General features: G+C 43.7%; 1 protein-coding gene across 1 annotated transcript; it reads left to right on the top strand.

Moving 5' to 3' along the window:
- The first annotated feature begins 69,055 nt into the window (after positions 1–69,055).
- On the top strand, positions 69,056–276,702 carry LOC115172763 (disks large-associated protein 2). The gene is made up of 13 exons (XM_029730497.1): positions 69,056–69,429; positions 190,188–190,539; positions 190,618–191,356; positions 209,130–209,341; positions 236,906–237,092; positions 238,125–238,344; positions 249,903–249,962; positions 265,624–266,003; positions 271,285–271,370; positions 271,554–271,996; positions 272,106–272,197; positions 275,282–275,437; positions 276,267–276,702. Exons 2-13 carry the CDS (start codon positions 190,259–190,261, stop codon positions 276,471–276,473), a joined length of 3,063 nt encoding a protein of 1,020 aa, XP_029586357.1. The 5' UTR covers positions 69,056–69,429; positions 190,188–190,258; the 3' UTR covers positions 276,474–276,702.
- The last annotated feature ends 11,656 nt before the right edge of the window (positions 276,703–288,358 follow it).

Raw genomic sequence — 288,358 nt, 5'->3', positions numbered from 1 at the left:
GAACAAAACATTAAGAACAATGTTCTTTCCATGACATTGACTGACCAGGTGAATCCAGGTGAAAGCTATGATCCCTTATTGATGTCACTTGTTAAATCCACTTCAATCAGTGTAGATGAAGGGGAGGAGACAGGTTAAAGAAGGATTTTTTAGCCTTGAGACAAGTGAGACATGGATTGTGTGTGTTCCAATCAGATGGTGAATGGCCAAGACAAAATATTTAAGTGCCTTTGAACAGGGTATGGTAGTAGGTGCCAGGCGCACCGGTTTGAGTGTGTCAAGAACTGCAACGCTGCTGGGTTTTTCACGATCAACAGTTTCCCGTGTGTATCAAGAATGGTCCAGCACCCAAAGGACATCCAGCCAACTTGACACAAGTGTGGGAAGCATTGGATTCAACATGGACCAGCATCCCTGTGGAACACTTTAGACACCCTGTAGAGTCCATGCCCCAACGGATTGAGTCTGTTCTGAGGGCAAAAGGGGGTGCAACTCAATATTAGGAAGCTGTTCTTAATGTTTTGTTCACTCAGTGTAAATGCTGATGGGTGTCGTCAGTGTTACTTCAGAAGCCGTCTGCTCATTTGAAACTGCAACAGGTAATTGTTTATGTTGTTCAGTTTGGGGTTAGGATGGGTGGTGATTTATAAAAGCAAATGATTCAATGTTATGGCTGCACTGAATGTTAACTGCTATATCACTGCCAGCCTCCTGCATGAAGGTCCTTGCCTTGACCAGTTTCAGGGCTGCTGTAACGTTGCCCTGCACATGACGGGCTTCTTCACATCATTGTTGCAGGTGTGAAGAGGTGGCTGATGAAATTGAAGAGCAGGGAGATATACTCAGGTACCTGGCCGGGGCTTTTCTCCAGTTTACTTTTACAGAGCTGCCCACTTTTTCTCTCTATGCTCTTGCTGTAGGGTAGGGCCCCATTATTACCTTGCATGAGGGCTCTACAAACCATTCATTTCACAAAGCAATGCCACAGTAGTGTTGTTGGCCCACAGCCATGTGTAGTGCTTACTCACCTGCTGCATCCTATTGGGGGGCATGGACACGACTGGATCATTGAGAAAACAGGATTAAGATGGATTAGTATGCTCACTAGATACAGAATCGTTCTGTCCCAAGATATTGTATTTTGCTCATAAATAAAAAATATTAGTTATTGAATGCTTTTGTGCCATAGGTCTATTAGCAGCATAGGTATATCCTTAAACAGTACCTGAAGGTTAGTGCATTTAGTGATTTCTGATAGCCAATGTTTTCTGAAAGCTGACGTCAGTATCTTGATATTGATAAGGGTGTATTATAATGTTTTTGTTGTTCTGGCTGTTAGTAATAACAGGCACCCTGTCATTACCCAATGCCAGTCCTTGAGGTCCTGCCAACCCTCTAGCAGTCCAGCCCAGCCACCTCCCCTCACTGCTGAGAACCACCATATCTCCAGAGCTGTGGTTCGCTACTATGCCATTATTCCTGTCATCTATAGCGATGCCACTTGGGTGGACAAATCTCTGCTCACTCCTCCATAGCAGAGAGCCTGTGGTGTCATAGAGAAGAACAGAGTCTTCAGTAAACACAGCCACCCTGTCCCCCTGTCCTGGCCACAAAGCTGGGCCACCTCAGTTAGGGTTAGCAGCAGGGTCTCTGTCATCCACTCTATGGTCAGGATTGTTTGGACACCTTCCTCACAGTGGTCAGTCACAAATATCTGGCCCTCCAAAAGGCCTTCTGGCTGGAGGGTGAATAGTCTTTCCCCATCTCAGGTGTGGATGAAGATGCACCTGTGTTCAGGATGAGCCAGGACCACCATGTACCCCAGACTGGATGCAGCCACAACCACAGGTGACCTTAGACACCCCTCAGAGGACCCAAGGTCTGACCTCTTGTCTAGGAACGCAAAGGAGCCAGTCTGCTTCCCCAGAGAGTTCAGCCATCTTTACTGACTGGTACCTGAGAAGGAGCCAGTCTGCTTCCCCAGAGAGTTCAGCCATCTTTAATGACTGATACCTGAGGAGGGGAGTTCATTGAAGTCTTGCTCTTTCCTACACTCAGTTCTATACTGTCACCTCCAACTTTCAGAACCGCAGAGTCAGTGTTAGTGGAGGAGCTGAGATTCTACAGCAACAATCTCTGTTGTTGTTGTCTTTGTGGAACCAGCATGTTCAGTTCCAGATCATTGGTAATGAGAGGAGACTGAGTGTGCCTCTGTGGGAGAGTGGAGTTGGCTAGTGGGGTGGCAGTGTCCCCACAGGAGATGAGGCTCCTGTAGTGCCGTCAGTGTTCCTCTCTGGGACAGCAGCTGTGTGGGACAGGACCTGCAGTTGGCGCCTCTCATCCAGTGAGTCTCATACGGTCTGGTCCAGGAGCGTTTGCTTCTGCTGGCATTGATTTAAAGCAGAGGGTATCCTGCCTCTGTAGCGGGCTGCGGCTGACTCTGCATCCTCCACAGTGTCTGTGTGTGTGTGTGTGTGTGTGTGTGTGTGTGTGTGTGTGTGTGTGTGTGTGTGTGTGTGTGTGTGTGTGTGGGGGGGGGGGGGGGGTGTAAGAGAGTGTGAGGGGGTGTGGGGGGGGGGGTTGAGGGGGATGTGGGGGATGTGAGGGGGGGGTGTAAGGGGTGTGAGTGGAGATGTGTAGGGGGTGTGAGGGGGGATCTGTAGGGGGTGTGAGGGAAGGTGTAAGGGGTGTGAGGGGGGATGTGTAGGGGGTGTGAGGGGGGATGTGTAGGGGTGTGAGGGGGTGTAAGAGGGGTTGACGGGGGAAGGAGGGGGTGTGGGGGTGAGGGGGGGTGAGGTGGGGTGAGGGTTGTAAGAGTGGGTGAGGGGGTATGTAGGGGTGTGAGGGAGGGTGTGAGGGGGTGTAAGAGAGTGTGAGGGGGTGTGGGGGGGTGTTGAGGGGGATGTGGGGGGTGTGAGGGGAGATGTGTAGGGGGTATGAGGGGGGATGTGTAGGGGGTGTAAGGGAGGGTGTAAGGGGTGTGAGGGGGGATGTGTAGGGGGTGAGAGGGAGGGTGTGAGGGGGTGTAAGAGGGGATGAGGGGGTATTTAGGGGTTGTGGGGGTGAGCGGGGGTGAGGTGGGGTGAGGGTTGTAAGAGGGGGTGAGGGGGTATGTAGGGGGTGTGGGGGTGTGAGGGGGGGTGAGGTGGGGTGAGGGTTGTAAGAGTGGGTGAGGGGGTATGTAGGGGGGTGAGGGAGGGTGTAAGAGAGTGTGAGGGGGTGTGTGGGAGGTTGAGGGGGATGTGGGGGGTGTGAGGGGGTGTGAGGGGGGGTGAGGTGGGGTGAGGGTTGTAAGAGTGGGTGAGGGGGTATGTAGGGGTGTGAGGGAGGGTGTGAGGGGGAGTAAGAGAGTGTGAGGGGGTGTGTGGGAGGTTGAGGGGGATGTGAGGGGTGTGGGGGGGTGAGGGGTGAGGGAGGGTATGAGGGGGTGTAAGAGAGTGTGAGGGGGTGTGGGGGGGTTGAGGGGGATGTGGGGGGTGTGAGGGGTGTGGGAGGGAGGGGAGTGTGAGGGGGGGGGAGGGGTGTGAGGGGTGTGAGGGGGGATGTGTAGGGGGTGAGAGGGAGGGTGTGAGGGGGTGTAAGAGGGGATGAGGGGGTATGTAGGGGGTGTGGGGGTGAGGGGGGGTGAGGTGGGGTGAGGGTTGTAAGAGTGGGTGAGGGGGTATGTAGGGGTGTGAGGGAGGGTGTGAGGGGGTGTAAGAGAGTGTGAGGGGGTGTGTGGGGGGTTGAGGGGGATGTGGGGGGTGTGAGGGGTGTGAGGGGTGAGGGAGGGTATGAGGGGGTGTAAGAGAGTGTGAGGGGGTGTGTGGGGGTTAAGTGGGATATGGGGGGTGTGAGGGGGTGGGGGGCGTGAGAGCACCAAGGGAACAGCAACCCTGAGGAGAGATAAACATAGAGTAGAGCTACAGTAGTTAAAAGTTAAAGTCTGATTGAATATCTGTATCTGTCCTTAGTGAAACAAATTAGCATCTCTATTCTATTGTATTCTATTGACAGCTGTGAGTGCATATTCTAATCTTCGTGCAGCAATCTCTAGGGAAATAGATGCCATCTCATACTGGTATTTGTTGAAGCAGGTGACAATGTGGAACAATGAATGTGGAGGAATGTGTCTTGGGTGTCCTGGTGCTGTTCAGAGAGGAGTAGTTATGGCTGAGTGGACATTTATCCAAACAATGCCTTATGAATGTGGATGTCTTCCCTCTTCCTGGGACTAAAGCACACAGTGGCTGACTAGGAGAGAAGAGTTAGCTTGAAGTCCACCTGGCTCAGCTCTTACGATTCACAGTGTGTGTGTGTGTGTGTGTGTGTGTGGGCGCCACAGTGTGTGTGTGTGTGTGTTGGTGTGTGGGCGCCACAGTGTGTGTGTGTGTTGGTGTGTGGGCGCCACAGTGTGTGTGTGTGTGTTGGTGTGTGGGCGCGCACATGTTGATTATTCCTTTTCCAAGCACAAACCTGTGGCACGATGTGCAGAAGATCTTCAGTTTCTAATCTGCATGTTTCTCACATTAGACGCCCACTTCTGACTCTTCTTGTCCTCTTGTCACCAAACCGATGATGGAGAAATCTGCTAGTTTAGCCACACCAGAATGCAGTACCTTGGTCTCCTGTCTGCATGAGGGGCATGGCAGCGCCCCCTCCTGGTGTGCCTGTCTATATCTCCCAGGCAGCTAAGACAGAAGGTGTTACCTCAGTGCAGCAGCTTGGGCCGACGCCGGGCCTCATCGTAGCACAAAGTAGAATTTCAATGTAGTGTATTCACTCTCACCCTTACATTCACTCTCACCCACAGAGATAGGGGTTGTGAATTCCCACAGTACTGACTACTGACCAAATCACTGACGCCTCACATCAGACAGCCATATGTGGGGTCACAGCCAGAGATCAAACTCTCTCTCTCTCTCTCTCTCTGGGTGCCAGCTGCCAGTCTTTATATAGAGCACCAGACAGAGCTAGCATGGCAACCTGTCTATTTATTTGGCCAGTGTGATTGTAGAGGGACTGGAAGTTCTTATCAGAGTAGCTAAGACTATTACGCTCCCACAAATCCTGGGAAAATATGACCGCAGGAGATGCTACACAGTTTGCTGAAACTAATAGCTGCTGTGTGTGTTAGTGCTGTAACTAACGCCACAAAAACAAGCCCAGGCCTGTCTCAAGTGGGTATTGTTATCAGAAACCTTGTCACTTATGAGGTGACAGAGGCAGTCTGAAGCTGAAGGATGACTTATTTTGATGTCAAAGTCATGTTAAAATGACATTTCACACCCTCAGCAATTTTTTAAAATTGAAATGTTTTTAAATGTTAATTTCACCTTTATTTATATAAGGAGTGATGCCGGACAGGAGAAGCAGGTACGGGGAGTCAAACATTTGATAGGGAACAGACACTACTGTAACAAGACGAACAGCGTCAGAACACGGGTAACACGGACATATGACAATCAATCCAGGAGCAGGGAACAGAGCTTGGGAACAGAGAGATATAGGGAAGGTAATGACACAAGTAATTGAGTGCACGTGAGTCCAATGATCGCTGATGTGCGTAACGGGGGGAAGGCAGGTGTGCGTACTGATGGTGGCTTGAGTTGGGGGCTGGGGGTAAATTCCCCACGAACCGGCAGGGGCGTGGGAGCCTGGCGAGCCGGCTGAGGCATGAACGCCTGTCGATCCCACTGCGACGTGGAAGCCCGATGATCCGATGGAGACGTGACAGTCTGACAAGCCGGCTGGGTGAACAGGACCTGACGATCCAGCTGAGGCCCGACGTGGGATGGGCGCCTTCCGAGCCAACCGGGGAAAGGAAACTTCTTGAGCCAGCTAGGGCGTGGAAGCCCGACGAGCTGGCTAGGCACCCCCGGGTCCATCAGCGGCGACCCAGAACCGACGCCACCACCAACCGGAATACCAGTACCACAGCTTCGTGTGATGACCTGCTTCGTGTGATGACCTGCTTCGGGATTCTATAAGGAGTGACGCCGGACAGGAGAAGCAGGTACGGGGAGTCAAACATTTAATAGGGAACAGACATAGAACAAGACAGAAACAGCGTCAGAACACGGGTAACACGGACATATGACAATCAATCCAGAAGCAGGGAACAGAGCTTGGGAACAGACAGATATAGGGAAGGTAATGACACAATTAAGTCCACGTGAGTCCAATGATCGCTGATGTGCGTGACGGGGGGAAGGCAGGTGTGTGTACTGATGGTGGCTTGAGTGCGTAATAATGGGGAGTCTGGTGCCCTCGAGCGCCAGAGGGATGAAGAGCGGGAGCAGGCGTGACAATTTAACCAGGTAGGCCAGTTGAGAACAAGTTCTCATTTACAGCTGCAACCTGGTCCAAGATAAAGCAAAGCAGTGTGACATAAACAGCAACACAGAGTTACACATAAACAAATGTACAGTCAATAACACAATAGATAAATCTATGTACAGTGTGTGCAAATGTAAAAGATTAGTGAGGTAAGGCAATAAATAGGCCCTAGAGATGAAATAATTACAATTTAGCATCTAGCTTCTGGGGGGGTTCCGATTCTAAAGTATAAAAATAGCAGATCCGTACCACATTGGGTGAGACGGGTTGCAGGAGAGTATATTCAGTTCGTAGATGGAAAGTGAGATTAAAATATATACGAAATATATAAGAAAAAAAACAAGGAAAACGACTATGTACACGGGACAAGACGGGACAAGACAAACACACACACATCCGACTGCTACGCCATCTTGGAATGCGATGATTTGTTATTAAATCAATATGTGACTCTGTTCGGTCTCGCTTGACTATTTAAAGAAGAGTTGAATGTCACCAGCACCTCTTGTGAATATTCCAAGGGTCATAGATTACAACTCAACCGTGTCATTATGAAATCTGTGACAGTTCTTTTGTGTCTTACGTTAGTGAAGTAGGTACTGGAGTTGTTATTTCAGCTTAACAAACTCGAATAACCTCAACAATTTGAGAATATAATCACTATGGCCACGTTCTGTTTCTATGGCGACGGCGCCATGGATGTCAGTGGAGGTTATAAAAGATGGTATTGTGCATCCTGTCAATTACATTCACTTGTCTGTTGATTCAATGATATAACCATGACGAATAGTTGTCCTAAATTAACATGCACATTTGGAAATTGACATATTAGTAGAAAATAATATGTTTTCAGAGAGTTAATGGCTGCTTTGATACATTAGCTGAGAAATTATGTTAATTTGATTTCATAACATCATGTAGATGAGAAGATGGGGCATAATTGGGACCCTGGCAGTTTTGTACTGTAAATTAAATTCCACTTTAGATCCCAGTAAATAAATAAACCATGGCATTTCTGCCATATCAATATCTAGTTCATCGCTCATGCCGAGCTCGATAAAGACAAACCCCCTTAGTGTGTGTGTGTGTGTGTGTGCGTGCGTGCGAGATTTTGTGTGTGTGTGTGTGTGTGTGTGTGTGACAAGGAGTGCCACAACATTTGGCCTGCCTCCTCTCTTTGTATTGAGTTAGTGGCACCCTCTGCTGGCACTATGCTGTAGTGTGTACATCTCTGTACACTACAGCCATGCATTTACAAAAACATGAATTGACTCTTCCTCTCCCTCACCCACTCTCTCTCCCTCTTTCTTTATTTTTCTTCCTTTCTGTCAATGCACCCCCATCCCCCCACACTCACACGTTTCCCAATACTTTTAGTTGTACCTTATCAAAGAGGCTGTAGTAGTACTGTATATTCATTGGATCTACATATCAACCATGGAGATGAGTTTTCCTTATATTACTGTGTGTCTGTTATCAGTGTGTCCCTCTTCTCCCGCCGTACTCAGAGAGAGGCCTGGGGAACCAGCATGTGTATGGCATGGACTCAAAGCTTCTGCTTCCTATTTTTAGCCATTCATTAGAGTATTAATATTTCACCATTGTATCACCATTTCTTACTTCCATGCCTAGTTTATGGTGCCCCATCATCATCTCCTATCCCAGCTCCTAGCCTCTCTGCTGGTTTGGAAGGAGGGAGGGATGGAAGGAAGGAAAGGGGAGGGGAGGAGAGAGAGAGAGATGGTGAAAGGAGCTGGGAGAGACACCGAAAGGGAGAGGGATTAGGAGCATGGAAGAGGGAGTGGACCAAGGAAGAATAGAGAGAGAAACAGAGAGACAGAATGAGAGAAAGACAGAGACAGAGAGAAATAGCTTTTTGCAGGGTAATGATTAAATGCTGCCAATTTTAATCTAGACACGCCGACTGTAATCTAGACACATATACTGTAATTTAGACACAACTACTGTAATCTAGACACAACTACTGTAATCTAGACACAACTACTGTAATCTAGACACATCTACTGTATGAAGCTGCAGTTGTTTTGTGCTTAGAGCACTTCTACGATGCATTACTTTGAGAGTATCAAGTCTGATGTAAGCTAAATGTGGAGGTAGGTGCCCTTGAAACCAATTGTCAAATGGTAGTTATGTTATTTTACAAGGAGTGGGTCTGTCAGGTATTGTCTCATTTTACAGTTTAGTAATTTAGCAGATGCTCTTATCCAAAGCAAGTGATTTACAGTAGTGAGTGCATACATTTTCGTACTGGTTCCCCATGGGAATAGAAACCACAACCTGGATGTTGCAAGCACCATGCTCTACCAACTGAGCCACACGGGGTCACACGGGGTCTCCTCTGACAGAGAGATGTAAAGAGATATTACCCTGTCTAGTCTAATGGCTCTGTCCTTACCTCACCTCATAATAACTGTACTCTGTATAGGAGGAGCATGTGAGGGGGAGAGGTGGCACCGGAGAAGAAGGCTGACATTTTACGTGTTCCTATCAAATTCAGTTTTTTGTTCGTTTCTTTCTCCCTCTTTCTCTGTGTTGTTTGTCACTTATTTTTTTTACTTATTTTGTACATAATGTTGCTGCTACCGTCTCTTTTGACCGAAAATAACTTCTGGACATCATAACTGTGATTACTCACCACGAACTGGCAGAATCCTTTTTTCCTTTAACGAATCCGACGAGCCCGACGTGAATGACATACTGCTTTCCCGAGAACAGGCTCAGATCCTCGTCATTTGCGTGAAGGGAAGGCGGAGAAAAAGGTGCCCGGAGTGCGGGCTGCCTTCTGAGAATTCGTAGGCGATCTAATAAACCCCACTGCCTTTCATTCTGCTAGCAAACGTGCAATCTTTGGAAAATAAAATCGATGACCTACGCGGAAGATTAAACTACCAACGGGACATTCAAAACTGTAATATCTTATGCTTCACGGAGTTGTGGCTGAATGACGACGTTATCAACATACAGCTGGCTGGTTATACGCTGTATCGTCAGGATAGAACAGCGGCGTCTGGAAAGACAAGGGGCGGCGGACTGTGTATTTTTTTGTAAATAACAGCTGGTGCACGATATCTAATGAAGTCTCAAAGTTTTGCTCGACTGAGGTAGAGTATCTCATGATAAACTGTAGACCACACTATCTACAGTTGAAGTCGGAAGTTTACATACACCTTAGCCAAATACATTTAAACTCAGTTTTTCACAATTCCTGACATTTAATCCAAGAAAACCTGTTTTAGGTCAGTTAGGATCACCACTTTATTTTAAGAATATGACATTTTAGAATAATATTAGAGAGAATGATTTATTTCAGCTTTTATTTCTTTCATCACATTCCCAGTGGGTCAGAAGTTTACATACACTCAATTAGTATTTGGTAGCATTGTCTTTAAATTGTTTAACTTGGGTCAAACGTTTCAGGTAGCCTTCCACAACCTTCCCACAATAAGTTGGGTGAATTTTGGCCCATTCCTCCTGGCAGAGCTGGTGTAACTGAATCAGGTTTGTAGGCCTCCTTGCTCGCACACGCTTTTTCATTTCTGCACACACATTTTCTATAGGATTGAGGTCAGGGCTTTGTGATGGCCACTCCAATACCTTGCCTTTGTTGTCCTTAAGCCATTTTGCCACAACTTTGGAAGTATGCTTGGGGTCATTGTCCATTTGGACGACCCATTTGCGACCAAGGTCTAACTTCCTGACTGATGTCTTGAGATGTTGCTTCAATATTTCCACATAATTTTTCTTCCTGACGATGCCATCTATTTTGTGAAGTGCACCAGTCCCTCCTGCAGCAAAGCACCCCCACAACATGATGCTGCCACCCCATGCTTCACTGTTGGGATGGTGTTCTTCGGCTTGCAAGCCTCCCCATTTTTCCTCCAAACATAAAGATGGTCATTATGGCCAAACAGTTCAATTTTTGTTTCATCAGACCAGAGGACATTTCTTCAAAAAGTACGATCTTTGTTCCCATGTGCAGTTGCAAACCGTAGTCTGGCTTCTTTATGGCGGTTTTGGAGCAGTGGCTTCCTCCTAGCTGAGCGGCCTTTCAGGTTATGTCGATATAGGACTTGTTTTACTGTGCATATAGATACTTTTGTACCGGTTTCCTCCAGCATCTTCACAAGGTCTTTGCTGTTGTTCTGGGATTGATTTGCACTTTTTGTACCAAAATATGTTCATCTCTAGAACACAGAACACGTCTCCTTCCTGAGCGGTATGACGGCTGCATGGTACCATAGGGTTTATACTTGCGTACTGTTGTTTGTACAGATGAACGTGGTACCTTCAGGTGTTTTGAAATTAGTCACAAGGATGAACCAGATTCGTGGAGGTCTACAATTTTTTTTTGAGGTCTTGGCTGATTTCTTTTGATTTTCCCATGATGTCAAGCGAGTTTGAAGGTAGGCCTTGAAATACATCCACGGGTACACCTCCAATTGACTCAAATGATGTCAATTAGCCTATCAGAAGCTTCTAAAGCCATGACACCATTTTCTGGAATTTTACAAGCTGTTTAAAGGCACAATCACAAGCTTCAATCACAAGTCTAACTTACTGACGCATGTTAAAAACATCCACAAAGGAGGAAAACAGTATGAAATCTTAAAGAATAACTATTTAGTGTATGTAAACTTCTGACCCACTAGAATTTTGATACAGTGATTATAAGTGAAATAATCTGTCTGTATTCAATTGTTGGAAAAATTACTTGTGTCATGCACAAGGTAGATGTCCTAATCGACTTGCCAAAACTATAGTTTCTTAACAAGACATTTGTGGAGTGGTTGAAAAACTAGTTTTAATGACTCCAACCTAAGTGTATGTAAACTTCCAACTTCAACTGTACCTAGAGAGTTTTCATCTGTATTTTTCGTAGCTGTCTACATACCACCACAGACTGAGGCTGGCACTAAGACCGCACTCAATGAGCTGTATTCCACAATAAGAAAACAGGAAAACGCTCACCCAGAGGCAGCGCTACTAGTGGCCGGGGACTTTAAATCAGGGAAAATTCCTATCAGCATGTTAAATGTGCAACCAGACGGAAATAAACTCTGGACCACCTTTTCTCCATGCACAGAGACACATACAAAGCTCTCACTCGCCCTCCATTTGGCAAATCTGACCATAATTCTATCCTCCTGATTCCTGCTTACAAGCAAAACTTAGAGCAGGAAGGACCAGTGACTTGATCAATAAAAAAGTGGTCAGATGAAGCAGAGGCTACGCTACAGGACTGTTTTGCTAGCACAGACTGGAATATGTTCCGCAATTCCCTTGATGGCATTGAGGAGTACACCACATCAGTCATTGGCTTCATCAATAAGTGCATCGATGACGTCATCCCCACAGTGACCGTACGTATATACCCCAACCAGAAGCCATAGATTACAGGCAACATCCGCACTGAGCTAAAGGCTAGATTTGCCGCTTTCAAGGAGCGGGACCCAGAAGCTTACATTGAGGGAAAAAGTATTTGATCCCCTGCTGATTTTGTACTTTTGCCCACTGACAAAGAAATGATCAGTCTATAATTTCAATGGTAGGTTTATTTGAACAGTGAGAGACAGAATAACAACAAAAAATTCCAGAAAAACACGTCAAAAATGTTATAAAATTATTTGCATTTTATCGAGGGAAATAAGTTTTTGACCCCTCTGCAAAACATGACTTAGTACTTGGTGGCAAAACCCTTGTTGGCGATCACAGAGGTCAGACGTTTCTTGTAGTTAGCCACCAGGTTTGCAGGAGGGATTTTGTCCCACTCCTCTTTGCAGATCTTCTCCAAGTCATTAAGGTTTCGAGGCTGATGTTTGACAACTCGAACCTTCAGCTCCCTACACAGATTTTCTATGGGATTAAGGTCTTGACTGGCTAGGCCACTCCAGGACCTTAATGTGCTTCTTATTGAGCCACTCCTTTGTTGCCTTGGCCGTGTGTTTTGGGTCCTTGTCATGTTGGAATACCCATCCTCGACCCATTTTCAATGCCCTGGCTGAGGGAAGGAGGTTCTCACCCAAGATTTGACGGTACATGGCCCCGTCCATCGTCCCTTTGATGCGGTGAAGTTGTCCTGTCCCCTTAGCAGAAAAACACCCCCAAAGCATAATGTTTCCACCTCCATGTTTGACAGTGGGGATGGTGTTCTTGGGGTCATAGGCAGCATTCCTCCTCCTCCAAACACGGCGAGTTGAGTTGATGCCAAAGAGCTCCATTTTGGTCTCATCTGACCACAACACTTTCACCCAGTTGTCCTCTGAATCATTCAGATGTTCATTGGCAAACTTCAGACAGGCATGTATATGTGCTTTCTTGAGCAGGGGGACCTTGCGGGCGCTGCAGGATTTCAGTCCTTCACGGCGTAGTGCGTTACCAATTGTTTTCTTGGTGACTATGGTCCCAGCTGCCTTGAGATCATTGACAAGATCCTCCCGTGTAGTTCTGGGCTGATTCCTCACCGTTCTCATGATCATTGCAACTCCACGAGGTGAGATCTTGCATGGAGCCCCAGGCCGAGGGAGATTGACAGTTCTTTTGTGTTTCTTCCATTTGCGAATAATCGCACCAACTGTTGTCACCTTCTCACCAAGCTGCTTGGCGATTGTCTTGTAGCCCATTCCAGCCTTGCGTAGGTCTACAATCTTGTCCCTGACATCCTTGGAGAGCTCTTTGGTCTTGGCCATGGTGGAGAGTTTGGAATCTGATTGATTGATTGCTTCTGTGGACAGGTGTCTTTTATACAGGTAACAAACTGAGATTAGGAGCACTCCCTTTAAGAGTGTACTCCTAATCTCAGCTCATTACCTGTATAAAAGACACCTGGGAGCCAGAAATCTTTCTGATTGAGAGGGGGTCAAATACTTATTTCCCTCATTAAAATGCAAATCAATTTATAACATTTTTGACATGCGTTTTTCTGGATTTTTTTTGTTATTCTGTCTCTCACTGTTCAAATAAACCTACCATTAAAATTATAGACTGATAATTTCTTTGTCAGTGGGCAAATGTACAAAATCAGCAGGGGATCAAATATTTTTTTCCCTCACTATAAAATATCCCGCTATGTCCTCCGATGAACCATCAAACAGGCAAGTGTCAATACAGGACTAAGATCGACTCGTACTACACCGGCTCTGACACTCGCCGGATGTGGCAGGGCTTGCTAACCGTTACAGACTACAAAGGGAAGCACAGCCGAGAGCTGCCCAGTGACACAAGCCTACCAGATGAGCTAAACTACTTCTGTGCTCGCTTCAAGGCAAATAACACTGAAAGGTGCATGAGAGTACCAGCTTTTCCAGAAGACTGTGTGATCACGCTCTCTGCAGCCGATGTGAGTAAGACCTTTAAACATGTCAACATTCGCAAGGCTGCAGGGCGGGACAGATTACCAGCACATGTACTGCGAGCATGCGCTGACCAACTAGCAAGTGTCTTCTCTGACATTTTCAACCTCTCCCTGTCCGAGTCTGTAATACCAACATGTTTTAAGCTGACCGCCCAAACAGATCCACAGATGATGCAATCTCCATTGCACTTCACACTGCCCTTTCCCACCTGGACAAAAGGAACACCTATGTGAGAATGCTATTCATTGACTACAGTTCAGCGACAACAACCTCTCCCTCAACGTGATCAAGACAAAGGAGATGATTGTGGACTACAGGAAAAAGAGGACCGAGCACGCCCCTATTCTCATCGATGGGGCTGTAGTGGAGCAGGTTGAGAACTTCAAGTTCATTGGTTTCCACATCACCAACAAACTAACATGGTCCATGCACACCATGACAGTCGTGAAGAGGGCACGACAAAACCTATTCTCCCTCAGGAGACTGAAAAGATTTGGCATGGGTCCTCAGATCCTCAAAAAGTTCTACAGCTGCACCATCAAGAGCGTCCTGACTGGTTGCATCACTGCCTGGTATGGCAACTGCTCGGCCTCCAACCACAAGGCACTACAGAGGGTAGTGCAAGCGGCCCCGTACATTACTGGGGCAAAGCTTCCTGCCATCCAGGATCTTTATACCAGGCGGTGTCAGAGGAAGGCCCTAAAAATTGACAAAGACTCCAGCCACCCTAGTCATAGACTGTTCTCTCTGCTACCGCATGGCAAGCAGTACCGGAGCGCCAAATCTAGGTCCAAGAGGCTTCTAAACAGCTTCTACCCCCAAGCCGTAAGACTCCTGGCTACCCAGACTATTTGCATTGCCCCCCCTCCCTCTTTTACGCAGCTGTTATTCTCAGTTTATTATCTATGCATAGTCACTTTAACACTTCCTACATGTACATATTACCTGAATTACCTCGACTAACCGGTGCCCCCGCACATTGACTCTGTACTGGTACCCCCCTGTATATAGTCTCGCTATTGTTAATTTACTGCTGCTCTTTAATTACTTGTTACTTTTATTTTGTTTTTCTTATTGGCAATTGTATTTTTTTATTATTATTATTTTTTAAACTGCATTGTTGGTTAGGGGCTTGTTTGTAAGCATTTCACTGTCAGGTCTACACCTGTTGTATTCGGCGCATGTGACTAATACAATTTGATTTGATTTGGTATACAGCATCTCCTCCAGGTGTCCCTGTGGGTTCATTCTTTAGAAGGTGAATGTGCACCTACTGGGGCTTTAAACATTTACTTGTATCTCCATGGAGGCCTCCATTTAGGTGTGCTGTATATAATCCATACACAGTGCATTCACTCCACTCTCCCACGCTTACCCAGGTGTGCACTACCACTGCCACTCAGTCCAACTCTCTGAACTAGTCCGGTCAGTTCAGTCTAAAGGCTTGCACATATCACAGTCAATGCGGCGTTCATCTGCCGATCATTCATCGCTCTGTGTTTTAGGGACCACCCGCTGAACACAATGGCATTTTTCACACGATTCTACATGTAAAAGAAGTGCAAAGAACTCTCGGCCAGCAAACGCTATTGGTGTATCTGAATCCTAACTCCATCTTTATGCCTCTTTTCAGCCCCTATAGCTGCTGTATTAAATCTCATCTGAGCACTCTGTTGCCCCACCGTACCGTGAGTAGCAGCTGCTATGTTAGCTGTTGTAATTAACCGACGAGCTGACGCTTCCGCTCCGAGTTCTGAGGTCTCATTGTACTGCTCCCCCCTCCTCCTCTCCGCCTCTCCCCCTCCCCCTCTGCCCCATACCGTTCTCTCCCCTATACTCGCCTCATCCCCATACCTCCCTCACCTCTCTCCCCATACCCCCCTCTCCCCTCTTTCCCCCCATAACCCCCACTCTCCATATCCCCCTTTCCCCTTTCCCCTCTCCCCCATAATCCCCCTCTCCTATCGCTTCCCTAATATGCCCTCTCCCCTCTCTCTCCTCATATCCCCCTCTTACCTCTCCCCCCAATACCTCCCCCTCTCCCCTCTCTCCCCCCTCTCCCTCCTCACACCCCCGCCTCATACTCCCAGGACCTTGATGGCAATCTGCAGCAAAGCGAGACTGCCTGAGTGTGTCTGTCTGCCGCTGATACCCTCTGAGGCCTGACTCCAACTCTGCATGCTCATCCTGCCATTTCAGAGAGAAAGAAAGCACATGAGAGAGAATGACTGAGAGAAAGTGAAAGTAAGGCAGAGGGAGAGAGATGATACTGAAAGAAAGAGAGAGAGACGGATTTCACTTTTGTATATTATCTACTTCACTTGCTTTGGCAATGTTAACATATGTTTCCCATGCCAATAAAGCCCCTGGAATTGAATTGAATTGAGAGACGGAGAGAGGGAGAGATAGAGAGAAGCTGTGGTGAATAAGTGAGCATGAGCGAGAGAGAGAGAGAGAGAGATGGAGAGAAAGAGAGAGAGAGAGAGAGAGAGAGAATGACAGGAACTCTGATTTTCTCTGCTAAACTCTGTCTGCTGGTTCATAACGAGAGCTCTAGTATCTCTTTGCCTCAGCATTTAGGTCTAGTTAGAATTCCCTTCTTCCTCCCGCTCCGCCTGCTCAGGGGTGCAGACGAGATGTAGCCACTGAACTTTTCTAGCACAAGTGAGGACTGAACATTGTGTTTCCTCTCTCACCCTTTACCTCTTTACACTGACAGGATGCTACATTTATTGTAAACAAATAAGACGGACAGAAAAAACCCATGGATATGGTTTCTCAGAAAAACCTAGCAGGCAGCTGCTACACTTTTAGGGAATGATTAACATATTCTGAATATAAACTCAGCAAAAAAAGAAATTTCCTCTTCCTGTCAACTGCGTTTATTTTCAGCAAAATTAACATGTGTAAATATTTGTATGAACATAACAAGATTCAACAACTGAGACATAAAAACTGAACAAGTTCCACAGACATGTGACTAACAGAAATTGAATAATGTGTCCCTGAACAAAAAGGGGGGGGGGGTATGGCTGGCAGCAGTATGGCTGGTGGCATTGTCATGCTGGAGGGTCATGTCAGGATGAGCCTACAGGAAGGGTACCACATGAGGGAGGAGGATGTCTTCCCTGTAACGCACAGTGTTGAGATTGCCTGCAATGACAACAAGCTCAGTCCGATGATGCTGTAACACACCGCCCCAGACCATGACGGACCCTCCACCTTCAAATCGATCCCCCTCCATAGTACAGGCCTTGGTGTAACGCTCATTCCTTTGATGATAAACGCGAATCCGACCATCACCCCTGGTGCGACAAAACCGCGACTCGTCAGTGAAGAGCACTTTTTGCCAGTCCTGTCTGGTCCAACGACGGTGGGTTTGTGCCCATAGGCGACGTTGTTGGCGGTGATGTCTGGTGAGGACCTGCCTTACAACAGGCCTACAAGCCCTCAGTCCAGCCTCTCTCAGCCTATTGCGGACAGTCTGAGCACTGATGTTGCAGTTGTTGTTGCCATCCTGTATCTGTCCTGCAGGTGTTATGTTCGGATGTACCGATCCTGTGCAGGTGTTGTTACACGTGGTCTGCCACTGCGAGGACAATCAGCTGTCCGACTTGTCTCCCTGTTGCGCTGTCTTAGGCGTCTCACAGTACGGACATTGCAATTTATTGCCCTGGCCACATCTGCAGTCCTCATGCCTCCTTGCAGCATGCCTAAGGCACATTCATGCAGATGAGCAGGGACCCTGGTCATCTTTCTTTTGGTGTTTTTCAGAGTCAGTAGAAAGGCCTCTTTAGTGTCCTAAGTTTTATAATTGTGACCTTAATTGCCTACCGTCTGTAAGCTGTTAGTGTCTTGTCACGATTGTTTGAATGATCGGACCAACGCGGAGCATGGTTGTGGTTCCACATATTTATTAATCGTGAAACTGAATGCAATACACTTAAATACTTGAAAATACATAAACAACAAACCGTGACGCAGAGAGGACAACACACTACTCAAAAGATTATCACCCACAAAAACAGGTGGGACAAACATCAACTTAAATAGGACCTCCAATTAGAGACAACGACAACCGGCTGCCTCTAATTGGAGGTCATGCCAAACAAAAACCAACATAGAAATACAAAAATAGAAATAGAAAAACAGACAAACACCGCCTGTCACGCCCTGACCTACTCTACCATAGAAAATAACAACTTACTATGGTCAGGACGTGACAGTACCCCCCCAAACAACAAACCGCCCCCCCCCCCCCCCCCCCCAAAGAAAACACAAAGGGACGGTAGGGTGTGTGACTAATGTCTATGGCTGCGGCTCTGGTTCCGGGCGTAGTACCCCTACCGCCCGCTGATCCCCCCCCGCTTCTGTATGTCCGGAGGAACCAGACCATGGATCATCGCCGGAGGCTTTGGACTGCCAACCGCCGCTGAAGACTCTGGGCTAAAGGCCGACGCTGAAGACTCTGGGCTTCAGACCGCCGTTGAAAACTCTGGGCTGCAGACCGCCGCTGAAGGCTCTGGGTTGCAGACCACCGCTGAAGGCTCTGGGTTGCAGACCACCGCTGAAGGCTCTGGGTTGCAGACCACCGCTGAAGGCTCTGGGTTGCAGACCACCGCTGAAGGCTCTGGGTTGCAGACCGCCGCTGAAGGCTCTGGGTTGCAGATCGCCGCTGAAGGCTCTTGGCTGCAGACCGCCGCTGAGGGCTCCGGGCTGAGGAGCGTTGCTGGAGACTCCAGACTGGGGATTGTCGCTGGAGACTCCAGACTGGGGAGCGTTGCTGGAGGCTCCGGGCTGAGGAGCGTCGCTGGAGGCTCCAGACTGGAGAGCGTCGATGGAGGCTCCAGACTGGAGAGCGTCGCTGGAGGCTCCGGGCTGAGGAGCGTCACTGGAGGCTCCGGGCTGAGGAGCGTCGCTGGAGGCTCCGGACTAGGGATGCGTACTTTAGGTCCGATGCGTGGGACTGGCATAGGTGGTGCCAGACTGGTAACACGCACCTCAGGTCGAGTGCGGGGAGCAGGCACAGGACGTACTGGGCTATAGAGGTGCACTGGAGGGAGAGTGCAAGGAGCAGGAATCGGTCTCACCGGACTTGGGAGACACACTAAGGGCCGAGTGCACACAGCAGACACTGGCTGTACCTGGTTATGGCTGCGCACTGGAGGAATAGTGCGAGGAGCAGGAATCGGTCTCACCAGACTGGGGAGATGCACTAAGGGCTGAGTGCTCACAGCAGGCTCTGGCTGTACCGGGTTATGGATGCGCACTGAAAGGAGAGTGCGAGGAGCAGGCACAGGACGTACTGGACTATGGAGGCGCACTGGAGGGAGAGTGCGAGGAGCAGGCACAGGACGTACTGGGCCGCGAATGCGCACTGGAGGTCTGGAGCATATGACTTGCACAACTCGCCCTGGCTGGATGCTCAACTCAGCTCGACAACTGCAGGGTACGGGCACAGATCGCACCGGCCTGTGAATGCACCCTGACGACACAGTGCGCATCACCGCACAACACGGTGCCTGCCCCGTCACTTGCTCCCCACAGTAAGCACGGGAAGTTGGCTCAGGACTCCACCCTGACTCTGCCCAACTGCCCGTGTGTCCCCCCCCAATTTTCTTGGGGGGCTGCCTCTCACACTTGCCTCTGGGTGGATATAGCGCCTCATAGTATCGGCACTCCGCTCTCGCTGCCTCGATCTCCTCCTTCGGACGGCGATACTCCCCAGCCTGCCTCCAGGGTCCTTTCCCGTCTAATATCTCCTCCCAAGTCCATTTTTCCCGCTGCTCCATTCCACGCTGCTTGGTCCTTTGTTGGTGGGTGATTCTGTCACGATTGTTTGAATGATCGGACCAACGCGCAGCATGGTTGTTGTTCCACATATTTATTAAATGTGAAACTGAATGCAATACACTTAAATACTTGAAAATACAAAAACAACAACCCAGAGGTGCCCATCAGCACCAGTGTTTGATGGCTGTGCTGATGTGTATGGAAAGCTTCTCTGTGCCACCTCATTGATCCACATTGGGACTGGCCAGAGGGCAGGGTGGCTGTGTGTCCTGGTCTCTATCCCTATCTCTCTTACTGAGCTAATGAGAGAATGAGCCTTGGTGTTAATGCTGATTCATAATGTTTGTTGACTCTCATTACAGTAAGTAAAACAGTGCATAATACAGCACTAGACATTTAATAGATGTTTTTCCTCTCCGTTTAAAGGATACAAACACAGTATATGATTCATAGGCCAAGGCAGAGAGTATTCCCAAGGCCGGTTAGACATATTTCCCTGTAAATTCCAAGATTTGCTTCAATGAATCACTGTTTAAGTGCCTCTTTCTCCTCAAATAGTCACCATTACTTTTAACAGCAGTAAGACGGCCTTCTCTGAGCTTTACTTATATCTCAGATTTGTTACAACAGCTAGGTTAGATTCCAAGCCACTATAACAGAAAGATACACAGTATATCACCTATGAGAACTGAACCTTAGTGTTGTTACAATGTCAAAATGTAAAAAATCACACAATGATGGGAACTCAGAAACAGATGTTGACATAGACTGTTTAATAGTCGAACCAACCTTACAGTCATAATTAGAACTGCAATCATCATAGACTACCAGCTAATGGTTTCTTTAATGTGACAGATAGATCGTTTTCACTGGGGTCCTTTGCCACTGCTCTCAGGCTGAAGAGCAATGGACTCTGTTCCAGATGCTCAGACCAGACCAGGGCTATCTGCAATTTCTTATTATAACACATCACTTAGGAGATGAGAGGGGAGATGAAGTCCCTCAACACTTATTAAATACGATTTATTGAGAGAGAGAGCGAGAGAGAGAGAGAGAGAGAGAGACAAAATATCCTAGAGGACAGGAAAGTGAGAGGAGAGCTGCAGCAGCAGTAGTGCCATATTAAAACAGCCAGTCTCAGTGTAATTTTCAAGCAAAATTGGGGTTGGGAGGTTCATGGCAAAAGACTGGGATGTATGGGAGGGTGGAAGGTGAGAAGGGAGATTGATGGTAAAAGACTGGGATGTATGGGAGGGTGGAAGGTGAGAAGGGAGATTGATGGTAAAAGACTGGGATGTGTGGGAGGGTGGAAGGTAGGAAGTTAGGTTGATGGTAAACGCCTGGGATGTATGGGAGGGTACAAGATTAGAAGGGAGATTGATGGTAAAAGACTGGGATGTATGGGAGGGTGGAAGGTGAGAAGGGAGATTGATGGTAAAAGCCTGGGATGTATGGGAGGGTGGAAGGTTAGAAGGGAGATTGATGGTAAAAGCCTGGGATGTGTGGGAGGGTGGAAGGTTAGAAGGGAGATTGATGGTAAAAGCCTGGGATGTGTGGGAGGGTGGAAGGTTAGAAGGGAGCTGGATGGTAAAAGCCTGGGATGTGTGGGAGGGTAGAAGGTTAGAAGGGAGATTGATGGTAAAAGCCTGGGATGTGTGGGAGGGTGGAAGGTTAGAAGGGAGATTGATGGTAAAAGCCTGGGGTGTGTGGGAGGGTGGAAGGTAAGAAGGGAGATTGATGGTAAAAGCCTGGGATGTGTGGGAGGGTGGAAGGTTAGAAGGGAGATTGATGGTAAAAGCCTGGGATGTGTGGGAGGGTGGAAGGTTAGAAGGGAGATTGATGTTAAAAGCCTGGGATGTGTGGGAGGGTGGAAGGTTAGAAGGGAGGTTGATGGTAAAAGCCTGGGATGTGTGGGAGGGTGGAAGGTTAGAAGGGAGGTTGATGGTAAAAGCCTGGGATGTGTGGGAGGGTGGAAGGTAAGAAGGGAGATTGATGGTAAAAGCCTGGGATGTGTGGGAGGGTGGAAGTTTAGAAGGGTGATTGATGGTAAAAGCCTGGGATGTGTGGGAGGGTGGAAGGTTAGAAGGGAAGTTGATGCTGAAAGCCTGGGATGTTTAGGACTGCTTGTGGTATGTTTACAAAATCCGCTGTTGTTTTTGGATATAGTGCAAAACCAGTCTAAGACCGGAATGGAGTCCTCTCCACCTCTCCAAATCAAATAAAATTTTATTTGTCACATGTGCCGAATTCAACAGGTGTGGACCTTACAGTGAAATGCTTACTTACAAGCCCTTAAAACTTCTTAGGGATAGCCCCCTTTTTTTCAATTTTTGCCTAAATGACATACCAAAATCTAACTGCCTGTAGCTCAGGCCCTGAAGCAAGGATATGCATATTCTTGGTACCATTCGAAAGGAAACACTTTGAAGTTTGTGGAAATGTGAATTGAATGTAGGAGAATATAACACAATAGAACTGGTAGAAGAAAATACAAAGAAAAAAACAACCAGTTTTTTTTACCACCATCTTTGAAATGCAAGAGAAAGGTCTTGTAACGGCTGTCGTCTGAAGAAGTGGGCCAAGGTGCAGCGGAGTTAGTGTTCATTATTAGAATTTAATATCAACAACATGAACACTATACAAAACAAGAAAAGAGTAAACCGACAGCAAACAGTCCTGTCTGGAACAAAACACTGACAGAAACAATTACCCACAAACCCAAAGGAAAAACATGCTCCTTATGTGTGACTCCCAATCAGTAGCAACGAGCTTCAGCTGTGCCTGATTGGGAGCCACACACACGGCCCAAAACAAAGAAATACAAAAACATAGAAAAAGGAACATAGAACGCCCACCCAATGTAACACCCTGGCCTAACCAAAATAAAGAACAAAAACCCCTCTCTATGGCCAGGGCGTTACAGTACCCCCCCCCAAAGGTGCGGACTCCGGCCGCAAAACCTGACTCTGAAGGGGAGGGTCCGGGTGGGCCTTCTTACGGCGGCGGCTCAGGTGCGGGACGTGGCCTCTGCTCCACCCTTGACGTCGCCCTCTTAGGTGGCGCACCTGGCCGCGCCGAAGATCTGGTGGGCGACGCTGACTGCGCCCGGCTGGCGGGCGGCGATGGTTGCGCCCGGCTTGCGGGCGACCCTTGTTGCGCCCGGCTGGCGGCCGGCGATGGTTGCGCCCGGCTGGCGGGCGGCGATGGTTGCGCCCGGCTGGCGGGCGACCCTGGCTGCTCCGACGGCACTGACCCAGGATTCACCAGGCTGGGGAGACATGACAGAGGCCTGTCCCTAGGCGTAGGCACAGGACTCACCGGGCTGGCGGGCGTCCCTGGCCACTCTGGCAGTTCGGGGCAGTCTGGCCACTCCGGCAGTTCGGGGCAGTCTGGCCACTCCGGCAGTTCGGGGCAGTCTGGCCACTCCGGCAGTTCGGGGCAGTCTGGCCACTCCGGCAGTTCGGGGCAGTCTGGCCACTCCGGCAGTTCGGGGCAGTCTGGCCACTCCGGCAGTTCGGGGCAGTCTGGCCACTCCGGCAGTTCGGGGCAGTCTGGCCACTCCGGGCAGTTCGGGGCAGTCTGGCCACTCCGGGCAGTTCGGGGCAGTCTGGCCACTCCGGCAGTTCGGCGCAGTCTGGCCACTCCGGCAGTTCAGCGCAGTCTGGCCACTCCGGCAGTTCAGCGCAGTCTGGCCACTCCGGCAGTTCAGCGCAGTCTGGCCACTCCGGCAGTTCAGCGCAGTCTGGCCACTCCGGCAGTTCAGCGCAGTCTGACCTCTCTGGCGACTGTTGACTGGCGGGCAGCTCTGACGACTGTTGACTGGCGGGCAGCTCTGACGACTGTTGACTGGCGGGCAGCTCTGACGACTGTTGACTGGCGGGCAGCTCTGACGACTGTTGACTGGCGGGCAGCTCTGACGACTGTTGACTGGCGGGCAGCTCCGACGACTGTTGACTGGCGGGCAGCTCTGACGACTGTTGACTGGCGGGCAGCTCCGACGACTGTTGACTGGCGGGCAGCTCTGACGACTGCTGACTGGCAGGGCTGGGGACACGCATCTTGGGCTTGGTGCGGGGAGCAGGGACGGGCCGGACAGGACTGTGGACACGCACCTTGGGCTTGGTGCGGGGAGCAGGGACGGACCGGACAGGACTGGGGACATGCACTGTGGACTTGGTGCGGGGAGCAGGGACGGGCCAGACAGGACTGTGAACACGCACTGGTGAACTGAAGCGTGGAGCCGGTTTTGCCAATCGTCCTGGCTGGATGCCCTTCCTAGCACGGCATGTGCTGGGCATGTCCACCGGACGCACCGGGCTGTGCGGACGCACTGGCGACACAGCGCGCAACTCCGCATCCCATGGCTCCTCCTCCAGATCTTCCTTCAGCAGGTCCTCAATAAACCACCTCATCTCCGTCTCCTCCTCTGCCGTCATCCCCCACGAGAGCAGTGGTCTGGGCTCCTCCTCTGCCCTTCCGGACCACCCCATTAGCCCCCCCCAAAAAAAATTCTTGGGGGTGTCTTCCGGGCTTCCTCGACCGACGCCAGCGACCCCGTCTGCTGGCCGGCGTCTCCTCCATTGCCCGGACCTCCCTCTTCCGCTGCTTGGTCACTTGGTGGTGGGTAATTCTGTAACGGCTGTCGTCTGAAGAAGTGGACCAAGGTGCAGCGGAGTTAGTGTTCATTATTAGAATTTAATATCAACAACATGAACACTATACAAAACAAGAAAAGAGTAAACCGACAGCAAACAGTCCTGTCTGGAACAAAACACTGACAGAAAAAATTAACCACAAACCCAAAGGAAAAACATGCTCCTTATGTGTGACTCCCAATCAGCAGCAACGAGCTTCAGCTGTGCCTGATTGGGAGCCACACACACGGCCCAAAACAAAGAAATACAAAAACATAGAAAAAGGAACATAGAACGCCCACCCAATGTAACACCCTGGCCTAACCAAAATAAAGAACAAAAACCCCTCTCTATGGCCAGGGCGTTACAGGTCTCTGTTATAGCGATCACTCTGTTTGTAATTCCGATAGTGTCCACAAGATGGCAGCAGTGCGAAGTTTCAGATGGATAACTTGGAGTACAACTGATCCTCAAGACTTATAGTGTGAAGTCCCCATGTACATTTGGGCAAATCGTGAAGGAGACATTCACATTCATATTCCATTTTTCTGCAAGAATATTGTCAAATCTGTATACTTGGACTTTGTTTTAGCTTTCCAAGTATTAGTAACCATATTATAAGTTCAACATTTGCAAAACAACCAGTTTTCATAACTTCATAACTCTGAATATCCTTATAATTTTTGTCCAAAATCAAAAGGCATGCTGTCGTACAAGGTTAAAAGCTACATTTTACGACATATAGATGGTTTCCGGGTACTCCCGTAAATCCCAGCTCATTGGCTATCTAGCTAGCTTTGTTTGACCCCAATTGGTTCTTATTTGACACAGTCGTTTAAGAGATGGCCGCCCGCATCATCGGCGTGCCATGAAGGCGTCGCTCTCTGACCAAATGTGGTGTCCGATAGGATATACTACACCCCTAATGAAATAGTGAAGTCTTGTTACCTTCTTGGATCTCTGAGGAACAGATTTGACTCGTTGAAACAACGTTCAGGGTGAGAGTTTCACAGATTCCTTTCTTTGCAAATCGAATGAGTGGAAATACAAAATCGATTGTGCATGCTATATGGACTTTTTTAGGATATGAAAAATGATTTTATCTAACAAAATGACACTTCATGTTATCTCTGGAACCCTTTGGACCCTTTGGACCTTCAGAGGTAAATTTATCAAACCTATCGCGGTGAAAAAAACTGTTTTGTTGTTAGGAGCTCTCCTCAAACAATAGCATGGCATTTTTTTTGCAGTAATAGCTACTGTAAATTGGACAGTGCTTGGTTCTTGGTTCTCTATGGTGTTGTAGGTCAGGGCGTGACTAGGGGGTGTTCTAGTCAATTCATTTCTATCTTTGGGATTGAGTGCGGTTCCCAATTAGAGGCAGCTGATTATCGTTGTCTCTAATTGGGGATCATACTTAAGGTGTCCCTGTTCCCACCTGCTTTTGTGGGATATTGTTTGTGTTAGTGTTTTGTAATACTACGTTACTTCACGGTCGTTGTTTGTTTATTGTTTTTGTTTAAGTTTCACTAAATAAAAGATGTGGAACTCTAATCACGCTGCGCCTTGGTCCGTCCATTATCACGAGCGTGACAGAATATCCCACCATTCAAGGACCAAGCAGCGTACTCGGGAGGATAAAGTGAGTTGGACCTGGGAGGAAATCCGGGGAGGATGCGAGACCCTTCCTTGGAGAGAATCGCAGAAAGATCAGGAAGGACAGCAACGATGCCGGGGACCGCGGCCACAGAAACCCCAAGATTTGTTTTTGGGGGCGCACATGGGGTGGTCGACTGAGCAGCGGGGAGTGCCAGAGCCCGTTTGGGAGTCAGTGGAGGAATTCAACGAAAGATACCGGAAAGAGGTGGTAGCGAGGAGTATGCTGCAGCGCAGGCGTGCTGAAGAGCGTGACACCAGTCCGGTGCCATCTGCGCCGGCTCCACGCACCAGGCCTCCAGTGAGCCTTCTCAGCCCGGTACGTCCTGTGCCAGTTCCTCGCACTCGCCCATGAAGAACGGGTCATCAGTCCGGTGCCATCTGTGCCAGCTCCCCGCACTCGTCCTGAAGAGCCAGAGACCGTCAGGGAGGCGATGGAGAAGTTGGGGGAGAGAGAGAGAGGAGAGAGATGTTGTGCAGGTGTGTTCTGCACAACATTCGACCTGAAGAGCCTGTCAGCAGTCTGGTGAGTCCTGTGCCAGCTCCCTGCACCCTCCCTGAAGTGCGTGTCAACAGTCCGGTGCCACCTGTGCCGGCTACACGCACCAGGCCTCCAGTGCGCCTCCCCAGTCCGGTATGTCCTGTGCCAGCTCCCCGCACTCGCCCTCAAGTGCATGTCACCAGTCCGGTGCCACCTGTGCCGGCTCCACGCACCAGGCCTCCAGTGCGCCTCCCCAGTCCGGTACGTCCTGTGCCAGCTCCCCGCACTCGCCCTGAAGTGCGTGTCAACAGTCCGGTGCCACCTGTACCGGCTCCACACACTAGGCCTCCAGTGCGCCTCTCCAGCCCGGAGCGTCCTGTGCCGGCTACACGCACTCGACCTGAGGAGCGTGTCATCAGTCCGGTGCAACCTGCGCCGATGCCCAGTCCAGGCACGGTGACCAGTCACACTCCATGGCAGGAACCTTCCTCTGCGCCGATGCCCAGTCCAGGCACGGCGTCCCGTCCAAGGCCGGAGCCTTCCTCTGCGCCGGTGCCCTGTCCAGGCACGGCGTCCAGTCCCACTCCAAGGCCGGAGCCTTCCTCTGCGCCGGTGCCCAGTCCAGGCACAGCGGCCAACCCAGCTCCATGGCCGGAGCCCTCCTCTGCGCCAGTGCCCAGTCCAGGCACGGCGGCAAACCCAGCTCCATGGCCGGAGCCCTCCTCTGCGCTGGTGCCCAGTCCAGGCACGGCATCCAGTACCGCTCCAAGGCCAGAGCCTTCCTCTGCACCGATGTCCAGTCCAGGCATGGCGTTCAGCCCGGCGCCATGGCTGGATCCGGGGTCTGGGTGGGGGCTACGACCCGCACCGGAGCCGCCACCGACACTAGTCACCCCCCCTACCCTCCCCATTTGGTTTCAGGTTTTGCAGCCGGAGTCCGCACCTTTGGGGGGGTACTGTCACACCCTGACCATAGAGAGCCCTTGGATCTCTATGGTGTTGTAGGTCAGGGTGTGACTAGGGGGTGTTCTAGTCAATTCATTTATATGTTTGGGATTGAGTGTGGTTCCCAATTAGAGGCAGCTGATTATCGTTGTCTCTAATTGGGGATCATACTTAAGGTGTCCCTGTTCCCACCTGCTTTTGTGGGATATTGTTTGTGTTAGTGTTTTGTAGCACTACGTTACTTCACGGTCGTTGTTTGTTTATTATTTTTGTTTAAGTTTCACTAAATAAAAGATGTGGAACTCTAATCACGCTGCGCCTTGGTCCGTCCATTATCACGAGCGTGACAAGTGCAGTTATATTAACAAGAATTTAAGCTTTCAGCCGATATAAGACACTTATATGTACCGACATGTGTTGTTTCTCTAAAATCTGTGATCTTGACATAACGCGCTGAATGATTTACAACTGTCCTGTTAAAGGGACGCCAATCCTTATTAACCAACAATACAGTTTTAAGAAAAATACGTTAAGTAAAAAATAGATAAGTAAAAAATAAGAAATAAAAGTAACAAATAATTAAAGAGCAGCAATAAAATAACATTAGTGAGGCTATATACAGGGGGTACCGGTACAGAGTCAATGTGCGGGGGCACCAGTTAGTCGCGGTAATTCAGGTAATATGTACATGTAGGTAGAGTTAAAGTGACTATGCATAGATAATAAACAGAGAATAGCAGCAGCGTAAAAAGGGGGGGGGGCAATGCAAATAGTCTGGGTAGCCATTTGATTAGCTGTTCAGGAATCTTATGGCTTGGGGGTAGAAGCTGTTGAGAAGGTTGTTGTCCTGGCACCATACGGCCAGGTCTCGGACCTTCTTCCTATAGGCTGTCTCATCATTGTCGGTGATCAGGCCTACCACTGTTGTTTCATCAGCAAAATTAATGATGGTGTTGGAGTCCTGCCTGGCCATGCAGTCATGAGTGAACAGGGAGTACAGGACAGGACTGAGCACGCTCCCTGAGTGGCCCCCGTGTTGAGGATCAGCGTGGCGGATGTGTTGTTACCTGCGGGCGGCCCATTTGGGCGGTATGTAAATTGGAACGGGCCTAGCGTTTCTGGGATAATGGTCTTGATATGGGCCATGACCAGCCTTTCGAAGCACTTCATGGCTACAGACGTGGGTGCTACAGGTCGGTGGTCATTTAAGCAGGTTACCTTCGTGTTCTTGGGCACAGGGACTATGGTGGTCTGCTTGAAACATGTTGGTGTTACAGACAAAGACAGGGAGAGGTTGAAAATGTCAGTGAAGACACTTGCCAGTTGATCAGCGCATGCTCGGAGTACACGTCCTTGTAATCCGTCTCGCCCTGAGGCCTTGTGAATGTTGACCAGTTTAATGGTCTTACTCACATCAGCTACGGAGAACATGATCACACAGTCGTCCGAAACAGCTGATGCTCTCATGCATGTTTCAGTGTTTCTTTCCTCGAAGCGAGCATAGAAGTAATTTAGCTCATCTGGTAGGCTCGTGTCACTGGGTAGCTCACGGGTGTGCTTCCCTTTATAGTCTGTAATAGTTTGAACACCATGCCACATCCGACGAGCGTCGGAGCCGATATAGTACGATTCGATCTTAGTCCTGTATTGATGCTTTGCCTGTTTGACGGTTCATCGGAGGGCATAGAGGGATTTCTTATAAGCTTCCGGGTTAGAGTCCCTCTCCTTGAAAGTGGAAGCTCTACCCTTTAAATCAGTGCGGATGTTGCCTGTAATCCATGGCTTCTGGTTGGGGTATGTGCGTACATTCACTGTGGGAACGACGTCATCGATGCGCTTATTGATGAAGCCAGTGACTGATGTGATGTACTCCTCAATGACATCGGAAGAATCCCGTAACACATTCCAGTCTGTGCTGGACCACTTTCTCATTGACAGAGTCACTGGTGCTTGCTGCTTTAGTTTTTGCTTGTAAGCAGGAATCAGGAGGATAGAGTTATAGTCAGTTTTGCCAAATGGAGGGCGAGGGAGAGCTTTGTATGCGTCTCTGTGTGTGGAGTAAAGGTGGTCCAGAGTTTTTTTCCGTCTGGTTGCACATTTAACATGCTGATAGAAATTTGTTAAGACCGATTTAATTTTCCCTACATTAAAGTCCCCGGCCACTAGGAGTGCTGCCTCTGGATGAGCGTTTTCCTGTTTGCTGTTTGCTTATGGCCGTATACAGCTCAGTGAGGTCTTAGTGCCAGCATCGGTTTGTGGTGGTAAATAGGCAGCTACGAAGAATATAGATAAAAACTCTCTTGGTAAATAGTGTGGTCTACAGCTTATCATGTGATACTCTCCCTCAGGCGAGCAAAACCTCAAGACTTCCTTAGATATTGTGCACCAGCTGTTGTTTACAAATATACATAGACCGCCACCCCTTGTCTTACCAGAGGCTACTGTTCTATCCTGATTATGCAATATATAACCCGCCAGTTGTATGTTATTCATGTTGTCATTCAGCCACGACTCACTGAAACATAAGATATTTAAAAAAATTTATGTCCCGTTGGTAGGATATACGTGCTTGTAGTTTGTCTATTTTATTATCCAATAATTATACGTTGGCTAATAGGACCGATGGTAAAGGCAAATTACCCATTCGCCGCCGGATCCTCACAAGGCACCCCAACCTTCGTCCTTGATATCTCCGTCTCTTTCTCCTGCGAATGACGGGAATGACGGCCTTGTCAGGTGTCTGGAGTAAATCCCTCGCCTCCGACTCATTAAAGAAAAAATTGTCTTTCAATCCGAGGTGAGTAATCACTGTCCTGAATTCGAGAAGCTCTTTTCGTTCATAAGAGACAGTGGCAGAAACATTATGTACAAAATAAGTCACAAATAATGCAAAAAAACACTCACAATAGCACAATTGGTTAGGAGACTGTAAAAGGGCAGCCATTCTCTCCGGCGCCACTTATAGAGGCCACACACATCCCTCCATCCTTCTCTCCGTCGATCACTCCATACCTCCAGGTACTGTCTGTGCCACTCAAACCAATCCATGGACTGCCACATCCAAAGAGCTGAGAATTGTTAGTAGTCAAGTGTTTTCCATTGCAAGTTAGGCATGCTCTCTCCATCTCTCCATGCAATTTCAGCCTTTTCCATTTGAAATGTTCTCTCTCCCTTTCTCCCCATCTCTTAGACTCTTTTTCCATTGTTATTGTGTTCACCTTCTTTACTTGTTGAACTCAGCCATGCATATTGATTTTCCTGATGGCCATCTTGGCATAATCTGGAGTGGTACAGTGGTTCCTGCCAAGTCTGGGCACTCTGACTCACAGCTGGTTGAGAAGAAAAGGAATGACTGTACTTTGTTCTTCAAAGAGCAACACTTTCTTTTCCTTTGAAATATTTCTACAATTATAGGAACAATGAATGAGATATACAAGTGCCCTCCACATCTCTGTTTCTTTCCCCTCTCTCCATTTCTCTCTCCCTCCCTCTCTTTCTGTTCCAGCTCCCCCATAGCCAGTCCATTTGTTTGTGTGAAGTGTGGAGAGTGTTCCGTGTGGTTCCGTGTGGTTCCGTGCAGTTATTGTAAAGTGTCACCATTAATTTCACTCGTCATTATCAGCATGGCGGTCATGTTGAATAGACGGTACTCATTTGGCAGCTTCTATCCCCGCTGTCTACTCTAATTGATATCCACCCTTCTCACCAGCTACCATTTATCCCTCCTTACTCTCCTCTTTCCTTCTGTCTTACTCCTTCTCCCTCGCTCTTTCATCCCTCTTTCCCCTCTCTCTCTTCTCTTGCCTTCTCTCTCTCCACATCACTCACTCACTCACTCACGCACGCATGCAAACACACACACACACACACACACACACACACACACACACACACACACACACACACACACACACACACACACACACACACACACACACAGGACATGTATTTCAGTCTGAATTGAATGTTCTCACTGGATTTGTCACTGTGATCAATCACAGAGAGCATGTCTTGTAAGAAAATGCCATCTTTGTTGTTCCCTTTGGGAAAGTGACATTATCTGTGCGTGTGTGGATGGGCAGTAGACTGAGGCTGGAGACGGTCTGTCTGGGGATGACGTTCCAACAGATTAGATTAGAGCAGAATACCACCATAATATCCTAAATAAAGCACCGTCAATCATGTTTGATATTGAACTGTTTCTGGTTCCTCATACGTTGGAAAAACATAGATATTCAAGATGAAATGGTTTGTTTGCTCAATACATTTCAGTCAAATTTTATAGAGACAATCTATTCCACAGATGTCATCTAAACGCCACTTTGATTCCTTTCAATATAACTACTCAAAATAAATCACAAACTTCATGTATGTCAAACTTCAGACTATGTGCGTATGTCGCAACAAAATGGCAATCATAAAGATGACAAGATTTAAAAAAAGACAGAACATTCTAATTCTCACCCCCCTTCTCAGAAAATCCATCCACTCATCATTGCCCACCCTTGCCTCCCCTCTCATGCCCCCCTGATCTCTCTTCCCTCTCCTTCCTTCTCCCATTTTTCCTCTCCCATTTCTCCACTCCCCTGCCCCACTGAGTAGCACTGTCAGATCAGAAGGATTCATGACTGACTGTAGTGTAAAGACAATGTCACTCAACATGTCACAGTACTACAGTGAGGAGCTTGACACAGACTAGAGGGCCGGCATTTTCCTCACCCACTACCACAGGTCTACCACAGCTTCTCCTCATCTGATCTTAGAACAGAGTTTTTATCCTACAGGCAGACAGAACTACTGCCTTAATGCTATGTCTATACCCACAGAAGTACAACTGAAATCCTGCTTTTGGGGACTGAAAACATTTGCTTGGCCATACAGAATGACAGAGAGGCACTCCTTGTAGCTGTATGTATTGAATAACCACAAGCACAGCAGTAACCTTTTCTCCAGCTAAAAAGGGCAACCTTTGCCAATATTTAAAAGTTAGAGTGATAGTTCTCTTTTCAGAAGCATCTAAATCTACCTAACACGACTCCTGCTACTCAAGTTTGAAGACAGTCATTTGCAGTAGAGCGTGACAATGAGGTTGTCCCATGCAGGTGTACAGGCTGGTAGAGTAGACTTACAGAGAGAGGCTGTTATTCAGCTGTTTGTCCTGCTGCTAGCTGGCTTAGCCTGTATTTGATGGCTGCCTATCGCTTCCCCAAATAATACAGTTGATTGTTTGGGGAAACGTCCATTGTTGATGGGGATTTTGTATTTTGGTGCCAGTTTTGGTATTGTTATCTGGCTCCCTCTGTGAAAAAGAGTGTTATTTTGAGATGGAGAATAGATTGACTGCAGTGTAGTATTTATAGGCTGATTACAAATGGCTGCTGTGTGTTTGCAGATGCAGCTTTTAGAGAGCTGGTAATTGAAACAGAAATGTTGTTTTTTAAATATTCAACATGATTGCCACTAGGCATTCCACTCCCAGGGACCTTGTATTCCCTGTGACCTTTCAGTCTGTAACTAAAGATTGGAGAAGGCTATAGCACTAAATTCACAAAAGTTGTAATCAGGTTGTAACAAACCCATTTAGATTGATGTCTTGCTTCTGTGGATAGGCCAATCCCAATGCTAAGCCAATGTACTGTGTCATGATTTACCACCTATGTACAGTGAGGGGAAAAAATATTTGATCCCCTGCTGATTTTGTACGTTTGCCCACTGACAAAGAAATGATCAGTCTATAATTTTAATGGTAGGTTTATTTTAACAGTGAGAGACAGAATAACAACAAAAAAATCCAGAAAAACGCATGTCAAAAATGTTATAAAATGATTTGCATTTTAATGAGGGAAATAAGTATTTGACCCCTCTGCAAAACATGACTTACTTGGTACTGGTGCCCCCGTACTTGGTGGCAAAACCCTTGTTGGCAATCACAGAGGTCAGACGTTTCTTGTAGTTGGCCACCAGGTTTGCATACATCTCAGGAGGAATTTTGTCCCACTCCTCTTTGCAGATCTTCTCCAAGTCATTAAGGTTTCGAGGCTGATGTTTGGCAACTCAAACCTTCAGCTCCCTCCACAGATTTTCTATGGGATTAAGGTCTGGAGACTGGCTAGGCCACTCCAGGACCTTAATGTGTTTCATCTTGAGCCACTCCTTTGTTGCCTTGGCCGTGTGTTTTGGGTTCTTGTCATGCTGGAATACCCATCCACGACCCATTTTCAATGCCCTGGCTGAGGGAAGGAGGTTCTCACCCAATATTTTATGGTACATGGCCCCGTCCATCGTCCCTTTGATGCGGTGAAGTTGTCCTGTCCCCTTAGCAGAAAAACACCCCCAAAGCATAATGTTTCCACCTCCATGTTTGACGGTGGGGATGGTGTTCTTGGGGTGATAGACAGGATTCCTCCTCCTCCAAACACGGTGAGTTGAGTTAATGCCAAAGAGCTCCATTTTGGTCTCATCTGACCACAACACTTTCACCCAGTTGTCCTCTGAATCATTCAGATGTTCATTGGCAAACTTCAGACGGGCATGTATATGTGCTTTGTTGAGCAGGGAGACCTTGCGGGCGTTGCAGGATTTCAGTCCTTCACGGCGTAGTGTGTTACCAATTGTTTTCTTGGTGACTATGGTCCCAGCTGCCTTGAGATCATTGACAAGATCCTCCTGTGTAGTTCTGGGCTTATTCCTCACCGTTCTCATTGATCAACTCCACGAGGTAAGGATCTTGCATGGAGCCCCAGGCAGAGGGAGATTGACAGTTCTTTTGTGTTTCTTCCATTTGCGAATAATCGCACCAACTGTTGTCACCTTCTCATCAAGCTGCTTGGCGATGGTCTTGTAGCCCATTCCAGCCTTGTGTAGGTCTACAATCTTGTTCCTGATGTCCTTGGAGAGCTCTTTGGTCTTGGCCATGGTGGAGAGTTTGGAATCTGATTGATTGATTGCTTCTGTGGACAGGTGTCTTTTATACAGGTAACAAACTGAGATTAGGAGCACTCCCTTTAAGAGTGTGCTCCTAATCTCAGCTCGTTACCTGTATAAAAGACACCTGGGAGCCAGAAATCTTTCTGATTGAGAGGGGGTCAAATACTTATTTCCCTCATTAAAATGCAAATCATTAAAATTATAGACTGATCATATCTCTCTCTCTCTCTCTCTCTCTCTCTCTCTCTCATTTCAGGAGAATGACTAAACAAACTTGATGCAGCTTTCTCGTCCCTCTGGATACTGTAGGAGAGCAGACCTGGGTTCAAATACTTTTATTTGAAAAAAAAAAACATCAAATAGAAGTAGTTGATTTTGGCCACATTATTGAAAATACTGAAATAGACAGAACATATGTATTTAAATAATCAGATACACATGTATTTGAATCCAGGTCTGTAGGAGAGGTGGGGGGGGGGGGGTTGGTTGTAGGTTTCTCTTGATGTGTCGTAGGTTAGATGATTATTACAGCGTATTTATTCTAGAGATTTCTGGTTACCTGATCAGTTAGATCTCTTTGCCTGGGGGAATTATGGTTCCTTCAGTGACCTAGCTTCCCATTAACAAACATTTACTGAGGAACACTCATTACATAATCAGATAATTTTCTCCCTTTAATCCGCATTTAATCCATTTATCAATGTTTTGGTTTGAGCTGTGTGGTGATTATTCCATCTTTATTTCCGGAGTTGAGAAACGAATGACTAGAGGAGAGGAAGAGACACACATACAATATGACATGTACGAGGAGAGATGATCTGGCATGTGCTGTACTTTATGTATATGCTTATATATTATTTAGACCTGAATGTGCAAACCGTGTGTGTGTTGAGTTTTTGCTTTTGAAGAAGCTGATTAATTATTGATGTTTCATTGGAGAGGAGAGGCTTACACACACAAACACACACATACACACACACACACACACACACACACACACACACACACACACACACACACACACACACACACACACACACACACACAGAGAGAGAGAAACACAGGAATGTTATCAGTGTAACAAATATAAGTGTGTGTGTGTGTGTGTGTGTGTGTGTGTGTGTGTGTGTGTGTGTGTGATTGATTGATTGATTATATTTATAAAGTAAAGACAGGGTCAGATATAGTAGGGCAGGCTGGGATGGGGGCTTCAGGAACTAAGCTGAATCAGTCTTCTCAAGGTTAAGGTGAATCACGATTTCAACAGCATTCTGATGGACAGATCTGCTTCCTCGTCTGTCATGAGTTACAGTATAGAATTGAACACTTGTGTTTGACCATATTATGATACAGAATGTAGAAAATACTGCTGAGATTGTTTGTGTTATTGTTTTTCCACACGTGCTCCCTCTAACTATATAGGCTATCACCCTCATCATTCTGAGAATCTTGTGTTGACCTAACTGGCCCAGGAAAAGCCACCTACAGCCACTGAGTAAGAATCAAACAATTGCCGTGGCAACGACTAAAGTAAATATTGGCTTTCTCTGCTGAGGAGGGCTGTAGTCCTGCACTCTGCTAAAGCAATAAAGCAGACAGTCATGAAGACGGATGGAGGTTATCTCCCTGGTCTGCCCGATGCAGGGCCAGATGCCAGGCCAGATGCAGGGCCACCAGTGGGATTCACTTGGCCTCTCATTAGGAGGTGTAATGGTGTTTTGAAAGCACACTTGCTTCAGCATGCTATAATCCCCACAGAGAAAGAGTGAGGGGGAGAGGGAGAGAGGGAGAGGGGGGGAGAGAGAGAGAGACAAATTTTACCCCAATAACTACTGGGGGATATGCATCAACAGCAACCTTGGGAAAAATCCTCTGCATTATCATTAACAGCAGACTCATACATTTTCTCAGCGAAAACAATGTGTTGGGCAAATGTCAAATTGGCTTTTTACCAATTTACTGTACGACAGACCACGTATTCACTCTGCACACCCTAATTGACAAACAAACAAACCAAAACAAAGGCTAAGTCTTCTCATGCTTTGTCGATTTCAAAAAAGCTTTCGACTCAATTTGGCATGAGGGTCTGCTATACAAATTGATGGAAAGTGGTGTTGGGGGAAAAACATACAACATCATAAAATCCATGCACACATACAACAAGTGTGTGGTTGAAATTGGCAAAAAACAAACACATTTCTTTCCACAGGGCCGGGGGGTGAGACAGGGATACAGCTTAAGCCCCACCCTCTTCAACATATATATCAAAGAATTGGCGAGGGCACTAGAACAGTCTGCAGCACCCGGCCTCACCTTACTAGAATCTAAAGTCCTGTCACAGAAAATGTTGTTTTGTTGAAGGGAGGACCAATACGCAGCGGGAATGTGGATGCTCATCTTTTAATTACTTTAGAATAAAGCATACACGGGGAAAAACAAGAAACACGACAGTACAACAGTCTTGCAGGCTATACTAAACGCAGTGCAAAAACAACTACCCACAAAACACAAAGACAAACACACCCTACTATATAGGACTCCCAATCAAAGGCAACTCAACACACCTGCCTTCAATTGGGAGTCCAACCCCAATTAACTATACATAGAACCACAGACATAGACCAGTGACAAACCCCATACACATACATCAACTCCCCTCTGCCACGTCCTGACCAAACTACAATAACCAAATATCCTCTATACTGGTCAGGACGTGACAAGTCCATTGTCTATGGTTTGCTGATAATCTGGTACTTCTGCCCCAACCATGGAGGGCTTACAGCAGCATCTAGATCTTCTGCACATATTCTGTCAGACCTGGGCCCTGACAGTAAATCTCAGTAAGACAAACATAATGGTGTTCCAAAAAAAGTCCAGTTGCCAGACCACGAATACAACTTCCATCTAGGCACTGTTGCCATAGAGCACACAAAAACGATACATACCTCGGCCTAAACTTCAGCACCACAGGTAACTTCCACAAAACTGTGAACGATCTGAAAGACAAGGCAAGAAGGGCCTTCTATGCCATCAAAAGGAACATCAAATTCGGCGTACCAATTAGGATCTAAAAATACTTAAATCAGTTATAGAACCCATTGCCATTTATGGTTGTGAGGACCGGGGTCCGTTCACCAATCAAGAATTCACAAAATGGGACAAACACCAAATTGAGAATTTGCATGCAGAATTCTGCAAAAATATCCTCTGTGTACAACATTTACATTTACATTTAAGTCATTTAGCAGACGCTCTTATCCAGAGCGACTTACAAATTAGTGCATTCACCTTATGATATCCAGTGGAACAACCACTTTACAATAGTGCATCTAAATCTTTTAAGGGGGGGGGGTTAGAAGGATTACTTTATCCTATCCCAGGTATTCCTTAAAGAGGTGGGGTTTCAGGTGTCTCCGGAAGGTGGTGATTGACTCCGCTGTCCTGGCGTCGTGAGGGAGCTTGTTCCACCATTGGGGTGCCAGAGCAGCGAACAGTTTGGACTGGGCTGAGCGGGAACCGTGCTTCCTCAGAGGTAGGGGGGGCAGCAGGCCAGAGGTGGATGAACGCAGTGCCCTTGTTTGGGTGTAGGGCCTGATCAGAGCCTGAAGGTATGGAGGTGCCGTTCCCCTCACAGCTCCGTAGGCAAGCACCATGGTCTTGTAGCGGATGCGAGCTTCAACTGGAAGCCAGTGGAGAGAGCGGAGGAGCGGGGTGATGTGAGAGAACTTGGGAAGGTTGAACACCAGATGGGCTGCGGCGTTCTGGATGAGTTGTAGGGGTTTAATGGCACAGGCAGGGAGCCCAGCCAACAGCGAGTTGCAGTAATCCAGACGGGAGATGACAAGTGCCTGGATTAGGACCTGCGTCGCTTCCTGTGTGAGGCAGGGTCGTACTCTGCGAATGTTGTAGAGCATGAACCTACAGGATCGGGTCACCGCCTTGATGTTAGTGGAGAACGACAGGGTGTTGTCCAGGATCACGCCAAGGTTCTTAGCACTCTGGGAGGAGGACACAAGGGAGTTGTCAACCGTGATGGCGAGATCATGGAACGGGCAGTCCTTCCCCGGGAGGAAGAGCAGCTCCGTCTTGCCGAGGTTCAGCTTGAGGTGGTGATCCGTCATCCACACTGATATGTCTGCCAGACATGCAGAGATGCGATTCGCCGCCTGGTTATCAGAAGGGGGAAAGGAGAAGATTAATTGTGTGTCGTCTGCATAGCAATGATAGGAGAGACCATGTGAGGATATGACAGAGCCAAGTGACTTGGTGTATAGCGAGAATAGGAGAGGGCCAAGAACAGAGCCCTGGGGGACACCAGTGGTGAGAGCGCGTGGTGCGGAGACAGATTCTCGCCACGCCACCTAGTAGGAGTGACCTGTCAGGTAGGACGCAATCCAAGCGTGGGCCGCGCCGGAGATGCCCAACTCATAGAGGGTGGAGAGGAGGATCTGATGGTTCACAGTATCAAAGGCAGCAGATAGGTCTAGAAGGATGAGAGCAGAGGAGAGAGAGTTAGCTTTAGCAGTGCGGAGAGCCTCCGTGACACAGAGAAGAGCCGTCTCAGTTGAATGCCCAGTCTTCAAACCTGACTGATTAGGATCAAGAAGGTCATTCTGAGAGAGATAGCAGGAGAGCTGGCCAAGGACGGCACGTTCAAGAGTTTTGGAGAGAAAAGAAAGAAGGGATACTGGTCTGTAGTTGTTGATATGGGAGGGATCGAGTGTAGGTTTTTTCAGAAGGGGTGCAACTCTCGCTCTCTTGAAGACGGAAGGGATGTAGCCAGCGGTCAAGGATGAGTTGATGAGCGAGGTGAGGTAGGGGAGAAGGTCTCCGGAAATGGTCTGGAGAAGAGAGGAGGGGATAGGGTCAAGTGGGCAGGTTGTTGGGCGGCCGGCCGTCACAAGACGCGATATTTCATCTGGAGAGAGAGGGGAGAATGAGGTCAAAGCACAGGGTAGGGCAGTGTGAGCAGGACCAGCGGTGTCGTTTGACTTAGCAAACGAGGATCGGATGTCGTCAACCTTCTTTTCAAAATGGTTGACGAAGTCATCCGCAGAGAGGGAGGAGGGGGGGGAGGGGGAGGAGGATTCAGGAGGGAGGAGAAGGTAGCAAAGAGCTTCCTAGGGTTAGAGGCAGATGCTTGGAATTTAGAGTGGTAGAAAGTGGCTTTAGCAGCAGAGACAGAAGAGGAGAATGTAGAGAGGAGGGAGTGAAAGGATGCCAGGTCCGCAGGGAGGCGAGTTTTCCTCCATTTCCACTCGGCTGCCCGGAGCCCTGTTCTGTGAGCACGCAGTGAGTCGTCGAGCCACGGAGCAGGAGGGGAGGACCGAGCCGGCCTGGAGGATAGGGGACAGAGAAAATCAAAGGATGCAGAAAGGGAGGAGAGGAGGGTTGAGGTAGACAGATGGGTCAGGGGAGAAAGAGAGAATGTCCACTTGGGAGAGATGAGGATTCCGGTGCCACCACCCCGCTGGCTCGATGCTCTAGGGGTATGCGAGAATACGTGGGCAGATGAGGAGAGAGCAGTAGGAGTAGCAGTGTTATCTGTGGTAATCCATGTTTCCGTCAGCGCCAGGAAGTCTAGGGACTGGAGGGTAGCATAGGCTGAGATGAACTCAGCCTTGTTGGCCGCAGACCGGCAGTTCCAGAGGCTGCCGGAGACCTGGAACTCCACGTGGGTCGTGCGCGCTGGGACCACCAGGTTAGAGTGGCAGCGGCCACGCGGTGTGAAGCGTTTGTATGGCCTGTGCAGAGGGGAGAGAACAGGGATAGACAGACACATAGTTGACAAGCTACAGAAGTGTTGTTTCTTGTATTATTGTCTCTTGTGTCTTTAGAGAACTGTTTCACTTTGATATCCTTTTTCTTCTGTCCTGATTTTCTCTTTCTTTTCTTCTGTTAACTAGATATTCTTTGTTATTCTTCGTTAGCTAGCTAGCTTCTTCCAAAAGAGTCCCTAGCAACATAAAACACCAAATAATGCATGCAGAGCAGAATTAGGCCGATACCCACTAATTATCAAAATCCAGAAAAGATACATTAAATTCTACAACCACCTAAAAGGAAGGAATTCCCAAACCTTCCATAACAAAGCCATCACCTACAGAGAAATTAACCTGGAGAAAAGCCCCCTAAGCAAGCTGGTCCTGGGGAGCAGATCCCAGGACAGCAACACAATTAGACCTAACCAAATCATGAGAAAATATAATTACTTGACACAATGGAAAGAATTTACAAAAAAACTGAGCAAATTAGAATGCTATTTGGCCCTAAAGAGAGAGTACACAGAATACCTGACCACTGTGACTGATCCAAAATTAAGGAAAGCTTTGACTATGTACAGACTCAGTGAGCATAGCCTTGCTATTGAGAAAGGCCGCCGAAGGCAGACCTGGCTCTCAAGAGAAGACAGGCTATTTGCACACTGCCCATGAAATGAGGTGAAACTGAGCTGCCCTTCCTAACCTCCTGCCAAATGTATGACCATATTAGAGACACATATTTCCCTCAGATTACACAAACCCACAAAAAAAATTTAAACAAATCCAATATTGATAAACTCCCATATATATTTGGTGAAATACCACAGTGTGCCATCACAGCAGCAAGATGTGTGACCTGTTGCCACAAGAAAAGGGCAACCAGTGAAGAACAAACACCATTGTAAATACAACCCATATTTATGTATATTTATTTTTCCTTTTGAACATCATTACAACACTTTATATAGACATAATATGGCATATCTTTATTATTTTGGAACTTTTGTGAGTGTAATGTTTACTGTTCATTTTTTGTTTATTTCACATTTTTGTTCATGATCTATTTCACTTGCTTTGGCAATGTAAACATATGTTTCCCATGCCAATAAAGCCCCTTAAATTGAAATGTAATTGCTTGTGAGAGACAAGGGGAGGGAGATACCACCAAGACCATTGCATTTGTTTACTGTATTACAAAATTATTGAATATAACTTTTCGTTCTGCTATTGTTCCCCATAATATGGACTATATGTTAAAAGGTTTCAGTTCATGAATAGGGCTAGACGTTTTTACCAAACCACATGTCCTGACGTTTGTTTCCCTGGTTAGGTCAAGTGGTCCAGATAAACTATTTTTCAGATTCCTGACTGGAGTACCTCTGTATTCCATGTGGTGGTGGCGTGCCATTTCGAGAAACCTGCTGTTTAAAGGCTGACAATAATCGTTTGCTGTTAGCGATGGCTGCTAAATGGCACATGCATCACACTGTTACGTGTCCTGTGCTGAGGAGGGAGAGCTGGCGATGACAGGCGTTGTCCTTCCTGCTGGGATTGATGTTTGAGCTGTGGAGCATGCGGTGCCTGGCATATGGCCCTCATCACAATCAATGAACACTGGAGAGATGGTTTCATTTAAAGACTGGTGGACACTACATGACTTTCAAAATCCTAACATCGCTGAGCCTCTCACATTAAATTACCATCTTTCCTGTAGTTGTCTGTGTGTTGCCAACGTAGTGGTGCGCACATTATACGATGTGGCACAGATGGTGGTCACATACTACAAGATTCTTCACTTGGTCGTGAGGATTCTCCATACCATGCGGTCTCACGAAATCAGTGATGTGATTCGATTTAACGTAGCTACGAGCTGTGGCTCAAAGCAGCCTCATAAACGTTCAGTCATTCACACTTGCCATACAGAGTTGAAATATCTAGCCAACATTTTGAATTGAATAACATTGCTTGTGAACTTCAGAGCTGTAACGATTTGACGCTTTGGTTGAAGGAAAGTAAAAACACATACTAGTAGTAGTCATCGCTCCTGCTCGAGAGTCTACACATTATGGCTGATGCCAAACAACGGCATCTCACTGGCTTCTTCTCTGGCGAGATCTCATTGGCTATTGCTGATCACCGTTCTCAAAATGTGTCATTGCACATCTCACACTACAAGAGCATTGCAGATTTTGTGCCGATAAAATCAAACCAGGCCATCATTGAAAATAAGATTTTGTTCTTAACTGACATGCCTAGTTAAATTAAGGTTAAAAAATACTTCTGTCCAATGATATCACTTTGCAGCTTGTGTCCAGGAACGCGTATAATTCCAGTTGCTGCCATATTCTTATTTTTAGAAAGGTTTGAGCTGGCAAGCGTGAAATGGCTTTGCACGAGAGGCAGGACATAGAATAATTCATGTTGTTTTACACTTTGTATATTTATGGGTCTGTAGCTGAGGGGCTGTGGCTCATGCAAATATTCATCAGGCCTGATGGCACTAGCTGGCACAGTGACTTGTCAGCCTTAACCACTTTGTAGAGGGAACAGTCAGATGTGATAGTCTAGATAGTAGTTCTTCCTCACATCTATTTATTAAGACAGTGACTGATTCATCAGTTCTGCTCGCTTGGGTTTGTATTCTATTGCCTATTGCTTTACTGTAAACAGAATATACTGAGATTGTGTGGTTGTGACTCTACTGGTATTGTAACACTTGCTTACTCCATTTTTCCAGGTTAGTCATTTAGCAGACGCTTGTATCCAAAGTCAGAGCTGCTAGTAAAGGGGAATTTGGCATGTTTAAAAGCAAGTAGCCTACAACCAAAGGACAAGACAATAGTTAGTGATTATATTACTCAGTCAGTGGGATCAAATAAAACCTGTTTATATAGGTGAGGTCGTACAGTCATACAGTTACAAATAGACAACAACATTCAATTTGGAATACAGAATGTGGTATAAGCGTTGCTTCTCCTCATTTTGTTTGTCTGATTAGAAGTTGAATTTGAGATTAAGACCATAAGATGGTGCTATGTGCCTCAATTAGGAGTAGTGGTATTAAAATACAGGTAGGATTGCATCACAGTGCAACACAGGAGTCAGACCCCACTTTTGTCTTTGTAGATGTCATTGATCATGTTCAGGGACCTGTACATGCCAACTAGTTCATATGTTAACAGCAGTGTCCCTGTGACTCCTGATGGCATTGTAGTACCATGGGCTGTTTCTGCACACTTTCCCCCTCAATGTGCATAGTATTCAGCCCCGGGGTCTCTTATCTAAATGAGGCTAGCTATTGGGGAATCTCACACTGCAGTTAGCAGGACCTGTTCCTCTCAGCATGTCCTCTCAGGGTGAAATGAGACACTAGAAGCAGAGCAGGACAGTGAGACGGAGCAACACCACGCATGAAGCATTACATCTGTGTGCCATCAGAATGCATCACAGTCCCACCACAGACTGCACTGCAGCCAACTACAGACCTGTCAATGAACACACCTGTCATCAACACATCTGTCAATGAAGGACAGGTATGTTGAGTTTGATCAGCCTGGTAGTCACTCTGATGTTCCTGAGGTATATGAGGCAACCATGGACCTGGAGAGATGCAAGATCGTCCCGAGACCAAAATAGTTATTGCTAGGGATATGAAAAATGTACAATTGATCTTAATGTTTAGAAAATCATAAAAGGACGTAACTTCACAAGTCAGATATGATCCTGTGTATGACTGCTAGGGGGCAGTGCAGTTCAATCTACCGCAGTCCTGGTTACTTACCCGACAGGACTCACCTTAATGCTGTCCTCCGCCCACTCAGTAATGTGGTTCTCTGCTTTGTCCCTCTCCTCCCTGTTCTCGGTTGTCAGTACATGGGACTTCATGTCCCACTTCTCATCAATGGGATGGCTCATTGGAGTGATGTATAACAGCATGTTCATAGACATCCAACAATCTATTCTTAATGACATGTATGGTGTTTGACAGCTGGTGCTTTGTTACTCGCAGAGCAATCATTGTTAAATTTCTCCATTCAGGCTGTCACGGTTTTCCAACATGACATCTTGTAGTCTGGTTTAGATATGCCATCAGGGCAGTAAAGCTGACATCCTCTACCATTGACAATGACTGCATATCAACTGTAATCATTTTTGTAATCAGCACTGTGATTTTCTCACTCTGTCCCTTATCACACTGCTGCCAGCAACGGGTTGGGTCTCACAATGCCTCCATTTCAGATGGTTAAGCATTGCTCCTGTACTGCCACTGTAGCTCAGTTTCACCTTGCAATGCATCATATCCGGCCATGATTGGGAGTCCCATAGGGCGGAGCACAATTGGCCCAGCATTGTCTGGGTTTGGCTGAGGGTAGGCTGTCATTATAAATAAGAATTTGTTCTTAACTGACTTGCCTAGTTAAATAAAGGTTAAATAAATACAATTAAAATAATAAAAAATGTTTGCATATATTTCACCACCTTCTCATTTAACTTCACAAAGTATTGCCATACAGGATTTCGCTGCTGTTGCTTCCTTGTCTCTCTGCCATTTTTCCAATGACGATGACATGTGGAGCACTTTATATCTGTGGTAAATAATTTGAAAGATGTATATCTCCTCCCACTAATTTTACAGCATTGTTGAATTAGGTGTTTGTTACATTTTTAGGGATTTTTTTCTAAACACTATCAATCTCAACATTGATACCCCTAGTTGTTGCTCATCTAGTCATGGTGTGGATGAGTTGATTGTGAAGTGGTGAATTAAGTGTTCTAGTATTAGTCTAGTTCAGTACAAAAGAACATGGGTTGTAGCTGGGGGGAGGTGAGAACACACGATTTATAGATTCATTTGCATTACAAAAATGCATGCAGCGTAATTGGACTTCTAAATAAAGACCCACGCAGTCTTGTCCTCTTTATTATTCACAGTGGTGTGGACCACATATTAAAATGTTCAATACCTGGATGGCTCCCAAGATTACAGCAATTAATCAAGTGAAGGACACCCTTTATTACCGTGGCGTGGCGGTGGGGGTGACCTGAGTGAGTGTACCACTGAGAACTCACGTTGAATATCTTAATTATTAACAGTGGTTTTACACATAGCCCCAGGCCTGGGAATTGCCTGGTTCTTCGAATAGAACAGACAGCCTGTAATAATATCACAGACTACCTAAGGTAATGTGAGGACCAGCGAGAGATCTTATATCATCTTGCTTGGGAGACAGGATTGTTTGTCTTTGAGGTTTTAACGGAGACAAAATTCCCTTTTGTTTCTTCCTTGATAAATGAAACATTGGACGCTCCGACTTAATATCTCAGGCTCATCTCAGTTCCAATTGCCGACTGAATTTGTCCAATGTTGCCTATATAAGGGAAGCTGCTGAGGTGCAGAGGGAGTTGATTTTGGGCAAGCCATGGCTCCTCTACACACGGGAGCACACATGTAAACACACACACACACACACACACACACACACACACACACACACACACACACACACCACCTCCGCTTGACGGTCTCTGTAATGGAACAATTCCCCTTACAGCAGAACATAAGGATGTTCGTGTCTGTCTGCCTCATGTCACTCATCCATCCTTCCCAGCAGCTGAGAGGAAGAGAGAAGAGGGGGAAGGAAAGTGCTGGCAGTGTGTGTTTGGAGAAAAGTGGTCAGATCCTGTGCATCCATTTCTTTAGGAGGAATGACACCTCAGTAATGTGTTGAGAGGGAAAACCATTCATCTTTTTTGAATCACTTCTACTCTCCATCTGATCTATCATTCTTGTCACTCTACCTATTTCTCCCTCTACCTATTTCTCCCTCTACCTATTTCTCCCTCTACCTATTTCTCCCTCTACCTATTTCTCCCTCTACCTATTTCTCCCTCTACCTATTTCTCACACTCATTATGTTTCTCCCTCTACCTATTTCTCCCTCTACCTATTTCTCACACTCATTATGTTTCTCCCTCTACCTATTTCTCCCTCTACCTATTTCTCCCACCTATCCTGTTTCTCCCTCTACCTATTTCTCCCTCTACCCATTTCTCCCACCTATCCTGTTTCTCCCTCTAACTGTTTCTCCCTCTACCTGTTTCTCCCTCTAACCGTTTCTCCCTCTAACTGTTTCTCCCTCTAACTGTTTCTCCCTCTAACTGTTTCTCACTCTACCTTTTTCTCCCTCGTAGCCCTACTGCAATTTCTCTGTAGTTGTGGAATACATCATGTGTGAAGTAATGTGGCCCACTGTGTTTTGATATAGGGACAAACTAATTTGATATGTATCCAGGATTTCTTAAGTAGTGCTGAGAGTGGTGAAGAAATGAATCCATATTTCATGCAGAATTTTACAACACAGTGCCAACTGCAGTGTCATTCACTGGAGAGTGATTTCTGAATTAAGTCAGGTTTAACCTCTAGGGGGAGCTGTGATCTCTCCTTACACGTTTCACATGGCTGTCATGTTATTACACTCCCATTACATTTGACCTCAGAGGTAACAGGCTACATTGCTAGAAGGACAGTCCCTTGAATGGCTGCCTTTATGTTGATAACACCACTCTGACAGAGGCTGATAGATTGACTGCGGCTTCTAATAAACTGGGTTCACGTATGAAATTGAAGCATTACAGTAAGTCTAGCAGAATGGAGGTCTTGGCACCTGCCATATCATGGATTTCACCTCCCTATAAACCATTGCTAGAGTCAGGGAATTGTGTCTCGTCTCAAGGGAATGACTTGTAAGGCACCATTTGCCAGAATATATAATTTTAATGAAGCCAATTGGCTATGTGGTTTCACCTGTCATCCCAAGCTGGTCAAATGAAGAGGCTGGTTAGACTGTCACAGTATTTTGACAGACTTGCTCATATGTAATGTCTAATTGTCGAAGCAAGCTAAGAAAAAGAGAGCATTAAAGAGTGTTTGAGTAGTTGAGAGTAGTTCATTGTATGTGCCTAGGAAGACCTGTGTGTGTGTGTGTGCGTGCGCGTGTGTGTCTCAAGGTCTCATCAATAGATACCACAACTTTGTATATTATTCATGAGTCCTTTGCGGAACTGATTATCACAGATTATTGTAAAATAATTACTCATTGGAATTTGTGACAGGCACACAAAAAAGGCAATTTTGTATACAGTGCATTTCAATCACAGATCAAGACAGTAGGTTACTTAAAAGAAAAATCCACTCAAAAATGTTCTTTTTGACTTTTTTTTATTAGTCCGCTAGAAGCAAAGTGTAATTTTGCATCATCATGATGATGTGGCCGGTGACACTTTGCTTCTTGAAAGTCAAATATCTTGAAAACTTGACTGCTGACATGCAAAACATTTTGGCACTCTATCAACAGTAGACTAATTAAAAAAATACCAAAATATCGATTTTGAGTGGGGTTTCCCTTTAAGACAGAAAAAATTGGAAGGAGGTGGGTTGGGGAGTCTGGGTGGGCGTATAACGTGATGGTCTATAAACCCAAACGTTGCGTGTTCAAATTACATATTGGACAAATTTAACATCATCATCGACAACTTTAGTTAATTAGCAACTTTGCAATTACTTACTACTTTTTAATGACGTAGTTAGCATGATTACCTAACCCTAACCTTAACCACTAATCCTAACCTTAACCCCAAACACCTAGCCTAGCTAACATTAGCCACAACAAATTGTAATCTGTAAGAAAAATGTGTAATGTACACGAATGTGTTATGAACAAAAAACGTGCAATAAGCACAACAAAATAGTGTGCCTGATCCATATTCCGAATAAGTATTTTGTTTCTATTTCATAATAAGCTGTGATAACTAGTTGGATGATACATCTGAGCCCAAACTGTAGGCTGTTGTGTAACGACACATGCTTTGTGATTGTGTAATGTTGCTGCTGGCGTCCTGGGACGGATGGGTGCGTGCTGTGTTGCTGTGTGAGATGAGCAGAGGGCTCAGTGTGACAGCAGAGCAGAACCGTCACAAAAAAAGAGAGGAAGGAGACACCCAGAGGAACACAAACAGGCTCATGTTGATGAGAGTAAAACCCTTAGGCCGGTTATCTCTTTGCATAATATAACAATAGTTGAAGAAGGATGCAAACAGAGGTGGCACATGACATGTGCCATTTTATGTATCTGATCCAATTAAAACAGTCAGACAGTCAGTATACAACTAGACCACATTAACATACCAGTGAGAGCAGTGCCAGACCACATTAACACACCAGTGAAAGCAATGCCAGATCATGTTAACACACCAGTGAGAGCAGTGCCCGACCACATTTAGACACCAGTGAAAGCAGTGCCAGACCACATTTAGACACTATTGAGAGCAGTGCCAGCGTAAACGGTGTGAAATGGCTAGCTAGTTAGCGGGGTGCGCGCTAATGGCATTTCAATTGGTGACGTCACTCACTCTGAGACCTTGAAGTAGTTGTTCCCCTTGCTCTGCAAGGGCCGCAGCTTTTGTGAAGCGATAGGTAACGATGCTTCGACGGTGACTGTTGTCAATGTGTGCAGAGGGTCCCTGGTTCGAGCCCAGGTATGGGCGTGTAGAGGGATGGAAGGAATACTGTTACACCAGACCACATTAAGACACCAGTGAGAGCAGTGCCAGACCACATTAAGACACCAGTAAGAGCAGTGCCAGACCACATTAAGGCACCAGTGAGAGCAGTGCCAGTGCAATGTAATAGTGCTGCAAGATAAAAGATTCCACATAAAATGGCAGATGCTGGTGTGGGGACTTACCAGAATAACAACTTTCAGTCCCCTCTACCTTTCTCCTTCACTATGTAATGTGGGCCCAGAGTACCACTGTCTCTTTGAGGTCACATTGGTATCAGAGCTGTGTTAATCAGTGGTAAATGTGGACACACTCAAAGTAGATGGATGCCTTGAATCATCCCTCTTTTTCTACTTTTCACTATGTGAGTAGCTGGAGGAGCTCAAGTCTATCTTTTTTTCTACTCTCTCTCTCTCTCTCTCCTGACATACTTCCCTCACCTTCTTTCAGTGTCTTTTCACCATCCGCCCACAGTGGGGAGGACAGTTAGATCAAATGAAATATATATTTGGAGACGTGAGATGAATTTTCAGGATGAGCACTCGGCAGTCAAATCTAGGTGTATGTCAGATTGTCTATGAATAATTGATCAGCAGAGGGAGTAATATTGTTCTTCCATTTTATCTGCAGCAGTTCTATAGAAAAATACTGTAGGTTCTGCATTCATATCCATATCACAGTGTCCAGCGAATATGATTACATGCTTGAATAAGGAAAGTGTTCAGTCTTATACAGCTACTGTAGCTCTCTTATAGGTGAAAATCTATAACACTACCTTGAACCTTTACTCAGGTGAGGGTCTTCTCCTTTTATGAGCCATCACAGAAACGCTGTACACTCAGAGAAAAGCTAGGGGTCTTCAGATAACGTCACAGAATGACCTTGAGTCGCTTCACAATGGGGATGGTTACCCTCACATACAGGGTCGTCATTAGTTACCACAGTCACAAAGCCTGTCTACAATTTCTCTCCTTAAAATCTACTTTTTAGTCATTTAGCAGACACTCTTATCCAGAGCGACTTACAGTAGTGAATGCATACATTTCATTTTTTTTTTCTGTGCTGGCCCCCCATGGGAATCAAACCCACAACCCTGGCGTTGCAAACACCATGCTCTACCAACTGAGCTACAGGGCTAATCCTAACCCGAACCTTAACCACACTGCATACCTTATGCCTAACCTTACATTTAGACTTTGTGGCTGTGGTAAATAATGACAACCCATATACAGGGCTGTTTCTGTAGGTCTCCATTATTAATACTGTATCATCTGACTGTGGTTGTCAGGAGGATTGACTCAATACTATGTGGTTACACAGAGTTTATTAATTAATTAATTATCTGAACTGGTATGGCTTGTAGCCCGTTTAGCTACACATGACAGCCAGCATGTTTGTTTATATGTTAATGTATTTCCTGATGCTGAAGGGAGGTGGTATATAGTATATATTCTGAAGCCTTATTACCCTGTATTTGTACAGTCTTTGCTACAGACCTGTGAAATGCAGTTCCATACTAGTCACTGATCTCTATGCTTCATGCTCATGGTATTATTAAATAGATAGTCTAATGTACACAAGGTTTAATGTGGGAGAGGGGAATATCTGTATTGTGAGCCATCATTTCACAGTAGAGGCTAGCATATAGCTGTTTTATTGAGCCTTATGGCGCATTAAAGCTGTTTTTGATGTAAGGTTATGTATTAAATAGTTTAGTTCCCTGTCACTTTCCAGCGTGGTAGATAAAGTAAATTAACCAATGATATCAAGCCACACCCGGCCATGATTACAACTAGTTACCCACAGTGTTTATCATTATACCCTGATGAAGACAGCGTGTCTGTTGCAACGTTGGTTATTAGGTTATTAAATGATTGCATCTGAACTCCTACAGTGTGCGGCTCTGTCACGTCCTGACCAGTAAAAGAGGTTATTTGTTATTGTAGTTTGGTCAGGACGTGGCAGGGGTGTGTTTGTTTTGTGTTGTCGGGGTTTTTGGGTTGTGTTCTATGTTTTGTATTTCTATGTTCTATTTTCTATTTTTTCTATTTCTATGTCTAGTTTATTGTTTTGACCTTCAATTGGAGGCAGCTGTTCGTCGTTGCCTCTAATTGAAGGTCCTATTTAGTAGGGGTCTTTTTTCTATGGGATTTGTGGGTAGTTATTTCCTGTTTTGTGTTCGTGCACTTGACGGGACTGTTTAGTGTCGTTTGTTGTTTTTGTACACGTGTTTCTTTTGTTTTCCTTCTTTAATAAAATAAGAAGATGAGTTTATATGTTCCCGCTGCGTTTTGGTCCAATCCCTACGACACCCGTGACAGGCTCTCCTTTTCTTTTTCAAGTGTTCTACTCCGCTAGCCAGCAGCTCGCCTAAACAGGTGTGCGTTTCTTTTGCCTCCAGATAAAGTAAGACCGCAGTCTGTGGCAAGTGCTTCCTTGACATGGAGACATTAATGAAATGTACACCGTAAAGAATGACAAAAACAGCACATGGGTTGCAATAAGGCCAGCTAGTGTTTTTTATCTTGTAATCTGCATAAGTGAATCAGACCATGAACGAGGCGCATATGCAGTAAGTAAGGAGAATTTAACACACAGCTTTGTATTTACTTATTTTGTAAACATCAACAGATGACCCTTAATCGATCATGTTGTCATGGCAACAGATGTTGGAACAGCACAGAGTAGCTAGCGTTTTCTGCCGTAGAGAAAATGCAATTGTGTTTGTTGTCCGTAGCTTATGCCTGCTCATAACATAACCCCACCGCTACGTCACGGGGCACTCTGTTCACAACGTTGATATCAGCAAACCGCTCGCCCACACAACGCCATACTCGTGGTCTGCAGTTGTGAGGCCGGTTGGACGTACTGCCAAGTTCTCTAAAACGACGTTGGAAGCGGCTTATGGTAGAGAAATTAACATTCAACTCTCTGGCAACACCTATGGTGGACATTCCTGCAGTCAGCATGCCAAATGCACACTCCCTCAAAACTTGTGCCATTGTGTTATGTGACAAAACTGCACATTTTAGAGTGGCCTTGTGTTATGATCATGCTGTTTAATCTTCTTCTTGATATGCCACACCTGTCAGGTGGATGGATTATCTTGGCAAAGGACAAATGCTCACTAACAGGGATGTAAACAAATTTGTGCACATGGAACATTTCTGTGATCTTTTATTTCAGCTCATGAAACGTGGGACCAACACTTTACATGTTGCGTTTCTATTTTTGTTCAGTGTATATTATACCTTTTTGTTTTCTCTGTCATCACTTTCCACTATGCAATGCTATACAGAAGAACATAATGTGAAATTATAGTGATTAACTGAGGTGCCATTGAAAACATCTATCCTCTCAGCCACAATCATTTCATCAAGACTGTTGTCTATTTTACAGACATTATCACATAACGTATTACAATAATTGCCATTGCTCAATATCTAATGGATCTCATTCTCCTTTCACACTCTACTCTGTAAGGTCTGAATATCAGTCTGTTCAAAAAATGTTTCCTGGCAGAAACTTTTGTCACCATTATGGTGTCCTTTCCCAAGGTTTGTGTCAGATTACACAGGAATAATTGGCTCTGTAAAGTGCTCTAGGGTTGGCTGATCTGCGGATGACAAAGTGATACCCAAACTTTGGAGGTGCAAGGAAGGTGGCAATGAGCAAAAGTGTCTGAAAAGCTTGTAGGGTTGTGTGTGTGTGTGTGCAAATAACAGATAATCTACAGATACAGTATGTCTACATTTTTATTTTAGTCATTTAGCAGACACACTTATCCAGTGACTTACAGTAGTGATTGCAAACATTTTCATACTTTTTTTATACTGGTCCCCCATGGGAATCAAACCCACAACTCTGGCAGTGCGAGCTCCATGCTCTACCAACTGAGCTACACTAGAAGTATCATATCCACTAGGCCTATTGTTAACACAAGTCTCTGGAAGCCAATGTTAGAAATCTCTCTGCAGAAGGTTGGTGCCTGGGACTCCTGAATGATGACTGTTTTTCTCGTGCTAAAACAGTGTTTTATTAAATAGCAAAACATGCACCTCGCAGAGAAGGTAGTATTTCAGGCAGGAACTGCACTGCCTCTTTGGTAATGGAATTGTGCAGGATATACGGAACCAGTGGCGACCCGTCATTCAGGGCAGGTGGGCTTTCCTGTTTTGCATGTTATTTTGGCATTAATACGTGTTACATATCCGTTTGCAAACAATGTAAAAAAAAATAATATATCATTGAGTTAATAAAGCTGCATACAAACATGGTCTCTTTTTGGTTTTCTTGAGTAAGGCAGCTCCAAAATGCAGGTGTTTCAGCCTAGCTCAGTGCTTTCTGTGGTGGTGGGGCAAGCCAGCAGAAAATACGGAGCGTTACGGCGTGATTAGCTCAGTGTTCTGTCACTCATGGGGACACTACGTCACCGCCAAGTCTAAGGGTAGAGCTAGAAAATTCAAGCCCCTTGGGTGCTGCCATAGAGTTACATTAGAAGTGCCCATCCAAGAAGGCTCAAGGTCATTGGCCACAGATAAAATGATGTCAAATCACATTATATCTACAGTAGCTTTGATTGGAGTGATCATGTCAACATCATACTTTCAGAATTTTTGTTAGCAGTCATCATCATGAATCAAGTCAACAATCTACTGGCAAATCCTTCTAATCCATGTCATATGAAGATAAACAATGAAGAGAAATTATAGATAAAACGTATCGGTGCTCATCGGCCTTTGGACATAAACATTACACAACAAGTTGGACATCGCAAATTCAACAATGAGTGGTTTTGAAGGAATCAGTGTGGCTAACTTCAAACATTGCAAAGCAATCATTAGTCTGCTATTCAGTGGAGTGGCTGTGTGGTCTCAAGTCCAAGATTAAGGGTCTCTTTTCCTAGTTTAAAATTATAAACATTCAACATTGGCAATGCTGCCAATGAAGCATGATTTGTGCCACGCTCAAAACAACTGTTAACTCAGAACTGCAAAATCAGACTTTAGTGACTTCAAGACAACTGGGAACTCGGGAAAAATATGTTTTGAACTTTCATCCAACTCGGAATTGTAAATTCGGAACACGGACGTCATCATGATTCAATTTTTTTTTCTTAGTTCCCAGTTGCCTTGAAAGCACCATAAATCCAGAGAATACCAGACTTTGATGACAAAATTTGCCCACGAAGGACCGACGCACCACCATCCTGTGAGCACAGCATGACAAGGTGAATCCAAAAATGTCTTATATGCTGTTGCATAAATTATGTAATATGCCAGGGAGATATGCATACAATAGCTAAGAAAGTAATACTAAGTGGATGTTGTGTAGTAAGCTGTTAGTAGCCCATGTGCCTCACCCTAATAATTTGGTCTATTTTCACCTCTTAATTCCGCCTACTGTTCTGACTTGGTGGTGCACATGTAGTCTATAACCTGTTTTTGAGAAATGTAATCATCGAATATTGTAAGAGCTTTCATTGTCTGCTTATATGCCCCAGTTATTTATCCTACGGTTCTGACTTGGTGTACAGAGAAAACACTGTAAGAACCGCCCATGTTCTGAATTCTGTAACTGTACATTTCAAAAGTGTTGAACAAATAGTTTATGTAGGCACCGTTTGTCACCATTATACTGCAATTAATGTATTGTTTAGTGTTGTGTTATGTAGTGGCTTTGCTGGCATGTTTTATCCCCACCAAGATTTACATGCTAAAATCGCCACTGTGCTGAACAATATGTAAGCCTGACAAGCCTGGCACTCTTTCAACATCAATACATACAAAATAAAAGAAACCCCAACATAAAGTGTCTTAATAGGACGTTGGGCCACCACGAGCCAGAACAGCTTCAATGCACCTTGGCATAGATTCTACAAGTGTTTGGAACTCTATCAGAGGGATACGACACCATTCTTCCATGAGAAATTTTATCATTTAGTGTTTTGTTGATGGTGGTGGAAAACGGCGCTCCAGAATCACCCATAGGTGTTCAATTGGGTAGAGACCTGGTGACTGAGATCGTCATGGTACATGATTTACATCATTTTCATGCACATCTAACCATTCAGTGACCACTCATGTGGATGGGGGAATTGTCATCCAATGGGGACATAGCAATGGTAGCCAAAATAAAGTCTGTCACTGGCCGCGGGCAGCATTTGGTAAGCTAACACACCCACACTCTCATCTCCCCCTCTCTGCTCCGTTTTCAGCTCCGTTAACAATGTGGGTCAACACACAAGTTAACCTAGCGGTCTCAGTTCATACATTATTCTTACCTCCCTTCAGTAACAGTTTGGTACGGTGTAAAGAATACACAGACATGATTCATTTAAGTGACGTATATTGTACTTGTATCAATGTTTTGGATGAGCGCCCTGTTTGTTTCTGTTCCTCTCTCTGTCTCTGTAGCTTCTGCTCTGGGTATGCTGGAATAAGGAGCCAAGCTTCTTCTTCTTTGAGGTTTATTGGCAGACTACACTCATAAGGTGTATTGCCGCCACCTACTGTGCGGTGTAGTAAAAAAATACCCTAAAAACAAAATGTGTTTTGGATGAACAAATTCCTACTAATTACCAAAAACAAATTCACGCTACTACCCTGAATTTTAAACAAAAACAAAAAACTGTACTTCCTCAGTCGGATTTAGGAACCTGGGAAGGGGGAACCTCTTCATTCAGTACTCCCTGTAACATTTCGGGTGTAAAGTCCTGGAGATCCAGAAATCTATTTGCCACCTTCACAATGATGTCTAGCTTCTTTTATTAGTTTGACTAGTGCAATTCATAACCTGCCCTATAAACGCAACAAAATCCACCTTCTTCACCATTAGTTTGTCGGGATCCTTCTCATGCATGGCATTCACTGCAGACTGTGGGACATCCACTACCATCCCCTTTCTACTCACTCCTTCAGCTATTTCCACTTTATCCAATTTGTCCTTCACCATCTTCGAGACCAAAGATTAGGTCAGTAAAAATAAATGTTTTGTCATACCTGTGTTATACGGTCTGATATACCGTGGCAGTCAGCCAATTAGCATTCAGGGCTCGAACCGTCCAGTTTATAATGTGTTATATAGATATATATATCTATATATATAAACTCAACAAATAAAGAAACGTCCCTTTTTCAGGACCCTGTCTTTCAAAGATAATTTGTAAAAATCCCAATAACTTCACAGATCTTCATTGTAATGGGTTTAAACACTGTTTCCCATGCTTGTTCAATAAACCATAAACAATTAATGAACATGCACCTGTGGAACGGTCGTTAAGACACTAACAGCTTACAGATGGTAGGCAATTAAGGTCACAGTTATGAAAACTTAGGACACTAAAGAGGCCTTTCTACTGACTCTGAAAAACACCAAAAGAAAGATGACCAAGGGTCCCTGCTCATCTGCGTGAACGTGCCTTAGGCATGCTGCAAGATGGCATGAGGACTGCAGATGTGGCCAGGGCAATAAATTGCAATGTCTGTACTGTGAGACGCCTAAGATAGCGCTACAGGAAGACAGGACGGACAGCTGATTATCCTCGCAGTGGCAGACCACGTGTAACAACACCTGCACAGGATCGGTACATCCGAACATCACACCTGCGGGACAGGTACAAGATGGCAACAACAACTGCCCGAGATACACCAGGAACTTACAATCCCTCCATCAGTGCTCAGACTGTCCGCAATAGGCTGAGAAAGGCTGGACTGAAGACTTGTAGGCCTGTTGTAAGGCAGGTCCTCACTAGACATCACCGGCAACAACATCGCCTATGGGCACAAACCCACCATTGCTGGACCAGACAGGACTGGCAAAAAGTGCTCTTCACTGACGAGTCGCGGTTTTGTCTCACCAGGGGTGATGGTCGGATTCGTGTTTATCGTCGTAGGAATGAGCGTTACACCGAGGCCTGTACTCTGGAGTGGGATCAATTTGGAGGTGGAGGGTCCGTCATGGTCTGGGGCGGTGTGTTACAGCATCATTGGACTGAGCTTGTTGTCATTGCAGGCAATCTCAACGCTGTGCGTTACAGGGAAGACATCCTCCTCCCTCATGTGGTACCCTTCCTGCAGGCTCATCGTGACATGACCCTCCAGCATGACAATGCCACCAGCCATACTGCTCGTTCTCTGTGTGATTTCCTGCAAGACAAGAATGTCAGTGTTCTGCCATGGCCAGCGAAGAGCCCGGATCTCAATCCCATTGAGCACGTCTGGGACCTGTTGGATCGGAGGGTGAGGGCTAGGGCCATTCCCCCCAGAAATTCCGGGAAGTTGCAGGTGCCTTGGTGGAAGAGTGGGGTAACATCTCACAGCAAGAACTGGCAATCTGGTGCAGTCCATGAGGAGGAGATGCACTGCAGTACTTAATGCAGCTGGTGGCCACACCAGATTCTGACTGTTACTTTTGACCGCCCACCCTTTGTTCAGGGACACATTATTCCATTTCTGTTAGTCAAATGTCTGTGGAACTTGTTCAGTTTATGTCTCAGTTGTTGAATCTTGTTATGTTCATACAAATATTTACACATGTTAAGTTTTCTGAAATTAAACGCAGTTGACAGTGAGAGGACGTTTCTTTTTTTGCAGAGTTTATATATACATACTCTTATATATATATATATATATATATATATATTATGTAACCTATATTTAACTAGGCAAGTCAGTTAAGATCAAATTCTTATTTACAATGTTGAATTATGATAAACCGATTGCAAAGGTACAATGAAGATCATTCATCAAATGATTTGTTGAGTGGAAAATGTATGCTTTGATGTTTGTAATGGCTTGAGGAATTTGTATGAGTTTGGTATGTTCTAATGCCTCCCATTAGAACAATCAGTTATGTAAATGTGTAATATTTACGCAATAAGGCCCAAGGGGGTGTGGTATATGACCATACCACGGCTGAAAGCTGTTCTTATGCACGATGCAACGCGGAGTGCCTGGATATAGCCCTTAGCCCCCTACAAAAGTAGCCTCTTTCAGTTCAAGGTGGACCTTTTCATTGAGCTGTTGATGGGGCAGTACTGTTTATCTGTTCCCATAATGTATACTTTCGTGACAGTACTGTTTTTCTTTTTGGAATCACCATGTAAATAAACACGCTTGCACAGAAGTGCTTTTGCGGCTTGGCCATCGTTTTATTTGGTAGAGTTTAAGTTTAATATTGGCTGAAGTTGCAGTTATGGTTTTTCAGTTTAGCCTTTTGGCCTACTCTACATGACAATGACCTTAAGCATGATGGAATGTTAATTGCTTAATTAACTCAGGAACCACACCTGTGTGGAAGCACCTGCTTTCAATATGCATTGTATCCCTCATTATTCAAGTGTTTCCATTATTTTGGCAGTTACCTGTAGGTCACCATAGCACTGTGTGACTAGCTCCAGGTATTCTGTACATAGCCCATCTATAAATATAAATAGCCCAAACAACTACCTCTTCCCCTACTGTATTTATTTATTTTGCTCCTTTGCACCCCAGTATTTCTACTTTGCACACTCATCTACTGTTAAATCTACCATTCCAGTGTTTTAATTGCTATATTGTATTTACTTTGCCACTGCCTTTACCTCCCTTATCTCACCTCATTTGCTCACATTGTATATAGACTTATTTTTCTACTGTATTATTGACTGTATGTTTGTTTTACTCCATGTGTAACTCTGTGCTGTTATATGTGTCGAACTGCTTTGCTTTATCTTGGCCAGGTCACAGTTGTAAATGAGAACTTGTTCTCAACTTGCCTACCTGGTTAAATAAAGGTGAAATAAATAAATAAAAAAATTAAAACATTCTTCTGCTAAGAACATAAAGCAAACATGTATTGTATAAACTCAAGATTCAGTATTATATTATTGATAGTATGCATGTCACATAAAATGTCATATTAAAAAGTGTGGACAAGCAAGGGACAACCAATTTGACATTGCTAATTATCACGTAACTGGGGTGAATTGAGGAGCGATAGAGTTCAGGCGATTCAATTTGAGCCTGTTAAATTGCATTGGACTCCTTTTGGAGAACACGGTACTGTGCTGCTTTGTGCCCACCTCCACCGTTATGCCATGCTTTGTAAAATAAGTACATTCAAAGATGAAAGGCACTTTATTAATTGAATTTCACAGCTGGCTACGTGTAATTGGGTGAGCCAAGTTGGAGCTATTATTGGAAGTGTTCTAATGAATATATGGAAATGTACTTTGTTTTGTTTTATTTAGAATTACCTTAATGTCAACCAACCAATACAATAAGAAATCCATGCAGTATCAGACAATATTAATTTCTTATCGTGGCAGTCTGTTCTATTCATGATAATTGTTCCCATTCTCAGTTGATGCCATTCGGCTAATGCAAATGTCATTGAGCAGAAGGGAAAGCCTTCGGTTTTCAGCCCAGAGACTGGAACAGATAGGCCTACTATTGTTCCTCCTCCATGGTCATTGTGACAGTCAGCTACTGTATAGTACAACAATTTACCCAGCTGTGACCCGTAGGGTTACAAGGTTTTCAAACATGCCGACTTCCATCTGTAAATCAGCAGTGATAAACTCTGACCATTTACTGCTCAACCACAGAGTTCAAACTGAAGGAGGAGAAGGAGGTCATGACTGTGACCCTCTCGGAAGTTCAGCAGCAGGGTAGCCACTGGCAGTTCACTCAACAACACTGTCTTGGTTCCTGTCACAATTACAGTAATTGATTTGGGTGACCTCAGCCATAAACTTTTTGTTTGCCAGATCATAACTTTTTTGAGTGCGGTGACATTCTTTTTTTGATGATGCCACATCAAGGGATTGGCATATCCTCACATCCACTCTTTTACCACCTTTAATGTCGCACATCCATAAAAGTTCACCTTTCACTGTGGTTTAAAGGCTGGGTAATGATTTAGGGAAGTCAGAGGGAAACTGCTAAAGGTCTCTTTTATTCTGGGTGTGTCCACTGCAGAGCATGCTGAGTCAGGCCTTTTCATATACAAACACTCATTCAGGGCCCTCATCAAAACAGTCTCTGGGGAGTCATGTAGAGAGCTGAAGATGGACATTGAGCCTCTATCAAATGGTCCAGTATGAAGCTGCTGTCCCTAATTGCTATAGTGTTTCCCCCAGATGTACTCCGGTGGGATGCAGAGGGCCCCGAATCAACATCAAGGGCTACCTACATGTGCCAACACCAGCATTTCCTACACAACCTACAGAAGCTAAAGAAACTGAGGCAGTGAACAACATAGATTATCATTAAACAGTGTATCATATCAAAACTGGTGTGGTGCTGATTTAAGGTCAGGTTTGTGATCGAAGACTTTACCTGAGGTTAGAAGAAGGATTAGAGAGAGAGGGGTTGAGGAAGAGAGATGGAGGGTGTCAGGAGGGGTGAAATATAGTTGCAAATGTCTTACATGTACACTGTTCTCCACAGAAACAGGAGCTAATACAACAATCACTGTCAACTGTCAATTGTGAAAGGAGAGCTGTGTGGTGTTAACAATTTTGCCACAAAAGAAACCAGACCTTAGTGGTTGTAGTTAGGGTTGGGCGGTATTACTGGTAGTGAACACACAAGGGCGCAATTTATTTTTCAAATGTGAAAATAGCCCCAAAAACGTCACTTACCAGAATGCTAACAAAATGCTAACAAGTACTAAGGAATTCTCATAGTGGATGCTAGGTAAATGCCAACGAGCACATGCAAACATTTACTACTAGGACAGACAACACAGCACATAAAGTTAATCAAGTATCTCAAAACGCAGTTTGCGGCACGCACAAAACAAATATTGGCCAGCAGGGATCATAATCCAGGAAGGGATTATCTCTTCATCTGTTACCAAGAAGCTTGATCTTGCAAGCTAATGTTAGCCACTTAGTTAACATTAGCAAGTTAGCAAAATCCAGCTGGAGAGAATTTATTTGTCACATCTTAGATACATCTTAGAGCCTCTTGACGGGCTCGTCCCGTAAGTGGGATCAACATCCAGCGAAAAATCCTATCGCCATATTGTTTAACAAAATTTCATATTATTTTTTTTTCAAATATAGGACTATATTATATCGTTTTATAGATACACCTCTCCTGAATCAAACCACGTTGTCCGATTTCAAAAAGGCTTTACAGCAAACTTAATAGTTATAAGATATAAGGCTGGCAAACATTAGTAGTGATTTTCATACAAGTGTAACTTGATTACCTCACTTAAGTTGCGCTGCAGGAGTGACTCACCTCATTATATTTCCCTCACTAACTTTAAACATCAGCTATCTGAGCAGCTAACCGATCACTGTAGCTGTACATAGCCCATCTGTAAATAGCGCACCCAATCTACCTACCTCATCCCCATATTGTTTATATTTACTGTTTTGCTCTTTTGCACACCAGTATTTCTACTTGCACATCACCATCTGCTCATCTATCACTCCAGTGTTAATTTGCTAAATTGTAATTAATTCGCTACTGTGGCCTATTTATTGCCTTACCTCCTCACTCCATTTTCACTCACTGTATATAAACTTTATTTTTTTCTATTGTGTTATTGACTGTACGCTTGTTTATTCCATGTGTAACTCTGTTGTTTGTGTCGCACTGCTTTGCTTTATCTTGGCCGGGTCGCAGTTGTAAATGAGAACTTGTTCTCAACTTGCTTACCTGGTTAAATATAGGTGAAATAATAAAAATACAAATAAAATATAAAAAAGCTTCCATTTTGCTTGTTGTTCTTCTTTGTAAACAAACATGTGATTGTCTCAAACCACTGTTTTGGAAAACTAGTCCCGCTAAGCTTCATAATGAAAAAGCTACATAATTAAAAATGATCTAACGGGCAAAATGATTAACGTGATCTGCTTTATCTATTACCTAGTGCACAAGTTGACTTCAGATATTTATTTAAATAGTACTAATATTCAAAGCCCAAAAAATGTCACTTACCAGAATGCTAGCAAAATGCTAACAAGTATTAAGGAATCCTCATAGAAAATGCTAACTAAATGCTAATGAGCGCATTGCAAACGTTTTGTACAATTTCTGACCTAAACTACGCAAGTAACTAAAAAATGCTAAATCAAGCGAATGCATGATTTAGGAAGAAGCTAACCACTTAGATAGACAGCTAATTAGCTACTAAATTAGCAAACCAAATGCGCAACTGCAGAGCATTTAGCACATTTTAGACAGTTAACTTAATAGTTATATGATATCTAGCTGGTATACATTTAGTTGTGAATTCCATACTATAGTTAGATCACCTGGCGCATGCTGCAAGACAGTGAGTGACTCACAAGGCTCCGGTCTCTTATGGGCTTGTAAACAAACACCACATGATACGTGATTGGGGACTACCGTAAGCTACATAATAATGTGACAGGTGAAATGAAGAACGCAATGAAGAACGAAATGAAGAACGCAATAAAAAACTTCAAATAAATATTTTCAACGGTATTGACAAACTATCCCGTGGCTTTTTCCAAATACCCCGGTATACGGCATGTATACTGTATACCGACCAAGCCTAGCTGTAGTAATCATATTCAGTAAACTATTGTGGGGGAAATGTCAGGTTGAAATAAAGCACTTCAAAGAAACGAAAACGCTTCTATTGAATTGCTCAACCTTTATTTTCACTCTGTGATTTCCCCAGTAGCCTATTGAATGGGTTGTGTATTATTACACCGCTTTTTACTTTCACATTTGATATAGGCAGATACATTATTACCTTAGGGAGAATCCATGATGGCGGTTAATTCAGTTGGGTAATCACCTGCTTAGACTCACTTCTTACGTTGTGAAACCACAAACAGAATGGCTCAGCATATTCAGCACATTGTTGCCTTTAGCTTGAAGCAAATCTGACTTAATCCATCACCCCTTTGTTGACCCAGTCAAGATGAAGGCTTGAAGGAGCGGAGATGACAGAAAGATTAGTGGGAAACAACAACATATAAGCTTGAGCAGAACAGAACAGTATGGGAAAGTCCAGGACAGAACAGAACAGAATAGAATAGTACGTGTTCCACAGTTTTCATAGCCTGAGGGTGTGTTGAATATGACACCAGACAAAGCCCCCTCGACACCAACTAAGCAGCCTCTGGCTCTTTGTAGCCGGCTCTAAATGATTCAAAACACAGCTCCCCAATCCTGGTGTTAGCTAGTAGGGAAAGGCAATGAGATTCTGGATCGATGCAGCAGCATACTGTAAACTAGGCTACATACAGTTAACTCATATCTGGGAATGAGGTCTGTTTTTCCTGGTTCCTCATGACTGCAGTATTTCCCATGTAACAACAACATGCTTTATCACTACAGTGGATCATAGCCCCTCTACCCCACGACCAGGGCACTCCACAGCCAGAACACGTGAGTCTAAGTCTGCATCTCAGCAGGAAATAAGATAAGAGACGGATGATAGAGAGGGATGATAGAGAGGGATGATAGAGCAAGTGATGATAGAACCAGGGGCGATAGAGCGAGGGGCGATAGAGAGAGAGGCAATAGAGAGAGAGAGGGGCGATAGAGAGAGGGGTGATAGAGAGATGGATGATAGAGGGGTGATAGAGCGAGGGGTGATAACCTCAGAGAGCCATTCGCCCCAAAGGAAACAGACACAGAGATGCCTGCCAGTAATGATAATGTGATATCAAATTAGAGTCTGCATTTTGTGTTTTTGATGGACTCAGACATTATCTCTCAGACCTTTTCTGTGCTATTACAGCTTACAGGACAGTGTGCAGGGATCGAATGTAGACATGCTGAATCTTGCACATCCTTACTATCAGAGTCCGTGTCAATTTGTTTTCAATTCCTGATTTTCTTCCAAAGAGTGCAATGCAATCACTGAATTGGCTGGAATTTAGCTTCACCATTCTGCTTTCAAGAAACTACTGTGTCTGGCACACAACCTTAGTTGAATAAGTTGTTAACTCGGACTGATGTAGCCTGTCACAACTCACGGCAAGTCGAATAAATTAGCAACAACTCAATAGGACAGGTGAGAGTGTCCCTCCGCAAGTAATTTAGCCAAAGTCATTTTGGAGTCATGATAAGGGGGATGGGGGACAGAATAATATGAATGAATAGTCACTGGTGCTGCAATCTCATTACAAGGACAAACTGCATACAGGAGCCTGATATCTCTGTTGGGTTCCTTTACCCCTGTTTGCAATTTGAATAGAAGTGGGATAATGTGTAATGCCTTCGTCTCTTGGTACACAGATTGCTTCCTATGGGAGTGTGACCCGTGAAATGAATATTTGTGAGAGATAAGATTTGTTATGCACTCAGTACAGGGCTGGGGCCGCCATTCCTCCTGACTCAGAGACGTCCCCGCAAAGCACCAAGCAGAGGAGCAATAGAGCAGTGGGGTGCCAAATACTGAGGAGGAGTTGGAAGAGAGAAAGAAGTTGGTAGAGAAGGAGATGGTAGTTGTAAAGGAGGAGGAGGGGGTGGAGAATGAGGAGGAGGAGGAAAAGGAGGAGGAGGAGGAGAAGGAGAGAGAGAGGGATGAGGAGAGGGAAAGAGGAGGAAGAGGAGAGGGTGGTTGTGTAGGAGAAAGAGCAGGAGAAGAGGGTGGTTGTAGATGTGGAAAAGGAGAGTGAGGAGGAGGAGAAGGAGACCCAGGATCACTCAAGGTCTTTTTCATTTTGAGCAAAACCCATTTGGTCTGGCAATGAGCTTTCCCTGCTAGAATAAAATAGCTTAGTCAGAGTTTTGAATCAATGTTGAGCAGTTACATGGGGTTTCACTAGGTCCTACTCTATTGATTTAGGTAGGCTATCCCTGTAGCAGTGGATAGCTCCTGTGCATAGGAATGCCCTGCCTAAGACTTCATTGAGACTGCTGCATTCCAAAATGAAGGAGCGAGTGTGTTATTATTGCTAAAGTGGTGTCTTATTATATGTGACCGATCGCCTTGATTCGGTCTTATATAGCAACATTTGAAATGGTGTTTTTTACATTGGATAAAAGCAGAGACACAGAGCTCCAAAATGGTATGTCATTCACTGCATTTGAGGAACAATGGGATAGTAATTCTGCTTTGAAAGTTGATAAACTTGTAACCTCACTTTTGAGAAAATGGCCTTTGAATGTTTTGGCACCTACTGGAGAGCTCTTCTTTATCAACACCCATTCAGCATCGTTCACACCCTCTTAAGCTTTAGCTCCACCAATCTCTTTAAGGGTTGATCCAAGCATTCTGCCCTTACAAAAGCAGTCAAGCACCCAAGCTAACTGGCTAAAAGTTGTCGCAGTGACATTCTATTAAAATGGACACTTGCATAGTGGAGTCTTTCATTAAGACATGTAGCTAGCTAGCTAAACAATTAACCAATCACAACTCATGAGGTTACTACCATGCATGAATCTGCAGGTAGCTAACCAACCAGGTTCAATGTTAGCTAGCTAACATTAGGCTATAACAAGCAAAGCAAATGGCTCTGAAATACGAATAATAAGATCATACGCATAACATTAGCTAGCGAGCCAGCCAGCTAACGTTAGCTAGATAGCTAACAGTACACTTGAACTTGTAATGAAAATACTTTATGTCAAAATTAGAAATGTGTAATATCTGAAAATGTAGCTAGCTAGACTATCTTACCCGTGGTCTGAAATCGGAGTAGATAGCCAGAGTGAATTTACCAGCTACGTCAATCAACAGTTGTCACAGTGACATTCTATTAAAACGATACTTGCATAGTGGAGTGTTTTGTTAAGACATGTAGCTAGCTAGCTAGCTAAACAATGAACCATAATCCCAACTCATAATGTTACTACCCTGCATGAATCTGCAGGTAGCTAACCAACCAGGTTCAATGTTAGCTAGCTAACATTAGGCTATAACTAGCCAAGAAAATGGCTCTGAGATAAGAGATCATACAAGATAACAAGATCATACACGAGCCATCCAGCTAACGTTAGCTAGTTAGTTAACAGTACACTTTAACTTGAAATGAAAACAACTTTGTCAAAATTAGAAATGTGTAATATCTGAAAATGTAGCTAGCTAGACTATCTTACCTGTATACATCATGGGTGGATTCTTCTCCCTGTCACAGATGCCATGGTTGCGCTTAGTTTGAAGATGTAATCCGTAGACGTGTTTTCTACATCTCCCTAGCTTTTATACTCTAATTCCACTGATTTCAAAACTCGGTCCTCCAGAAAGTGGAGAGCAACACTTATACAGTTCTACTAAGCAATATATATATATATATTTTTAAAAGCCAAGTTAGACAGGATTACCTACACATACTGACCAGCTCAAATAGACAGAAGCGTGCTACAGTACATACCAATCCGAACTCATCTTTTGGCATGTCCAGCCCACTCATTATCTCAGCCAATCATGGCTAGTGGGAAGGTTGCTGACTTTTTCTTTGGCTAAACCAACTAGGCTCGTAATTTAACTATTTTATTCATATTTACAGATGGCATACACGTTTGTAATTAGGGCACAGGAAAGTTCACATGTTCCAGAAAGCATTTCCACCAAAAGATGCGTTTTGATTTTTTTTTAAATTATTACGTTCAAATGGCTCTCGTGTGAAGTAATGACCCGTGACATACACCTAGTTTCCTGAAACGGGTCACATATGCTGAATTAGTAGGTCATGTTCGTTGTATTGAAGCTGTCAACTCTATAAGGAATTCAAGTCATGACCCCGATATAGTCAGGCATCCCAGACATCACATCCTCTTCTTTTTCTCAACCTCTTCTTTATCATTTATGTACACGCTTATAAAAAAGGTGCTACTAGAACCAATAAAGGTTCTTTGGCTGTCCCCATAGAAGAACCTTATGAATAACCCTGTTTGGTTCCAGGTAGAACCTTTTTGGGTTCCATGTAGAACCCTTTCCACAGAGGGTTCTACATGGAACCCAAAAGAGTTCTACCTGGAACCAAAAAAGGTTATCCTATGGGGACAGTCGATGAACCCTTTTGGAACCCTTTTTTCTAAGAGTGTATGTATACATGACACACTGAGGGATATCAATAAGCAGTATGAACATTTCTGCTAGAGGCATAAATCCTGTCTCCTCCAGGTCAGTAGAATGCTCTGGGGATGACTGGCTCTCTCCTGTGCTGGCCATGGATCTGGACTGACATGTATTCCATTCTGTCTGTCATTGTTTAACCTTGTCAGCATTCTATTGCGCATAGTGCATATAAGCCTGGGATATCAACCACTCAAAGTTGGCCTTAGTGGGAGTGATCATACAATTCTATGGAAGTGACCTACTGAATAAAGTATTTTTCATCATTTAATTTCAGCGAATCACCTGACTGCAAGCAGTGGCTCTGTGCTTGTAGTGTGCTATCGTAGGGGGTGGGTTAGGGCGAGTTTCTCCCAGCTCTCTGTATTGGCTAACAAAGGCCAAGTTTGACGCGTTGGTCCACCAGACTCCTCGCACATTTTGACAGAAGTTCCTGGGAATGAGATTAGTCATTGTTAAATATTGAAGGGCCTGGTATGAGGCCTGTCGGCCGACCTTGAGTCACCATGGCAGGACAAAACTAAGCCAGCTCGTCGAGCTGTCACACCCTAGCTGGCTCGAGAGGTTCTTGCCCCGGTTGGCTCGGAAGGTGCCCATCCCATGTCGGCCCTCCACCGGATCACCAGGTTTTTACGCCCAGCCGGCTCGTCAGGCTGCTACCCCTCTGCCAGATCATCGGGCTCCCATGCCTCAGTGGGATCGACAGGCTTTCACGCCCCATCCGGATCATTGGGCTGGTATGCCTCAGCCGGCTTGCCAGGCTCCCATACCTCTGCCGGTTCGTCGGGAGTTTACACCCAGCCAGCTTGTCCAGCGCCCGTGCCTCGGCCGGCCCGTCAGGCTCGCCCAGGTGGGACACCGGGTGGCACCCCTAGAGGGGGGTGTACTGTTGGGACGCCTGCTCCCACTCCCCCAGCATTACATACTCTTGCCACCACCATTACGCACACCTGCCTTCCCCCCGTCGAGTGCATCAGCGATTATTGGACTCACCTGGACTCAATCACCTCTGTCATTATCTCCCCTATATCTGTCCGGTTCCCCACTCTGTTCCTGGCTTCAGCATTGATTGTCATATGTCCTTGTTTACCCGTGTGCTGACCCTGTTCCTGTCGTGTTCCATGTCTGTTCCTGATTAAATGTTTGACTCCCCGTACCTGCTTCTCATCGGTCCTTACCGACGGCTTGGCATTCAGGCCAATCTTGGTTTCATCAGACCAGAGAATCTTGTTTCTCATGGGCTGAGAGTCCTTTAGGTGCCTTTTGGTAAACTCCAAGCGAGCTGTCATGTGCCTTTTACTGAAGAGGGGCTTCCGTTTGGGCACTCTCCATAAAGGCCTGATTGGTGGAGTGCTGCAGATGGTTGTCCTTCTGGAAGGTTCTCCCATCTCCACAGAGGAACTCTGGAGCTCTGTCAGAGTGAACATCGAGTTCTTGGTCACCTCCCTGACCAAGGCCCTTCTTCCCCTATTGCTCAGCTCTAGAAAGAGTCTTGGTGGTTCCAAACTTCTTCCATTTAAGATTGATGGAGGCCACTGTGTTCTTGGGGACCTTCAATGCTGCAGACATTTTTTGGTACCCTTCCCCAGATCTGTGCCTCGACACAATCCTGTCTCGGAGCTCTATGGACAATTCCTTCGACCACATGGCTTGGTTTTAGCTCTGACATGCATTGTCAACTGTGGAACCTTATATAGACAGATGTGTGCCTTTCCAAATCATGTCCAATCAATTGCATTTACAACAGGTGGAGTCCAGTCAAGTTGTAGAAACATTTCAAGGATGATCATTGGAAACAGGATGCACCTGAGCTCAATTTTGAGTCTCATAGCAAAGGGTTTGAAAACTTATGTAAATAAGCTATTTCTGTTTTTTATTTTTAATCAATTTGCTAAAATGTCTAAAAAACAGTTTTTGCTTTGTCATTATGTGGTATTGTGTGTAGATTGAGAATTATTATTATTTTTAAACCATTTTAGAATAAGGCTGTAACTTAACAAAATGTGGAAAAAGTCAAGGGGCTGAATACTTTCCAAAGGCACTGTATACTGTACACTGGCTGTGCTTGTTTGTATTTAGTAGTAGGTTTATTTTGTTTGAGTGTGTGTGAGAGAAAGTGAATGACAGCGTTTGTAGTAAGGTTTTTGCTATTTTTATTCTGTGGTCTGCCCAGCCCTTATTAGTAACACGGATGTCTCAGTCATCACGGGTTAATGTTTATGTACAGAGGGAGAGAGAGAGAGAGAAAGAGGGAGAGGGGGGAGAGAGAGAGAGACAAAGAGAGCAGCCTGTCAGTCTCACTACCCTCATGGCACTCCTCACCAGAAAGACATCTGTTGTCAATGGCGATGACGGTGATAACAAGCAGTCCATGTAAGCAGTCCATGTTTGGACAAAGTGGTTGATGTGGTTGATGTGATGTCATCCTAATAGTGTTTCAATGACGACCATTCTCCACTCTAGACAGAAACCCATAATGAGATTGGGACAAGTAGCCCTCTCGACGCTCTACCAGTCAAGAGCACATCTTCTCAGTCTCTCAGTTAAGTATTGTTATTAACGAGTCCACTCCATTATCCATGAGGATGCAGACTCCAGTTCCGGATTTTGTGCGTCACCAGGCTGTGTGAACAGGCAACGAAAGTGCCTGCCTGCCTGTCTCTACGCTCTGCTAGGCTGTTGTGCTGCAGTGGAGAGGTTGAGCCGAGCTTAGGAGTAGTCTTGCTGGAGAGCAGAGCATCTTGCTGTCATCTTCCCCTTTGCCCTTTTTTGCCATCTTCTTCAGAGGGTTCGGATAAAACAAAAGGAAAGGAAGAGAATAAAGAAGGACAAGAAAAGAGAGAACTGACATCAGTGAGACTGATTCGGAGTGAGAGTGAAGCATCTCTCACACACATGACTGTGTGATCCTCTGCTGTCATCGTGTGAAAGACAAGCCCATGCTCTCTGATGTCTCCTGCCTCTAGACACCTTGCCAGGTAAGTTCTCTCTCTTCTCTTCTCCTTTGATATAACGGATAGAAGAGTGGCACAGGAGTTTAGTTCTTTTTTCTTTTGAGATAGAAAATACATCTCATCTGTTCTGGTGGTATTGTAGTGACGGTGGGGTTGTGTTGATGGAAAGGTGGCATGATGATTAAACAGGTTAATGTTGGAAGTAGCAGCCGCTTGCTTCAGCATCTGTCAGAAGGGAATACGAAGCAGGCGTGAGAATATAGAGAGATGGCTAAGCCATATATATCCTTCAATTCTATGGCAATACAGTTAGCCTAACCACGGGGTTCCCTTCAATAGACCAGTGATCCTTTCACAAATCTCTGCAATATCTCATATCTGTGTGTTGCACATTTTTGTTGTTCTTGTCCTAGAGCATACTCTTTGCTTCCATTTTTAAATGGAAACTTCACCGCTACACGCTATTTGGGGTGTTTTTCCAGCCTCCCTACATAATTATAAGTGATGCGAGGTGTTTGACAGAATTATGCACCATAGCTGTGTTTTAAATGTTCGCGCCGGGAGAGTTCAACCAATGATTTCATTGGTTGATTGAGCCTGCTGTGATCAAAAAATGTTTTCTAGCAATTATTGTGGCCTTTGTGTTTTCCCTATTGCACGATCACGCTAGCAGCGAGTAGATACAGTACGGTTGGTCTTGTTTATTAGAGCCATTGGACTTCCTATCTGCCAAGACAATGAAGAATACCTAGGCTGACTCATTTACGCTGGCTTTGTAAAGACTACAGCCTGATGGGAGCCCTACTTCCCTGTCCAATTGTGTTCCCACCCTCGAAGGCAGACCTTTAAAAATGGGAGAGGTACTAGTTTCTACAGGTTCACAGGAGCTATGTTACTGTGAACTGTCTATCTGAGATGGCTAGCTAAATAATTACAATGTCTGCTTCTGATGATTCTTCTTTCCAAGAAGAGCTGGACGACAAAACAATTGTTTATGTTCTTTTACATACTAACATAGGGACATACTGCCATATTAATTTGAGCTGGAATATGCTGAAGAGGAGTTGAGACAGCAAACACAAGACACCAGCAAGCAGTGATGGGGCTCTACGGTCAGACTGGTGATGCCTATGCAGGTGATGGCCAGCCATGCAGACAGAAGAGGAATGTCTCTGCTGCAACAAATTACATTGCAGACAGTTCTTACTGGAGAGGGTCAGTGCAGACCCCATGGAACGTGTGTGTGTGTGACAGACCATCGAGATTTCGACGTACGTATGGATAGAGCTGTTCTGGAGACGTTCTTCAGAACCTCCAAGATCAACTGGCGGCGGCAGCCTAGACCAGCTAGACCAGGAGGGCAAATGACAAACGATTAAGTCGGTTTGCTGTCGGTAGCTAGCATGAATGTAGTAAGCTCTCTTTTCAGACGAGGCAGTGTTGTTCCGTATAGTATACATTTGTGATCGATTCGGCCATAATGTGGCTTGCTAGTACCACTACAAACCAAGTTGAGCTAGCTAGCTTTGTTTGCTACACCCAAAATGTACTGTAGCCTAATGTTATAGCTAGCAACCTAGTTAGCCTCAAGACATCTCATTAGGACTAGCTCTAAGGTACCAGAACACATTGAGAAAAAAGTGTCAAACACAACGTAGCAGCCAAGTAGCCTACTATCTATGGTGGTGAAACGGACAGCACGCTCCAAGGTGCTAATTAATTAAAATCATTTTAGACGTCCGAATATCTTATAGCCTAATTTTTTAGACATCAATGTACAGCAAAAAAATGTGACAACACTACAGAACACCCGCCATATGAACACATACTCAGCTGTGGGGCTTACAAAACCTGAATTTCATATCATTTTCATATAAGACGTCAATGTAGCAGTAGAACAAATTTCACAATATCGGATTATTACTTCAAATTGAATAAATCAAAGTAGGCGACAGCAGAATACACATATGAGAATATATAGGCCTCGTGCCTATGTGATAATATGAAGCACATATTCAGATTACAAACTCGTTCTGTGCTGTGAAGGTAAAGGGGGAAGAAAATTATATCTTCGTTTTCAAATCCTCCCACATTGACACTCCACATGTTAAGTCCATTATATCCTGAGTCAACTTTGGGCATGTGGCTGTGATGTTTAGCCTCCTTCTAAGGCTGTTCTGAAAACTAGCTGTAGTGTCTATTTTTTATTTTATTTTGAGTGTTCACCTGGGTGTCCTCTTTAGCCTTTTTTCTGAGGGCTATTTGTTTTTTTTGTTTTTTTACGTCTGATGCATAAAATGTTAATTTACTGTACATTCCACCCACTCTTTTGCTAGTATAATCCCTCCAGTCGTTTCTAGTCCCAAGCTCCCTACCTTTTTGCATGTTGTACAGCCCAACTTTGAATTCTGCATGACAAGTCAGGGGTTATATGTTTGCTTGTTCTTGAATTGCAAATTGCACTGCCCCCCCCCCCCCCCCCCAGCTCCCCGTCTCCCTCTCCCGCTGTGTCTGACTCACTAGTAGGCCTACTAGCTAGTGGAGGTGCCAGTGGTGATGCTGAACTGGTGGGATTAGCATCACCATCAGGAACAGTTTGCCCCTCACTCTTCTCCTCAGGCACTGACAGTTCTCTGGCTCGTTCTGGGTTCGATTCACCATCTTTCTCTCGATGTTTGGACTTGAAAAACTCAATTTCCTTTTCTTATACATTTTGTATTTGGCTTTCCCACTATTCAAATTCAGTAGGGAGACGACTAGACTAGGCTACGTGATGTGACGTGATTACGTAGGGAGCTCTTCACTAGCTGACCACTACTACCAAGACCTGTGTCAAGATCAGTTACTTACCCCACTGGCCCTCCCCATAACCTCTATGTACAAATAAGAGAGCAGGTCTGTAATGATTACATAGAAGGATCACCACAATTTTACATGATGGTCTTTCTGGGGGCGGGAGAAATAATGAGGAGGCAACTTGATTTAATGCTGATCGCTTTTATTAGAATGTCTACAGTGTCGGGATGCACGATATATTGGTGAACATATCGGAATCGGCCAATATTAGCTAAAAATGCCAACATCGGTATCGGCCGATGTCTAGTTTAACGCCATGTGCAAAAACCGATGACAAAGCTGACGTGCGTACCTATTTAACGTAATGACCCCACGTAAAATTTTGCGCTAGACGTGCAACACAGCATTCATAACCTAGCGCTTAATGTCTGCTGTGTGGATCGAGCAGTCAACAAGTCGAGCAGTCATTTGAAAGAGTAAGGAAATTTCAGCGAGTCAACTCAAAAGGCAAAATCCATTAAAGCCAAGATAATGGAATTCATTGCCCTTGACAATCAATTGTTCTCTGTCGTGGGTGATGTTGGCTTTCGCCGACTGGTCAAGCACCGGTACACACTACCAAGTGCACTATTTTTCAGATGTTGCCATATCGGAGTTACACAGTAATAGCATCACTGCTATTAGCTTCACGACATACATACTATGGAACGCTGTTTGGGTCTTTGCGTGTCAAAAAAGATACAGTAGCACTGTCAAAGCTGTACAAAAACGTCTGCAAACAAGCAAACACTGGCCACAAACGATGTGTTTACAATACCACGTTGGTAATAAAGCATAATTTGTTCGACCGCAACTTCTGGGGTAACTAGCTTTAGCTTGGTACCTAGCTAGCACCAATACAACCAGCCTGAAAACAATGACCAGTAGAAACTGCAGTCATTTTCATTATTCTTAGCAATGATTTAGGAATCCTTGTGTGTAAGTATTAGCTAGCTTGCAACTTGTTGTTCGCCTATTGAAATTGAACTTCAGTTCATGAAAATAAATAGCTAGCCAGCTATTTAACCCTGTTTTCCAAAGCTAATGTTATAAGCAGCCAGCTAGCGAAGCTCGACCGTTTGGTTATGTTTTGGCCACAATAAGGATTAGGCACAATATTGGAATGTGCCTTCAATATAATAGTATGTCATTGACAGTGATGCAAATGAATACAAATAGTAGAATTATGCCATACTTTTATTTTGAAGGCTAACCGCAAAGTCCACAATTATGGCTAATCCTTATTGTGGCTAGCTTCACATAGATGGGTCCGACCACCATTAATCTTATAAATTAGGGTTATTTTAGATGATGACAGCTAGATATATAGTTAGCTAGCTAACTATATAGCTACTGAAACAGATTATGTCGTTTTGCTATGTTTTTGGGGAAGAACATTGTTTGCATCCATGAGCTAGCTAGCTTTTTTTGTGACCAGCACTGTAGGTACGCGAGACAACTTTATCAGCATCAAACAATTCGTATTGATGAATCGTTGTAACATGAAATACAAGTGATAGTGTAGTCATTGTGTAATAACTACGTAAAAAATGTATGAACGCGTTAAATTATTATGTGACGTGCAGTCATAGTCAGGTTCTTATTGGTTAACAAGCTTATTTGACACGTCAAATAGGGTTATCTACTGGTCATTGTTTGCTTTTTTTGATACGCAAAGACCCAAACCGCGTTCCATAGAAATCCTGGATGAGAATGAAATGACGGAACAAATTAACAACGAAACGGCACAGCAAGTAAGTGAAAGAAAGGTTTTGATTATGTTTTACTGTTAATGGGGACATACATAAATGCCAACAAAATACATTTTTGGTCAGTGTGGTGTGTGTGTGTGTGTGTGTGTGTGTGTGTGTGTGTGTGTAACCTTTATTTAACTAGGCAAGTCAGTTAAGAACATATTCTTAATTATAATGACGGCCTACCCTGGGCAAACCTGGACAACGCTGGGCCAATTGTGCGCCGCCCTATGGGACTCCCAAACACGGCCGGATGTGATACAGCCTGGATTCGAACCAGGGACTGTAGAGACGCCTCTTGAACTGAGATGCCGTGCCTTAGACCGCTGCGTCCATGTGTGTGTGTTAACTATTTAACTGTACTAGAATGCTTAAAAGGCCGCAATTTTTTTAAATATCGGTTATCGGTATCAGTATCGGGTTTTTTTTGGCAAGGAAAATATAGGATATCGGTATCGGGCAAAAATGTCATATCGGTGCATCATTACTACAGTGCAAACAGTTAAATAATTAATGAATCATGCCGCGAGAGGTACCGGATCTGGGCAAATAGGTGCCAGAACAAACAAAGTCAAATCTGAGAGGTGCCAGATCATGTTCTGGCAAGATCTGGCTCAAATTAAGCACTGAACACAACATATAAAAGTATTCCTGTTGTAGAACTGTAGTATTTATTATAGGTGTTAGTAGTATATTTTTGTTCTACTGTATACAGTATATGTCATACATTGCCATAACTCAGCGTTTCCCAAACTCGGTGCACATTTGGGTTTTTGCTCTAGCACTACACAGCTGATTCAAATAATCAAAGCTTGATGACTAGTTGATTATTTGGATCAGCTATGTAGTGCTAGGGCAAAAACCAAAATGTGCACCTTGGGGTCCCAAGGACAGAGTTTGGGAATCACTGCCATAACTCTTCTTGCATACTACTGTGTAAACTCACCTTGGTCTCCAAAGCAAATATACTTTGTCTTGAATACAAGCTATGTATACTTATTTGCTACATTGACCAACTTCATTTTTTTAAACATGTTTATTTGCCAACAAATGAAAGTTTGCTTTACTTGACACCGAGCGTCATAACACATTATGACACTGTCATAACCATGTCATAATATGTCATAACAGCTGACATAACCTGTCAAAACCAGTCATAATATGGTCATAACACTGTCAGGACACATATATGTGACCGACCGGCTCAAATCGGTCTTATGTAGCAAAATTTGATATTGTGTTTTTTACATTGGTTAAAAGCAGAGACAAAATAGTATATCATACACTACAGTTGAGGAACAATGGGAAAGTTAATCTGCTTTGAACTTTGATAAACTTGTAAATTCCCTTTTGAGAAAATGGCCTTTGAATTTTTGGTTTAGCACCCACCCATTTTTTTAAGGGTTGATCCGAGTGTTCTGTACAGCAGTCAAGCACCCAAGCTAACTTGTTAGCTAGTTCCAGACACACATGAGAGAACAGCTCACTGAACATTACTCGCCCAAGCAGAGCTGGTTAGGCTGTTATGTTATCCAGAACATTGGTGACTGCAACTGTGCTGACACCGGCCATAATGGGTGTTGAGCGTTCTTAAATTCATCAGTTATTCTGCTCTCTGGCACACTCAGACAATAGTGCTCTAAAATTGGAGTAGATGGCCAGACTGAATTAACGAACGCACCCAAAATGGTTACTTGCATAGTGGAGTCTTTTGTTAAGCCAGAGCAAATTTACCAGCTATGTCTATCAACAGTTGTCGCAGTGACATTCTATTGAAATGGTTATTTGCATAGTGGAGTCTTTTGTTAAGACATGTAGCTAGCTAGCTAAACAATGAACCATAATCCCAAATCACGACCTTACTATATAAGCAGACAATGAAATCTTTTACAATATTCAACGATTACATTTCTGTACAACAGGGTATAGGCTACATGTGCACCACCAAGTCAGAACAGTAGGCTAAGTTATGAGGGGGAAAGGGACCAAATTATTAGGTTGAGGCCCATGGGCTACTACCAGCTTACTACACAACATCCACTTAGTATTACTTTCTTAGCTACAGTATACATATCTCCCTGGCATATTACATCATTTATGCAGCAGCATACAATACATTTTTGGACTCACCTTGTTGTGCTATTCTCACTTGAACAGGAAGGTGGCGTGGCGGTCCTTCTTGTGGGCGAATTTTGTCATCAAACTCTGGCATTCTCTGGATTCAAGACAACTGGGAACTCTGAAAAAAAAACAAGATTGAATCATGATGTCAGTGATCTTCAGGTCGGAGCTCTAGAAAGAGGCCCGAGTTCCCGACTTGGAAATCCGAGTTGGATGACCGTTCAAGACGTACTTTCCCAGTCGGAGCGAGTTTTTTTCAGAGTTCCCAGTTGTCTTGAACACGGCAGAAGTGATGCTGGATTGACAGCATGGCCAATGTATTCAAACTTTTCTGGCCCATGGTGTTGCATGTGAATGTTTATCCTTTTAAGCTTGGAAAAGAGACCCATAAACCCAGACTTGGACCACACACCCACTCCACTGAATAGCAGGCTAGTGATTGCTTTGCAACACTTGCAGTTAGCCATTGATTCCTTCCAAAACACTCATTGTTGAATTTGTGATTTCCAACTTGTTGTGTAATGTTTATGTCCAATGACCGATGAGCGCCGACACTTTTGGTTGGTAATTTCTCTCTGACAAGCATTGAAAAGGATTTGTCGACTTGATAAATGACGATGACTGCTTGTCTAGCTTGCTAGCTAAGATTTTGAAAGTATGATGTTGGCATGATCAGTCCAATCAAAGCTATGGTAGATGTAACATGATTTGACGTCATTTTATCTGTGGCCAATGACCTTGAGCCTTCTTGGATGGGCACTTCTAATGTAAATCTATGGCTACACCCAAGGGGCTTGGATTTTCAAGCTCTCCCAGTAGATTTTGCAGTGACGTAGTGTCCCCATGAGTGACAGAACACTGAGCCAATCATGGCGCAACTAGAGAACATTACCAACCCCTACGCTCCGTATTTTCCGCTGGCTGCCCCGCTGAAACACCTGCGTTTTGTATGCAGCTTAATTAACTGATATGTGATTTGTATTAATGCCAAAATAACATGCAAAACAGGCAACAAAAAGGTTTTATTAAATGTTTTATTATTTTTAGCTAAACAGGTGGGGCTCAGAACAGGTGGGAAAGACCTGCCCTAAATGTATTGCATTATTTTATGGCAGGTTATGACACCTACATAGGAGTGTCAAAACCCACAAAACCTACCACACAAGGCAAAACATCTCATTACACCATAGCCTACTTGTCAACATTTTCTGAATTATCATGTAATTGCGCACAAAATAATGTCAGACATGCACCTATCCCAATGCTCTGTTGCTGATGACTGGGATGAATGCACAAGCCGATTTCTGGAGCAGGACAAGACACCCTCTTTTTGACTGATGACTGACATACGGGCATGTACAAAATGTGATAGGCCTATCTGGCTTCTATGATTATGATGGTCATAATGCTTCTTGACAATGTCATACATTTTATTATCTTAGTCCAAGTAAAGTGACACAGGATAGTCATAATGATTCTTGACACTGTCATAAAGTGCATTTTTTTGGGGTCCAAGTAAAGTGACACAGGATGGTCCTAGTGCTTCATGACAGTTTCATAAAGTGTATTTTAAGTTATTTAAAATATGATGGGGGAAAAAACAACAACAAAGGACTTAAGAAACACATTTTGAAATGAAAGGAAACTTCTTGGCAGGGAAAAAGGTACATTAGAATAAATGTGGATTTCAAATCAAATCAAATTTTATTGGTCACAAGTTCCGAATACACAGGTGTAGACCTTACTGTGAAATGCTTACCCTTCAAGCCCTTAACGAACAATGCAGTTCAAGAAAGAGTTAAGAAAATATTTACTAAATAAACTAAAGTCAAAAATAATAAAATAACAATAACAAGGCTATATACAGGAGGTACCAGTACCGAGTCAATGTGCGAGGTACAGGTTAATCGAGGTTATTTGTACATGTAGGTATGGGTAAAGTGACTGTGCATAGATAGACAGCGCGTAGCAGCAGTGATAAAATAAATGTCAATGTAAATAGTCCGGGTGACCATTTGATTAATTGTTCAGCAGTCTTATGGCTTGGGGGTAGAAGCTGTTAAGGAGTCTTTTGGTCCTAGACTTGGCTCTCCGGTACCGCTTGTCATGCGGTAGCAGATGCAACAGTCTATGACTTGGGTGACTGGAGTCTTTGACAATTTTTTGGGCCTTCCTCTGACATGCCTAGTACATAGGTCCTGGATGGAAGGAAGCTTGGCCCCAGTGATGTACTGGGTCGTACGCACTACCCTCTGTAGCACCTTATGGTCGGATGCCAAGCAGTTGCCATACCATGCGGTGATGCAACCGGTCAGGATGCTCTCGATGGTGCAGCTGTAGAACTTTTTGAGGATCTGGGGACCCATGCCAGGGAGAAAAATTGTTGTCGTGGCCTCTTCACAACTGTCTTGGTGTGTTTGGACCATGATAGTTCGTTGGTGATGTGGACACCAAGGAACCTGAAACACTCTAATGTAGGTGTCATAACCAGCCATAAAATAACACAATATATGTCATAACAGGTGTAAATATATGGGTCATAAATGTTATGACCATGTTATAAGTTATGTCAGTTGTTATGACACGGTTATGACTGTGTCATAACGTGTTATGACGCTGGTTGTCAAGTAAATATGACATGGTTATGATTCCTGGTGTCAAGTAAAGTGTTGCCGAAAGTTTAAACGATACACCAACTCCCTGCATCATTTGTTTTAGCAGTAAGATTATAGCTAGTTACTTCCAAATCCATTCCTTTTTTTTTTACAAGGTATTGATCCAGAAGTTGAAGTCAACACTTTATTGGTTTCTGATGCAGCTAGAATCATTTAGTCACTTGTCAGTACGCTTGTAAAAAATATTATATAAAACATTTTATATCAAACTCCATTATATACATACAGTACCAGTCAAAAGATTGGACGTACCTACTAATTCCAGGGTTTCTCTTTATTTGTACTATTTTCTACATTGTAGAATAATAGTGAAGACATAAAAAAAGGAAATAACACATAAGTAGTAACAAAAAAAGTGTTAAACAAATCTAAATATATTTTATATTTGAGATTCTTCAAAGTAGCCACTCTTTGCCTTGATGACAGATTTGCACACTCTTGGCATTCTCTCAACGGACTTCAACTGGAATGCTTCAACAGTCTTGAAGGAGTTCCCACATATAATGAGCACTTGTTGGCTGCTTTTCCTTCACTCTGCGATTCACCTTATCCCAAACCATTTCAATTGGGTTGAGGTCGGGTGATTGTGGAGGCCAGGTCATCTGATGCAGCACTCCATCACTCTCCTTCTTGGTCAAATAGCCCTTACACAGCCTGGAGGTGTGTTGGGTCATTGTCCTGTTGAAAAACAAATTGCAGTCCCACTAAGCGCAAACCAGATGGGATGGCGTATCGCTGCAGAATGCTGTGGTAGACATGTTGGTTAAGTCTGCCTTGAATTCTAAATAAAATCACTGACAGTGTCACCAGCAATGCAACCCCACATCATCACACCTCCTCCTTCATGCTACACGGTGGGAACCACACATGTAGAGATCATCCGTTCACCTACTCTGCGTCTCACAAAGAGACGGCGGTTGGAACCAAAAATGTCAAATTTGGACTCATCAGACCAAAGGACAGATTTCCACCTGTCTAATGTCCGTTGCTCATGTTTCTTGGCCCAAGCAAGTCTCTTCTTCTTCTAACAGGCACACCTGTTAATTGAAATGCATTCCAGGTGACTACCTCATGAAGCTGGTTGAGAGAATGCCAAGAGTGTGCAAAGCTGTCATCAAGACCAAGGGTTTTCAAGTGCAACAATCTTCTGTGTGTATCAACAATGGTCCACCACCCAAAGAACATCCAGCTGGTATCAAGGTCGTCATCATTAGCAGCAGGATTAGTCTAGTCGGTGATTAGCCAACATTTTACTGCTTTGTCCCCATCAATACACACTCAAACAAGGTACTACAGTATATCCACCCAGCTCGTGTCAATAGATCATGCTGACTAACCTTCCCACGCAATACCCCCCCCCCCCAACAGACACCAGTTGGTCACCCACCCACACCATCCCCTCCTTACTAAAAACTCTGCTTTTCTTCCAATTAGACTTGAAATGTTGCATAAACAATCAACTAAGCCTCCATAATACAAAGAACTACAGTAGACGTTTTAGCCTAATATAAACACACTAACTATGGCAGCATGACACGGACCATGCTTATGCCTAGCTCCAGTATATGTATTGGCTCATCATGGAGTCATTGAAAGATTTAACAAAGGTGATTTACACTAGTTCCTGGTGCTGAGCTTGATGCCGCTGCAGATGTTGATGGGATCGAACTCTGTAAATAGGCCAGTTACGCTAGCCTCTGTGGTAGTTAGTTAGGTATCTCAGGGTTTTTTAAACACGAAGCCCCCCCCAATACACTTTTAGATTTTTGCCCTAGCACTACACAACTGATTTAAATAACCAACTCATCATCAAGCTTTTATTATTTGAATTAGCTGTCTCGTGCTAGGGCAAAAACCAAAACGTGCACCCAGGGGGGGCCCCAGGACCGAGTTTGGGAAACCCTGAGCTAGCTAACGATTAGATACAGTCTGTCATAATCTTCATCTTCTGAGGAGTAAGAAATATCGGACCAATACGCAGCGTGGTAAGTGTCTATACTTGTACTTTTATTTTTTTAAACGTGAACACTAAACAAAACAAGAAAACAAACGACAGTCCTGTAAGGGTACCCAGCTATACAAAGAAACAACCACCCACAAACACAAGAGAAAATAAACCCACTTAAATATGGCCTCTAATTAGAAGCAACGACAACCAGCTGCTTCTAATTGGAGGTCGTTCCCAAAACTAACATAGAAATAGACAAACTAGAAAACCCACATAGAAATAGAAAACATAGAACATAAACCAAAACCCCCGAAACACACAAAACAAACACACCCCTGCCACGTCCTGACCAACTACAATAACAAAATGACCCCTTTACTGGTCAGGATGTGACAGTACCCCCCCCCCAAAGGTGCAGACCCCGAATGCACCTGAAACAAAAAAATGCCAAAACAATAAACCCAAACTAAAGGGAGGGAAGGGAGGGTGGCCACCGTCACCAACGGTTCCTGTGCTACACCCCCCCATCCCAAACCTCCCCCCACTGAGGTGGCTCTGGCTCCCCACTCTAACCTGTCCACCCCCGCTGAAGGCTTAGGGCTGTAGTGCGTCGCTGGAGACCTCGGACTGGCGGGCGACTCTGACTGCGCCGGACTGGCGGGCGACTCTGGCTGCACCGGACTGGCGGGCGACTCTGGCTGCACCGGACTGTGGGCCGTCTCTGTTGGTTCCGGACTGTGGGCCGTTGCCGGAAGCACTGGACAGGGCACTGTCGCCGGAACCTCTAGACTGGGCACTCTCGCCGGAAGCTCTAGACGGGGCATTGTCACCGGAAGCTCTAGACGGGGCACTGTCGCCGGAAGCTCTAGACGGGGACTGCACACTAAAGGCCTGGTGCGTGGGGCTGGCTTTGGAAACGCCAGACTAGGGACGCGCACCACAGGGCTAGTGCGAGGAGCAGGAACAGGACGTACTGGATTGGGCAGGCGCACTAAAGGCCTGGTGCGTGGGGCTGGCTTTGGAGGCACCAGACTAGGGACGCGCGCCACAGGGCTAGTGCAAGGAGCAGGAAAAGGACTTACTGGATTGGGCAGGCGCACTAAAGGCCTGGTGCGTGGGGCTGGCTTTGGAGGCACCAAACTAGGGATGCGCAGCACAGGGCTAGTGCGAGGAGCAGGAACAGGATGTACTGGATTGGGCAGGCGCACTAAAGGCCTGGTGCGTGGGGCTGGCTTTGGAGGCACCAGACTAGGGACGCGCACCACAGGGCTAGTGCAAGGAGCAGGAACAGGACGTACTGGACTGGGCAGGCGCACTAAAGGCCTGGTGCGTGGGGCTGGCTGTGGAGGCGCCAGACTGGTGACACGCACCTCAAGGCTAGTGTGAGGAGCAGGAACAGGACGTACTGGACTGGGCAGGCGTACTAAAGGCCTGGTGCGTGGGGCTGGCTTTGGAGGTGCCAGACTGGTGACACGCCCCACAGGGCTAGTGCGAGGAGCAGGAACTGGATACACGGGCCTTGACTACACACTGGAGGTCTAGTGTCCTGACCCCTTTACTGGTCAGGACGTGACACAGTCTGGTTGGCTGTAGTTAACGTAACCGTACGTAGCTAAAGTCAGCTTGCAAAGGTGCAAATCACATCGCCAGATAGCAGCTAGCTAATTACATTGATTTGCTGGAATGTCAAGCCAGCCTATTATGAAAGCTATTAATCTAGATTTTAGTTTAGATAAACAAATGTAGTTCGCTAGCTGGTTAGCTAAGATAGCTACTTTACCTCTGCTCGACTTCTTAGTAAGGTAACCAATGGAATGTTACCCCAGCAGCCTGTGCTTGCTTGTAGTTTGCACATCCAGGTACTGAACACCACACCATGACTAAACTTTACAGTTGTTGTCGACACAAAAATAAAAATAAATAGTTATTCTCAAGCTGATGTTGTCACGTTCTGACCAGTAAAGGGGTTATTTGTTATTGTAGTTTGGTCAGGACGTGGCAGGGGGTGTTTGTTTTATGTGGTTCGGGGTTTGTTTGGATATGTGTTTATGTAGAGGGGTGTTTGTTTAGAGTGTCCCGGGGTTTTGGTTAATGTTCTGTTAGTATATTTCTATGTTCTAGTCTTTCTATTTCTATGTTCAGTTGATGGGGTTGACCTTCAATTGGAAGCAGCTGCTCTTCATTGCTTCTAATTGAAGGTCTTATTTAAGAGGGGTGTTTTTGTCATGGGATTTGTGGGAAGTTGTTTTTGCACTGCTGTGTTTAGCCTGCAATACTGTGTGTGCGTGCGTTCGTTCGTTTTCTTGTTTTGTCATTTAAGTGTTCTAATAAATGTTAAAATGAGCACTCAACCCGCTGCGCCTTGGTCTACTATATACGGCGACCGTTACAGATGTTCTATGAACGAGTGGCTGGTCCAGTGAGTAACGTTAGCTACCTGTTGACACCCATTCTCAAACAGATGCACCTTGACAGGGGCGGTACTACACCCTGAAATCACTATGAATTCTGGATATTGTTGTTTGCTTACAACCAGGAAATGTAGGTTCTACTGGTGAGATAAAGAATCACTCGTATTTGCATGTAGTGAGGAAAGTCTCGATTTTTATGACCCATACAGTGTCTTCGGAAAGTATTCAGACACCTTGACTTTTTCCACATTTTGTTATGTTACAGCCTTATTTTAAAATGGATAAACAAAAACAAACATCCTCATTAATCTACACACAATACCCCATAATGACAAAGCGAAAACAAGTTTTTAGAATTTTTTTCCTGATTTATTACATTTAAAAAACAGAAACCTTATTTACATAAGTATTCAGACCCTTTGCATCATTCTTAAATGGAAGAAGTTTGGAACCACCAAGACTTACTAGAGCTGGCCGCCAGGCCAAACTGAGCAATCGGGAGAGAAGGGCCTTGTTCAGGGAGGTGACCAAGAAACTGATGGTTCCTCTGTGGAGATGGGAGAACCTTCCAGAAGGACAACCATCTCTGCAGCACTCCACCAATCAGGCCTTTATGGTAGAGTGGCCAGACGGAAGCCACTCCTCAGTAAAAGGCACATGACTGCCCACTTGGAGTTTGCCAAAAGACACCTAAAGACTCTCAGACATTGAGAAACAAGATTCTCTGGTCTGATGAAACCAAGATTAAACTCCTTGGCCTTAATGCATCACATCTAGAGGAAACCTGGCACCATCCCTACAGTGAAGCATGGTGGTGGCAGTATCATGCTGTGGGGATGTTTTTCAGCAGTGGGGACTGGGAGACTGGTCAGGATCGAGGAAAAGATGAACGGAGCAAAGTACAGGGAGATCCTTAATGGACACCTTCCAACAGGACAACGACCCTAAGCACACAGCCAAGACAACGCAGGAGTGGCTTTGGGACAAGTCTCTGAATGTTCTTGAGTGGCCCAGCCAGAGCCCGGACTTGAACCCGATCAAACATCTCTGGAGAGACCTGAAAATAGCTGTACAGCAACCCTCCCCATCCAACCTGACAGCACTTGAGAGGATCTGCACAGAAGAATGGGAGAAACTCCCAAAATACCGGTGTGCCAACCTTGTAGTGTCATACCCAAGAAGACTCAAGGCTGTAATTGCTGCCAAAAGGTGCTTCAGCAAAGTTCTGAGTAAAGGGTCTGAATACTTATGTAAACGTGATATTTCATTTTTATTTATTTTTTAATAAATTACCCAAAATGTCTATAAACATGGTTTCGATTATTTCATGATGGCTTATTGTGTGTAGATTGATGAGGAAATTAAACAATTTAATAAATGTTATAATAAGGCTGTAATCTAACAAAATGTGGAAAAAGTCAAGGGGTCTGAATACTTTCCGAAGTCAAAGGTATTATATGTTAATAACAAACTAATGGACAGTTAAAGAGCACCAGGGAAATTTCCCTTTAATCCTCATATCATACCCACCACATGCAGGATTTCAGCAGCGTTTGAGAAATGAATGATAAAATGCAGTGATAAGACTCAATTGCAGTCAATTAAAAGTGCTGAATAGTATTATTAGACGGGGAAACCCAAGTATTTTCAGTAGACTAATGCTCAGAAGCTGATGGCGTAGACACTCTGTGTCAGTACTGGTTAGAGGGCAGTGGGCAATTCACAAAGTGAGCAATATCTCTCACTGGTTTGTGTGAGTGGGCGATGTCAGCCTCTCATGTGTGCATTTGTGGCTGTGGGTTTCACTAAGGTGTGTGTGGCAGGGGTTTGAACTGATTCAGGGAACACAAAAGAAAACCAAAAAATAACAAACAAATTTGAGCAACGGAACCAGGAACGAAAATGATCTCTAATGTTCCGGAACAGAACTGTTATTTACAAATCTTGAGAACCGGTTACTATATATGTATATATATTTGAATATTCCTGATGAGTATATAATTATATAATTATATAATTATATAATTTGGTGAAGTTATAATGCTAGGAATAGCCTCAACACATTCCAGTTCACGTCATGGCATGATGTTCAGTGCTTCAAGCCAAGCCTCCTTCAGGTCCACCCCTCGTTCTCTCCTCACTGGGGACATTTCTGTCGCATCTCGCGCTTGCAGTTATCTGACCAATCAACCATGTAAACAACTAGTTTACGCGTTCCATAGCAAGGTTTTCTATCTGTGCTAATCGGTCAAGTAAATTAATGAGGTATTTTGTAAAAACTCTGTTGATTTCACAGGCTAAAAAATTTAAGAAAAGGATCTAGGACTATATGAACCGTTACATTTTCTTGGGTTCGAACCCGTTCAGAACTTTCTTTTCTGGTCAGAACACTGAACATAATAATAATTTTGGTTCCAACCCCTGGTGTGTGGGTGACTGTGTGTTTTGCATGTCTGTGAATGATATGTGCTTTGATGTGCTTTGAGGTTGCATGAGGGGTAAAGGGCTGTTTGAAAATGGGTAATATATATATTTTTATGAGTAATATACCACATCTTCTGTCTGAAGTGTGTGTGTGTGTGTGTGTGTGTGTGTGTGTGTGTGTGTGTGTGTGTGTGTGTGTGTGTGTGTGTGTGTGTGTGTGTGTGTGGTGTGTGTGTGTGTGTGTGTAGGGCTGTGGCGGTCATGAAATGTTGTCGGCCGGTGATTATCAAGCAAATAACTGCCGGTCTCACGGTAATTGACTGTTAATTAGCATAAAAACATTTAGAATCTCTTGGCTTCCACGCATAGCCTACAAGCGACTGATGCAGACCCTTGGAACATCTACATTTTAAAAAGTTTAATAAATCCATTTAATATAGCCTACACCATCGCAATAAATCCATTATTTATTTTAGACAGGTCTAAAGAAACATGATATGAAGAAAATGTCTATTTCAGCAGAACAGAAAATCTCGATCTTATGTTGGGCCTTGATCTGGCTATGCCATATTGCTGTGGGCTACACTAGTTCATTTAGCAGACAAGATTTGCTTAGAATTCTGTGGCATTATTTTATAGTATGAAGAATACAATTGAACATAGCGGAATAAAATAGAAAGGATATTTTCTCCAACCGATTTCAGGGTGTGCACATTCTGTGTTGAGTGTTTAACAAAGTAACAGGTCCTCCTACAGTATATGCTTAATTTAGTGAGTTATTTATGTAACTGTAGTTATGATACAAATGTTGGGCTATATGTTTTGATTTTGAATACATTGTAAGACTGCATGATGCAAATCTAATGATGATTTGAAAAAGTTGCCTGAGAGGCATGAGCTCTGCTTTGTTTTTTTAGGCAGGCTGCACACTGCCTCTAAAAATATCCATGCCTTTTGCGGCCATTTTCCGTTGTGCGCTTGGGCTGAATATAATAATTATAATTCCCTTCTCCCAGCTGCGTGCTCCGAAGCACCTCTCAATCACATGGCTTTCTCAGATATCTAAATTCTTATTAGCCAATGCCCGTCACATGATTGGGTCCTTCTCACAGGCATCTCCAGTCCTTCTCACAGGCTACAAGTGAAGACAGACACATCAGAGCTGCAACTGTGTATGTCCAAGGTGCATATTGAAGATGTTGGAAGAACTGTCCACATTTACTTTTCGTCAGCCAACAAGATGAGTAGGCCTAACAAACAGCAGAAGCACTAGCCTATGTCAATCTATTATCCCCCATAGTACAAAGGTTGACCTATTCTATTGGTAGACTTGTCCTGCGATAAATAAATATTCCAAACATCATCTGGGACAGTTGTGGGATGTGATAGATCCCAAATTAATACAACCACTAGCATTAAAAAAACATTTAAAAGCTATGAGGCTGATGCAACAGATCAGAACGTTTAGCTTAAAAAGTTGATAAACTATTAGGCTATTTTTTCACATTATAAGTGCAGAAATGCACACACGGCTATAAGGGCAAATGTTCCAAAATGCAATCAGTTAGTGGGAAGATACCATTCTCAAAAGTGAACACAAATGTGATTATGCATGTAATGCTTTCTTATAAATGTGTGTCGTGTCTTTGGCTATGCCGGATTAAGTGATATGACATGCTATTCTATAAAATCATTTCTCTGTAATTAATATTACCTGATTGAGCTATCATGTAAATGTAATTAACTAGAAAGTCGGGGCACCACGACAGAGTGTTTATAGAGCTGTTATCTTCCGAATAAACTCTGAAAGACCTAGTAATATTTTACATCAATAGCAGTCAATATTAATTGTCACCTTATTTCACTCTCATCTGAAAGTTGTAAATTCTTGGTTATCTTCACGAACCCTGGCTAACAAGTTGAATCAGAAATACAAAATTGGGTTTAATTATTTATTTACTAAATACCTAACTAATCACACAGAATTACATATACACAGAATGCAAATTATGTCATACAGAAAACGTCCCTGGTGGACGGAGACGACATGACGTCTGGTTACACAAAGGAAAAGGGGTTGGGTTTGAGTGAAAGAGCAGGAAGACTGAGGAACAAAGGGAGAAGCTCTGCTATCGTAAATACAGTATCTTATGCATTCTAAATTACCGGCCATTTGGAAAAGGGAAATGCAATAAATATTTACTCTGAGCTGCGCTTCGGTAGGTTGGTCGTAGATGCTGGTCGTATTGCCCAACAGAGATCTTGCTGTCCTCGGAAGAATGTCTCTGGTGGTAAATTGGATACGTTGTAGTATCTTCGTTGTGTGTTAGACAGAATACGTCGTCCGTCCTTTCCTAGCCCACGTTTACAGCTGCTGTTGCTAACTCAACGGCTAGGATGTCTCACTTCTTTAGTGAATAAGAGTTCAAAGTTCATACCATTCACAACCAAAGCTCACGCTGAGGTTGGCTTAGTTCTTAGTCTTTTTTAACGTATGGACCGTCGTCCTTTCGTCCTCGGAACAGAAGGTTACATTTTCGTCAAGGGCTTATATAGTGGAGGGAGAGAAGGGTGTGTTTCATAGTTTATAACCCATGTCTCATCACAGGGGCGGGCCACTGATTGAGCAGGGCTCTAACCTTATGAAAACCCAATTCTCTCATTTGGAAGCTAAAATTACATTTAATCTTTTCACAAATAGCTTCATATTCAAACATTTAAATTGCACAACAATTCCATGGGAATCTGATAACTAGAAAGTGTAGACTTTCCCAGATACAGTTTATGTCGTCCTGTCATCAGTCATATTGTCTCAGATGACAACCGAACTGACATCATATTCATTAAGTACCAACGCATATTTTCAACTGGTTCTATTACCGAAATATGGTTCCTTTCCCCCCACTTGTTTGATGTTTTCAGACTCTCTATGTTTAACAAAGGCTATTCAAGAGTCCTTCAGTAGAGTCAGAGAGAGAGGGAAGGGAGAAAAGTATTTATGGGGGGGGGTCATAAACCTTACCCACAGGCCAACGTCATGACAGGTGCATTGTATACCAGTTAGGCTCTACACTGGTTGTAAAGCAGATTAATGTGCTTCATTTTTAAAAGTTATTTGGCCACTTTATCAACTTTATCAAAACATATAGGCCTTTGGGCTAGGCTACATGAGGTGTGTGACTATGATTTGAAAAAGTAGCAAAAAAAGGCATGCGCTGTTTCTTGCTTAACTGCACACAAGCCGGGCATCATTCACAAGTGATAATATATAATTCACAAGTGATAGGCTAATATTGTCACCCATCAGACTATTATTGGTTGAATCTTGTCTTTACATATACTAAATAATATATGTGTGACATTTGTTTTGGTTTAGAATGCACCATTATCATGCACAATGATTATCACACGGGACGAGATCCGTAATCATCTGCGCAATCCACAATGGAACGAAAGCCAAAACACACTGCACAGGTACTCACACCCACCAATGGACATTGTAACAATAATCAACAGCACCATGGTGAACAAAGGGCACATATATACAAATACAATCAGTGGGAATAGGGGCCAGGTGTGCGCAATGAAAGTTCCAGAGGGATCTGTGACACCGTGGTTCATTTCCATGCCAACCAGGTAAGCTATACTCCTGTTGTGAAGAGAAGCAATGTGCTTAATATTAGGAAAGTTGATAAATACATATAGTCATCCTAGCCTATAGAAAGCTGATGGGATCCTCTTTTTAATAGAGGCCATCACTAAGTTTTCTCACACAATTGCAGACTATAGAAATGTTGCGCAACATGAGCTGATTGGCACTCATGAAGTGTTTGATTAGATTTTTCGATTACATTTGCATTGATGTCAGACTGATTAGAGGGACAATAGAGTGCTTAGTACCAGGCAGTTAGCAAGTTTGGTAGGCTACTAATGACCATCAGCAGCATCAGAGCTTGGAGAAGCCTAATTACCGTGACTAAATGGTCACATGGAATTTGACCGCGGTCATGACTCGTGACCGCCAGTGTGGCAGTAATACAGTCACCGTAACAGCCTAAGGTCAGTGTTACGCTTTTCCTACCTGATGGTTAAAGTTAGGATTTAGTGCGGTAGGGAGATCTGTGCCTGGAGAGGTGGTGTTCCACCTGGAGTGAGGGTCTGACTCAAGCCATGCAGGCTTAAGTCCCTCGCTCTCTGGCTTGAAGAGCTGCCACAAACCCCTAGCGCTCGGGGCTTCTCCTTGCTATGGGCTAAAGCTGTGACTATGTGTGTGCGTGTGTGCATTTTTGTGTGTGTGTGTATGTGTGTGACTGTGTGTGCGTGTGTGGCATTCCATACGTAAGGCACTTTAGACTTTAGACACTAGCTAACACATAAACAAGTGACATACAGTATAGCCATCATACTGAATGCCAAGGCTGTTTCTCCGGTCTGAATGTCCATCCTGGTTAGGCTTCCTAATGCACTGCAGTCCCTGATGGATTTAGATGCAGGCTGGCCACCGAGGTGAGTGGAGGGGAGAACGCTCATAAATTTGCACACACAGTCAGATCAATAATTTTTCATCTGATACTCAGAGGCTGTGTGTGTTTGGCTGTGTGTGTGTATGTGTGTGCTGTCACCTGGCTATTAGTCCTCTCTCCCATGCTAGACCTGAGCTAGAGGCTGCAGGTATGAATATTGATTTGGCCCACGGATTCAGTGGCCTGTCAGCATGTCAGGATAAACCCGAGCGTTGTAGGGAGACCGATGCGCCTGTTGAAATGTAAAATGATCCTGTCACTTTTATTTTTCGTGAAGACCGATGGCTTGATTGCCATTTGTGGATCTGAATCGGTAAACAGAAGGTTTCCATATTGCATTAGTTGGACTTGATTGATGTGGTTGAGAGGGGTCATTTGGTGGAGCCCTTCAGATGTGAGAGATGTGGGTGTGTTGAACCACACATGAACATAAGAGTGTGTGATGTTCCTTTTTTCGGATATGGCATCTTAAATGCCCATCAGACATAAACTACTAGGCTACAGCACTATGAACATTGACAAATGCCCCCAGCCATTTTCAGTGTTTTGTCCACTGACGTCAGATATTATTGACGCTGAGCTTCTATTGCGGTTGACAGTTCTGGAGGAGTAATGTAGCTAGCCTACTGAAAATATTACATTAGCAAAGAAAATACCGCAAATATTGTTTTGGGGGTGGGGATCACATTGACCACAATTTATTGACTATAATATACGCTGAGTATACAAAACATTAAGAACACATGACAGACTGACCAGGTGAATCCAGGTGAAAGCTATGATCCCTCATTGATGCCTGTTAAATCCACTTCAATCGGTATAGACGAAAGAGAGGAGACAGGTGAAAGAAGGATTTTTGAAACTTGAGACAATTGAGACGGATTTTGTATGTGTGCCATTCAGGGGGTGAATGGGCAAGACAAAACATTTAAGTGACTTTGAACCGGGTATGGCGCACCGGTTTGTGTCAAGAACTGCAATGCAGCTGGGTTTTTCACGCTCAACAGTTTCCCATGTTTTCAAGAATGGTCCACCACCCAAAGGACATCCAGCCAACATGACACAACAGTGGGAAGCATTGAAGTCAACATGGGCCAGCATCCCTGTGGAACGCTTTCAAAACTTTGTAGAGTCCATACCCTGACAAATTGAGGCTGTTCTGAGGGCAAAAGGGGGTGCAAGTCCTTATAAGGAAGGTGTTCCTAATGTTTGGTACACTCAGTGTATGTCTATATGATCACCATTATTGACACTGTTTAGGGTAATTAAACAGTATCAATAATGGTGATCATTTGGTCCACTCGACTGATGACACACACGTGCACATACAGACACACATGCATGTGGACGTATGCACACACAGACATATGCACACACACGTACGCACACACACCACACCACACACACATACACACACTGGGCTCATCCAGTTGACTAACAGAGAAGACAAGAAGCCAAGGCTACTTAACAAGCAGCAAATACCCAATGAGACGTAAAGTCATAATGTATTAATCATGATGTACAGTATGCCTGATTAGCATGAGCATTACTGTAATCTCTATTATTTATATTACCGTAAGATATTGTTACGTCCTGACCATAGTAAGATGTTGTTTTCTATGGTAGAGTAGGTCAGGGCGTGACAGGGGGTGTTTTTCTATGTTTTGTATTTCTATGTTCATGTTCTAGTTTTGTATTTCTATGTTGGTTTTGTTTGGGATGATTTCCAATTAGAGGCAGCTGGTCCTCGTTGTCTCTAATTGGAGATCATACTTAAGTAGGGTTTTTTTCCACCTGGGTTTGTGGGAGATTAGTTTTGAGAAGTGTCTGTTTCACCTCTGCGTCACGGTTTGTTGTTTTTTTGTCATTCAAGTTTCTTTATGTTTTGCATAGTTTCACAGTATAAATAAAATGTGGAACGACAAACACGCCGCACTTTGGTCCGCTCATTCCTACGACAACCGTGACAGATATATTATTTATATTGCTTTATTATTTATTTAACTGTAATCTGTATTATTTATATTACTGTAAACTATATTATTTATATTACTGTAATTTGTATTACTGTAAAATGTATTATTTGTATAACTGTATTATATTACTGTAATATGTATTATTTATATGACTATAATCTGTATTATTTGGCTGGATGTATATTAGGAATGGTTAAATGTGAGTTTGCCCTGTATGACAGAAGCTATTGTGTCAGATTGTCAGTGTTCTTCATGGATAATGTTTTTTGACTCCAATCAGTGTCCGGCTGACTCCATCTGTGACGAACACACACACGCATGCACACACAGACGCACAAACACACGCACGCACAAACACGCGCACACGCGCGCAAACACACACACACACACACACACACACACACACACAGAGGCACACATGCGCAGCCAGACAACATCAATGATGTTCTGAACAGCAGGTTGAGAGCTTCAAGTTCCTTGGCGTCCACATCACCAACAAACTAACATGGTCCAAGCACACCAAGACAGTTGTGAAGAGGGCACAACAAAACCTATTCCCCCTCAGGAGACTGAAAAGATTTGGCATGGTCCTCAGATCCTCAAAAGGTTTGCACCATCGAGAGCATCCTGACGGGTTGCATCACTGCCTAGTATGGCAACTGCTTGGCCTCTGACCACTAGTCACTATAGAGGGCAGTGCATACGGCCCAGTACATCACCAGGGCCAAGCTTCCTGCCATCCAAGACCTCTGTACCAGGCGGTGTCAGAGGAAGGCCCTAAAAATTCAACCTTTAGTGCAGCACTCATTCCTGAAGGGGATGGCAAAGTTGAACTCAGTCCAAAAGGAAAGAAAACCCTCTCTTCTCTTGCCTCAGCAACTTGCACCACCAGTTAATAGCCTATGTTCTACTGCAACCTGTGTCAATGCCAGACATCAGCTCCATCCACAAGAAGCCTACACTTCCAGGCAAAGGATTTAGGTAGGCAATATGGAGAAAAAGCCTCCATGCATACAACATTTACATTAAAATGCCTAATTTACGGCTAATTTAGTTCAAACCCCGAGTGCCTTTGTTTTAGTGAATCATTCATTTGAGATCCCCTTCTCTCTGCATCTGAAGTGTAGAGCAGAAAAGCAGGTGTGTTTCAGAAACATGTATAGCATGAGGGAGTGAGTAGAGAAGTAGAGAGCCTTTTCTTCAGTCCCAACTTTAGGTGAAGTTAACCAGTCATGTATTCAGTTTTTCTTATATAAATGAGAAAAAAAACTGTCTCAGTTTTTCTTCGTATCTCTTTTTTTTGTTCTGAGGTTTAAATTCCTCCGTTCTTTGATGCTGAGTCTCGGGGCTTCGCTCCCCGTGTTGCCATGGAGACATAATCAGGCAGTGTTGTCGGTGGCGCTTGCATTTCTCTGCATACAGTACCACACCAAGCCACGGCACTTCTTGGGACTCACCAGCTCCAGCTGGCTGTGCGTAGGTGGTGGGCGTGTGTGTGTATGTGTTAGCGTGTGTTTGTGTGTGTGTATGTGTTAGCGTATGTGTGGGAAATGGAGATGGAGAGAGATAGGAAAGAGGGAGAGGAAAGTGGGTAAAGGGAAAATGTGTGTGTGTGTGGGAGGGAGGGGGACATTCTGCAATGGTGCACTTTATTCCCCTCCTGTTTGATCCTTGCCCCCCCCCCACCCCACCCCACCCCCTTTAAGGCCATTTCAATAAACCTATATCACTGCAAGCCTCAGATGGAACCCATTCATGTATTTTCCTGCCAAATCACACATGACATCTTGATATACCATTGTCCAATAGTAGCTTATGGGTAATAGAATTCCGTATTTTTATTGACTCACACATAATAGGTAAGTAGGGAAATTATTTCTAGCTTATTGAGTGCTTTGGGGCTACTCTATAAGGAGAAATACAGTGCATGTACAGTATACGTTAGTGTGGAGGACATAACCTGTAAATAATAAGCTCATGATTGATGCTGTGCTCAACCTTAGTGACATAGTGGTGAAGTACTTGGTTTGCATAACACTGCCACTACTATGTGTCAGTACTGTGCACTGCATTATAAACCAAAGTGGATACACAGTGTCCATAACCACCACTTCCCCTTACCCTCATCTTATGATTCAACTTACGATCTCTAACTGCGCTTGATGCAGTGTTTTTTCAATTTGTAATGCAGCAGAGCTCAGATGCCCCAGACTGCAGTTCTTCTTTCTGTTGGCTGTATCTACATCACTGTCAGGCTGCAGGAGAGGGCGCTGGCTCAACAACTCACCACCATGAAGTCACTGAGATCAATTTGAACAGAACTTGGTGATAGACTTCTGTGTCTCAAATAGTAGTACCCTTAAGTAGTGCAATGTATAGGGAAACGGGTGTTATTTAAGATTTGCCAAAACACTTCAATCAGCTGTAAAACAAAACAGTGACCTAACCCACTCTATTAAATTAGTCAAAACAGGAACAGTTTGGCTAAAAATTAATAAGGAAATTATCTCAACAGAGAAAAATGTCCTAATGTGTGCTACCTATATCCCCCAATATAATCCCCATTCGTTAATGTTGACAGCTTCTCCATCCTAGAGGGGGAGATCAACAATTTCCAGGCTCAGGGACATGTACTAGCCTTTGGCGACCTAAATGCCAGAACTGGACAAGAATCCGACACCCTCAGCACACAGGGGGACAAACACCTGCCTGGAGGTGACAGCATTCCATCCCCCATATGCCCCCCTAGACACAACTACGACAACATAGCCAACAAAAACGGGTCACAACTCCTGCATCTCTGTGGGATGCTGGGGATGTACATTGTCAATGGTAGACTTCGAGGGGACTCCTATGGTAGATACACCTATAGCTCATCTCTTGGCAGTAGTACTGTAGACTACTTTATCACTGACCTCAATCCAGAGTCTCTCAGAGCGTTCACAGTCAGCCCACTGACACCCCTATCAGACCACAGCAAAATCACAGTCTACTTGAACAGAGCAATACTCAATCATGAGGCATCAAAGCCAAAGGAACTGAATAATATTAAGAAATGCTATAGATGGAAGGAAAATAGTGTTGAAGTCTACCAAAAAACTATTAGGCAACAACAAATTCCATCCCTTTTAGACAATTTCCTGGACAAGAGGTTTCACTGTAATAGTGAAGGTGTAAACTTGGCAGTAGAAAACCTAAACAGTATATTTGACCTCTCAGCTTCCCTATCAAATCTAAAAATTGCAAGCAGACAATCTAGTAAAATTAACAACAATGACAAATGGTTTTATGAAGAACGCAAAAACCTAAGAAAGAAATTGAGAAACCTATCCAACCAAAAACATAGAGACCCAGAAAACCTGAGTCTACGCCTTCACTATGGTGAATCACTAAAACAATACAGAAATACACTACGGAAAAAGAAGGAACAGCACGTCAGAAATCAGCTCAATGTAATTGAAGAATCCACAGACTCTAACCACTTCTGGGAAAATTGGAAAATGTTAAACTAACAACAACACAAATAGTTTCTATCCAAAACAGAGTATGTATGGATAAAATACTTCTCCAATCTTTTTGTCTCTATAACAAAGAAAAAACAGCAAAAACATATACTTGATCAAATACAAATCTTAGAATCAACTATTAAAGACTACCTGTCAATGGTGTGCGTACTGAGAGCGGAGTCAGGTGCAGGAGAGCAGAGAGTTGTGAACAGGCGCACACTTTATTTGGTCGAAAACCTCCTGCCTATATGCCAAATTGCAAACGCGCAAACAGTCACAATAATATGTACAAGCAAATAAACATACCTCGTGAAATAAAACACGGAATAAACACACACCAGAAATAGCGGTCAAACATGACACATAACACAAAACAATCTCACACAAAGACATGAGGGTGAACAGAGGAATAAATACATGTAGTGTGATTGGGGAATGAAAACCAGGTGTGCAGGGAACAAGACAAAACAAATGGATAAATGAAAAATGGAGCGGCGATGGCTAGAAAGCCGGTGACGTCGACCGCCGAACGCCGCCCGAACAAGGAGAGGTGCCGACTTCGGCAGAAGTCGTGACACAACCAGAACCCACTGGATTCTCCTATTACATTGAATGAACTACAGGACAAAATACATACCCTCCAACCCAAAAAGGACTGTTGGGTTGATAGTATCCTACATTAAATGATAAAATATACAGACAACAAATTCCAATTGGATATACTTAAACTCTTTAACATCATCCTCAGCTCTGGCATCTTCCCCAATATTTGGAACCAAGGACTGATCACCCCAATTCACAAAGGTGGAGACAAATTTGACCCTTATAACTACTGGGGGATATGCGTCCACAGCAACCTTGGGAAAATCCTCTACATTATCATTAACAGCAGACTCGTACATTTCCTTAGAGAAAAAAATGTACTGAGCAAATGTCAAATTGGCTTTTTACAAGTTACCGTATGACAGACCACGTATTCACCCCGCACACCTTAATTGACAAACAAAATAAAGGCAAGTCTTCTCATGCTTTGTTTATTTCAAAAAAGCTTCCAACTGAATTTGGTATGAGGGTCTGCTTTACAAATTGATGGAAGGTGGTTCTGGGGAAAGACAAAAGACATAAAATCAATGTACACTAACAACAATTGTGCGGTTAAAATTGGCAAAAAAAAACACATTTCTTTCCACAGAGCCGAGGGGTGAGACAGGGATGCAACTTAAGCCCCACCCTCTACAACATATATATCAACGAATTGGCGAGGGCACTAGAACAGTCTGCAGCATCCGGCCTCACCCTACTAGAATCTGAAGTTAAATGTCTGCTGTTTGCTGATGATCTGGTGCTTCTGTCCCCAACTAAGGAGGGCCTACAGCAGCACTTAGATCTTCTGCACAGATTCTGTCAGACCTAGGCTCTGACAGTAAATCTCAGTAAGACAAAAATAATGGTGTTCCAAAAAAGGTCCAGTTGCCAGAACCACAAAAACGAATTCCATCTAGACACCGTTGCTCTAGAGCACACAAAAAACTATACATACCTCGGCCTAAATATCAGCGCCACAGGTAACTTCCACAAAGCTGTGAACGATCTGAGAGACAATACAAGAAAGGCCTTCAATGCCATCAAAAAGAACATGAAATTCGACATAACGATTAGGATCTGGCTAAAGATTATTGAATCAGTTATAGAACCCACTGCCCTTTATGGTTGAGAGGTCTGGGGTCCGCTCACCAACCAAGAATTCACAAAATGGGACAAACACCAAATTGAGACTCTGCATGCAGAATTCTGCAAAAATATCTTCTGTGTACAATGTAAAACACCAAATAATGCATGCAGAGCAGAATTAGGCCAATACCCACTAATTATCAAAATCCAGAAAAGAGACGTTAAATTCTACAACCACCTAAAAGGAAGCAATTCCCAAACCAGATATATTAGAATGTAGAGAGAGACAGCAAGAAAGTGAGAGAGACATATTGATGATACTGTAGAGAGAGAGAGAGACATATAGATGATACTGCAGAGAGAGAGTCATATAGATGATACTGCAGAGAGAGAGTCATATAGATGATACTGTAGAGAGAGATAGACATATAGATGATACCGTAGAGAGAGAGATAGACATATAGGTGATACTGTAGTGAGAGAGAGACATATATATGATACTGTAGAGAGAGACATATAGATGATACTGTAGAGAGAGAGATAGATGATACTGAAGAGAGAGAGTGAGATGATGCAGTAGAGAGAGAGATGATACAGTAGAGAGAGAGAGATGATACTGCAGAGAGAGAGAGATGATACTGTAGAGAGAGAGATGAAACTGTAGAGAGAGAGACAGATGATACTGTAGAGAGAAAGAGAGAGAGAAAGAGAGAGAGAGATATATAGATGAAACTGTAGAGAGAGATATGATACAGTAGAGAGAGAGAGAGATGATACTGTAGATAGACAGATAGATGATACTGTAGAGAGAGAGAGAGAGAGACATACAGTTGAAGTCAGAAGTTTACATACATTTAGGTTGGAGTCATTAAAACTCGCTTTTAAACCACTCCACAAATTTCTTGTTGACAAACTATAGTTTTGGCAAGTCGATTAGGACATCTACTTTGTGCATGACACAAGTAATTTTGTTTACAGACAGATTATTTCACTGATAATTCACTGTATCACAATTCCAGTGGGTCAGAAGTTTACATAAACTAAGTTGACTGTGCCTTTAAACAGCTTGGAAAATTCCAGAAAATGATATCATGGCATTAGAAGCTTCTGATAGGCTAATTGACATCATTTGAGTCAATTGGAGGTGTACCTGTGGATGTATTTCAAGGCCTACCTTCAAACTCAGTGCCTCTTTGCTTGACATCATGGGAAAATCAAAAGAAATCAGCAAAGACAAAAAAAAATGTGTAGACCTCCACAAGTCTGGTTCATCCTTGGGAGCAATTTCCAAATGCCTGAAGGTACCAAGTTCATCTGTACAAACAATAGTACGCAAGTATAAACACCATGAGACCAAGCAGCCGTCATACCGCTTAGGAAGGAGACGCATTCTGTCTCCAAGAGATGAACGTACTTTGGTGCGAAAAGTGCAAATCAATCCCAGAACAGCAGCAAAGGACCTTGTGAAGATGCTGGAGGAAACAGGTACAAAAGTATCTATATCCACAGTAAAACGAGTCCTATATCGACATAACCTGAAAGGCCGCTCAGCAAGGAATTAGCCACTGCTCCAAAACCGCCATAAAAAAGCCAGATTACGGTTTGCAACTGCACATGGGGACAAATGTCATACTTTTTGGAGAAATGTCCTCTGGTCTGATGAAAGAAAATAGAACTGTTTGGCCATAATGACCATCGTTATGTTTGGAGGAAAAAGGGGGAGACTTGCAAGCTGAAGAATACCATCCCAACCGTGAAGCAAGAGGGTAGCAGCATCATGTTGTGGGGGGTGTTTTGCTGCAGGAGGGACTGGTGCACTTCACAAAACAGATGGCATCATGAGGATGGAAAATGATGTGGATATATTGAAGCAACATCTCAAAACATCAGTCAGGAAGATAGAGCTTGGTCGCAAATGGGTCTTCCAAATGGACAATGACCCAAAGCATACTTCAAAAGTTGTGGCAAAATGGCTTAAGGACAACAAAGTCAAAGTATTAGAGTGGCCATCACAAAGCCCTGACGTCAATCCTATAGAAAATGTGTGGGCAGAACTGAAAAGGAGTGTGTGAGCAAGGAGGCCTACAAACCTGACTCAGTTACACCAGCTCTGTCAGGAGGAATGGGCCAAAATTCACCCAACTTATTTTGGGAAGCTTGTGGAAGGCTACCCAAAACGTTTACCCAAGTTAAACAATTTAAAGGCAATGCTACCAAATACTAATTGAGTGTATGTAAACTTCTGACCCACTGGGAATGTGATGAAAGAAATCAAATCTGAAATAAATCATTCTCTCTACTATTTTTTCTCATTCTTAAAAGAAAGTGGTGATCCTAACTGGCCTAAAACAGGGCATTTTTACTTGGATTAAATGTCAGGAGTTATGAAAAACTGAGTTTAAATGTATTTGGCTAAGGTGTATGTAAACTTCCGACTTCAACTGTAGATGATACTAGAGTGAGTGAGAGAGATATGATACAGTAGAAAGAGAGAGATGATGAGTGTAATGTTTACTGTTCATTTTTATTGTTTATTTCACTTTTGTATATTATCTACTTGCTTTGGCAATGTTAACATGTGTTTCCCATGCAAATAAAGCCCCTTGAATTGAATTGAGATACAGATGGATGATGCTGTAGAAAGAGAGAGAGATGATACTGGAGAGAGAGAGATATGTTTCCCAATACATCCCTTGAATTGAATTGAGATACAGATGGATGATACTGTAGAGAGAGAGAGAGAGATGATACTGTAGAGAGAGAGAGAGAGAGAGAGATGATAGTGTAGAGAGAATGATACTGTAGAGAGAGAGAGAGAGAGAGAGAGAGAGAGAGAGATGATACTGTAGAGAGAGAGGGGGAGAGAGAGATGATACTGTAGAGAGAGAGAGAGAGAGAGAGAGAGAGATGATACTGTAGAGAGAGAGAGAGAGAGATGATACTGTAGAGAGAGAGGGGGAGAGAGAGAGAGATGATACTGTAGAGAGAGAGGGAGAGAGAGAGAGAGATGATACTGTAGAGAGAGAGATATATGTTTCCCAATAAATCCCTTGAATTGAATTGAGATATGATAAAGTAGAGAGAGATGAGACTGAGGAGAGAGAGAGAAAGAGAGAGAGGCAGAGCGATGATATTGTAGAGAGAGAGAAAGAGAGAGATAGGCAGAGCTGATACTGAAGAGAGTCAGATGTTACAGTAGAGAGAGAGAGACAGAGATGATACTGTAGTGAGAGAGAGAAGAGAGAGATGCAGAGAGATGATACTGTAGAGAGAGAGAGGAAAAGAGAGAGAGGCAGAGTGATGATACTGTAGAGGGAGAGATAGAGAGATGATCCAGTAGAGAGAGAGGGAGAGAGAGAGAGAGAGACCGTACTGTAGAGCAGCAGTGACAGATGACTCTGACCTCAGCTGTGTTCTATACAACCCTCTGGTGGTTGGGGTGGGCTGGAGAATTCCAAGGTGAACCTACAGGGTCAGTAAGTGGATGTATTCATTAGCCTGGGTGTGTAGGGTATGGAGTGTGGTGCTTAGGGTGTGTGTGGCTGCAGGACTGCACCTATGTCATAGCCCAATGGAGAGGATGACAGTGACCTGTGGGTTGAGAGCAGCATGGGAGCTAGGGACAGGGGATGTCAAGGAGTAGGAGAGAGACAGGAGGGAGGTGGGGAGAGGAGGGAGGTGCAAGACAGCAGGGTAGGATAGGAGATACTGGGAGAGATGGGACTGAGAGTCTGACAGGACCAGTGGGACTTTACTGTGGAAGTGTGCTCTCTTGGGAAGACAGTCCCTGTCTCCTTGAGTTCATCTTGGGACTTAGCTCTTGGTTGTTACTGGAGCATACAGTATGGTTCTCTTCGCTGTATAACCACAAGCGCAGCTCATTATTTTTATGAACATGTTGAGGGATTTTACTGCAATATGAATTCAGGCCAACTTCCATAAAGTACCTCTGCCTTCTGTTATTCACAGAGTGACACTAAGCCAACTACACACAGTCCCGAGATGACATCAGACAAACAGAATCAAACAAACAACCGTCCAGATCCCTTCAATGTTTAATGTATTCTCTCTGATGTTGTGCCTTGTGTTTCTCCCATGCCCCCACAGCTCCACACATCACAGATCCACACTAGAAAAGACAGGATATGAGCAGTAGCTAGTCTCCTTCAGAAGGCCTCTATTCTAGACCATTCCAGACCTGTTCTCAGAATTTAAGGCTTTTTTACTTAGGAGAAACATTTTTTGGTCCAGGTAGATCCCTCTGTGAAAAGGGTTCTACATGGAACACAAAGGGGTTTTACCTCGAACCAAAAGGGTTCTACCTGGAACCAAAAAGGGTTCTCCAAAGGGTTCTCCTATGGGGACAGCCGAATAACACTTTTAGATTGTAGATATTAAAAACAATTCTAAGTGTGTATACAACTAGGGCCCAGAGTTTTTCCTGGTCAGTTGACATGGTCAGGGAAAACTCGGGGGTCCTATTAATGGTACATGACAAAAGCATCTTCAGACGGCTGAAAATGAAGTGACCAAATGGAGGATTTTTTTTATAGAAGATTTATCACTGTCCTCCCATCCACCCAAGTTTCTTACAGAAAAACGAAAAATAAATATATGGCATTACAAACATTAGAACACATTTTACATTACATTTTAGTCATTTAGCAGACGCTCTTATCCAGAGCGACTTACAGTACTGAATGCATACATTTCAATTCATTTCATATATTTAAAAAAAAATACAAAATCCATACTGGCCCCCTATGGGAATCAAACCCACAAGCCTGGCATTGCAAACACCATGCTCTACCAACTGAGCCACAGGGAGGCCTCTATCAAATCATAGACTTAATTATAACATAATAACACACAGAAACAGGAGCCTTAGGTCATTAATATGGTCGATCCGGAAACTATCACGTTTATTCTTTCAGTGACATACGGAACCGTCCCGTATTTTATCTAACGGGTGGCATCCATAAGTCTAAATATTCCTGTTACATTGCATAACCTTCAATGTTATGTCATACAATTCTGTCAAATTAGTTCGCAATGAGCCAGGGGGCCCAAACTGTTGCATATACCCTGACTCTGCGTGCAATGAACGGAAGAGAAGTAACACAAATCTCATTGTCTTATTCATGTGTCCTACAGCACCAAACTGGAGGCAACTAACACCTTCATGCCCAGGTCTCATGGTCTCCTCAGCCTCTCCATGGGTCCCTCCTCTCAGAGTTCATCTGTGACGGCCATGCCAAAGGCATGCTGGGAAATAAGAGGCAGAGTCATTAAGTGGAGCAGCAGGAGCCCACTGTGTAGCATATGTCTATGTTACTGCCTACAGGTAGTCCTACATAGCTGATACACAGGTCGATACATGCTGATAGCTATCCCACACGTGTGTGGCTCATGTGTTTCACAAGATAAACACTAAACAGCATAGAAAAACACACATGCACATCACATTATTATAATGAAAGCATATTTAGCATTTCTCATTAGCATTAAAGACCTTTTACGGAAATCTCCCTGGAATTGTGGGCCTCCTATTCATAAGAGCCTGTTTGACTGCAGTATGACACCAGCTGACTACAGTGTAAATGGGGACTCTCCAGAGAGCTGCTGTGGCTGGAGCTGGTACAGCAACACTGGCTGTCAATGGCAGGACTGGACGCTGAGGTAATGTGATGGTCGTGCTGCCTGTGTCCACTCCCTTTGTTTTCATAGGACAGCTTTTTGGACTCTAGTCTGGGTACTTGAGTCCAGTGTGTCCAGTAGGGCTTTTGAAATAGTTTAATATAGCTTCTTATGACATAATCTCAAACACAGAAACAGATGTGCCACAGTTCAGATAGGCAGGTCCTGTACCTGAAAGGCTCGACCACATGTTGTCAGTTTTAAGTGCTGCCTTAAAGGTCTGGTTTCCTAACAATCAGAAAGGTAACCAATCTGAAAGTGTTGCCAAATAATACATTTAATTATTTAACTGGATGAGCCTGTAGTACATTTAATGACAATGTTAAGCTAATGGACAAATATTGGCTGGGTCTAACTCTAGACGTTTAACAATAATTATCCCTAACCACACACATGCGTGTTCACATACGAACGCAAGCACATACACAACTCATCAATCACGGTGCCGCCCCTTCTCTGTGCCAAACAGAATGGGTTAGTGCCTTCAATCCATTAAACCATTGATTGGAATCATATTTAGTAGCAGGGTGGTAGCAGGGAGAGCTGCAGAATGATGTGTTAAGTCCCTGGCATGTTCCACATATGGGATTGATGTGCTTGGTCTTAATGAATTCACACCATGCCATAAAGCCAGAAGATGAGGCCTTTTATTTGGGGATCAGGTGTGTGGAACTGCAGATGACGCGTGGAGAGAGAGGCTGGGCTGCCTGTCACTTGTGTGTGCTTTGATTAGATATAGTTGTTGCCAGGGGCGCAACTTTCACTGGGGACGGGGGTGGGGGGGGGGGGGGGGGGGGGGGGGACATGTCTGAAATTGCATTTTTGTTTTAACATAGGAATGTGATACAAAACAAAGCAACAGTGTGCTTTTGCATATAGTTGTGCTGTACTGCTCTGTTGACTACTGAGTAATTAGATATAGTTGTACTGTACTGCTCTGTTGACCACTGAGTAATTAGATATAGTTGTGCTGTACTGCTCTGTTGACTACTGAGTAATTAGATATAGTTGTGCTGTACGTCTCTGTTGACTACTGAGTAATTAGATATAGTTGTACTGTACGTCTCTGTTGACTACTGAGTAATTAGATATAGTTGTGCTGTACTGCTCTGTTGACTACTGAGTAATTAGATATAGTTGTGCTGTACGTCTCTGTTGACTACTGAGTAATTAGATATAGTTGTGCTGAACGTCTCTGTTGATTACTGAGTAATTAGATATAGTTGTACTGTACTGCTCTGTTGACTACTGAGTAATTAGATATAGTTGTGCTGTACGTCTCTGTTGACTACTGAGTAATTAGATATAGTTGTGCTGTACGTCTCTGTTGACTACTGAGTAATTAGATATAGTTGTGCTGTACGTCTCTGTTGACCACTGAGTAATTAGATATAGTTGTACTGTACTGCTCTGTTGACTACTGAGTAATTAGATATAGTTGTGCTGTACTGCTCTGTTGACTACTGAGTAATTAGATATAGTTGTACTGTACTGCTCTGTTGACTACTGAGTAATTAGATATAGTTGTACTGTACTGCTCTGTTGACCACTGAGTAATTAGATATAGTTGTACTGTACTGCTCTGTTGACTACTGAGTAATTAGATATAGTTGTACTGTATTGCTCTGTTGACTACTGAGTAATTAGATATAGTTGTGCTGTACGTCTCTGTTGACTACTGAGTAATTAGATATAGTTGTACTGTACGTCTCTGTTGACTACTGAGTAATTAGATATAGTTGTGCTGTACGTCTCTGTTGACTACTGAGTAATTAGATATATTTGTACTGTACTGCTCTGTTGACTACTGAGTAATTAGATATAGTTGTGCTGTACTGCTCTGTTGACTACTGAGTAATTAGATATAGTTGTGCTGTACTGCTCTGTTGACTACTGAGTAATTAGATATAGTTGTGCTGTACTGCTCTGTTGACTACTGAGTAATTAGATATAGTTGTGCTGTACTGCTCTGTTGACTACTGAGTAATTAGATATAGTTGTACTGTACGTCTCTGTTGACTACTGAGTAATTAGATATAGTTGTACTGTACTGCTCTGTTGCCTACTGAGTAATTAGATATAGTTGTACTGTACTGCTCTGTTGACTACTGAGTAATTAGATATAGTTGTGTTGTACTGCTCTGTTGACTACTGAGTAATTAGATATAGTTGTGCTGTACTGCTCTGTTGACTACTGAGTAATTAGATATAGTTGTACTGTACTGCTCTTTTGACTACTGAGTAATTAGATATAGTTGTGCTGTACGTCTCTGTTGACTACTGAGTAATTAGATATAGTTGTGCTGCACTGCTCTGTTGACTACTGAGTAATTAGATATAGTTGTGCTGTACTGCTCTGTTGACTACTGAGTAATTAGATATAGTTGTGCTGTACTGCTCTGTTGACTACTGAGTAATTAGATATAGTTGTACTGTACTGCTCTGTTGACTACTGAGTAATTAGATATAGTTGTGCTGTACGTCTCTGTTGACTACTGAGTAATTAGATATAGTTGTGCTGTACGTCTCTGTTGACTACTGAATAATTAGATATAGTTGTGCTGTACTGCTCTGTTGACTACTGAGTAATTAGATATAGTTGTGCTGTACTGCTCTGTTGACTACTGAGTAATTAGATATAGTTGTGCTGTACTGCTCTGTTGACTACTGAGTAATTAGATATAGTTGTGCTGTACTGCTCTGTTGACTACTGAGTAATTAGATATAGTTGTACTGTACTGCTCTGTTGACTACTGAGTAATTAGATATAGTTGTGCTGTACTGCTCTGTTGACTACTGAGTAATTAGATATAGTTGTGCTGTACTGCTCTGTTGACTACTGAGTAATTAGATATAGTTGTGCTGTACTGCTCTGTTGACTACTGAGTAATTAGATATAGTTGTACTGTACTGCTCTGTTGACTACTGAGTAATTAGATATAGTTGTGTTGTACTGCTCTGTTGACTACTGAGTAATTAGATATAGTTGTACTGTACGTCTCTGTTGACTACTGAGTAATTAGATATAGTTGTGCTGTACGTCTCTGTTGACTACTGAGTAATTAGATATAGTTGTACTGTACTGCTCTGTTGACTACTGAGTAATTAGATATAGTTGTGCTGTACTGCTCTGTTGACTACTGAGTAATTAGATATAGTTGTGTTGTACTGCTCTGTTGACTACTGAGTAATTAGATATAGTTGTGCTGTACTGCTCTGTTGACTACTGAGTAATTAGATATAGTTGTGCTGTACTGCTCTGTTGACTACTGAGTAATTAGATATAGTTGTGCTGTACGACTCTGTTGACTACTGAGTAATTAGATACATCTGTGTACTGCAGCAGAGTAATACTGCACCCCTATTTTTAGTTTTAGTGACTTGCCTGTCTTAGGTCTTCAGTCATTATATCACGTTCTGACCTTAGTATGAGCTCATTTTTCCATAGTAGATTGGTCAGGGCGTGACAGGGGGGTGTTTTTGTGTATGTATTTTGGGTTTTCTGTTTTCTATGTGGGTTGTCTAGATTGTCGTTCTATGTTGTATTTTCTATGTTGGTGCCGGGTATGGTTTCCAATCAGAGGCAGGTGTTTTTCGTTGTCTCTGATTGGAAGCCATACTTAGGCAGCCTGTTTTTCATAGGGTTTTGTGGGTGGTTGTTTTCCGTTTTGTTCATGTACCTGACGGAACTGTTGGCTGTTGTTTTTGTTTTTTTTGTTTAAGTGTCGTCATTAAAAATATGAGCACTTCACACGCCGCATTTTGGTGTCCTTTAGACGACCCGTATTACACATTAGGTAAAGTCAATCTACACAAATCTGGTCACGTGCTCAGGGAAATCTCTAGAACTAGGCATTAGTCATCAGACACCAAAATCTCCTTCACTGGCTCAGTAGTATAGTGGCTTATCTTTGTTCCAAAATAAGAATCTTGTGAGTCATTGTGCCTTTATGTGAGCACAACTTTTGCTCGAGGCAGGGTTGACACAGACAGACGTCTCCCATGACTTCCAGGTGTTTATCCCAGCCAGCCCATCCGTCTCTCCCTACGTCTTCCTACTGTCTCTGCTCTGTCCCCTCACAAGTAATTGATGGATGCGCTGCTCTGATTCACTGAGAAATTAATGTCAGAGCTACTAAACCTGGACCACACCAAACCATCTGTGAGACGATGATGCAAGCCATTTCTTACTCAATTCACTCCCCTTTTAAGAGCTCGTAAATCAACTCATCGTGAGTCTAAGAACACATAACGGCCTGTCTCATGTCTGTATCCAGCTTCCCAAACAGTGGTTTAAAGAAGTCATTGCTGAGATAATTGCGGCAGAGAGTATGCCTGCCTTTTTACGGGCTCCTAACCAACTGTGATATTTTTTCACATTGTTTGTAACTTATTTTGTACGTAATGTTGCTGCTAACGTCTTATGACCGAAAAGCGTGTCTGTATATCAAAACAGCGATTACTAATCTCGAACTGGACTAAGATTTTTTATTTAATGAGTCTGACGCGAAAGATATACTGCTTCTTCGAGACCAGGCCCAAATCCCTATCATTCGCGTGAAGAAAAGACAGAAATACAGGGGGCGGAGATCGGGGTGCCTTGTGAGAATTCGTTGGCGAGTGTGTAACCTGCCTTTCCCGGCTCCTTTTTACTCTTTTGTTCCTCGCTTTAATCTCTGAAGCATTCTGTCCATCTGCGCTGCTACAGTACTAATACACCCTGTCACTCCACCATACACCCAAGCCCCACATCTTGACACCACTCAGTAGAAACACACCCATCACACACACCCCAACCTCCAGCTGCAGATGCAGCCGTGTGTACTGCACACTGCACAGATGCCTCAGCCCTCTCATCTGGCACATGGCTTTGGTTAACTATAATCATCAGAGACTACACTAGTGGATCTCTCCAGAGGGGCTGTGGCGGGAATAGGCAGGAACAGCTGCTGGCCCCTGCATTTCCATCATTATTACTAATAATAAGATGAGGCTAATGTGGAGAAAGGAGACTGAGGAGAAATCAGAGCAGAAATTCCGAGGAGGCCTAGAGGAATTCAGGTTCTGATGGAAGTGGTGAGAGTAAGGGACATGTCCTGCGGCCTCATTTATAATGGTTGTATACATTTTACACTAAATTTCTGTGTGTGTTATTTCCGAAAAGTATCAACATTAAAAGGATATATAATGGTTGGATAGTTTCATCTGAGCCACTGGCTTAATCCTATTCTGTAGCTTTTATTTTTGGTTTACTTGGAGATGTGAATCCGACATATAATTAGTCAACTTGTCGACAAGTTAATAGGCTATTTACTGTGTTGCAAAAGTGATATTGAATTGTGTTTGGTTGTCAACGTAACCAATTATCAACTGTAACGTGCACGCTAAGAATCAGGAAGCAAGTACAGGGAGTGAATTTAATAAATAACGGAACATGGAACGAAACAAGATAGACGAGTAGCGTACAGACATGAAACACAGAAACAGAGTCAACGCCTTGGGAAAGAACCAAAGGGAGTGACAGATAAATGAGAGGTAATCTGGAAGGTGATGGAGTCCAGGTGAGTCTCATGAAGCGCAGGTGCACGTAACGATGGTGGCAGGTGTACGTAATAATGAATAAACTGGTGACGTGGAGCGCCGGAAAGGGGGAGCGGGAGTAGACGTGACAGTACCCCCTCCCTGACGAGCGGCTCCAGCCGCAGGACGCCGACCAGAGGGACGGGCCCGAGAATGAGGAAAGGGCCGTTCGCTTCTGCTGAGATGCTGGAACCTGTAGAGCCAGCTGAGGTGCGGGAACTTGACGAGCCGGCTGAGGCGCGGAAACCTGACAAGCCGGCTGAGGTGCTGGAACCTGATGAGCCGGCTGAGGCATGGGAGCCTGAAGGGCCGGCTGAGGCATGGGAGCCTGACAGGCCGGCTGAGGCATGGAAGCCTGACGAGCCAACCAAGGCTTGAGTACCTGTCGAAACAGCTGAGGCATGGAAGCCTGACGAGCCAGCTGAGGCATCCCCGGTTGCTTCGGCAACCAGCCTTGGACCCGACGTCACCAGTAAAAAATAAATAAATGCATCCCTGTTGCTTCCCTTTGGCGGGGCGTTATTCTGAGGCATCCCTTCTTGCTTCGGCAACCGACCTTTGCGACGTCGAGCGCCGGAGAGGGGGAGCGGGAGTAGACATTTGAAGGAGATGTATATTTTGTGCCACTGACTTAGTCTGAATTTAATTTCAGTTTTTCTACAAATGTATAATTGATATGTTGGATTCTCGTCTCCATCTCAACCAAGAATCAAAGTTAAAGAATCAAATCAAACTAAATAAAATCAAACTTTAGGCAAAATGCATTTTAAGTTTGATTTAAATGTAGACCACTTGTATGGCATCGTGTGGGAGAGCGGTTTGCTGGGATACCGTGACAAGATCCTGAGGCCCATTTTAGTGCCATTCATCCACCGCGATCACCTCATGTATCAGCATGATAATGCACAACCCCATGCCGCAATGATATGTACACAATTCCTGAAAGCTGAAAATGTCCCAGTTCTTCCATGGCCTGCATACTCACCAGACATGTCACGCATTGAGCATTTTTGGGATGCTTTGGATCAATGTGTACGACAGCATGCTGTGTCGCGCTAGATGAGGCAAATGGTGGTCACACCAGATACTGACGGGTTTTCTGATCCATGCCCCTACCATTTCTTTAAAAGGTATCTGTGACCAACAGATGCATATCTTTATTCCCAGTCATGTGAAATCCATAGATTAGAGACAAATTAATTATTTATTTTAATTGACTGATTTCCTTATATGAACTATAACTCAGTAAAATCTTTGAAATTGTTGCGTGTTGCGTTTATATTTTTGTTCAGTATATGTAGGCCTAAGTAATGTCATTGATGATATGTGATTTACAAATTATGGTTACATTTCATATACTTAAAAGAGATCTTTTAATAATCATTCTCACGATAACCCCTTTGTAGTATTCAGTGACAAATACCAAATCTAAGCAGGGCTGGGCTTGGAATTAGGCCAAGACAGTACATCTAAATGAAAAAGCAATGGCGCATTTGATAAAATGTCTTTGGAGGTGCAGAATGTTTTCTTTTGCGGTGACATTTGCTGTATCTGACAATTATGTTTATAAATGAAATATTGTCTTCTCAAGAAATTTGACATTACGGTATTTAGAGGTAGCCTACAAATGCAAATGTCAATGGAAAAGGTGAACTGTCTGTTCTACCGTTAAACTGCGCTTTGGATTGGATAAAGCAAAATAAATGAAATAGCTTATCTATTTACTATTGTGAAGTGGGTCCAATTAAATGAGAGATGGGATGAATGGTAGCCTATCCTAACTTGCTGTAAGCCTATAGGCTATTTCGCAAGTATGAAACCATCACAGTCAGAAAAGTTTATACATTTATTCTGCAATGATCATGGAAATGAAATAAGTAATAGGAAATAGATGATTATTTCAAATTATTTTAGAATGCGAAGATAAAATGTGTGTCACGTCCTGACCAGTAAAAGGGGTTGTTTGTTATTGTAGTTTGGTCAGGGCGTGGCAGGGGGTGTTTGTTTTATGTGTTTCGGAGTTTTTTGGTTAATGTTCTATGTTAATATATTTCTATGTTCCTTCTAGTTTTTCTATTTCTATGTTTAGTTTATTGGGTTGACCTTCAATTGGAGGCAGCTGTTCCTCGTTGCCTCTAATTGAAGGTCCTATTTAGTAGGTGTGTTTTTCTATGGGTTTTTGTGGGTAGTTGTTCCGTATGTGTAGCTGTGTGCCTCACAGGACTGTTTTCTCATCGTTGTTTGATTAAGTGTTTATTTTTGGTTTTCTTCATAATAAAGAAGATGAATATTCACATTCCCGCTGTGCCTTGGTCCCATCTTTACGACGAACGTGACAGAACTACCCACCACCAACGGACCAAGCAGCGGGCCCAGGTGGAGCAAGAATCCTGGGCCAGGGAAAGAAGGGAGTGGAGGACATCATGGACATGGGAGGAGGTAATGGCAGGGGACAAGACCCTGCCATGGAAACAGGTGGAGACAGCGAGGGAGGAACGGCTACAGTTTGAAGAGCTGTAGCCGTGGGGGGGCACACGGGTAGTTTGGCTGGGCCAAGAGTAAGCCCTAAGCCAACTCCCCGTGCTTATTATGGGGAGCAGCAGAATAGAAGAGCGCCGGTCTATGCGGAAGTGCGCACGATCTCGCCCATGCGCACGCACAGTCCGGTGCGAGCAATTCCAGCCCCTCACGAGTGCCGTGCTAGAGTGGGCATCCAGCCAGGTAGGAGTATGCCTGCGCAGTACATCTGGCCACCAGCACGTCTCCTAGGCCCAGGCTACCCTGCGCCTGCTCTACGCACGGCAGCCATCAGGCCTCTGCACAGTCCAGTTCGCCCTGTGCAGCACTCCGCTCGTGCAGGGCTACTGTTACCACCCAGCCAGGACGGGTTGTGCAGGCTGTGCGCTCCAGACCTCCAGTGCTTGTTCATGGCCTGGTGTATCCAGTTCCTGCTCCTCGCACTAGCCTTGAGGTGCGTGTCTCTAGTCTGGCGCCTCCAAAGCTAGCACCACGCACCAGGCCTTCAGTGCGTCAGCCCAGTCCAGGTCGTCCTGCTCCTGCTCCTCGCACTGGCCTTGAGGTGCGCGTTACCAGTCTGGCGCCTCCAAAGCCAGCCCCACGCACTAGGTCTGTAGTGCGCCTGTCCAGTCCAGAGCTTCCAGCAACAGCTCCCCGTCTAGAGCTTCCGGCGACAGTTCCCCGTCCAGAGCTTCCGGCGACAGTTCCCCGTCTAGAGCTTCTGGCGACAGTTCCCGTCCAGTGCTTCCGGCAACGTCCTACAGTCCGGAGCCTGCCAAGACGGCCCACAGTCCGGAACCGACAGAGATGGCCCACAGTCCGGAACCGGCAGAGACGGCCCACAGTCCAGAACCTGCAGAGACAGCCCACAGTCCGGAACCTGCAGAGATGGCCCACAGTCCAGAACCTGCAGAGACGGCCCACAGTCCAGAACCTGCAGAGACGGCCCACAGTCCGGAACCTGCAGAGACGGCCCACAGTCCGGAACCTGCAGAGACGGCCCACAGTCCGGAGCCTGCAGAGACGGCCCACAGTCCGGAGCCGGCGCAGCAAGAGTTGCCCTACAGTCCGGAACCGGCGCAGCCAGAGTCGCCCTACAGTCTGGAACCGGAGCAGCCAGAGTCGCCCTACAGTCCGGAACCGGCGCAGACAGAGTCGCCCTACAGTCCGGAACCGGCGCAGCCAGAATCGCCCTACAGTCCGGAACCGGCGCAGCCAGAGTCGCCCTCTAGTCCGGAGCTCCCAGAGTCGCCCTCCAGTCCGGAGCTCCCAGAGTCGCCCTCCAGTCCAGAGCTCCCAGAGTCGCCCTCCAGTCCGAGGTCTCCAGCGATGCGCATCAGCCCGAGGTCTCCAGCGACGCGCCTCAGCCCGAGGTCTCAAGCGACGCGCCTCAGCCCGAGGTCTCCAGCGACGCGCTTTAGCCCTGAGCCTTCAGCGGGGGTGGACAGGTTAGGTTGGGGACTAAGGCCAGAGCCTGAGCCACCTCCATAGTAGGAGGATTGGGGAGGGGGGGGGGTGTAGCACAAGAACCATCGGTGACGGTGGCCACCCTCCCTTCCCTCCCTTTAGTTTGGGATTATTTTGTTTTGGGGTTTATTTTTGTGTTTTTTGTTTGAGGTGCATCCGGGGTCTGCACCTTTGGGGGGGTACTGTCACGTCCTGACCAGTAAAAGGGGTTGTTTGTTATTGTAGTTTGGTCAGGGCGTGGCAGGGGGTGTTTGTTTTATGTGTTTCAGGGTTTTTTGGTTAATGTTCTATGTTAATATATTTCTATGTTCTTTCCAGTTTTTGTATTTCTATGTTTAGTTTATTGGGTTGACCTTCAATTGGAGGCAGCTGTTCCTCGTTGCCTCTAATTGAAGATCCTATTTAGTAGGGGTGTTAGTAGAAGATTTAGTAGAAGATGAGTATTCACATTCCCGCTGCGCCTTGGTCCCATCTTTACGACGAACGTGACAATGTATAGATTTTTGCTCTTCTCAAACTTTGTGGTAGGACATTTTCACGTCAAGTTAAGTTTTTATAAATGGCAACTTTTGCGTGAAAATTTGCACGCGCGTTTTTTGGGGCATATTTTGTGTGTATGCAATGTTTCTAAATGATGCCCCTGATGGGAGTTCTGTAGAAGTAATAGCACTTTGTGCTTCACAGCACAAATGATTTGTTATTACTGGAACATTATTATTATGGCCTCTTGTAGGCTACCTACAGGTTAGACAGTAGTAGCCTAATGGATGCATTTTTTTCTAAATTGATTCACTGTAGTTATGCTCATAACACACCACACATTTTTTATTTAAATCTGACATGTCCACTTGTTTGCCATGTTCAACGGGTTTACCCTGGGACTGCTTTCATAAAGGTTGCTAGCTGTAGGTGATAACAGAGGCTTAGTAGAGAAACCTATATTCATGAATCTTGCCCATGGAGTGATAGCAGTCAGCCATGGCTATTCAACACAGGTTTGATTGAGTTATTCTATACAGTCAGTTAACACAAGTGTGTAAGTGAAAGTGAAAGCACTTTGAAATCAAGGTCAGACAGCACGTATTTCATGCTTATTTTCTAGTGATTTAGAAATATATAATGTGTAGAACATTCAGTAACAGACCACCATATTAAATCGCCTTGGTTAGAAGGAGTGTGTGTGTGTGTGTGTGTGAGAGAGAGAGCGAGAGAAAGAGAGAGAGAGATTTTGTCTATGTGTGGTGTGGGTGGGTAGAGGTCATCTGGGTAATCCATGGCTTGTTGCACATTACTAGCTCCCTATCCATGGGGCCTATTGATCGCCTGGACGTCTGTACAAGCAGTGGGACTTCAGACTACATAGTCTTGGGATCAACATGTTGATGCAACACATATCCAACATTTGTAAATGTTGCCTTCCTGTGTAAATGTTGCTCTCAGTGTCATGACAGCATGCTGTGATTGAACCATGAAGCATGGAGCATTACACGATTCTATACCATGTAACTTCAGTTTGGTTCTTATGTGTCATTTTGTGGTTATTTGGAGTTCAGAAGCTACTTCCATAGCAGAGTTTAGGACTTCATACTCTAACCCTTGGCTTGGGCAGCAGGTCCTAGACAACACCACAGAGGGATGAGGGAGGGGAGTGGTCTACAGTGGTTCCTCCTTTAAAAGTTGTGTCATACTGCGGCACACCTTGCGTGCTGCTGCAGCATTCTGTGGCACGTCATTTAATTCTCAGCCATTTTTTCTGTTACTGCAAGCTATTGCATCTTTGAGAAGCATTTGATAGTCTTCCATATTGCAGACGCGGGAGACGGGTTCAATCCCCGAACGATGAGGAAGTGATAGGCTGTCCTTGTCAATAAGAATGAGTTCTTAACTGGTTCTGTATGTGTTATTTCATAGTTGTGATGTCTTCACTATTATTCTACAATGTAGAAAATAGGAAAATATAGAAAAATCCTGGAATGACTAGATGTGTCCAAACTTTTGACTGGTACTTGCTTAATTAATTTGATTAATAATATGGTGTTTCTATTACATGAAAAACGCAAAACCCTCTGGGTATATTCAGACTGTTTCGCTCTCGGAGCACACACAGGATGTTCGGGCCGAGGCAGTCAAGCATCCAAGCTAAGGTTGGCTAGCTTGCTAGCTACTTCCAGACACAAATGCGACCACTCTGACCATTTTACTCGCCCTAGCAGAGCTGATTAGGCAGTTTTCGTGTTAACCAAAGCGTTGGTGACTGTAACTGTGCTACTGGAAACAATTTAATTTTGCTTTTTTACCGACGTTTACTGACACCGGCCATATTCAACGGGTGTTGAGCGCTCGTAATTGTATTATTCTGCGCTCTGGTACACTCAGACGAGAGTGCTCTGAAATCGGAGTAGATAGCCAGAGCGAATTTACGAAAGCACCTGAATGTCCATTGAGAACGCACTCCAACTATACCATTTAGCTAAGCTAAGAATGACAGGAATAATCAAGTCAATAAACGTTGGGTCGTTAGATAGCCTATAGTTAAAATACTGTCAAGTTTGATATATCTAACTACTAACGTTAGGTAGATAGCTAACATACCAGTACATACTGCTGCAATGATATGCTATGTGGTTCGTAAGGACAGCGTAGCTAACAAATTGTCAGCCAACATAACGTGTAAGGTAACTTATTTGAAAAGTCATTACTTTATTACATTGAGTATCAAGCTACCGCAAGGACTCGCTCTATCGACTCTGAGACTTGAGCATGCTTCTGGTGCACTGTCGATAGGGCGCTGGACTTCGGGCAAGAAGGTTGAGGGTTTGAAACCTGCTCCCTGCTTGCTTCATTTGAAGTCATGCACAATTATCAGTTTATATTGCCAATTCATTGTCAGTTAGAGACAGTAGTGCTTTGGGACCCAAAAGCATAATCAGTGCTCTAACTCCCCCTTGGTCGTTAAGGCAAATCTGGTCTGTGATAGGACGGGGTTTTTTCACACCTAGCTCGGGTATTAGACTATTCTTTAGTAAAGGTTGAATAGTCTCTTGTTCAGCTATTAGCCCCCCTCCCCAACCTGCAACAAATGGATGTCTTTTGGTCGAGAGCAAAACCTTTTTATTTTCAAGTCCAAAAAATGTTTTCTGAAAGAAACTTTTTTATTTTCAATCAAAAATAATTGTTCTGAAAGCAAAAACTAGGCTTCAAAAGTAAAAAAAATGTTTTGGAATCAAATATTTTGTAATAGAGCGCAAAACCTTTTGAGAACAAAAAATGTATTTGAAAACAAAACTCCAATTTAATTGAGTTATCAACCACCCTCCATTTTGGTCATTTACTGAGTGTCAGTTTGGCTACCACCAACACTGTTCAACCTTTCTTTCCGATACAAAGGAAGTCATAGCGGACACCTACGAAGAAGGACTGTGTGATGATGGCATCTCAGGTAAGCAGCACTGGGCGTTCTTCCGTCCAACTTTTACATAGCTAGTAGTCAGCTCCTACGATTCAGTGTCGGTTCATAACATTGTACTATATTACATACATACATACCGTAGAATGATAAATCATGCAATTATTCTCAAGCTAACTAATAGCATTTAGCTACAAACGCCTGTTCTCACCATTTACAGTTGAATTAATCTAACTTTCTTTCATGGCAACTCATAAGCAGGCCATGTCCTATTTGTTTCATAGTCGATATATAATCATATTTCATGACAATGAAACGGTTAGCTTTTTTTACAGAAGGATGAAAGAACACAATATGTCTGTCAGGGAATGCTATTCTGATATGTCAGATGAAGAGTTAGACCAGAAAGTCAGCGCCATAAAGGCAAGGATGCCCCATGCGGGCTTTAGAATGGTCAAAGGAAGTCTCAGAGCAATGGGGCATCATGTACAATGGTGAAGAGTCTTTGCAGCGTGTAGATGGTGCAGGTATCATTGCCAGAATGATCCAGCTTTGTTGCATTGCTCGGCAAAAATACTCTGTTCCTGCACCCCTGTCTCTCGTCCACATTAATACAAATCCTAAATTGATACTAAGATGTTTAATGTCTCCATAACTAAGAAGTTATTTAAACTTTTTTATTCTTACTTATTCCTAGAGAAATTTTCAATGATCTATGAAATTGGAGTTGTTCTTCATCAACTGGCAATACATAAATAATGAAGCAGGTTAATAGGTTAAAATTTTCACTTTTAATTCCAATGCTTTTTTTCAAGATACAACAGGTAAGTATATTATTTTGTATACATATTGCATATTTCCCATCACTTAATGAACAACCACAATACCAGTCTGGTGTTAAGCTTTCTCTGCTGTATTGACGTATCCTGAAAATGACATCTGCTGCTTTAGATTGAACGGTCATATCTCAGTTATTGCTTTCATATCTACAAAAAAATAAGCTATTTTCTTTACTTTCAGAGAGCGAACTGATCAAGGGGTCGAAAATGTAGATATTGCCAGATGTTCACTGTCTGAGGAACAGGCCGTGGAAACTTTATTGCTGGCAAAAGTGCCATCTTCCCTCGTTATGATGAGCCAATCCATACTGAACAAAAATATAAACGCAACATGCAACAATTTCAAAGATTTTACTGAGTTACAGTTCATATGAAGAATTCAGTCAATTTAAATAAATTCATTAGGCCCTAATCTATGGATTTTCATCTGTTGGTCACAGATAACTTTAAGAAAAAAATGGGCCTCACAATGGGCCTTAGGATCTCGTTGCGGTATTTTTGTGCATTCAAATTGCCAATCGATAAAATGCAATTACGTTAGTTCGTAGCTTATGCCTGCCCATACTATAACCCTTGATATGCCACACCTGTCAGGTGGATGGATTATCTTGACAAAGGACAAATGCTTTTTGTGTGTATTGCACATTTCTGGGATCTTTTATTTCAGCTCATGAAACATGGGACCAACACTTTACATTTTTTGTTCAGTGTAAAATGGAACTGGGCCATATTAAATCAAGTCTGGAGGAAACTCGACTTGTGATAGTGGATTAGCATTATGCATATGCATACATCACTCACAGAGGGAGCAGAGCAGAGCAGAGCAGAGCAGAGCTGTACTCAACTGCACCCAGACTACCACTCAAAACACCTCTCTGGTCCACATATTGTCATGGCAACGACATATCTTCAAACAGAGATGAGCTCTGTGTGTAATGTGTGAATGTGCAGATTCTGTTTGTACCTACCTCCCTCTATATGTAAGAAGTTTTGGGGATGTCTGCTGTTTTTACCAGCCATGTCCCTCGTCTCTCTTCCTCTCCCTTGGTTTGTTAAGCTATTTTCTCTTCACATCACAACTTGTACGCAGAAAGTGCTCCAGTCATCTGCACACAGCAGCACAGAATGAGCTGTATATTGCTGATGGTTACTAGGCTACCAGAGTACCAAGACACTGTCTCTAATGATTCCTAGGTCCATGTTCAATACAGTCAGTGATAAACTGTCGAACTGCCGCAGAATGCTCTTCTGTCACCACACAGGCAGAGAGAAACTAATACAACTTGAAGCAAGGACTTTTCCCCTCATAACCAACACTACGCAAACAGACAGTCTGTTGCAGTTGAAGTGTTCTAATATTGAGGTATCCTTGTTCCCCGTAGAACCTGTGGTTTTAGAGAAAATGGGGTAAAATCCTGTCAGCTTTTTCCAGGTATGGCTTCTGCCTGTTAAGCACATCGTGAGACCTGTTTCTTACCCTGCACCTCATGGAGAAACTCTATGAAGACTAGTAGTGATGTTTTTATTACCAGCTAATGCACTGCATGACATGGATTTAGCCTCCATAGTTCTAGCACAAGGTTTATCTGCAATACTGTATGTATATGCTTTTACAATTACACAGCATTTTGTTTTTATATGGATAATTAGGCTAGTAATAAACTAACAAATCTATTCCAGTGCAGGACATTGCCTCTCACGATAGAGCAGAACAACTAGCAAAAAACAAGCAGCCCGATCCAAAATGGATGCTAAGGGAAGGTGAGACCAGATATACGGGTGTACATCTCTCCTTCACACCGCTTGTCTGTTGGGCCATTATGGAGCATTAAACATTTTCCAGGAATTTGTGTTGATGTGAAATAATTCAATACCGTTGGGCAGCACTGACACTCCCCTACATCTGCTGCGTCCTTTCCTACTCTCCCCACGGTCCTTTCCTCAGCCAAAAGCAGCAGGTGTGACTGTTGGACGCTGTAGAGACAGCCACTGACAATTCTTCTTCATTTTAATGACATGACTGATCACATGGAACAATGCTGTGCTACATGCCAACGGGGAGGAAGATTGAGTTATCCACCCCAAAATGTGACCCAGCAGCTCTTTTCAGTCTTATGTAGCAACATTTTTAATTGTGTTTTTTACATTGGAAAAAAGTACAGACTCAGAGCTACAAAATGGTATATCATACACTGCAGTTGAGGAACAATGAGAAAGTATTTATGCTTTGAATGTTGATAAACTTGTAACAGCACTTTTGAGAAAATGGTCTTGAATATTTTGGTACTCCTACTGGAGAGCTCTTCTTTGTCTACACCCATTCAGCATCATTCACACCCTCCTAAGCCTTAGCCCCACCCATCTGTTTAAGGGTTCACATATCAGGCCATGTGCTAAACAGAGTGAGTAAGGTAGTGTAGTAAACAACCAAAGAGTTCAAGACTAAAAGTAGTGAAAATAGTAGCCTACAAGGAAAAATTCCAGGTAAAAACACACTTTATCTAGTCTTTGGCCAACTGTATATCCTAATCTGACTATGGTGCAGGTCATGTTGTTCTTCACATTGCCATCTCCGGTTTACACACACTATATCAAATAAAATCAACGTTTAATTTGTCACATGCACAGGATGCAGAAGGTGTACAGTGAAATGGTTGCTTGCATAATTGTATTGTAGCAATATAAAAAATAGAAAGTGTCCAGATAAAAAGTTTTTTTTTATACATTTTTTAATTAGATGATGCCTCCCCAGTGGCACAGCAATCTAAGGCACTGCACCGCAGTACTAGAGGTGTCACTACAGACCCGGGTTTGATCCCAGGCTGTGTCGCAGCCGCCTGTGACCGGGAGACCCATGAGGCGGCATACAACTGGCCCAGCGTCAACCCGGTTAGTGGAGGGTTTGGTCGGCCGGGATGTACTTGTCCCAAAATATAAATAAAATAATAATAATTCTTTGCATAGACTCCCTACATTATCACAAATATTACTGGTCAATTATGTAACTTAAAATAAGCAGGATTTTTTATAATATATATTTTTTTAATAGCTATATATAATGCAAATCGAGGTGAGGGTGATGGAAATGCTTTTGGCGGCTGATCTGCTTCTGTTCTGTGGGTGGCACAGTGTGCTCTTTTCGAAGGATGGGATCGAGGGGGTCGGGGGTTGTCTGCCGGTCACTGGGATGACAACCCAACTCGGGATGGGGAGGGGTTTTAGCGGGTGGAATAGTGGGGACCAATTGAAGGTTTACTTAGTAGCAATGCAAATATCATGGTATAGCTAAATGGACAATCAATCACTATGGTACTTTTTAACATAGGTACAGCAGATCCCCCTTATTGTATGGGACACTTTTAAATGTGCCTTTGAAGGCCATGCAATTCAGTTCTCATCTATAAAACAAAAGCAATATATATCAAAAGAGTCCATATTAACAAAGGAAATTGAAGGAAGGACTGTACCATAGAGGCTAAGAGAAAGTTAGAGGAAAAACAAAAAGAAATGGAGGAAGTTATTCAAGAAAGATCCAGTGTAATATATTATAAAAATAAAGGGAACAGGATGGAATATGTGGTAAAATGCACCAAATACTTTTTTAATCTTCAACATAGAAATTCTAGCAAAAATAATTTACTGAAACTTCTTACAAATGATGGAGTCACCCATGATTCACCGAATGATATTTTGAAAGAGGAAGTATAGTACTTTAAGAATATGTTTTCGTTTCAGTCTCCTTCATCTCCACTAACCGAAGATAATTGTATGGATTTTTTCCCTATTAATAATGTAAAATTAACATCTGTACAGAAGGACTCATGTGAAGGCCAAATTACAGAGGAGGAACTTCTTGATGCAATTAGAGCCTTTAAGTCCAGGCAAACTGCAGGGCTGGATGGCAGAGGTATAGCAATCTTTTTTGATATACTCAGAGGACCGTTATTAGCATATTTTAACCACTCCTATATAAATGGTAGATTATTGGACACCCAACAAGAAGGCCTGACTTCATTATTACTGAAACAGGATCCAAGTGGTAAATATAAAGATCCAGTCCATTTTAAAAATTGGAGGCCTCTTACACTCCAGTGTTGCGATGCAAAAATGATAGCTAAATGCTTAGCACATAGAATTAAAACGTTTTTGTAAGAAATTATTCATCCTAATCAGACAGGTATTTTTTACATGGACGATGCGTTGGAGATAATGTAAGTACTGGAACAATAGAACACTATGAAATATCTGGGAAAGCAGGCCAGGTATTCATAGCTGACTTTGAAAAGACCTTGATAAAGTACGACTGGAGTTTATATATAAATTCCTGGAATATTTCAATTTTGGAGAATCTCTTATAAAATGGGTTAAAGTTATACATAGTAATAGTAAATAATGGCTACAGCTCAGAAAGTTTTAAACTGTCAAGAGAAGTAAAACATGGTTGTCCACTATCGGCATATCTATGTATTATTGCCATCGAAATGTTAGCTGTTTAAATTGGGATGGCAGGTAACCTAGTGGTTAGAGTGTTGGGCCAGAAACTGAAAGGTTGCTGGATCGAATCCCTGAGCTGACAAGGTAAAAATCTGTCGTTCTGCCCCTGAACTGTTATCTGGTAGCTTGTAAATGCACATTTGTTTTTAACTGACTTGCCTAGTTAAATTAAAAATCCGATTCAACAATAATATTAAGGGATTTGAAATCCAAGGCTAAAATCGAAGGTGTCATTGTACGCTGATGATTCATGTTTTCTTTTAAACCCACAACTAGAATCCCTCCATGACCGTCGGATGTAGTAGACCAAGTGCAGCGTGGTGAGCGTACATTTTCTCTTTATTGAATGTCGCCAGCAAAACCAATAAACAATACAAAACGACCGTGAAGCTCACAGGGCAAAGTGCCACAAACAAAGTTAACTACCCACAAGGACAGGTGAGAAAAAGGGCTACCTAAGTATGGCTCCCAATCAGCGACAACGAAGTACAGCAGTCCCTGATTGAGAGCCATACCAGGCCAAAACAAAGAAATACAAAACATAGAAAATAGAACATAGAATGCCCACCCCAACTCACGCCCTGACCAAATCAAAATAGAGACATAAAAAGGAACTCTAAGGTCAGGGCGTGACAGTACCCCCCCCAAAGGTGTGGACTCCGGCCGCAAAACCTAAACCTATAGGGGAGGGTCCGGGTGGGCATCTATCCGCGGTGGCGGCTCAGGGGCAGTACGCAGACCCCGCTCCACCCCTGGCTCACCCCACTTTGGTGGCACCTCTAGAGCGGGGTCCCTTGCAGCGGGTCCCAGACTGGAGGGCGACTCTGGCAGTGCCGGACTGGCGGGCGGCTCTGGCAGCGCTGGACTGGCGGGTGGCTCTGGCAGCGCCGGACAGGCCGCACCAGGCTGGGGAGACATGCAGGAGGCCTGGCTCTAGGAGCAGGCACAGGACTCACCAGGCTGGGGACACATGCAGGAGGCCTGACTCTGGGCGCAGGCACAGGACTCACCAGGCTGGGGTGACATGCAGGAGGCCTGGCTCTGGGAGCAGGCACAGGACGCACCAGGCTGGGGAGACTTGCAGGACGCCTGGCTCTGGGAGCAGGCACAGGACTCACCAGGCTGGGGAGACTTGCAGGAGGCCTGGCTCTGGGAGCAGGCACCGGATACACTGGGCCGTGGATGCGCACTGGCGGTCTCGAGCACAGGACTGGCACCACCCGTACTGGCTGGGTGCCCGCTTCCCCCCGGCAAATGCGGGGCGCTGGCACCGAGCACACCGGCCTGTGGATGCTCGGCCTCGACACCGTGCGCATCACCCCATAGCACGGGGCCTGACCAGTCAAATGCTCACCACGGTAAGCACGGGGAGTTGGCTCAGGCCGCACTGGGTTCTCCAGGCGAACTGGGGAAACCGTGCGTGGAGCGGGCGCAGGACTCACCGGGCTGTGGAGGCGCACTGGAGGTCTGGAGCGCCAAGCTGGCACAAGACGTGCAGGGCTGGGGAGGAGCACAGGAGGCCTGGTGCGTGGGGCTGGCACAGTCTTCACCAGACGGCTAGCACGCACCACAGGACGAGTATGGAGAGCTGACTCAGGTGACATCAATTCGAGGACACGCTCTCCTCCAATCTCCCCATCAACTCCTTCACTGTCTCTGCTTCGCTCCCTTCGCTCGCCTCCAATTTCACCCCGACTGGCTCTGGTTCCATCCTCGGCTCCGCCGACCGCCCCGTGTGACCCCCCCCCCCAAAAAAAAATCTTGGGGCTGCCTCTCCTGGCCACGCTGTTTGGTCCTTTGGTGGTGGGTAGTTCTGTCACGACCGTCGGATGAAGTGGGCCAAGGTGTAGCATGGTGAGCGTACATTTTCTCTTTATTGAATGTCGCCAGCAAAACCAATAAACAATACAAAACGACCGTGAAGCTCACAGGGCAAAGTGCCACAAACAAAGTTAACTACCCACAAGGACAGGTGGGAAAAAGGGCTACCTAAGTATGGCTCCCAATCAGCAACAACGAAGTACTGCTGTCCCTGATTGAGAGCCATACCAGGCCAAAACAAAGAAATACAAAACATAGAAAATAGAACATAGAATGCCCACCCCAACTCACGCCCTGACCAAACCAAAATAGAGACATAAAAAGGAACTCTAAGGTCAGGGCGTGACACATAGAGGATGTCGATACTTTTCTAACCTCTCTGGATTAAAACCAAATTATGATAAGTACGTACTATATTACGTATTGGATCACAAAAAAATACAACTTTTACATTACCATGTAGTTTATCAATAAAATAGTCTGAAATTATTAAATATTAAAGGATTAGACCACTCACTGATTCATTTTCAGAGTCAGAGAGCGTCAGCATGACACAATCGTCCTCCAGAAAGTCGGACATTACAACTTTTCCCCACTGATCTTTGTTGATAGCCCCTGCTAAATTCAGGGCAGCAATGTTGTTGAGAACATTAGCAACACTTTTGCTGTTCTCCATATCTTTCAAAAAAGCCATGGCATCAAGGCTTATCTACACATACTGAGCAATTCAATTTCTAGACAGAAGCATGCTACATGGCAAACCAATCCAAACTCATCTCTCGGCATGTCCAGCCCATGCCATTCATTATCTCAGCCAATCATGGCTAGCGGGAAGGTTCCTGGCTTTTTCCATGGCTAAACCAACTAGGCTTGTAATGTAACAATTTTGTTTGTAATTACAGATGGCATACATGTTTATTACTAAGGCACATGCAAGTTCACATGTTCCAGAAGGCTTTTCTGCCCAAAAAAATGCATTTTGATTTAAAGAAATGTTTATGTTCAAATGCCTCTCCTGTGAAGTAGTGGCATGTGACATGCGCCTAGCTTCCTGAAACAGGTCTCAAATGTGTTAGCTCAACCATCGTATTAATATCCTGCTGAAACATGTTTTTCACTTGTTTGTACAGATGACTGTTTTTGAGGGTGGTGCAGCATGTTGTCTCTGGGTGTTGCTGACTTGTGTGTGGGACTTTGGTTAAGCACCAATTTGAGTGGGACTGGAATAGCTTATGGCATAAATGTCAGTGCGAGTGATGAATATTCTCAACAGCTATTTTTCTAATGAATTGTGTGTCTGTGCATAATACCAGCATCAGACAACCACAGATTGCACAAACACAAACTGTCACACACACATACACAACACACACACACTCCTGCCCCCATTCAGTGTGCTGATTGCCAGAGGTGTTTTCTTAAAGAGTGGATAGTCAGGCCAGGTGATTTATGGGTCGGACCGGAGTGTCTCTCCCTGCTCTGAAATATGAGCATTGAGCTTCTATACGTCTCTATGGGAGATTTTGAGACGAGCACCAGGGCCAGTGACATCAGCAGCATCAGAAGGAAGGTGCTAGCTAAATAAATGACCTTTGTAAAATGTTGCTTCTGAATCAGACATTCCTTTCCATGTATCCAGGCGTTGAGTTGGCTAAGAGCAGAGTCCTTATGTGTACTAATAAAGTCCAGCCAGCTCATACCTGAGGGGGTGAGAGGGGTGTCTGTCAATTACACTTTAGGCTCCCACTCTATCTCTGTCTGTTGCTCGTTGTAATTGTTTGGAGCTATTAGCTCAGTACTGTAAATCTGTAGAACATCACATTTTAAAATGGAGAAAGAGGGGAGTTTTATAAGTAACCTTGTCTGTTTCACTCAGTGCTTGATGGATCTGTAATACTGTAAGAGCAGTAACATTGATAAATTCATACTGTAATCATAACAATTATGGTTTTCAACCCTCTGATTTGACTTGTCTAAAAGTCTACATTACACATTGGCCTACATCAGGGGTCGAGCAAGGGCCAAAACAGTCCCGCAAGTGATTTTTTTGGACCCCACAAGTTTTTTTTTTTTTGTATTGAATGTTTTGGTTAAAATATACTGTAAAATCACCAGGGATTCAGCAAAATATGATTTTAATTCAGGAAATCTGTGCACCAAGTATTCCCTCAAATAAAAAAAGAGACTTTTGTCATCATGTCTCAATTATTATGTTATTTTCAAATACAATCTCTTTTTGTGCCTCTTTTGGTCAATTTGCAGTGTACATATTATTATAATTATGTTCCGGCCATCCGCTCAGACAAAAATCCGCCTAAGGCTGAATTTAGTTACCTACCCCAACAACGACATAGCACATTGTATGAGCTCCCATATATTCGCTCTAACTGCAGTTTGATTTTGATCTGGTAACACCCTAGCCAACATACTCCAACCGATTTGCCCTAGTCATAAATGGGTAGTCTTTGTGCAGTTATTACTAAGGCCAAGATTGTTTTCCTGGTCAGGGTGTTTGGGACTTAATGATGCCCGTTAACCTGTGGCCTGTAGAGCCATCAGTTGAGTGTTTAAATGCCAGGAGTCTGGAGCTTAGCTCTCCTCTTAGTGAAGCTTTCACAGTCCCGCTGGCTTACTACAAGTTCATTCCTCATCTGTCCATGGTTTCCTGTGGTTCAGGCATCAACCTGCAGACAGCACCGCAGGATTCGCTGGTCTGATGGTGCTCCACGCCATGCCGGCCACACTCTAAACAACCTATTTCATAAACCGGGGTGGGAGAGAAAAAGAGAGGGAGGAGGGTTAGAGTCCCCTCAGTGAGAGGGTTAGAGTCCCCTCAGTGACAGGGTTAGAGTCCCCTCAGTGAGAGGGTTAGAGTCCCCTCAGTGAGAGGGTTAGAGTCCCCTCAGTGACAGGGTTAGAGTCCCCTCAGTGAGAGGATTAGAGTCCCCTCAGTGAGAGGGTTAGAGTCCCCTCAGTGACAGGGTTAGAGTCCCCTCAGTGAGAGGATTAGAGTCCCCTCAGTGACAGGGTTAGAGTCCCCTCAGTGCGAGGATTAGAGTCCCCTCAGTGACAGGGTTAGAGTCCCCTCAGTGACAGGGTTAGAGTCCCCTCAGTGACAGGGTTAGAGTCCCCTCAGTGACAGGGTTAGAGTCCCCTCAGTGACAGGGTTAGAGTCCCCTCAGTGACAGGGTTAGAGTCCCCTCAGTGAGAGGGTTAGAGTCCCCTCAGTGACAGGGTTAGAGTCCCCTCAATGAGAGGGTTAGAGTCCCCTCAGTGACAGGGTTAGAGTCCCCTCAGTGACAGGGTTAGAGTCCCCTCAGTGAGAGCACAGCGTCAGTTGCCGTTGATAAGGCCATCCACAGGGCAACCGCTCCTGATAGATGTTCCAATAAGACGTAAGGGTGTTGGGGCATGAAGGAGGCCATCAATAACATAGCCCTCTCTCTCTCTCTCTCTCTCTCTCTCTCTGCACCCTTTCTCCCCCAAAGCGGGGCCAGCCAAATGGGCAAATATCAGACCCCTCCATCCCTCCCTCCATCTCTCCCTCCATCTCTCCCTCCTCCCTCCCTCCACCCTTCCTTTCCTAGCCTACTCTCCCCCAGCTCACTCTTCTTCCCATGAGGTGATAGACGCCACAAATAAATCCATGCAGGGGCCTTGGAGGTTGATGGGAAAAAGATGTGAGGTTTTATGAGTACCCTCCCCCTTCCTCGCCCTATCCCTCCTCCTCCTCGTCCTGTCCCCTCACCCTCCGCCCTCCTCTCTCCAGTGGGACTAATGTACAGTAAGTGAGATATGGTGAACAAACAGCTCACCGCAGGGGTTGGTGGAGAGGTGTAAAGGTGGAGATGGAAGCTGTTCACTCACAGACACACTCTGTATGGGCTGTCTGAGGACAGGATATAGTTCCTCTTGAGTTGTGGTTTAGTCCCTGATGTGAACTGAATCCCCAAAGCCATCTGGAGCCTCTGTGACTCATGTGTTTCATAGAGTACACACCACAGAAGACACACACACACACACACACACACACACACACACACACACACACCCTTGCATTGACGAGTTCTATTCAGCTGCAGTGAGGATCAAAGTGCTACCACGTCAAAGCCTACTCATACTGTGTGTCAGATCAGCGGTACTCCACTCACATCATTCTCAATGCAACATCGAAAGCCAACAGGTGTTGTGATGTCATTCTGCATCACTCTTGCCACCCTCTGTGTCCTCTACCTGTGTGTGATGATGCGGTCTGACAAAGATGTTCCTGTGGTGTGTGTCCTCCGGCCTGCCGTAGTGAATGAGCCCACACACTGAAGTGCTTGCTGACGTGTGGCAGCTTTTATTACTCACAAGGCTAAAGCCAGATGACAGTCTGTCTGAATATGATGCTTTTTCTACCTCTGGCTGAGCAACACCTCACTCTATCAGACAAAACCATTGGCTGGCTGATGTCCTCTAAAGACAGCTGTACAATTAAACCAAATCGTTTTTATAGTTATTTGTTTAACACCTGTACATGGCTCTACAGATCTAAAGAATGATATAGTTGTTTGCATTTTATTTTCTCTCTGACTAAGACCAGAGGTTAATTTAGTCTGGAAAAATGCAGTAGTGGAGAAGAACTTTCTTCTGTGAAATAACTATTCATCAACAGTAGACTGAATTGGCTTTGACATTGGCCTAACACTTGCACCCAGATAAGAGTGTAAACTCCCCACCATGCCCATACCCATACCATACAATACAATAACAACTGTACAATAAGCACTTTAGTATCAGTCACTAGCAGTTGCTAGCTGCCACAACCCAATTTGAGGTTACTGTACCTCAACATGCTGTATGATTGTAAAATGAGGACATCAGATCAGCCCTCCTTCATTCCAGTGATTCATTGTGGCTGACCCTGTGTGGTTTTCAGTTGCATGGGGACAGCAGGGGGGCCGTGTCTGTAATGCAGTGCAAAATAGCCTGGGAACAGCCAGGCCTTATTGAAGGAGATGATTCCTCACCCTGCTACTTCAGAAGCGCCAGCTCAGCTCCACACGAAGCCGTCAACAGGCCTAAATGATGATGGCAGTCAGGTGAAGATGAAATAAATGTTCTGTGACTCTGGCGTTCCGCTAACTGTCTGTGTGTGACGTGTAAGGGTGTGTCAGTGATGGGTTAGGGTTAGGTATAGTTTTAGGGTTTGGGGTGAAGGTTAGGCTTAAGGTTAAGGTTAAGTTAAGGGTCAAGGTTAGGGTTAGAGTTCAAATCAAATCAGATTTTATTTGTCACATGCGCCGAATACAACAGGTGTAGACCTTACAGTGAAATGCTTACTTACAAGCCCTTAACTAACAATGCATTTTTAAGAAAAATACAAAAAAATAAAAGAAATAAAAGTAACAAATAATTAAGTAAATAAGAAATAAAAGTAACAAATATTTAAGTAAAATAACAATAGCGAGGCTATATACAGGGGGTACATATACAGAGGGTGCTATATACAGAGTCAATGTGCGGGGGCACCAGTTAGTCGAGGTAATTGAGGTAATATGTACATGTAGGTAGAGTTATTAAGGTGACTATGCATAGATAATAACAGAGAGTAGCAGCAGCGTAAAAGAGGGGGGGGTGCAATGCAAATAGTCTGGGTAGCCATTTGATTAGATGTTCAGTAATCTTATGGCTTGGGGGTAGAAGCTGTTAAGAAGCCTTTTGGACCTAGACTTGGCGCTCCGGTACTGCTTGCCATGCGGTAGCAGAGAGAACAGTCTATGACTAGGGTGGCTGGAGTCTTTGACAATTTTTATGGCCTTCCTCTTTAGGGTTCGGGGTTAGGAAAAATAGGATTTGGGGTGGGAATAAATTATTTGGTCCCCACAAGGATAGCAATAAAAAATTGTGTGTGGTGTGTGCTCTGCTTCATTGACTTCCAACCATTGACACAGTCCAAACCGGCTAGATGTTTGAGAGCTCTACCTTTCAGTACTCAGCCAGCACTGTCCAAACAGAGCACATAGAGCATTATTGCACAGTGGAGCAAAACGATATCACCAACAGACTCTCAAAACACTGAAAAGTTTACTTTCCCCAAACATCACCTCTGTCACCAGCCCATGCACTTTCTTCATAAACTATCTAACTTCACTTTATAGTGATGTAGGCCTATGTGTTGTTCTCACAGGAGCCAAAGATTCCTGTGACTAGACAAAAGCAGAAAGCTAATTAGCGCCTATAACTCGATGTCTCACTCAGTATGTTACTGGAGGTGGAGATGAGATGCCTCAGCTGACATGGGAGGTGTGAGCAGTGCTGTTGATATGCAAATAATACAGTTCATTATGATCCATTTTCTTCTTGTATGGAGATGTATAGATTGCGAGCCATAATAAGGATGTCAAAGGTCAGTTTGTAATGTTTTTCAATAGGGATACTACAAGTTTGTTGATGTCATTGAAATGAGTGCACTCACTGCAGTGTGAGTGTTGGTGTTTATGTGTTTTATATATGATGGCTATTGCCTGCCACTTTACATAGAATGAGAGAATGTCATATTGCAAACGACAGCAACTCTTAAATATAAAAGAGACTTCATACATCAATCAATCAATCAATCAATCAATCAAATGTATTTATAAAGCCCTTCTTGCATCAGCTGATGTCTCAAAGTGCTGTACAGAAACCCAGCCTAAAACCCCAAACATCAAGCAATGTAGGTGTAGAAGCACGGTGGCTAGGAAAAACTCCCTAGAAAGGCCAGAATCTAGGAAGAAACCTAGAGAGGAACCAGGCTATGAGGGGTGACCAGTCCTCTTCTGGCTGTGCCGGGTGGAGATTATAACAGAACATGGCCAAGATGTTCAAATGTTCATAGATGACCAGCAGGGTCAAATAATAATAATCACAGTGGTTGTCGAGGGTACAACAGGTCAGCACCTCAGGAGTAAATGTCAGTTGGCTTTTCATAGCCGATCATTCAGAGTATCTCTACCGCTCCTGCTGTCTCTAGAGAGTTGAAAACAGTAGGTCTGGGACAGGTAGCACATCCGGTGAACAGGTCAGGGTTCCATAGCCACAGGCAGAACAGTTGAAACTGGAGCAGCAGCACGGCCAGGTGGACTGGGGACAGCAAGGAGTCATCAGGCCAGTTAGTCCTGAGACATGGTCCTAGGGTTCAGGTCCTCCGAGAGAGAGAAAGAAAGAAAGAAGGAAAGAAAGAATGAAAGAAAAATAGAGAAAGAGAGAGAATTAGAGAGAGCATACTTAAATTCACACAGGACACCGGATAAGACAGGAGAAATACTCCAGATATAACAGACTGACCCTAGCCCCCGACATATAAACTACTGTAGCATAAATACTGGAGGCTGAGAGAGAGAGAGAGAGAGAGAGAGATGTGCTTTCACTTGTGTACATAATGCCATATCAGTACACATTTTACTGTATCCATAGCAGCTCCTAGAAATGTGTCTCATGTAAATTCACATAGCCTACAGGTTCCAGTATTGTACATCCAGGAATACATTCATGCTCAAAGCCGTGTTGCTAAATCTCAAATTACTGTCAGCTTTATGGCAAAGATACTTTTTACTTTGTTTTCCTCTCTCTCTCTCTCTCTCTCTCTCTCTCTCTCTCTCTCTCTCTCTCTCTCACACACACACACACACACACACACTCTCTCTCCCTCCCCCATTGGTTGCAGCACACTTGGAAATTAAATTCCGGCAAAATGGAAATAAATCATAGCTTTTGTTTTGATTATGTCTAAATCGTTTTTGGTTTATTACGGAATATTAATACCTGTGTTATAACACTGCCCATAATCCCTATATGAAGGACCAAGGCCCAGAAATATGATCATGAGGTTAAATATTAAGTTAAATTTCAACTTCCTCCATAGAGGAAATACATGTTGTACTGTATCACCATCTAGCCGTGAAAATCTTGAGTCATAAGTCATGTAGAGGAAGCCCACTGGGCTTGAATCGTTTAAAACCGATCAGGAAGATAAATAAGGTCTCCAGACCCATTCAAGTGACAAGGAAAACACAGCCACAGGGCATTGTCTATTCCCTAGAATGAGATAAAGATTATAACAGTCTCTTCCTGTGAAGAGAGTGATTGGTGTGCAGAAACATTGCTCCTATCCTGAGACTAAGTGGGGGGACTAGGGGGTGACTCCGACATCAAAATACAGTCAGGTCCAAACTTATTGAGAGCTCTTTGGCCATGCACACCAGTGGTGGGTTTGGTGTGTCCCCATGGAGAAAAATAACCCCATACCTACTGTAAAATATGATGGATATTTCATATTATGAGGCTATTTTACTTCCACTGGTCCTCTGAACCTTGTTAAGATCAACAGCATCATGAACTTTACCCAGTACAAGGACATTTTAGCCAAAAACCTGGTTTCCTCTGCCAGGATGCTGAAACTTGGCCGCAAGTGGATCTTCCAGCAAGACAATAACCCCAAGTACACATCAAAATCAACAAAGAAATGCTTAATTGACCACATCTTTGGACTTGAACCCGATTGAAAACCTGTGGTTTGAATTGAAGAGGGCAATCCATAATCACAGACAAAGGATATCAAGGATCTGGAAAGATTCTGTATGGAGAAATTGATCCATCGCAATCTGTTCTCCAATCACATTTTAGAAAAAAGGTCAGTGCCATTATCCTTGCAAGGTGAGGAGGTATTGAAAGGTATTGAAAGGTATTGAAAACAAGGGTGCCAATAATTTTGACCCCTATATTTATGAGATAAAAAAAAAAAAATTAAAACGTGTTAATCTTGTTCTCTGAGGAAATGTATTTGTATAAAATAATATAATTGTAAAAAAAAACTACATTTTTGCATAAAATATAGCTCCGTATTTGTATTATTTATTTTATATTTGCTCATCTTTATCAAGGGTGCCAATAATTTTGGACCTGACTGTATAGCCTAGCAAGGTCCACAAAAGGAAATAAAGGGACTGCTGTCATTAGAAAGGAAGATCGAATGACATTCCGGTGGCATGCATTGAAAGTGTATCTTTCTCGTGGCTTTCTTTTGCAAAATAACTATGAATTAACTAACTTATTTTCAAATAATTGTCAACATTTAAGTTCAATGTATTAAAGGGAACAATAGCAGGTCTATTTTGCTCCAGAGAAGCTCATTGTTCCCTCGTTGGTGCAGACGCTAGCCTAGCTTCTAACTAACGTTAACTAGCTAGCTATCAGGTTTCCTTAGCAGCTTGTACACAGCCCACAGCCCTTGCGGCTAGGACGACAGATCGTCCCAGGAGTGTGACTGTTTGAATCCCTGCTGTTTGCTGCTGCTTCCATCTGCCCTGTGACCTGCCCTGTCTAGAACTATGAGGAGTAACAGCGTAGCCTACTGTACGTTGCTACCATGACAAAGACCAAAGCAAGTGGGAGTACCATTGAGGACAGTGGTGTCTCTCTATCACAGGTGAAGGATATTTTAACACTAGAACCAGTGGGCCTCAAGGGACCCGCCCCCCCTTCAAGCTAATGAGCAGTCATTCTGACTCCAACATTCAAACACTGTAATTAATACATTTAATATATGCTATCGCAAAAATAATAATTTGACTGTGTTTCTGAATAGCTTGGGTAACAGAATATTACTTTTTATTTATTTCAAATAACAAAATAGCATTTTCATTGGTTTATGTTACTGTAGGCTATATGTAAAAACAAACAAAACACCAAAAACACCAAAATTCAAGTGTTCTATAAATGTTCTTCCTGGAGTGCCTTTGTTAAAATTATGAAACAGAAAGCATATGTGTTAGAACATGGTAAGAGCTTATTTTTATGAAGAAAAAAAAACAAATACCCCAACCACCAAGACATACGGTCAAGACACGCGGTGAAATTATGAAAACATCAGTTGCCTAAACAACATTACAAGTGCCAAGTGGCCTTGATAAATAGTTAAACTCAGCACAAAAGCAATAATGGCATTATAATGTGCATTCGGAAAGTTTTCAGACCCCTTGACATTTTCCACATTTTGTTATGTTACAGCCTTATTCTAAAATATATATATTTTTTAAACATCCTCATGAATCTACACACAATACCCCATTATATATATGTTTTGTGTGCAACTGTATTACAAATAAAAAACAGAAATACCTATTTACCTAAATATTCAGACCCTTTGCTATGAGACTCGAAATTGAGCTCAGGTACATCCTGTTTCCATTGATCATCCTTGAGATGGTTCTAAAACTTGATTGGAGTTCAGCTATGGTAAATTCAATTGATTGGACAAGATTTTCTAAGACACACATGTCTATATAAGGGCCCACAGATTACAGTGAATGTCAGTGTAAATTTAGGCACAGATTTGGGGAAGGGTACCAAACAATTTCTGCAGCATTGAAAATCCCCTTGACAACCTACATACACTTAGGTTGGAGTCATTAAAACTTTGACCCAAGTTAATCAAGTTAAAGGCAATGCTACCAAATACTAATTGAGTGTATGTAAACTTCTGACCCACTGGGAATGTGATGAAAGTAATAAAAGCTGAAATAAATAATTCTCTCTACTATTATTCTGACATTTCACATTCTTAAAGTAAAGCGGTGATCTTAACTGACCTAAGACAGGGAATTTTTACTAGGATTAAATGTCAAGAATTGTGAAAAACGAAGGTGTGTGTAAATTTCCGACTTCAACTTTATCTCCCTGGCATATTATATCATTTACGTAGCAGCTTACAATACATTTTTGGACTCACCTTGTGGTGCTGTGCTCACTTCCTTCCAAACCACTCATTGTTGAATTTGCGATTTCCAACTTGCTGTGTAATGTTTATATTCAATACGTTTTATCTATAATTTCTCTTCATTATTTACCTTCTTATGACAAGGATTGAAAAGGATTTGCCAGTAGACTGTCGACTTGATTCATGATGACTGCTAGGTAAGATTTTGAAAGTATGATGTTGACATGGTCAGTCCAATCAAAGCTACTGTACATATAACGTGATTTGACATCATTTTATTTATGGCCAATGACGTTGAGCCTTCTTGGATGGGCACTTCTAATGTAACTCTATGATAGCACCCAAAGGGCTAGAATTTTCGCAGTCTACCCTTGGACTTGGCAGTGATGTAGTGTCCCTTTGAGTGACAGAACACTGAGCCAATCACAGCGCAACGCTCCATATTTTCTGCTGTCTTGCCCCGACACCACAGAAAGCACTGAGCTAGGCTGAAACACCTGCATGTTGGACCTGCCTTACTCAAGAAAACCAAAAAGAGACCATGTTTGTATGCGGCTTTATTAACTCAATGATATATATATATTTTTTACATTGTTTGCAAACTGATATGTGACACGTATTAATGCCAGAATAACATGCAAGACAGTTAAAAAATGCATTTAAAAAATATATGTTTTTACACAGGGATAAATACACTGGGGAAAACAAGGACACCTGGAGGGGGTGGAGACAATAACGAGGACAGGTGAAACAGATCAGGGTGTGACACCATTTGAATATATGTAGTCTTGGAAATAAGGTTCATAAAATCAAATCTGAGCCTAGAGGAAAGTGTTTGTCCTTAGGCCTGGAGGTAAGCAACAGTCATTCCGCTACCCAAGAATGGTAAAGCCGCCTTTGGAAAAAATTGGGTTTGACCAAATACAATGCTATTTTTCTGTAAATAAATTATCAACAGACTTTCAGCATGCTCATAGAGAAGGGAACTTGATTGGTTGAAAGAAATTTGTGGGAGCTGTACTATTAGATTTCAGTGCAGCCTTTGACCACAACACAAACCATAGCCGAGAAAACAAATTGCTTTGTTAAGAAACATTAAGCTAGTTATGAACCGCATATATCTATAGTCAATGGTTGAACCCCGAATGCACATAAGCCTCAGTTCTGTTGTGCACAGCAAGTGTGCAGATGCATGCTAGCATCAGACTTACGACACTTACCACACTCGCTGTTTCAAACATGCAGAATACATTCCAGCTCTGACCGGTATACGCTCCCTCTCCTGCCTTGTCATTATTATAATCCTTATTTGTGCTGACTTATTAACACAGTGTCAAATTACTTTCCAGTGTGTTTCCAGAAAATCTGAAGTAGCCATCAAAAAGTAAAAAGTAGTCAGGGGGTGCGGGTGCTGCACACGATGCACCCAGGTAAAACAACATCGGAATCATTGAGGGGTTCGATTAATCTTGCCCAGGTGCCCGTGTAGAAGTGTTTAGCACCGGCTGAAGTTGATCGCATTCAATTTGGAACCGGGCTGCTTCCCGGACGTGGCACAAGTGCCCGCTCTGTCCGATGGCCAAGTAGGCTCAAAACAAAAGTGACGTAATTAAGCATGTGTAGTAATGAGTAGGATTCTGTGTTTTCACATACAAAAGTTATTGCATTTTATAAAATCGCTTTATCTCCTTCCCTCCTTGCTTTCGCCCGATAATTTGAGGGGCTATAGCCCGGTGTACCCCGGGGCAGATTAATCAAACACTTAAATTGAATGCTTGCTTAAATTGTGTGCCATGCTGTGCACAGTCAAAAGAAAATGACATGCTTGCTAACTTGGTTCACTATGTGATTAAATTAGTCTGTTTTCAACAAATAAACTGTTTTAGACCTGTATTTTAACCAAGCAAGAGAAATAAACGAACAAATTTGTTATTGAAAGAACGCTTCAAGATCGTCCATTTAAAATGGTATGTCGAAATAAGTGTTTTAAGAACAGAGTTCGTAGTGTAATAGATACGCCCTGTGTATCTGAAGATTGTGGGTTCGCCTCCCAGGGGAGACATTTCAACAATTATAGTTTATAATTAAACACACACATACTTATTTTCATTTATTAGGTGACTCTTAAAAGAGCCTTTGGTTTCATTGATGGCTGGCGAGTGGCAGTGAGTGTTGTCATGTGTACTACTACGTGCATCTTGCTAGAACGGAGGAGATACCAGCTCTCAGACTCTCAAGAAAGAGGTCATTGCCCTCATCCATGAGATGCAAGCCATCCCTTGTAAAGGGTTTTAACACTGTTTCCCATGCTTTTTCAATTAACCATAAACAATGAATGAACATGCACCTGCGGAACAGCCGTTAAGACACTAACAGCTTACAGATGGTAGGCAATTAAAGGTCATAGTTATGAAAACTTGGGACACTAAAGAGGCCTTTCTACTGACTCTGAAAAACACCAAAAGAAAGATGCCCAGGGTCCCTGCTCATCTGCATGAACGTGCCTTAGGCATGCTGCAAGGAGGCATGAGGACTGCAGATGTGGCCAGGGCAATAAATTGCAATGTCTGTACTGTGAGATGCCTAAGACAGCGCTACAGGGAGACAAGATGGACAGCTGATTGTCCTCGCAGTGGCAGATCACGTGTAACAACACCTGCACAGGAACGGTACATCCGAACATCACACCTGTGGGACAGGTACAGGATGGCAACAACAACTGCCCGATTTACACCAGGAACGCACAATCCCTCCATCAGTGCTCAGACTGTCCGCAATAGGCTGAGATAGGCTGGATTGAGGGCTTATAGGCCTGTTGTAAGGCAGGTCCTCACCAGACATCACTGGCAGCAACGTCGCCTATGGGCACAAACCCACTGTCGCTGGACCAGACAGGACTGGCAAAAAGTGCTCTTCACTGACGAGTCACGGTTTTGTCTCACCAGGGGTGATGGTCGGATTCGCGTTTATCGTCAAAGGAATGAGCATTACACCAAGGCCTGTACTCTGGAGTGGGATCGATTTGGAGGTGGAGGGTCCGTCATGGTGTGGGGCGGTGTGTCACAGCATCATCGAACTGAGCTTATTGTCATTGCAGGCAATCTCAAGGCTGTGCGTTACAGGGAAGACATCTGCCTCCCTCATGTGGTACCCTTCCTGCAGGCTCATCCTGACATGACCCTCCAGCATGACAATGCCACCAGCCATACTGCTCGTTCTGTGTGTGATTTCCTGCAAAACAAGAATGTCAGTGTTCTGCCATGGCCAGCGAAGAGCCCGGATCTCAATCCCATTGAGCACATCTGGGACCTGTTGGATCGGAGGGTGAGGGCTAGGGCCATTCCCCCCAGAAATGTCCGGGAACTTGCAGGTTCCTTGGTGGAAGAGTGGGGTAACATCTCACAGCAAGAACTAGCAATCTGATGCAGTCCATGAGTTAGAGATGCACTGCAGTACTTAATGCAGCTGGTGGCCACACCAGATACTGACTGTTTTTGACCCCCCCTTTGTTCAGGGACACATTATTCCATTTCTGTTAGTCACATGTCCGTGGAACTCGATCAGTTTATGTCTCAGTTGTTGAATCTTGTTATGTTCATACAAATATTTACACATGTTAAGTTTGCTGAAAATAAAAGCAGTTGACAGTGAGAGGACGTTTCTTTTTTTGCTGAGTTTATATATATATACACTGCTCAAAAAAATAAAGGGAACACTTAAACAACACAATGTAACTCCAAGTCAATCACACTTCTGTGAAATCAAACTGTCCACTTAGGAAGCAACACTGATTGACAATAAATTTCACATGCTGTTGTGCAAATGGAATAGACAACAGGTGGAAATTATAGGCAATTAGCAAGAGACCCCCAATAAAGGACTGGTTCTGCAGGTGGTGACCACAGACCACTTCTCAGTTCCTATGCTTCCTGGCTGATGTTTTGGTCACTTTTTAATGCTGGTGGTGCTTTCACTCTAGTAGTAGCATGAGACGGAGTCTACAACCCACACAAGTGGCTCAGGTAGTGCAGCTCATCCAGGATGGCACATCAATGCGAGCTGTGGCAAGAAGGTTTGCTGTGTCTGTCAGCGTAGTGTCCAGAGCATGGAGGCGCTACCAGGAGACAGGCCAGTACATCAGGAGACGTGGAGGAGGTCGTAGGAGGGCAACAACCCAGCAGCAGGACCGCTACCTCCGCCTTTGTGCAAGGAGGAGCAGGAGGAGCACTGCCAGAGCCCTGCAAAATGACCTCCAGCAGGCCACAAATGTGCATGTGTCTGCTCAAACGGTCAGAAACAGACTCCATGAGGGTGGTATGAGGGCCCGACGTCCACAGGTGGGGGTTGTGCTTACAGCCCAACACCGTGCAGGACGTTTGGCATTTGCCAGAGAACACCAAGATTGGCAAATTCGCCACTGGCGCCCTGTGCTCTTCACAGATGAAAGCAGGTTCACACTGAGCACATGTGACAGACGTGACAGAGTCTGGAGATGCCGTGGAGAACGTTCTGCTGCCTGCAACATCCTCCAGCATGACCGGTTTGGCGGTGGGTCAGTCATGGTGTGGGGTGGCATTTCTTTGGGGGGCCCGCACAGCCCTCCATGTGCTCGCCAGAGGTAGCCTGACTGCCATTAGGTACCGAGATGAGATCCTCAGACCCCTTGTGAGACCATATGCTGGTGCGGTTGGCCCTGGGTTCCTCCTAATGCAAGACAATGCTAGACCTCATGTGGCTGGAGTGTGTCAGCAGTTCCTGCAAGAGGAAGGCATTGATGCTATGGACTGGCCCGCCTGTTCCCCAGACCTGAATCCAATTGAGCACATCTGGGACATCATGTCTCGCTCCATCCACCAATGCCACGTTGCACCACAGACTGTCCAGGAGTTGGCAGATGCTTTAGTCCAGGTCTGGGAGGAGATCCCTCAGGAGACCATCCGCCACCTCATCAGGAGCATGCCCAGGCGTTGTAGGGAGGTCATACAGGCACGTGGAGGCCACACACACTACTGAGCCTCATTTTGACTTGTTTTTTACATCAAAGTTGGATCAGCCTGTAGTGTGGTTTTCCACTTTAATTTTGAGTGTGACTCCAAATCCAGACCTCCATGGGTTGATAAATTGGATTACCATTGATTATTTTTGTGTGATTTTGTTGTCAGCACATTCAGCTATGTAAAGAAAAAAGTATTTAATAAGATTATTTCTTTCATTCAGATCTAGGATGTGTTGTTTAAGTGTTCCCTTTATTTTTTTGAGCAGTATATATAAAATCTCATTTGACTGTATATATTTTTAGATATAGGCCTATTGTAAATGTGCATTATTGTTGCGTCACCATCTTTATTTACAAAAATAAATTAAAGTACAAACAACTTTAATGCACCATACTAGACAGAGGTAATGAACTGTCCCCTGATCAGCACAGCACTTCTTAAAAGAGGACCATGTTTGAAACACAAGTGGTTCTGAGCTTATGTAAATATTACACAGGTAAACTAACAGTTACAGAAATCAGGAAACAAGACAGACTCTATATCTGAGCTACTGTGTCCAACACACCACCACCTGTTGTTATGTTGGGCACCTACTGACCCCAAAAGGTTATTTTGATCATTTGGAAAACCTTGGTAGAGCATAGGCGGAATAGGCATTGTGGTGTTCATGTGAATTTCCTTAATTTTTAGACTTGAGACAAATGCCTATTCCCACTTTAAAATACATTTTTTGGTTTTTAATACTATAGGGAATGAGTCTGTGCATATATACTGTTTGACATGCGAAGGGATAGTAATTAAAGCAGTGCTTTTCCAGAGCGTTCTACGATCCAATTTTGTGTAGAAAAGTGAAACAAATATTGTTCAAGGAATTACCACTTAACCAAGGAGCAAAAATCACAAATAACAGTACAATGCTAACAGTACAGTGCAGTTCTCACATTGTCTGTAGCGTTCCCACCTCGTCAATAACAGCCTTTACTTTGGTTCTGTATCCAACTGGACTGCAGGAAATGGATAGGAGTGTCACGACACCGACGGATGGTGGCGCCCCTCCTCGACCGGGCGGCGCTCGGCGGTCGTCGTCGCCTGCCTACTAGCTGCCATCGATCCTTTTTGTTTTCACTTTCTGTTGGTTAGGTCTAGGTAGGCACGCACCTGTTTTGGTTTAGTTATTAGTAGGGGGGGTTATTTAGTCTAGCAAGGTATGTCTGTGTTTGTGCGTGATTATTTTTGTCAGGTTGTACGTCTGGGGAACAGGTGTTTTTTCCCTTCTGCCTGTAGGTTTTGTGGCAGTGTGTTTTGGGCTGCGTCCCTACGCTGTGTTCGGGCTGTTTATGGGTATTTGTTTTACCTTGCCCTGCCCTACCTGTTTTTGGCAAGCGTGGATTATTTATAAAAGAAAACGAGTGTTCACGGACTTGTGTCTCCTGCGCCTGACTTCAACCCGCCTGCTTCCTTGAGCACTCTGACAAGGAGAGGCTATTGTCTATGGTCCACGTGATGAGAATATTTTTATAACATTTTTTATTTCACCTTTATTTAACCAGGTAGGCCAGTTGAGAACAAGTTCTCATTTACAACTGCGACCTGGTTAAGATAAAGCAAAGCGGTGCTACAAAAACAACAACACAGAGTTACACATGGGATAAACAAACGTACAGTCAAAAACACAATAGAAAAATCTATGTACAGTGTGTGCAAATGTAGTAAGGTTAGGGAGGTAAGGCAATAAATAGGTCATAGTGGCGAAATAATTACAATTTAGCAATTAAACACTGGATTTTTTGTACTACGTTTTTGTACTACGTTCCAGTCATTGGCAGCAGAGAACTGGAAGGAAAGGCGGCCAAAGAAGGTGTTGGCTTTGGGGATGACCAGTGAAATATACCTGCTGGAGCGCATGGTACAGGTGGGTGTTGCTATGGTGATCAGTGAGCTGAGATAAGGCAGAGCTTTATCTAGCAAAGACATATAGATGACCTGGAGCCAGTGGGTTTGGCAACGAATATGAAGCGAGGGCCAGCCAACGAGAGCATACAGGTCGCAGTGGTGGGTAGTGTATGGGGCTTTGGTGACAAAACGGATGGCACTGTGATAGACTGCATCCAATTTGCTGAGTAGTGTTGGAGGCTATTTTGTAAATGACATCACCGAAGTCAAGGATCGGTAGGAGAGTCAGTTTTACAGGGGTATGTTTGGCAGCATGAGTGAAGGAGGATTTGTTGCAAAATAGGAATCCGATTCTAGATTCAATTTTGGATTGGAGATGCTTAATGTGAGTCTGGAAGGAGAGTTTACAGTCTAACCAGACACCTAGGTATTTCTAGTTGTCCACAAGTCAGAACCGTCCAGAGTAGTGATGCTAGGCGGGCGGGCAGGTGCGGGCAGCAATCGGTTGAAGAGCATACACTTAGTTTTACTAGCATTTACAGCAGTTGGAGGCCACGGAAGGAGTGTTGTATGGCATTGAAGCTTGTTTGGATGACCGCGGCAGCTTTCCAATCTTTAAGGATCTCAGATGATACAAAAGAGAGGTTCAACAGGCTAGTAATAGGGGTTACAACAATTTCGGAGGATAATTTTAGAAAGAGAGGGTCCATATTGTCTAGCCCAGCTGATTTGTAGTGATCCAAATTTTGCAGCACTTTCAGAACATCAGCTCTCTGGATTTGGGTGAAGGAGAAGCGGGGGGGGGGGGGCTTGGGCAAGTTGCTGCGGGGGGTGCAGAGCTGTTGGCCGGGGTAGGGGTAGCCAGGTGGAAAGCATGGCCATCCGTATAAAAATGCTTATTGAAATTCTTGATTATAGTAGATTTATCGGTGGTGACAGTATTTCCTAGCCTCAGTGCAGTGGGCAACTGGGAGGAGGTTGTAACGGCTGTTGAATGGAGTAGACCAAGGCGCAGCGTGGATGGTGCTCATCATGTATTTATTTCTGGTGAACACTTAAACAAAATACCAAAAACGACAGCCAAACAGTTCTGTCAGGTAATAATCATGAAACAGAAAATAACCACCCACAAAACTCAAAGGAAAACAGGCTACCTAAGTATGGCTCCCAATCAACGATGTACAGCTGTCCCTGATTGAGAGCCATACCAGGCCAAAACAAATAAATACAAAAACATAGAAAAAAGGACATAGAATGCCCACCCTAGTCACACCCTGAACTAAGCAAAATAGAGAATAAAACCCTCTCTATGGCCAGGGCGTGACAGAGGTGCTCTTATTCTCTATGGACTTTACGGTGTCCCAAAATGTATTGGAATTAGTGCTACAGGATGCAAATTTCTGTTTGAAAAAGCTAGCCTTAGCTTTCCTAACTGACTGTGTATATTGGTTCCTGACTTCCCTGAAAAGTTGCATATCACGGGGGCTATTCAAAGCTAATGCAGTATGCCACAGGATGTTTTTGTGCTGGTCAAGGGCAGTCAAGTCTGGAGTGAACCAAAGGCTATATCTGTTCTTAGTTCTACATTTTTTGAATGGGGCATGCTTATTTAAGATGGTGAGGAAGGCACTTTTAAAGAATAACCAGGCATCCTCTACTGACGGAATGAGGTCAATATCCTTCCAGGATACCCAGGCCAGGTCGATTAGAACGGCCTGCTCACTGAAATGTCACAACACTGTTTAGAAATGTCCAAATCAATAAACAGTTTGGGTTATATTGAACATCTAAGCATAAAACTTACTACCTACCAGAGTATGTGACTGGAACAGAGCTAGAGCGGAGCGTGCCCAATTTGACTGGAGCGTGGAGCGAGTTTCTCAAAGGCTGGAGCATCTGCCTTTTTGCCTGCTCCAATTTCATTCCAGTAGCGCTCACTTCACGAGCTCAGGGCATGCCCAGCCCAGCATGCATTTGTAGTCTACTTTTGTGCTGCTATAGCCCTTGCTTTAGCTACTGTCATGGAGTTCGCTATATATTTCAATAAATCAACTGCCAAAACACACAAGTGCAAAATCAAGGTGACTTGATTTTGAGAACCAATAATAAGAAAGGGAGTGCAGTGATGTATTGTAGTGTCCACAACTAAAGAATCATTGTGGAATCTGAAAAGACACATATCCCGAAAGCATGATGGTGTACTTACTCCATGCACATGCTAAAAGAAAGGAACGACTTGGCTAGCTAAGTGTGTCATTGTAGCAAAGTATTTATGATAAAAAAAATCTGATCGCTTGAAAGTTTTGTTCATGTACAGTTGAAGTCGGAGTTTACATACACCTTAGCCAAATACATTTAAACTCAGTTTTTCACAATTCCTGACATTTAATCCTAGTAAAAATTCCCTGTTTTAGGTCAGTTAGGATCACAACTTTATTTTAAGAATGTCAAATGTCAGAATAATAGTAGAGAGAATGACTTATTTTATACAAAAGAGCTATCTAAGGCATGTTGAGCTGGACTAGGGGCTCTACAGTGAAATAAAACAATAACTAACCGAAACAGAAGAAGACAGGGCATATTGACATTAGAGAGAGGCATGTGTAGCCGAGTGATCATAGGGTCCAATGAACAGCAATAGGTGAGTCTGGGAGCCTTTCGGTAGTCGCTAATATGCTAAGCGAGCGGGAGGCACGGCGTTCAGAAAGCTAGCGGGCCGAGGCTAGCAGATGGGTCTTTGGTGATATCGCAACGGAAAAGCCTGTTGAAACCACCTCGGACGATTACGTCGGCAGACCAGTCGTGATGGATTGGCGGGGCTCCGTGTCGGCAATAAAGGGTCCAGGCCAATTGGCAAAAGAGTTATTGAAGCCCACGAATTAGCGGGTATACCTCTTCGGCTAGCCAGGAGATGGGCCTAGCTCGAGGCTAGCTCAAGGCTAACTAGTGCTTGCTTCGGGACAGAGGCATCAGCCAGCGGTAGCCACTCGATTGCAGCTAGCTAGCTGCGATGATCCGGTGTAATGGCCCAGAGCTTGCGGCAGGAATCCGGTGATGTGATGGAAAAAAGCAGTCCGATATGCTCTGGGTTGATATCGCGCTGTGCAGACTGGCAGGTATTGACCGAGCTAAAGCTGGCTGGTGACTGAGATAAAGGTGAAGACTGCTAGCCGTGGCTCACAGTGACTACTAGCTAGTAGCTAGTTAGCTGGCTAGCTCCTGATGGAGGTTCCAGTTATAACGTATAGAAATATCAGATCCGTACCACATTGGGTGAGGCGGGTTGCAGGAAAGTATATTTAGATCGTAGATTAAATTAAAATATATACGGAAAAAAACGATGAGACCGAGTATTTACGTGGGACAAGACAAACACACGTCCGACTGCTACGCCGTCTTGGATCATAAGTATGGCAGAGCAGCGGCACGTTGCCTTTCAAGTTTCAAGTTTCAACTTCAAAGTTTCACGTTGTATTGGATACACATGGTATACACCGTCCAGCAAAATTCTTACTTGCAGGTTCCTTCTCAATGCAACAGCATTAAGAAATAATAAAAGATAAGAATAGGAACATAAAGTAAATGGCTCAGTAGAATAGAATACACAATTTAGCATAAGTAACCTTGAGAAAAAAAGGTGCTATCTAGAACCTAAAAGGGTCCCCATAGGAGAACCCTTTGAAGTACTCTTTTTGGTTCCAGGTAGAACCCTTTTGGTTCCAGCCAAAGAACCCTTTTGGAATAGTTTTTTCTAAGAGTGTATAACCTCTTACATCTAGATGTTCCGCTAGCGGAACACCTGCTCCAATATCCAATGATGGGCGTGGCGCGAAATACAAAGTCCTCGAAAATCCGAAAACTTCCATTTTTCAAACATATGACTATTTTACACCATTTTAAAGACAAGACTCTCCTTTATCTAACCACACTGTCCGATTTCAAAAAGGCTTTACAGCGAAAGCAAAACATTAGATTATGTCAGCAGAGTACCCAGCCAGAAATAATCAGACACCCATTTTTCAAGCTAGCATATAATGTCACAAAAACCAAAACCACAGCTAAATGCAGCACTAACCTTTGATGATCTTCATCAGATGACACTCCTAGGACATTATGTTATACAATACATGCATGTTTTGTTCAATCAAGTTCATATTTATATCAAAAACCAGCTTTTTAAATTAGCATGTGACGTTCAGAAGTAGCATTCCCACCGAACACTTCCGGTGAATTTACTAAATTACTCACGATAAACGTTCACAAAAAACATAATTATTTTAAGAATTATAGATACAGAACTCCTCTATGCAATCGCGGTGTCAGATTTTAAAATAGCTTTTCAGTGAAAGCACATTTTGCAATATTCTGAGTAGATAGCTCGCCATCACGGGCTAGCTATTTTGACACCCACCAAGTTTGGTACTCACCAAACTCAGATTTACTATAAGAAAAATTGGATTACCTTTGCTGTTCTTCGTCAGAATGCACTCCCAGGACTTCTACTTCAATAACAAATGTTGGTTTGGTTCCAAATAATCCATAGTTATATCCAAATAGCGGCGTTTTGTTTGTGCGTTCAAGACACTATCCGAAGGGTAACGAAGGGTGACGCGCCCGGCGCGTTTTGTGACAAAGAATTTCAAAATATTCCATTACCGTACTTCGAAGCATGTCAAACGCTGTTTAAAATCAATTTTTCTGCGATTTTTCTCGTAAAAAAGCGACAATATTCCGACCGGGAGTCGTTGTTTTCGTTCAAAGACTGAAAATGTAAACATGGTGTCGTCTCGTGCACGCGCGCCCCAGTCTCATTGTTCTCAGCTCGACCGCTTACCAAATGCGCTACTGTTTTTCAGCCATGGCCTGCAAAGTCATCATTCAACGTTCTGGCGCCTTCTGAGAGCCTATGGGAGCGTTAGAAAATGTCACGTTATGCCAGAGATACCCTGTTTTGGATAGAGATGATCAAGAAGGCCAAGAAATGGTCAGAGAGGGTGCTTCCTGTTTGGAATCTTCTCAGGTTTTGGCCTGCCAAATGAGTTCTGTTATACTCACAGACACCATTCAAACAGTTTTAGAAACTTTGGAGTGTTTTCTATCCAAAGCTAATAATTATATGCATATTCTAGTTTCTGGGCAGGAGTAATAATCAGATTAAATCGGGTACGTTTTTTATCCGGCCGTGAAAATACTGTCCCCTATCCATAAAAAGATAATACAAGGTGGCACAATTTATAGTCCAATTTTTCCACGTGTTTTAGAGAAAGTGTTTAAATTGTGCAGTTTTTAGCTATCATTATAAGAGTCTGGCAACAGCAGCTGTGATGTGTGTGTGTGTGTGTGTAGCATGAATGTGTGTGTGCGTGTGTATGTGTGGGTGTGTGCATGAGTGAGTGCATGTGTGCTAAGGTGTGGAGAATCAGAGCAGGTGGTAAGTCCAGTTCAAGTGTTCAGCAATCTGATGGCTTGTAGATAGAAACTCTCTCTGAGCCTGTTGGTATCAGACCTCATGATCCGATACCATCTGCCCGACGATAAGGGAGTGAACAGCTTGTGGCTGGGGTGTGTAGGGTCCTTGATGATGCTGCAGGCCTTCCTCAGGCACCGCTCTGAGTAGATGTTCTGGATGGGTGGGAGCACGGTCCCAGTGATGTACCGGGCCGTCTTCACCATCCGCTGGAGGGCCTTGCGGTCGTGGATGGAGCGATTTCCATACCAGGTCATAATGCAACCGGTCAGGACACAGCGGTAGTATTTGGAGAGAACCCAGGAAGGCATGCAGAATTTCTTCAGCCTCCTTATGAGGTAGAGACTCTGTTGCGCCCTCTTGACAAGATTGGTGGTGTTGTTGGACCATGTCCTCGGTGATGTGGATGCAGAGGAACTTAAACCTGCTGACTCTCTACTGCAGTCCCGTTGATGTGGATTGGGGCATGTTCCCTCCTCTGCTTCCTGAAGTCAACAATCATCTCCTTTGTTTTGCTGACGTTGAGGGAGAGGTTGTTGTCCTGGCACCACAATGCCAGTTCGCTTACCTCCTCCCTATAGGCTGACTCATTGTTGTTGGTTATCAGACCTACAACCGTGGCGTCGTCAGCAAACTTTGAACCTTAAGCTCCTTCACTCCAGTGCTGTGCTCCTGCCAACCACTGTAAACTACTCCAGGCAGAGCAAGATCAGCAGAGGATGGAGGGAGACTGGAGGACTGCAGTTCAGGTTGCTGGGGAAGTGGTGATTGTATGCGTGCGTGTGCATGTATACCTCACCAGCTGTTGCAGGAACAAGCTGTAGTAATGCTGCTGGTTTGTAGCTACATCTCTCATGTTCAGCTTGGGGAGGACAAGGTTGTTGTTTATCTAATCTAGCAGCTAATTGATCCAATTAGAGGAAGGAAGCCCTTTGTGTAGCGACAGAGAGGCTCCTCTGGCCCCTTCAGTAAACTGGTGAAGTAGCTGCTTTAAGGGTATGACTCACACAGCTGGTGTATGGGCCTCAGAGAAAGCATGGTGCAGATTAGAAGCTGCAGATATATTAGGCTAGGGCAGGGGAATCATTCTCATCATCATAAATTCTGCCTGAGCCCATTATAGGAGTGTGGGTCTGACTCCAGGAACAAGTATATATAATCTTGTTTGTGAAAGCATATTGTGAACACGCAGACATACAGACACATGTGCTGAACGCGCGTGCACATGCACACACAGACACACATGCACACACATATACACACACACACACACACACACACACACACACACACACACACACACACACACACACACACACACACACACACACACACACACACACACACACACACACACAGCTATCAAAGAGTACATATCTACTGTATGCTTTAGGGAGAGAAAGATAAACACTTGTAATTAAAAATACTGCCCTGTCAAACTCATTTACATACTTTTGTAAAGCTATAAACACACTGACACTAATGCTTATGTTTGCATGGGAATCATATTTTGAAGCTCAACTAAAGATAGGTGTCATTTTGACACTCCTAAAGAGGGGGCCTAATGTGAAAGGTATAAGTGATTGATAGCATGTGGATGTAAATTGAAGTTTATTATTATGTTTCTATTTTGAGATGAGCGTTGGCAGTGGCAGTGATGCATCAAAGAAATGTGATTCATCTTTGGTTCTGATGTTGTGCTTTTTACTTTGATTCCTGTCTCTACAATGCTACCGTCAAATAATCTACCTGGATACTCACATCTCTCCTTATGTCATATTATGCATGGCTGCTGAGATTGTATGATGTTGTGAATGGCCCGTACTATACTGCTACCATTCCATGTGGACACTAGTAACAAAACATTTGAGAATGCTGTCCTGTGTATGTTGTGTTTTTGTTGTTTGCAGTAATGTTGTTTGATAAATTTCTTATGAATTGATCATCTACTCAAACCAATGCCATCTCACTGTTCTGTCTCATCACGACCACAAGCTCAGTATCTGATGGTAACAATGTCTCTCTTGGTTCTCTCTTGGTCTGTAGAATCACAGTGCACACTGTGTGGTGAGCCAGAAGGTGAGTGTGCCTCGCCGTTCAAAACTTCTGTCATCATCCAGGCTTATTGTTGGAAGGAAGGGAGCAGGCTTTTGTTCTAGCCAAGCGCTAATACACCTGATTCAGCTAATCCTGGTTCAGACTGATAACTGTGATTAGTTGATTACAGTATTTGAAAAATATGTGTTAGTGCTGGGCTGGAACCAAAGCCTGCACACCCAGTAGGATAGATGAACCATTCTGGCAGAACTGCTTTCCATTACTAACTAATACAGGGGAGATATGGGCTGGGGCCCTGATGTAGTGTCTTGTTAGGAGACATATTAGATGTTACAGAGTGGCTGAAAGCATCGTAGTCGTTGAGCCTCTTCTTCTAATTCACCCCTTTATGTTATTGGCTAACATCTGGCAATCTTCATTATTCAAGTGTAAACCATCTTAACAAGGCACAGCTGATGTCATCCCATCATCTTAAAGGGGCAATCTGCAATTGCTACATTCGTTTTTTTACTTTTAAACAAGTGACCCATTCATTATTTTATAATAATATAACTATTTATTCTGAAATTGTTTGTAAACAATGGAATTGTAAACAAACACTCTATAGCCTCAAAAAATGCTTTAAACTATCAATTTAATCTCATGGATGGTCAGTCCTTGCATCCAAAGCTATGTTTATGAATTTGAGAGTGGTTACATTTCGACAGCCCCACCCCTCAGCTGTTTACCAAATCAGTGTCAGGGTGCCCGCTTTGTTGTTGTTTGAAATGCAGATTGCCCCTTTAGTCTTTTTGAAAGAACTGCATGCATTAGGTTTTGATTTTTGGAGTGCTTATGTGTCTTGTTTCTCATCACTGGCAGCCTAGTGGTTAGAGCGTTGGACTAGTAACTGAATGGTTGCAAGTTCCAATCCCTGAGCTGACAAGGTACAAGTCTGTCGTTCTGCCCCTGAACAAGGCGGTTAACCCACTGTTCCTAGGCCGTCATTGAAAATGAGAATTTGTTCTTAACTGACTTGCCTGGTTAAATTTTAAAAAAACTGTATGTGAGAGCTGGTGCTATTCATTATCCTGCCTTTTGCTTCATTCAACCAGCTCAGTGTAAATGCATGTTGCTGTATCACATTTTGTCTACCTGTTTGTCCAACTGCACACCGTGTAGGTCCACAAAGATTTACACTGAGTATACAAAACATTAAGAACACATGCCACTTTCAATGACATAGACTGACCAGGTGAATCCAGGTAAAAGCTATGATCCCTTATTGATGTCACTTGTCAAATCCACTTCAATTAGTGTAGATGAAGGGGAGGAGACAGGTTAAAGAAGTATTGTTAAGCCTTGAAACAATTGAGACATGGATTGTGTATTTGTGCCATTCAGAGGGTGAATGAGCAGACAAAAGATTGAAGTGCCTTTGAACAGGGTGTAGGGGGTGGGTCCCAAAGACCTTCCCCATTATTCATTAAGGGGACCTCAAGATTCACATGTTTTGCTGCAGGCCTTATAATAAGATACTGTTGCTATGTGTCTTAAAACTCTGCCACTATACGTTGCACAAGCTATGTATATTAGTCTTTGTGGTTAAGCCCTGGCTGTTGTGAGAGTGAGCTGCAGGCTGGGTCTGAGTCAGACTGAAACTAGATAAAGAGAAGTAACCACTGTCTGGTTTTGACATTTTGATCTTGTGTGACAGTGGACAATGCTAATAAATTCAGAGAAGCTACTGTACTAGGTTGCCTTATAAGGTAACCTCAGTTTATTGATACACACATACATTGACGTAGGTGATCGTACCACTAGGGAGTGATCACATGTACAGGTGGGGTGCTGAACTAACTCTGAAACATGCGTGCTGTGTTTCCGTTGTCAACTTCTGTCTGCAATTGCATTAATAAAGGTTTAATTGATTTACTTAAAGAAGATATTGTCTGATTGCTGATTTCACCAATAAGCCAATGATTGACAAGGAACAAGGAACCTACCACTACATGTATGTACGTTTTACATACACATTTTGCACACAGGTTTACATACATGGTACTTTTATATAAAGCAGTCACATCACGATAATACATTACCAAACAGAAGCTCTTTAATCCCACCCCTCAGCCACTGTCAGCCCAACCCACCTATCACCATAGACCACCCTCGTTTGGTTTCCATGTGCCATATATTTTTCAATTGTGCTGTGATGTTTTGCATATATTTTTTTACCTTTCTAATCGTATAGTATCCACAGATTGTGAGCTAAAGATGAAAACCTTTCCTACTAGTATTATTGTATTATTTATTGACATGATTATGGCTTTTCAAATCGCCCAACACTGCTATTTGGAAGGTTCATTTTAAGTGCATGTTGTGATTTTTGAAGTATTCCTGAACCTGTGACCAGAAATAAGCTACATATGGGCAATACCAGAATAAATGATCTATTGATTCTGTCTCTTTGCAGCAAAATCTACAGAGCTGAGATTGTTGTATGCCCCATATATATAGCATTCTGTTGGTGGCAAGAATTGTATATATTAATTTCAATTGAAAAACTCTAAGTGTTGAATCAAGTGTAGTTTTTTGTACCAGTTCATAAACCATGTGCCATGGAATTGGTACATCGAAAATCTCTTCCCATTTATTTAGCAATCTGTATAAAACATTTTGTCATATGGCAGGCAAACAATTTCCCTTCATTCTCTCCACTACACTTGCCTGCTCCAATTTGTGGTAGTGCTGCAATCAGTTGGTTGTAAATTTGGATTGAGCAGATATTCCCATATATTTTCGATAGCTGCATATGTGACATAACTCCTCCGTTTCCATTCATAATATCATTAATTAATATAATAATTTTTTACGTTAAAAAAAAAAATCAGTATATTTTAATTTAACCATGACATTAATTGTAATATTTGTTCTATCTTTTCTGGAGAATAAAACTGAAATTGTAACCAGCTTTGTATGGCTTGTTTAAGAAAGGGCGATACCTTAAACAAAATTTCATTTTCAATTAGTCGAAAATGAAAAGTTGTAATCTGTATAAAGGAAAAAAGGCAATTTTTGAACAAAGGATGAGCCTTTCTTAAACCCAACATGGTTCTCCAGTAGATTATTAAGTATAACTTATGAATGAGTGAAGCTTTTAGTGAGAGGTTTAAAGCTTTAATATTTCATAATTTTAGCCCCCCAAACTCATATTCATTATATAAATAGGCACGTTTAATTTTGTCTGGTTTAGCATTCCAAATAAAATGAAATCTTTTTTGCTCATATGATTTACAAAAACGAGTCGTCTGGAGTAGGCAGAGCCATTAGTAAGTAACAGGGTATGTTAGTAGGTGCCAGGCGCACCGGTTAATGTCAAGAACTGAAACGCTGATGGGTTTTTTACGCTCAACGGTTTCGTGTGTGTATCAAGAATGGTCCACCACCCAAAGGACATCCAGCCAATTTGACACAGCTGTGGGAAGCATTGGAGTCAACATGGGCCAGCATTCCGGTGGAACGATGTTGTTCTAAGGGGAAAAGGTGTGTGGGGGGGGGGTGCAACTCAATATTAGGAAGGTGTTCTTAATGTTTGGTATACTTACTATACGTCTAATGCCAAAACCTTCAAACAGCACATATGACTAGGCATAAGAGCTTTTATCTCTTTTGCTCCGGTGGAATTGAGAAGTATGAAATCAAGAAATGTAGAAATGTTTTCATGTACAGTATATGCTAAACAGCAGGAGGATGGTTACCAGAGAATGTCATGCATAACCTTGCCAAGATTTCACTGTGTATAACAGAGCTCTCTCTGGATGCTAATTGGATTAAGACATAATCAGATGGACTGCGGTAATTGTGGATGTGACCTTTTCATAGAGTCAGGGGAGCGGTCCAGAAGGGCCGGGGGGATGGTTGAGGGCCGGCAAAAGGGACCAGATCAGCCGGGACTTTAGTTTGAGCTCCCAGTATGCTGGATCCTCCAGAGTCAAGCTGCTCATGCCACTGCTCAGTGCCTCTGCTCTTGTCACTTCTCAGTGCCTCTGCTCATGTCACTGCTCAGTGCCTCTGCTCATGTCACTGCTCAGTGCCTCTGCTCATGTCACTGCTCAGTGCCTCTGCTCATGTCACTGCTCAGTGCCACACAGAGACTGATGTCCCCCTAGACCCCCACAGCCTGGAGGAACCTAAACCTAGGATGAACTGAGAGATGACGTGTTAGACAGAGTGACAGAGAGAGAGAGACAGAAGAGGGTGGAAGCATCAGAGGATGTGTGAGGGAGCTTGATTCCCTCCAGGTAATCCCAGCTGAGAGATACAGTAGAAAGAACTGACAACATGCACATCTTATCTCCATGCTTATGCACCGAGTACTGAGCCATTACCAACAGCCCTAACACACACACACATGCAGCATACACACACACACACACACACACACACACACACACACACACACACACACACACACACACACACACACACACACACACACACACACACACACACACACACACACACACACACACACACACACAATAAACAGTGACATTCTCCAAAACGCCATTGGAGAAAACCAAGGCCCCTGGACGTGAAGGGAAAGATGGCAGGTTTTATTTATCTGGTTGAAATAAATACATACATTCAATAGTCCACAACATAGAGCCCACAGAGAGGGTCTGTGTCTTCTGTGATTTGTCCCCTGGAGCCAAAGGGATTGTGGGGTTGTTATAGTCTCTCTCTCATCATGCCGGTGTTGATCATAGGGATTTACAGCTGAGTGTCCCCCAGCATCACGCTCTGTTACTCTGTTACTCACAGGGTAATGCCAGGGATTGACACAAGGTCCCCAGGTTGTAATACAAAAATAAAATTGGGGGAATGCAGGGATACCGTTTGTCAATATGAGTTACAGATTGTCCTTGAAAATTGAGCAAAATTGTGATAATCTACAATAATAGCATTTACATTTGGACATCAGGAAATACAGATGCCGTATCCTAATTTGATCATCCTGTTGTTACAGGAAATACAAACATGACAAATGGAAGGTTATGTCATTGAAAACAAAATGTTGTTGTTTCCAGCGGTTTCCATTGGAGATATCCTAACGTTCGGGAGAGGCACTGTTGTTTCTTTTTCCATTCACAGAAACTCCAATTACATCTTCTGTGGGGTAGTTAGTCTGGTGAAATGTACTGTGACCTGAATTTATATTCAAATAAGCTATGAGACGACCCGAACAAGATGGACCACCAAAACAAGGAATCAATGTGACAATAATAATGCACACACATGCAGTTCGCTGAATATATGGAAATTCATTACTGGCCCGACTGTCTGAATATCCTATTTTTGTGGAGAGGGAAAGGAAAAACATGAGCTTCAAATAGATGTTTTAATTGAATAGTAATAATATACAGTGCCTTCAGAAAGTATTCATACACCTTGACATATTCCACATTTTGTGGTATTACAGCCTGAATTCAAATGGATTAAATCGTTTTTTCTCTCACCCATCTACACACAGTACCCCATAATGAAACATTTTAAACATGTTTTTATAGATTTTTGCTAATTTACTGAAAATGAAATACAGAAATACATTTTTTTATTTTATTTAATATCTTAAACATACAATATACAGTTGAAGTTGGAAGTTTACATACACTTAGGTTGGAGTCATTAAAACTCGTTTTTCAACCACTCCACACATTTCTTGTCAACAAACTATAGTTTTGGCAAGTCGGTTAGGACATCAACTTTGTGCATGACACTAGTCATTTTTCCAACAATTGTTTACAGACAGATTATGTCACTTATATTTCACTGTATCACAATTACATTGGGTCAGAGGTTTACATACACTAAGCTGACTCTGCCTTTTAAACAGCTTGGAAAAATGATGTCATGGCTTTAGAAGCTTCTGATAGGCTAATTGACATCATTTGAGTCATTTGGAGGTGTACCTGTGGATGTATTTCAAGGCCTACCTTGAAACTCAGTGCCTCTTTGCTTGACATCATGGGTAAATCAAAAGAAATCAGCCAAGACCTCAGAAAAAATTGTAGACCTCCACAAGTCTGGTTCATCCTTGGGAGCAATTTCCAAACACCTGAAGGTACCATGTTCATCTGTACAAACAATAGTACGCAAGTATAAACACCATGGGACCAAGCAGCCGTCATACCGCTCAGGAAAGGAGACGCGTTCTGTCTCCTAGAGATGAATGTACTTTGGTGCGTAAAAGTGCAAATGAATCCCAGAACAATAGCAAAGGACCTTGTGAAGATGCTGGAGGAAACAGGTACAAAAGTATCTATATCCACAGTAAAACGAGTCCTATATCGACATAGCCTGAAAGACCGCTCAGCAAGGAAGAAGCCACTGCTCCAAAATCGGCATAAAAAATGCCAGATTACGGTTTTGCAACTGCACATGGGGACAAAGATCAAACTTTTTGGAGAAATGTCCTCTGGTCTGATGAAACAAAAATAGAACTGTTTGGCCATAATGACCATCGTTATGTTTGGAGGAAAAAGGGGGAGGCTTGCAAGCCGAAGAACACAATCCCAAATGTGAAGCATGGGGGTGGCAATATCATGTTGTGGGGGTGCTTTGCTGCTGGAGCACTTCACAAAATAGATGGCATCATGAGGAGGAAAATGATGTGGATATATTGAAGCAACATCTCAAGACATCGGTCAGGAAGTTAAAGCTTGGTCGCAATTGGGTCTTACAAATGGACATTGACCTCAAGCATACTTCCAAAGTTGTGGCAAAATGGCTTAAGGACAACAAAGTCAAAGTATTGGTTTGGCCATGACAAAGCCCTGACCTCAGTCCCATAGAATATTTGTGGGCAGAACTGAAAACGTGTGCGAGCAAGGAGGCCTACAAACCTGACTCAGTTACACTAGCTCTGTCAGGAGGAATGGGCCAAAAATCACCCAACTTATTGTGGGAAGCTTGTGGAAGGCTACCCAAAACATTTGACCAGAGTTAAACAATTTAAAGGCAATGCTACCAAATACTAATTAAATGTATGTAACCTTCTGACCCACTGGGAATGTGATGAAAGAAATTTCACATTCTTAAAATAAAGTGGTGATCCTAACTGACCTAAGACAGGGAATTTTTACTTGGATTAAATGTCAGGAATTGTGAAAACTGAGTTTATACGTACTTGGCTAAGGTGTATGTAAACTTCTGACTTCAACTGTACTTGCAGTGAAGCCACTCAACAACTACATCATACCAGTCATCCAACAGACTCCCATTCAGAGCTACACACTGAAGCATCCAGGGTCAATGCCCTACTCAAGGGCACGTTGACAGATCTCCCACCAGGCCAAAAAACGTGAACCCGAACCCTCCAAGATCCCCCCCACAGTTCCCCAACAGCTGTCCCTCAACCATTTGAGACCCCTCCCCTCCAACAAGAAAAATAAAAATAAAAAATAAAAATGTTCCATTCCCCACCCCCAAGAACCCCCCAAATGCACCAACAACCAAGAGAATGAACTAAAGAGAAAAAAGAAAAAGACAGAAGAAAACAGAAAAATATAATGCAAAAAAATTAATACAAGTGTACACAAAGGATATCAAGGACAACTAAAATCATAACAGCAATGCCAACTGTATATGTTTATGTACATGTCTGGCACTATTACATGTATGTGTGTGTTCTTGTATACGTTTAGTTGAATGAGAGTGTGTGTATATGCATGTGTACAAACACCTGCACAGCATCATCCAGGCTAACCGGCATTAGTTGTAAACTAACTAATAACTAATTTACATAAGTGTAACGGTTGTCGTCGGGAATGGAGGACCAAAACACAGCAGGAATGTGGATGCTCATCTTGATATTTATTTTAAATAAAGAGAACACCAAAACAATAAAACGAAGAACACACGAACAATAAAACGAAGAACACACGAACAATAAAACGAACAATAAAACAAACAATAAAACGAAGAACACACGAACAATAAAACAAAGAACACACGAACAATAAAACGAACAATAAAACGAACAATAAAACGAAGAACACACGAACAATAAAACGAAGAACACACGAACAATAAAACGAAGAACACACGAACACACGAACACACGAACACACGAACACACGAACACACGAACACACGAACAAACGAACAACAAAACAGTCTTGTCATGCTCACACAGGCAAAACAAGAAACAATCTCCCACAACACTACACCAAACAATTACCCATATATAGGACTCTCAATCAGAGGCAACGAGAAAGCACCTGCCTCCAATTGAGAGTCCAACCCCCCATTAACCTACACATAGAAATACCACAAACCAGAATGAACATAGAAATGCAAAACATAGAACATAGACCAAAACCCGGAAATAATAAATCAAACACCCTACTACAAAAATCACCACCCCGAACCACATAAACAAAATACCCTCTGCCACGTCCTGACCAAACTACGATAACAAATAACCCTTATACTGGTCAGGACGTGACAGTAAGTATTCACACCCATAATTCAATACTTTATAGAAGCACCTTTGGCAGCGATTCCAGCTGTGAGTCTATCTGGGTAAGTCCCTAAGAGCTTTCCACACTTGGATTGTGCAACATTTGCCCATTATTCTTTTCCAAATTCTTCAAGCTCTGTTAAATTGGTTGTTTATCATTGCTAGACAACAATTGTCAGGTCTTGCCACAGATTTTCCACTCAGGAACATGTAGATTTGGCCTCGTGTTTTACCTTACTGTCCTGATGAAAGATTTTGCCTGTGCTTAGCTCCATTCAGTTTATTTTTTATCCTGAAAATATCCTCAGTCTTTAACGATTACAAGTATACCCATAACATGATGCAGCCACCACTATGCTTGAAAATATGGAGAATGGTACTCATTAATGAGTTGTATTGGATTTGCCCAAAACATAACACTTCGTATTCAGGACAAAAAAAGTGAATTGCTTTGCCACATTTTTTGCAGTATTACTAAAGTGCCTTGTTGCAAACAGGATGCATGTTTTGGAGTATTTTTATTCTGTACAGGCTTCCTTCTTTTCCCTCTGTCAATCGGGTTAGTATTGTGGAGTAACTACAATGTTGTTGATCCATCCTCATTTTTCTCCTGTCACAGCCATTAAACTCTGTAACTGTTTTAATGTCACCATTGGTGTCAGGTATGCGTAAGTGGCTGCAAGGGAGTCAGGCGCAGGAGAGCAGGTATTTTGTAGCACACGGAGCCTTTTATTCAGGGGAACCAAAAGCACACGGCACAATGAACACGAAATACAAAACGGGTATACATAACCCAGCGCAACCAGACTAACATGTGCATACATCAACACAGATAAACAATACCACACAAAGACATGGGGGAAACAGAGGCTTAAATACACAACACATAATGAGGGACAATGAGAACCAGGTGTGTGGAAAAACGAGACAAAACAAATGGAAAATGAAAAAATAGATCAGCGATGGCTAGAAGGCCGGTGACGTCGACCGCCGAACACCGCCCGAACAAGGAGAGGCATCGACTTCGGAAGAAGTCGTGACAATTGGCTTCATGGTGAAATCCCTGCACAGTTTCCTTCCTCTATGACAACTGAGTTAGGAAGGACGCCTGTATCTTTGTAGTGACTAGGTGTATTGATACACCATCCAAAATGTAATTAGTAACTTCACTATGGGCATTGGGATATTCAATATCCGCATTTTTTATTTTTACCCATCTACCAATACGTGTCCTTATTTGACTTACAGTCATGTGTGCATACAGATGTAGGATCTTCATTTGCGCCAGTTTGCTACAGCTGGAAAATAATCCTGCTGCAACAGGAAATGTGAATTATGTGGATTATAATTAATGTACATTTTCATCAGGGCAAGTCTGACATTTTTAATTGGAAATTACAAACTATAGAAGCCTTTTTAAACGTTTTATACAATACACGTTTTCTTTTCCTGTGCAGGAAAACAAAAGAGTGATCAAAGTAAGATGGGGGGGTCGAGGTGAGGAAGGGTTTAAGGTGTTTTTGGACGATTGGCAGGGACTCTGTTGTCCTAGCTTCAGGGGGAAGCTGGTTCCACCATTGGGGTGCCAGGACCGAGAAGAGCTTGGACTCCCGTAGGGGTGGGAGGACCAAGACACCAGTGGTGGCAGAATGGGTGCTCAGGTTGGTGTGTAGGGTTTAAGCATAGTCTGAAGGTAGGGAGGGCAGTGGAGTGTGAGGAGGAGCGTGGTGTCCTGGGAGTACTTGGGAAGGTTGAAAACCAGGCGGGCTGCAGCGTTCTGGATAGGTTGCTGGCGTTTGATGGCACAAGCAGGGAGTCCAGGTGGGACAGGACTGAATTAGGACCTGCACCACTTCCTGTGTGAGGTAGGGTCGTACTCTATGGATGTTGTAGAGCATGAACCTGCAGGAGCGAGTCACTGCTGTGATATTTGCAGAGAACGACAGGGTATTGTCCAGGGTCACGCCAAGGTTCTTTGCACTCTGGGAGGGTGACACTGTGGAGTTGTCAACCGTAATGGAGAGGTCTTTGAATGGGCAGGCCTTCCCAGGGAGGAAGAGCAGCTCCATCTTGTCGAGGTTGAGCTTGAGGTGCTGGGCCAACATCAAAGCTGAGATATCTGCTAGGCACGCAGAGATGCATGTCACCACTGGGGTGTCAGAAGAGGGGAAGGAGAAAAGTAGTTGAGTGTCATCCGCATAGTAATGATAGGAGAGACCATGTGAGATTATGATGGAGCCGAGTGACTTGTTGTATAGAGAGAAGAGGAGAGGGCCTAGAACCGAGCCCTGGGGGACAACAGTAGTGAGAGTAAGGGGTGCAGACACAGATCCTCTCCACGTCACCTGGTAGGAGCGACCTGCCAGGTAGGATACAATCCAAGAGTGTGTCCAGCCCTGAGAGGGTGGAGAAGAAGATATGATGCTTCACGTTGTTGTGAGAAGCAGATAGATCTAGGAGGATGAGAACAGAGGAGAGAGAGTCAGCTTTCGCAAGGCGTAAAGCATCCGTGAAACAGAGAAGAGCAGGCTCGGTTGAGTGACCCGTCTTGAAGTCTGAGATAACAAGAGAGTTGACTAGAGACCGCATGCTCAAGTGTTTCGGAAAGAAGCGATACATGTCTATAGTATTCACGACAGATGAGTCAAGTCAAGTCAGGTTGTTGGGCGGCCAGATCTTGCTAGTTGGAGGATTTAATCTGGGGAGAGAGGGGAGAAAGAGGTCAAGGCGTAGGATATTTCTGTGTGAGTGGGACCAGTGGACTCAAAAAGCTGAGTGAATGAGGAGCATACAGGTCATTCGGAAAGTATTCAGACCCCTTGACCTTTTCCACATTTTGTTACGTTACAGCCTTATTCTAAAATGTATTCAATAAATTGTTTTCCTCATTAATCTACGCACAATACCCGATAATGATGAAGCGAAAACACGGTTTTAGAAATGTTTTGCACATTTATAAGAAATAAAAACAGAAATACCTTATTTACATAAGTATTCAGGCCTTTTGCTATGAGATTCGAAATTGAGCTCAGGTACATTCCTTTTCCATTGATCATCCATCAGATGGTTCTACAACTTGATTGGAGTCCACCTGTGGTAAATTCAATTGATTGGATATGATTTGGAAAGGCACACACTTGTCTATATAAGGTCCCACAGTTGACAGTACATATCAGAGCACAAACCAAGCCATGAGGTCGAAGGAATTGTCCATAGAGCGCCAAGACAAGATTGTGTCGAGGCACAGGTCTGGGGGAAGGGTACCAAAAAATATCTGCAACATCGAAAGTCCCCAAGAACACAGTGGCCTCCATCATTCTTAAATGGAAGAAGTTTGGAACCACCAAGACTTTTCCTAGAGCTGGCCACCCGGCCAAACTGAGCAATCGGAGGAGAAGGGCCTTAGTCCGGGAGGTGACCAAAACCCGATGGGATGGGACACGTGACATCCCGGCAAGAATCTAAAATCAAAATATATTTTGATTTGTTTAACACTTTTTTGGTTACTACATGATTCCAAATGTGTTATTTCATAGTTTTGATGTTTTCACTATTATTCTACAGTGTAGAAAATAGTACAAATAAGAAAAACCCTGGAATGAGTAGGTGTATCCAAACTTTTGACTGGTACTGTGTACTGTATATGTTTTTTTGGGGTGGGAGATCTATAAATAGCAACAGAGTCGCAAGGGGGGTTTGAAGAGCCACCTCCGTCTCAAAAGCCGCTGGTTTGCCGCCCTGGTGTAGGCTGTATAGAAGAGGGCTCTCCAACCCTGTTTCTGGAGAGTTACCGTCCTGTAGGCTTTCGCTCCAACCCTAATCTAGCACACCTGATTCTAATTATTAGCTGGTTGATAAACTGAACCAGGTTTGTTACAAATGGGGTTGGAGCGAAAACCTACAGGAAGGTAGCTCTCCAGGAACATGGTTGTAGAGCCCTGATATAGAGTGTAGCCTATACTGCAGCTATGGAAGTGAGTCAGTATATAACATGCTATTTTTTTAAGAATGGGATTGTTCATTTAGAATTTCAAATTGAGAAAATAAAACCAACCAACACTTTCAAAAACAGAATATTTATTATGTTCAAGGTATTCTCGGCGAAACGCGGATGTCATATCCTTCAACCCAGGCTCCATTATTTATTGAATATTCACTGGCCATTACAATCTTTTCCTGGTTTCTCCTCTTGTCCATGTAAGTCTGTGCCTGACCTTCTGAGGCTATTGACTGAATGATTGATTGATTGAATGGAACCCTGACCTGTTCACCTTACGTGCTACCTGTCTCAGACCTGCTTTTTTCAACTCTCTAGAGACAGCAGGAGCGGTAGAGATACTCTGAATGATCGGCTATGAAAAGCCAACTGACATTTACTCCTGAGGTGCTGACCTGTTGCACCATCTAGAATCACTGTGATTATTATTATTTGACCCTGCTGGTCATCTATGAACATTTGAACATCTTGGCCATGTTCTGTTATAATCTCCTCTCGGCACAGCCAAAAGAGGACAGGCCACCCCTCATAGCCTGGTTTCTCTCTAGGTTTCTTCCTAGGTTCTGGCATTCTAGGGAGTTTTTCATTGCCACCGAGCTTCTACACCTGCATTGCTTGCTGTTTGGGGTTTTAGGCTGGGTTTCTGTACAGCACTTTGTGACATCAGCTGACGTAAGAAGGGCTTTATAAATACATTTGATTTGATTTGATGATTTTGTGTTGTAGATGTGGTAGTAAAACAGGGGCCTGAGGTCACACACTTAATATGTTGTGAAATCTGTTGTGAATGTATTGTATTGTTTTTAAAATTGTATAACTTCCTTAATTTCATCTGGACTCCAGGAAGAGTAGCTTCTGCCTTGACAGCAGCTAATGGGGATCCATAATAAATACAAATACAAACACTCTGATGGAAAGAGAAGTGGGTTTAGAGAGAGAGAGAGGGAGAGTGGTAAAGAGAGACAAAGAGGAGGAAAAGAAAAGGGAGAGAGAAAGGGAGAGAGTGACAGAGTGATGCTCAGTAAGAGAGAGGGGACGAGAATGATTCACAGAAAGAGAGAGAGAATTAGAGAGAGCGAGAGAAAGAAAGAAAGAAACAGAGAGAGAGCGAGCCTCATGTCGAGACGCAAATGAGCATGTGACTGTGTAAATGCCAGAAGGGATAAGAGAGAGTCTGTGAAGCGTGACTCTAACACAGGGTTTCCCAAACTCAGTCCTATACTTTAGTTTTAATTATGTCTCATTTGTCAACCAATGAACCAATGAAATTGGCATAAGGGGAATACATGTTTTGGAAGCTATTGTTCTTAGGGGCTTGAGTTATGCATTACATATAGACGGCTTGGTTGTTTAGCAACAAAACCGACGTGTGCACAACTATGGGGCAAAAAGAGACAGGGTTGGCTTAGATTGTTGATAACATCTCAACTATATTTAGTCTCCATGTTTATTGAAAGCATAAATCAATTGACCACGTGTCTCTCAAATTCCTTGTTACAGTTGTTGGTTAGCTAGTTGGCTAGATTTCGTTTTTGCCATATTTGCATGCACGTGACATCAGTCAAAACACTTCAAAACAAGACATGGTATCAAGAACAAGATCAAACTAGATGAAACAAGTCACTTACAATTCACCACATGGCAGTTTATTGTTATTGTTGCTAGCTATCTGGCCATCCAGAACCATAACAGCACATGGCCTTCTGTCCCTTCGAAGTGCGCGCATCGTTTTGGTGATGTGGTCACCCGTCTAGAGGTGACTTCTCAAGGTCAATTACCATGATAGGGTATTGATCAAGCAAAGATTTAAAAGATGTGTTCCAAAATCAATGTAAGGGTAATTGCAGTGGATGTGAAAAGTACTGTTGTAATAGTAAGTTAGCAGGATGTTGGGGGACAAGGAGCATGCTGTGGTCTCCTCATTTTCTCATATGGTAATATTGCCTACTACAAATCAGTATCCCATATCAGAAAGTCAATTCATATTGTTGGAACATTTTTCATGCATAAACAATAACAACATCCCAAAACAACAAAATATAAGTAATATTTACATGTTCTGTGGGTCTACCTCCCAGACAGTGTAATTTAATTGTGGGAGAACATCTTACGGTATGCTCTTGCCCCACCAGGCATTACAGCGGCTATGGGACTCCTGGTAATAGAATTAAGACCTCATGTATATTCCCTCTGAGCCCAGAAAGCATTGTTCCATGTTGAATTGGGCAGCATGAATTTTTTATTTCAAAAACCCATTTATATTGTTTAAGAGACTAGACTGGCAGAACTTTTGCCAAGCTGCAGCCGAAGGTCAATGCCCAGTATAGACCAGAATAAGATGTGATGGGATTGTAGATAGCAACAACAGCACAGCCAATATAACAATACTGCACACATGCTCTGTTTCAGTAGGCCCTATGAAGGCTAGGTCTGAGCCGTAGTAATTAAACAGGTCCAGTGGATAGAGTACCAGTGGATTTCTGTGAATTTCACAGCTCTGAGCAGAACACAACATTGCGAGGGCTTACTATCTCCGAGTATGGCAATGCAGGAGCTTTGTGTCACCAACAGCCATCTTAGGAAAAAAACAACGTCTAAAGATTGCCTCTGGCAGCCTCGTGGAGTGGATTAAGCAAACATGCCATTAAAACTGCAAGTAGTTTTTACCAGGCCCACTCTCCAGGCTTATTGTCAACTAAGCAAAGTCTATCTTTCTCTCTCTGCTCTCAGGCCAGCTTGCTCCCAACACAGCAATTTATGCAGTACTTTTCCCCTAATTTCTGAGTTCTTTCTTGTAAAATGTTTACTTAAGTCTGTTATGAAACAAAATTGATGGAGTCTGAACAAATACTTGTTCAACAAACATTTTGATGACTGAGTGAAGACTAGCCACTCGCTACAAGTCATACCTGCCCATACCTGCTCCAAAGTACCCACAGTAAGAATACAGTTCACAAGTAGAAAGTCATCGCTCTGGCTCGATAGCTGGCATGGCCTAAAATATCACATCATCAAATCCAAGTTCAATTTCAGCCTGATAAATGTGTGAAGCTAAATCTGCCTCGGAAGAAGATCACTATCTCACACAGAGGACACACAGATAATCACAATATCTATCTATCTATCTATCTATCTATCTATCTATCTATCTATCTATCTATCTATCTATCTATCTATCTATCTGTCTGTCTGTCTGTCTGTCTGTCTGTCTGTCTGTCTGTCTGTCTGTCTGTCTGTCTGTCTGTCTGTCTGTCTGTCTGTCTGTCTGTCTGTCTGTCTGTCTGTCTGTCTGTCTGTCTGTCTGTCTGTCTGTCTGTCTGTCTGTCTGTCTGTCTGTCTGTCTGTCTGTCAATATATCAATCTATCTTGCTCTCTCTCTCGCTCGCTCGGACTCTCGCTCTCTCTCACTCTCTCTGCTGTGATCGATCAGTCTTTTTCTAACAGGTTCAGTAGATTGAAAAATTAGGTAGCTGAGTTGCAGATACCAGGCACAGCTCACGACTGGACCAGGGTCACTTGAAATGCTTCTGACTGGAGCTTGGATGAAGGCAAGGGGGTAGTTTAACCAGAGAGAGAGAGTTGTTTGAGGGACACGGGACAAACACACACACACAATTTCTGTTTTCAAAATATGTTCTGAGACTCCCCAGGGATTCCCTTCCCAATCATGATGCCGGTAGAGGAGAAGAGACGAGCCAGTGTGTGTGTGTGTGTACTGGATGAGCAGCTGTACAGGTTTGTACTGTGTTGGGTAATTGCTGTAAGGACTGCTGGAAATGCTGCTCTGCCCACTAGAGTAGAGAGGAAAGCCCTGGAAGGGCTGTGTAGACAAAGTAAGATATGGGATTTGGCTTGAATGTTCCTTAGCTTTGGTTATCTGAATCTTGATACTTGCCTGGTCAGGTTGAGGTCTTAACACAAGAATAACAACAAGTACTTTTTTGGGTGACCTGATTCAATGATAAAAAAGTTTGAGACTATGGTATTAGCATAATTTGTTTATCTTACACATTTGAAACCAAAACGAGGGTGCTTAACATGGAATGGAATGAGATGGACCTCTGTGAATGTGCCAGTGGCTGTCGGAGCTCTGGACACCACTCGCTTTTATGGGCACCTACCAGAGCTTCAAACATGAGCAATTGACCTTCAGAATGCAAATAGGCCCATTATCATTACTGGAGCACTCCTGCCCTGGTCCTGGGGGGACGTTGCAGTGTAAATAGCCCAGGGATGTGTCATCACTCCACGCCTGCCAGGCCATGGCATCATTCACCTGTCTACTACCATCAGAGAGAGATTAAACGATGCCATTCCACCTGCCAGTTTCATTTACATTCTAAACCACGGCTCAGATTGATAGATGGAAAGGGGAAAACTGGCTACAAATGGCAAAGTGCACAAGTGCAGATTGTAAGCCAGTGTCATTTTTGCTGAAGGTACATTAATGTGTAATTTTTTCTGAAGGAACATTAATATGTAATTATTCCTCAATGAATAAAACATTATCAGGTTGATCCTGAAGCATGAAGTGGCTTCACTAATTGGTAATTAACATGTAGTTATAGGTTAAAAAAAAGTATCACGCATGATTCATCCACTCTGTCCACTCATCTCTCTCTCTACCTCTCTCTCTACCTCTCTCTCTCGCTCTATCTTTCTCTTTTTTCCTTCTCTCTACTCACTACCTCTCTCTCTACCTCTCTCTCTCTCTCTCTCTCTCTCTCTCTCTCTCTCTCTCTCTCTCTCTGTCTCTCTCTGTCTCTGTCTCTGTCTCTCTCTCTGACATTGTGCTGTGGTCATCAATAGTTCTCTCTGAGGTCCTGTCTATCTTCCCTCTGGCCTCAGCAGCTTTTCAAAGCCTTATTAAAATCAGAACGTGACCGATGGGAGCCGTGGCACATCAGCTTTATGCTTTGCATAAAGTCTTTACATATTCAGGTGACAAGAAGCAATTACTTTAATAAGGCTTCTCTCCACTGGACCCGCAAAACTATCATCTCCAGTCATTCCTGCCCTTCCATCCTACACTGAGCTGCTTTATGATCAGTGACTCGTGTGCCAAGCCTCCACACATACATTAATCACAGTGGTCTGTAAGAATGCACTGACGGTTATAGGTGAAGACCGCCAATGAAAATGTGTTACTCGAGTGGCGCAGTGGTCTAAGGCACTGCATCGCAGTGCTTGAGGCGCCACTACAGCCCCTGGTTCGATCACAGGCTGTGTCATAGCCTTCCGTGACCGAGAGATGGGCAACATGGGCTCTTAACAACATGATGAAACTCTGTTGCTCCTTGCTGAAACAGCAAGGTGTTGTAGCAAACAAATCTTTGGTTGCTTGCAGCAGCACACATAGAAATAGAATGAATAGAACAGCTTGGAGCCTCTAACCCTGGAAATTTGACTGGTAAACCCATGGGTACACTCGCAATAGCTGCCTGGTATTTTTATGTAATCATTTCCATGGTAATGATTACATAACGGTCAGCCTCAGAGAACAACATTAACCTACGTATACGCTGACTCGGTGAGTGCGTTTATAAAGAAGTGCATTGGAGATGTTGTACCAAAGGTGACGATTAAAAGCTACCCTAACCAGAAACATGGATGGATGGCGGCATTCGCGCAAAACTGAAAGCGCGATCCACCGCGTTTAACCTTGGAAAGAGGTCTGGGAATATGACTGAATATAAACAGTGTGGTTATTCCCTCCGCAAGGCAATCAAACAAGCGAAATGGCGGTACAGGGACAAGGTGGAGTTGTAATTCAACGGCTCAGACACAAGACGTATGTGACAGGGTCTGCAGGAAATCTACAAAAAGAAAACCAGCCGACGTCACGCTTCCAGACAAACTAAACACCTTCTTTGCCCGCTTTGAGGATAATACAGTGCCACCCACCATCGCGGCCCACTAACAAGGACTGCGCCCTCCAACCCCCCCCCCCCCCCCTCCTTCTCCGTGGCTGACGTGAGTAAAACATTTAAAACGTGTTAACCCTCGCAAGGCTGCTGGCCCAGACGGCATCCCTAGCCGCGTCCTCAGAGCATGCGCAGACCAGCTGGCTGGTGTGTTTACGGACATATTCAATTGTTCCCTATCCCAGTCTGTTGTCCCCACTTGCTTCAAGATGGCCACCATTGTTCCTGTACCCAAGAAGGCAAAGATAACTGAACTAAATGACTATCACTTCTGTCATCATGATGTGCTTTGAGAGAATAGTCAAGGATCATATCACCTCCACCTTAACGGCCACCCTAGACCCACTTCAGTTTGCAAACTGCCCCAACATGTCCACAGATTACGCAATTGCCATCACACTGCTCACTGCCCTATTCCATCTGGACAAAAGGAATACCGATGTAAGAATGCTGTTCATTGACTACAGGTCAGCATTCAACACCATAATACCCTCCAAGCTCATCATCTAGCTGGAGGCCCTGAGTCTCAACCCAGCCCTGTGCAATTGGGTCCTGGATTTTCTGACGGACCGCCCTCAGGAAACAACATCTCCACTTCGCTGACCCTCAACACTGGGGCCCCACAAGGGTGTGTGCTCAGCCCCCTCCTGTACTCCCTGTTCACCCACGACTGCGTGGCCATGCACGCCTCCAACTCAATCATCAAGTTTGCAGACGACACAACAGCAGATGGCTTGATTACCAACTATGACGAGACAGCCTACAGGGAGGAGGTGAGGGCATTCGGAGTGTGGTGTCAGGAAAATAACCTCTCACTCAACGTCAACAAAACAAAGGATATGATTGTGGACTTCAGGAAACAGCAGAGGGAGCACCCCCCAATCCACATCGAAGGGGCAGCAGTGGAGAAGGTGGAAAGTTTTAAGTTCCTCGGCATACACATCACAGACAAACTGAAATGGTCCACGCACACAGACAGCGTGGTGAAGAAGGAGCAACAGCACCTCTTCAACCCTAGGAGGCTGAAGAATGTTAGCTTGTCACCCAAAATCCTGACAAACTTTTACAGATGCACAGTCAAGAGCATCCTGTTGAGCTGTATCACAGCCTGGTACGGCAACTGCACCGCCCTCAACCACAAGGCTCTCCAGAGGGTGGTGCGGTCTGCACAACGCATCACCGGGGGCAAACTACCTGCCCTCCATGACACCTACAGCACCCGATGTCACAGGAAGGCCAAAAAGATCATCAAGGACATCAACCACTCGAGCCACTGCCTGTTCACACCGTTACCATCCAGAAGGCGAGGTCAGTATAGGTGCATCAAAGCTGGGACCGAGACTGAAAAACAGCTTATATCTCAAGGCCATCAGACTGCTAAACAGCCATCACTAACTCAGAGAGGCTGCTGCCCACATTGAGATCCAATCACTGGCCAATTTAATAAATGGATCACAAGTCACTTTATGCAATGCCATTCTAAATAATGCCACTTTATTAATGTTTACATATCTTACATTACTCATATCACATGTATATACTGTATTTTATACCATCTATTTCACCTTGTTTATGCCGCTCGGCCATCGCTTATCCATATACTTTCACGTACATTTTCTCATTCACCCCTTTAGATTTGTGTATTAGGTAGTTGTTGGGGAATTGTTAGATTACTTTTTAGATATTACTGCAGTGTCAGAACTAGAAACACAAGCATTTCGCTACACTGTATGTGACAAATACAATTTAATTTGATTTTGATTTAGACTGCTAACTGATGTGGCCCATGCAATGGAATGTATTTTTGTAATGTCAGTTGAGTTGAATTAAAAAATTCACAGCACATATTATATATTCCATTTACATTTACATTACATTTAAGTCATTTAGCAGACGCTCTTATCCAGAGCGACTTACAAATTGGTGCATTCACCTAATGATATCCAGTGGAACAACCACTTTACAATAGTGCATCTAAATCTTTTAAGGGGGGGGTTAGAAGGATTACTTTATCCTATCCTAGGTATTCCTTAAAGAGGTGGGGTTTCAGGTGTCTCCGGAAGGTGGTGATTGACTCCGCTGTCCTGGCGTCGTGAGGGAGCTTGTTCCACCATTGGGGTGCCAGAGCAGCGAACAGTTTTGACTGGGCTGAGCGGGAACTGTGCTTCCTCAGAGGTAGGGAGGCGAGCAGGCTAGAGGTGGATGAATGCAGTGCCCTTATCAAAAGTAACTTACAGTCATGCGTGCATATATTTGAAGTATTGGTTGTCGAACCCCCTATCCTGGCGTAGCAAGCGCCATGCTCTATCAACTGAGCAACAGAGGACCAAAATGGTTGGGTACACTTCCTGCTTTTACTTCCTGCTTTGCTCCTCGCAATGGCCGCCAGTCCACCCATTATGCCATCATTGACATGGGGACACCCGTTGTATTCATTCTATTTCTATGGCAGCACATGCAGTCAGGAGGGGATGAGATGAGAAAATGTACATCTAAAAAAGAAAATGTATATATATTTATTTTTTGCTATTCTATTGATACGGTGTCTGCGGCCATTTTGCTGGCCAATTATCCACTCCCTACAGTCCCTTCAGACTTCACTCTGGCACCAGAAGTCAATTACGCATATGAACCCTGTCATTTAGCCAGAGCCTACGCTCAATAGCAGGAGGGAAAACTCATTGGATTCAAATAATGTGGAATTCATGGCCTGGCGCTACAAAGGGTAGTGCGTATGGCCCAGTACACCACTGGGGCCAAGCTTCCTGCCATCCAGGACCTATATACTAGGTGGTGTCAGAGGAAGGCCCAAAAAATTGTCCAAGACTGCAGTCACCCAAGTCATAGACATTTCTCTTTGCTACCGCATGGCAAGCGCTACTGGAGCGCCAAGTCTGGGTCCAAAAGGCTCGTTAACAGCTTCTTCCCCCAAGCCATAAGACTGCTGAACAATTAATCAAATGGCCACCCAGACTATTTACATGAATAGTCTTGCCCCCCTTTGTTTTTACACTACTGCTACTCGCTGTTTATTATCTACGCATAGTCACTTTAGCCCTACCTACATGCACAAATTACCTTAACTAACCTGTACCCCCGCACATTGACTCAGCACCAGTACCCCCTGTATTTAGCCTCGTTATTGTTATTTGATTGTGTTACTTTTTATTTTATTTTTTACTTTAGTTTATTTTGTAAATATTTTCTTAACTCTATTTCTTGAACTGCATTTTTGGTTAAGGGCTTGCCAGTAAGCATTTCACAGTAAGGTCCAAACCTGTTGTATTCGGCGCATGTGACAAATACAATTTGATTGATTTGAATGCATGGAGGAACATACAGTATTTCTACCAAACCAGCTCCTACTGAGAGAGTGTGTTTGCATTGAGTCCCCTGCCGCTGTCTAGCCCAGCAAAACCAGCCGTGGGAAGGAGTGGGAGGGTGAATCAAAAGGAAGCTCAGACTGCAGCGCTGCAGCTCTGCTAGAAGTTAGGTTGTATTTTGATCAATGCAGCACAGGAATGACTAGAGGAAGGAAAATCTCCCTCCTACACCTTGTGTTTCTATCTCATATAGAAGGCTTGAATTTTCATTATTTAGTGCCTTCATTGAGTTTGACAATGCCTTGTATGAGTTAACCAGGGACTCCACCTCCATATTGCTATGGCACTGCACTCTGGGGGACTGGATGTTTCCCATATCAGTGTTGTACACTCTTAGAAAAAAGGGTTCCAAAATGGTTCTTTGGCTGTCCCCATAGGATAACCTATTTTGTTTCCACGTAGAACCCTATTTGTTTCCAAGTAGAACCCTTTTGTGTTCCATGTAGAACCCTGTGTGGAAAGGGTTTTACATGGAACCTAAAAGGGTTCTACCTGGAACCTAAAAGGGTTCTTCAAAGGGTTCTCCTGTGGGGACAGCTGAAGAACCCCTTTAGGTTCTAGATACCTAGTCCACCTTTTTTTATGAAAATAGAAGGGTGGGAGTTCTCCTCCCTTTGGCCCTCCGTCCTCTCCTCCTCTCCCCTCAGACGCAGAGATGTGATTGATTAGAGCATTCTCTAAATTTCTCCTGAGGACTGGAGAGCTGAGGTTCAAGCTGCTGCTCCTATAGAGTATATAAATGGCCCGCTGGGGATAGGTTAAGGTCGGTTATGTAACTTATGTGAATTGGGGAGTCAGGAGAAGGAATTAGTAAAGTGCTAGAAGAGGTCAAGTCTTTTATGACCTTTGGGATCGACCTTAGGGGCCCCAAGGGCCACTAGTCACATGAATTCACAGAACATGTCATCAATGTCAGGGGACTAAGAAAACATAAATACTTGAATTACATTTGTTTATTTTGTATTCTCATACAGTATATCCTCAGGCCTGTTCAACCGAGGCACATGTGTAATCAATGATTTGCCTTTAAGCTGCTTATGAATTAATTAATTAATTATTATTTTTGTGTCAAATCGGCAGTTTTCAACCCATCCCTTATGGGATTAATTGACACATAAACAAACATTCCAATAATTCACTGTGTTTATGAATGGATCATTCTTCTTCCGGTGTTCTCTGCTTATAATATTCTGTGACAGCGATGGAAGCCTAGAGCTGAGAAAAGATGATGATGCACGCTAAAGTTGTTGGGGGAAGGGGGGGCGGGGGGTAGAGAGAAGTTAATGAGTTATTATCTAGCAGCTATCTAATACACCAAACATAGCCATTAACATTCTAAGCACTGAGCAAGGGGCCGACATCAATTAAATCCCCACCTCACATTGTTCAAATCCAAGCAGCATAAACTATGACAAGTGAAACATAATTAGGTATTAAATTGTATTAAATTGACCAGCGAGTGAAACAGATTTGCAGCGTGTTTCATATATTCCCTGTTAATTCAAGCAAAACAACATTAGTCCATCATAACCATGCCTCTGCTCACTTGTCGTCCTGAATTAATTCTGCCGCACCAATTCATCTACCTCTCCTCTGAGATGAGATCAGCATGACGAACGTGAATCAGGAAACACATGCATGCACGCACAAACACAGACACATACTACACAACGACTTTCTGCATGTAATTACATTTAGATTATCGATACACACATAAAGATTTGTCCATTCTGAATTCTCTATGGGTTTTACGGATACACACACCTGCAAATGATAAATATTAGATTTTGTCATGTTTAGCATTATGTTATCGTCCTAATGAGTATGGGGAATCCATTAATTAGCTCCTCTCTGCATTATCTAAAACAGTGGTGTTTTAATGATGATGATTTGGTCAATTAAGGAAAGAAGTTGGAGGCCTAATCTGATTCATTTGCAGTGTGTACATATGAAAGTGTCGTTTCAAGGTAAATATGCTAATCAGGCTGCCAATGATGTCATAAGGACTTTAATTGACTCCAATAGAAGACCAGGAGATGCTACAATATTAGACCCTCCAACTCTAATTCTGATGATGCTGATCCCATATAGACAACAGAAGCATGAGGTGCACCATCACTGTCAGAACAGACACGTATATCGTCAGTCTGAGGCAGTGTTATCCACAGTGGCTGATGATGGCTCTGTGACTCTGCAGTCATTGGACAGATGTCTCTAGGAACATTACGTGGTAATGTCTGGGAGGTCGTCAAAGTGTCATTGGCCGACAGAGATGGCGTGATGCTAACGTTGATTATTATCCCATGCTAACTTTGAAGCCAAAGTAAGATGATGGTGTGTATTTGAAAGGGGCCACTGAGTCGTTGAATGTTGCCGTAATAAACTCTCTGACTTTGTTGATATGAGGTTGTAAAACAGTATCATTCTCTCGTAATATATACAAATATTTCATACCCGCCCAATTTACAAGCACAGGTTTTCTCCAAACCTTGCAGTAGTTCTTTTGCAGATGAGTAGTTTATCTTTGGGTTGAGTCAGTAAATTATAATGATACTCTGAGAGATGGCAATATGTGGCTGCCACGTATCTTAATGGGCTTTGCAAAATATGGTTCTTATGGTTAATATATCTTGTTCATTCAGGCTTGCAATAAACGCAATGCTGAAAACCCCAGCCAGCAAATTGTCCACAGTTATGTAGCTAACTCCATTGCAGAGAGAGCCATGCTGTGAAGGCAACACCAACAAGGACACATGTCTTTGAGACATCTCACACCTGTGAAGTGATGGAGTCCTGAAGTGCCTCACTTCACCTCGCCTCACTGGGACTGTAATTGTGACATTTCTCTGTGTTGTGGCTTCAGGCACTGACTAACACTGAGATCTATGTTGTCATTAACCTTCAGTTACTAAGCAACCCCTAACTCAGGGCTGTGAGGTGTGACAAGACAGTATGTGTGTGCGTGCGTGTGCGTGTGTGTATGAGCCACGGCTGATTGGGGGCCTCGGTGGGATGGATGATGGCTGGATTATTGCAACTCCTCCACCGGGTGTTGTGGCAGCACAGACGCTCTCTCTCTCTGAGGGGCTGGGTTACAGCATTGTGGATGGAGCTAGCTGTTGTGGCAGCACAGACTCTCTCTCTCTCTGAGGGGCTGGGTTACAGCATTGTGGATGGAGCTAGCTGTTGTGACAGCACAGACTCTCTCTCTCTCTGATGGGCTGGGTTACAGCATTGTGGATGGAGCTAGCTGTTGTGGCAGCACAGACTCTCTCTCTCTCTGAGGGGCTGGGTTACAGCATTGTGGATGGAGCTAGCTGTTGTGGCAGCACAGACTCTCTCTCTCTCTGAGGGGCTGGGTTACAGCATTGTGGATGGAGCTAGCTGTTGTGGCAGCACAGACTCTCTCTCTCTCTGAGGGGCTGGGTTACAGCATTGTGGATGGAGCTAGCTGTTGTGGCAGCACAGACACTCTCTCTCTGAGGGGCTGGGTTACAGCATTGTGGATGGAGCTAGCTGTTGTGGCAGCACAGACACTCTCTCTGAGGGGCTGGGTTACAGCATTGTGGATGGAGCTAGCTGTTGTGGCAGTGGCTCAGACTGTCTTTGTTTTTCTCCTTGTGTATCTCCCTCACCCTCTCTTGTTGGTCCCACTCTCACCCCGTACTTTCTCTCGCTCCTCTCATAGTCATACGCGACACACACACACACACATACTCTCTACACTCCATGTCTCTCATACTCTCACTAAGTGGCCTGACATGGAGTAGTATTTATGTTCACCTCACCAGGGTTCAAGCTGAGCCTGTTGAGACTGCACCTGTAAAATGCTTCCTTCAGAGAGAGAGAAGTGGGGGAATGGATAAGGACAGTAGAAGAGATAAATCATTGATGGATGTGGGGAGAGAGGAGGGACCATAATAATGATACATGTTGAAGAGTTGATTTCCATACTGTTGTTGATAACAGGAGTATAAATGCAGCACCCGACACCCGACCAACTCTACCCAGGGAGCTCCTTCCCCTATCACCCTCCCATCTATGTAACAGGAACATTGCAGCTAGCTGTCTGTGTTCATTGGTGTTCACCTTGTGCGAAAGGACAGAAACATGATAGGTGTTTTTCTTGACCATATCACCTTACCAGGAAAAACTCTGACTCAACTGACCTGTCTTATACCATTTTACTCCACGAGGAACATAGATCAAACACAAAAGGAAAAACCTTTCAGGAAAACCTTTTGGCCCAAAAGCAAACTTTTATCAGATCCAGCCCGATCCTCCAGGAGATGCCAGGTTTCCCAGCTCTCCTCAAATCCTATCACCACTGCATGTCCTGGGGAGGGAAACTAAATCAGCCCAGTCCATTGAATGATTAGTTGAATCATGTGGCTTGAGTGAGTTACAAGAGATGGAACCTAGAGACTTACAGGCTGTGTGTGGCTCTATTCAAAGGACCCTATACAGATGCTGACTGCCTGGCCTGAGTATCTATCTGACCTTTACTAGCTCTAACAAACCCCTCTTTCTCTCAGTCATATACAACATTTCAGGGGTTATTGAACAGTGATAACTATGTTTTAGATGTGATAAAGAACTGTCACATCATTGTAGTCAGTAGATCCTTGTAATCCCATACAGCTCAACAAGGTTATCAGTACACTCTCATCAAGTCCCATTTTCACTTCTGAACGTTTTGGTCGTCCAGCGGCAGCGAGTAGTCCTTTGTTGGCTGCGTTGTGAGTGTTTTCAGGGCCAGGGTCAATAGCAGTCCTTTCATTTCACTGCCTCTGAAACAGCCACTTACACTAATTACACTGAACAAAAATATAAACGCAACATGTAAAGTGTTGGTCCCATGTTTCATGAGCTGAAATAAAAATCCCAGAAATGTCCCAAACGCACAAAAATGCTTATTTCTCAAATTTTGTGCATAAATTTGGTTACATCCCTGTTAGTGAGCATTTCTCCTTAGCCAAGATAATCCATCCACTTGACAGGTGTGGCATATCAAGAAACTGATTAAACAGCATGATCTTGTACTGGGGACAATAAAAGGCCACTCTAAAGTGTGAAGTTTTGTCACAAAACTCAATGCCATAGATGTCTTACGTTTTGAAGGAGTGTGCAAATTTGCATGATGACTGAAAGAATGTCCACCAGAGAGGTTGCCAGATAATTTCATGTTAATTTCTCTACCATAAGCTGCCTCCAACGTTGTTTTAGAGAATTTGGCAGTACGTCCAACCGGCCTCACAAATGCAGAACATGTGCAACCACGCCAGCCCAGGACCTCCACATCCGACGTGTTCACCTGCGAGATTGTCCAGCCACCCGGGCAGCTGATGATACTGTCACAAACTGTCTACACAAATTGTCAGAAACTGTCTCAGGGAAGCTCATCTGCATGCTCGCCATCCTCACCAGGGTCTTGACCTGACTGCAGTTTGAAATCGTGACCAACTTCAGTGGGCAAATACTCACCTTTAATGGCCACTGGCACACTGGAAAAGTGTGCTCTTCACGGATGAATCCCGGTCTCAACTGTACCGGGCAGATGGCAGATGGCGTCATGTGGGAGATCTGTTCTCTGATGTTAACGTTGTGAACAGAGTTCCCCATGGTGGCGGTAGGGTTATGTTATGGGCAGGCATAAGCTATGGACAATGAACACAATTGCATTTTATTGATGGCAGTTTCAATGCACAGAGATACCGTGACGAGATCCTGAAGCCCATTGTGTCATTCCTCCTCCGCCGTCACCTCATGTTTCAGCATGATAATGCACTGCCCCATGTCATAAGGATCTGTACACAATTCCTGGAAGCTGAAAATATCCCAGTTCTTCCATGGCCTGCATACTCACCAGACAGGTCACCCATTAAGCATGTTTGGGATGCTCTGGATCGACGTGTACAGCATCGTGTTCCAGTTCCCACCAATATTTAGCAACTTCGCACAGCCATTGAAGAGGAGTGGGACAACAGTCCACAGGCCACAATCAACAGCCTGATCAACTCTATGTGAAGGAGATGTGTCACGCTGCATGAGGCAAATGGTGGTCACACCAGATACTGACTGGTTTTCTGATCCACATCCCTACTTTTTTTTAAGGTATATGTGACCAAAAGATGCGCATCTGTATTCCCAGTCATTTGAAATCCATAGATTAGGGCCTAATGAATTTATTTAAATTGACTGATTTCCTTATATGAAATGCAAATCAGTAAAATCTTTGAAATTGTTGCATGTTGCGATTATATTTTTGTCCAGTATACATTTTACTGTCGGATGTGTTGGGTCCATCTCCACCTGGAGCCAGCAGCAACCTTTCCAAACTGTTTGTGTGAGTTTGTGTGAGTGTGTGCGTGTGTGTGTGCATGTGCATGGGCACTGTGTGCGTTTGTTTGTATGTTAATTATCCAGTGCTGAACACTAGTCTCCCAATCACGACCATCCATTCATGCAAATAAATTGAACAATCATGAATTGAATTAGGAGTTGAATTTGAAATAGAAAAAAGTGGAGCTCTCTTTATCCTCTGACATGCTTTCGATACAGAACATAATTTACTGAGATATGTGGCAATTGCTTCTACCAGGTATAATCAGCACAGGAGCTGTACAGCTCAGATTAACATCACAACAAATCATTTAACATGCTGATTGGCTTTGTGCTTCTAATGTTTTGGTTTACTTTGAAAAGTAGACAAGGATCTGAACCCGACTGCCTGTATCACCTCAATCTCCCAAGTCATTACCGTTACACCCAGGAGAGAGAGAGCGATAGAGATAGAGAGACGGGGAGAGGTAGAGAGAGAAAAACAGAGAGATGAAGACAGAGAGAGAGAAGCATCACATTAGAGCTGGGTTTTCAATGTGGTGGATGTGAGAAGTGTGCTGGAACAGGTGAACAGGGATTTTGCTGTGATGGAATTGGAGTGTTCAGCTGGACATCCTGATCCTGAAGTGGGCTTTCAGAGACAGGATCTTGCCTCATGTTTTCCTGTGATAAAAGATACCAGTTTCTATGGCTACAGTGAGAGGTTTTGAGGCTTTAGTCATGATATCAAAATGGAGACTCTTTTCTCTATTCCATAGGAGGAGGAGTTGAAGAGGAACAGTGATTCTGTCACTTCAGAGATTTGGTTCCCCTTCATTCTGCTCCCTGTTTGTGTCACGTCCTGACCAGTGAGAAGGGTCATTTTGCCATAGTAGAATGGTTAGGGCGTGGCAGGGGGGTTGTTTTGTGTGTTTTGGGGTTGGTTTGTTTCTAGGGGAATTTGTTCTAGTTTTCTGTTTCTATGTTTCATTTTCCATGTGTGGCCGAGTATGGTTTCCAATCAGAGGCAGGTGTCTTTCGTTGTCTCTGATTGGAAGCCATACTTAGGCAGCCTGTTTTTCTTTGGGTTTTGTGGGTGTTTATTTTCCGTTTAGTGATTGTACCTGACGGAACTGTTGAGCGTTTATTATTTTGTTGTGAAGTGCTTTTCATTAAAAGTAAAAGATGAGCACTATACATGCTGCGCCTTGGTCTAATCCTTTCATTTTACATTTACATTTTAGTCATTTAGCAGACGCTCTTATCCAGAGCGACTTACAGTAGTGAATGCATACATTTCATACATTTTTTTTCCGTACTGGCCCCTCGACGCTTGTGACAGTTTGACTGACATATAGAAGGACAGTTCCATACCGCAGAACACTGAGCACAGCACCGATAAGACGATGGCTTCTTCATTACGTTGCTAATTCGCTGCGCCACTGATAAGTATTCAAGCATTTTGCTGCCCTGCTTATTTGGCTAAATTAATCTCATTGTAGGAAAGTAAAGTAAGAGTCCCCTTGGCTCCTGACTGTGGAGTTCTTCTGGAAAATGGAAGGAGATTGTTGGAAAGAGAAAAAGGGACACTGGACCTAATCTCTTTTGGAGGGATTAATGGTGAAAGGTCTGATAGGTTTGTGTGTTAGGTGGCCATGACAGGATTATGGGCCACATTGGCTATACAAAGGCTGTCTTCTTAGACTCTCAGTCTCTCACAAATGTGCATATTCTTTTCCTCTCTCTCTCTCTCTCTCTCTCTCTCTCTCTCTCGCTCTCTCTCTCTCTCTCTCTGTCTATCTGTGTCTGTCTCTCTCTCATACATAGTTTCTCTCTCACACACCCTCACTTTCTCACACACTCTCTCTCTACTCATTGATGTTCTGTTATGCAGCTCCTCTCTTCCCACTAAAAAAGCCCACTGCGGCAGTAACAGCATTAGCAGCGGTAGCAGTACCTCTGGTCTAATCTAGCTCTAGCCCCAGTGCTGCTAACCCAGAGATGGTGGGGTGCTGCTCTGATTGCTCCAGCACGCTGTTCAGGCCCAGCAGGCTGTGGCTGGCTATCTGTCTTCACTCACATCCTCACTGAGCTGGCAGCTCTGTGGACCAACACAACACAATGGGCAGAGCAACAGGATGCGCCTCAGGCTCCGGCACATCCAGTCAACACAGTGCAACACCCACCCAACAATGTTCTCTCTCTCTCTCTTCCTCTCTCTTCCTCTTCCTCTCTTCCTCTCCTCTCCCAATGCCTCAGAACTACCTACACTCCCGAACAATACAGGAGGGGAGTGCTGACTGAATTTGGAACACTTGACTTGTAGGATAGCTTAGGATTCCTGAGTGAGCATTGACTCAGAGTGTGCAGAAATAGCGTGGCTGAAGTAAAAAGTACTGCAGAAAATGGTAAAGAATATCAAATGTGGAATATGCAGTTGAAATGAATAACGACTGTCATCATATTTATGTTTTCATATTCAGCACTCTATTAAGCATCAACAATTGAAATAATTATCTTAAATCATATTAGTTAATTATCACATAAGTAACTAACAGTACCTCAGTAAGTGTTTCTGTTTGAGAAGCACAGTCATGTCTGCAGCAGAGGTTCACTTGACAGTGACCCTATATCATCTCATTGATTAGTGTGAGAACTGCCTTTTTGATTTGAGACCCCGGCTGGGCTGCATTCAGAAAGTAGACCTGTCGCCTGTATGATCTGTGACAAGCTGACTCAGCACCTCCACAACCCCACAAATTCTCCCAGAGCCTTTTGCTTTCTCCTCTCTTTCCACTTATTACCTTCCAGACCTCTCTCTCTTTCTGCTTGTGAAAGGCCTAATAATGTTTTCTGTCACGGGGAGTTAGGATGGGCTGGAGAGGGCGGGCAAGCCGTGTCAGTGAAAAAGATTGTCTGCCGGATCCCTGGCTGTCTAACAGATTGACCTGAGCATCTGTGAGGGGAGAGGCGAGTGTAGATAATCAGGCTCTGGCCATCACAGCTCTTCTGCCCTGGCCGTGCAGCTGTCCATCGGCTCTCACTTCAATCTAATAGCCTGGACCAGGAATGGGCAACTTTGATGGGGGTGGGGGCCACAAAAAATCTGAGCTCATCATGCGGGGCTGCATAGCGAGCAAAGATTTTAGTGGCCCCCCTCTTGACAGTGGAGAATTTTTTTTTGCCGTTTTTAAAGCAAGTTTGCTGATTCTACACATTTTGCCATGGGGCGGAGAGAAGATTTAGCTATTTTATAACTAATTTCATGCAATTCTACTCATTTTGCCATGGGGCGGAAAGGAAAATGAGCTGTTTTACAGCTCATTTCCTGCAATTCTACACATTTTGCCATAGATTGGAAATAAATGTTTGCAGTTTTAATATCATATATCTGAGTGACAATGATTTAAAAACTCAATGGGGGCCCCCCGGCCGGTAATTCAACCATGATAACAAGCAAACAAATTTGCTGACATGGGCTAATTGACTGACTAGCAGTGACTGACATAGCAAGAGGAAAACTGTTGATGCACAACCAAATTTCGAATTCCACCTTGTGTATTCTACTATTCTATCTGGCAACAGTAAGTTGACTGGGGGGTTGATCCGAGGGCCTTCAAGCCGCCAGTTGGCGGCTCCCTGGCCCGGGACCATCGCCCGGGACCATCGCTTATCCCCTGGGTGTTAGGACACAATTCCCCCCCTTAGTGATGAAAGGCCAGTATTTGAGTGTGTTTAACCTTTGGGAGATGGATAATCAAGCTGCTCTATCGATTTGCTTTTCTTAGAAAGGGTGCTTCTTTTCCTGGATGAGATGTTGTTCTCATAGCTAGCTGTTGCTCCTGTTATTGTCAAGTGCTCTCAACCTAAAGCCTTCTTTGTACGCCTGTGTTTATGGTATTTATTGGTGAAGAGATGATATACTGCTCTGATGCCTAGTGCTGCCTTATTGGCCCTGTATTGGCCCTGTACTGGCCCTGTATTGGCCCTGTATGGCCCTGTATTGATGTATTACGTAACACTGAGGTACAATGATATTGCCAAATCTGAAGGTCGTGGGCCTTTTGAGTTGTAGTCTGCTCCTGGCTCTATTATGACATTTGGAAGTTTGTTTTCAAGTCCTGTTCCAGGCTAAATGAGGGGAGGTGTGTGCCAGTCAGTTACTCTAGCAGATATAATGCTATTTAAATGGTAATGTAATAACAGGAGCAAAACCACCTTTATTTATACTCTGTGCATAGCGTAGGCTAAGTACTAGACTGGAGCCCTTAATATATGAGGCCCTTCCCCTTCCTCTCTCTCTCTCTCTCTCTCTCTCTCTCTCTCTCTCTCCTCCTGCATGTCAGAGTTCCAGCATAGATCACTTAGGGGGTTCTTGGAGCATTGACAATATTGGACCAATGGCTCTGTGCCAAGTGTTGAGTCGGCATGGTCAGTGCATGGCTAAGCAGACCACAGGCTCATGGCTGATGCTTCTCTCCACATGGTCAGTACATGGCTAAGCAGACCACAGGCTCATGGCTGATGCTTCTCTCCACATGGTCAGTACATGGCTAAGCAGACCACAGGCTCATGGCTGATGCTTCTCTCCACATGGTCAGTACATGGCTAAGCAGACCACAGGCTTATGACTGATGATTCTCTCCACATCTGGGGACTTGGGTCATGTTTAATTGACACGAAATGGTGAAACAGTTTTGAAATGGAAAATAAATAAATAAATGCTGTAATTGGACAGGGTTATTATACCTTAGCTACCTCCTCCATTTCAAAATGGTTTCTCCAGTTGTGTGCCTAGTGACCACAGCCCAGGTATTTCTGTTCAAACGTAAGATTCTATAGGCCATTTTAAATCAGAGCTTCCTGGCTTCTCTGAAACATCAGCCTTTGCTGCATTATTCATCATTCAGCCTCTGAGACCGAGGCAGAAGCCACTGGTACTGGGGCTAAAACAAAATGTATTCTCTGTTTCTGCTGAATGATGACAGATACTCACATGTGTTTGGAGAGCCTTTTCTGGACGGATGCTTGCTCATAGAGAACAGAGTCTTGTATAAATATTAAATGGTGTAGGCGTCGCTTTCAGAATCCTCCATTCCTTTTACAGAGAAACCAGTCTGAGAGTGAGAGGGAGAGAGGGAGAGAGAGAGACAGACAGAAAGACGGAGAGAGATAGCGAGAGAGAGGGAGAAAGGGAGAGACAGCGAGAGAGGGAGAGACAGAGAGAGACGGGATGAGTCTGTCACTGGGGTATAATCCTGGGAAATGCTAAAATTGTGCCGCCGGATAATTTATTAAACTTGTCTCAACTTGTCTTCTTCGTGGAATAGTCAATCTTCTGAGTTGAGAGAAGGCCTTGCAGACAATGCAATGTGGCAGTGGCACAACTTCAGACAACATTGCATCATAATTTCACCATTGAGCTGCCATTGCTGTAGCCCATATAAAAAATACTATATTATACTATGGTCCAAATGCAGTAGTATTACTATATAATGGTTGTATTCACTGTAGTATACTAAAGTCCGCAACAACACTGTCGTACTTACCTATAACTATAGTATAAATACTGTAGTAAAAGAAAACTGTAGTATATACTATAGTAATTAATGTAGTGTGTTCGAGAATTGTAGTACTTTAGTGTTTACTGTAGTGTTTTTGCAGACTGTAATATAGTGTTGTATTTACTGTAGTGTTTTTACGGCGATTACTGTAGTATTTACTATAGTTTTTGTTTTATTATATTTTGTATAGAAGTGCAGGTTTGAGGAACAAAACGAACTCGCACAGACAGACAGAAAACATAGGGTATAATGGGGAAGATGGGTGACACCTGGAGGGGGGTGGAGACAAGCACAAGGACAGGTGAAACAGATCAGGGCATGACAAGTAAAGTAGTGTTTTTGCGGACTGTAGTGTTTTTGCGGACACTACTGTAGTATTTACAACAGTGTTTTTGTTGCGGATAATACTGTAGTATTTGCTATTTCTCATGTGGGGCAGTACACTGTTTTTATATACAGTACCTGGCAAAAGTTTGGACACACCTACTCATTCAAGGGTTTTTCTTTATTTTTACTATTCTACATTGTAGAATAATGGTGAAGACATCAATACTATGAAATAACAAATATGTAATTATGTAGTAACCAAATAAGTATTAAACAAATCAAAATATATTTTATATTTGAGTTCTTCAAAGACACCTTTTGCCTTGATGACAGCTTTGCACACTCTTGGCATTCTCTCAAGTAACTTCATGAGGAATGATTTTTCAACAGTCTTGAAGGAGTTCCCACATAGCACTTGTTGGCTGCTTTTCCTTCACTCTGCGGTCCAACTCATCCCAAACCATCTCAATTGGGTTAAGGTTGGGTGATTTCTGAGGCCAACTCATCTGATGCAGCACTTCATCACTCTCCTTCTTTGTCATATAGCCCTTACACAGCCTGGAGGTGTGTTTTGGGTCATTGTCCTGTTGAAAAACAAATGATAGTCCCCACTAAGCACAAACCAGATGGGATGGCTTATCGTGTGCCTTGAATTCGAAATAAATCACAGACAGTGTCACAGCAACAACGAAAAACACACCATCACACCTCCTCCTCCATGCTTCACGGTGGGAACCACACATGCAGAGATCATCCGTTCACCTACTCTGCGTCTCACAAACACACGGCAGTTGGAACCAAAAATCTCGAATTTGGACTCATCAGACCAAAGGACACATTTACACCAGTATAATGTCCATTGCTCGTGTTTCTTGGTCCAAGCAAGTCTCTTCTTATTATGTGTCCTTTAGTAGTGGTTTCTTTGCAGCAATTCAACCATGAAGGCCTGATTCACACAGTCTCCTCTGAACAGTTGATTTTGAGAGGGTCTTTTACTTGAACTCTGTGAAGCATTTATTTGGGCTGCAATCTGAGGTTTACTTAACTCTAATGAACGTATCCTCAACCAGAGGTAACTCTGGTTCTTCTTTTCCTGTGGCGGTCCTCATGAGAGCATGTTTCATCGTAGCGCTTGATGGTTTTTGCGACTGCACTTGAAGCTTCTTGTTCTTGAAATGTTCCGTATTGACTGACCATCATGTCTTAAAGTAATGATGGACTGTTGTTTCTCTTTGCTTATTTGAGCTGTTCTTGCCATAATATGGACTTGCTATTTTACCAAATAGGGCTATCTTCTGTATAACCCCCTACCTTGTCACAACACAACTTATTGGCTCAAACGCATTAAGAATGAAATAAATTCCACAAATTAACTTTTAACAAGGCACACCTGTTAATTGAAATGCATTCCAGGTGACTACCTCATGAAGCTGGTTGAGAGAATGCCAAGAGTGTGCAAATCTGTTATCAAGGCAAAGGGAAGAGTCTCAAATATAAAATATATTGTGATTTGCTTAACACTTTTTTGGTGACTACATGATTCCATATGTGTTATTTCATAGTTTTTATGTCTTCACTATTATTTTATTTTTTTAGTTAACCTTTATTTAACTAGGCAAGTCAGTTAAGAACACATTCTTATTTACAATGACGGCCTAGGAACAGTGGGTTAACTGCCTTGTTCAGGGGCAGAACGACAGATTTTTACCTTGTCAGCTCGGGGATTCGTTCTAGCAACCTTTCAGTTACTGGCCCAACGCTCTAACCACTAGGCTACCTGACACCCCAGGTTCAATGTAGAAAATAGTAAAAATAAAGAAAAACCATTGAATGAGTAGGTGTTCTATATAAAAAATGGTGTGGAGTATGGACAGTACATGATTAGAAAAGGTGTGTACAGCAGTACTTATATAGGATGAGCCATGACTAGAATACAGTGAACAACAATATAAAAGCAACATGGTAAGTGTTGTTCTCATGTTTCATGAGCTGAAATTAAAGATCCCAGAAATGTTCCAGACACACAAAAAGCGTATTTCTCAAAAATATTGTGCACAAATTTGTTTACATCACTGTTATTGAGCATTTCTCATTTGCCAAGATAATCAATCCACCTGACAGGTGTGTCATATCAAGAAGCTGATTAAACAGCATGATCATTAAACAGGTGCACCTTGTGCTGGGGACAATGCAAGGTCACTCTAAAATGTGCAGTTTTGTCACACAACACAATGCCACAGATGTTTCAGTTTTTGCGATTGGCATGCTGAATCCAGGAATGTTCACCAGAGCTTAATTTCTCTACCATAAGCCGTCTCCAACGTCATTTTAGAGATTTTGCCAGTACGTCCAACCGGTCTCACAACCGCAGACCACGTGTATGTCGTTGTGTGGGCGAGAGGTAGGCATAAGGTACAGACAACAAACACAATTGCATTTTCTCAATGGCAATTTGAATGCACAGAGATACCGTGATGAGATCCTGAGGCCCGTTGTCCTCTGCCATCACCCATTTATCCTCTGCCATCACCTCATCTTTCAGCATGATAATGCACAGCCCCATGTCGCAAGGATCTGTACACAATTCCTGGAAACTGAAAATGGCCCAGTTCTTCCATGGCCTTCATACTCACCAGACATGTCACCCATTGAGCATGTTTGGGATGCTCTGGATTGACGTTTACTACTCTGTGTTCCAGTTCCCACCAATATCCAGCAACTTCGCACAGCCCTTGAAGAGGAGTGGGACAACATTCCAGAGGCTACAATCAACAGCCTGATCAACTCTATGCGAAGGAGATGTGTCACGCTGCATGAGGCAAATGGTGATCACACCAGATACAGACTGGTTTTCTGATCCACGCCCCTACTTTTTTTTAAAGGTATATGTGACCAAAAGATGCGCATCTGTATTCCCAGTCATGTGAAATCCATAGATTAGGGCCTAATGAATTTACACTGCTCAAAAAAATAAAGGGAACACTTAAACAACACAATGTAACTCCAAGTCAATCACACTTCTGTGAAATCAAACTGTCCACTTAGGAAGCAACACTGACTGACAATAAATTTCACATGCTGTTGTGCAAATGGAATAGACAACAGGTGGAAATTATAGGCAATTAGCAAGACACCCCCAATAAAGGAGTGGTTCTGCAGGTGGTGACCACAGACCACTTCTCAGTTCCTATGCTTCCTGGCTGATGTTTTGGTCACTTTTGAATGCTGGTGGTGCTTTCACTCTAGTGGAAGCATGAGATGGAGTCTACAACCCACACAAGTGTCTCAGGTAGTGCAGCTCATCCAGGATGGCACATCAATGCGAGCTGTGGCAAGAAGGTGTGCTGTGTCTGTCAGCGTAGTGTCCAGAGCATGGAGGCGCTACCAGGAGACAGGCCAGTACATCAGGAGACGTGGAGGAGGCCATAGGAGGGCAACAAGCCAGCAGCAGGACCGCTACCTCCGCCTTTGTGCAAGGAGGAGCAGGAGGAGCACTGCCAGAGCCCTGCAAAATGACCTCCAGCAGGCCACAAATGTGCATGTGTCTGCTCAAACGGTCAGAAACAGACTCCATGAAGGTGATATGAGGGCCCGACGTCCACAGGTGGGGGTTGTGCTTACAGCCCAACACCGTGCAGGACGTTTGGCATTTGCCAGAGAACACCAAGATTGGCAAATTCGCCACTGGCGCCCTGTGCACTTCACAAATGAAAGCAGGTTCCCACTGAGCACATGTGACAGAGTCTGGAGACGCCGTGGAGAATGTTCTGCTGCCTGCAACATCCTCCAGCATGACCGGTTTGGCGGTGGGTCAGTCATGGTGTGGGGTGGCATTTCTTTGGGGGGCCGCACAGCCCTCCATGTGCTCGCCAGAGGTAGCCTGACTGCCATTAGGTACCGAGATGAGATCCTCAGACCCCTTGTGAGACCATATGCTGGTGCGGTTGGCCCTGGGTTCCTCCTAATGCAAGACAATGCTAGACCTCATGTGGCTGGAGTGTGTCAGCAGTTCCTGCAAGAGGAAGGCATTGATGCTATGGACTGGCCCGCCCGTTCCCCAGACCTGAATCCAATTGAGCACATCTGGGACATCATGTCTCGCTCCATCCACCAACGCCACGTTGCACCACAGACTGTCCAGGAGTTGGCGGATGCTTTAGTCCAGGTCTGGGAGGAGATCCCTCAGGAGACCGCCACCTCATCAGGAGCATGCCCAGGCGTTGTAGGGAGGTCATACAGGCACGTGGAGGCCACACACACTACTGAGCCTCATTTTGACTTGTTTTAAGGACATTACATCAAAGTTGGATCAGCCTGTAGTGTGGTTTTCCACTTTAATTTTGAGTGTGACTCCAAATCCAGACCTCCATGGGTTGATAAATTGGATTTCCATTGATTATTTTTGTGTGATTTTGTTGTCAGCACATTCAACTATGTAAAGAAAAAAGTATTTAATAAGATTATTTCATTCATTGAGATCTAGGATGTGTTATTTTAGTGTTCCCTTTACTTTTTTGAGCAGTGTATTTAAATTGACTGATTTCCTTATATGAACTGTAACTCAGTAAAATCTTAGACATTTTTGCATGTTGCGTTTATATTTTTGTTCAGTATACACATACTGTAAAGTGGTAAAACAGTATGTGAACATTATTAAAGTGACCAGTGTTCAATGACTCTATGTACATAGGGCAACAGTCTAAGGTGCAGGGTAGAGTACCCGCTGGTAGCCGGCTAGTGACAGTGTCTAAGGTTCATGGCAAGGTACTGGGCGGAGGCCAGCTAGTGATGACTGTTTAGTATTCTCTTTAACAAAGATATCTACAAATATTTCAGGATATGTTCTGGAAATAATCAGAATTCATGTAAATATTGCAGTTTAGAAAACAAATCTTGTCCAAAATAAAGTGGTCTCTTGGGGTACGATGAGCTGTGGGACAGGGCAAGTTAAGCCGCCTGCAAATTTCTTTACTGAATGAAATATTACCACTACCTTGTTAAAATCATATCTTTCTTTATTCCCCAAACACAATTCAATTCAACACAATCACAATTGATTTCAGTCTTTTCATCATTTTAAGCATCTTTTAACACAGGCTAATGTGCTAACACTTAACAAAAACTTTGTACCATTTTTAAAAAAACTTTTAACATAGGCCAGGCCTCATATCCCAGCGATAATGCCTTGCATTACGCCTGGGAAGAATACACTTACATTTGCTCAACTTGCCATTGACTCAACCATTGGCTCAACTTACCCCATGGCCATTGGCTCAACTTACCCCAAGGCAATCATTTTGACTATATTAGTCCACATACAGTGCCTTCAGAAAGTATTCAGACCCCTTGACTTTTATCACATTTTATTACGTAGCAGCCTTATTATACAATGGATTAAATAAAAATCCTCAGCTATCTACACACAATACCCCACTGTGTCAAAGAGAAAACAAGTTTTAAAAATATTTGCTAATTAAAAACATATATAAAACTGAAATACCTTATTTACATAGAGACTCGAAATTGAGATCAGATGCATCCTGTTTCCATTGATCATCCTTGAGATGTTTCTACAACTTGATTGGAGTCCACCTGTGGTAAATTATATTGATTGGATATGATTTGGAAAGGCACACACCTGTCCATATAAGGTCCCACAGTTGACAGTGCATGTCAGAGCAAAAACCAAGCCATGAGGTCAAAGAAATTGTCCATAGAGCAAAGAGACAGGATGGTGTTGATGCACAGATCTGGGGAAGGGTACCAAAAAATATCTGCCCATTGAAGGTCCCCAAGAACACAGTGGTTTCCATCATTCTTAAATGGAATAATTTTGGAACCAACAAGACTCTTCCTAGAGCTGGCCACCCGACCAAACTGAGCAATCGGGGCAGAAGGGTCTTGGTCAGGGAGGTGACCAAGAACCTGATGGTCACTCTGACAGAGCTCTAATGTTCCTCTGTGGAGATGGGAGAACCTTCCAGAAGGACAACCATCTCTGCAGCACTCCACCAATCAGGCCTTTATGGTAGAGTGGCCAGACGGAAGCCACCCCTCAGTAAAAGGCGCATGACAGCCCGCTTGGAGTTTGCCAAAAGGCACCTAAAGGACTCTCAGACCATGAGAAACAAGATTCTCTGGTCTGATGAAACCAAGATTGAACTCTTTGGCCTGAATGCCATGCGGCACGTCTGGTGGAAACGTGACACCATCCCTACGGTGAAGCATGGTGGTGGCAGCATCATGCTGTGGGGATGTTTTTAAGCTAAAGGGACTGGAAGACTAGTCAGGATCGAGGCAAAAATGAATGGAGCAAAGTACAGAGAGATCCTTTATGAAAACCTGTTCCAGAGTACTCAGGACCTCAAATTGGGGCGAAGGTTCACCTTCCAACAGGACAACGAACCTAAGCACACAGCCAAGACAACAGAGGGGTGGCTTCAGGACAAGTTTCTGAATGTCCTTGAACCCGATCGAACATCTCTGGCAAGATCTGAAAATATCTGTGCAGTGATGCTCCCCATCCAACCTGACAGAGCTTGAGAGGATCTGCAGCAAGGAATAGGAGAAACTCCCCAAATACAGGTGTGCCAAGCTTGTAACGTCATACCCAAGAAGGCTCGATGTTGTAATCGCTGCGATAGGTGATTCAACAAAGTACTCAGTAAAGGGTGTGAATACTTACGTAAATGTGATATTTCCGTATTTAAAAAATAAAAAATTGCAAAAAAATATAAAATGTTTTTGCTTTATCATTATGGGGTACTGTTTGTAGATTGATGAGGGGAAAAAACTATTTAATTAATTTTGGTATAAGGCTCTAACGTAACAAAATGTGGAAAAAGTCAAGGGGTCGGAATACTTTCTGAACTTTCATGCAAGGTTAAGAACCTCATTGAAGCTTATAGAGACCGCAACTGATGTATAAAACAATCTTAACATTATCTACTTTGGTTTAGATACAAGCATCATGAAACCTGTAACACAATACGTTCATTTGACTTGTTGAAAATACATTTCTTGGACCTACCTTGCGTATCACTTTTTCCATGTGGCTTTATCATTCAGACTCCATGAAATTATGACCGCTTCCTAAATATTTGGTGAAATTATAAATGTTGTGTTTCCTAGAATGTAACTCTAATTTAAATGTAGAAACAAGGGTGGCTCAACTTACCTCACTATCCCCTAAACATTAAAATAAGACTGCTTCCAGTAATTCTATTCCATTAGTAGTCTCTGCAGTCTTTGTCTGGTCATCTCCTTGTCTCTGTTTTATTCAAGGAGAGTGTATGTGTAACTAGAGTGAAAGAATGGTAGTGGGTTGTCTAAATAAAGTAAAGCTATTATCTGATTAAGTTAAATGCGGTAGAGAGGTGGGTTGGGACGTCCGCCCTTGGAAACAGATCACAGAGAATGTGGTTTTAATCCAGCGATGTGGCTGCGGTGGTGGTAGGACGCCTCCCAAGGACGCTCGTCCGCTGATGCACCTCAAAGCGCTCTCCTCAGGGCTTTGACGGATGACACCCCTGCTCCAAAATGATAGGCTATTATTTCACTTTGCAATGGATAAATGGCAACACTAGCTGCTACCTGTCCCCCTTCCCTCGCCATGCCTCGCCTTGCAGCCTGGCACCAACAGACAGACAAGGGAGGGAGGGAGTAGAGAATAAAAGGTTTGTGGGACTGTGCCATTTTGTGATCTTACTTTCTCTTTTTCCACTTTGTTGTTCTAGGTGACTGACTACATTGTGCTGCTGTAGTGACAATGGCATTTGATAAGCAGCTGATTTGATCATGGGTTTTGATTGTTGCAACTGCTGAAGGTTATTTGTTCTTAGCTATTTACACAGCATCTGTTGCTCTCTCTCTCTCTCTCTCTCTCTCTCTCTCTCCCTCTCTCTCTCTCTCTCTTTATCTCTCTCTCTCTCACACACAGACCAGCAGTTTTCATGGTCTCCTTCTCAGCACTTCGATGAAGACAGCTACTCCCCTCCTCCACCCAGGAACATGAAGGCTCTATCGGGTGGCCGGCCCAGCCAGCTCCAGATCACCTCAGCTCACACCTGCGGCCTGGCCGACTGCAACCACTCCCTGGACCACCATGAGTCCCGCACCCCCTCATACCTCCTCAGCCCCACAGAGAGCTGTCTCATGGAGCACCACCGCTGCTCCCCCCGTAGCTCCATCCACTCTGAGTGCATGGCGATGCCAGTCTCCATGGCCAGCACAGACCACTCCATCTCCAGCAGTACCTTTCCCAGGATGCACTACAGCTCCCACCACGACAGCAGCGGGTCGCGGGACGGTGGTAGTAGTAGAGGAGGAGGAGGAGGAGGAGGAGGAGGTGTTGGCGGTGGATCACGGGATCGAGATGAGTGTGGCTCATCGCATGGCAGTAGCGGTAAGATGAACAGAATCCCAGCCAACCTGCTGGACCAGTTTGAGAAGCAGCTTCCGTTACACCGTGATGGCTTCCACACATTGCAGTACCAGAGGGCATCCACCACCACCACGGAGCACCGCAACGAGAGCCCTGGGAGGATCCGACACCTGGTCCACTCTGTCCAGAAGCTCTTCACCAAGTCCCACTCCCTGGAGGGCTCGTCCAAGATGAACGGAACCAAGGGAGACTTGCACCGGGAAGGCTCCCACCACCACCACCATCACCACCACGGACACCACAAACACAGCAAGCGCAGCAAGAGCAAAGAGCGTAAGTCATCAGACAGCAGCAGTAAGCAGCGCTCCGGGGTGGCGGGCTGGTGGAGCTCAGACGATAACCTGGACAGTGACAGTACGTACCGGACGCCCAGTGTCATGTCACGCCAACATGTGGACCACATCAGCCACTGCTACCCCGACTCTGTCCACAGTCACTACGGGGACCTGTCGCTCAAGACCTCCAAGAGCAACAACGATATGAAGTGTTCCGCGTGTGAGAGCGTGGCCATGGCTCCTGAAGGGAAGTTCATGAAGAGGAGCTCCTGGTCAACGCTGACTGTCAGCCAGGCCAAGGAGGCCTACAGGAAGTCCTCCCTCAACCTGGAGAAACCCATGATGCCCACAGACCTCAAGCCCAACCTCAGGCCCTGCCACTACCTACAGGTGAGTCACTCTTCTAGTCCTAGTCTGTCCGTTGCTGGAGCCATGTTGCCGGAACCACAGCAATGTGATAGATAGATAGATAGATAGATAGATAGATAGATAGATAGATAGATAGACCAGTATGAAAAAGTACACTACTGTAAGTCACTCTGAATAAGAGCATCTGCTAATTGACTAAAATGTAAAATGGAGGGCCTCCCGGGTGGCGCAGTGGTCTAAGGTACTGCATTGCAGTGCTAGCTGTGCCACCAGAGACTCTGGGTTCGAGCCCAGGCTCTGTCACAGCCGGCCGCAACTGGGAGGCCCATGGGGTGGCGCACAATTGGCCTAGCGTCGTTTTGGGTTAGGGAGGGTTTGTCTGGCAGGGATATCCTTGTTTCATCGCACACTAGCGACTCCTGTGGCAGGTTGGGCGCAGTGCACGCTGACCAGGTCACTAGGTGTACGGTGTTTCCTCTGACACATTGGTGTGGCTGGCTTCTGGGTTGGATGTGTGCTGTGTGAAGAAGCAGTGCGGCTGGGCTGGGTTGGGCTGGGCTGGGCTGGGCTGGGTTGGGTTGGGTTGGGTTGTGTTTCAGAGGACGCAAGGCTCTCGTAAAATGGATGGGATTGACAGATAAGCAGACAGATATGCACACATAGACATAGGTCCACTGGTAGGCTGATTTAGTGAAGCCATTGAAGAGAGAGAGGATTTATGGTCATTATCACTCAGTGTTGAACCAAAGACCAGCTATGCTTCATTCTAACACTCAGAAACACTGCAAACAATGAGGCTCATTGATTAGCATGGATCTCAATATTTAAGCCTGCTGTTTATATGGCACTCTATTCCATCAGAGGCTCATGTTCAGCAGACAGACAGCTCTGAATCCAGACAGTGTTATTATGATGTTGTTTGTCTCAGCTGGACCTCTGATAGTTCTGAGAGATAATCTCTTGTATTTCCCTGTCCAGGATATGAGTCACCTGTCAGGGGCTCAGCAGGGTAGAAGCAGTGAGGGGACAGCTCAGTGGGAGATATCAATTACTGTATCAATGAATAACACCAGGGACGAGGCGGGAGGGCAAAGAAAAGACTCAGGATCATTGCAGGTTTGAGCTTTTTGCTGTGCCATGTTTCCCGAAGGAGTCAGTTGGTCTGTATTGGTGTGTGAGAGGCCAGGATCTGCAATGTGGGAAACCCTGGTGGAATGTGGGTAATGACATTAAGATCAACTCAAAGTGAATCAGCATTTTTGTAGTTGATGGTCCAGAGGTTTTATGTTAGGGTTGTTGTAGTAAAGGGTATTTGTTTGAAATGGCAACTTCCTTGCCCACGGCACTGAATGCCTACTGTATTATTTCACTAAAATAACGATGTATATGAAACGATGCTGTTGGTGTATGATGAATCAATATCAAGCTCTTCCTGACAGTAAAAAGTACTTGTTTTACAGTTAACATACAACCCATGAGTGGGCTATTGCCTGAAGCTAAAACCATTTGAACTCCTTAGCACTCAGATAAATACTCCTCAGAGACTCTCTACGAAGTAGAATGTGGTGTAACTGTTAGATGCTGTCTTTAATGGACAAGAAATACATGATACATGACTCAACCCACCCACCATTCTAGTGAGGAGGCAATGCTTATCTGACTATTAACTGACGTAAACAGGAAAACAGAGGTTTTGTGACTAATTCCAAGCATCTGTATACAAAACCCTTTTAACAGTGATGAAAATGATGAACCCCAGACAACGGTAGGCTCTAGAACCTCTAATCTCTTTATCTCTACAAGTGCACTAAGCTCTCCCTGAGACTGATGATAAGAGACGGTAATGCATTCTTTGCCTGGTCTTTTGATGGGGTGTCTGAACGGCCATAAACACGTTGTTTTTTCTATAAATAGCCCGGTCCATTCCGTTGGTTCTCCGCTGCAGGGCTACGGCCCAGCTGGTGACGCATTTCCCCTGGGGATTGATGCCCCTTCTCTGAGGTGAACAAGCTACCAGGGAGGACTGTGGATCCACAGAGGCCTAGGAGACAGGGGGAAATAAACAGACTATTCTGGTCAATGGCTGGCTAGCTGGCTCAATAGCCGACTGGCTAGCTGGCTCAATGGCTGGCTGGCTGGCTCAATGGCTGACTGGCTTGCTGGCTGGCTCAATGGCTGCCTGGCTCAATGGCTCAATGGCTGACTGGCTGGCTGGCTCAATGGCTGACTGGCTTGCTGGCTGGCTGGCTCAATGGCTGACTGGCTCAATGGCTCAATGGCTGACTGGCTGGCTGGCTGGCTCAATGGCTGACTGGCTCAATGGCTCAATGGCTGGCTGGCTGGCTGGTTGGCTCAATGGCTGGCTGGCTTGCTGGCTGGCTCAATGGCTCAAGGGCTGACTGGCTTGTTGGCTGGCTGGCTGTCTCTCTATTTCTATCCCTTTCCTTATCAACAGGAGCAGTGAGGTAGTCAGATTGAGTTGTTAGTCAAGAACATTACTCTAAAAGGGTCACATTGGAAGTTAGGCAACATCCTGTTGCTGTTCTGCTTTGTTTTTCTATTTGGGTTTAAAGGTGCAGTCCTATAAAAAGAGTTGTTGTTGTTCGTTTTTTGGGGAGGTGGGGTGTTTGTGGCACTCCAGATGGTTTAAAGTGCCAGTCACCTTGTTGTTGTCATTGGATTTGACAACAGGGGAGAAAAGAAAGAAAAAAGCTATTGAAAAGGGAGGAAGTTATGATGCTGTGAGAGAGCAGAGTGCTCTCCAAAAATGGGAAAGTTTGGCGTGTTAGTGAGCATAGAACAGGACAGAGATGGAGTATAGTTGGTTTCTTCCTGAAATGACAAATATTGGGAATCATACTGTATGTGCCATCAATCATCGCTCTCTGTCTTTTGCAGACTGATTTCACAACTTTGTCCCAATTACCCTGGCATGAACACACACACACAAACACACACTCACACACTCAGGCCCTTGTTGGTATCTGTTAGGGAGGAACAGCAGCTTTGATTTAGATGCAGTAAGGTGACAGTGACAATGCAATGAAGTCATGGATGTGACCAGCTCACCTGGCCAAGATACAAATTCACATCAGACTGCTGCTCATGGCAAACTTAAATCTCTCTCTCTCTGTCATCTCTCTTTCCATCTCCCTCTCTCTCATTCTCTATAATTATCTCTCTTTCAACCCCTCTATCTCTTTCTCATGTTCTTTCTCCCTTCTCTTTGTAGGTCTTGCTCTTCCCTCTCTTAGATACTGTAGACAAGCAGATAGTGTAGATCTGAAAGGACTCTGACTGAAAAAACAAGCACGATACATGTCTTATTAGCCACTCCACTGCTCAGCCAAAGTACCACTACAAAATCATTTTGTTTTACTGTTGTGTCTTAGTCTTCATTAATTCACTTCCACCACTTAACACAACTCTTTTCCTTCCAAAATAGTAGAACGCGAGGATTAGGCTTTGATTGTTTTGCTGATAGGGCAATGCGGCAGGATTTAATAAGACAATTAATTGCCATGTTGACTTGCCAAAGCTGGACGGTTCAGAGAGAGAAAGCCTGTGATTAAAGGCAGAGTGAAGTTGCAGCGCTGCAGAAACCACAGTCTCTCTCTCTCTCTCTCTCTCTCTCTCATTTTAAGAGGCTTTATTGTGATGGGAAACATATGTTTACATTGCTAAAGCAAGTGAACTAGATAATAAACAAAAGTGAAATAAACAATAAAAAAATGAACAGTAAACACTACATTCACAAAAGTTCCAAAGAATAAAGATGTCAAATGTCATATTATGTCTATATACAGTGTTGTAATGATGTGTAAATAGTTAAAGTACAAAAGGGAAAATAAATCAACATAAATATAGGTTGCATTTACAATGGTGTTTGTTCTTCACTGGTTGCCCTTTTCTTGTGGCAACAGGTCACAAATCTTGCTGCTGTGATGGCACACTGTGGTATTTCACCCAATAGATATGGGAGTTTATCAAAATTGGATATGTATTCAATTCTTTGTGGGTCTGTGTAATCTGAGGGAAATATGTGTCTCTAATATGGTCATACATTTGGCAGGAGGTTAGGAAGTGCAGCTCAGTTTCCACCTCATTTTGTGTGCAGTTTGTACATAGTGTCACGACTTCTGCCGAAGTCGATGCCCCTCCTTGTTCGGGTGGTGCTCGGCGGTCAACGTCACCGGTCTTCTAGCCATCACTGATCCATTTTTCATTTTCCATTGGTTTTGTCTGATTTTACTACACACCTGATTTCAATCCCATTGATTACATGTTGTGTATTTAACCCTCTGTTTTCCCTTGTGTCCTTGTCGAGATTGTTTTGTTTGTTATCGGTTTCGTGTATTTTGAATTGGTGAGCTACGGCTATTTTTTACCCATGTTATTTTTATATACGTTGGTTTTGGAGTTCGTGTTTGTTTATTCTTTATTAAATAACTCCAGTTATACCAAGTTGGTTTCTCCTACGCCTGACTTCCTTGCCACCTACACACACGTCGATGACACATAGCCTGTCTGCCTTCGGAGACCTTTCTCAATAGCAAGGCTATGCTCACTGAGTCTACATAGTCAAAGATGTCCTTAATTTTGGGTCAGTCACAGTAGTCAGGTATTCTGGCACTGTGTGCTGTCTGTTTAGGGCCAAATAGCATTCTAGTTTGCTCTGTTTTTTACAATGTGTCAGGTAATTATCTTTTTGTTTTCTCAAGATTTGGTTGGGTCTAATTGTGTTGCTGTCCTGGGGCTCTGTGGGGTCTGTTTGTGTTTATGAACAGAGCCCCAGGACCAGTTTGCTTAGGGGACTCTTCTCCAGGTTCATCTCTCTGTAGGTGATGGCTTTGTTATGGAAGGTTTGGGAATCGCTTCCTTTCATGTGGTTGTAGAATTGAACGGCTCTTTTCTTGATTTTTATAATTAGTAGGTATAAGCCTAATTCTGCTCTGCATGCATTATTTGGTGTTTTACGTTGTACACAGATTATTTTTGCAGAATTCTGCATGCAGAGTCTCAATTTGGTGTTTGTCCCATTTTGTGAATTCTTGGTTGGTGAGCGGACCCCAGACCTCACAACCATAAAGGGCAATGGGTTCTATAACTGATTCAAGTATTTTTTTGCCAGATCCTAATTGGTATGTCAAATTTGATGTTCCTTTTGATGGCATAGAAGGACCTTCTTGCCTTGTCTCTCAGATCGTTCACAACTTTGTGGAAGTTACCTGTGGCGCTGATGTTTAGACCGAGGTATGTATAGTTTTTTGTGGGCTCTAGGGCAATGGTGTCTAGATGGAATTTGAATTCGTGGTTCTGGCAACTATACCTTTTTTGGAACACATTATTTTTGTCTTACTGAGATTTACTGTCAGGGCCCAGGTCTGACAGAATCTGTGCAGAAGATCTAGGTGCTGCCGTAGGCCCTCCTTGGTTGGGGACAGAAGCACTAGGTCATCAGCAAACAGTAGACATTTTACTTCAGATTCTAGTAGGGTGAGGCCGGGTGCTGCAGACTGTTCTAGTGCCCTTCGCCAATTTGTTGATATATAGGTTGAAGAGGGTGGGGCTACATTCCTCTCTCTCTCTCTCTTGATTGAAGGGCGGTGTAGTTAACCAGACTCATTTCTAATACGGTTTTAATAGTTCCAGATGTCTATGTACTCCTGTTTACAGCTAACGTTTACAGCACACATGACAGCAGTCAAACATACAGCAGTTGGAACGCTGATAATATACATAGGCCTCTAAATGATTCTGTCAATTTTATTCTGTCAATCGGAAAAGAGGAAGTCTAGGAGCAAGTTGCCTGACTGCTAGTACTGAGTTATTAACCAAAATGTCTGTTATTTTGGGGGTTTTAAACAATTAATTGACTAATTGACCGAAGTCAGTTCAATTATTTGAATTAATCTTTTTCTGTGAGCTCTAGAGATATATCAGATCAAGTCCGAACTGTGTGATATAGTAGGGAGTTGTAGTTTTCAACAGGCGTATATTCGACATAGTTTAGTGTAGAAAACATGTTAACTAAAATTACCATAGTGCATTGCGCGCCTACTTGTCCGTCTAAATTTATTTTACGCCAGCAGGAATAGAGAGCAGTTGCTTCGCGAGGTATTACTACCTGAAAATACATGACCTAAGTGATTGATAGTTGGTATTTAGCACTCATAAAAGTATGCCTTATTTGCTTTGAAGAACTACTAAAATAGTGATTTTGTCAGACAGCATAGGCAGCAGCTCTATGGAGATGAGATGATGAATTGGAATGAAATAATGTCATAAAATAAAACAAATGTATTATACACATCAACTGAAATATTTTATTATGGTAAAGTAATGACAATGAATGCTGGTGAATAAGTGATAATCAGTAATGGGCGGTCACTACCATTATGGGACTTTTATTCATTGTTTTATTCTGAGTTGAACAGCATTCAACCCACATAATGCATAGTGTACTTAATCGAAAAAGCGTTATTCGAACCGAAACTGAACCAACCTCAAAAAGCAGTAATCGCTCAGCACTACTGACTGCCTAATTTACAGAAAGGGAGCTGAGGGGATCGTCCATGCAGCATATATTCTGTGATACGGATGTATAGATGCAGAATGCATGGTAGCCTATGTGTTGTGTGCAGCCGTCCCAGTGAAGATTGCTCTTTATAGATGGATAGGACAGGGTGACAGCTGTGCCATGACATAAAGACAGCCAGAGGGCTGGAAGAAGCTTGGGAATGAACTCAGGAAGGATGGTAACAGTTGAAGGGAATTGGCCAATGTTTCTCCCTGCATGCTGTACAGTCATGGCCAAAAGTTTTGAGAATGACACAAATATTAATTTTCACAAAGTCTGCTGCCTCAGTCAGTATGATGGCAATTTGCATATACTCCAGAATGTTATGAAGAGGGATCAGATGAATTGAAATTAATTGCAAAGTCCCTCTTTGCCATGCAAATTAGCTGAATCCCAAAAAAACATTTCCACGGCATTTCAGCCCTGCCATAAAAGGACCAGCTGACATCATTTCAGTGATTCTCTCGTTAACACAGGTGTGAGTGTTGACGAGGACAAGGCTGGAGATCACTCTGTCATGCTGATTGAGTTCGAATAACAGACTGGAAGCTTCAAAAGGAGTGTGGTGCTTGGAATCTTTGTTCTTCCTCTGTCAACCGTGGTTACCTGCAAGGAAACACGTGCCGTCATCATTGCTTTGCACGAAAAGGGCTTCACAGGCAAGGATATTGTATTGAGGTGCGTACTGGCAGCAGAGAAGTCAGGCGCAGGAGAGCGAAAACTGATTTACAATGGTGTCGTTTAATAAACATAAAACCACCGTCAACAGAACAATACATGAAATGGGTCAAACAAGACAAGACAACACCAATGGAAAATGAAAAGTGGATCAGCGATGGCTAGAAGGTCGGTGACGTCGACCGCAGAACGCCGCCCGAACAGAGAGAGGGACCAACTTCGGTGGAAGTCGTGACAGCCATGAATAAAGAATGGTATCAACACATCCTCCGAGAGCTACTTCTCCCAACCATCCAGGAACAGTTTGGTGACGAACAATGCCTTTTCCATCATGATGGAGCACCTTGCCATAAGGCAAAAGTGATAACTAAGTGGCTCGGGGAAAAAAATATTGATATTTTGGGTCCATGGCCAGGAAACTCCCCAGACCTTAATCCCATTGAGAACTTGTGATCAATCCTCAAGGGGCGGGTGGATAAACAAAACCCCACAAATTCTGACAAACTCCAAGCATTGATTATGCAAGAATGGGCTGCCATCAGTCAGGATGTGGCCCAGAAGTTAATTGACAGCATGCCAGAGCGGATTGCAGAGGTCTTGAAAAAGAAGGGTCAACAATGCAAATATTGACTCTTTGCATCAACTTCATGTAATTGTCAATAAAAGCCTTTGACACTTATGAAATGCTTGTAATTATACTTCAGTATTCCATAGTAACATCTGACAAAAATATCTAAAGACACTGAAGCAGCAAACTTTGTGGAAATTAATATTTGTCTCATTCTCAAAACTTTTGGCCACGACTGTATGTCTTTTCCCTCCCTTTGCCCCTCACATGTATTTCCTGTCAGTTTGTGAGGAGAGAGGCGTGCTGTGATGTGCTTCCCCTATCCTCCCGGCCGGCTCGGTCCTCCCCTCCTGCTCCGTGGCTTGACGACTCACTGCGAGCTCACAGAACAGGGCTCCGGGCAGCCGAGCGGAAATGGAGGAAAACTAGCCTCCCTGCGGACCTGGCATCTTTTCACTCCCTCCTCTCCACATTTTCTTCCTCTGTTTCTGCTGCTAAAGCCACTTTCTACCACTCTAAATTCCAAGCATCTGCCTCTAACCCTAGGAAGCTCTTTGCCACCTTCTCCTCCCTCCTGAATCCTCCCCCCCCTCTCTGCGGATGACTTTGTCAACCATTTTGAAAAGAAGGTTGACGACATCCGATCCTTGTTTGTTAAGTCAAACGACACCGCTGGTCCTGCTCACATTGCCCTACCCTATGCTTTGACCTCTTTCTCCCTTCTCTCTCCAGATGGAATCTTGCGACTTGTGATGGCCGGCCGCCCAACAACCTGCCCGCTTGACCCTATCCCCTCCTCTCTTCTCCAGACCATTTCCGGAGACCTTCTCCCTTACATCAACTCATCCTTGACCGCTGGCTACGTCCCTTCCGTCTTCAAGAGAGCGAGAGTTGCACCCCTTCTCAAAAAACCTACACTCGATCCCTCCGATGTCAACAACTACAGACCAGTATCCCTTCTTTCTTTTCTCTCCAAAACTCTTGAGCGTGCTGTCCTTGGCCAGCTCTCTTGCTATCTCTCTCAGAATGACCTTCTTGATCCAAATCAGTCAGGTTTCAAGACTGGTCATTCAACTGAGACTGCTCTTCTCTGTGTCACGGAGACTCTCCGCACTGCTAAAGCTAACTCTCTCTCCTCTGCTCTCATCCTTCTAGACCTATCTGCTGCCTTTGATACTGTGAACCATCAGATCCTCCTCTCCACCCTCTCCGAGTTGGGCATCTCCGGCACGGCTCACTCTTGGATTGCGTCCTACCTGACAGGTCGCTCCTACCAGGTGGCGTGGCGAGAATCCATCTCCGCACCACGTGCTCTCACCACTGGTGTCCCCCAGGGCTCAGTTCTAGGCCCTCTCCTATTCTCGCTATACACCAAGTCACTTGGCGCTGTCATATCCTCACATGGTCTCTCCTACCATTGCTATGCAGACGACACACAATTAATCTTCTCCTTCCCCCTTTTGATAACCAGGTGGCGAATCGCATCTCTGCATGTCTGGCAGACATATCAGTGTGGATGACGGATCACCACCTCAAGCTGAACCTCGGCAAGACGGAGCTGCTCTTCCTCCCGGGGAAGGACTGCCCGTTCCATGATCTCGCCATCACGGTTGATAACTCCATTGTGTCCTCCTCCCAGAGTGCTAAGAGCCTTGGCGTGACCCTGGACAACACCCTGTCGTTCTCCGCTAACATCAAGGTGGTGACCCGATCCTGTAGGTTCATGCTCTACAACATTCAGAGTACGACCCTGCCTCACACAGGAAGCGGCGCAGGTCCTAATCCAGGCACTTGTCATCTCCCGTCTGGATTACTGCAACTCACTGTTGGCTGGGCTCCCTGCCTGTGCCATTAAACCCCTACAACTCATCCAGAACACCGCAGCCCGTCTGGTGTTTAACCTTCCCAAGTTCTCTCACGTCACCCCGCTCCTCCGCACACTCCACTGGCTTCCAGTTGAAGCTCGCATCTGCTACAAGACCATGGTGCTTGCCTACGGAGCTGTGAGGGGAACGGCACCTCCGTACCTTCAGGCTCTGATCAGTCCCTACACCCAAAGAAGGGCACTGCGTTCATCCACCCCTGGCCTGCTCACCTCCCTACCTCTGCAGAAGCACAGTTCCCGCTCAGCCCAGTCAAAACTGTTCGCTGCTCTGGCACCCCAATGGTGGAACAAGCTCCCTCACGACGCCAGGACAGCGGAGTCAATCACCACCTTCCGGAGACACCTGAAACCCCACCTCTTTAAGGAATACCTGGGATAGGATTAAGTAAGCCTTCTAACTCTCCCCCCCCCCTACCCTCCCCCCCCAAAAAATATATAGATATACTATTGTAAAGTGGTTGTTCCACTGGATATCATAAGGTGAATGCACCAATTTGTAAGTCGCTCTGGATAAGAGTGTCTGCTAAATGACGTAAATGTAAATGTCTGTAGCACTAACAGGATGCTCCCACACACAGTGAGAGAATCCTCTATGTATTCATCGCCCTTACAACAGAGCCTAACAACCTTGTGACAGGATAGGACACCTCCAGGAAGGCAGTGAGACCTAGACCCAAGACCATACAATACACAACATCGAGAGAGAGAGAGAGAGAGAGAGAGAGAGAGAGAGAGAGAGAGAGAGAGGAGAGAGGAGAGAGGAGAGAGAGAGAGAGGGAGGATGGAGAGAGAGAGAGAGAGATAGCGAGAGAAGAGAGAGAGAGAGGAAGAGATAGCGAGAGAGAGTGAGGAGAGAGAGAGAGAGAGAGCGAGAGAGAGAGAGAAGAGAGAGGGAAGAGGAGAGAGAGAGAAGAGAGAGAAAGAGAAAGAGCCAGAAGAAAAGAGAGGAGAGAGGAGGAAGAGAAGAGAGAGAGAGCAGGAAAGCGGCAGAGAGAGAGAGAGAGAGAGAGAGAGCAGGAAAGCGGCAGAGAGAGAGAGAGAGAGAGAGAGCAGGAAAGTGGCGGAGTGAGAGAGAGAGAGAGCAGGAAAGTGGCGGAGTGAGAGAGACAGCAGGAAAGTGGCAGAGGGAGAGAGAGAGAGCAGGAAAGTTGCAGAGGGAAATAGAGAGAGAGGAGAAAATAAGACTGAATCATTCTCTTCCTACATTCCTCTCTGAGGAAATGATGAAGTGGGGAGGGATTATCACTGATTGAGTTGTTTGGAGGCAAGCGTGGGGCCAAGGAAGCCAGATCTATCCCCGTCTCTACTCGAGTCCTATTTTAATGCCACTGACTTATGTTCCTAGCGGAAGAGGACCTGAGTTGAGCGGAGCAGCAGAGTTAATCAATGAAATTCCCTGCAGCAGCAGCAGGGCCTGCAGCCTACAGCCCATCTCCCTGGGGATGCCTCTGGGGCAGGATCAGAGCTGAGGCCTGGGGGCTCAGTCATGGGAAGGGACATACACGTGAACACCCACACAGCCTGGGAGAGTAACCAGACTGTAGATACTGCATATCTCAGAATGTGTTGCCTTTTTCTGCCTCTTTTTGCCATCAGTGTAGTTTATAGTGGTTCTCTTCACTTGAGTGCATTCATTCAATTCGGCCTATCAATAACTGAGCACACATTTTCTAGTATATTCCATCATGTTGGAAGCAGCATGAGCTGTTCAGGCACTTACTGTGTAGATCTGTATGTTCTCTTCCTCCATGCAAATAGCCCTGTGCTGTGTGTGTGTGTGTGTGTGTATTCATTAGGATAGGGGAAACAGTGATGTCTGCTCCGTTGTCACTACACAGGGGGAGATGGGAGATGCTCCAATCAATCTACTATAGTTTACCAGCAAATCCAAATGAAACTAATCTCACCACAGCTTGTGGCACTCCTTTCTTAATTAGACGTGTAAAAATATCAAACTCCTTGAAGACTTCATTTACCCATCGACTATGATGAGCATTCAGTGTGTGTGTTCATGTGTGTGAGTGTGTGTGTGTGAGCGTGTGTGTATGTGTGCATGCAAGCGTGTGTGTCTTCTGAAGGGTGTGAAATGACAGCCCTCGTGTGTGTGTGTGGGGGGGGGGGGGGGGCTATGAGAACAACGTTGCTTATTTGTGTGACATCATTATGGCATCAAGCCCTTTACTCTGGAATTATAATATCATTATTTTCCGCCATAGAGCGTTATGGGCCCACGGGTGTTCACTTCCAACACACAAACCCTATTAATTACAGGCAGATCTCTACTGTCATATCATTGGTACTCAGCTGAAGAGTGCACATGCGGTTTAATGCTGTTTTATACACAACAGTCAGTGGTTTGCTTTTAATTAAGTGTGATTGATCAATTATTCAAGTTGTTTGTGAATGTAGTCAGTGTAGCTGTGTCATTACTGTCAAGGCTCACCACTGATGTTTATTAGGAAATCAGTGTGAAGTTCATAATTAGGTCACTGTACCAAACTGATAATAGACTAATTTTGTTTCTAGAGAAATGAATAGGTTCATTTCAACTGCTTTGAGCAGTCTTCACATGCAGGATTTCATCATTTGACATTGTTTCACATAATTTATGATGACTACTGGTTTTGCATTATTTTGTTCCAGCCTAGCACTAACATGCCAGATTCAAATAAGGTCTAGTGTCGACCCATTATTGTTTTTTTTAACCCTTATTTTACATGGTAAGTTGTCTGAGAACTCATTCTCATTTACAGCAACAACCTGGGGAATAGTTACAGGGAAGATGAGGGGGGATGAATGAGCTGGGGATGATTAGGTGACCATGATGGTATGAGAGCCAGATTGGGAATTTATCCAGGACACCCATTTAACGTGTGTTACAAAAGAGAGCACCCTACACAGGGCAATGTCCCCAATCACTGCCCTGGCATAATTTTTTAGATCAGAGGAAAGGGTGCCTCCTACTGGCCCTCCAACACCACTTCCAGCAGCATCTGGTCTTCCATCTAGGGACCAACCAGGACCAACCCTGCTTAGCTTCAGAAGCAAGCCAGCAGTGGGATGCAGGTTAGTATGCTGCTGGCTTTGGTTGAAAATTGCAGTGACACACTTTTCCTCAAAGAGAACCATCATCTTTTCTAATGACTTAATGAACTATAGAGGAATGACGGCGAGAGATAGTTTGGTGGGTTGGGATGGTGCCAAGCACGCACAATGTGACAGGATATAACAATCACAGATGGATATTGCATTAGTTTCAGCTGCGACATCAACACGACGTTTAACAATCACTGAGATTGTCTTGCTTTATGAAGAACCCATAAAAAGCAATTTGTAGATGTTTTGATGACTAACCCAGATACACACTGACCAACCTGAGGAAGGGAAGACTAACCCAGACAAACACAGACCAACCTGAGGAAGAGATGACTAACCCAAACACACACAGACCAGCCTGAGGAAGAGATGACTAACCCAGACACACACAGACAGACCTGAGGAAGAGATGACTAACCCAGACACACACAGACCAGCCTGAGGAAGAGATGACTAACCCAGACACACACAGACAGACCTGAGGAAGAGATGACTAACCCAGACACACACAGACCAGCCTGAGGAAGAGAAGACTAACCCAGATACACACTGACCAACCTGAGGAAGAGATGACTAACCCAGACACACAGTGACCAACCTGAGGAAGTGATGACTAACCCAGATACACACAGACCAACCTGAGGAAGAGATGACTAACCCAGACACACACAGACCAACCTTAGGAAGAGATGACTAACCCAGACACACACAGACCAGCCTGAGGAAGAGAAGACTAACCCAGATACACACTGACCAACCTGAGGAAGTGATGACTAAGCCAGACACACAGTGACCAACCTGAGGAAGTGATGACTAACCCAGATACACACAGACCAACCTGAGGAAGAGATGACTAACCCAGACACACACAGACCAACCTTAGGAAGAGATGACTAACCCAGACACACACAGACCAGCCTGAGGAAGAGATGACTAACCCAGACACACACAGACAGACCTGAGGAAGTGATGACTAACCCAGACACACACAGACCAACCTTAGGAAGAGATGACTAACCCAGACACACACAGACCAGCCTGAGGAAGAGAAGACTAACCCAGATACACACTGACCAACCTGAGGAAGTGATGACTAACCCAGACACACACTGACCAACCTGAGGAAGAGATGACTAACCCAGACACACACAGACCAGCCTGAGGAAGAGAAGACTAACCCAGACACACACAGACCAACCTGAGGAAGAGATGACTAACCCAGACACACACTGACCAACCTGAGGAAGAGATGACTAACCCAGACACACACAGACCAGCCTGAGGAAGAGATGACTAACCCAGACACACACAGACCAGCCTGAGGAAGAGATGACTAACCCAGACAGACAGACCAACCTGAGGATGAGATGACTAACCCAGACACACACTGACCAACCTGAGGAAGAGATGACTAACCCAGACACACACAGACCAGCCTGAGGAAGAGATTACTAACTCAGACACACACAGACCAGCCTGAGGAAGAGATGACTAACCCAGACACACACAGACCAACCTTAGGAAGAGATGACTAACCCAGACACACACAGACCAGCCTGAGGAAGAGATGACTAACCCAGACAGACTGACCAGCCTGAGGAAGAGATGACTAACCCAGACACACTGACCAACCTGAGGAAGAGATGACTAACCCAGACACACACAGACAGACCTGAGGAAGAGACGACTAACCCAGACACACACAGACAGACCTGAGGAAGAGATGACTAACCCAGACACACACAGACCAGCCTGAGGATGAGATGACTAACCCAGACAGACTGACCAGCCTGAGGAAGAGATGACTAACCCAGACACACACAGACAGACCTGAGGAAGAGATGACTAACCCAGACACACACAGACAGACCTGAGGATGAGATGACTAACCCAGACAGACAGACCAACCTGAGGAAGAGATGACTAACCCAGACAGACTGACCAGCCTGAGGAAGAGATGACTAACCCAGACACACACAGACAGACCTGAGGAAGAGATGACTAACCCAGACAGACTGACCAGCCTGAGGAAGAGATGACTAACCCAGACACACTGACCAACCTGAGGAAGAGATGACTAACCCAGACACACACAGACCAACCTGAGGAAGAGATGACTAACCCAGACACACACAGACCAACCTGAGGAAGAGATGACTAACCCAGACAGACAGACCAACCTGAGGATGAGATGACTAACCCAGACACACACAGACAGACCTGAGGAAGAGATGACTAACCCAGACAGACTGACCAGCCTGAGGAAGAGATGACTAACCCAGACACACACAGACCAACCTGAGGAAGAGATGACTAACCCAGACAGACAGACCAACCTGAGGAAGAGATGACTAACCCAGACACACACAGACCAGCCTGAGGAAGAGATGACTAACCCAGACACACACAGACAGACCTGAGGAAGAGATGACTAACCCAGACACACACAGACAGACCTGAGGAAGAGATGACTAACCCAGACAGACTGACCAACCTGAGGAGTAGATGAGGAAGAACAATGAAAGAGGATCCAAATGACTTACTTGGTGACTGAGTGACTGAGTATCTAATATGGTGACTGAGTGACTGAGTGTCTAATATGGTGACTGAGTGACTGAGTATCTAATATGGTGACTGAGTGACTGAGTATCTAATATGGTGACTGAGTGACTGAGTATCTAATATGGTGACTGAGTGACTGAGTATCTAATATGGTGACTGAGTGACTGAGTATCTAATATGGTGACTGAGTGACTGAGTATCTAATATGGTGACTGAGTCACTGAGTATCTAATATGGTGACTGAATATCTAATATGGTGACTGAGTGACTGAGTATCTAATATGGTGACTGATTATCTAATATGGTGACTGTTCTCTGAAGAGTTTTCTGGTTCTGAAGATCTTTTAGATGAGGCAGGCTCATTGAGTAGCTTTTACCTTCAATCTGAGTGACATTGAGGCCCCTTGAAGGATGGTGAGCCTGTGTGACGCAAATTAAATGTAGAATGTTACGTATGTCGGGTGATTCAATGTGCCATGACAGGGAAGAAATATTTTTGTATTTGAAGTACAGCGACATGCACACAAATGCAGCCACGTGCGCGCACACACACCACTAATATATACTTCAGCAATCCCCCTAGCTGTGTGTATGTGTGTGTTTGTGTGTATGAGAGGCTTAGTTCCTGACTCAGTTCCTGATGTAGTTTCGGTAATTGAACTCTGCTGTACTTTTTAAGTAACACAAAACTGAGAGACAGAGAGAAAGACAGAGAAAGAGAGAGAGAGAGAGAGAGAGAGAGAGAGAGAGAGAGAGAGAGAGAGACGGAAGGAGGGAGTGAGCGAGGGAGCGAGGGAGCGAGGGAGAGAAAGAGAGAGAGCTTTTTGTGGTCATTTGTTTGTTTAACGAGCCTGTGATATTTAAATGAGTTTGTGAACAACACGATGTCACCAGTTCGATTAAATGAGCAAGAAGTTTGTTGAACAGCTTCAAATAGTTTCCACAAACTTTCAACAAATTCTATTATACAAACACAAAACCAGAATATGATACTTTTGTGTTAGGCTCATGATTTTCATTTGATCTTTTGAATTCCAGAAGGGATCTTCAACAGTTGGATCAGTGCAATTCCATGGTAACAATAACACTAAGACTCAGATTTGTCACTTTAAAATGTATGTCAAACAAAACCAATGATTGCAAAGTTAATCAAACCATACAAGTTCATGCACAATGACTACTTTTAAAATACATTTACTTGAAGATCACTGCAGATGCACGTTTTGGAAACAGAATGACATCACAAACAGCACAAACTGTCATTCTGTTACCAAACTTTGCATCTGCACTCTTCTTAAAGTAAATGTGTTTTTGTAAGATTTTCAGTGGAAATTGTTAAAAGTTGTCCTTGTGCATAGAATTGTATGTTTGTTTATCTTTATACACTGATGAAGACAGCTTGGCTGTCGAAACGTTGTTATTAAATGATCTTAGCTTTCTAGTGTGTGGCTCTTTTTCAAGTGTTCTGCTCCGCTAGCCAGCACCTCGCCCATTATCAATGACTGTATATTTATTTTTATTTTATCCAACTGAACTATAACATATCTCTTGCAGGGTTTATGTACTACTTAAAGACGTCTTGCATCAGTAAGTAATCCATCAGACAGGAATGTCAAACAGTGTTACCTCTCCTGTGATTTACCATACACCATGTAACACTGTGTAAGCAGTCGACACCACATCTCTGATGCTGCTGCTCAATATTGAAGAGCCTTGTGATGTGTACTGTAACCTTGGGTAAACACTGCACCATCACGCTGCATATACTTCGCTTTGAGTCTCAATCTGGGAACAGGTTGCAGTCAAGGGAACAAGTCTGAGTCAGAAAACCAAACATCTTTCCAATGGGGATGATGCCATGCAGCTGTCTATGTCTTACTAGCTGTAGGGAGAGAATTACAACAGAATATTACATGGAATGTACATGAACTATCTTTGCCTGAGATGTGGTTGAAAAGCAGTTGCTGTGGATGAATCTTCTATTCTGTTTGATCCTCTATAATCTCACTCTCACTACCTTCATTTTACCAATAAACATGATCGAGGACACAGTCTGTTTTACAACCACGGCTGAGCCAAGAGCCTCTGTGCGTACACAGGCAACCTTGAGGGAACAACATCTATACTGACATACCACACAGATATTGGCTAACCGTTTTAAGGTCTATGCAACAATAGTAACAGTTCAAAGATCAACTCTACCTACTTACAGTAATTATGATGTATGTAAAAACATGGTACCACAAGTGGGACCAAAGAAACATTGAGGTAAACCTGTGTATTTCTAGTACTCATACTATAATAACATTACAATATATTCTGCAATCTTACTACTACTCTTACATGGTTTTAGTGCCACTTCCCACCCTATAGAGACCCCACCTGAACCCTTCTCTCTAAACCCCTCTTTATCTCCCTCCCCCAGGTACCTCAGGATGAGTGGAGTGGTTACCCAGGGGGAGGTAAGGGTGATGAGATCCCCTGCCGGAGGATGAGGAGCAGCAGTTACGTCAAAGCCATGGGTGATGAGGAGAGTGGAGAGTCTGACTCCAGTCCCAAGACCTCCCCTGTGAAGACAGTCCGGCCACACTCCCTGGTCAAGTCTGTCATGCAAAGACCGCTCTTAGACTCCCAGAGGTAGGCCATGTAAAGTATCCCAGCATGCAATGCCAAAGATGTGATCCTTGATCTGTGGTTAATAAGGGCAACTTCTAAACCTTGTACAAATTAATGAATACATTTGATTTGATTTCTATAGCAAAAAGGTTTTTGTGTGATTGTTTATAAAACATTGTTAAGTGTGTGCGCTGTGGAATATAGTTAATTAATTCTGGAGTGGAACACTAAAAGAGGAGAATTGTGTTATTGCTGTGTTATTGCGGTGTTGTGTTAGTGTAGTTTTGTGTTAGTGTTGCGTTAGTGTAGTGTTGTGTTGCTTTGTGGCAGAGGAAATGGGCTTTTAAAGGATTAGATGGGACATGATGCAGACACAGTCACAGAAACAACAACATTAATGCCTAGCAATATGGCATGACAAATGCAGCAGATTAACATGAAATTAGATTACAATACTTGTCCAATGATAGGATGATGCCAGCAGAATTTTAACACAGAAACAATAGCACAAGCAAAGACATGTCCTAGATAGATGATTCAATAAGTTGAGCAAGAATGCTGTTGTTTGCCTTTTTACATACTCTGTTGGAAGGCAATGCTGTTATTGGATTATAAAACTGCATATTGTAGTCATCTACCTTTCTTTACATTAATGTCAGTGAGGAAATGTTAAAACAGAAATGATACACTGATGTTATTTCCCTAGAAATGTCTCATCATTACCAAATGTGGTTTCGGAATAGGTTTAGAGCCTTGAATTCATTCCACAGAGTGTTTAAAGGGACACGCTAGTTATTTCCTCTGTGTTTACTTCTACTATTCCTGGTCCTTGTATGGTGTGTTAATTGTCCTTGTCAGTGGCTGCTTTGCTTGCCCATTGCTTCACCCATTTCCTTGTTACCTCTCTTCCTCACCATCTTCATCCCTGAGGCACTCTCATATATCATTCATATCCTTGTCAGTGTATGTGGCAGAGCAGTAGCAGTTATATTGGAATACAAATGTGGTCCTTTTATGAGATCATGTGGTAGTTACAAGGTGGGTCTCAGTGTAAAATACATCCTCCATCGACTTTCAGTCTAAATGGTTTTAGAATTTTGTCTCTAATTAAAAGGTGTTCTTCATTATTTCAGGGGCAGGTATGAGAAAATCACTATTCTCTGATCCACCACTATAGTTTAATCTTTATTGTGTTTTGAATTTAAACATTACGTCAGATATAAAAACATGAAATTGTATTTGGCGATTCCATCGTTCCCTGATTTGATTGCTAAAGTAGTAGCGCCACTGTCTGCAAGAGCACAGTCACTTTCACTCCTCCTCCGAAGAGCAAGCACAGTCACTTTCACTCCTCCTCCAAAGAGCAAGCACAGTCACTTTCACTCCTCCTCCAAAGAGCAAGCACAGTCACTTTCACTCCTCCTCCAAAGAGCAAGCACAGTCACTTTCACTCCTCCTCCGAAGAGCAAGCACAGTCACTTTCACTCCTCTTCCGAAGAGCAAGCACAGTCACTTTCACTCCTCCTCCGAAGAGCAAGCACAGTCACTTTCACTCCTCCTCCGAAGAGCAAGCACAGTCACTTTCACTCCTCCTCCGAAGAGCAAGCACAGTCACTTTCACTCCTCCTCCGAAGAGCAAGCACAGTCACTTTCACTCCTCCTCCGAAGAGCAAGCACAGTCACTTTCACTCCTCTTCCGAAGAGCAAGCACAGTCACTTTCACTCCTCCTCCGAAGAGCAAGCACAGTCACTTTCACTCCTCCTCCGAAGAGCAAGCACAGTCACTTTCACTCCTCCTCCGAAGAGCAAGCACAGTCACTTTCACTCCTCCTCCGAAGAGCAAGCACAGTCACTTTCACTCCTCCTCCGAAGCCACTCGTCTCTCTTTGTTCATGGCTGAATATGGAGACAGTAATAACAGGAGAGTCCATTTTTATTAATTTTCCATTGTAAAACCCTCCTCCCGGATCAGCACTTTCAGAAACTCAGGTTTTGTTCTGCCTATTGTATTCTGCTGTATCAGCCAGTACAACACAATGACTGGCCTGAGCTAGGCTCTTTTAATATACAGGTCTCTATTAGATTAACTCTATTCTTGGCACTCTCAAAACAGGCTGCTCTGTGCTAGTACAGTCTTCATTTTGGAATGGGGAATGTTTTATTGGTGCTATTTTGGCATACTGAAAATAATTATTGGTCATTTGATTGACAGCCTTTAATTTAACAGAAAAATTGCTGTGGTACATGATGTCAATTTCTTTCTCACTTACAAATTACCTTGAGGCAGACCCAGGATAAGGGAGCAGCTGAAATCAGTGGGGGGCACAATTTGGGGGGTTCTTGCATTAGAATTATATTGAATTCTGCTTATATCACGCTATACCATAATAAACATAAAGTTCAAATACAGAATCTCAGAGACCATTGATCGAGTGCTTATGAAGGGACAGATTAGTGTTTTGCTATTTTTATATAGGGACAAAACTAAAACTGATGGGGCACAAGTTTCAAGTGAGGGGGGCTAAGCCCCTTGTTGCCCCCTTGTGGACCCGGGGCCACCTTGGTGGTGTTTGTTTATAAGGTGTGAAACCTATTGGATGCCATACAGTTTCATGTACAGTTTGATGCAAATGTGACTGTTGTAATTCTTGTAATGGAGATCCTATCTATCTCTGTTTATTTCTACGTTGCTCATGGTGTCCCTGCTGTACTGCACTATCAGCTCTATGTTGGTCCTGGTCTAGCCCCCTGCTATGTCAGTCATGTATGGCTGTTGTGTGTTTCTCCCCTCGCCAATCCCCACATGCTACAGCAGCTCTACTCATTACCATTCAACACAGGTTGGTCAATTACTATTACGGCACAGCAAGGCTTTTTCCTGGAAAATACTGACACCACAGCAAGTGTCGTGTACACAATACCTTAATATCCTGTCAGCCTGACCCCCTCCACTGATGACACATGAAATGCAAGTGTGTTTCTCACAGCCACTCTGTGGTTGGCTCTCTGTTACCAAGCACTCTGGGGAGTTAATTATATTTCATTTCCAATGTGTTTTTTTGCAATAGATTATTATTCATAATTGTTGGTGATTTTAATACTGTGCAGAATACAAATCTAGATGGATCGGGGGTTTGTTTGCATTATTCTAATCCAAAAGCACTTTCTGCAATCTCTGAGTTAATGTCCTCTCTAGACCTGGTAGATGTTTGGTGATTAAGAAACCCTGATCTGACTAGATACACGTGGCGTGGAAATAGGCAAGCTAGTCGCATTGACTACTTCCTTATCTCCTTCGCTCTAGTCTCAAACGTATCACAGTCTACCATTGCTGACCATTTACTTTCTGACCAGGCCCTTATTTATTTGTCTCTAACTACAGTAGAATATCCTAGAGGACCGGGTTATTTGGAAACTCAATCAATCAATGCTAAAAGATGAAGACTCTTTTAGAAAAAACAAATAATTTTTTAAAGCATAATGTGGGATCAGCTGAACCTCAGGTTGTCTGGGACACTTTCAAATGTATATTCAGAGGCCATTCAATCAAGTGGCCATCATGGGGGAAAGCTAAATCTTAGGAGGGAAAATTAAAAAACTAAAAAGTTGAATGACTTGAATAAGCAAACTGATACAGTAGTAGACCCTCCAATTGAAATGCTTCTTCTGATCAAGAGTAGACAACATGATGTTTACATGCTTCTTTTCTCATCTCATATGTACGTATATACTTGACTTTCTGACGGGCCACCCCCAGGTGGTGAAGATAGGAAACAACATCTCCACTTTTCCGATCCTCAACACTGGGGCCCCACAAGGGTGCGTGCTCAGTCCCCTCCTGTACTCCCTGTTCACCCATGACTGCGTAGCCATGCACGCCTCCAGCTCAATCATCAAGTTTGCAGACGACACTACAGTGGTAGGCTTGATTACCAACAACGACGAGATGGCCTACAGGGAGGAGGTGAGGGCCCTTGGAGTGTGGTGTCAGGAAAATAACCTCACATTCAACGTGAACAAAACAAAGGAGATGAACGTGGACGTCAGGGAACAGCAGAGGGAGCACCCCCCTATCCACATCGATGGGACAGTAGTGGAGAAGGTGGAAAGTTTTAAGTTCCTCGGTGTACACATCACGGACAAACTGAAATGGTCCACACACACAGACAGCGTGGTGAAGAAGGCACTACAGCGCCTCTTCAACCTCAGGAGGCTGAAGAAATTTGTCTTGTCACCGAAAACACTCACAAACCTTTACAGATGCACAATCGAGAGCATCCTGTCGGGCTGTGTCACCACCTGGTACGGCAACTGCACCGCCCTCAACCCCAAGGCTCTCCAGAGGGTACTGCGGTCTGCACAACACATCACCGGGGGCAAACTACCTGCCCTCCATGACACCTACAGCACCCGATGTCACAGGAAGGCCAAAAAGTTAATCAAGGACAACAACCACCCGAGCCACTACCTGTTCACCCCGCTATCACCCAGAAGGCGAGGTCAGTACAGGTGCATCAAAGCTGGGACCGAGAGACTGAAAAACAGCTTTTATCTGAAGGCCATCAGACTGTTAAACAGCCATCACTAACATAGAGAGGCTACTGCCAACATACAGACCCAAATCACTGGCCACTTAAATAAATTCACTTAATAAAGGTATCACTAGTCACTTTAAATAATGCCACTTTAATAATGTTTACATAACTTACATTACTCATCTCATATGTATATACTGTATTTCATACCTCTATTGCATCCTGCCTATGCCGCACGGCCATCGCTCATCCATATATTTATATGTACATATTCTTATTCCATCCCTTTACATTTGTGTGTATAAGGTAGTTGTTGTGAATTTTAGATGACTTGTTAGATATTACTGCACTGTTGGAACTAGAAGCACATTACATTACTATTTAAGCAGGAGGCAAATTGCCAATATAAAAGCCCAAAAACTGGCGACGCCTCACTTTATTGTGCTGTGACACCCATATTCAAAAAAATTGTTTAGCACTTAGAATGAAGAAAGTAATAAGCAAAATTATTCAAAGTGAGCTATCTGGATTTATTGAAGGTCGTTAGCAGTGGCGATGTTAGCATGTAAATCTTGGTGGGGCAAAAAAAAAACGTTTTGATGCATGCAAGCAAAGCCACTACATAACACAACACTAAACAATACATTAATTGCACTATAACGGCAACAAGTGGTGCCCACAAACTGTTAGGGCCAACATAAAGCTGTCCCAATAGCAGAGCTTTCTATCCAGCACAATGGAGTGAATCCTTACCACCGCTACACCTGGCTATCAGCAGAGCCTTGTCTGGCAGCGAAACAATTCATTCAGCCATATTACTGCCTTTTTAACCTCTATGGGGTATGTGGGACGCTAGCGTAGATTATGTTAGGACATCACCTTGACAAGAAAAACCACACAGCCATTTTCCAAGCAAGGAGAGGCGTCACAAAAACCAGAAATACAGCTAAAATGAATCACTAACCTTTGATGATCTTCATCAGATGGCACTCATAGGACTTCATGTTACACAATACATGTATTTTTTGCTCGATAAAGTTTATATTTATATCCAAAAACCCCATTTTACATTGGCGTGTAATGTTCAGAAATGTTTTACCTCCCAAAACTTCTGGTGAATGAGCACATCAATTTACAGAAATACTCATCATAAACGTTGATAAAATATACAACTGTTATTCAAAGAATTATAGATACACTTCTCCTTAATGCAACCGCTGTGTCAGATTTCAAAAAAGCTTTACGGCGAAAGCAAACCTTGCAATAATCTGAGTACAGCGCTCAGACATCAAAACAAGCCATACAGATACCCGCCATTTTGGAGTCAACAGAAGTCACAAATAACATTATAAATATTCACTTACCTTAGATGATCTTCATCGGAATGCACTCCCAGGAATCCCAGTTCCACAATAAATGTTTGTTTTGTTCGATAAAGTTCATCTTTATGTCCAAATACCTCCATTTTGTTCACGCGTTCAGTCGGGTAATCCAATTGCACTGTGCTCGCGCAGTAAGTTCAGACAAAAAGTCAAAAAAGTTATATTTCAGTTCGTAGAAACATGTCAAACGATGTATAGAATCAATCTTTAGGATGTTTTTATCATAAATCTTCCATAATATTCCAACTGGACGATTCTTTGTCTTCAGAAATGAAAAGGAACACACCTAACTCTCACGGGAGTGTGCGCGATTGAGCTCATGTCATTTTCTCAGTCATCTGACTCCATATGCTCTTATTCTCTCCCCATTCAGAGTAGAAGCATGACACAACGTTCTAAAGACTGTTGACATCTAGTGGAAGCCTTAGGAAGTGCAAAATGACCCCACAGACACTGTATATTGGATAGGGAATCACTTGAAAAACTACAAACCTCAGATTTCCACACTTCCTGGTTGGATTGTTTTTCAGGTTTTTGCCTGCCATATGAGTTCTGTTATACTCACAGACATCAGTCAAACAGTTTTAGAAACTTCAGAGTGTTTTCTATCCAAATATACTAATAATATGCATATCCTACCTTAAGAAACATAGCTGATATGGCTGACCATATCTCCCTGGCATATTACATCATTTATGCAGCAGCATATTTTTGGACTCACCTTGTTGTGTGTGGCGGTCGTTCGTTGGCAAATTTTGGCATCAAATGAAGAGAAAGATTTACAATTCCAAGTTGGATGACCATTCAAAACTTATTTTCCCAGTCTGACTTCCCAGTTGCAATGCTTGCGGTTAGCCACTGTCACCGATTACTTCCAAACAACTCGTTATTGAATTAGCGATTTCCAACTGTTGTGTAATGTTTATGTCCAATGGCCGATGAGCACCGATATGTTTTATATATAATTTACCTTCAGTATTTCTCTTCATATGACAAGGATTAAAAGGAATTGCCAGTAGATTGTCTACTTGATTTATGATGACTGCTAGCTAAGATTTTGAAAGTAAGATATTGACATGATCAGTCCAATCAAAGCTACTGTAGATATAATGTGATTTGACATCAATGTATCTGTGGCCAATGACCTTGAGACTTCTTGGATGGGCACTTCTAATCTAAGTCTATGGTAGGGCCCAAAGGGCTCACATTCTTGATGTCTACCCTTACTAAATGCAGGTGACGTAGTGTCCCCATGAGTGACAGAACACTGAGCCAATCAAAGTGCAATGCTGAGCCAATCACGGCGCAATGCTCCTATTCTCTGCTGGCCTGCCCCACCACCACAGAAAGCACTGAGCTTGGCTGAAGCACCTGCATTTTGGGGCTGCCTGTTTGTATGCGGCTTTATTAACTCAATGATATATATATTTTTTACATTGTTTGCAAACTGATTTGTGACATGTTTTAATGCCAAAATAACATACAAAACAGGCAAGCCCCCCCAATTTTAAAAAATATGTATATATATTATTTTTTATTCTTTTGGCAAAAAAATGCGGGGCTCAAAACATGACTGGTCGTTACATTGGTGACAATATTTGTTAGTTTGGTGTTTATTGCAGATTTTGAGAAGGCTTTTGGTAAGATAAAAGGGATTTAATTTATAGATGCCTTCAGTATTTACATTTTGGTAAGTCATGTATTCAATGGTTTAGAGTCTTATACCAGAAACCGGTGAGTAAAGTAGTGAATAATGGGTATTTATCTAAAAACGTTGAGCTATTCAGAGGGGTCAGACAAGGGGATCCAGTTTCACCTTATTTATTCTTTTTGGCTAACGAGATGCTGGCCATCAAAATCAGGAATAATTCCAAAATAGTAGGTCTGAGTATCAGTGGTCTTGAAAGCATGAAACAACATTTGCCTCTCAGCCGCAACAATCATCAATAGATGCTCTTATTGGAGATTTGAATGACTTTTCAAACTATCAGATCTGAAAACAAATTATAAGAAATGCACCATTTTGAGAGTGTTTTTCTTAAGAAAGTCCAACTATATTTGGCCTTGTTGCATACAATTAAGTGGAGCAATAGCTCAGTGGACATGCTTGGCATCCACATTCGAGAAAGAATGAAGGATCCTGTAAAGGAGAACTTTGATTTGAAACTTACCAAGATTGACTGTATACTATTGCTGTGGAAAGGTAATGCTTTGTCTTTATATGGCAGAGTGACATTAATAAACACCTTAATTGTCTCTCAGTTCATCTACAGTATCTCTTTCTGTCACTTCCATCCCCAGATAAGGTTTTCTTTAAGCAGTTTGAAGCCAACATGTTTCAGATTTTAATGGAATGGTATTATCCCTCATAAAAAATAACAGAAATTCTGAGCCAAATCATATGGTTGAATTCAAATATCCTGATAAATAAAATTAAATGTTTGGGAATGTGTTTCTGGAAAAGGGGATCTTATTTTTAAATGATATCATTGATAGTAATGGGAATTTTATTTAATTTGATTACAATCAGTTACTGGCAGCAATTCCTACAGAATGGAAGAAAATGTTAAGGGAAAGAAAAGAGAAACTGTTTGTTTGTCTCCTCATATTACATCTCACAGATGGTTAACTAGAGATAAAATCAATAAAGACATTTTCATTTTAATTTGGAAAATAACAAATTGGTTGCCATCCCACACAAATTCCACTCTTACTGGGAAGAGCAGTTTGATACTTCCATCCCTTGGAAATTATTTATAAATTGATTTTTAAAACCGCATTAGACTCACAACCTGAATGTTTCAGTTGAAGATATTGTACATGTTTCTGGCTACTAACAATATGTTACAAATATGGAGCATAGAAGAATACCCTTTGTCCTATTTTTGTTGTGTGGAAGTGGAGGATTTGTTACATATTTTCTGGTATTGCCCCATAGTTGCTAACTTTTGGGCAAAATTACAAGAGCGTTTACTCCCTGTTTTACACAATTTTGTTATATATTCCACAAACAGTTATATCGGGTGACTTAAGGGACAGATGCAACACGGTATACAATCTCTTGATTGCGCTGGGGAAGGTTTTAATTTTCAAAAAAATATATGAGTATTGGATTCTTTCAAAATAACTGTCAAACACTATTATACACAAGAAGGCTTGATTGCAAAAAAATTGGGTGGTCACAAGATTTTACTGAGAACCCCCCAAAAGAAAAAAGACAAAAAAAACTTGTAACAGCAAAAAATGGTTTAGTCCCCAAAATGTGAGTGGGTGGGTGAAGGTGGGTTTGTAAAATAATACAAATTATTATTATTATTTTGTCTAAGAAGTTGAAATAAAATGTTTACCTTTTAAAAGTCCTCTGTAGGTGTATAGGTCATTGATGTGTGAAATCAATGTGTGAATACACGTCAGTGAGATAGGACACACACAAGCACGCATGCACACACCATTGCCCTTTATGGATCCTTTTATGTTTCCTGGCCACACAGCCCGCCTCAGAGTCCATTGACAACGACACAAGTATGGATACAGTTGATGAGGTTGCTCCTGTATTCACTGTAGACAGTGTTGGTCTCCCTTAGGGTTTCAGGGTTTCAGTGTTGGGCTACCAAGTTCATCCCAGGCTGAATGCCTGCTGTGGTGGCTTTTCATTTATGACTGAATGGACTGAATGCTCTTCTCCCTTTCTGGCCATTTGTCTTCTTGTGTTGTGACACCCCAGGACTGCTCCAGTATTGCCTGTCTGTTGCTCCTATTGCAGCTATTGCAGTTTGAGCTTCACCTCTAGGGCCAGCTAGAGTTTTGTCTGACCTTGGGGCCTAGAGTTTTTCCTTGCAAGATTACATTTTCAGTAAAATTCCTGGCCCTACTCATTTCCCTATTAATCTCACACATTAAATTTGAGTAATTATGAACGCAAAACAGTTTATATAACTTAGTTGTTTTAGACCTTAGCTTAAAAAATTGTCCAGATGTTGCTGCAGTATGGGGCTCCATGCAGGAGTGGTGCTGCTGGTATGAGTGGCACCTGACCCAAACGCTTTCATAATATCATGGCTCACTGCTTGTTTGCACTGAATTGGATTGGATTTGAGGTGTGGTGTGTGTGTGCAAGGTTGGATTTCTGTTTCCACTTGAAGCAATTTCCTCTCCTGTGGGGTTGCAGCGGGTGTAAATTTGATGGCAGAGGTTCCTGGAGCTAATGGTGTTAAAGTGAGAACAGCCTTTGCGTTGTGTCACCTCCCTCTCATGGCTGACAGGGTGACTCTCTGTTCACTCTCTCAACAATAAAGAATACATCACCGTCACCAAGCCTGTCTCTAGGCCCGTTCAGCCGAAACGCCCCGCCACAAGAGGGGACTGACGTCGACGATCATCTTAATTAATAATCATTTACAGCCCCCAAAGATCCCTTGGGGTCCCGACCTATAGACTGTAGACTATGATGAATGGAATTTGTATATTGGATTTCTCGCCGCAATAAGAGGGACTTTCCAAACTGGTTTAATGGATGTATTAATGATGATGATGGGACTGGAATGGCATGTGGCAATTTAAAGCATTACTGCATAGCAGGATAATTAAGTTAATGAGTCAATCAGGCATGGTACACAGCGTCTGATAGCACTGTAGCATTTGATTGGGAAGCAGAGGAGCACTCCCCATCATTGGAGAGAAGCACACTTTCTCTAATGGCTGCCTTCTCATCAAGAATGTGGGGGCAAGGTCTACAAAAACCAAGCCAATCAATCCCAGCTATTTTGGGCAGGTTTTAAAATAACTTTTTTACCCTTCAAATTATGATTGGCCTCTTGAGTAGCAGCCGTAACGAATAAAACTCCTGATGTGGCATAAGGCAATTAATTATTCATTCAGACTGTGATTGCGTATCATATGAACGCTTGTTGCTCACATCTCAAGGTCGGAGAGGAATCCCATTCCATTGATTAGTTGCTGTTTTAGACACATGCTGCATAAACTTCTTCTTTGTTTACTGAGCTGTTTCCACAATACTTTGACTTTGTGTAAGTAGGCCTCGTGCTTGGATCTGTGTGGTACTTTCACTCATAGTTTAAGTCCTTGTTGTCTGTAAGGGTACAGTCCTTGTTGTCTATAATGGTACAGTCCTTGTTGTCTATAATGGTACAGTCCCTGTTGTCTGTAAGGGTACAGTCCTTGTTGTCTGTAAGGGTACAGTCCTTGTTGTCTGTAATGGTACAGACCTTGTTGTCTATAATGGTACAGACCTTGTTGTCTATAATGGTACAGTCCTTGTTGTCTGTAAGGGTACAGTGCTTATTGTCTATAATGGTACAGTCATTGCACAACAGTAACTGTCCTCAACTTGAAGGCTGAAATGGAGGCAAGCTGACTAACCAATATGGTACACTCTTAGAAGAAAGTGTTTCAAAAGGGTTATTCAGCTGTCTCTGTAGGATAACCCTTTTTGGTTCCAGGTAAAACCATTTTTTTCTACCTGTAACCCAAAGGGTTCTAGAACCAAAAAGGGTCATTCAGAGGGTTCTCCTATAGATGAGGTAAGCATTCCATTGACCAGATTGGCGCACATTCAAAAAATCTGATCTAACAAAGTGGATATTCGTGAAATACGTCGTGATTTATGTATTGTAACAGGCCCACAATGTGGTTACTTAAGTATATTTTTTAGATATTTGGCTGTTTTCCCTTTTCAGGTTAAGATGAAGCCACTACGAAATGCTAACTCCCATTCGTATAAGCTGGTTAGCATAGCTAGCATACAGAAATCGTTGATGTTAGTCAAAGTCGTTTTTAACTGTAATGCAGTTGATTGGTAATGATGACATGAACATACTAGCATTATACTTTAAATACACATAATATGAATAATAGCCTAAATGTAGGCAAATTTTGCTGCGGAGCAATAGGAGACTCGGGATCTTTCCCCCACGGCCCTTTTACCCACGCATTTTCATAGCAATTACATTGTTTTGCTCAAGTTCGATTTACTCCTTTACCATATCTATGGGGATAGCCCAAAAAAACTTTTAGGTTCTAGATGGCACCTGTTTTCTAAGAGTGTATGTGTACAATATCCTTCTGCCACAGAAGCAGACAAATGCTTAATTTGCTGTGTATCTGCTATTTATTTATATCTCCATCTGTATGCTCATGATGATCTGGAAGTCTTATCATTAAACATTGATGATTATAATGGCTTTGTAATGGGGCTTAAACACATTTGTAGGTCCCTCTGACTTCCTGATTTCCTTACTGTCTCCTGACCCCTGTTTTCTGGGATGATGGATGAGGCTAAACTTCACTGCTCATTATTATCAGTCCCACTGACAGTAAACATTCAGACAATGTGATTATTCTCCATTGAGCTTCTCTGTTAGTTGTGGTTGTCTGCGATGCTGTCGGCCCTATATCAGCTCACCTTCCTGTTATAGAGCACACTCATTTCCCAGAAGTCCTAATTCGTGTGACTATTGCCGTCATCTGTTCAGGGTGACTGTTAAATAGCCATCACTAGACGGATACCACCCGGTTACTCAACCCGGCACCTTATAGGCTCCTGCCCTATAAACATAGACATGGAATCACTGGTCACTTTAATAATGTTTACACACTTCTTTACTCATTTCATATGTATGTACTGTGTTCTATTCTACTGTATTTTAGTCAATGCCACTGACATTGCTAGTCCTAACATTTAAAAATGTCTTAACTTAAATTCTTTAACTTTAGATTTGTGTGTATTGTTGTGAATTGTTTGATATTACTGCACTGTTGGACCTAAGAACACAAACATTTCGCTATACCTGCAATAACATCGGCTGAATATGTGTATGTGACCAATACAATTTGATTTGATTTGATGACTGTAAGTCGCTTTGGATAAAAGCCTCTGCTAAATGGCATATTAGGTACATCACCCCATTCACGAAAATGGTTTGCTCCTACAGACAGAGAGTCACGTGGACATGACTAGCTATATAAAGCAAGTATACAGGCATCAAGGCATTCACTTACTGTCCGATTGAACATTAGAATGGGCAAAACGAGTGACCTAAGTGACTTTGAGCGTGGTATGATTGTCGGAGCCAGTGCACACCGGTTTCAGTAACTCAGAAACGGCCAGCCTCCTGGGCTTTTCACACTCAACAGTGTCTAGGGTTTACCGAGAATGGTGTGACAAACAAAAAGCATCCAGTCAGCGGCAGTCCTGAGAGAGGTCAAAGGAAAATGGCAAGAATTGTGCAACCTAACAGGCGGGCCACAACCAGGCAAATAACAGCACAATACAACAGTGGTTTGCAGAACGGCATCTCGGAACGCATCTCGTTGGTCCTTGTCATTTATGGGTATATTGCAGCAGACGACCACACCAGGTTCCACTCCTAAGCGCTAAAAACAAGAAGTGGCTCCAGTGGGCACAAGATCACCAACACTGGACAATTGAGGAGTGGAAAAACATTGGCTGGTCCGACGAACCCCAGTTCCTGTTGCATCATGCTGATGACAGAGTCAGGATTTGACGGAAGCAGCATGAGTCCATGGCCCCATCCTTCCTGGTGTCAACGGTTCAGGCTGGTGGCAGTGGTGTAAAGGTGTGGGTAATGTCTTCCAGGCACACATTAGGTCCCTTTATGCAATTGAGCAACGTTTCCATGCCCAGAAGAATTCAGGCTGTTCTGACCCGGTACTAGATAGGTATACCTAATAAACTGGCCACTGAGTATATGATATTATTATTACACACAGAGTGTACAAAACATTATGAACACCTGTCATGGCTGTTCGAAAGAGCGGACCAAAATGCAGCGTTTTCGTAGTTCCACATATTTATTAAAAGTGAAACTGAATGCAAATACAGAAAACTTGAAATACCAAAACAACAAACCGTGAACGCAGAGAGGACAACACACTACTTAAAAGACAATCCCACAAACCACAATGATAAAAAGCCCTACTTAAATATGATCTCTAATCACAGGCAAATGAGGATCAGCTGCCTTCAATTAGAGATCAACCTCAAACAATCCAACATAGAAATAGAAAACTAGAATTTAAACATAGAACTAGAAAACATAGATCAGCCCAAAAACACCCCCTGTCACGCCCTGCCCTACACTACTATAGAAAATGACATCTTACTAGGGTCAGGATGTGACAACACCTCCTCTTTCCGTGACAGACTTGACCAGGTGAATCCAGGTGAAAGCTATGATCCCTAATGGATGTCACTTGTTCACCTTTCCAGAAACAAGTCTCTCACTGTTGCCGCTTGCTATAGACCTCCCTCTGCCCCCAGCTGTGCCCTCGATACCATATGTGAATTGATTGCCCCCCATCTATCTTCTGAGCTCGTGCTACTAGGTGACCTAAACTGGGACATGTTAACACCCCGGCCATCCTACAATCTAAGCTTGATGCCCTCAATCTCACACAAATTATCAATGAACCTACCAGGTACAACCCCAGATCCGTAAACACGGGCACCCTCATAGATGTCATCCTAACTAACTCGCCCTTCAAATACACCTCTGCTGTGTTCAATCAAGATCTCAGCGATCACTGCCTCATTGCCTGCATCCGTAAAGGGTCTGCGACCAAACGACCACCCCTCATCACTGTGAAATGCTCCCTAAAACCCTTCTGCGAGCAGGCCTTTCTAATAGACCTGGCCGGGGTATCCTGGAATGACGGTGACCTCATCCCGTCAGTAGATGATGCCTGGCTATTCTTTAAAAGTGCCTTCCTCATCATCTTAAATAAGCATGCTCCACTGAAAAAATTTTGAACTAGGAATAGATATAGTCCTTGGTTCACTCCAGACCGGTCTGCCCTTGACCAGCACAAAAACATCCTGTGGCGTTCTGCATTAGCATCCATGGATAATAAGAGCACCTCCTCCCAGCTGCCCACTGCTCTGAGGCTTGGAAACACTGTTACCACTGATAAATCCACTATAATTGAGAATTTCAATAAGCATTTCTCTACAGCTGGCCATGCTTTCCACCTGGCTACCCCTACCCCGGCCAACTGCCCGGCACCCTCCACAGCAACCCGCCAAAGCCCCCACCATTTCTCCTTCACCCAAATCCAGATAGCTGATGTTCTGAAAAAGCTGCAAAATCTGGACCCATACAAATCAGCCGGGCTAGACAATCTGGAGCCTCTCTTTCCAAAATTATCTGCCGAAATTGTTGCAACCCCTATTACTAGCCTGTTCAACCTCTTTCATATCGTCTGAGATTCCCAAAGATTGGAAAGCTGCCGCGGTCATCCCCCTCTTCAAAGGGGGAGACACTCTAGACCCAAACTGCTACAGACCTATATCTATCCTACCCTGTCTTTCTAAGGTCTTCAAAACCCAAGTTAACAAACAGATTACTGACCATTTCGAATCCCACCATACCTTCTCCGCTATGCAATCTGGTTTCAGAGCTGGTCATGGGTGCACCTCAGCCACGCTCAAGGTCCTAAATGACATCATAACCGCCATCGATAAGAGACATTACTGTGCAGCCGTATTCATCGACCTGGCCAAGGCTTTCGACTCTGTCAATCACCACATTCTTATTGGCAGACTCGACAGCCTTGGTTTCTCAAATGATTGCCTCGGCTGGTTTACCAACTACTTCTCTGATAGAGTTCAGTGTGTCAAATCAGAGAGCCTGTTGTCCGGACCTCTGGCAGTCTCTATGGGTGTGCCACAGGGTTCAATTCTCGGGCCGACTCTCTTCTCTGTATACATCAATGATGTTGCTCTTGCTGCTGGTGATTCTCTGATCCACCTCTACGCAGACGACACCATTCTGTATACTTCTGGCCCCTCTTTGGACACTTTGTTAACTAACCTCCAGACGAGCTTCAATGCCGTACAACTCTCTTTCTGTGGCCTCCAATTGCTCTTAAACGCAGGTAAAACTAAATGCATGCTATTCAATCGATCACTGCCCGCACTTGCTCGCCCATCCAGCATCACTACTCTAGACGGCTCTGACTTAGAATATGTGGACAACTACAAATACCTGGGTGTCTGGTTAGACTGTTGTCACGTAGAGTAGGCCAGAAGGCTAAACTGGAAAACCTAACCTCTATCAAAAATAAAAAGATGGCGGAGCCGCAAAAGTTCTTCTGTGCAAGGGTGTTTATTTACATAGTGATTCCGGAACAAAAACAACAGTACTACCATGAAACGTATACCTTATGGGACAGCTAAAAACAATGCTGCCCCATCCACAGCTCAATCCAAAAATGCCTCTCGATGAACTGAAAGAGAGGCTCCTTTTGTAGGGGTAGCCCCTCCCCTCAGAACAATTAACACTAATTAATTAAGCAATTACCTATTCAAACCTACATTTTCCATTCAACTAAACATACTCATTGCAACACGTTTTTTATAAAACAATATCACAATACAACATTTACAAAATTACATCACTACTGACAGTGTCTTTCAATATGCCCATTTACATTAATGAGCCATTCGGGACAGGCACTACAAAGTCAGCCCAATTCCCTTAGCTCGGGTCCTTATCCAGAATACCCGGAAGCTACAGAGATGGAGAGAGAGAGGAACAGAACAAACAAACAACGCGCTCATCCATAACATCTAAGTATAAGAAATATTGCTTATATTAAATATGAACACTTGTCTGTTTATTTCTTTATACTATAACCGGTTCCTGACGTAAGTGTGAAATGTATGTACTAAGATAGAGGAGTTAACTTGTGTGTCGACACACATTGTTAACCTAACTGATAACAGAGCAGGGAGGAGTGATGAATGTGTGCGTGCGTTAAAGTACCAAATTCTGCCCACGGCCAGTGACGGACTTCTACGTCACAACTGTAAACTCTTCTTCCAGACTCACATTAAGCATCTCCAATCGAAAATTAAATCTAGAATCGGCTTCCTATTTCGCAACAAAGCATCCTTCACTCATGCTGCCAAATACACCCTCGTAAAACTGACCATCCTGCCGATCCTCGACTTCGGTGATGTCATCTATAAAATAGCCTCCAACACTCTACTCAACAAACTGGATGCAGTCTATCACAGTGCCATCCATTTTGTCACCAAAGCCCCATACACTACCCACCACTGTGACCTGTACGCTCTCGTTGGTTGGCCCTCGCTTCATACTCGTCGCAAAACCCACTGGCTATAGGTTATCTACAAGTCTCCGCTAGGTAAAGCCCCGCCTTATCTCAGCTCACTGGTCACCATAGCAGCACCCACTCGCAGCATGCGCTCCAGCAGGTATATCTCACTGGTCACCCCCAAAGCCAATTCCTCCTTTGGCCGCCTTTCCTTCCAGTTCTCTACTGCCAATGACTGGAACGAACTGCAAAAATCTCTGAAGCTGGAGACTCATATCTCCCTCACTAGCTTTAAGCACCAGCTGTCAGAGCAGCTCACAGATCACTGCACCTGTACATAGCCCATCTGTAAACAGCCCATCTATCTACCTACCTCATCCCCATACTGTATTTATGTATTCATCTTGCTCCTTTGCACCCCAGTATCTCTACTTGACATTCATCTTCTGCACATCTACCATTCCAGTGTTTAATTGCTATATTGTAATTACTTCGCCCCCCTGGCCTATTTATTGCCTTAACTTACCTCATCTGCACTCACTGTATATAAACGTTTTGTTTTCTTTTGTTCTACTGTATTATTGACTCTATGTTTTGTTTATTCCATGTGTAACTGTGTTGTTCTATGTGTCGAATTGCTACGCTTTATCTTGGCCACGTCGCAGTTGCAAATGAGAACTTGTTCTCAACTAGCCTACCTGGTTAAATAAAGGTTCAATTAAAAAAAATTAAAAAATCCACTTCAATCAGTGTAGACAGGTTAAATAATGATTTTTAAGCCACGAGACAATTGAGACATGGATTGTGTATATGTGCCATTCAGAGGGTGAATGGGAAAGACAAAAGATTTAAGTGCCTTTGAACGAGGTATGGTAGTAGGTGCCAGGCACACTGGTTTGTGTCAAGAACTGCAACGCTGCTAGGTTTTTCACACTCAACAGTTTCCCTTGTGTAACAACAAGGGTCCACCACCCAAACTACAGCCAGCTAACTTGACACAACTGTGGGAAGCATTAAGGTCAACATGGGCCAGCATCCCTGTGCAACGCTTTCAACACCTTGTAGAGTCCATGCCCCGACAAATTGAGTCTGTTTTGAGGGCAAAAGGGGAGAGTGCAGCTCAATATTAGGATGGTGTTCTTAATGTTTTGTAAACTCAGTGTATTATTCTATTATATATCACTCACATTCACCTACCTGCAGCATTTTCTCTCTCATTTGTGCTCTTACATTTGACTTCTCCCTCTCTCTTCATGTTTGTAGAACTCAGTACAATGACTTTGTCTCGGCATAGCGTCTTTGTTTAACCACAAAGAGTACAACAGGCCAATTCACAGCCAGCATGAAAGGCAGACAGAGAGAGAGAGAGAGAGGGAGGCAGAGATTCACATCGTGCTATACAGTAGTTTCATATTGGGAAACAATGTGAAGTGCATTAGCAACAGTTGGAGACATTAAAGGCAAATGTGCTGGGGTAAAAAATGATAAAGGGTCGTCTTTTTGTGAAACAGCTTGCCTCAGCTCTATCGACTATAATAGACATCTACGGCGTAGAGATGATGGATAAAGCGATGCACATGATGTCCCTCAGTCAGTCAATGTGCTGCACTTTCATCTGATATTGTCAGCTTAAAGCTGGAGCTGCTTTCAATGTTCATGGATAGAACTTTTAGTTGTATTTTACTCCTCGGTTTGCTCATTTACGCACAACTAAATTGCCATTAGATATGACTTATTTATTCAAGACTTCATGGGTAAATGAGCCGTTGCCGATAGGCCTACGTATTATTGCTCATGATCTTCTTAAGTGCAGTTTAGACTGATTTTGTTTTTGAATTGTACAACTGTATGTATAACTAATGTTCATCAATACTAAAAGGCCTCATCTATGTCATTATCGGTCAATTACTGTTCATGAGGTAATACTGTCTGCCATTAAGCACCACTGTCTGTCAGTCTACAACTAGCATCTTCCACATGACCAATAATACCATTAGTTTCTGTGGCCATCCTGTCCTTAAACGTGTATTGTATCACCCTAATGTTTGCAGCACTTTGGTTAACATCTCATGCAAACGTTTGATGTCCCCACAAAAATCTATCTGAAACTGTTGATGTTGTCCATGATCTCAGTCACACCCGCATCCATTGACTCCCACCAGCAATGGGCCTAGTAACACAGTTTCTTCTCTCTACCCACAGCTCTTACCGGGTGAATAAAATGAACAGTGACGTGTGTAACTACATCACCAATTTTGCTGCAGACTTAAGGTGAATACAAGCACGGTGTTCTCCCTCCCTACTCTCTCTCTCTCTCTCTCTCTCTCTCGCTCTCTCTCTCTCTCTCTCTCTCTCTCTCTCTCTCTGGTGCTGCATGTTGCAGTGGTCCGGCTGAAGAGCCAGCTGGAGCTGAGCATTGCTGACAGACTCAATATGGAACCTCATACAGCAAACACTCACTGCTAGTCAATGAGAGGTCAGCCGTATAGACACCTCATACAGCAAACACTCACTGCTAGTCAATGAGAGGTCAGCCGTATAGACACCTCATACAGCAAACACTCACTGCTAGTCAATGAGAGGTCAGCCGTATAGACACCTCATACAGCAAACACTCACTGCTAGTCAATGAGAGGTCAGCCGTATAGACACCTCATACAGCAAACACTCACTGCTAGTCAATGAGAGGTCAGCCAGGCCAATCTATCTCCTATTTCTCTAGCCGTACAGCACCATTCAACACAATACAGGCTCTGTCTAACTTACAGCTTACTGTGGGTTTGTCTTTAACTGATATTGAACATCATCACAGTGGTAGCTGGTCTTGACCGGTGACTAATCTCTGTTTTTGATAGTACATTAGTTAGTTAAACTGAGCCTCTGAATCTGAATTCCCTTCTTTCCTAGGCTCATCTCTGGATGTAATCTGAACCAGGGAGAACTTTCTATACTGTGTATGAATGATTGATATAGTCTATGAATGCAGTATAAATGCATGAGGTCCGTCTCTGCTAATTCTTGATGCAGGGTTTAAATCACACTAGCATTGGTCATACTGAAAAATGGCAATTTTTGTTTCTACACAAAGGCTGAAAACAGCTTACTTATCCCTATCTGACCTGAACATTAGTTTGTATTCTACCTGTTCTTCCTCCCTCTATGCTCTGCACTTTCCATTTCAGTTTTGGTAGAAAATGGTAGCAGTTCTAGTCCAAATCAAATCAAATCAAATTGTGTTGATCACATGCGCCGAATACAACAGGTGTAGACTTTACATTGGAAATGCTAACTTACGAGCCCATTCCCCACAATGCAGAGTTAAAAAGTAAGACACATATTTGCAATATAAAAAGGAAATAGTAACACAATAAAAAAATAACGAGGCTATATACAAGGAGTACCAGTACTGAGTCAATGTGCAGGGGTACGAGGTAGTTGAGGTAATTGAGATAATGGTACATGTGGGTAGGGGTAAAAGTGACTAGGAGTTTTTCCTAGCCACCGTGCTTCTACACCTGCATTGTTTGATGTTTGGGGTTTTAGGCTGAATTTCTGTACAGCACTTTGTGACATCAGCTGATATAAGAAGGGCTTTATAAATACATTTGATTGATTGAAATTTGAAATTTGATTGACTAGGTAATCAGGATATATAATAAACAGATTAGCTGCAGCATATGTGAATAGTGTGAAAGTGTCTATGTGTGTGTGTGTGTGTTTTGTGTTTGTGAGCATATGAAGTGTGTGTGTATATGCATGCGTGTGTGTGTGTGTGTTGGAGTGTCAGTGTAGTGTGTATGAGTGCGTGGGTAGAGTCTAGTGAGTGTGCATAGAGCCAGTGCCAGGGAGGCAGCGTAAATACATTAAGATAAAGAAATAAATAAGAAAGGGGGTCAATGTAAATAGTCCGGCTAGCCATTTGATTAACTGTTCAGAAGTCTTTTATTTAAAAACATTTTTTAACAGAAATATACAAATAAGAGTACATAAACCTAACAGGCAGGGGTATTACATATCCAGATTCATTTCCAATTTGTTAAATACTTTTATGGTACGTATTGCTTTTGGTTTTTACATTTACTGATCATTTCAAAATAATATTTAAATTCTATATTAAATAATGTGAAGAGGGGTTTGTTCTCTTGCCCACTTCATTTTATGGATAAAGAATTTTCCATGAAAGATAAACAAATGAACAGTGGAAGTTAAGTCAGGGTCCGTATCATTTGGATCACAATAAAACATAACATCAGCGTCTCTCAGATTAACATTAATAGTTGTTTCTTTTAAAATAAAATCTTCTAACTCACTCCAATATCTTCTGACATAAGAACAGTCCCAAAATAAATGACCAAGAGTTTCTGGGCCACAACCACAAAATATACTTTTGTTATCAATAGCTATTTTAAATCTGTGTATAATAAAGGTCTTTACTGGGTAGATTCTAAGAATGAGTTTGTATGATACTTCGTTCTCCTTATTAGATTTACAATATTTACCAGGCAACAACGAAACTTTGTTCCAGTTCACTTGTCCTAGGGCTGCATTCCAGTACATTTTAGCAGAGGGAATAGTAACATATTGACATAGTTTCCTTATATACATGTTATTACATTTATAGTTTAAAATGTCAATTCCTTCTAATTGTATTGAGTCTACAAAATCCTCAACAGTTATACTTGGAGTATTGTTATATTCTCCTAAAAGAAGAATAGCACCTTTAGGGACAGCTCTAACAACAATTTGATACTCCTCAGGAGTGAATGTAACATTGTGTGTTCTCATAAATCCTTGATAATCATATAGTTGGCCATCATTATTCAATAATTATGTAACCCAAATAATGTTGTTGTCAAACCAGTTCTGGAAAATTAAAGACTTGTTTCTGTATTTTATGTCTTTATTATTCCAGATTGTATACCTATGTGGGGAAAAATTGTGTTCCAAGTTAAAAGTACTTGTTTATGAAATTTGGTAAGCTTAATAGGGATTTTACCCATGTCAAAGTTGCATTTGAGTAATTTTTATTTTATTTATTTCACCTTTATTTAACCAGGTAGGCTAGTTGACAACAAGTTCTCATTTGCAACTGCGACCTAGCCAAGATAAAGCAAAGCAGTTCGACACATACAACAACACAGAGTTACACATGGAATAAACAAACATACAGTCAATAATACAGTAGAAAAAGTCTATATACAGTATGTGCAAATGAGGTAGGATAAGGGAGGTAAGGCAATAAATAGGCCATGGTGGCGAAGTAATTACAATATAGCAATTAAACACTGGAATGGTAGATGTGAAGAATATATATATATATATATATATATATATATATATATATATATATATGTATATATGAATGTGTAAGTAGAGATACTGGGGTGCAAAGGAGGAAGGTAAATAAATACAGTATGGGGATGAGGTAGTTGGATGGGCTATTTACAGATGGGCAATTTACAGATGGGCTATGTACAGGTGCAGTGATCTGTGAGCTGCTCTGACAGCTGGTGCTTAAAGCTAGTGAGGGAGATATGAGTCTCCTGCTTAAGTGATTTTTGCAGTTCGTTCCAGTCATTGGCAGTAGAGAACTGGAAGGAAAGGGGGCCAAAGGAAGAATTGGCTTTGGGGGTGACCAGTGAGATATACCTGCTGGAGTGCGTGCTACGGGTGGGTGCATGTTATGGTGACCAGTGAGCTGAGATAAGGCAGGGCTTTACCTAGCAGAGACTTGTAAATGACCTGGAGCCAGTGGGTTTGGCGACGACTATGAAGCGGGGGCCAGCCAACGAGAGCGTACAGGTCGCAGTGGTGGGTAGAATATGGGGCTTTGGTGACAAAACGGATGGCACTGTCATAGACTGCATCCAATTTGTTGAGTAGAGTGTTGGAGGCTATTTTGTAAATGACATCGCCGAAGTTGAGGATCGGTAGGATGGTCAGTTTTACGAGGGTATGTTTGGCAACATGAGTGAAGGATGCTTTGTTTTGCGAAATAGGAAGCCGATTCTAGATTTAATTTTGGAATGGAGATGCTTAATGTGAGTCTGGAAGGAGAGTTTACAGTCTAACCAGACACCTACGTATTTGTAGTTGTCCACATATTCTAAGTCAGAACCGTCCAGAGCAGTGATGCTGGACGGGCGGGCAGGTGCGGGCAGCGATTGGTTGAAAAGCATGCATTTAGTTTTACTTACGTTTAAGAGCAGTTGGAGGCCACAGAAGGAGAGTTGTACGGCATTGAAGCTCGTCTGGAGGTTAGCTAACACAGTGTCCAAAGAAGGGCCAGAGGTATACAGAAGGGTGTCGTCTGCGTAGAGGTGGATCAGAGAATCACCAACAGCAAGAGCAACATCATTGATGTATACAGAGAAGATAGTCGGCCCGAGAATTGAACCCTGTGGCACCCCCATAGAGACTGCCAGAGGTCCGAACAACAGGCCCTCCGATTTCACACACTGAACTCTATCAGAGAAGTAGTTGGTGATCCAGGCGAGGCAATCATTTGAGAAACCAAGGCTGTTGAGTCTGCCAATAAGAATGTGGTGATTGACAGAGTCGAAAGCCTTGGCCAGGTTGATAAATATGGCTGCACAGTAATGTCTCTTATCGATGGCGGTTATGATATCGTTTAGGACCTTGAGCGTGGCTGAGGTGCACCCATGACCAGCTCTGAAACCAGATTGCATAGCGGAGACGGTACGGTGGGATTCGAAATGGTCAGTAATCTGTTTGTTAACTTGGCTTTCGAAGACCTTAAAAAGGCAGGGTAGGATAGATATAGGTCTGTAGCAGTTTGGGTCTACAGTGTCTCCCTCTTTGAAGAGGGGGATGACCATGGCAGCTTTCCAATCTTTGGGAATCTCAGACGATATGAAAGAGAGATTGTACAGGCTAGTGATAGGGGTTTCAACAATTTCTGTAGATCATTTTAGAAAGAGAGGGTCCAGATTCTCTAGCCCGGCTAATTTGTACGGGTCCAGATTTTGCAGCTCTTTCAGAACATCAGCTATCTGGATTTGGGAGAAGGAGAAATGGGGGAGGCTTGGGCGAGATGCTGTGGGGAGTGGTGGGCTGTTGATTAGGGTAGGGGTAGCCAGGTGGAAAGCATGGCCAGCCATAGAAAAATGCTTATTGAAATTCTCAATTATAGTGGATTTATCGGTGGTGACAGTGTTTTCTAGCCTCAGTGCAGTGTGCCGCTGGGAGGAGGTGCTCTTATTCTCCATGGACTTTACAGTGTCCCAGAACGTTTTTGAGTTTGTGCTACTGGATACAAATTTCTGTTTGAAAAAGCTAGCCTTAGGTTTCCTAACTGCCTGTGTATATTGGTTCCTAACTTCCCTGAAAAGTTGTATATCACGGGGGCTATTCGATGCTAATGCAGAATGCCACAGGATGTTTTTGTGCTGGCAGTCAGGTCTGGAGTGAACCAAGGGCTATATCTGTTCCTGGTTCCATTTTTTTTTAATGGGGCATGCTTATTTAAGATAGTGAGGATGGCACTTTTAAGGAATAACCAGCCATCCTCTACTGACGGGATAAGGTCAATATCCTTCCAGGATACCCGGGCCAGGTCGATTAGAATTGTCTGCTCGCTGAAGTGTTTTAGGGAGCGTTTGACAATGATGAGGGGTGGTTGTTTGACCGTAGACCCATTACGGATGCAGGCAACGAGGCAGTGTTCGCTGAGATCTTGGTTGAAAAGAGCAGAGGTGTATTTGGAGGGCAAGTTGGTTAGGATGATATCCATGAGGGGGCCCGTGTTTACAGATCTGGGGTTGTACCTGGTAGGTTCATTGATAATTTGTGTGAGATTGAGGGCATCAAGCTTAGATTGTAGGATGGCCGGGGTGTTAAGCCTGTCCCCGTTTAGGTCACCTAGCAGCACGAGCTCTGAAGATAGATGGGGGGCAATCAATTCACATATGGTGTCCAGGGCACAGCTGGGGGCAGAGGGTGATCTATAGCAAGCAACAACGGTGAGAGACTTGTTTCTGGAAAGATGGATTTTTAAAAGTAGAAGCTCAAACTGTTTGGGTACAGACATGGATAGTAAGACAGAGCTCTGCAGGCTATCTCTGCAGTAAATTGCAACACCTCCCCCTTTGGCAGTTCTATCTTGTCGGAAAATGTTATAGTTAGGGATGGAAATTGCAGGGTTTTTGGTGGTCTTCCTAAGGCAGGATTCAGACAAGGCTAGGACATCCGGGTTGGCAGAGTGTGCTAAAGCAGTGAATAAAACAAACTTAGGGAGGAGGCTTCTAATGTTAACATGCATGAAACCAAGGCTTTTACTGTTACAGAAGTCAACAAATGAGAGCACCTGGGGAGTAGAAGTGGAGCTAGGCACTGCAGGGCCTGGATTAACCTCTATATCACCAGAGGAACAGAGGGGGTGTAGGATAAGGGTACGGCTAAAGGCTATCAGAACTGGTCATCTGTTACGTTCAGAACAGAGAGTAAAAGTAGCAGGTTTCTGTTGGAATATTAAATTAGGGATTATCATCCAAATGCTATCTTTATTTCTTAAATAGTTCTGTATCCATTTGATCGTAACGATTATATTAGATGTTTTAAAATCCAGAGCATTCAACCCTCCCTCACTTTGGGTGCTACATATTACCGCTTTTCTTAAATAGTTAGGTTTATTCCTCCATATGAAGTTAAATAATTTAGTATCAACCATTTTAGTTCAGAAGTTTTATGGCTTGGGGATAGAAGCTGTTCAGGTGCTTTTTGGTCCTCCAGTACCACTTGCTGTGCTGTAGCAGAGAGAACAGTCTATGACTCGGGTGACTGGAGTCTTTGACAATGTTTTGGGCCTTCCTCTGACCCCGCCTGGTATAGAGGTCCTGGATGGCAGGGAATTCGGCACCAGTGATGTACTGGCTGTACGCACTACCCTCTGCCTTGTGAGCCTGATTCTACAGTTGTCTGGGACAGCTGGTGGTCTCACAAATGTTTCAGTGTTGCTTGCCTCAACGCGAGCATAGAAAGCATTAAGCTCGTCTGGTAGGCTTGCGTCACTGGGCAACTCTCGGCTGGGTTTCCTTTTGTCATCCGTGATAGTTTGCAAGCCCTGCCACATCCTATGAGTGTCAGAGCTGGTGTAGTAGGATTCGATCTTAGTCCTGTATTGACGCTTTGCTTGTTTGATGGTTCATCGGTGGGTGTAGCGGGACTTCTTATAAGCGAGCAGATTTGTGTCCCTCTCCTTGAAAGCGGCAGCTCTAGCTTGTAGCTCAGTGCAGATGTTGCCTTTAATCCATGACTTCTGGTTAGGATATGTACGTACGGTCACTGTGGGGAAATGTTGTCAATGCACTTATTAATGAAGCCGTTGACTGATGTTTTAAACTCCTTAATGCCATCGGATGAATCCCGGAACATATTCCAGTTTGTGCTAGAGAAACAGTCCTGTAGCTTAGCATCCGCTTCATCGGACCACTTCCATATTGATCGTGTCGTTGGTACTTCCTGTTTGAGTTTTCGCTTGTGAGCAGGAATCTGGAGGATAGAGTTATGGTCCGATTTGCCAAATGGAGAGCGGTAGAGATCTTTGTATGCGTCTCTGTGATGCCGTGAGTGAAGGCTGTGTTTCCCTTCTGGGGAAGCACATTTAATTGACCTGGTTGACACTCTCCTGCTATCTCAGAAATGCTTGCTCTGCTTGCTAACTAGCTCCTCATTTGCATTTCCCTCATCTCCAAGCATTGATTGGCTGCTTCAGCACAATAACAAATCGAATTGCCATTTTGGGGACACTGTTGAACACAGCAATGATTTAGTGGAGGGAGGAAGATCCCCCTCTCTTGGTCAATGCAATGTCATAATCAGTCTCAGTCTGAAGTTCAGCTCACCCAGAGGATGCCTGCCGTGAAGTAATTAACACTTAACTGTTTTATTCCCTTTTGTAAGACCTGTGGCAATGTGACAAATTACTTTTTTATTTGTCAAACTATGTTTAATTTAAATTATTAAGACAATTTCTACGACACCTTTACAAGTACAATAATCTCCCTTTCTATCTATTTGTGTCTCTATCACTCTCTCGCTCTCTCTCTACCATCTCTCGTTCTCTGTCGTCTCTCTCTCTGTCGTCTCTCTCTCTGTCGTCTCTCTCTCTCTGCCATCTCTCTCTCTCTGCCATCTCTCTCTGTCGTCTCTTTCTCTCTCTGCCATCTCTCTCTCTCTGCCATCTCTCTCTGTCGTCTCTCTCTCTGTCGTCTCTCTCTCTACCATCTCTCGTTCTCTGTCGTCTCTCTGTCGTCTCTCTCTCTGTCGTCTCTCTCTCTGTCGTCTCTCTCTCTGTCGTCTCTCTCTCTCTCTGCCATCTCTCTCTCTCTGCCATCTCTCTCTCTCTCTCTCTCTGTCGTCTCTCTCTCAATCTCTCTCTCTCTGTCATCTCTCTCTCTCTGCCATCTCTCTCTCTGTCGTCTCTCTCTCTCTGTCGTCTCTCTCTCTCTGCTATCTCTCTCTCTCTCTCTGTCGTCTCTCTCTCAATCTCTCTCTCTCTCGCTCTGTTGTCTCTCTCTCTCTCTCTCTGTCGTCTCTATCTCTCCATTCAGTCAGAGCTTCCAGGTGCAAGCCTCCAGAGACATGCACCCCCACCCCAGCTTGGCCCTGGATCCCTCCACCATCTATAACTACCGGCAGCCACCTCTCCCAACAGCCCAGTTCCGCTCCAGGAACCAGAGTTACATGCGGGCAGTCAGCACTCTCAGCCAGGCAAGCTGTGTTAGCCAGGTCAGCCAGGTGAGTCTCTGGCCTATAACAATGATATTTACAAGATATAATCATTGTATTACGTCAGATATCGTGACGGACGTCTGCTCAGACTCTGGCAACGCGTTTCGCGTTAGAATGACGCCACCCGTCAGAAGACAATGGGATATTATATGATATTCCATACTGTAGTTCCCTATCCTTCTCTCTTCCTTCATTCAGTCTTGACCCTCCCTTAGATGCATATACTTTTATCAAAAGTTATTACTCCCTCATGTATTTGTGCATTTGTGCAAAATTGAGTCTTGAGTCTTTTATGTGTCTGGTTTATATTCATTTAAGATCTAAATCTCTCTCTTAAAGTCGGAGTGTATTGATTTGTCCCAAGTCTTAAAAGCTCAACCTCTCTCCCGCTAATTCTCTGGCTTTATCTCTGCCTCCACGGCACCCTGCTGAGGTTATTACAAGATTATATATCTCGCAATAGAGCAGGATCCTTATCTCCGATTCTCAGGATTGCCAAATGGGAATGGTGAGATACACATCGGACCATTTAAACTTCCCTAAATTGATATCTCTAAATCGCAAGATGCACATCTGTCTCAGGATATTAAGATGGCCAAATAATGGTTCTGTTGAGATCAGGACACATTGTCTCAGGGCATTCAGAGGGAACTAACACTCATACAGTATGCTATGCCACTAGAATATGTCACCTTGACTTCCTCTAATCCTTTACACATTTCAACATAGATTTCAGAATGCCTTATTTAGGCAACTGTGGCAAACTGGAGGAATTGAAAAAAACAAAAAAAACAACCAAAAAACATTGTCCTGGTGAGCAAGTCATATGCTTGACATTTCACAAAGTAATTGCGCATCAAGACAATGCTCAAATTAACAATACATTTGCAGACCTTCTCCTTTTCAAACATTTGCTCTCCTGGCAATTAGCTGGTCGCCATAACATCAAACGTTGTATACAACCAATGAATGTTTTCCCACAAAGGCAAGAACTATCATTGAATTGACCCCCTCTCGCCCTGCTGTTCTCTCCTCCAGGTGAGTGAGACAGAGATAAACGGTCAGTTTGAGTCAGTCTGTGAGTCGGTGTTCAGTGAGGTGGAATCTCAGGCTGTGGAGGCTCTGGACCTGCCCGGCTGTTTCCGGACACGGAGCCACAGCTACTTGAGGGCCATCCAGGCTGGCTACTCCCAGGATGATGACTGCATCCCCACCATGACCTCCTCCACTGTCACCTCCACCATCAGGGCCACAACAGGTCAGAACAACAGGGGAGGAGGGGACTGCACCACATTAATAGACACAACACATACTGTATACAGTAGAGTATGAACACTATTGAGATGACAGCTGGTCTCTTATCCAAGGTGGATTATAAGTTGACATAGCCATGCAAAGTAAACGTTATACATAAGGGTAGACAGTTCCCGTTTGTAAATATCAAAATGTTATATCAACTGAGATTTAAGAAATTAACAACATGCACATGACATTTCTTGTGATGCTCTGCTCTTGAAGTGCTTTATGAAATGGCTCCATACATCTGCATGAACTACTTTTACATATTTCCTGATTGTTGATATAAAGAGCATATTCAAGTACAGTTTATGAGTTGCTTTGAGTCAATCCCTCATATTGCATTTTCAATTCAGTCATTCATATTCTCATTCCACATAATATCAGAGAGTGAAGATATGAACCCTATTGAAATGATTCTGCAGGCACATGAAGTGAACGTTATATCACGAGACCTTTTCAGATGAAGTGAGGATGGATTGTTTTTTCTCCCTCGTTGTTGTTTCCTTACTATAGCTTTTTCTTTTAGTTGATGGAGTTAATCGCCTTCAGCACAGTCTGGCTCTAAAACTCATTTCATGATAAGCCACAGATCCTTTAGGTGTGTTCTCAGCTTGACTGAAACTGGGCAGGGGAAATAGTGCTGAGATGAACAGTCCTTCAACTCCAGAGTCTTAATGACTGAATGGGTTTACTACAGCTTTATCTACCTGTACTTACAAACCACATTGTGATGCATACACGTTGTTGCCATAGCAACGGCTTTGAGTTTTCTCTCCCACAGATTCTCCAGTTCAGTTCCCACAGATTCTGGTGTCTCATGTGGCAGGTAATGACTGCACTGGTCAATAAAATTGAGGTCACAAAAACAAGAGTTGTATTTTTTTATGTGGAATAAAATAAACTGCGGATATGAAACCGAGTGAATAAAAATCATTTCAGCAAACGGTCCTGTAAGCTCATCTGCTTCACCAGAGGATAAACCGTAGCAATGACATTGTTTCCCATTTCTGGATACACACAAAAACAACAACAACCTTCCCCTGGTAAAGAAGTGAAGACCCATTCTTTCTACCATGAAGTTCTACCAATGATATTAGAGAGGGGTCAGAGAAGGTGTGGGCATCTGGAGAATTGTGCATTTGACAGATTTTCACCAGTTATTTACACTGCTTTCTCAACAAACTGAAACATAATCTTTAAATTTGTCATGGCAATATCATGCAATCTGTGGTGTGGAGGGTGGGGTGTGTCTGATGTCAGGAGTCTTTGGGCGATTGGTTCCACCCTCTGACTTCAGGTAGATAGGTCATACTGGACCTCATGATGTTCAATAGGGTTCATATACTTCCTGATAGTGGTTGGGGATGTGTTGCTCATCTTTGCTTCTTTTCAGTGCACAAAGTTACACCTGTATCATATCTGTGGTGAAGGTTTTGAATACCATGCATACAGTAGGTTTTTACAGTGTCTTGTTCTTTGTCATGTGTTTTGGGGTCTGTCTTTGTGCAGTGAAAAGATGAGAAGCATGCAAGAGCATGATACAGGTTCATTTGAGATTGAGAAGGCAGTGTAAACTATAATCAGAAATATGAGTCAAAATGGGACTATAAACGTTTAGTGTAATATTGATAACCAAAATATTTTATTTTGCGAAAGGTTTCCTTATGTAGCTTCGTAGATCCAAGAAAATACTATAATAATGATTTTTAGACACTGAAGATATGAGACAAATTCAAGTCTTATTTTGACTCATACATTCCTTAACTTAAATACTGCATGACTTGATGTCTGTGCTTGGTGGCTAACACTAGCACATTCTCTCCAGCTGCTCACACCTGTGACCTGACGACATACTACACATATTTACCTTTGTCTTCCAGAGGGAAAATATGCACAGGAAGCCACTAGCTTACCTGAGTACCAGGCCAGTGCACGTCGAGACGTAGCAGACATAGTCCCATTGGCCCATGACGATCTAGGCTGCCCTATCAGAAGAAACAGACTGTACCTCCAAGACAGTACCGGTGCCACAGCCAAACCTCAGTCTGGGCCCCCTGATTCACCCAGCCTGTTCAGGCCCCCTAAACCTAGCTTCCAGGCCCCAGAGAGGCCCTCACCCAAAGCCATCGAGGCCAGTATAAAGGAGTCAGCCCACCTAGCTGCAGCGATCAGCATGCAGTGGAAGGAGGAAGTGTCGGCCATGCGTCGTGAGCTGTCTGATCTCAGGAGGGACTTGTGCACTGAGCTCAGGGCCTTCAATAGCAACTTCAACACCTTCACGCAGCACTACAACACGTGGTCTCCACAGCCTGGGGCTGCTGGGGGAGCAGGGGCGACTGGAGGAGAAGGAGTGGCTGGGAGAACATCGGCGGCTGGGGGAGAAGGGGAGGCTGGGGGAGAAGGGGTGGCTGGGAGAACATGGACGGCTGGGGGAGAAGGGGTGGCTGGGAGAACATGGGCGGCTGGGGGAGAAGGGGTGGCTGGGAGAACATGGGCAGCTGGGAAACGGGCTAAAGTGGCTCAAGTGTCTGTAGGGACGCAGGCCAGGAGCAAGGTGCTGGTGAGACAGAGCACGGCAGACGCAGCCGTTAATTGTCCTGAGGAGGAAGAGGTACAAGAGAAGCAGGCCGTCGTGAGGCGCCGTCTTCCTAAACAGATCTCAATGGACCCAGCCATTCTAAGGCGCCCGGCATCACTGTTTGTAGAGGGTTCTATCCCGATCACTCTAGATTCCGTACTTGTGGATCCAGTCACCATGATCCAGCCAGAACCAGTGTCAGTAGACTCATCAACCTCTGTGGTTCGCCCAGAAGCGCTAAACCAGAACACTAAGAGCCTATCAGATCAGTTATCTCCAGACCCAGTCAGTATGAGCTCCTCAGAAGTACAGTCTGTGGATCCAGCCATAGAGGACCCCGTAGATTCAGAGCAGCAGTACCCAAAGACTGTGTGCTCTCCAGATCCAGTGTCCACAGACGTGTACTGTTTGGAAACAGACAAGCCCACAGACGTAGTTAATGTGTACGGTGTAGAAACAGACAAGCCCACAGACATAGAAAATGTGTACAGTGTAGAAACAGACACACCCACAGACGTAGCTAATGTGTGTGGTGTAGAAACAGACAAGCCCACAGACGTAGCTAATGTGTACAGTGTAGAAACAGACCAGCCCACAGATGTAGCTAATATGTGTGGTGTAGAAACAGACAAGCCCACAGACGTAGCTAATGTGTACAGTGTAGAAACACACAAGCCCACAGACGTAGCTAATGTGTACAGTGTAGAAACACACAATCCCACAGACGTAGCTAATGTGTGCAGTGTAGAAACACACAAGCCCACAGACGTAGCTAATGTGTGCGGTGTAGAAACACACAAGCCCACAGACGTAGCTAATGTGTGCGGTGTAGAAACACACAAGCCCACAGACGTAGCTAATGTGTGCGGTGTAGAAACACACAAGCCCACAGACGTAGCTAATGTGAACCGCTCCGATACAGAATCGATTGACTTAGTTAATGTGAAACCCCTAGTCCCAGAACCAAGAATGACGTACCTACCATATCCAGTACCTGAGGTCATTTTGTCCCCACCACAAGAGTCAGACTCTGACTTGTCCCCATCAGATTCAGAATCTGTGGAAGATGTCACTGTGCACCAGCAAGATCCAGTGTCTCAAGACCCAGCTCCTGTACACCAGGCAGATCCAGTGTCTCAAGACCCAGCTCCTGTACACCAGGCAGATCCTGTCTGTCTGTCAGATACTGAATCTTTAGACCCAGGCCCTATAGTCTCAACAGCACCAGAGATAGAGCCACTGTCTAATACCAGTGTGTGCTCATCAGAGCAACTTGATCAATACTCAGCTACCATTTGCGCAACTGTCATAGTTACACCAGAGAGCCCAACTGATTTAGAATCACTGGATGTGTGTCTGATCCCATCTGATCCAGAATCACAGGACTTAGCCACTGTCTGCCTTCCAGACCTCCCAGATCCATTCCCCTTAGACTCCGACATGTTCCCATCAGAAATAGTAGTGCGTGCATATCCAGTCACCATCGACTCCTTTGATGAATTTGATGAGTCTTTGGAGCCAGAATGGCCACCTGTTCCAGAACCAGTGGACCAGGCCACTGAGTGCCCAACTGATCAATTTGTGGTCCATTTGGTCTTAACCACCTTCAATTCCTCAGATGAATCAGATCTGGACTCAGTCTTCTTGGATCCGCTGGAACCTCTGGAGATAGTTAGTGTGAATTCATCAGCCCTCAGCCCAATCGCCATGTACACACCACCAGACCCAGTTTCTCTGAGCCCCCCCAGTCCGGACCACCCCTCTATATACCGAATGGAATCAGTGTGTGTAGACCCAGCTATTGAGTACCGATTAGATCACATGCATGAAGACCTACCTATAGAGTTCCCTGAAGATTCAGAACCACAGGACCAAGTTGCAGTGCATTTACCTGGCCCGGTCTCCCTCAGACTGGGCAGTCCATTCACCCCAGACTCAGTAGCCCTGGACCCAGCCACGATGTGCCACCCAGAACCAGTCATCCTAGACCTAGATCCACTAATATTACTAGACCCAGCTAGCATTAGCTTGTCCGCATTTGAGCTGGCACCCATGGAGCTAGAGGATGCCACAGGGGAAGCCACAGATCGCTCTGTCATGGATGTCTGTGAGGACCCTGTAGCTCCAGATGGGGAGACAGCCACTGACAACCCAGGGAAGTCTCACTGTGACCAGGCCTTTCTGTGGGACAGATGGCAGCAGAAGCCCCCCCAGTGGGAACCACGGTCCATGAAGAGGAGTTCTAGTGTAGAGCTGTGGAGCGGGAGATATGAGTACAACAGTGCGGAGATAACATATATGTCTCTGACACTCTGAGAATGTGAGATGTCTCCTCAAGATCACAGTGAGAAGAATGTAGCGTTGAATGTGTCAGTAGCAGAGTATGCATAGGAACATTTAGTATTGATGTTCAAAGGTGTTTTACTATGGATCTTAATGGATTTATTTTTCTGGGTATCATGGCCACAGTAAAGCACTGTATGAATGTTTCATACTGCTTAGGATGAAACTATGATCATGAATGTGGTTTGACATTAAAGGACTGCATTAGTGACAGCAACTACGTAGCTGAATGGAATGTATTGTGCCATAAGAATGTGATGAACAATCAAATCAGTTGAATGCACACCAGACTTCAATTGCACTTGGCTTGAACTATGATAAACCAATGCATTCTGAACTGCTGTAAGCATTGGTGAACATTGACATGAACTTATCTTTCTGTTCTTTACGAGTAATGAATGCATACTTTTCAATCGATAAGTCTGTCACAAATTACATTTATCACTAAGACCTCTGTGGAGCTCACTGTGGTAGACTAAATAGACTGGCCTTTGCTTATGTGTCTTGACAATCTTTGCTGTGACTGTGGATATACAGTACTGTTTTTCTGTGGTTTTACAGTATTGTTTTTCTGTGGATTTACAGTATTGTTTTTCCCTGACATATCTTGAATATTCTGTTAAATGTCACTGCGGAATAGAGCGATGTAAATCTTGGCAATTATCATACAAATCCCAAAGACTGGCTATAAATCAAATGAGCCGTCGGATTTACTCTACGGGAACTAACGGAACCTTGGGAAATGACATCATTAAATCAGATTATGGAACAGAAGTGATCAGTAGCTGTTAGGATAGTTGGGAATACTATTGCTATATCTTTTTTACACATGCATGTTCACAAACAGGCAGACAGAAACACACACACACACACCTTCACACACCCCTACCACCCCTTGATTTAGTCGGTTACATCAGTCCTGTCCAACACATATACATCAGCAGATATCTGACAGTAGCTTCGAAGACATCTGATGGGATGTTTTCCTGTCAATGTCAACTCAATCCATCACCGGCTAGTGAAGCCATGGAGGTCCTGTCTCTCTGTCTGGCACAAGGAAGTGATGTTGCCGTGTCTCTACTGATGTTGCTGTGTCTCTGCTGTCATGTACTGTGTCATCCTCATGCTCAGGAACCAAAGACTGAGAATGTTATTCTAACAGCTGGTACTCAAGTGTATCCAAATGTTAATGTTCATGCTTTTGTATACAAACAATATGTCAATGACAATAGTATTTGTGAGAATGGCTGGTGACTGATATTATTGACCTGGAGACTGTAGAGAATGGTGATGTTAAACTGCATGGTTATGATGATTCTGAAGATGCATTATTTTGACACCTACTGCACTGTGTTTGGTGCTGGGTCGTGTTTTAAGTTTTGTGCCCAGTGTAGGGAACAGATCCCAGACACTATTGGAAATACAGAATGATAGCTCTGCTACCAGCAAGGCACCAGCCAGATGAAACACAAGATATGTCTGTGCTATCCTTATTAAGGAGCTGTGTATGAAATGGCACCATTAAATCCTGGGCCCTAATAAAGTGCACTGGGGGAAAAAAGCTTTGATAAGAAATGTATGTGAGTCGTACACAACAGTGACTGTCGAAGTGACACTGTTCTATTGTTTTGAGCAGAAACTGTGCAGTAAATTATTTATTTTCATGTGCCTCAGTTTATGAAAGTCTGCTAAATTGGCAGAATATGACAAGATTATACAGGGGAGCAGTTCATTCGTTTGTTTTGTCATATTCATTTTGTTCCTTTCTACTGCATAATACATCACACTTCCTCCTGCTGTTGCTGCGTTGTTGGACTTTTTATTAGATACAGTGACGTGTAGGCTACTGCAGTGATTTGATGACGTACCAATTGTACGGTGCCCATTTGATATAACATGAGCAAACCTCTGAGCTCAGAGTGTTGTTGTGGATACCTTCTATGGTGAACTCTCACCTCACAGCGAGTGATCAGACTAGAATGTTCATTGTATTTTTGGATGGGCTATTTTACCCAACATTGATAACTGGAATTAAAATGCTCTCCTTGAGTTTTTTAAATTTTAAATGAGTATTACTGACTGCTTACTGTCAAGTTAGGAACATAATGACTCTTCCACCCTCATTGCCTAGTATGGGGCTCCAAAGTTGCTTAGCAATCACCAAAGTGCTCAGCAATATGGCAGTGCATGGAGTTATTTTTATAAGTGCACCCGCAAGAGCCATGCTTTCCAATTCAAACCTCTAACTGCTCATCACTCATCTGAATGTGATCTCCACCATTCATTCTTTTCTGTTTAGCCATACTGTCAGATTAGCTCTTTACGTTCGCCATCCTATGAGTTTTCTTACAGGAATGCTAAAGCCATCTACCAATTAGCCCAATGATCTCTTCTGCTTTAGCTTGAGAGTGATGTGTAAATGTCTCACCATGATTGCTGTGATTGCGTCCTCTATGTGCATCTTCTCACAGCCTCTTAGTGGTCCTATTACAGTTTCACAGGGTCAACTAGGGTCATATCTTGAATAAGAACATACACAGTATTTCATAAAAAATTTGAATCAATTGAAATGTACAATTGTAAATATGATTGCTAGTTAAAAACTAGATTAAACAAGATAGATAGTCACAAATTTCACTAAATATTAACTTCCTTTTCACTGTGTGAACATACACTCACCGGACAGTTAATTAGGTACCATGTTCACGAAAATTGATCGCTCCTACAGACAGTGAGTCATGTGGCTGTGGCTTGCTACTGTATATCCTCTCTAGGGCAGGTGGCACCAAATCGTCCCACCTACGTAACAGCCAGTTGAATCCTGTAGCGTGATTTTCAAATACCTTAAAAATGCTATTACTTCAATTTCTCAAACATATGACTAGTTTACAGCTATTTAAAGACGACTCTCGTTAATCTAACCACACTGTCCGATTTCAAAAAGGCTTTACAACGAAAGCAAAACATTAGATTATGTCAGCAGAGTACCCAGCCAGAAATAATCAGACACCCATTTTTCAAGCTAGCATATAATGTCACAAAAACCCAGAAGACAGCTAAATGCAGCACTAACCTTTGATGATCTTCATCAGATGACACACCTAGGACATTATGTTATACAATACATGCATGTTTTGTTCAATCAAGTTCATATTTATATCAAAAACCAGCTTTTTACATTAGCATGTGACGTTCAGAACTAGCATACCCCCCGCAAACTTCCGATGAATTTACTAACAATTTACTAAATTACTCACGATAAACCTTCACAAAAAGCATAACAATTATTTTAAGAATTACAGATACAGAACTCCTCTATGCACTCGATATGTCCGATTTTAAAATAGCTTTTCGGTGAAAGCACATTTTGCAATATTCTAAGTAGATAGCCCGGCATCACAGGGCTAGCTATTTAGACACCCACCAAGTTTAGCCTTCACCAAACTCAGATTTACTATTAGAAAAGTTTACCTTTCCTGTTCTTCGTCAGAATGCACTCCCAGGACTTCTACTTCAATAACAAATGTAGGTTTGGTCCAAAATAATCCATAGTTATGTTCCAACAGCGACGTTTTGTTCGTGCGTTCAAGACACTATCCTAATGGTAAATAACGGTCACGTGCACGGCGCATTTCGTGACAAAAGATTTCTAAATATTTCATTACCATACTTCGAAGCATGTCAACCGCTGTTTAAAATCAATTTTTATGCCATTTTTCTCGTAAAAAAGCAATAATATTCCGACCGGGAATCTGCAATTAGGTAAACAGCCGAAAGAAAATACAGCACGGGGTCGAATCGGGCACACGCCTAATTCCTTTGTCCTCTTATCGGCCACTTGGCCTAGGCGATACTGTGTTTCAGCCTGAGGCTGCCTCGTCATCGTTCAACTTTTTCCCGGGCTCTGAGAGCCTATGGAAGCCGTAGGAAGTGTCACGTTACAGCTAAGATCCCCACTCTTCAATAAACAGAGACAAGAAGAACGACTCCTTGTCAGACAGGCCACTTCCTGCATGTAACCTTCTCAGGTTTTTGCCTGCCATATGAGTTCTGTTATACTCACAGACACCATTCAAACAGTTTTAGAAACTTTAGGGTGTTTTCTATCCAAAGCCAATAATTATATGCATATTCTAGTTACTGGGCAGGAGTAGTAACCAGATTAAATCGGGTACGTTTTTTATCCGGCCGTGTAAATACTGCCCCCTAGCCCTAACAGGATATAAAGCAAGCAGACAGGCAAGGAGGCATTCAGTTACTGTTCGATTGAATGTTAGAATGGATAAAATGAGTGACCTAAGAGACTTTGAGCGTGGTATGATTGTCGGTTCCAGGCGCGCCGGATCCAGTATCTCAGAAATGGCCGTCCTACTGGGCTTTTCACACACGACGGTGTCTAGAGTTTACCGAGAATGATGGGAAAAACCAAAAAACATCCAGTCAGCGGCAGTCCTGTGGCCGAAAAACAGCTTGTTGATGAGAGAGGTTGAAGGAGAATGGCAAATAATCATGCAAGCTAACAGGCGGGCCACAAACAGACAAATAACGAGATAGTACAACAGCTCCTCTTCACCTCAGGAGACTGAAAAAAATAGCTTGGCCCCTAAGACCCTCACAAACTTTTACAGATGCACCATTGAGAGCATCCTGTCAGGCTGTATCACAGCCTGGTACGGCAACTGCACCGCCCACAACCGCAGGGCTCTCCAGAGGGTGGTGCGGTGTGGCCAACGCGTCACCGGGTGAGCACTGACTGCCCTCCAGGACACCTACAGCGCCGATGTCACAGGAAGGCGAAAAAGATCATCAAGGACATCAACCACCTGAGCCACGGCCTGTTCACCCCACTATCATCCAGAACGTGAGATCAGTACAGGTGCATCAAAGCTGGGACCGAGAGACTGAAAAACAGTTTCCATCTCAAGGCCATCATACTGTTAAATAGCTCGGAGATCGGTGTGAAAGAACTTGACTGGCCTGCACAGAGCCCTGACCTCAACCCCATCGAACACCTTTGGGATGAATTGGAATGCCGACTGCGAGCCAGGCTTAATCACCCAACATCAGTGCCCAACCTCACTAATGCTCTTGTGGCTGAATGGAAGCAAGTCCCTGCAGCAATTTTATTTTATTTAACCTTTATTTAACTGGGCAAGTCAGTTTAGAACAAATTCTTACTTACAATGACGGCCTACCAAAAGGCAAAAGGCCTCTTGCGGGGACGGGGGCTGGGATTAAAAATACAAATATATGACAAAACACACATCACGACAAGAGAGACACTACAACACTACGGTTTTACAAGTAGGCCATCATTGTAAATAAGAATTTGTTCTTAACTGACTTGCCTAGTTAAATAATGGTTAAATAAAAAGAAATAGAGACCTAAGACAACAACATAGCATGGCAGCAACACATGACAACACAGCATAGTAGCAACACCACATGACAACAACATGGTAGCAACACAACATGGCAGCAGCACAACATGGTAGCAGCACAAAACATGGTACAAACATTATTGGGCACAGACAACAGCACAAAGGCAAGAAGGCAGAGACAACAATACATCACGCAATGTTCCAACATCTAGTGAAAAGCCTTCACAGAAGAGTGGAGACTTTTATAGCAGCAAAGGGGGGGGGGGAACTCCATATTAATGCCCATGATTTCGGAATGAGATGTTTGACGAACAGGTGTCCACATACTTTTGGTCATGTAGTGTATATTTATATATATAGATTTGTATATATATAGATATATACTCCAGACTCCGACATTGCTCGTCCTAATATTTATATATTCCATTCTTCTACTTTTAGATTTGTGTGTATTGTTGTGAATTGTTAGATGTTACTGCGATGTTGGAGCTAGGAACATAAGCATTTCGCTACACCCACAATAACATCTACTAAATATGTGTATGTGACCAATAAAATTTGATTTGTGGTGTGCAGAACGGCATCTCGGAAAGCACAACTCGTCGATCCTTGTCACGGATGGGCTATTGTAGCAGACGACCACCCTGGGTTCTACTCCTACCAGATAAAAACAAGAGGGATCCAGTGAGAACACGGTCACCAACACTGGACAATTGAGGAGTGGAAAAACATTTCGTTCAGTTGAGTGGCCTGGTCAGTCCCCAGACCTCAACCCAATAGAACATCTTTGTGATGAGATGGAACGGGCTGTTCGCAGCATGAATGTACCAACGTTCAATCTGCAGCAACTGTATGATGCTATCGCGTCAGCATGGACCAACATCCATGTGCAACATTTCCAACACCTTGTAGAATGCCCTGAAGAATTCAGGCTGTTCTGAAGGAAAAGAGGGTTCTGACCCAATACTAGATTGGTGTACCTAATAAACTGTCCGGTGAGTGTATGTTGCTGTTGAAGGAAAAAGTAAACTGCTGCTGCGTCACAATCTAACCAAGGTGCTTCAATTGATATATTATATTTTATTATCTGTCATTATCCTCTTATCTATGGGTACAGTATGTAGCTGTTTTTCTGTATAGTGTACTGTGATTAGTGTTCTGTGTACTAGGCAGATGTGACCAGGATGTTGAATGTGATTGGCTGGCTTGTTTCAGGGATCCAGTTCCGCCTCCCCTCCACTTGCAGCACTGACCGGATGACCCACGAAACCCCAGGTAAACCTCCTGTCCAAGCCAATAGGTGATGGTGAATATGTTTTAAACCAGCATCGTTATCATTTATTCATGACATACAGTAAAAATGCTGTGAATAAGCAGTCTCAAACTCACACTGGTTTATCAAGCTTATCAAGATTAAACACAACAACAACACCACCACATAATAATCCCTGAAAACAAGCGTCAGTTTTACCGTTAAGAACCTGCAATTATCTCTCTCTCTCTCTGTGTCCCTCTTGTTGGGTTGTTTGATCAACCTTGGCTATTTATTTTCTCCTTGAGCCTCTCTGCCGCGTTGTGGACCTTATTGATTCATCAGGCACAAGCCCTTATCTTGCAGGTAGATTGAAAAACGGCAGGGGAATGTAAAATACCCCTCTCCTCTTTTCCCTCTTCTCTCCCCTCTTCCTCCTAAAACGGGCTGTGGGAGTGAGAGAAATCATGAGTGAGAGAAGTCGTGAGAGCTCTAGCAATGACGAACGCTTTCGGAACATTGGCAGGCATGACTGATGGACCATCCCTCCTTCTTTCCTTCTTTCCCTCCATCTTTCCTTCCTTACTTCCCTCCCTCACTCCCTCCGCACACTCACCAACAGGCACGCACACACACACCCTTCTCCTCTGTATAGGTCAAGGTTTCTATTTGTAGATTCCCTGGGCCTTGGTGATACATCTGGCAGGGAGAGCACTTTGTCAAGTTATTTTGTTTTAAATGCTGGAGTTAAGGCCTTCGTTGCAGATGCTGTGCTGTCAGCCATGGGGTCCGGAGTGACAGAGAGGAGTGACAATTACCTTGTACCCCTGCACATAATTACCTCGTACCCCTGCACATAATTACCTTGCACCCCTGCACATCGACTCGGTACTGGTACCCCGTGTATATAGCCAAGTTATCGTTACTCATTGTCAGTGGCGATTTTAGCATGTAAATCTTGGTGGGCAAAAAATAAATACATGTGGGATGCATGCCAGCAAAGCCACTACACAACACAACACTAAACAATACATTAATTGCACTATAACGGTGACAAACGGTGCCCACAAACTGTTAGGGCCTACATAAAGCTGTCACAACAGCAGAGTCCCAACAGCAGTCCCAACACCTTACCACTGCTACACCTGGATATCAGCAGAGCCTTGTCTGGCAGCAAAACAGTTCATTCAGCCTCATTTACTGCCTTTTAAAAAACATAGCTGATATGGCTGACTTGCTTAAACAAATGTGGTTTCTACTGACAATTGAGATGTACAAACTATGGCATAAGGGGATGACAAACGGATAAGAGGCAATCCGTAATTTCGAATAAGACATTAATGATCGAGCTAGGACAGACGTAGTCAATATAACTATTAGTTCAGCACTGCGACAGAATTCAGTTCAGCACAGCGACAGAATTCAGAACATGGGCCGTTCTTACAGTGTTCTCCCTGTACACCAAGTCAGAACCGTAGGATAAATAAAGGGGCCATATAAGCAGACAATGAAAGCTCTTAAAATATTCTATGATTACATTTCTCAAAAACAGGTTATAGGCTACATGTGCTCCACCAATTCAGAACAGTGGGTGAAATTAAGAGGTGAAAATAGACCAAATTATTAAGGTGAGGCACATGGGCTACTAACAGCTTACTACACAATATACACTTAGTATTGCTTTCTTAGCTACAGTATACATATCTCCCTGGCATATCACTTAATTTATGCAGCAGCATACAAGACATTTTCGGACTCACCTTGTTGTGCTGTGCTCACTTGAATAGGAAAGTGACGCGACGCCCCTTCGTGGGAAAATGTTGTCATCAAAGTCTGCCATTCTCTGTATTTATGGTGCTTTCAAGACAGCTGTGAACTAAAAAAAAAAGGTTGAATCTTGATGACGTCAGTGATCTTCAGGTCGTAACTCTAGAAAGAGGCCCGAGTTCCCGATTTACAATTCTGAGTTGGATGAAAGTTCAAAACGTATTTTCCCAGTCGTAACTCGTTTTTCCCAAGTTCCCAGTTGTCTTGAGCTCACTAAAGTCAGATTTTGCAGTTTCGAGTTAACAGTTGTTTTGTGCGTGGCACAAATCATGTTTCATTGACAGCATGGCCAATGTTGAATGCTTTATCATTTTAAACCAGGAAAAGAGACCCTTAATCTTAGACTTGGACCACAAAGCCACTCCACTGAATAGCAGGCTCATGATTGCTTTGTAATGCTTGCAGTTATCCACTGATTCCTTCCAACCACTCATTGGTGGTTTGAATTTGCGATTTCCAACTTGTTGTGAAATGTTTATGTCCAATGGCCGATGAGCAAGGATACGTTTTATCTATAATTGCTCTTCATTATTTCTCTTCATAAGACAAGGATTAAAAAGGTTTTACCAGTAGATTGTCAACTTGATTCATGATGATAACTGTTAGCTAAAATTTTGAAAGTATGATGTTGACATGATTAGTCCAATCAAAGCTACTGTAGATATAATGTGATTTGAAGTCATTTTATCTGTGGCCAATGAACTCGAGACTTCTTGGATGGGCACTTCTAATGTAACTCTATGGCAGCACCCAAGGGGCTTGAATTTTTGAGCTCTGCCCTTAGACTTGGCGGTGACGTAGTGTTCCCTTGAGTGACAGAACACTGAGCCAATCACGGCGCAACGCTCCGTATTTTCTGCTGGCTTGCCCCACCACCACAGAAACCACTGAGTTAGGCTGAAACACCTTGATGTTGGAGCTGCCTTACTCAAGAAAACCAAAAAGAGACCATGTTTGTATGCGGCTTTATTAACTCAATGATATATATTTTTTTTACATTGCTTGCAAACTGATATGTGACACGTATTAATCCCAAAATACATGCAAAACAGGCAAGCCCCACATTTTTGCAGAAAATATGGGGCTCCAAACAGGTGGGGTTCTGCCCTTTTAAAACAGTCTAAGGGGGGATCACGTGACCCTTGAACGAGATGGCCGCATGAACTAAAAGCTCCGCACAAGTAGTTTCCAATTCTTAATCTTACCTCCACTTTAAGTTAAAACTCCTTTAGCTTTAGTCAAAAAGTCATGACGGCTACAAAAGGCGACATTACAGGTGACATTTTTACCCGGATTCGAGCATTAGCCACGGAAAAAGCCTCCAAGAAACAGCTAGCTTCAGAAAAAGCTAGCGCCATTAGCCAGGAGCAAGAGGACCCTCCCCCCCCCGAGGCCCAACAAATGCCAACCTCGCACTCTGTCAAAGACATCTTTTCTGAGCTGAGATCCCAACGTACAGAACTCAACATCAAATTAGATGGCATTAACTCTCAGCTCAGTGTGATAGGGGGAAAGGTGACAACCCTGACAACCCTGACATCAACAACAAGATAACCGTCAAGGCGGGGCACCTGGATGAGGTAGAGGGCCGAATCCTATCCATGGAAAACTCACTGACAGACGCCATGGAAACAATAGCATATGCTAAAAAGAAAATAGAGCATCTGGAAGAGAAAACAGAGGACCTGGAAAACAGGTGGCGAAGGAATAATTGTGTTCTGTTAAATCTGGGAGAAAAAGTAGAGGGAAACATGCCACTGATCCGCTACCTGCAAGACAAACTTCCCGAGTGGATCCACCTGTCCACCGACAGGCCCATAGAGCGGATGAGGCATTTCTTTGGTGGTGATAGGGGAGACGTTGTGCGTTGCTAACTGTTTTTTTTTTCGTAACACAGAATTGAGACTGAGCGTGGGGGTAATAGATCCAACGGGATATGTCGAGTTGTTTGGGAACTCGGCTGGGGTGTTCAGAGATTGTTCTTTTATGTACCCCATTTATTTTAATTTTATGTGATCGCAGCTGTAACTGTTATCCACCTTTACCCAGAGATGACTTGCACTAGAGTTTGATTACTGTTCAATGACGTTGACTAGTACTTTAAATCTACTGACATGGAACTGCCATTGTCTAGGTCATGCAATAAAACTGAAAAAGATACTATGTGCTCTTAAAGAGGAAAAAGCAGACATTGCGCTATTACAAGAGACACACCTCTGTGATGCCGAACATGCCAAACTCCGCACAGCTTGGGTGGGACAGGTGTATTTCTCATCTTTCAAATCAAACAGTAGAGGTACAGCCATACTTATCCATAAGAATGTTCCATTCATAATTGACAAAAACATATCTGATCCGGAGGGGAGATTTATTTTGATAACTGGGTCACTGTATGGGCAACCAATTACTATCTTAAACATATGCGCTCCTAATACAGATACTCCTGCTTTCATGTAAAAAATGATAACCCTGTTCAATGAGCATTGTTGCCTTTGGAGTGTTGGCTGGAGATTTTAATTGTACCCTCAACCCAACCCTGGACAAATCATCTCAAGTCCCCACCACAAATCCTAGATCTGAAAAGATGTTGAACTCTCTTACTAAAGAGATGGGACTGCTAGATATCTGGAGAGACTAATAGCTCATCTATGGACTATAAATACTACTGTAATGTTCATTACACCTACACCCGTATAGACTACATTTTTATCCCAAAGATTTTCATAAATTCAGCCACATGTACAATTGGTCCCATAGCACTTTCAGATCACGCCTTTGTCCACCTCCGCTTTGACCTCTGCAAAAACATTTCGAGGTCAAAGAGCTGGAAATTCAACACCTTCATGTTATCAAACGAAGTGTTCCATACATTGGTAACTACATGGATAGACAACTACACACAAGACAACAAAGACTCTCATGTGTCTCCGGCCACAATGTGGGCCGCTGCCAAAGCCACACTAAGAGGTCATCTAATTGCATATGCTTCCTCTAAGAAAAAGCAATGGAAGCACACAGGCTAGATATTGAGAGGGAGCTGGAAAGCTGTGAAAAAGTACATAAACAATCCCCAGACAGCACCTCCTGGAGTCAACTTAAAGCAGCCAAAGCCAAACTGAACTTGGACTCTACTCGGGAAATAAAAAAAAGTTTTCTTTACTAAACAGAAATACCATGAGTATAGCAATAGGCCTAGTAGATTGCTTGCTTACCAATTACAAAAAAGAGCAGTCAGAGCGTACAATCATGGCCATCCGAACAGCAGAGGAGGAGGTCACATATGACCAAAAAAAGATACATTTACTTTTTCATGGTTTTACTGCAAACTATATACTTCTGAGAGAACATACGAATGCAGAACTCCATTCCTTCCTAGAAGGAATCTCACTACCTAAACTATTAGAGACCGACCAAGAAGAGCTCAACTCCCCCTTCACTCCTGAGGAGGTCCTGGAGGCAATTACCTCCATGCCACCTAACAAGTCCAGGCCCAGATGGATTCCCCGGAGAGTTCTACAAAGCTTTTTGGCCCCAGCTTAGCCCTATTTTCATGCCAATGCTGGATGATTTTTGCAAAAACAGAGCTCTCCCAGACTCTATGCACACAGCTCGCATTACAGTGTTGCTATAAGCTTGTTGGATTTCGACTACAAATAATTACCAAATTGCTCACCAAAAGACTAAACACTCTTCTTCCCAAAACAATACAAGCGGCCCAAACTGGATTTATTAGAGACAGGTACTCTTCTGATAACATTCACCGTCTTTTTGATATTATTGATAAAGTAAATGCACAGAAGACCACTGTCCTGCTGGCTTCACTGGATTCTGAGAAGGCGTTCGACAGGATGGAGTGGAGCTTTCTGTTCTCAGTCTTAGAAAAGTTCAATATGGGCCCAAACTTTAAATGCCATGGTGACTACTAACAGTCTGAACTCTGACAGATTCACTTTAGGACCGGGCACAAGACAAGGGTGCTCGCTGTCCCCCCTGCTCTACTTATTGGGGGCGGAGCCTCTAGCAGAGTTGATAAGGAGCAATCCAAGTATTATGGGTGTTTCTGCAGTCGGCCTGCAGCACAAGATTTTGCACTACGTGGATGATGTCTTGCTCTACATATCCAACCCTGGAATCCCTCCCATTTTAGACACAATTGCTCAGTATGGCAAGTTTTCAGAATACAAGCTGAATTTGTACAAATCCACTGTTTGCCATCTCAATCTTACGCTCACCAGCTCTATGAAGACACTCTGTCCGTTCTAATGGAAGACACAGGGGTTTCAATACCTTGGGATCTTCGTAACACCAGATCTGAATTGCCTTTTCAAGGAAAATTATCTCCCACTCCTGGATCAAATCAAGAACGATCTCCAAACCTGGATCTCAATTAGCTTAGTCGGAAGAGTTAATGTCATCCGTAGAAACATCCTCCCTAGATTGAACTATTTATTTCAGATGCTCCCATGCTATCGCCCAGTTTCCTTTTTCAAAACAACTAACCAAAGCATCACCAAATGTATTTTATTTTTATTTTTTCACCTTTATTTAATCAGGTAGGCTAGTTGAGAACAAGTTCTCATTCAAAACTGTGACCTGGCCAAGAATAAAGCAAAGTAGTTCGACACATACAACAACACAGAGTTACACATGAAATAAACAAACATACAGTCAATAATACAGTACAAAAAAAACTAGATACAGCGTGTGCAAATGAAGTAAGATAAGGGAGGTAAGGCAATAAATAGGCCATGGTGGCAAAGTAATTACAATATACCAATTAAACACTGGAGTGATTGATGTGCAAAAGATGAATGTGCAAGTAGAGATACTGGGGTGCAAAGGAGCAAAATAAATAAATAAATACAGTATGGGGATGAGGTAGTTGGATGGGCTATATTACAGATGGGCTATGTACAGGTGCAGTGATCTGTCAGCTGCTCTGACAGCTGGTGCTTAAAGCTAGTGAAGGAGAAATGAGTCTCCAGCTTCAGTGATTTTTGCAGTTCGTTCCAGTCATTGGCAGCAGAGAACTGGAAGGAAAGGCGGCCAAAGGAGGAATTGGCTTTGGGGGTGACTAGTGAGATATACCCACTGGAGCGCGTGCTATGGGTGGGTGCTGCTATGGTGACCAGTGAGCTGAGATAAGGCGGGGCTTTACCTAGCAGAGACTTGTAGATGACCTGTAGCCAGTGGGTTTGGCGACGAGTATGAAGAAAGGGCCAACCAACGAGAGCGTACAGGTCGCAATGATGGGTAGTATATGGGGCTTTGGTGACAAAACGGATGGCACTGTGATAGACTGCATCCAATTTGTTGAGTAGAGTGTTGGAGGCTATTTTTTAAATGACATCGCCGAAGTTGAGGATCGGTAGGATGGTCAGTTTTACGAGGGTATTTTTGGCAGCATGAGTGAAGGATGCTTTGCTGCGAAATAGGAAGCCGATTCAGATTTAATTTTGGATTGGAGATGGTTAATGTGAGACTAGAAGGAGAGTTTACAGTCTAACCAGACACCTAGGTATTTGTAGTTGTCCACATATTCTAAGTCAGAACCGTCCAGAGTAGTGATGCTGGACAGACAAGCAGGTGCGGGCAGCGATCGGTTGAAGAGCATGCTTTTAGTTTTGCTTGCATTTAAGAGCAGTTGGAGGCAACGGAAGGAGAGTTGTATGGCATTGAAACTCGTCTGAAGGTTAGTTAACACAGTGTCCAAAGAAGGGCCAGAGGTATACAGAATGGTGTCGTGTGCGTTGAGGTGGATCAGAGAATCACCAACAGAAAAAGCGACATCATTGATGTATACAGAGAAGAGAGTCGGCCCGAGAATTGAACCCTGTGGCACCCCCATAGAGACTGCCAGAGGTCCAGACAACAGGCCCTCCGATTTGACACACTGAACTCTATCAGAGAAGTAGTTGGTGAACCAGGCGAGGCAGTCATTTGAGAAACGAAGGCTGTTGAGTCTGCCGATAAGAATGTGGTGATTGACAGAGTTGAAAGCCTTGGCCAGGTCGATGAATACGGCTGCACAGTAATGTCTCTTATCGATGGCGGTTATGATATCGTTTAGGACCTTGAGCGTGGCTGAGGTGCACCCATGACCAGCTCTGAAACTAGATTGCATAGTGGAGAAGGTACGGTGGGATTCGAAATGGTCGGTAATCTGTTTGTTAACTTGGCTTTCGAAGACCTTAGAAAGGCAGGGTAGGATAGATATAGGTCTGTAGCAGTTTGGGTCTAGAGTGTCTCCCCCTTTGAAGAGGGGGATGATCGCGGCAGCTTTCCAATCTTTGGGAATCTCAGACGATACGAAAGAGAGGTTGAACAGGTTAGTAATAGGGGTTGCAACAATTTCGTCAGATAATTTTAGAAAGTGAGGTTCCAGATTGTCTAGCCCGGCTAATTTGTAGGGGTCAAGATTTTGCAGCTCTTTCAGAACATCAGCTATCTGGATTTGGGTAAAGGAGAAATGGGGGAGGCTTGGGCGAGATGCTGTGAGGGGTGCCAGGCAATTGACCGGGGTAGGGGTAGCCGGGGCAATAAAAAACCTAGGGTCAAGTTTTCCACTCTATCGAAACCTGAATCTAAGGGTGGTCTTGCCCTTCCCTCCCTTCAATTGTACTACTGCTCTGCCCAAATCCGCAACATGCTAACATGGATCACAAACAGACAAGACTCAACGTGGATTTAGATAGAAGCCCAATCCTGTGGTTCATTGCCCCTAAGCTCAGTTATTGTCATTAATAACTTTAGTGAAGTGGGCAACATAGCCAAAACCTTTGTGATTTACAGCACCCTACTAGCGTGGAGGGACTGTAAGAAATACCTGGGCATTTCCTCCCAAATATGTTCTCACTCGCCTATAGTATGCAACTCAGACTTGCCCAAAGCCCTGAGTGATGTCAACTTTAATCTGGCATACTCTAGGAATCAGGACCTTTTCAGACCTATTTCATCAGAAAACCACTACACTGAAATCCTTTCATGAGCTCTGCAGTGAATTCAATGTGCCAAGATCCAATTTTCTTAAATATCTTGAAATTAGACACGTCATTTCCTCATTTACTTCCAAGAGGAGGTTTAGAGCTCAGCTGAATGAAGTTGAAGCCGTTCTTGCTACAGCACAATCCATTAAAGGCAAATTCTCCTATATCTATAGACTTTTTTCTGAGAATGTGGACTCCTCCTTTACTCCTTTGAAAATAATCTGGGTAAAGGACCTTGGTCTGACTATCAGTGATGAGTTATGGGCGGAGGTTTGCGACAGGATATACTGCTCCTCTACTAATGTAAAAATGAAAGAATCTAATTACACATTTTTGTACAAATTTTATTACACCCCAATGAGAGTCCATAGAATGAAAACAGACATTTCTCCTAACTGTAAAAGATGTACCTCTGAAAGTGGAACCTATATGCATGTATTTTGGAGTTGTAGAGAGATTGCCAGATTTATACATACTGCTGCACAGAAAATACTAGATGTACAGTTTGATATGACCCCGTGTATCTATCTTCTTAATGCCCAGCATGACTTTGTTCTTGATCCTGACAGAGAAAATGTGTTTATGACTATCACATACTTTACTAAGAAATGTATTCTTCTATTCTGGGCTTCTAATACTTCTCCTACATTTAAAATGTGGATTGACCAGATTGTTGACTTTCTTCCTCTTGAAAAGATCACTTATCAAATCAAATCAAAGCTAATTTATTTATACAGCCCTTTTTACATCAGCTGATATCTCAAAGTGCTGTACAGAAACCCAGCCTAAAACCCCAAACAGCAAGCAATGCAGGTGTAGAAGCACGGTGGCTAGGATAAACTCCCTAGAAAGGCCAAAACCCAGGAAGAAACCTAGAGAGGAACCAGGCTATGAGGGGTGGCCAGTCCTCTTCTGGCTGTGCCGGGTGGGGATTATAACAGAACATGGCCAAGATGTTCATATGTTCATAAATGACCAGCGTGGTCAAATAATAATAATCACAGTAGTTGTCGAGGGTGCAACAGGTCAGCACCTCAGGAGTAAATGTCAGTTTGCTTTTCATAGCCGATCATTGAGAGTATCTCTACCGCTCCTGCTGTTGAAAACAGCAGGTCTGGGACAGGTAGCATGTCCGGTGAACAGGTCAGGGTTCCTTAGCGGCAGGCAGAACAGTTGAAACTGGAACAGCAGCATGGCCAGGTGGACTGGGGACAGCAAGGAGTCATCATGCTAGGTAGTCCTGAGGCATGGTCCTAGGGCTCAGGTCCCCCGAGAGAGAGAAAGAAAGAAAGAAAGCATACTTAAATTCACACAGGACACTGGGGAAATACTCCAGATATAACAGACTGACCCTAGCCCCCCGACACATAAACTACTGCAGCATAAATAGTGGAGGCTGAGACAGGAGGGGTCAGGAGACACTGTGGCCCCATCCGATGATACCCCCGGACAGGGCCATACAGGATGGATATAACCCCACCTTCTTTGCCAAAGCACAGCCCCCACAACACTAGAGGGATTTCTTCAACCACCAACTTACCATCCTGAGACAAGGCCGAGTATAGCCCACAAAGATCTCCGCCACGGCACAACCCAAGGGGCCCCCCCAACCCAAGGGGCCAACCCAAACAGGAAGACCACGTCAGTGACTCAACCCACTCAAGTGACGCACCCCTCCTAGGGACGGCATGGAAGAGCACCAGTAAGCCAGTGACTCGGCCCCTGTAATAGGGTTAGAGGCAGAGAATCCCAGTGGAGAGAGGGGAAACCGGCTAGGCAGAGACAGCAAGGGCGGTTCATTGCTCCAGTGCCTTTCGTTCACCTTCACACTCCTGGGCCAGACTACACTCAATCATAGGACCTACTGAAGAGATGAGTCTTCAATAAAGACTTACACTTATGACCTCCGCAAGAGACAGCCCAAGTTTGATAAACTCTGGTCTCCACTACTCAACTATATTTTAAATTGGACAGATTGAATGGGGTGATTAGGGAAATGAACAGACACATGTTGTGTAAGGGGCTGTAAAAACTAATTATTTTCTCGTCATCTCAGCTAAGGCTGGAAATAGCTAACAAGAACCTTGATAGTGCTGCTGCAAGTATTTTTTTTTATTATTATTTTTTATTATTATTGTTAGTTCTTTTTTATTTTTTTAAGTCTTTCACATCTGTGAACGTGGAATGTGTTTTGTTGGTTGATTGAAAAACAAGAAAACCTTAAATTGAAAGAAAAAAACAGTCTAAGGCACTGCATCTCAGTGCTAGAGGTGTCATTACAGACCCTGGTTCGATTCCAGGCTGCATCATAACTGGCCGGGATTGGGAGTCCCATAGGACAATTGGGCCAGCATCGTCTGGGTTAGGGTTTGGCCGGGGTAGGCCGTCATTGTAAATAAGAATTTGTTCTTAACAGACTTGCCTAGTTAAATAAAGGTTAAATTTGAAAAAGTCTGGAGGTGTTGGGTCATTGTCCTGTTGAAAAACAAATGATTGTCCCACTAAGAGCAAAACAGATGGGATGGCATATCGCTGCAGAATGCTGTGGTAGTCATGCTGGTTAAGTGTGCCTTGAATTCTAAATAAATCACCAACATTGTCACCAGCAAAGCACCCCCACACCATCACACCTCCTCCATGCTTCACGGTGGGAACCACACATGCAGAGATCATCTGTTCACCTACTCTGCATCTCACAAAGACATGGCGGTTGTAACCAAAAATCTCACATTTGGACTCATCAGACCAAAGGACACATTTCCACCGGTCTAATGTCCATTGCTCGTGTTTGTTGGCCCAAGCAAGTCTCTTCTTCTTATTGGTGTCCTTTAGTAGTGGTTTCTTTACAGCAATTCAACGATGAAGGCCTGATTCACGCAGTCTCCTCTGAACAGTTGATGTTGAGATGGGTCTGTTAGTTGAACTCCGTGAAGTATTTATTTGGCTGCAATTTCTGAGGCTGGTAACTCTAATGAACTTATCCTCTGCAGCAGAGGTAACTCTGAGTTTTCCTTTCCTGTGTCGGTCCTCATAAGAGCCAGTTTCATCATAACACTTGATGGTTTTTGCGACTGTACGTGAAGAAACTTTCAAAGTTCTTGAAATGTTCCATGTTGACTGACATTCATGTCTCAAAGTTTCTCTTTGCTTATTTGAGCTGTTCTTGCCGTAATATTGACTTGCTATTTTACCATATAGGGCTATCTTCTGTATACCACCCCTACCTTGTCACAACACAACTGATTGGCTCAAACACATTTCAAAGGATAGAAATTCCACAAATTAACTTTTAACAAGGCACACCTATTAATTGAAATGCATTCCAGATGACTACCTCATGAAGCTGGTTGAGAGAATGCAAAGAGTGTGCAAAGCTGTCATCAAGGCAAAGGGTGGCTACTTTGAAGAATCGCAAATATAAAATATATTTTAATTTGTTTAACACTTTTTGGGGTTACTTCATGATTTCATATGTGTTATTTCATAGTTTTGATGTACAATGTAGAAAATAGTAAAAATAAAGAAAAATCCTTGATTGAGTAGGTGCGTCCAAACTTTTGACTGGTACTGTAAATCAAAACTAGATGTTGAACTGACATCTGTGCCCAGTGGGATATCCTTAAAAGCCTGGTAAACGAAGCACTGTTTAGTATTTTTTATCATCATGATGATATGGCCAGAGACACTTCGCTTTTTGAAAGTCAAATTCTTTGAAAACATGACTGCTAACAAGCAAAAAGATGTCCATGTTGTTGTCATGGAGATAAGGAGCAGGTTTTCTGTCTGGATAGTTATTGTGTAATTTAAAGGTTAAGTAAAACCACCTGTCTTGCCTGGTATGGTTGCTATGGTTTCTGTTGGCTGGGACGTGAGGGGACAGGCTAAATGCTGAGTAACACCGCCAAGATGGGGGGGGGGTCCATCTGCTTAATCTTCTCACTTTATTTCCTTCTTTCTTTCTCTCTCTCTCTTACCCTCTCTCTCTCTTTATTTATTTATTTATCTTTTTCTCCCTCCCTCTCACTCTCTCTCTCTCTCTCTCTCTCTCTCTCTTTCTTTCTCTTTTTTCTCCCTCACCCTCTCTTTCTCTCTATATATACTGCTCAAAAAAATAAAGGGAACACTTAAACAACACATCCTAGATCTGAATGAAAGAAATAATCTTATTAAATACTTTTTTCTTTACATAGCTGAATGTGCTGACAACAAAATCACACAAAAATAATCAATGGAAATCCAATTTATCAACCCATGGAGGTCTGGATTTGGAGTCACACTCAAAATTAAAGTGGAAAACCACACTACAGGCTGATCCAACTTTGATGTAATGTCCTTAAAACAAGTCAAAATGAGGCTCAGTAGTGTGTGTGGCCTCCACGTGCCTGTATGACCTCCCTACAACGCCTGGGCATGCTCCTGATGAGGTGGCGGATGGTCTCCTGAGGGATCTCCTCCCAGACCTGGACTAAAGCATCCGCCAACTCCTGGACAGTCTGTGGTGCAACGTGGCGTTGGTGGATGGAGCGAGACATGATGTCCCAGACGTGCTCAATTGGATTCAGGTCTGGGGAACGGGCGGGCCAGTCCATAGCATCAATGCCTTCCTCTTGCAGGAACTGCTGACACTCCAGCCACATGAGGTCTAGCATTGTCTTGCATTAGGAGGAACCCAGGGCCAACCGCACCAGCATATGGTCTCACAAGGGGTCTGAGGATCTCATCTCGGTACCTAATGGCAGTCAGGCTACCTCTGGCGAGCACATGGAGGGCTGTGCGGCCCCCCAAAGAAATGCCACCCCACACCATGACTGACCCACCGCCAAACCGGTCATGCTGGAGGATGTTGCAGGCAGCAGAACGTTCTCCACGGCATCTCCAGACTCTGTCACGTCTGTCACATGTGCTCAGTGTGAACCTGCTTTCATCTGTGAAGAGCACAGGGCGCCAGTGGCGAATTTGCCAATCTTGGTGTTCTCTGGCAAATGCCAAACGTCCTGCACGGTGTTGGGCTGTAAGCACAACCCCCACCTGTGGACGTCGGGCCCTCATACCACCCTCATGGAGTCTGTTTCTGACCGTTTGAGCAGACACATGCACATTTGTGGCCTGCTGGAGGTCATTTTGCAGGGCTCTGGCAGTGCTTCTTCTGCTCCTCCTTGCACAAAGGCGGAGGTAGCGGTCCTGCTGCTGGGTTGTTGCCCTCCTACGGCCTCTTCCACGTCTCCTGATGTACTGGCCTGTCTTCTGGTAGCACCTCCATGCTCTGGACACTACGCTGACAGACACAGCAAACCTTCTTGCCACAGCTCGCATTGATGTGCCATCCTGGATGAGCTGCACTACCTGAGCCACTTGTGTGGGTTGTAGACTCCGTCTCATGCTACCACTAGAGTGAAAGCACCACCAGCATTCAAAAGTGACCAAAACTTCAGCCAGGAAGCATAGGAACTGAGAAGTGGCTTGTGGTCCCCACCTGCAGAACCACTCCTTTATTGGGGGTGTCTTGCTAATTGCCTATAATTTCCACCTGTTGTCTATTCCATTTGCACAACAGCATGTGACATTTATTGTCAATCAGTGTTGCTTCCTAAGTGGACAGTTTGATTTCACAGAAGTGTGATTGACTTGGAGTTACATTGTGTTGTTTAAGTGTTCCCTTTATTTTTTTGAGCAGTGTATATACTGTATATATATTTTATCTTGTTTTCTCTCTCTCTCAATGTCTGTATCTTTTTGTCTCTTCTTTGTTATTCTTTCTCTCTACTGACTCATCTTGGTGACCTCTTTGAGAAGATCATTTATGAATGGGGGACGAAGTGAGTCATTAGGCCTTAGAGCAGTATGCTGAGCTCTACAGGGCGGATGTCAGCAGAGGGTATTTATAGAACCAGCCTGGGTGCTGCTGGGGAGTGCTTAAGGGTCATGGTGTTGGAGGGACAAATTCTGCATTGAATGCATATTCAAAACCAATTCATAATCCAATGCCATTGTTAGTCCATTTTAAAGTAGTCCGAAGAGGATAAGTTGTCTTCAAATGAGAAACCCAGTGGAAATATTTTCTGGAGAATGGAATAGAGGATGAAGAATTCACTGAAGGGACTGAACACAAATCAATTAGCCCCTGTCAGTACATACATTCATAAATTATTTAATAGGATGCCCAGAAGACATGCTTGAATTTTTAAGTGAGCATAAAGTTTGTGTAACAAATAATTGCAAACCGTTGAAAACTCCATTAGTCCCTACAATATACTAGTTTGTTAGAAATGCTGGCCTGCTGTATAATTCAGTGTACTGTATTCCTCCTTCCCTTTCTCTATGGTCAGTGGTATCTGGTATCCTTGGGACGTCCCTACCATAAACACTAACCATAACCCTAACCAAAAGTCTTACCTAACCCTAATCTTAACCCTTACCATAACCATTTCAAATGTCAACTTCAAGGGGGTAGGGACGCCCTAAGGATTATGGATAGCACAGAACCTCTATAAGAGTTCTGATGAGCCAAGACCACTGTGGCCTTTGATCATTAGATGCTCTTCAAATGGACAAGCTGTTTAAGTTGATAGCCTGTTACAGTATTAGGCTGCTCCGTCAAAGTTATTTTTTAAAGAAGAGGACACATCAAACCCAGTTATTTATATAGTCACATTCTCATTTGCACTTGAAAGAAATTATCATTTTTATAATCCCCTGCTCATCAAATACATGTAAGGAGAATGGCTGTCAACACTCCACAGTGAATACTTCTCAGTGGTCTCTCCTCTCCCTGATTGTCAACGGCATAGCCCTACAGTACCTGATCTACTTCAACTACCACATCATATACCTTCCTTTTAACTTTGACCTTCTCTATTCCTCTATCTTTCAGAGGTCACATACACAAACAACTACAAGAAGATGACCCCTCCGCCGGTCCCGCCCCGTTCCACCGTAGGCTCTAAGCCCCTCATCTCAGTCACGGCTCAGAGCAGCACAGAATCCACCCAGGATGCGTACCATGAGGGCAGATCTCCTCGAGGGTGGGGGGACGGGCTGGGCCTGAGCCTGGGCAGGTCCCTGTATAACTCCACAGACAGTCTGGACAGTGCCAAGGCGGTGACTATAGCCATGGAGGCTGCAGGGGTGATGTCTGGGAAGAGACACCCGTCCACAGACAGTCATAGCTCAGTGATGACCTGTGATAAAGCCATCCTGGTGTCCAAGGCTGAGGAGTACCTCAAAACACCACGCTCCTCCATAGGGATACAGGTGAGTGGCGCGCACGCAAGCACACACATACACACACACACACACACACACACACACACAAACACACACACGGGTATACAAAAAATGGTGCATACACACACACCCACCCATTCATAAAGTCGCACACTCATGTATCCCACTCCGGCACACCCGTCTCTCCTCTAGGTCTAAAAATAGAACCAATGAGTCATCCTACTGCAATCCATTAATTAGAATTCAACTCATGAATCGGGCTTTACTGAATGGGTCTCTCTCTCTCCCTTCCTCCCTCCCTACCCCCTCTCACTCTCTCTCCTCTCTCTTTTCTCTCTCTTACCCTCTCTCTTTTCTCTTTCATTCTCTCTTCCCTCTGTGACCCTGGGAGTAATGGGCTTCATCACACACTGCCGTCTGCAGACATCAGGCCTGACAGTTCCCCTGAATTAAACAGACAGACAGACAGACAGACAGACAGACAGACAGACAGACAGACAGACAGACAGACAGGCAGGCAGGCAGGCAGGCAGGCAGGCAGGCAGACAGACAGACAGACAGACAGACAGACAGACAGACAGACAGACAGACAGACAGACAGACAGACAGACAGACAGACAGACAGACAGACAGACCATAAAGGAAGTAGAGGATCCGGCCGGCCGGCAGTCACCAATTCAGACTGCATACAGCCTTTTATCAACGGAGAATATTAGAGTTGTTCTGCTTGTGTATGGTGCAGTGAGCTCGTTCCTTCCCTATCTAACTATTTCCCTGTTCAAAGGCTGTGATTATCATGGATTCAGAGCTATCTACATGTATCTAATTGAACTCAGAGGGTTTTCTTTAATGGAAGCTTCTCTAATGTCAAACATATAAAGTGTGGTGTACCGCAGGGCAGCTCTCTAGGCCCTCTACTCTTTTCTATTTTTACCAATGACCTGCCACTGGCATTAAACAAAGCATGTGTGTCCATGTATGCTGATGATTCATCCATATACGCATCAGCAACCACAGCTAATGAAGTCACTGAAACCCTTAGCAAAGAGTTGCAGTCTGTTTTCAAATGGGTGGTCAGTAATAAACGGGTCCTGAACATCTCTAAACTAAGAGCATTGTATTTGATACAAATCATTCCCTAAGTTCTAGACCTCAGCTGAATCTGGCAATGAATGGTGTGGCTGTTGAACACGTTCAGGAGACTAAATTACTTGGTGTTACCTTAGATTGTAAACTGTTATGGTCGAAACATATTGATTCAATGGTCGTAAAGATCGGGAGAAGTCTGTCCATAATCAAGATTTTTTGACACCACACTCCACAAAGCCTGCAGGTCCTGTAGGATCTAGTTTTATCTTATCTTGATTATTGCCCAGTCATATGGTCAAGTGCTGCAAAGAAAGACCTAGTGAAGCTGCAGCTGGCTCTGTTCTGTCAGAACAAAGCGTAACATCTTGGTCTTCATTGTAATCAGAGGGCTGATATAAATACCATGCATGCCAGTCTCTCTTGGCTAAGAGTTTAGGAAGACTGACTGCATCACTTCTTGTTTTTATAAGAAACATTAATTAATTGGAAATTCCAAACTGTTTGCATATTCAACTTACACACAGCACTGCCACACACACTTACCCCACCAGACATGCCACCAGTGATCTTTTCACACTCCTTGGGGTTAGAACAAATTCAAGGAAACATACCGTATTATACAGAGCCATGAGTGCATGGAACTTCCTTACTTCTCTTATAAAGCAAGTGAACAGCAAACCTGGTTTCAAAAAACAAATAAAGCAACACCTCACGGCACAATGCCTCTCCCCTATCTGACCTGCTTGTTGTGTGTACTATATGTACTGACATGTACATGTAACTGATAGATGGACACACATGTACACTACATGTTAATGTTTTCAATGTATGTAAATTGTTAAGTATTTTGTCTGTAATGTCTTTTTCGTTATGTGTCAGACTCTAGTAAGACTAGTTGTCGCCAATGGCATCGTCTAATAGCGTCGTCCTAATTAATCAAATTAAATCAAATTACTGTGAATGGTCACCCTCTTCTATCCTCCTGTCTCTCACCTCTCTCTATTCCCTCTCTCTTCTTTTCTCATTCTCCTCTCTCTCGTCTCTCAACTATCTATCTCCAGTTGTCTCTTTGCCCATTCTTTCTTTCCCTCTCTTTCATTCTTTCTTTCTTTCCCTCCTCTCCTCCCTCTCTCCCCCCAAGCAGGGTTTGTTTGTGGAGACAGGTGAGTCTCAGTCCCTCAGAGATGATCAGGCAGCCCATCCTGAGTGATGAATGAAGATTTTAAATAGCTGAGCTGAATGCTGTGCCGCTCAGCGTGGTGCCTTGCTGTGCTGCATGCCACGCTACCCAATAACACTACCCGCTGTCTCCACAAATCTGCTCACTAACGGACCCCTGATTCACCACACTCCTAATCAGATGCAGATACAGAATAATATATATAATTGCTAGGGAGAATAGGCAGAAGGAGAGAGAAGGAAAAGAGGGTCTGGGGGAGTGACAGAGAGAAAGAGAGAGAGAGAAGGAAGAGAGGGTATGGTGGGGTGACAGAGAGAAAGAGAGAGAAGGAAGAGAGAGACAGGGGGTAATGGAGAAGGAGAGGCAGGAAGGCCTGAATTACATTGGTTTTCAAATTGAATCCAATGATGTGTGTAAAATACAGAAGCACTTTCGATTAGTAATGGCTGGCAGTGTGAATGTCTACATTTATTGAAACATACCAGACGTGCCGCATGCAACACCAAAATGCAGCAAAACCTCCAACAAAGTTTCCCTTTAAACTGTGCAGCTAGTATTCGGCCAGTGTGGTAAGATCAGTTTAAAATCACCTGCATCGTCACAGACCTGGGCATGTACAGTTCAGTAAAATTCACCTCTGGTACTGAAGCCTACAACCCTATTGATTGGCCCATAGTTTGACCTTTCACCCCTCACCTCAGAAAGGACCATAATCTTAATCCTTAGCCTTTGACCGTTTGGGAGCAGTGTTTGAGTTTTGACGCCTTACGTTCTGGGGGCATTTATAGTGTGCGGCATCTATATTAGGACAGCGTAAGAATGGATAATGTAGCAGGATCTTACTCTCACTACCTACCTACTGTAACTTACTACCTGCCTTAATCTCCATTATGCTGATGCCTACAGTTTCCAAGGTTTCCACACCTGTGCTGTGTGAGCGTGTGTGTGTGTACGTAGCGTGGTGTGTGTGTTCACCAAACCAGGTGTTGCTTATTTTTTCTCTCTCTGCCAGCACACTTTGAACATTTCCCAGGTTCCCCTAAATCTCTCCCCTCCTCATCCATCATAGAGTAGCAGCCCATTCTGTCTCTCTGAGGTGGACTTTGCTTTGTGCCTTTAGCAGAAAGTAATGGAGGTCACCTGGACCAGGAGCGACTCACCACTTATTACCTTTCTGGGAAAGAAAAGGAGGATTCAGAGTGCTCGCTGCCTGAATAGCAAAGTGTCCCTCCAAAAATGTCACTGTTTGTACCAGGCTACTCTGCAATGTAGCAGGTTTGACATTTTACTAGACATAAGCACACTTCTCTGTTCATTGCAAACTACTTAAAGCTAAAGAGTTATTCATGTGAGTTTGGAGCTTTTAAGGCTCTCAGACAGACAGACAGGCAGACAGACGTTCTATCAGGACTCTGCCTGCTTCAGCTGGATTCCACTGTGTGGTCTCTCAGAGCGGAGGATTCAAATGTGGATGAATAGATTTTCAAATTACCCTGTTAATAATAAAGTTTAAAATTAGAGGTCTGCTGGTCTCACACTTGTATTACTCCACAGAGAGACAGCATGTCAGTGGGCGTCACAAGGACTAAATCGAGCTACCACACACACCACACACTTCTACCTCCCAAATATTACTAGTCCCTGCAGACTGTAGGCTATATGCAACTGCACGGTAAAGGTTTTGTTGACAGTACATGTAATGAAGCGACAATGTTTTGTTTCTGACTCGAACAGTCACAGGATACACGTTTTTGTGTGTGAAATAAGTTAATGGAGAAAGATCGCATTAGAAAGAAAGAGATAGACAGGGTGCCCATGGACCATGTGTGAGCTAGATAAAGAGAGAGCGAGACAGAGAAAGAGGGAGAGAGAGCAACAGACAAAAAGAGAGAGAGAGAGAGAGGCAAAGAGAGAAAGAGAGAGTGGCAGAGAGAGAGAGAGAGCGCGAGAGAGAGGCAAAGAGAGAAAGAGAGAGAGCGCGGCAGAGAGAGAGAGAGAGCGTGAGAGAGAGCGAGTGAGAGAGAGCGCGAGAGACAGACAGACAGACAGTCACGGTTGTCGTAGGAAGGAGCGGACCAAAGTGCAGCGTGTGTGTCGTTCCACATTTTATTTTCACTGTGAAACTATGCAATACATATAAATAAACTGAATAACAAAACAACAAACCGTGACGCAGAGGTGAAACATACACTAACTCAAAGACAATCTCCCACAAACCCAGGTGGGAAAAAAATCTACTTAAGTATGATCTCCAATTAGAGACAACGATGACCAGCTGCCTCTAATTGGAGATCATCCCAAACAAAACCCAACATAGAAATACAAAACTAGAACATAACAACATAGAAAAACTAAACTACCATACTCTACCATAGAAAATAACAGCTTTCTATGGTCAGGACGTGACACAGACAGACAGACAGACAGACAGACAGACAGACAGACAGACAGACAGACAGACAGACAGACAGACAGACAGACAGACAGACAGACAGACAGACAGACAGACAGACAGACAGACAGACAGACAGACAGACAGACAGACAGACAGACAGACAGACCATAAAGGAAGTAGAGGATCAGTGCTGCTAGGGCCATTCAATCAGGATCAGCAACTCTCAGGACAAACAGGGATCAGTCTCTACCATCCCTTGCCAGCACCATCCACCCAGTACCATGCTACAAATGAACACTAACAAAGACCTGTCTGTCAGTCTGTTACACACAACCCCAGGCACACTACACATGATCACACCTCTCCACACCCTGATTAGGTTTTGTAATATTTTTTAGTTTTTTTACTACCGTCCCTGTGTATCTCCAAAACGGCTGCTTGTTGTTGGTATAAATCACTGTGTTGTGTGCTGAGGGTGAACTAGTTGTGTTTGGTTGAGTTCTCTGCCTCTGTAAATCACACTGTAGTTATGTTCTGACAGGCCGCTTACAGTTGAGGAGGCACAGCACGGGACCAATAACCCCACGGACGTCTGGGAGTGGTCATAATGAGAACACTGTTGCTGTTTTATTGTGTTGCATTAGGTGGAAGCAGCCACCGACTCGGAGTCAGAAACCAAAGGATCGAGGGAATACCATTCTGTTGGGATCCAAGTAGAAGATGACAAAAGGTAAAATGTTGTTTTTCATACATTCATTTTCTTATCCCATTTCTGTAACAATGGCTTCACTACAGGCCTGGCCCAGTGTGTCATTATCACCACCAGCCTTTCCTCTTTCTCTACCTGTGTGTGTTAGTTTACAATATTCCTTGTTAGCCTGAATGTTTGCTTTCCCTAATCTGTGTGTCTCAGAGGGCAGGGCAGGTTGAAGCGCTCCAACAGTGTAACAGCCTCCGTTCAGGCTGACATGGAGATGGAGGGGTTTCCCACCATGGAGGACAAGGGCCTACAGTTTGGAGGGGGCTTCCTAGGGGGGCACTCTGAGCCCAGCACGCCTACCCAGTACGGAGTTCGCACCGTCCGCACCCAGGGCCTCTTCAGCTACCGGGAGGACTACCGGACACCCACGGAGCCCCCCAGCCCCCAGCAGACCTCCAGCGAGACCACCTGGCAGCTAGAGCCCCCCTCTCCCAGGGAGCCCGCAGCATCGTCTGGCGAGTCGGGCCGGGTGTCCCCCGCCTTGCGGAGGGATGGAAGCTGGTTCATGCAGCTGCTCCACGCAGAGACCAAGAGGATGGAGGGTTGGTGTAAAGAGATGGAGGCAGAGGCAGAGGAGAACGACCTCTCTGAGGACAGTGAGTGGGATCAGAGTCAGAATTTACAGTCATTTAGGAAACATTTTCTTCCAAAGAGACTCCCAAGACTTTTAGGTAACAGATGATCAGTTGATTTTCTGTCTTTCAGTCCTAGGTAAAATCAGGAGTGCGGTGGGCAGTGCTCAGCTCCTTATGTCTCAGAAATTCCAGCAGTTATACTGGCTTTGTCAGCAGAACCTGGTGAGTAAAGTCATTGAAACATTGTGTGTGTCTGTGTACATACAGTTTGTGAGTGTGTGTTAAAAAAAATACACTACCGGTCAAAAGTTTTAGAACACCTACTCATTCAAGGGTTTTCGTTATTTTTACTATTTTCTACATTGCAGAATAATAGGGAAAGAAATCAAAACTATGAAATAACACATATGGAATCATGTAGTAACCAAAAAAGTGTTGAAAAACAAATCAAAATGTATTTATATTTGAGATTCTTCAAATAGCCACCCTTTGCATTGATGACAGCTTTGCACCTGCTTGGCATTCTCTCAACCAGCTTCACCTGGAATGCTTTTCCAACAGTCTTGAAAGAGTTCCCACATATGCTGAGCACTTGTTGGCTGCTTTTCCTTCACTCTGCGGTCCAATTATCCCAAACGATCTCAATTGGGTTGAGGTCAGGTGATTGTGGAGGCCAGGTCATCTGATGCAGCACTCCATCACTCTCCTTGTTGGTAAAATAGCCCTTACTGTCATGTCCTGACCAGTAAAAGGGGTTATTTGTCATTATAGTTGGTCAGGGCGTGGCAGGGGGGTGTTTGTTTTGTGTGTTTGGGTATTGTGGGTTTAGGTTCTAGTTTTCCTATTTCTATGTTTAATCTAGCTTTTCTATTTCTATGTGAGTTTTGGCAATGACCTCCAATTAGAGGCAGCTGGTTGTTGTTGTCTCTAATTGGAGGCCATATTTAGTTGTGTTTGTTTTCACTTGTGTTTGTGGGTGGTTGTTTCTAGTATAGTCTGTGCACCTTACTGGACTGTTTTTGTCGTTTGTTTATTTTGATTAAGTGTTTTCTTTAATAAAATTACGAAGATGAGCACTTTACCCGCTGCGTTTTGGTCCCCCTTCAACGACGCTTGTGACACTTACACAGCCTGGAGTTGTGTTTTGGGTCATTGTCCTATTGAAAAACAAATGATAGTCCCAAGCCCAACAGGTCAGAAACTATTGAATTCGCCATTGAATATGGAAAAATACAAAATAAGAAATCTAGCACTTCTGAGATGACAGCATCTTGAGGTGAACAATAAGAGACTGTGAATTTCCGTGTCACCAATGACGTACTCACAGCTCTGACTAGAATACTGAGACGCCCTCCTTTAAATTAAGAACTATCTACGCAGTCCACTATCTCTTCATATTTGTTTACCTCTATTCTTACTCCTCTGTATTGATCTCAGCCAAATATCCAAGATTTGAGATTAAGCCGGTCTGGACAAATTGTACTGCTATTTTTTGCCATATGCAGCAGAAATGGCAGCATTCAGAAAAGACTGAAAAGTGCCCAGGGGATTATTTAGTTTGAACTGGTCTTTTATATTGAGTTTTTCTGCCTCTATTTCCCAGATAGACATTTTCCAAATAATACTGCATAGACTTTCAGAACATGGATTTGAGTCTATTTCAAGAAGTGGCATCCGGCAAATAAGAGGCTTAAGGAGATGTCTAATTGTGCTTTATTTGTATTTCCCCCTTTTCTCTCCTGGATAACTTAAGCCTAACTTGAACAAGCTTCCAAAGACAGCTGCAGACTCATAAAAAGTGCATTACAGTGGCTTGGAAATTAAATGACATTCAAAAAGAGGCAAATGATTAGTAGGAAGCCTTTTGTCATCATTTTGATGTTACCAGAATGACTTTAGATGCAGTATAACATTAGCTAGCAAGCTAAGCTTGAGGGGAGGCCACCGGATTTTAGCTGGCTAATGTTACCATTGCTAGCTATTTTTTACAAACTTTGCTAGCTAATGACAACATTGGCATTTGTCTAAAGTAAATTTGATGACATGATAATGCTGGCAAAGTTGTTTCTACTAAGTATTTGACTACTTTAGCAATGTCATCATATTTCCAGGCACTACAGTGTAATTTAGACGAAACAGTAGTTAGCCTCCGTCCAGAATGACTGGGCTAATCACATCTTTAGGGCACCACTATGGCGCCGCCGATAGAGGATGGCTTAAGAACGTTCATAACAATGTCATGACGCAACCGAGTGACGGAGGTGCAATCTATCAATACAGCAGCCACATACTTTATGAATTATAGAACTACTAAAGCTTTGCCTGGTACTGTATGTATGTACATGTGTACTGTATGTATGTACATGTGTACTGTAGCTCTTTGCACCACTTTATAGCGACAGTGGCCTAAACTATTGTGTTAATAACACGCAATTACCCTTTACCATGTGCGACACATGTAGTTCTGAACACTTATTAAGTACTGCTTACTCTTTTTCCTTTCTGAGACCTTCCACTTTATTAACTTCATTGTAATTCAAAGAGTACCCAAACCTTTACTTCAGAGCCTATATATTTAGATCTACATTCAGAATGCAGCAGTCTGAAACTCCCCCAGACAGTTGGCTTTGATATTGTTGTGCCCTCCAGCTATCCAATATATGGAGCACATCAAGTCGCTGAATTAATGGGGGGAGATGGTAAGCCGGGTTCCAACGGGATGCTATGGATCTTATTTCTCAACTCTTGACTTCATAACAGAGTTGGAGATTTAGGCCATAGTCTCACTAGTATCGTCTGTGGTGTCAATAGTGTGTCTGAGACACTGGAGCTCCAGCTGATTGGGACTCTGGTCGATGTGATGTGATGAATAAGACTGACTGGCAGTGAATGAAATGTGAGCCCTCTTCATGATTTCCCATCCTCATTGGGGTTAGGAGAGATTGCAATGGATCAGATTTTGTTGTGGCTCATTATAATGAAGTGTCCTCCAAGTCCAATAGTCTAACCATGAGATGACAATTGGAGAAAAAAGAGAAATTATTGTCTTTTTGAAGTTTGACCTTCCTGCTACCATGACTTTGCTGAAACTGTTTTATTGTTATTTTAAATATACCATAAATCCTTGCAGTTTTATGCTGTTGGAGTTCTGATAAGGACATCTAGTGGAAGTTATCAGAAGTGCAACAAATAACTTGCAGTCTAAAACTACACTGTTTTTAAAGTGAACATAGAATATGATCTCGGTCTCAGGCCTAAAGTATCTGTAATTCAGGTACTGATGTGGTCATCTATAACCCCTTGCAGGACCCCAGTGCCATGCCCCGCCCCACCTCTCAGGACCTGGCTGGATTCTGGGACCTCCTGCAGCTGTCCATCGATGACGTCACCACCAAGTTTGACAAGCTGCAGCAGATGAAGAACAACGACTGGAGGCCCGTAGAGAAGAGCCCTGAGAAGAAGGTGGGTAGCACTGAGGTATAGAGAATACAATCTATTCTTATTCTGTTGTCTATAGTGGGTATTCTCAATGACTGGTGAGACACGGACACAGAATTAGTCATTGTATTTATATGGAAACAGATACAGCTACATATCACACAGTCAGAGCCTTGTTAGAGAGAGATGTGAGATTACTCAGAGCCACATTGTAGTAGTGTGGAGTGGTGCTCTTCGTTACGTGAGGTCAAATGCTTAGTTAAGCACCACATGGTGTTTAACTATGCTGATTTATACCACTGGGTGTCATTGACATGGTGCTTAACTATGCTGATTTATACCACTGGGTGTCATTGACATGGTGCTTAACTATGCTGATTTATACCACTGGGTGTCATTGACATGGTGCTTAACTATGCTGATTTATACCACTGGGTGTCATTGACATGGTGCTTAACTATGCTGATTTATACCACTGGGTGTCATTGACATGGTGCTTAACTATGCTGATTTATACCACTGGGTGTCATTGACATGGTGCTTAACTATGCTGATTTATACCACTGGGTGTCCTTGACATGGTGCTTAACTATGCTGATTTATACCACTGGGTGTCATTGACATGGTGCTAAACTATGCTGATTTATACCACTGAGTGTCCTTGACATGGTGCTTAACTATGCTGATTTATACCACTGGGTGTCATTGACATGGTGCTTAACTATGCTGATTTATTTCTAACCACTCAAATGGATGATATGTCAACTACTGCTTATACATGTTGAATTACAGAATAGTTTTTGATACAGTTCAGATTTTGGTCTAGTTCGTCTCTCTTTCTTCCTGTGTCCAGTTACCACCTGCCGTACCAAAGAAGTCCATGATCGGGAAGAGAGGCGTGACGCGGGAGAAATCCCTGGATCTTCCAGACCGCCACCGCCAGGAGGCACGCAGGAGGCTGATGGCGGCCAAGCGTGCAGCTTCCTTCCGTCAGAACTCAGTGTCAGAGAGAGCAGACAGCATCGAGATCTACATCCCTGAGGCCCAGACTCGCCTTTGAGAAGACTGGGACAGGGGTCAGACTTCCCCTCAACTAGACTCTCCTTTAACTAGCCTTTTTCTAGACTATCTACTGTACACTTCCCTCCTTTATCTGTCTCCTCATGACTGTCATTATCTTCTGAGTTCATCTCCACTCCAGTCCTCGCTAAGTACGATATCGCAGAACCCCTCATCCATTACCAAATGTGTATTAGTAGATATACAGATCCAGTCAACAGTTTGGACACACCTACTCATTCAAGGGTTTTTCTTTATTTTTGCTATGTTATACCTTGTAGAATAATATTGAAGACATCAAAACTATGAAATAACACATATGGAATCATGTAGTAACCAAAAAAGTGTTAAACAAATCAAAATGTATTTTATATTTGAGATTCTTGAAATAGCCACCCTTTGCCTTGATGACAGCTTTGCACATGCTTGGCATTCTCTCAACCAGCTTCACCTGGAATGCTTTTCCAACAGTCTTAAAGGAGTTCCCACATATGCTGAGCACTTGTTGGCTGATTTTCCTTCACTTTGCGGTCCAACTCCTCCCAAACCATCTCAATTGGGTTGAGGTCAGGTGATTGTGGAGGCCAGGTCATCTGATGCAGCACTCCATCACTCTCCTTGTTGGTAAAATAGCCCTTACACAGCCTGGAGTTGTGTTTTGGGTCATTATCCTGTTGAAAAACAAATCATAATCCCACTAAGCACAAACCAGATAGGATCAAATTTTATTGGTCACATACATATGGTTAGCAGATGTTAATGTGAGTGTAGCGAAATGCTTGTGCTTTTAGTTCCGACCGTGCAGTAATATCTAACAAGTAATCTAACAATTTCACAACAACTACCTTATACACACAAGTGTAAAGGAATGAATAAGAATATGTACATATAAATATATGGATGAGCGATGGCCGTGCGGCATAGGCAAGATGCAGTAGATGGTATAGAATACAGTATATACATATGAGATGAGTAATATAGGGTATGTAAACATTATATAAAGTGGCATTATTTAGAGTGACTAGTGATACATTTATTGAATCCAATTTTTTATTATTAAAGAGGCTACAGATTTGAGTCAGTATGTTGGCAGCAGCCACTCAATGTTAGTGATGCCTGTTTAACAGTCTGATGGCCTTGAGATAGAAGCTGTTTTTCAGTCTCTCGGTCCCAGCTTTGATGCACCTGTACTGACCTCGCCTTCTGGATGAATATAGGGATGAACAGGCAGTGGCTCGGGTGATTGTTGTCCTTGATGATCTTTTTGGCCTTCCTGTGACATCGGGTGGTGTAGGTGTCTTGGAGGACAGGTAGTTTGCCCCCGGTGATACGTTGTGCAGACCTCACTACCCTCTGGAGAGCCTTACGGTTGTGGGCGGAGCAGTTGCCGTACCAGGTGGTGATACAGCCCGACAGGATGCTCTCGATTGTGCGTCTGTAAATGTTTGTGAGTGTTTTCGGTGACAAGCTAAATTTCTTCAGCCTCCTGAGACTTCAGCCTCCTTTTTCACCACGCTGTCTGTGTGGGTGGACCATTTCAGTTTGTCTGTTTCCTGAAGTCCACGATCATCTCCTTTGTTTTTGTTGACATTGAGTGTGAGGTTATTTTCTTGATACCACAGTCCGAGGGCCCTCATCTCCTCCCTGTAAGCCGTCTCATCATTGTTGGTAATCAAGTTGAGTTGAGTTGGAAGGGTGCATAGCCACGCAATCATGGGTGAACAGGGAGTACAGGAGAGGGCTGTGAACGCACCCTTGTGGGGCCCCAGTGTTGAGTATCAAACATTGCTCATGTTTCTTGGTTTCCTACCCTTACCACCTGGGGGCGGCCCGTCAGAAAGTCCAGGACCCAGTTGCACAGGGTGGGGTCGAGACCCAGGGTGAGCTGAGCTGTAATCGATGAACAACATTCTTACATAGGTATTCCTATTGTCCAGATGGGTTAGGGCAGTGTGCAGTGTGATGGCGATTGCGTCGTCTGTGAACCTATTGGGGCAGTAAGCAAATTTGAGTGGGTCTAGGGTATCAGGTAGGGTGGAGGTGATATGATCCTTGACTAGTCTCTCAAAGCAGTTCATGAGGACGGAAGGGAGTGCTACGGGGCGGTAGTAGTTTAGCTCAGTTATCTTAGCTTTCTTGGGAACAGGAACAGTGGTGGCCCTCTTGAAGCATGTGGGAACAGCAGACTGGGATAGGGAATGAATGAATATGTCCGTAAACACACAAGCCAGCTGGTCTGCGCATGCTCTGAGGACGCGGCTAGGGATGCCGTCTGGCCCGGCAGCCTTGCGAGGGTTAACCTCTGTAGGGGGTGTGGGGCGGTAACGTCCCACCTGGCCAACATCCAGTGAAATTGCAGAGCGCCAAATTCAAATTAAATTACAATAAATATTTAACTTTCATGAAATCACAAGTGTAATACATCAAAATAAAGCTTAACTTGTTGTTAAACCATCCTCCGTGTCAGATTTCAAAAAGGCTTTACGGCGAAAGCAAACCATGTGATTATCTGAGGACAGCGCTCACTACACAAAACATTACATACAGTTACCAGCCAAGTAGATTAGTCACGTAAGTCAGAAATAGCAATAAAGGTAATCACTTACCTTTGATGATCTTCATATGGTTGCACTCACAAGACTCCCAGTTACACAATAAATGTTTGTTTTGTTCTATAAAGTCTCTCTTTATATCCAAAAACCATTTTGTTGGCGCATTTTGTTCAGTAATCCAATGACTCAAATGTAGTCACAACAGGCAGACGAAAATTCCAAATAGTATCCGTAAAGTTCGTAGAAACATGTCAAACGATGTTTATTATCAATCCTCAGGTTGTTTTTAGCCTAAATAATCAATAATATTTAAACCGGACAATAGCGTCATCAATATAGAAGAAAAACAAGAAAGGTGTGCTCTCGGTTGTGCGCAGGAAACAGCTCTGGGGACATCCCACTATCCACTCATTCAAAGTTGTCATTCTCCCTCATTTTTCAGAATAAAAGCCTGAAACAATGTCTAAAGACTGTTCACAACTAGTGGAAGCCATAGGGAACGGAATCTGGGTCCTATCCATTCAAATGGTGGATAGGCTTTCATTGGAAAAACAGCCATTTCAAAATAATGGCACTTCCTAGATGGATTTTCCTCAGGTTTTCACCTGCCATTTCAGTTCTGTCATACTCACAGACATTATTTTAAGTTTTAGAAAGTTTGGAGTGTTTTCTTTCCAAATCTACTAATTATATGCATATCCTAGCTTCTGGGCCTGAGTAGCAGGCAGTTTACTTGGGGCACACTTTTCATCCGGAGGTGAAAATAGTGCCCCCTACCCTAGTGAGGTTAACATGTTTAAATGTTTTACTCACGTTGGCTGCGGTGATGGAGAACCCGCAGGTTTTGGTAGCGGGCCGTGTCAGTGGCACTGTATTGTCCTCAAAGTGAGCAAAGAAGTTGTTTAGTTTGTCTGGGAGCAAGATATCGGTGTCCGCGATGGGGCTGGTTTTCTTTTTGTAATCAGTGATTGACTATAGATCCCTGCCACATACGTCTCGTGTCTGAGCCGTTGAATTGCGACTCTACTTTGTCTCTACACTGATGCTTAGCTTGTTTGATTGCCTTGCGGAGGGAATAGCTACACTGTTTGTATTCGGTCATTTTTCCGGTCGCCTTGCCATGATTAAAAGCAGTGTTTCGCACTTTCAGTTTTGCGCGAATGCTGCCATCAATCCACGGTTTCTGGTTGGGGAAGGTTTTAATAGTCACCGTGGGTACAACATCACCGATGCACTTGCTAATAAACTCCCTCACCGAATCAGCGTATACATCAATGTTGTTGTCTGAGGCTATCTGGAACATATCCCAGTCCACATGATCGAAGCAATCTTGAAGCGTGGAATTAGATTGGTCGGACCAGCGTTGAACAGACATGAGCACGGGCTTTTCCTGTTTTAGTTTCTGTCTATAGGGTGGGAGCAACAAAATGGAGTCATGGTCAGATTTGCCGAAAGGAGGGCGAGGGAGGAGTAGCAATGATCCAGAATGCTGCCAGCCCGGGTCGCGCATTCGATATGCTGATACAATTCAGGGAGCCTTGTTTTCAGATTATCTTTGTTAATCTGTTGAGGACAGACGTTCCGCTAGCGGAACCCCGTTCCGCCTGCGGAACCCCTAGCCAACAGCCAATGGCATCGCACGGCGCAAAATACAAAACCAACTAAAATACCACAATTCAATTTTCTCAAACAATCAACTATTTTACACCATTTTAAAGATAAGACTCTCGTTAATCTAACCACATTGTTCGATTTCAAAAAGGCTTTACAGCGAAAGCAAAACATTAGATTATGTTAGGAGAGTACCCTGCCAAAAATAATCACACAGCCATTTTCCAAGCAAGCATATATGTAACATAAACCCAAACCACAGCTAAATGCAGCACTAACCTTTGATGATCTTCATCAGATGACACTCCTAGGACATGATGTTATACAATACATGCATGTTTTGTTCAATCAAGTTCATATTTATATCAAAAAGCAGCTTTTTACATTAGCATGTGATGTTCAGAACTAGCATACCCACCGAAAACTTTACTAAATTACTCATGATAAACGTTCACAAAATACAGAACAATTATTTTAAGAATTATAGATACAGAACTCCTTTATGCAATCGTGGTGTCAGATTTTAAAATAGCTTTTCGGCGAAAGCACATTTTGCAATATTCTGAGTACATAGCTCGGCCATCACGGCTAGCTATTTTGACACCCACCAAGTTTGGGACAACCTAAACTCAGAATTACTATTAGAAAAATTGGATTACCTTTGCTGTTCTTCGTCAGAATGCACTCCCAGGACTTCTACTTCAACAACAAATGTTGTTTTGGTTCCAAATAATCCAAATACCTGCGTTTTGTTCGTGCGTTCAGGTCACTATCCGAAGGGTAACGCACGAGCGCATTTCGTGACAAAAAATGTCAAAATATTCCATTACCGTACTTAGAAGCATGTCAAACGCTGTTTAAAATCAATTTTTATGCTATTGTTCTCGTAAAATAGCAATAATATTCCAACCGGGCAACGTTGTATTCATTCAAAGAGAGAAAGAAAAACATGGCGAGTTCTCGTGACCGCGCATCTCCAGTCTCACTGTCCCCAGGCAGGCCACTTACAAACTCTGCTCCTATACTTTGCCCAGAGACAGCAGACACCCCATTCCACTTTCTGGCGGCTTTAGAGAGCCAATGGAAGCCTTAGAAAGTGTCATGTTACAGCACAGATGCTGTAATTTCGATAGAGATGTAACAGAAGGACAACAAATTGTCAGACAGGGCACTTCCTGCATGGAATCTTCTCAGGTTTTGGCCTGCCATATGAGTTATGTTATACTCACAGACACCATTCAAACAGTTTTAGAAACTTTAGCGTGTTTTCTATCCAAATCTACTAATTATATGCATATTCTAGTTTCTGGGCAGGAGTAGTAACCAGATTAAATCGGGTACATTTTTTATCCGGCCGTGAAAATACTGCCCCCTATCCCAAAGAAGTTAATTGAAATGCATTCCAGGTGACTACCTTATGAAGCTGATTGAGAGAATGCCAAGAGTGTGCAAAGCTGTCATCAAGGCAAAGGGAGGCTGCATTGAAGAATATAAAATATAAAATATATTTTGATTTAACACTAATTTTGTTTACTACATGATTCCATATGTATTATTTCATAGTTTTGATGTCTTCACTGTTATTCTACAATGTATAAAATAGTAAAGTTAAGAAAAACCCTTGAATGAGTAGGTGTGTCCAAACTTTTGACTGTACTGTCTATATACGTATATATATATATAAGAATTTATTCATCATTGGTTTATCTTCTCCTTGGTTTTCCCATACATGACGGAATACACAACTCCAAAAGCTCTCACTGAATCATCCTGGAATGGTAAGTCTGTATTTTTCCAAATTTGCAAAGTGCAGCTTTGAAACCTACCGGCAACTAGAGAGAATGCAAACCCAGTTACAAATTGATGACTCCAACTCTTGGAAACCCCTGCAATTATCCTACTTTTGTTTCCAATTGTGCTCATAAGCTAACAATCACACAACATGATTGAAGTGAACCTACTTGAAAGTGCTAGTGCTTGAAATACCTCAACTGTGCATACCACACTGTAGCTTCTGACCAAGGGACAGATCATCCCTTCTGAAACATCTGTTTTGTGAAGTCACAGTAAGCTCTGGTTTGGTCAATGTTGTCAATGTTGGAAAATGCAGCTTTCTACCAAGTCAGGTAGCGTTCAAAGGTTCAAGCGAACCTCATGGTAGAAAATGTTATTTAAAGATTTCTGAATCAAGCTCATTACCTTTCTCCATTCCAGACTATCCCCTAGAGTTCCCATACTGTTGACATTATACATTTAACAACATTTACTTGAAGCAGACAACATGCATAATATCATTGCCGTCGGGGAAGAAATGCTTGTGGAAGGTTTGCATAGTTCTTTAGATCAAAAATATACGTAGACTAATGCACTTTTGCACTTCTTATAATTCTCTGTTTTTCAAAGGGAAATGTACAAAGTTCACAACAGTATTGTTGTATTTGAATTGCGAGAGAGGAAATGAGTATTCTTAATCACATGGTTGATTTTTCACCTCGTCTCTCCATCCCTTCCTACATATCATGTCGCATCAAAAAAGTACTTCTGTAATTTTTTTCCCCTAGCTGTCAACCCGGGAATAACAGTTTCTAAACAAACAACACTCAAACACACAGGAGTGACATATTTTCATTGATGAGAACAAAGCTATCTATTGTTGATTATCTACCAGACACGCGCAGTGTGTGACTGTATCACGTAATTACCTTGTAGCGGTTACTCCAAAAGGTAATAATGTAAAACAGTCCCAGAGTGAAGAGATATGAGGGAAGAATAATGCTTTTTGATCTCCGGCTGATAGCAAAGACATGACAAATGTGAGATTGGAGAGACTTGAGTTGTTCTCTTGTGTCTGGATGGTACTGTAGGGAATATGAGTCATTGTTAAACTGGGGTTATTTTCCTCTCTCACAGCTCAGACATGGACTCCAGGGGCCTAATATGATACTGTGATGTCGAAGTTGAGGGGACTGTAGGGTCCCTGGGTAATAATCAGACGGAGAATGGCAGTGACCAGGCTATGGATCAGTTCCCATAAGATGCTTGAGGAGGCCTGAAAAGCCCTAGAGCTGTTGGGGTGAGGGATGACGTGTGTTGATGTTTCTGATTCTATGCACTGTAGTGGTTATGAACCAAGTCAGTGGTGCTGCTTTTTATTTAGTCGACCCAGTACTGGTTAAACAATCAATGCAACACTTACAGTAGCACTCTCTTAGCTAATTGATACAGCTCAAGTCTGAAATGTCTATTTTTGTGACTGAGAAAATTAGGGTTGTTTAGTTTTGCTATAAGGCTGCCTATACCTGGCTTCTATTGTAACTGGTGCAGAGAGAGAGAGAGAGAAATATTTGTTATATTGCAGTCAGTGTACAGTACCTTTCAGCAGACTGGAGTCCCTTTATGTCCTGTTTGTGTTGGAGGAACGGTCTTGTTGTGGCACTTTGTTGATGGCTTCAAAAACATGGGGTGACTGGAGGGTCACCGCGTCTCCAAGTCCACTCGTCTATCGCTCCGTAGAGACATGACCAAACCATCACCCCCTTAGTGGTCCGACAGTCACAGTGTGGCTCAGCAGGGACACACACACACATACATATGGTTATCTCTGTCATCCTAAAAGATAATGTTTTGATAGCCTTGCCCTGGGCGTCAGTTCAATTATAGATGTTTGGAAACAACACAAATCAGATGGACATTATGACTTGTTATGCAGCACATCACAGTTGGTTGCAGGATACAGAAAAGGGTTGGATTTTCTTTCAATGTCATATCATTTCATCTTTACCTCATTTGAATCAGTTATCTTTCTCTTCCATAACTTAATTTTGTATCATGACTAGTTAGTGTAGATTAAGCGAGTGTGAATGTAGAAACATTCCTTTCCATTGTGAGTGAAGATGTGGCTTCTGTCTGCATAAATCTATCTGAGTGATGTGATGTCATATCGTTGGAGGGAGGGAACCAACCTAGCCACAATTGCAGTGCTGTAGCTGCAGTGCACCATTGTCTGTCGTGCAGGAAGCCAGGATCTGTGTTGGCAGGTTAGCGATGTTCCCCTGCTGTTCCTACAGTTTTACGCAGACAGACGTGCAGCAGTGGCAGAGAAAGACTCACACGGACACATGCTGACCTAGGGAAGACTGGGATCTCTGAAGTCTAACCGCTGTTGTTCCATCATGCTGCAAGGCTGTTCTGTAGTTATAGAATCTGACAGTGGTGGTGGGCTTTTCTCATATACTGTAGTATGTGATGACAGAGAAGAGGGGGCTTACGTAAGTGACATCCCTTAAAGGTCCTTGGAAAGATCAACCAGACAGCCTCAAATGTCCTTGGAAGCAAAGGTGCTGATGATTGTACTCTACTGCCTCTACTGTTGAAGATGACAGGGTAAAGTACATGGTGATCACAGCATTGTATGGCTTATATAGATCTGGTTTGTCTCCATATCAGCCCTGGCATCCCTGGAGGATACACACTCTGACATGATCTCTGCTTCTTTTACAGTGTGACACTGAAATGACAGAGGTGTGTGTGTACTTATATGCAAATTCATCAGGGTTAGTGTGTGTGCGTGCAAGAGTGTGCGTTTGCTTTTATGAGTGTGTGCCAAATATTGTAACTTTGCTTCTCCTTCTCTCTTGTTTGCCTTGATGGGACAGCTGTCCTCTACTTTGGTGGTTCCACCTCTACAGTACCATTTCCAGTTGGATTCCATCCAGACAACCCTCAATACTCATAGAAGCATTATTAATGGTGACATGGCCTAAGGTATGACAAGTAGCCCAGGCAGAGAGCTAGCAACTCAGATTGAAAGCTCAGATTCAATCTAACCACAATGGCTTTAGCAGCATATTCTTGCATAACTTAGATTTTTTTCAATTATTTTTATGTTTGTGTGATGAGTGTTTGAAAGGTCGAGGAAATAAAAAGTGGAATAGAAACATGTACAAGGAGGATGGGAGGAGTTATAGTGGAGGTTTAATATTGAAAAGCATGCTGCGTATTTTTTACTACCATTCCATTTGTGAGAAGAATTCGTTCTGTGCTCTGCATTTCAATTACTCATTATAGAGTTACATTTTATACATACCACTATCAGTGCCATTTATAGAATAACAAATTGTGCCATATTCTAAAATCATATTCTCAATCCTGCCACAGACAACCATTGGTTCTCTACTGTTGGTTAACCTTAGTCCAGATCTATTTAGGGTAAGCTGCCTACATTTATTGTACTTGTAAGTATAACAGTGCCAATTTAGTCCATTAGATGGGGCCCAAGTTCTTTTTCGGTTATTAATGTATTATTATTTTTAACATGGGATTTATAATATTGTTTTGCCTTGATTTGTTACACCATATCCTTTCCATGCCCACATATTATTTCCACTGTATGTCCAAATGGGTAACCCTTGCAGAACACACACAACCAGACAGTTCCAGTCATTCAGCTATAACCAGCCAAACAATGCAACCCTGTGTTTTTCCAAATCAAATGTCTATGGGACATCGTGTCAGCTGGTGTGGTTGACGGTGTAAAATGACTTCTCGTTGGGTATGAATTCAGATGGAAACAAAGTCTCTGGTAAATGTGGCATGTAGTTTGTTTTACATTTGAGTTTATTTTGTCATCTTCATTTTGAATTCAGATAAAACAGTCTGAAACTGATACCACAGATAAAAGTAGTATTTTGTTTAGTTTCATTCTAATGAAGGCAGCAGAAAAATAACTGCCATATTCTTTAAGCAAATGTAGAACCCCCACCTACTGTACTTTACCTCTTTCCCCAACATGTTTCATCGGTGACTAGGACAGTTCCTCTTCATTGATGGCCACACTACTTGTTTGGCCTTGTTTTGTCTATCTGCTTTGGGACACTAGTGTTTATGAGGGGTCTTTTTCTTGGCTACATTGTGGAGAAAACCACGAAGATGACACACCGATACACCACTTCCTGGATCTCGGAAAGTGAAATGACTAGACAAATTCAAAAGGTAGTTATTTAGCTAAAAACTATTTTCATCTCTTGTATATCATATCTATAGTGAGGATGAATATAATGCCAAATATTATTTATTTGTAAAGAAATATATATAATAAATATATTAATATATGATATATGCCTCATTGAAACCATTTTTTGGGGCTTTTACTCGTGTTTTGTTATCAATTTGTTACTTTGTTCGGGTTATTTTGATAAACTGTTATGATAGCATGCAAAATACTGATACTGAATGTATCATTTGTTTATTTATTGTCTTTTTGTATTGACACTGTTACATTGATATTTGTATTTATTCACCTGTTTAGCAAAGATGCATTTATATATGTTTTATATGTTGAAATGTTTACTGATTTTGTCATTGTTCTTTTTTTAATCTCTGTTATTTTAAACACATCACAACTGCATAAATTTTTTTTACAAACATTTTACAAATTAACACTTTGAAGATTTTGCCTCTTAAAAGTAGTTTAATCATTGCTGATATCAACTGATGTAAATACTTCTGCAATTACATTTTTTGATGAAAAACATTTAAAAGTTTGAGAGGGACTGGGTGGTGTCTCATTATTTGCTTATAAGCTTATTTGCTTATTCACTCCATTTAAACTTGTAAATAGGCTGCGGCATGCAGTGTAATTCAATAATTCACTAATTACTGACCTACATGACAACAATACCTCAAACGTTGCAGATGAGATGCCACCACATGACTTAGGGATTAATAACATGATGTTCTCAGGGCCAATAGAAACACAGTAATACACTTGCCTGAGTAGTGTTGACCAATAGGAGAGCAGGGAAACTCATCGGGTGGGACTTCCTGTTTTCTTGCCAGGGCCAATAGAAACACAGTAATACACTTGCCTGAGTAGTGTTGACCAATAGGAGAGCAGGGAAACTCATAGGGTGGGACTTCCTGTTTTCTTGCCAGGGCCAATAGAAACACAGTAATACGCTTGCCTGAGTAGTGTTGACCAATAGGAGAGCAGGGAAACTCATAGGGGGGATTTTCTGTTTTCTTGCTACCGACCAAATTGATCCCAGTGGCTGCACTACATGGGGGATATGCCATTACAGATTAGGAGACAGCAGCTGGCAGTGAATTATTGGGTCAACCTACAGGGACATGGGGTGTCTCATCCTGCGAAAGGGATTTTACAGGCATGCTGGGAACATGAGCGAAGACAGAATACGAGTTTTGGGTGGGTGGGTAAAACCCAGGCGAAGGAGATGGGACTGTATGAAAGGGAGTTTAGTCCAACGACAGCTATTCCTGTAAATCCACCATGGCTACTCCCGCCTCCAGTAGTTGATCTAGAAGTGTTGGAGAGACTACAGAAAGATAGGGAGGGTGTTGATCCATCTGATTTGTTTAAGAGACGTCTGGATACTGTGTATCAGGATTTTGTGGCCATTTACACAGATGGTTCGAAAGATCCAAGGACAAGACGTACTGGGTCAGCATTTGTAGAGCAGGAATGTGGGGTGGAAGTCAGGAAACGTATTACAGATCATCTGGCTGTATATACGGCGGAGCTGATGGCCATACTGTTGGCCTTGCAGTGGGTGGAGGAAGTCAAGCCAGACAGAGAAGTTATTTGCTCTGATTCATGCGCAGTGTTGATGAGTCTACAGTCATTTACTTCACATAGCAGATAATACCAATTTGTAAGTCGCTCTGGATAAGAGCGTCTGCTAAATGACTTAAATGTAATGTAAAT

The sequence above is a fragment of the Salmo trutta genome, chromosome 33, assembly GCF_901001165.1.
Source record: "Salmo trutta chromosome 33, fSalTru1.1, whole genome shotgun sequence".
Lineage (NCBI taxonomy): Eukaryota > Metazoa > Chordata > Actinopteri > Salmoniformes > Salmonidae > Salmo > Salmo trutta.
The sequence above is the reverse complement of the archived record's forward strand: the minus strand, read 5'-3'. Positions and strand labels throughout refer to the sequence as shown.

Coding starts and splice junctions, on each gene's coding strand:
- LOC115172763 (XM_029730497.1), top strand. CDS start 190,259: ATGAAGGCTCTATCGGGTGGCCGGCCCAGCCAGCTCCAGATCACCTCA. Junction 191,357..209,129: donor GGCCCTGCCACTACCTACAG/GTGAGTCACTCT, acceptor TCCCTCCCCCAG/GTACCTCAGGATGAGTGGAG. Junction 275,438..276,266: donor AGAAGAGCCCTGAGAAGAAG/GTGGGTAGCACT, acceptor TCCTGTGTCCAG/TTACCACCTGCCGTACCAAA.